Source organism: Colletotrichum chrysophilum, assembly GCF_026319265.1.
Source record: "Colletotrichum chrysophilum strain AFK26 chromosome Unknown scaffold_49, whole genome shotgun sequence".
NCBI classification, from domain to species: domain Eukaryota; kingdom Fungi; phylum Ascomycota; class Sordariomycetes; order Glomerellales; family Glomerellaceae; genus Colletotrichum; species Colletotrichum chrysophilum.
The window spans coordinates 1-272,797 of NW_026517336.1; the positions used below are offsets into that span (position 1 = coordinate 1).

The window sequence follows — 272,797 nt, forward strand, 5'->3', positions numbered from 1 at the left end:
TTCTTGTTCATCTCAGCTGCATCTACATGTCCTTTTATCTTCGACCCTGATGTCCTATCCCTTGATATCCTATCCCTTGATGTCTTACTCAGTGCCGAACATAGCCGAGAGCATCCCATGTGACAGGCCTAGCCTGTTACACTATGAAGCTCGTCCGAATGATCCTTGGCATCAGTCAGCACACTCACACGGGTCAGAATAGATTCATAGCTGAGCCGAAGACAGACAAGGATAATTAGAGAAACTTTGTATTCTTCCAGCATCAGTGGTGACTTGTAAACCGCTGTCGGAGCTGGGAGCGGCGCCGGTGAAGTCAAACGGACTCGGTGAGCGGCCTCAACGGCCATGGACCCACTAAATAAGGCCAAATTACCCCACTAAAAAGTTCCTGGGACGTGGACGCGCTAGCCATTTCATCGTCACTGACCTGAGCTCCCGATCACGAAATTTCGCTACTTCAACTCCCAAGAGACGTCCCCTCGTTCACTACCTGCCACCCCGGCCACAATGGCTTCCAAACGATCCCGCGACACGTCAGACGCCGACGCAGACCGGGCCCCCAAACGCAGCAAGAAGCCTCGCGAACACCAGAACGCCCACATTGATCCGACATGGGGCCAGAAATACGTCTTCTCGGCCACCGAGAGCGCGACGACCGTCCCCGTCGACCCTGAGCTCGACTTTGAAGACGACGGAGATGCGATGGCGTATCTCAAGTCCGTAAGGTGAGTCGCTTTCCATTATCTCTGCTCAAAGTTCTGCCCCGTGCTGAACTTGCGTGTATAAAGTTAGCGTCCCGAATGCTGATGGTGAGTATATAGGACGCAAGCGAACGGAATCCCGCACCTCCTCGTCGCACCCAAGATCCCGATCGGACCACAACTGCCCAAGGAACTCCAGAATACCCAAGACGGAGAGGAAGAGCCTGAAGAGGGAGAAGACGTAGAGGAGGACCGCGAGATTTACACCTCCGGCCAGGGCGATTTCAGGGGATACTACCACGACGGCGCATATACGGCCCGCCCAGCAAATTGGGAGGAGGCGAACGACACAGGCACGCACGAAGTGGGCGAGTGGGAAGAAGAAAACGGCGGCGACGGCTACTTCGACCCCAACGAAGACGACCCCGCCGTCCTGCACGAGGCCTACTTCGCCTCCATCCTCGCGCGCTTCCACTCCCTCCGCGGCACCCTCCACGCCACACCCCCCGCCTCCGCCGTCGCGGCCCTACCCAAGAGCCACGGCCACTTCGTCGGCGCCTTCGGCCCCAAGTCCTCCACCTTCTCCGTCTGGTCGCAGCGCCTGCGGACGTCGGACCCGATGCCGGCGCAGGTGGCGTCGATGGACAAGGACGGCGTGCTGCGGGTCATTCGGGTGCTTCTGGGCGGCAAGTTCCTTAGGAGAGGGTACGAGCTGCGGGAGCGCACGAGTCGGTGGCTGTGGGCGTTGCTGGCGCGGCTGCCGGAGCGCGGGGAGCTGAACCATGCGGAGATTGGGTGGGTGCGGGACCTGGGGAGGCGGGCGGTGTTGATGATGCAGAGCCTGGCGGACATGGCGCGGTTGAGGGACGCGTTGGAGGAGGAGGGGATGGATTTGGGGGTTCACGACGCCGTTGACGAGAGTTCGGACGACGAGGACGTGATGCGGGAGATGGAGGTTGAGGAGAGGGACGGGGAAGCGCCGGCTCCCGATAGCGAGACTAAGGCTCCGCCTGAGGAGTCGCAAGGGGAGGATGCTGAATCCCACAAGCTTGTTGAGCAAGGCGAGGTTGAGGACGGAGAGGTCGACGACGATCAAAAGTCGGAGCCGATGGACGTTTCTGAGGACGGCGAGGTGGACGAAGGCGAAGTGGCGGAGAAGTCTGCACCTGCTGAGACGTTGGAGGAGGCTAGAGCTCGCCTTCTTGCTCAGCTCGATACGACGGCGACAGACGAGCCTGCGGAGGCAGCAGAGAAGGCCGAGTCTGACGACGAAGACATGTCGGATCAGCTGCGTGCGCGGATGAACATGCGAGCCACGCTTAATATGATCTTGACAGTCGCGGGTGAGTTCTACGGGCAGCGGGACCTGCTGGAGTTTCGGGACCCGTTCACAGGTATGTAATATCACGAAAGAAGAAGTAAATCGCTGGTGGAAAATGTGTACAATTTGTGGCTTGATGAGCCCCCAAACGTAGCATGCTAGCTTATGATATCGATACAAACAGTGGTGGCACAAGAACCCATTCTGGGCATACATAATACAGTCCACCTCAAAACCTGCCGCAGGTTCGTCCTGTTCCCGCAAAGAGATAAATCCATGCAGACGTCCTCAAAGCAGCTCTTGCCGAGTACAAATGCATTCATCCCCTGAATCGTCCAAAAAGAAAGTGAACTCCACACGCCTGCGCCCATGGAAACATCGTACAGTAAAACAAAAACCTCCGTCCCTCTATGCATCGCTCATATCTGTGTCAGGGGTAACCAGAAAATCCGCATCCTCAAAGTCGGCCGCAACGACCAGGTTTTCCTGTCCCGCATTCTTGCCACGGCGGCTCTTGCGTGGGACTGCAAGAGTTCTCGCATTCGCCCAGCCAGACGGCGCAAGGCTGCGTGGGCTGATGGCCCCCTCCAACCAGGCATCGTGGTTGGCCCACATCTTGACGGGAGCATCGCTCTCCTCCTCGTCGTCAAAGAAGCGCTTGCGACTGCGGCCGTCGCTGGCGGTGCTCTCGACGCTCTCGACGCTCTCCTGGGAGCTGCTCAGGCCCGGCATGTCGTCGAGGCCCGGGACGTCGTTGTCGGAGGAGAACTCGTCCTCGTCGGCGGTCATGGGCTGCGCGGAGAGGCCGCCGACCTTGTTGATGCCGCAGAAGGGCATGAGCTCGCGCTGAGAGGAGGCGGCGCTGCGCTGCTTTCGGGGGGTGGTGCCTGTCGGGGTTGTCCGGACGACGGCGGGGCCAGAGACAGGAGAGCTGTCGCTCCACAGCTTGAAGCTGCTGTAGGTGCCCGTCTTGTAGCCTTCCGGAACGGACTTGCGGATGCGCATGCCGACGGAGATGAGGTTGGACTGGACGTCCGAGGGGAGGCTGTTCTCGGGAGCGGCTGGTGAAGGGCCGGCGGGCGCTGGGCCGGGGCGGGTGGTGAAGAAGGAGGTGATTTGGCGCTGGGAGGGGTCGACTGAGGCGCCGGCGAAGGGACGCTTCGTTCTTGGGGCCGACATGGTGCAGCGGATGGGGAGGTCGAAAGACCAGGCCACGGTTACGGTTTGCTTGAGGCTTTGGCTGATGATGACGAGAGGTTGTCGTTCGTCAGGTCGAGGCCCTAGCGTTTAAGCTCGGAGGGTTGAGGAAGCTAAGATCGTGGGATGCGGGTTCTTGGTGGTTGGTAGAGTGGAGAGTGTCTCTTTGTCGGACAATTTAAAAAACGACGGTAACCGTAGAAACAATCGGAAAGCGATTGAAGTATGACGTGCAGAAGCGAGAAAGAGGGGAGATGTTGAAAGGAGGCAGAGGGGAGAAGTGGTTGGGAGGAGATTGAGTTGAAGTGGAAGGGGACGTGGAGTGAGGTGAATTGACGGCGGCGGGGGCTGGGCTCTGCGGTGCCAGGTCACTGGCGGCGTTTCCAAGGTGAAGCAGGAGCCCGCTGACGATCCGCTAGACCCAGCTGATCGCGTCTGGGCGTGTTTTTTCGCGAAGAATGCGCGTGAGGTGGGCCACTTTAGCAGGTTTTATGGAGACCATGTGCACTGAAACTGACATTGGCCTCCTGGTGATTGGCGCCGCCGCCCATTCCCTCGCTACCCAATCGTCGGGGACGCTGACGACGGCGTTGGCGAGCAGCAAAAAACTGGCTTGGGCCCGGCCGGGAAGGCAGGGAAGTGGATGCACCCGTTCCATGGACTCCGGCACGTCTATTTTCGGGGTCCAAACATCTTTTTCCTCCCGTCGAAATGCAATTTGCGAAACGCAATCGTTTTTTAGAATGCCAGCGTTGCGGGTGCTCCATGCTCTCAAGGCTCCGTTGTCTGCTCTCTGTGCACTGAGCAGGAGTTGCTTTTTGAGAACCCCCGTAAACTCAGCGGCGAGGTGACGCATCCAATGGGTGATCCTATGTGAAAACGGCGCTGATTTGCAGGAGTGGCACAACCGAGGCCAACTTACACCAAGCGAGCGAGGGCAATGTGCATCAGTGAGGAGAAGCTCCCCCAACACCCACGTTCCGGCGGTGTAACCTGCAGCAAGATGGCGGACGTTATCTTGGGGCTGAAGTGGCCAATGCCATCAATCAGTAAGACATGCACCAGCCCAGATCTGTGAGAACAAATCAGAGCAGATTCACGGAACCCCATTTCAACGTGTTAGCCATACCAAGTATTTTTCTCTGCCAGGTGTGTGGCAGTGAGTATGCTCATCAGTCGGGGTCGATATTGAGGTGAGTTAAGACGCAGAGTTCTAGAATCCGAAGACGCCGGCTGTACGGAAAGGCCGACGGCATGAAACAAATCTTAAGGGTAGACACTCGAGCCACAGCACACGAGCACGTCTTCATCACGACACCATGCATCAAGATGAGAACCAAGTGGGCGGGTGGGTTGTGGAGCGTCGCAGATCTATCAAGGTAACACATTTGAAGACACAAGCAGCACGCATGTAGCAAACACTTCAGACACACGAGCATGTCACCGTCACAAGACACCACACTGCATTTCACCGGTCACGACAATCACATTTTGGGGGTCCGGCGTTTGTGGAAACCATTGAATTTCGCAAGCAGTGCTGATTCCTCCGAACTCACTGCACTCGGGTATGAAGCGATCCTCAATCAGCGGTTCCACGTCCTCACGTCCAGGTCAGGTCATCGCAAGACCACCCCAAACGCTCATGTGAAAAGCCATTTCCAGCTGTCCACCCCATGCAGAGAGAAGACGACGACGTAAACTCCAGGCGTAAACGCAGAACGACGTTAGGAAAGAGGAAGACGACGACGAAGAGCGGTTCTTGTGTGCTTTTGGTAAGAGAAATGCATTCGATTCGTTTTGCGTGTGTGATGCAAGGATATCCGGAGACCCCAAACGCCCCTGTGATTTTTGATTTGGTCAAAAGGAATTCTTGGATGTTCCATCTTCTATCCGCAAAGGTGTCTGATTATGTTCTGTTCGGAGACAGCAGACTCTAAGAGCCTGTGCCAGGGTTGTCTATACGCCCATGCCCAGGTCGCTTGCTTTTGCAGATCCGAGATGTCCCACCAGTTGATGAACCGTCCAAGTCGTTAGATTGAAAACACCCAAGGGCCCTTTTTTTGTTGTCGAAAGAAAAGCGTCCTCGCGGACAGTTTACTTTCTGCGGAAGGAGCAGCCCTCAGTGAGTCTCGCCTTACCGCCGGTAGGCTGGCACAGGACGGTGGTGCATCCCTGGCAGATGACGACGGTCTGGGCGTGGGAGAAGACGGTGGTGATGGTGAAGCAACCGGGGCACTTGACGTCCATGAAGAAGGAGCGGGGAGCAGGCACAAGGGTCTGCGTCCAACGTGTGAGCACATCATGGTCGTGATGATGGAAGAGGGGTGGTGATGTTGGTGGTGGTGCGGAGTGGCGGGCGTACCTTGAGCTTGTGCTTGCGGGCCTCAGCGGCCGGGGAGGGGTTGAGGAGATCAACGGCGAGAACCTGGGAGAGAAGCCATCAGCATGATGGTTCCATCATCAAATGATCGCGTGCGCGCAGTCGTCGTGTGTGTTTGCATCGGCGTGCGTGTCCGTCGTGTCCATCCGAGTTCCCCGCCGTACCATCTTTTCCCCCTCTTTCTAAAGTTTTTTTTTTCGTCGCGGGTCGGGCCCAAGTCGTGATTTTTCGATTTGCCGTCGGTCGGGGGGCGAAATTTGTTCAAATGCACACACACGGCGCTGCACGTAAAATAAAGCGGCGGTGGGCTCTTACCATCTTGACTGATCTGATCGGTTATGGATTGATCGGTTATCGGTGCGAGTGCGGTCGGTCTTGGACGGAACTGGTGGTGTTGAGAGGCAGTTGGCACTCGCAGAGACTTGAGGGTTGAGCGATGATGGGGAGATCTGAAAAAGTTCGGTTCGTGTGCCAACCGACTCGCTGGGCGGCGAGACGCATGGGCCTCCGCCGCTTTTGGACTAGCGAGGAGGGTTAGGCAGCCCCAGCACGTGACGGATCCTCCGAAGGCAGCGCGACCTCCGAAATCTTGGCCCATGCTGCCTTACCTAAGCTGGAGCTTGGGGTAAGGTGAGGTAGCGGGGTTACTGGCTTCGATGCAATTCCTTACCCGAGTGTGTCATTGCGCCAAGGTTGGGTACTTCAGGCTCCGAACATTTGACGCAGGTGCCTAAGTCACTTATCATTGATACAATCGGTCGAAACCTCACTTTGCGCTCTGTCGCTCGTCTACCTCTTCCAACCCACCATTGCCTGACTTCTTCCCATCTCTTCCCTTCAACCTCTACTGCGTCTGCACATACGTCACAATGGCCGCCCCCGGAGACCAAAGAATCGCCGTACCCATCGATGATCCCAACGCAGACACCGAGTGGTACGTTGCCATTCTTCCTTGAGAGCCCCGCGACGAAACCCTGACACATTTGCGCCAGGAACGATATCCTCCGCAAACATGGAGTCATCCCCGAGAAGCCCCCAAGCCCGACACCCATGATCGAGGAAGCGATCCTCGAGGGTCGACGATTGGCGCACGAGAACAGGCTGGAGGGCAAAGATCTGGATGAGCTTGACGAGCTTGAGGACGACGAGGACGAGGCGTTCTTGGAGCAATACCGTCAGAAGAGGATGCAAGAGCTGAATGCGCTCACGAAAAAAGCTCTCCACGGCACCGTCTACCCGATCTCGAAGCCCGAGTACCAGCGCGAAGTCACAGATGCGTCTAAGAACGGACCCGTCTTTGTCAACCTGACATCTTCGCTCGGCACGAACGTCGAGTCCAGAGTGCTGACCGAGCTGTGGAGGCAAGCGGCCAGGGAATACGGCGACATTAAGTTCTGCGAGATGCGCGCGGACAAGGCCATTGAGAACTACCCCGAGCGCAACTGCCCGACGATTCTGGTGTACAAGGACGGTGATATTGTGAAGCAGATTGTCACGCTGGTGCAGCACGGAGGAGTCAAAATAAACATGCTCCAGATCGACAACCTCCTGGTCGAGGTTGGCGCAGTCAAGGACTCAGACATGCGCGTTGTCAAACGCCGCAGACAGGCTGAAGACGACGAGGAGGAGAGGGCGATGGGCAACAAGGGTATTCGACAAGGCACCGTATCAAAGTCAAAAGGCGACTCTGACGACGAGGATTGGGACTGAGGGAATTCTGGCATGACGGTGACCTAGCCGCGGCCCAACTCGGGACTGCTGCACGTCGATGCCATGAAACAGCATCATGTACGTGCCACATCTAGCGCATGTCGGACAGCCGAAAGCGCTGAATGATAGTTACACAGGGGATATATATATCGCCAACGTGTCTACCGTAGAGCTCATCTGCCTGAGCCTTATGGGTTGTTCTGCGATACGGACCCCGCTTAGATCGATTGCAAAGATCTACAAGAGCCAGATGTTGGTCGCACGACCTCCAAAGTCTGCACATACCAGAACACCAAGTCTATTATCTAGGCAGCCATACTGCAAATCAAGTTGGACAGCGTTGCTCAACTTTGAAAAAGGCCAGGGACAGAGCTGGTTGCTGGCATCGTGTCATGCATTTGGTGCCCCGCGTGTTGTAGCGGATGGACCCTTGAAGATGCATGTGGGGGTTCAGGGTTGTTCACTGTCCATGTTCTTCGATTCGATACAGAGTACCCCGCTAACCGTATCCGGAGAGCTCCGGTCAAGTCAGGACGCGCGGTAGCGTGTTGATCAGGCTGCCGCAGATGTAAACAAGCGTTGAGGCTTCAAAGAGCACATCGATTGAATGCTGAGCAGTTCAACCTCAATAACCAAATTGCGACAGGCGCCTCCTCGGCAAGTTTGGAGCTGCTCGGAGCTTGGGTCGGAGATCGTGTGATCGCAGTCTCCTGTGGAACCTAATCCCGGCCGCCGAACGCGTTGAGCCCCCACTTGCGTCACGACGCGCCTGGCCGTGTTCCACTCCTGCCGGTGGCGGGCGGGCGCTGCGCTGGGGGTAAGCTTCACATGGACGTCTCCTTGCGCACAATTTCGTTTCTGTCCACTTCCTCCTAACCTTTCTCTTTCCCATTCTTCGAGATGTCCGACGAACCTAGTCTCCCGAGTCTCCCACCCTCCCTTAGTTGGAACGCGCAAACGGAGCGTTTCAGCAGCAAACCCAATAACCCAAAGAAGCGCAGGTACGACCTGAAGAGCCATTCTGCCGCGCCGCCGTCATGGTCCAATTCAAGCGATCCAGCCGTCTTCTCCAGCGATGACGACCCGGGCCTGGACAACTACGTCGAGGGGAGACGCAAGAAGCGGTACATCGGATCATGGTACCAACAGCAGCCTGCTGCATCATCCGACTCGGCCACGGGAGAGCTGCGGCCGGCGTTGAGGGGCAAGAGGGCGTTCAAGCGCGACATGGATTCTGGTGTTTGGATGGGAAGCGACAGCACCGACGGGGACGACACAATGATGCCCGAGCTGCCGACGCAGGCGCGGTTGCCTCAGCTGAACACGGCTCCCGCACCGGTCCGTCGCAATGTGGTTCCTTCGGAAGACGTGGAGGCGCGGGAGAAGATTCAGAGATTCGTGGATGCAGGGGAGGAAAAGATTGATCTCTCGTGAGTCATGTTTGGCGACCGAACGGCACGCGATGCCTTGCTAACCTTTGGCAGAATGATGGGCCTCAAGTCGCTTTCTGACGCGACTGTTCGGATATTGTCTGAGTTCTCTTGCATCCCCGTTGTCGCCGAAGGAGTGCCTTTTGAACACAAAGATCCTTCTTTGGAACTCTACCTCTATCGTAATCCTCTGCAAAGACTTCCTGGTGCCATCTTCGACCTGGAGCATCTGACGGTGTTGTCTCTTCGCGGATGCAGGCTAAGAGAGCTGCCTCCGGCGATTGGCAAGATGCGCAAGCTCAAGACTCTCAACCTGGCCCAGAACCTGCTCAGATACTTGCCTGCCGAGCTGCTTGACCTGATGGCTGCGCCCTCGTCTCTCGTGGAGCTTCTCCTCCAAGGCAACCATTTCTTCCAGAACGCTGATCTTCCCCGTCTTAGTGACATGGACAACCTTACCGCTGAAGATCCTGAGGGCAAGAGTTTGCTGGAAGCCTGGCGAGAAGGATTCAGCGGCACCGCTGGCAGATTCTTCGCGCGGTCTCCGGTCCACTACCTGGACACCTCAGGATTCTCGCACTCAGACTTCCGCCTCGACCCCGAGGCGGTGATGGTGCCGATTGACAGGCCGGAGGGTGGTGGCGCCTCCCTCGTCACACCTCCCTCGTCGGCTCCGTATCATTCCAAGTCAGCAGGCAGGAGCGTGATGAGCACGCAGGGAAGCCGCGTGCCGAGTTTGATGGAGCTGGCTCTTCGCAGCGCCTACAAGATCTCGAACCTCGAGGAGTTGCCCGACTACATCCCCGAGATGCCTAAGCTTCAGGGCCTGCTGGAGCGTGCCGCCGATCAGAAAGAGGTCGGTGGCCAGACGTGTTGCGCTTGCAAGAAGCCGTTCGTGGCGCCGACCGTCCAGTGGCTGGAGTGGTGGCAGGTCTGCTTGGTCGAGAGCAGACAAAGGGAAGGCGACCACTTCCTTCGGTCGCGGCCATGGACCGATCTTCTCGAGGAGAATGATGGTGCGGTGCCGTTTTTGAGAAGAGGGTGCTCGTGGAAGTGCGGACCCGCTGAGATTCGGGAAGGACAGTGGTCGATTCGACCAGTTGAGGATGCCGCGTAAGGGCGTGGCTGAGAGCCACTTGGCGGGGTTTCAGTGCGGAACGCGAATCCGCGTATGTCACGGTTCAAAAGGCCAGGAGTTGGGGAAGGACGATTCGAATTTATTGTAATCTTGATGGGTATAGGCAACGGCGTTTTCTGATTAGGCAGTTCTTCAACTGAAGCTCGTTCCAACACCTTCGCATATCTCGCCTTTGTTGTACCACTTCAACCCTGGCAGGATCTCAGAAGCAACCCACCTCGCCGTCTGCGAATGCATGCTTCCCTGCCCGAAAGGTTTCTCAGTTCTATCCCGCCTCATTCTCTCTCCAAGATCCAGCTCCGCCACGTTCTGCTGTAACGTCTCCGCGTCGGCGTCCTCCGCCACGGGGCTTCGCGAGAACGACGTGCGGCCCTCGGCGAGCGCCTGGAAGATGACGAGCTGGTCATGAAGGAACTCGTCGCAGACTGAACCCTTGACAGAAAGCTCCTTGGCCAGGTCTCTGACTACTCTCCGCGAGACCAGCGACGCGACGCTTTCTTTTTGCTTCCCCTTCTTCGGCGTGGACATGAGTATGTCGCGGCCCCAGCGGAGCCCCGTGGCGGAGCGGGCGACGAGCAGCACGTAGATGCGCGCGTCGTGGCCCGAGTCCTCGACGATCTTGAAGGCCACCTCTGCTGTGGGGACATGGGCTGTGATGTCTTTTGTGAGGGTGTTTTGGAGGTCTGAGTGCATGTGCGAGGGGACGACCATGGAGACGTCTACATGGCGGACTTCAAAGTCGTGCTCTGGTGATGGCATGAGTGGTTGTAGTCTCTGGCCCCGCCTGATGGGATGGATTGTTAGGCATATTGAGCCTCTACTCTGTGGTCCAAGACTCCAGCCGCGTTTCTTGAGATTCCTTTCGATGGCGATGCCGAAGACGTCTTGGAGCCTGGGGAGGAGGACTTGGTCGAGGTATTCGTAGCTTAATGACATGCCCACGTTTGTTCCGCCTGTTATTTCAAGCTCCACGGGGGTCGGCTCATCCTCGCCGTCCGCGGCGTAGAGGAGGAAGGGAAGGATTGCCTGGAGGATCAGCAAGGTGCTGGCAGCGCCCGTGTCAGCGGCGATCTTGATCCATCTGCTCTTCCCATCCAAGGCACCGGCTAGCGGGATCCGTGGGGTGAAGACGAGGGTGCTGCTCCCGACCTCCAGGCCCTCCACGTCGGCCTCGGTGGCTTCAGCCAGCCATCTTATCGCGGTGACGTGCTGCGCTTTCAGACCTGAAGGGAGACGTAAGCCGAGGGACTTTGGGTTGCCTTTTCGGGGCAGTGCTTTCCCTCAACGAAGGAGTGAATGGGGAAGTTGGGAAAGCACTTACCACCGCCTCTGCCGCCTGAACGGGAAGGTCTGTTGCCCCGGACGTTGGTGATCTTGACAGGTTGTGAGGTTACAGCGGCCAGAGCTATGGCGACTCGGACAAGCTGGCCGCCGCCTTCACCTGTCCTGCCATCAATCTCGATGGGCTTTGGTGAGGCCATTCGGATGTGCTGGGTCGTAAAATAACTCGAGTCCGTCTCCGGCACTTCGGTGTCTTCGTGCAGTTGCTAAACCCCGAGTGGGTGATTGGTGTAAGTCGGGCGCTGACTCGCTGGGGCAAGTATGTAAGATCGCAATGTCTAGGGCGTCGGGGCGGCCGGTGCAAGTCTGACGAATTATGTCATGCGGCTGAATCTGCCGGAAGATTCTCTTTTGACTTGATTGAAGGAAGAAGTTTTCTTCGTGATGATTCAGAATTGTTCCTGGTTGAAATACGATTTCTATTTAAGGACCGCGATGGCTGGGATGTCGTGGAAGGAAGGACCGTGATTGTGCTGCCTGCCACATTTGAGTCACTCGCCGGAATGACCAGCGGCCTCGCTAACCTGGTTTACTCCTTCACCAAGTTCAGCAGTACCAACGAAGATGGTTGTGAATAACAGTCGTCAGTCATTGACGTAATTGGGTTTTAACCGGTTGCCTATTTGTATAGGAACAGGCGCAGTGGTGCGGATCATGCTTCGGATCCATGGTGAAGTGGTTGGCGTATCCCTCCTAAGCTGCGCCCCAAGGATAACGTGGTGGCATGACTTGAACGATTCGTCAGCTTGATGGGATTCATAAGAACCCCGTCCCCATTCTTCAGGAAGTCCCATGGGATATCAGTCTTCTCGATTGAAGAAGGCCAGGTGGCGTTTTCCAAGAGGGTGCAGCTCCAAGTTTTCCGGTTCAGCCGTTAGCATCATTTGTTCGTTTGCGGATTGCTGCAAATAGAGTTTCCGGCCGGGCCATCCCGATGCCTTGTCGCTCTCGGACCCCCAATTTCAACTACATCCCTTTTTTTCTTCGTCCCCTTTTCCCCGTTGGATGGAGATTTATTTTCTCCTTTGACTTCATTCTAGGTTTTCATCTGGCGATGTCTTCGTTTTGGAGGTCTCCCGACGCATGCATCCCACCTTCGCGCATTGCCGAGACATCCCAACAGGCTGGACATCCACTCAACATAAGCGGCCAGGCCAATCACACAACCGATGCCCGTCAACACCACTGCAGAAATCAGGGTCCAATGCACTGAGCCCAGGATTGATTGCAGTGCACCGCCGGCGATCTTCAGCACCCTCCGGAACCTGGACTCCAATGATCCGCAAGCCGCCACCAGCACCGCCTCTCGGAGTCGGCCTCGACCACGGCAAAAATGTAGTTCGGCCAGTCTCGACGCCGGCAGGCACGGTCGGCCTGCATGGTCGCATTTGGCGATAAGGGCCGATGCTGTGTAAGAGGCAAATTCGAAAAGCAAGTCTTAAGTTGAGGCTTTGCTGTGTGAGGGGCGTCTGGCATTCCACGATAGGCTCTGTGTAAGCTGCCTCGGCCAGACGATAGGACGACGCGTACCTCTTAGGCTGCATGATATACGCCAGTCATCCCAGCATGCTAGCCTGACTATCAAACAACACTGTTGGTCAATGGACGAATGATGGACGCGACGCCTCATGGGTTGACTCGACGACGTGTGGTCCGTTATTGCCTCCGTGGCCTACGCCTTGTGCAAGGCGATCATATATAAGTCAACAACACAGCTGTGACAGGGGCCAAAGCCTTCTCCAGGCGAACGACAATATATTGCAATGCGGATGGACTAACAAAAGAAAAAACATAACCCGAACCATAAGGTATGAAACATAATCCCGAAGCATTAATTCGCAAGGCATATAAAGTCAGTTTCCCCTTTTCCTCAACCGTCTCTTCCTTTGTTCCACTCGTTCTTCTTATCCGTTCTTTTTTACACAGGATCTATCATGCTCCAGAAGTTGAATATACATCTTTTTGGGAGTTTGATTGGGTATAAGTGTCCCTGGGGACAGGCGTCTATAAGGAATGTTTTGCCATCGCCGGTCTAATGCAGCCAAATGACATGCGAGAACTCATACAAAAGGTGCGTATCGGATCGTGGACTCTCGAAAGATGTTTCTGACCAACGGAAGTTTCAAAATCTGTCAAGCCATTGTTAGCGTTGGCAAGATGAAGGCATTCGTCATGGCAACCTACCATAAAGGACGAAACAGTGCATCATTTGACCACAAGCAACGAAGGTCCGCTAGTTGCGATACCAAGTACCGGTGCGGTGATCGTAGTATGATGAGCTAGCTGCATAGCTGTTGGATGAAGCGACATTTCCGTCGTCGCCATCTATGTCGAGTTGCTGGGGGTAGTACGGCTGTTGTGCCTGGCCTTGGTAGCCACCGCCACGGCTAGTCAGGTGTTCGACGTCTGCCAACTGCTTCCCAGGATGGCTGCTGCGATGCCCGTTCTTTGGGTATGCCACGCCAGGATGCTGAATGGCATACTGTCTTCTCTCCTCTCTCTCTCTTGCCTTCTTGCGGTGCTGCTCGTCTGTCAAACTGCGGTTGGTCAGTACAACTCTTTATCCTTCAAGTATTAGGTATGGGCAACCCACCCACTGGGGTTCCAACTGCCAGGGTTGGAGTACTGAGATTCATAGCCGGCCTCGTCACGGTCGGCCGTTTGGGCGGTCTGCTGTTTGGGCCTCGAGCTCTTGTGGTGGTGCTTGTCGCCCGACGAGCCAGAACGGCTCTTGTGATCCTTCTCAGGTCTCATATTGTTGCTGTCTCGGTTTGACTTGGATGACCTTTTGGAGGCACGATCGTTATCCATATGCTTCTCGTTACGCAGCAAAAGATGTTGAGCGTGTGCGGTCGGGGACTTCGGAGACGACGAGAGGAGCGGATTTTATGCTAGACAACTGAACTCCGTCACTTGAGTCAAAAAGGAGAAACGGGACAACAACCTCAGGTTCAGGAGTCATAGCGTAGGACTCTTCAGGCACCCACCGGCAACAGAGGGTAGGTAGGCACTAACACTTGTCCAGAGAGGCTTGGGCCAGTCAGTAGGCGCAGTTCTTCCACTTTCAGGGCGAGACGGGGATGGTCCATGGACGTACGCCTTGAAGTACCTCTGCGCAAGAACGACACGCGCGTCTGCGCACCGAACCTTCAACGAACTTAAGCGCCCCGCCCTGCTGCGCGTCGAGTCAAGCCACTAGCTGTCCCGCATTCGAATAGCCAAGGTCAAGCAGCCGACAACCTTGCCCGACACTTGTCTGGCAGAGGGACCAGGGAAGCCCCCAGTCATCGGTCAGCAACTAGACGACAAGAAGCTGAGCGTGGTTCGCCATACGCATCGACGAATGGGCCGCAACGGTTGCCTGTCCGTGCCTAGACTGTAGCTGGGCTAGCTTCCAGTGAGTTGTCATCCGCAGGCAGTGGCCGACCACGCCAGAGGGACTGCTCTTAGTCATCTGGATTGAAAGGGCAAGAAACAAGAGGCGAGACGGAAGAAACGCCGTCAGGTCTGCGCCTTGGGGGCGTAAGCACCGCCATGGCCCCCGAATGTGCCTATCGAGGCTGACGAAGCTGAGCCACGGGACGGTAGCCGGACTCGGCCCTCGGAGAGGCAGTGTGGCACGGTCAACGGAGAGCGGTGAATGCCTGACGAGTAGCCTACGCCGGGAGACGGTGGCAAATTCTTCGTTTACGAAGAGTCTGGCCGAAGCGGACGGTACGGTTTCTTTATGCTTTGCTGAAAAGTACCGCGCATTGGGAGTGGAGGCAGAGCATCGTCATGAAACAAGGCGTGTGACCATTATTGCAGTGTGCAGCGCCGGATGCGAGAGGTGCAGTGCCGTCGTGGGACGAGAAACATGAGAAGATGAAGGAGAGAAGGGTTGTCTCGAGGGAGTCGGGACACGTCGACGAGGTTGACTCGACTTCCCCAGGCAAAGAGGGGGGACATTCGTGGCTGGAAGGCCATGTCTTGGAGTCTTGGACGGAGCTTACCCCTCTCGAGATCCAGCTGCAGGAAGGATTGCGGCCCCCAGCCACCCTGCTCACCTTGGTGCTTGGGCTTATCGCCAGGCAAATTGGGTGTGGATGAGCGAGTGTGTCTCGTCGCGGAGATTTGAACCGGAGAGCCTTGGAAGAGCACAATTGTTTGCTCCGACCGATTACCGATTACTTGGCGCAAACATGAGCAACATTCTGCTTGTTTTAATGCTAAGCGACTCTGCGGAGGCACGTGTACGATGGTCCCCCTGAAGATTGAGAGACCAGGCTGCGTCTGTTGTGTGGGATCCCACACCTCTGAGGTGCTGTGGATGCTGCAGCCAGCCTGCCACCCCGCAGCACACATATTGCTTTTTCTGCGAACTGACGTGGGCTTCCGAAGGCCGCTGTATGGCGTCATTCTTCGCATTGCGTCGCATGAACACTGTGGGATTTTCGTTGAAAAGTACACGATGGCCGAAATTTGGTTTTCGTGCTTTTTGGGCGAGACATTGGCTCAAATCGTTCAACTTTATCATGGCCCCTCTTCCCGAACACTGGTTTTCTATGAGACTCTTCAAAGAGACGGGATCAGAGCCGACGCGTGCTATCCACAACCCGAAGACGTGTGATTGGACCTTCCTGCTTTAGTCCGATTGATGACACAAAATACACACAACGCTGGGCTTGAAGTTCGAGCGGAGAGCAAGGTTTTGACGCGCGTGTCAATTACGTTGATACCGAGTGGAAAGTTTTCTTGGACCTAGGCTTTTTTCTTCAATGAACGGAACTTGTCCATATCACCTACACCTTCTTTCACCTGCCGTCATCGGGTGCCTGCGCCTGGATACACGGCATAGCTATTGATATGATGATAGCGCCTCGAGACTCCCTTCCGTGTTGTGACCTCTCAAAGCTCCTCAAAAGTTGCCTGTTCCTCCATCTTGGGAGCAATTTCAATATCAGAAACACCGCTATTGTCATAGGCTGTGGTGATGTCCGCCGCAACCTGCTTCCAGAAACCGCAGATTTGGTCGGTATTCTGCTCATCAATAATTGGAGAAAACGGATTCAATTCTCCTCGAGCTTGAATCACATTATTGACCTTGCCGTCAATGATCTGAGCCGGTTGCCAGGTAGTCTGCGAATGAGGGGTCTTGTTGGGATTACCTGTGACTGAGAACGAGACAAAGTAAGAAATCATACCCGGTCCAAGCGTGTTGGACACGAAGCTACTAATTATCTTGGCGATGAGACCTTTAATTGCCCAAACCTTGATGAGGCAGTCGAAAAGATCAAAATAGTTGATATCGCTTGATGAGAATGTCGGTACCAGATCCGAGGCGTGATTTGCGCGCCCATACTTTTGGAGGAAGACGTAATCAAAAGCCCAAACCTGCTTCTTCTGAGAGAGATACCCGTCAATAACAACACGAGTGTTACACAAAAAGCTCGAATCCATGATAACATGCCGGGCTCTGTCGACCTGATCGTCGTAGTTGGCAGACGGATATTGCGCCTGGATAGAGCTCCTGATGCCGGCGTAGGAGTCTCCAGACAGAAATTCATCGAGGAAGTCGTCAAATTTTGATGGATCGGTCGGATGCTGTCGGATAGGAAGTGGAATGAAACTGAAGCCTGCCGATGAACTAGACTTCGGAATCTCCTGATCGACGTGGGAAACGAGAACGGAGTCGAGAGGAATGACTGGAACAAAGTCAGAGAGAAAACCCGTCTCCAATATAGCTAATGTAAGGCTTACCATTCTTAGCGTCTTGGAAGAGGTTTGTGGGAATGTCGAGGATCAACTTGTTGTCAACTGCAGGGCCGACGGGGAAGATACCCTCACATGCCACCTCATTGAATAGGTCTTGATTGACCTTAGTCAGGACGGCGAAGTCGGCGCTGCGGAGGCAGTCAATGTTCGCAGCCTGGCAATTCGGTGTCTTTGCAGCCACAGCCTCGGCGAAGCGTGTAAACGTATCGTTCAGGACACCCTTACGGTCCCAGAGGAACTGATATGCCGGGCTTTGCAGAAGAGCCTTCTGGAAAAGGGGTGGATAGGATTCCTGTGGTACGACCATGTGGTGAAGAATGGAAGAAGCTCCCGCAGACTCGCCCCAGACAGAGACCTGAGTCTTATCGCCATTGAGCTGGCCAATTGAGTCCTGAACGAATTGCAAAGCCGCTCTCTGATCCAGTAAGCCAGCATTGGGCTGCGCATGTTCTTCCATGTATGTGCCGGAAAGCCAGCCGAAGGCACCCAAGCGATAGTTTCTGAACAGAGATGAGTCTCGTTGACGGAGTTAGCGGTAGAAAGGGGAGTGAATACTTACGGCACAACGAATATAACGGGACTATCGCTCACCGATGGGCTGACAATGCCGTTACCGCCATAGAAATTGAGTTTTCCGGGCTTCTGATACTGCGTCTTAGACCCAAAAACAAATGCACCCCCGTAAAACCAAACGATCACGGGGACTTTTTGCTGTGATAGAGTCGCTTCTTTGGGGACATATATGTCGAGAAACAGGCAGTCCTCGGTCGGGTTACCGAACGTATGGGGGAAGCAAGAATCTGACTTCGATGGATTCTTGACACACTTCGTTTCCGTCATGGCTACACAGACAGGACTATCGACAGACGACTTCCCGGATTTGGCGTCAGGAGGGTATTCCGGAGCCGCAAAGCGGAGGTCCCCAGTAGGACTAGACGCAAACCGAACATCTTTGTAAACACAAAGCGACTGAGTAGTTAGTTTGCAATCTGGAACCGAGATGAGTCCATGAACTCACATCAGTGGATTCTGGAGCAGCCTTCCAGGTTCCCCAGTCCAACTGGAGAGGGTTGCAAGTTAAGGCGCTCGCCGAGGTGGCGAGGGCCGCTTGTAGTACGATAAATGAGGAATACCGCATCTTGGGATGAGAGAATAGATGTTGTACGGACTTCAATCGCTTGGAAGATGCAGAAGCTTGAGTGTACCAGGTTCTGCGGCCATGCCGGGTGCTTTATACCCTCCATCGCCGGTGACAAAAGGTCTTTTCACGTACATGTCAAGGCAAAATCGTCGTGATGTCGATGCTAAACATTTGCCGCCCCCTCAAATTTCTCGAAGCGGCAATCTTGAGACTGGAAAATGTTTGCAGATGGTGAATGTAAACGAAGCTGAAAGGTTGCGGGGAAGCCTATGTGCCTGTCACATTTCTAGCTGATGCTAAACGGCCAGATGTGGGTTTTCAGCTGGCCACCACAGCGCCATGGTCTCAGATAGCCAAATCCAGAACGCGGCAATTCTCAAACATCGAATCATGCTCTGGTATCGAAGCTGGAAACATTGGGTGATATCTTCGGACTTTTTCACAAGGGCGATACTGATGCGCTGTATTGATTTTGGTGCAGGATCTCTGGCGTGAAAAGCGCCGGGACGAATCTCACTACAAGCCACAGATACAGCGATGACGATAGAAGTTTTCGGACGAGTGGGATAAGGTCTCCTCTACATGCCGTGGGGAGTCAATGACTTGGGCCAAGAAGCACATCGAAGTAATCCAGGCCTTGAACGCCGAAGTTTCACTACACACGGAGTTGTAGCTTCCTCGCGGCCCGTACCTTGTTGTACGACTAAAGCCCTTGCGGATCAACACAATCCTCACCGAAGCCATGTGAGGGGTAAATGTGGTTCCCTCCTCGATTAGCAGGCTCAACGCACGAGTTTGGGACGACCTGTCTCAGCCCTTGACTTCGCCCTTGTCCGAGCCTGGCTAGTTCTCACTCTCTGAGATGTATCATCCTCTCGAAGCTGGCAGTACACATCCAGCCAAGCCAGCTAGCTTTCATAATAATTGACTTACGCGAAGGCTGCGAGGTGGAACGCTGAGCATTTGTGAGGGAAAATAAAGTTAGTCTAGGGATTTACAAAACATTCCAATCACGGACATCCATTGATGTCGTCCTAGTTGGGATTATTTACCTACACACTGATCTTCAGTTATCTGCGAGTCGATCCATATTTCTTGCGCAGGGGGATTGTTGACACCTAATGCTTTCTCAGAAAATGCACCATTCTGAATGTTGTCTCGAGTATGACGTACTCTGCAAAGGAATAGATGCTGTTTGCAGCCGTCTCGAAAATGTCAGTAGATCACCTCGTTCTCTGCGTCTATGATTGAATCGTCTTCAAGAGACATCCCTTCTAAAAGGTATGGAAGCCCTGTTTGTGCCTTCTCTCACACTAACTGAGCAAAACTTGGGGAGCAAGCTTACCGCAAGACGATTCTTAGCCTCCGCAAACTTTTCATTTCACAGAAAACAGGATGTCCAAGTGAAAGCAGACTACCTCCGTTCGCCGTGCTCCCACTCGCAAGGAATCAGAGATATGTGTAACCGTCCGGCTACGAGCCATATCATTTTCAAAGACAATTGCACAGCCAGAAAAACATGGGTTCCATGCCTCCACAACTCGAAAATAACCGTTGCCAAGCCGGGCGGGATGCGGCCTTGGCGCGTGCGTGGAGGGGCAGCGTCGCAATGAGACTCAAAGGGATTGGATATTGAATGGTCTTTGCAGGGTCAACCTCCACTCTCGCGGGTGACGACTAAACTCGACATGCTTGACAAATTTCTACGTCGGAAAGAACACTGGATATCTTGCCCAGAGCGAAATGTTAAATAGCAGGTATTTCATTTATTTCTGATGCACAGGAGTACCTGACGAACCGGGCAGCGTGCGTGCTCAATAACGGCATCACCCAAGCTATCTAATGATATGCTGGTGGAGCTTCAAAGCAAAGCCGGAAACATAGAGCTAGACACAGTAGATGTTACAGCAATTGATATGTGCGCTCGCTCGTTCACATATGCGAGTATCTTTCACAGACCTCTAAAAATCCACAAATGAGTGGATGCTTGAATTGGTGCTCCAGACTCGAGCAGAGCAGAGTCGCGGAGAACCAGGCGGCAACCCCCCACAAGCATCAGCGGAAGTGCCGTGAGCAAGGATATCACGACCGCCCTCATTGTCGATCACCTCCATTTTTAGAAAATTCGAACTGGGCATTTCTTACTTTATTTTTCAACGGCTTGAAACGCGGACTGCGCGTCCTGCGGAGACGCGCTCCTTAGCGCAAGATGGATGAGGCTGAGGGAGAGTCTAGTCCTCGCTTCTCGTTGGGTAGAACTGGCTATTACTTACCATAGCTTGAGGGATATCTAGTGATGGCCGTCATATTTTAGTGAGAAATCTTGCAACAGAGTATTTTGCGATAGGTGGATTCGACCGGCAAATCATACAAATTACTTTTTCCTCTCCTGAGTTCTCCATGTCAATTTGCTTGATTATCTGAATATTGGCTACTGTTACAAGGACGAGACGCCTCGATAACTCATCTCGGCCGAGATCACGATGACTCAAAATAGACGTACGCAAGAAACATGGATGTAGGATGAATCCAGAACGAATATGCGTGTTCGTTAAAGGGGCAGCGCTGACGAAGTCTAGTCTTGGCTGAACGCGTGTCGTGAACGGGATGTGGAAACCAACTCCCGCACCAGGGGGCATTGCAGAGCATCCCAATTTCTGAATAGCATCTTGGGGCCTCTGAATGGTGATAAAACCTTTTGATGCGAACCATAAAAAAAGCCATTTTTCCCACATCGAAATGCCCTCATCACTTGTTTCACTCATCTTTACACTGTCACTATCGCGTTTGTGCTGTTTTGTTTGAGTATCTCCGTTCTCCAAGTCATTCGTTCACTGCACTATGAAGACCCCTGTCATATCCCGGCTAGTCTTCTTGGCGTTTGGTACAGTCGTTACCGCAGCCACTTGCGATTCTCCTGTTCAGCGCAAGAACTTTACATCTCTTTCAAACGAAGAAAAATTGGCCTGGGTTGATGCTGAGAAGTGTCTCACGACTCATGATGCCGTGTTTGGACTGTTCGATGCTGCCACAACTCTCTGGGACGAGCAGCAATATTTGCATTTGACCATGTCAAACTACATTCATGGAGTGGTAGGTCTCTTGAAGATGGTGTTGCATACATTATCAATCTGACTGGAAAAAGGGACAATTTCTGCCTTGGCACCGCTACTACGTGAAGCTGCATGAGTATCTCTTGCAGACCTACTGCAACTACACCGGTGGAATGCCTTACTGGGACTTGCAAGTCGACGCAGATAACGTCACTCAGTCTGATGTGTGGGACTTAGTTTACGGCGTTGGCGGTGATGGCAATTCTTCCGAGAGCAATGTCGTGACGGATGGTCCTTTCGCTTACACGGAATTCCACGTCGGAGCGTACTCCTTCAACACTGTCATCCCCAAGGCTGCAACATACTACTTGAATCGTTCTATCAGCGAATCTATCTTTCAGCTGGCAAGCCAATCCAGTGTAGATGAGTGCAACGAGGCAGAAGTTTACGAGGACTACTGGGATTGCCTAGGACAGGCTCCCCACTCAGCTGGCCATGCAGGTACCGGTGGCGTTGTGAGTACTTTCTTGGACATCGTTACCCATGGTCTTGGCATTGCTAACTTGCTCCATAGATGCAAGATCCTGTCTTATCCCCTGGAGACCCCATTTTCTTCTTGCACCACAACAACCTGGATCGTCTCTGGTGGGAGTGGCAGTCAATGAATTTGACCGCCCGACTCACAGATATCAGTGGCCAGAACACCCCGTCCGACTCATTCAACCTCCAGAACAACTGGGAAGCGCCGGGCGCCAACTTCACGGACTACAGCGGCGACCCTGCCAATGTCACAACTTTGACCCATGTTCTGTCCCTGTATGAGATGCTTCCCAACGTCACTGTAGGCGACGTGATGGATATCGGCGGAGATGTTATCTGTGCGGAGTACGTTTAAGTTGGTTGTGAGGTACCCAGACCCATCGGGAAGTTGCGGCATGGAATCATGGGAAACCGAGGCAAGAGCTTTCAATGAGGAGGCTATAAGGAAGCTATCTTAAAGTGTTGGCCTATAAGATGCCATGTAGGCCAACTAAAAGTTCTCAAGACTCATGTAATCGATGCTTTTCCATGGGCATCTTCATCATTTAAATAAGTCGCTAGGGAGTGAGGAACACGTGCGTTATTATCATGTCAAAATCAGCCCGATGAGTAGCGGATCTGTGTACAGACGCGAGCTGCGTTCTCCCAATGACCACACACGCTGCAAACACCGTACTACAGGAGACCTCCGCGCTGAGAGGGGCCCTCGCAAATGGGATATCTTCCATTGCGAATGCGACGTCCTGGCATTTACAAATTGCCGGCATGATTCATAAAAAGCGGGTGGCATGAGCCATCCAATTCAAACCCTGGTTTTCCGTGGGTCAAGTTGCGTCCGAACATCTCGGGTCAATGTCAGCGAACCCGAGTTCCGCGCTGCTCCTTGATGTATATGGAACCCAATCCTGGCAAAGAGCCGCGACAGCCGCGCAATCGGATTCATAATATTTTCCCATTTGGATTCTTAATATTTTATTGAAGCACCTGGGCGTATCAATCTGCGTAGGATCAATCAGGTATGTCAGGTCATTTTCAACCGAAGGCATAGACCGTGGAATAATCAGCATCAAATTCGCCGCTTCCATCGGCACAACTGATATATTCTTTTCTCTTCATAAAAAACCACCAGGTTCCGCTATGGTCAACCCCTGCAGCTTGTCTCTGGAGAAATGTGGAATCTTTGGTGCACAAGCTCGATAACGTCACGCCCTGGCGACTGGCATACGCAAGTGAGGCGCGATTGGCCACGATCTGTACAAGGGCACAAAAGCGTCTCATAAATCCAACGTGAAGGAAATCACTTTTGAAATCTAATATATCGCGCTGTCTGCCGGGAACCAGTCTTGTGATCTGGCCCCCATACTACCTACAACCCTTACTACCTAACGTTACCAGGGACATGACCCGCTCTATCGTGAGGGAACCTAGATTAAGAGGGCGTGCCGCTGTACATGAAAATTCATGTTATAAACGTCAACGCAGGCTCTCCCTTTAAGGCATAGCTGTCGACTATTGGTCCGCCCGTGCTAGGGACTCTTACTCGAACATACACCAAGGCGGGCTTGGAGACAACTTGGCTACTCGATCTCCAAGTTGATGATTAGAACGAAGTTGTCAGGTTTCAGGCCATTATTCCCGCGTATTGTAGCGGAAGAACATACAATGTTCTTCTGGTTGCTCACAGCCTTGACCAAATCGCCGACTGACCCTATTACTGGTGGCAGCAGTATCCCGCAAGTTAGGCGAAGCTTTTATGACCAAGCTTCTGTTGATGAGATCGAGGCTCTTGAGATATACATGAAGAGCTCCTAAAGATGAACACAAACGACGAGAACAACGTCATCATTGTTCAGGAGGCTCTTGTAACGGGCATCAATCGTATGGTGATCTACGTGTTGCCAGGCGAGTCAGTTGTTAGCGAAATATTTGCTCGGGTCTCACCCGGAATTATCCTGAGGCAGCGCGCGAAGTTGAATCTGCCTTGAAACAAAAGAAAAGACTCTAAGATCGGGAATGGCGTTCTTAAGATGATCGACCTGCGCTCTTTTGATGTAGGGTTACCTCCGCTACCCGGCGCCTACAGTAGTATTTCATTAATCTCGGGTCCAGGCAGTGCCGCCTCAACTTCAACCGCATGGAATTGTCTTTTAGCACTATGTCGTTCGGTCGATTGCCCTTTTGAAAAATATAGATAATGTTGAACCCACATGGGACCAAGCATTATATCCCTGATGCAAGTGAACATACAATCATACGTATTCATAGACACTTTTGGAAGTTCCACAAAACCAGCAACCTTTGAGCGGGCAGGCAATTATACAGCTAGACGTCGTTATGAAGAGTTTCGCCAAGATGAAAACAGAAATAGCTGTTGCAGTTCAGTTTCATGATCTTAGTATTGATTGCCATCAGTGAGATACGAGATAAATTTAATGAGAACATTGCTAATGATACACATACAAACTGAACCAAACACGATATCAGTACAGAAATCCAGAAATCCAGAAATCCGAAGGCAGCAAAATCCAAAGACAATTCCCCAGAAAAACACCAACAAGAGACAGCCAGCCCGGCTTAAATCAAAGAGGCCATACGTAGAATACATGCGCCACTGAGGTGAATGACTGCAACCAGATAGAAAACCTGGGTACAGTGAGACCAAGGCTTCAGAGAAAGTTTTCTCCAGCTTCCAACCAATCAACTCATATCACCTGTTCTTCTTCTTTTTGGACTCGTCACTCGTCATTGTTCCGACTAGACGTGTCCTTGTGGGAGCTTGCTTTCATTGGCAACAGCAAGCCATCAATCTTGTCTTTCAGATCGTTCTTATGGGCACGCCTGCCTTCTCTGTCATGAAGCCTTTGGCGATTCTCCTCCTCACGCTTCCGATCGTTAACGAAAGCAGCGGTATTTCTGTCGTATTGACCGGATTGATGGGTTCTGGCATTTTGTTCCTGTTGCGTTCCGCACCAACTGCAAACTTTAGTCTCGGTAAATAGATGAAGATCACATCAGCCTCACCTCCCAGCATAAGCTTGAACGTCATTGTCATGAACGGTCTGAGTTTGCCTTGAGCTCATTGTGATTTGATGAAAGTGAATTCGATTTGTGGCAGTGAAGCTTTGGGGTAGTGTGGTATAAACGGTTTCTTGATACAGATGGAATAGGTTTGAGGATAATGAGTTCAACACCCTCTAGAATGTCTTCACAATTCAACGATATATATACGCAGTGCTAAAGGTGAAATGATTCTACCTGATGAAGAAAGCTCTGACCCCATAGCCTGCTCAGCCTACCGATCTACCTGTTGCCTCAATTCAAAGTACGGTAAACGAAGCGACGTTGATGACAGGTCAAAAAGCAAGGCCGGATTACATCTGGCATCGTGTGGATATGGTGTAGTTTCAATCAGGGGCCCAGCCGGGAATCCTAGCCGCCGGTGTGCATTCGTGCTTGGGTTCCTGGTAGCCGGGTCGTGCGTCTGGAAATCAGCTCCATGGAAACCCTGGTCTGCTGGGGTGTGCCCACGATGAAGGTCGGGATAGAATGACGATGCTGGGTGCTAAACGGTAGCCTGGCTGTGTAGGTAGGCTAGGCCGGCGATGTAAGTCCAGCAGCTTCACTTGTGAAAGGTCAAAACATTGTTTGAGGTCGGCGAGGCAGACTATGAGTAGCAGCAGCTTGTACGGCGATCTTCTCAAATACGGACGTAAGTCAAGGAGTTGATACTGGTGCCCTGCTTCGTGTGGAACAAGACCAGTTGGCAGGCGATGTAGAGGCAGTGCTCCTCACCGACCGACGAGCGGTGCTGGAAACTTGACTGCCTGCTCGTCCCCCCGTCAGACCGCCCCATGCATATCTCATTTGAACACAGGCGTGCCCTTGCAATCGACCGTTCCATCATCTTATCACTTTTGTTCGGGGATCTCGTGGGCATCGAGGGCGTTTCGATTCGGGTTGTAGGCATCAGCAACCTTGCGCGGGTCCGGCGCAAAGAATGGTCCGCGGGGGCTAGCAAGGCAGTGACGTTACTTGGAGCAGTCAACTCCATGCCGAGAGCGCAAGAGAACGAGGGAACGGAGTCGCCGAAATAAAATCTGGGAAACCTGGCTTAAAGCTGGGGTTCCGACACCAACGGTCCAGGTCGTTTCAGCGTCGACTAAGCTCTTGGGGGCCCTTCCCTAATGACCTGGTCCCAGTAGCGGGGTGATCAAGGCAGGCTTGAAGATTGATCTGTGTGATGTATCCCTTGCACTGCATTCCTCTCTGTGATGGACCCGATTTTCGACACCTGTTGTTGGTGCTTGGGACAAGGGTGCTTGTTTGTGAAGCCTGTCGTCCAAAGTCCGAGGTCACATTGGGGGCAATCCTTCAGCCTTTTCGTATGGCATGATTTCTTCAACTTGCCTGTGTCTGGTGTTCGTCGAACGTTGAAAGCCCAGGAAAAATCAGAAATGAGCAAGGGTGTCTATCATTGTAGTAGGAACAGCCAGATCAGGCTGAGATCTCAACTCATCTGATACCGCGCCCCAGAAGGGCCAGGATCCTTCGCGACCTACACAACCTGGATCCGTAAGGGGCGCAGAAACACCTTCGGCCGCAGTTGGCAAAGGAAACAAAATCTCCAGCCGCTCTGACCGCTGGAAACCAATATTCAGGTCTGGCTCGTGGTGCCCATCCATCTACCGTCAGCTTCTGTAAATGGTGTACCGAGCTGATACTTGCATGCATGTTTGCAAGATGTCAGTCTTAATCGGGTTCCATCAGTGTAACACAAGCAGCACGCGAGCGGGGATTATTGGCCGTTGGATGTTGGCCCCGGCGCCATCACCACCACCCCTTTCATCGCCTTCTACGATACTCAAACCAAGCAGAATGACGCGAGTGATATCAACAGCCTGTTTGGGCCGAGACTTCTGAGAGAGATTGAAACTTTACGGGTACAAGAACCCCGAAAGCCTGAGACAGCGGCCGCCCATTTGATGATCTTGTACAAAGATGGACCGATGCACTGTAAGCTCTTTTCCTACCCGAGATTGCAGTGGACCAGATGCGGGATTCAACTATTAACCACGTGCAGCTTGGCCATGCGGTCTCAGGTGATGCACATGGCCCAGCCAGCGGCACAGCGTCGCGTCCGCCAAGTTCCCTTGTCTCCCTTTCCAACAAGCGAATTGATATCCCCGTCTCGAGCCATGCCTCCGCATGTTTCACCCCCGAAAGCCCGATTGTTCACCGCCGGGAATAGCTGAATGAGATTGCCCGGTCCCAAGCCCACGGATCACGTTGATCGAGGACAGATCTGGGCCATCATTACGGATCTTAGTCAATAGCACTGGGCCTCGTGTGCTTTTTTCGCCGGAGTTTTGAGCCAAAGCTGCCGACCACTGACTTTGTTTTACTAAATTGCGTGATTCGAGGAGCCGCCGGGCCGAACTGCAAACAATGAATCCATGCCTCCCGTTTACACCACCGCTAGGCGGCAAGGTGGCCGGCTGTCATCGCAGAAGGCTGCAGCTGAAGTCTTAAAATGGCAGGTGAGACGTTGTGCAGGGATCAGAATCCTGGAAGAGCCTTGTCAGTGGGTTTCTTGAAGAGCGTCCTTTCACTTACAACGTGTGAACATGACGTTACCTCTAAACTTGACGAACCCGGGTACTAGGACTTCCGTCGTTTTCCAATTTGTTTTCAGTGGATTGACGTCCGCATTCATCGACACAAAAGGCGGCGGCGGTAACCTCTCCGCACATGGCATCGCAAAAGGCTTGCAAGGCATTTGCGGCAGCCTTCCTCTTTTCGTCGATCACTTGCTCAGGGGTGGTGTGACATGCAAGCCTCCTGTAGCTTCTCTGTCTCTCTTCTACATACTCTCTGATGTACGTTGATGGTTGCCACACTGCCTTGTCAGAAAATGCCGTCTTCTCCGTAGGTTCACATCCCTGAGATAATCTGCGCGCCGGCTTAGAAGGGCTGAACATCGAGAGAGGGCGTTAACAGGCTTACTCACTTGGCTGAACCGCGATTGACCGCCATTGAAACATGGCTTGATGTCTTGGCTGTGCACTGATAGCTGGCAATTCGATGTTTGGGTTGCAACATCTTCAGCTTGGAGTGGCGGAGGGCTGATATTTGGGGGCCCAAGGCCAGTTTCCTGGAGCTCACATTTGTTAGTAGACACTCAAACGATGTATTATGTGGAATAGCCAGGCGGAAGTGTGAGTGTCGCTCTTTGTACTGATTTGATCCTTCTCTGGCGAGGCCGCTAAGGGACAACGGCTCTCACCTTCTTGCCATCGGAGATGCGAGTCAGCCTACCCTCTCATCTCGTGAGTTATGACGAAAGTCATCGTGGCCGATACATCCGCATGTACTTTTACTCGTTCGTCATTTCAAGACCGCTTATGTGCTGGAACTACCGTTGCAAGGTGACAAGGATGCAGGCTCACCGTCTTGTGGCTCTGCTGCCACTGTGTTCTGGTGGGTGTCAAATATGATGGGCTACACGCATCACACTAAGACGTCGACTAGTGAGGCAACCTTCGTAGCAGAGAGCCCAACGGTAAGATGAAAATAACCTGTGACCTCTGATGCTAACAATGGGGACTTGTCTCGGTTCGAGTTCCCCTCTGCATGATGCCCTCGCCCCCCTCAGAACACTCTAGGCTGACTAGTCATGGGCTGAATCTCTGCAGGACTTCTCAAAGACGGCTAGCTTCCTGAAGGGCATACCATACGTCGTACTCCAATGTGGCTGGCGCACATGAGAGACACCCTGAAAGTTGGGCTCTTCTGCATGGCGCCGGAAAGAAAGCCCATATCCCTGCCCTAACGAAGCCTTAAAACAACCATTGGAAGTACGTCTCTTCCCCACTCACAGGTCCTCTGGTAGTTGATCTCAAGTACTGGGAACATAGCCGCAGCAAGTAGAAGAACGCTAAAGATTCCTTACCAAAAGCGGGCTCAAAGCCGTCGAGTTGCAAGAGATACCCGCTTAATAGACCACGAGAGGGTAGCTTTAGTTGCACACACCCCATGGCACACACAATGAGGCACACTGAGCCGAGAATTTGCCTGCTCACTTGATCACAATGACAATTTCTTGTAGACTCGGCCGGCACTCCCTGCTCCAAGATGAGGCTAGCCTGCGTACAATTCTCTGGATAGGAGCCGGCCACGTTGGGCCTCTAGGGCGGAGCTTCACTAGCAACAATTCCCGACAACATACAACTGACACATACGGGGCACACTTCCCAACTTTTGGTGCCTGGTATGGTTCTATAGGAGCCTGGCTGTGTTGTTCTCGGCGTAGCGAGAGAGTGAGTCGTTGCGTGAATACCCAGGTGCTAAGGCATGTGCATCCGAGAGAGACTTCCGTATATATGGCAACACCTCTACACCAATACTTAGCACGATAACACATTGAACGAATCATCTTTCTGGAGGCTTGTACGGCTGCGCAAGGTCGCGCGGATGAGACATGCATCGGCGGAGGTTTTTGGCTGGTATACCAAACCTGAGCAGGGATTGCTATATGGTGTCTGTGCAACTCAATTGGGTCCTTGGGGCAAACTGGATATCAATCATAGGCTTTAGTAAGCAGAATTGTGTATTTATTAAGTAACTTACAAAAGGAATGTACGTACATGCGACGAAGCCAGTAGTTGTGTGAAGAAAGACGCGGTGGTTGCAATGGGAGTAGTTACAGCACAATTGGGCTTCCCGTAGAAAGTCTAAGAAGACGTCAAACTAACATAGGCCCATTTCAACATGAATGAACTCGATTGACTAGGTCATATAGCCTGGGCCATGGAATCTACTTTTGGTTAGATGGGTAGTCTAATGTTCTTAACTACAGAAACAACCTAGGGTATGTGTAGATGTTTAATGCTAGCCCCTTTGTGTCAACTGGGCGAGAATTCGTGCGTTATGGTTCAACGATATGGTGCTTTGGTTGAATGTGTTGAAGCCGGATTCAAGCAAAAGTTAGCAAAGGGTTGGAGTGTAGTCAGGTTACGCAAGGCCTAAATCTTCCGAAACAACTACATTAAACTGACAATATCTATGGATGCGTGATATTTGATGTTTCCGCCGTCTTTGATTTGCCTTTAAGTCCCGATATCCCGTATAGTAGGCCACAAATAGTGATGATTCCATCAAAGTGATGATTTATGCATAGCAGATATGACATTTGATAATGGGACTTTAGGAGCTTGTGAAATCGATACGCACGCTCTATACCATAGGTCTCCCAGAGAAATGATCATGGATTCGCGAGCAAGTCTGGTATGCTAACTACCACAATGAACGTCAGACATCCATGGATGGCATTGCGTCTAACCCTAGTGTAGGAGTCCGCGATAGTGGAGACCGAAGATCGCACTAAATAGACGACCCGTCACTAGTACGATTACAACGCACGGGACCGGGAGGTAGGAAACTTTGAATTGACGGCAACTTCAGTGGAAAGTGGAATGCTGTTTAGCGCTTTGGCCGGCACTTGGTAGGGGTTGCGTCAGGGTCTGACCAGGAACTGGTTCCTATGGGCGACAGCGGCTTTCTGCAGCTCCTTAATATAGCCTCGCATGCACAAGACGTCAAAGTGATTGGCAAAAGTTTCTTGTGAGTGATCACATGATCAATCCGTCAAGCCAGACGCCCGCGAACAGGAGGGGAAGGGTGCCATGGCACGTTGTGTCTCATGGGATGCAACTTGACAGACGTGTTGGCGTTGCCTTCTCATGACCCCTCAATTCCTACATACCACGAGCTGTACGCCGACCAACAATCTGATGGTGCTGTGGTACGTGTAGGAAATCCTCACCCTGTCAGTCAAGATGGTCTAAGCAACTGAAGCTATCTCCAGGGGTCTTGTGTGGACTCGTGAGGTCTCGGCGCGCGTGATGGTCCATCGTGAACGTCGGGGAAAATTGACGACTTAACCAATGAAAAGAGCAGAGATATATGAACAACGGAGCCGCTAGTCTAACGACGAGTCAAAGTTGTCAGGGCGGGAACAGGGTTCAACAAATGCTCGCCTCACCTTGCTACTCCACCTCATTGGCCAGGTAACTGTGGTATGACCACAAGCTAGGAAGCAAAATAATGGGACTGATCAATCATCTAGCTTAAAAAGCACCAGGATGAAGTTTATTCGTCGGGTCGAAAAGGAGTCAGCACGGTGTCTTGACGCAGAGGGCTTGTGCATTGAACTACCGATCCATCATGATGGAAGGTCGTTCGTGGCCTGATAACTCACTAGCGCCCACTCTTCTTTTCACTGCATTTCAATCTCAACATCAACCCTGACATTTGAATAGAATCTTCTCAATCATGCGATACAACGAGTTCCGACTGCGTTGATTGACAGCTACTAGTATAACTCAAGTCAAAAATACCAAATAAGAACTTTTCACCACGCCAGGGGTAAAAGAGCAACAAAAAACAGATTTCTATTCCCTGTGCAATGACGGGTGAGTCCATGGCTGGCGCCAAATCGTATCCTACTGTCTCCCAAACTCCCTTGTCATCCTTTACTTCATTCTTTACTTGTGACGATGGCCACGGTTATCATGGCGATCGCTTCGTTTAGACTTGGAGTGTTTCTTCTTCTTCTTCTTCTCATCATCACTTGGACTGCAGCTTCAGTTAGGAAGATCTCGAGTCGCTGGCAGAAACACACATACCTGCTAGGTCTGTTGACATTGGTTGACATAGATCTTTCCGATCTTCCCGGGAGATTTTGCAAGTTCAACTGTATTGGAACGCGACCGCGGATGTCATCTTGAGCCGGTTCCCTCTCGATGCTGGCTCCATATGGGTTCCAAGCGCCTATGTGTCCGAAATCTTGGGGAGAAGGAGACCCAACTGTGAATGTCGTCGAGGCTATGGACTGGATGCTCGATGAATAGCAAGCGCCAGTAATCGCGTCACCCATGACAGGGTCAGTCTGGTCGGTACCGAAATCGTTCCCGTTTCCCACATATGATCGATAAGCCAAATTTGTGTTCCAGCTGAGTTGCTGCGGTACCGGCGGGGCAGGAGGCCAATGTTCGTCGAACTCGACAGTCTCTGTGTTATGTGGAGATGAGGGGGGTTCCGCAGTCTGTGAATGGCCCAGCTCAAAGTAGTGCGTCGTCGAAGGTTGACCAGGTATAGGCTGTGGCAGCGAGGTCGTCGTTTGCCAAGCCTCATAGGGTTGGTGGGGGTAAGACATGGAACCTCGATTATTCTGGCCCGGAGTACCCTGCTGTTCAGGATTGGTTTTGCGCTTTAGGTTATTCGAGACCATGTTTGCCCTTGATTTCCAATGGCAATAGGAAAAGAGCTTTGCTTTCGTCGATAAAGTCTGGCGCACAACGGTGAGCAGACCGGTAATAATGCTTTTGTAAGATACCCCAAAACCTCATCACAGGCCAGCAGGTGTTTGATTCCAGCAACCTCTAGAATATCGTCGGGACACGAACCATTCGAACCACACCTTACAATAATCACCACGACGTTGGGCGCGCTTGGTCACATAGCTGCAGCCCTACGGGATCGTTGGGCGCAAATGCTTGGAATGGACTTTGAATTCGGCTTCACCTATCGCCAGCAGCCTCAAAATAAAGCGGCGTTGCCTGCTAGCTGCTGCTGCCTAGATTTCTGGAGGGGTGGGCTTACACAAAACTGCCTTGCCGACGCTCCTCAGATTGCCGAGAAGCCATGCGAAGAGCTCCCGATGCGGACCAAAGATGGTTCGCCCCATAGTGTTCATTTCCGGGAAGGTGAAGGTCAGTAGGATTCTTTGCTAACGCATCTCCCTTGTTTCTACACGTGTGTGCAAAGTGCGGGGGCCGCTTTGACTCTTACGACTATTGCGCTGTATCATAGCTGAAGGGCCTACTCAGATGACCAGGCCGGGGTTTGCCGTTCCGCCGAGGGATACGTAACCTCCGGAATCAAAGGCCTTAAACTAGACAGACATTTTCGTCAAATCACTGGCTAGATCTCAAAAGCCTTGCTTTCTGAGACGTGCGAGTATTGCAGAGTGGCCCAGAAGGATTTCCAGGGTGCAATTAGCCCATTGACGGAACTTGCAGATGTTATTGCTAAGCTGGCCATCGCTGGCTTCTTCACGAGTAGAAAGGTCAGGGTGCGATTACGACACCATGTTCTGGTTTGGGACTGGGTGGTATCACAGTCTCAGTGCGGCCTGTAAGCGCATGTGTGCTCTTCCGAAATAGTGGTCTCCAAGCCCAGATCATCCTTCGTGCGTACGGCAACCCCGAGAATCAAGTAGCCCGAACAGCGATTACAACAAAGCGGTGGGACTACGATGAGCTTTGCTTGATGCCCGAACAAACTCGGGCTCATGGTCGACTCTTAGCCGCATCTTGAGACCGACCAATTTCCTGATTTCGTATTGGGGTTTTGGATGGAAACGGTCTCCCTGGCGCATTCTGCTGCGCAGTACCTTCAGCACCTTCTTGTTGGCGCTGTTGACGCTCAAGCTACAGTGATCTACAACGCAGAATGCCGACTGCATCAACTTGCTTCAGCTTGCTCGGCATGCTGTCATCGGCGATTGGACGGATCATTTCCGCTCAATATTGAATGTGTATAATGATCAAACTCATCCCCGTTAGTTATCAAGCTGCACAGACTGAACATGACAGGCTTGCTGCGGTAGTTAAATTTCTGGCGGAAGTAGTTGCGCCATCCGCAATTTTGCATGCGGCCGAGAAATCTTCCTCGGTGATTATATTATACTGTGAACGTACCAGATTAGCTGTCGACGGGTCGTCGCACGCGGAGGCGCTACCGGAACTATCTTTAATTGTTCCGCCAAAGCCTCCGCGGCAATGTCGATGTTCATGAAAGGTGTAGCTGAAGTGGTTTCATCATGACATGTTGTAGTACTTTTCTCCTGCAGAGTACTTTGCGTGGACGGCTATCCATCCACTCAAAGACGTCACAGTCACCGAGAAATTTACCGGACAGCCCGGTGTCTTCTTTCACCTTTCTGAGCCCCGCGGAATGAGTGGAGGATTGTTGATCTAGTCCCTCTCCCTGATTCTGTCTTGGTAGACCTCCAGCGCTAAACAATCCATACTTGATCCAGACGTCTCGATCAAGTTCATGGCTTGCATTGCTGATCGCGGCAAAGTAAGCAACATCCCAGACGCCATATTCCCATATCAGTCACCGACACATTGATGATAGCAAAGAAACAGACAAGGAAAGCACACGCTATCTTCCGCAGCCGCGGGGCCTTCGGGCGCCGCCGGCCGCCGATGCTCCCTTTCATCCAGTCAGAATGAGCAGTCTGGCCCGCGAGGATTGGTTGGTCATAGAAACCTTGATTGGCCCTGCTCAGCAATCCTTCCGTTTTGGGCCGTCTGGGCGGCTGTATCTCGCCTTAAGTAGCTACAGATTTGTCATCGACGGCCATGGGATCTGGATGACAAGGCCTACAGTGAAAATGACACAGTGGAAGTTCCTGGAAAGATCTATTACACAAAAGAAGAGTGGGAAGTTTTGTGTATAGGTATGCATCAGTAAAACCAACGGTTGACTTGGAATGAGGTTGTGACTGTCATGTCAGGAAAGCCGTACCTTAGGCATGTGATTAGTGAAGCTCGGAATGCCAGAACTAAAAAGTTGAATCATGTGTTCTTGATATTTGGCGAAATTCCGTCTGTCGACAATATCCAGGTGACTTCCACACAAGTTCAGGGAATTGCCTTCTGCTCAGTTCGAAGACGTATAATTACGCATGTGATATTTTAATTCCCTCTACGTTCTGATCAGTACTGATTGCATCAGTATCCGCTTTAATTATGACTGTTTAGCTTTGCTGGTCATTTAGAATTCTAGACCTGAGGTCAGAACCCATACTGCTCCGCATGTAGACAGATTCCTTGCGCCCCCGTACCTTTGTGTACGGCTCTCTCGTCTGAGAGTCGGGCGACACAATTTCTAACCGTAGCTACTAAAGACGAGCCACCACAAACAACAACCAAGGATTCCCCGCCGGCAGCTTCAATAGGTTCTCGCATAAAGCTGGAGATGTCCGGCCGTGAGGTCGAGAGATTGATCTTCGCTGAAGATCTGGCCCCGGTGTTATTGTACCCCTGACGGGCGCCATCAGCCTCAACGTCAATCATCGCTGAGAATTTCGTGGCCGCTTTTTCGGCCTCTATATCGTAATCGCCCGATGCAAAAGACGAAGGTCTGTCTTTGACCAACCGCGTCAAGTCTGACGAGGACGGAGATGTTACGCCGCCCGTTACCGCAATGTGGACGTTCAACTCCATACAGTTGCTTCCTCGTCCCACCATAGCTTTCAACTCTTGTAGACGCTCAACGTAAAATGCGATCTCGTCTGCTTCCTTAGCCATGATAAGAAAGTCAACCCGCGTTACGCAAGTTTTCCTGTCTGTTGTAATAACGCCCTCTAGCATGGAAAGAGTAAAGGAGGCGCCAGTAGAGGCCGCAATGAGGACTAAGGTCTCGTAATGGCTACTTGCAGGTGGATGTCCATAGGGACCCATCACGAAGGCCGTCAAATTCTTAGATTGGGTATCGTTCTGAGAGGCGAAGCGATGAAGTCTGCGCGAGAAGCCCCCGTGCTTGCGTACAACCAAATGCATACTATTGTTTCGCGTCTTTTTCTCCTTGTCTGTTGATTGATTTACACCAGCGATGGTGTATGGATGAGTCTGCGTCGGTCCAACCCCTGGTAGCCAGAGATAAATGTGCTGGCCTGGCTTCCAGCTAAAGTCGATGTTCTCAATGGTCAGGACCGTTGTCTGCAATCCTGAAATCTTGACGCGAGCGGGATGACCGAGCCGCCGTCCTGCGCTCATCTGGAAGTTGTTGCGAACGAGCAGTACTGTTCTCCCAAGTCGATCGGAGGCAAGAGCTGCTACCGAGACCCAGATAGCTGCCTGCGCGTAGCTGGGAACATGGACGTAAAGAAGCCACAGGAAAACTACCGCGCTTATGGCGTGTTGCGCTACAAAGAGCTCGTAGCAGAGAGACCGGAGTGGGCCAAGAGAAGTGATAAACTGCAAGGCCAAGACTGCCCAAGCCGCAAAGCCATACCGGATCATGGGGCCCATCATCGATATCTGCAACTCAACCATGTCGGCGAGAACCCATTCGGTGTAGAAGTAGAACCCGTGAACCGTTGCCGAGAGTAGTAGAGTGCGAGCCACCCACCGATGAAGCCAGTTCAGGCGCTCATGGCCGGAGCCAACGACGAGGCCAAAGATGCTGTACTTAGACGCCAAGAGGTAGACTAGCGGCACTTGCATGGTGGCAATCCAGGCGTTGCGAAAGCCAATACGCTCCCAGAAGTATCCGTCCGAGATGGCTGTCCCAGCCGCCATCATGTATGCGATTATGATCCAGTAAACCAGCAATACCAGAGAACGACCTAACGGCGGTGGGCTCATCCAGGAAAGCCATGCTTTGCTGATGAAAAGCTGTGGATAGCTCATCTCTCTGGAGAGGGCTGTCATCGTTGCAAAGACCTTCTGGAAGCCATTGGTTGGTCGAGTAGGATGTCGGATGGAACTTGAAGCAAGGCGGCGAAGTCTGGAAAATGTCTGAATCAGCCATCAAGTAACAAGATGACGGTAAAGACTACAAGTGAATGGTGTTCCCACCGTATCATACACAAAAACAGAAGATAAAGGCGTACCTACCTGGTACGTGACTGGTACAGACTCAACAGCCGCAAGACGGCGATACTGCCGAGGACGCTTCCAATGATGATCCAAAAATCACGAGCCAGCTCGATGTTTGTCGTCTGGAACATGTTCATGCCCATGTCCATGGACATGCCGCCCATGTTACTCATATCCATTGCGGCGAATTTGATGGGAGACGCCACTAAAATGGACGATGTCGTGCGATGTAACGGTTGAGAAGGCCTGCTTCCAGCGCTGGAGTTTTTTGAAGACGATGAAAGAAAAAATCAAGTTAAATTAGAAGGAAATGTATATTTTTGGGTAAAACAGCATATCAACAGACGTCAAAATCAAACAAAACCGGCTGACGTCTTCAGGCACACGCGGCGGAGGGGAAAGATCGTAGTGACATGTCCCAACTGCAACCAGTGACGGTGAACTACTTACAAATTCGGATCTTCTTGGGAAATCATCCTGCATCATCCGTTCTTCTCACATCCATGTATGCTGTACCATGTGAGTGGGCTTCTTCCCCCGCATGTACAAAGGAGCCATCCGTCCCCTTCGTGTGGACTGGGACTCGGTTTCGCCCAACCAAATAACACCATAGGAGATCAAACCATATTCTGACCAATCATATAATTGAAGATCTAATGAAGTTAAAGAAAGCCCGCAGTTACATGGGGCCTCCAGATATGCTTTGCTGCGCCCGCATGGATCTCCGTCCAGTCCGTGATCCCCTGGAAAAAAGGGCTAGGTGGTTGCATTTATTCAATTACCAGCTACTCTTATGCAATATAGAGACACGACTAGTTTTAAAACGCGAGAAGGGGTATGTCTTCGTCTCAACAGAGCTTAGAGCCTTCGTGCCAAAACAAGCTCAATTCTTCTCAATGCCGCGAACTAAGTTTCACCATTTCAGCCACCGGCACCCAGGAACCGTAGTATGCCGTTGTCACTGGATCGTGGAAAAAAATGCTTGTTTCTCGTACATCGGGTGTTTGTCGCAACTCTGGGAAAGGCGAAATCTGCCTCAATCCCCCTCAGAGTTCTGGTAGTGCTCCAAAGTGTGTGGCGTTGTGCCGCTAACACTGGTCATCTGCTCCCTGGGCAACGATGCTAAGGAGCCGTTTTACCGGCAACGGCAAGCTCCATTTTCTCTTCAAACAGCCGTCTTTCAGGGACTGGCCTCACATAGTGGGAAAGCATGATACTATTTCCCAAATTTGCTCAATGATGCTGTGCAGCCTTTACGACATCCTTGGCCGACTATTTATCACCAAGCAGCACCCTCCATCTTTGCATGACATCCGACAGTACAAATCTTTTGTTTCTTGATTCAAAGTTTCGTTTTAATCGCAGTATCGTTTTCACTGAGGCTGGTTCTCACTATCTTTACATAATACTCAGTCGCCTACACATCATTCTCCTTCCGGCGTACGTACGTCCGTTAATACAACATGGCATCAATTCGATCGATCGCTGCTACAGCTCTGCTGCTGGTGTCGGCGGCTCAAGCACACTTCAAGCTCAACTCTCCGCCCACAATTGGCTTCAGCGATGATAACGAGGGCTCCGCTCCTTGCGGAAGCTTCACTCCAGACTTCACCAAGGACAACGTGACAGATTTCCACGTCAGCGGCGAGGCCATCTCGTTATTGCTTGCGCACCCTCAGGCCAACTGGCTGTTCCGTGGTACACTGGACCAGACGGCTGCTTCGAACTGGAAGCAGCTGTTCCCTATCGTACAGCAGAAGGGACTGGGCGACTTTTGCGAACCTTCCGTAACTGCACCTGCAAGCTGGGTCGGCAAGAAGGGCGTCTTGAGTGTTGTCGCCGACGGACCAGACGGTTTGCTCTACCAAGTAAGTGACATCATCTCAGCACGATACCTTTGTTGTTTGCAGGTCAAGTTAGACATCTAAGTCTCCATGCTTCCCTGCTCATTTCCCCTACATCTTGTCTCTGGACAACTACTAATGCATATAATCTAGTGCTCCGCCGTAAACTTCGTCGAGGGTACAGGCACCCAACCCGCGAGCTGCAAGAACGCAACCTCCGTCTCCGCTTCCTTCGCAACGGACTCCAAGCTGACTGCGTTGGTGGCGAATGGGACCGGTAGCGCAACCCAGCCATCGACATCAAACAGCGCTAACAGCGGCGCTCCTGCCAAAGGTGCTGCTATATCTGTGGGTGGCCTCATGGTTCTGGCGGGCGCGGTCATCGTTGGGTCCGCGATGCAGTGATGGAAAGAGGCAAACACGACCAAGGTCAAAAACTGTTATCATGCACATTTGACTAGTTTTATTTTCGTTCTCCAAAATACAGTGCGTCTTGCACGTCGTTCCATGGTCGTCATTAGTAACCGAGGCATTAGCTATCTCGCTTGCTCCTCCGTAACACATGCGCCTTGGCTTATATTTACCTTGAGCCTTCGGTTATCACTACCCGGACTGAGGCCTGCTGTTTCTCTGACACATTCGTTCGACTTCGTGCAATCAGCAAAGAAGAGCCCAAGCCGTTCGAGGCCTGCTCAGACCAGCCAGCCCTGCAAGCCTAGACAGCCTAGCGATGGAGAAGACACATGACCTGCAAGAACGACAAGTAGCATTGGATAGCAGGGCCAGTCAGAAACAGGTGCTTGAACGGCACCGATAATCCTTCCCTATCGCCCTCGAGGTTTGCTTCTTAGCGTTCGGCCAGCTTACGTACAATCCGATAGCCGTCTCTCAAACGCGCAACGCTGTTGCTTTTGAGATATCGAACTCAATCACTATCATCGGATACTCGTTCCGGAGATTTGACCCACATCACCCCGGACATCCCCTTGTAATCGTCGATGTAACGTGCCCGAGATATGCAATGCAGATACGGCGTCATCTTTCTTGTCTCTGGAAATGGCATTCATATTCCCTTCAATCTGAGCCTTGGAAAGCTTCCATAAATGGTAGCCTTGTCTGGTCAGGTTTGACAGAACACCGATGTCCCAATATTCAGACCTTTGCAGCATTCCATCTCGAGCGCTCTCCAAGCTAGTCTGCATCGCCAAGAAAATCAAGCGATAGTGACAGTCATAGAAATCTTTATACCAGTCGATTTGGACAGCTGCGAGTTTTGCAAATACCCACCGACTTTTGCTCACAATGCAGACGTCTCAGATATCCGACATGCAGGCCTCCGAGAAATCAGACCAGGAGAAGCAGTTGTCTCCCGTGCGCACCGCTGAATCTGTTCATCAGGGTCAGATCACATCCGATGAACAGGGGCAAGGGGACTTACACCGAGATTTCAGTCCACGGCATATTCACGTACGTTCTATCGAACTGTATACACATCTCCTTCGCTGCTAGGTCTAACGCATGGCCATAGATAATATCCCTAGGCTCCAGCGTGGGCAGCGGGCTTTTCATCGCGACTGGCAAGGCGTTAGCAACCGGTGGCCCCGGCACTATGTTCCTGGCTTACTTGATTGTATGCACTGGAGTTTGGTCCAATCTCCAAAGCCTGGGTGAAATGACCATCGCTTTCCCTGTTTCTGGTAGCTTTGTCAACTATGCCGGTCGATGGGTTGATCCTGCTCTGGCCTTTGGTGCAGGTTTTGCCGAATGGCTCGGTAAGTCTAGGTCCCAATCTTCATATTCATTATCTCCTTCGTTGTATGTCCTTCCCACTAACTGCGAAACAGGTTGGATCGCGGTATTCGCAGCTGAGGCTGAATTCTTCGTCGTTTTAATTGAGTACTGGACGACTGCAGTACCACACGCAGCTTTGAGTTAGTCATTCTCTCTCTCATTGTATCTTAACCGATTTCAAACTAATCAACGCGTGAACAAACAGTCTCGATCTTTCTATGCATCTGTCTCGTCGTCTTCTTCCTCCCAAACAAGTTCTTCGCTTGGCTTCAATCCATTGGATCGCTTGTCAAGATCATTCTTTTCGTCTTCGTTATTTTCCTCTCTCTTGCCTTGATCGCTGGCGCCGGCCTCACCGGATCTGTCAAAGACGGAAGCTATTGGCGCGAAGGAAAGTCATTCCAGAACGGATTCATGGTAACCATTCGACATTCACGTTTAGCGGATCGTCTTGGCGACTAACATATGTGATCCTAGGGCTTTGCGAGTTGCGCACTTCTAGCTATCTGGGCAGTTGGGGACCAAGTCTTCATTGGCGTCATGGGAGGAGAGGCCAGCTCGCCAAGATACTCGATGGCCCACGCGTCGACTCTGGTTCCAATCCGTGTCAGCTTCATGTATCTGGTTTGCGTGATCTTTATCGGCATCATAGTCCCATCAGATGACCCCCTTCTCCTTGGCGGATCCGGCTCGGCAGCATCGCCTTTCGTTATCGCAACACGGAACTCGGGCCTGGCGGGAATTCCAGACTTCATCAACGTCTGCATGATCATTGGCATATTGGCCATTGCATTGGAGTCGATATACCTTCCCTCTCGCATCATCCGTACCATGGCTTTTCAAGGTCTGCTTCCAGAGGTTCTGGCGAAGTGCGATGACAAAGGCCGTCCTAGATGGGCTCTTTTCATCAGCGCAGTCGTGGGTGTTATCTTGAGCTATCTCAGCTTGAGCAGTAAGATCCCTCATTCGTTGATTCACCGGCGAGATAGACTAACGTTAGGTGAAGGTGGTGGAACTACGGCGTTGAATTGGTTCATTTCGATCACAAGCGCCTCATTTTTCAGCAACTGGGCTATCATTGCCTTCACGAACTTGAGGTTTCATGCTGCTTTGCGAGCACAGAATGACAAGATTTTCAGCCAAAACTTTGCTTGGAAGTCTATTGCCTGGCCGTTTGCACCCATCTGGGGTCTTATTATATCCTCAATGCTTATGGTCTGTCTGGTTTATGCGGCTGTTAACCCTTCGGTGAGTAATTCAGGTTGAAGTCACCAGGGCTCTCAAGCTCCGTACCCATTCGTATCTGATGTTTCTTTTGCAGAACGCTTTCTCGGCTGAGAACTTTTTCGAGTACATGATCGGCCTTCTGATGATTGTGGGTGCTACGATTGGCTACAAGCTCGTTAGGCGCTCGCGTTGGGTCGATCCAGCAGAAGCTGACTTGGTAACTGGAAGGCATATTCTGAGAGACGAAGAAATTCAATTTCTCAACGAATACTACAGTAGACCTTTGTGGAGGAGGGTGATGACTTACCTATCATTGGTTTGAGAGAAGAACATGTTGTTCAATATGTGGAAGGGCCGTTTATGACTCCAAAGTCTACCATTTCATTCTTCTGGCTTTGTTGCCAAGTTACCATTCAAATGTATAAGACGCATTATGACAGACGTACCCGTGATTCAGTCCATTCATTGTGCAAAATGAAGTATGCCGACACCGGTGTGATCGGCGACGTTGGCGCATAGACTCCTCGGACGCCGAGTCGCGCTACGGCATCTCCATCCGGGCGGCGCTGTCATCTGTTCGGCTGTGGGGGCCACGAACCCCAGGAGCCAAGCAACGTCCGCTTCCATATGAACTCATGCCTGGCTATCAACACCCGGCAATACATGCGGGGAAGGGAGAAGGATTTCGCAGGAAATTAGGTCTGATAAGACACCCTAGTGGTCGTCGCTGAAACCTGCTAGTTTTGAGAATACTTCTGTAGGTATGCACTACCGGCTGTAACCCCGCGGCATCGGATGCGTATCCCGATGTGAACGTTGATAACGTAGCTTGACTGCCCAGGACTGCCTCATATGGGCTACCATAGTGGCTAATCATAGTTCTTTGCATCTGGGCACCATGTCCGAGGATAAACAGACTGTCGTTATCGCCGGTGCCGGTGATCTCGCGCAGTATCTCGCCGAGGAGTTCAAAGTCGACAACACGCACGATGTGCTTCTCATATCCCGAAAGGAACGCGAATTCTTCACCAAATTAGGTGTCACTACTCATGAAATAAATGAGTACTCTGCCGACAGCGTCTTGGCTGTTCTTGAAAAAGTGAACGCCACCGTGCTCATTTCGACCCTGCACACCGACGATCCGGCGCTCTACACGTCATTGCACAAGGCACTGCTACTGGCCTGCAAGGCTTCCAAGACATGCAAGCGGTTTATACCCAGCGAGTTCTTAGGAAATTTGCGCAAGTTTGACAACATCCCACGCGGAATCGCTCGCGCGCGGAGAGCTTTCCGCTCGAAGTTACTGAACGAGTCTGAGATCAAGTGGACTCTTGTTAACCTTGGATGGCTAGCGGATTACTTTGTTCAGCAGCCTGATGGATCAAGAAGCTACATTAGCCCCTTCCCTCAAGGATGGCCGATCAACATGGAGGAAGGAACCGTTCGAGTGATCGGTACTGGGGATGAACCGGTGTGCTGGACAGCGGCACGAGATGTAGCGAAGGCAGTTGTGAAGCTCGTATCTCACGACGAGTGGCCTGATCATGTCTATGTATTCGGAGAGATCGGATCATGGAACCAAGCAATCGAGAAGGTCGAGCGCTACTATGGAGTTACATTAACTGTTGGTCGGTCCTGTTTCCCGTACGAATATAGATAGACTGACTTTGTGAACAGCGAACACACGTCACCCAAGACGACATATCCCGAGACTTGGCTAATGAGTCAGTGGTCGAAAAGTGGTACAGGGCTACCATTGACGAGTGGTCACTAGCTGGTGCAACTGCTGTGCCTCTGGAAGAAGCACTTCATCAGCGCGAGAGATACTTTGGGGAGGTCAAGTTCAGAGATATCAACGAACTATTACGTAGCTCGGAACGTATGCAGATCATTTGAGCAATAGTAATAACATGAGACAGTCTATGCCCTCACCTCCTCAAGCTGATCCAACTGAATGTTGCCTTGCTTCGAATCTACGCGAGCTTCCAAGGCATGCTGGCCCGGTTGGACTGTTCTTCCACCAGTCGAGTAAACTCCGCCCGTGACACCACCTTTCGTGAACAGGAGCGGGATATCTTCCAGCTCGAGTCCTTTGGTCTCTGGGTAGAAGAAGTAGACCATGGGTATGAACAGAATGTTTAGAACGGCGAAGATGATGAACGTTCTCCACTCAATGTTTGCTTGTAAATTCTCGTCAGTCCGCTTCAAATACTGGAGAATAGTCAAACCCACCGAAGGAAATAGGGGTAATCTTCACTACAGCAAATACGGCCATCCAGTTCCAGCCAGAAGCAATTGCCTGCATTTTGGAGCGTACCCGGGTGGTCGAAAGTTCAGACGGGTAAAACCACGGGACCTAAAATCGTTCAGTCTTTATGCATGCGCTTCCAACAGGTTTCCGTACTTACAGGAAGCCATCCAACGCCGTAGAAGAGCTGGAATAGGAAGATGAAGGCAACTGCTCCAGATGCTGCTCCACTGGAGCCCCTGGTCAACAGTATTGTAACCATGACAAAACCATGATTCGAGCAGAATATTGTTGACGGACCTGGCAGGTAGTAGTTGATCATGTTGGAGCCACTGAATTGTTGGCCAAGTTGCACGGAGATGGTAAGGATCAGCCGGCGAAGGTTTTGTTGAGAACCCCATGAGAAGAGCTCTCTGAAACGGAACGGACCGTCGCGTTTCTCCTCCTCAAGCCCGGACTGGATATCCAGCAAGACTCTTTCAACGGCTTCGTCATCCCGAGGTTTGTCTAAAATAGCAGCGATAACGTCTCTGCCTTCCTCATATCGGTCGCGTGCAACAAGCCATCGAGGTGTCTCAGGAAGTCCGACGATCTGGAGAACAATGAAGACGGCGAAGAACGCTTGGAAGGCTAGCGGGAATCGCCATTGGAAAGAAGATTCGTAGAAACTGGTACCATCTTGTGCATGAAGTCAGCATCTGATCCACGGTCAAGGCAGGGTCGCTCACAATCAGTCCAGTATGCAATGACAACCCCCAGGATTGTCACCGTCCCTTGAAGTGTCAGGAGAGCGCCACGAATGCTGGCTGGAGCGCACTCGCTAAGATATACGGGTGCTGTTGATGAGTTCATGCCGTTGCCAATACCGGTGATGATGCGACCAGCAAGTAGAGTGGCGAGGTTCTCCGACGCTCCCAAGAGAATCGAACCAATGATCATTATTGTGGCTCCGGACATGAGCATACTCCGCCGACCAAGTCTTTCGCCGATGAAGTAGGAGATAATTGAGCCTACGACACATCCAATGTTGTACAGAGAGGTGATATTGCCTTGCATATCAGGATCCGGATTGTTGAAGTCCCGGGCGAATCGATTTTCGGCACCGATGATACCAGACATGACACCTAGATGAGGGCGAGACTTAGCATCAATCTGGTGCGTTAGGAGGATCGCGCATGATGAACTAACCCTGGTCGTATCCCAGCAGCAGGAAGGCCTGGCAGGATGCCGCCGTGACTGCGAAGACAAGCTTCCTGCCTCGAAAATGATGTTTCCACGGCAAGCCCATAGCGAACAATAATGATGGTTATTATCAACAGTTATCTTCTGGTCAATAAAGCAAGATAATATTGGCCGAGCTTGACCATTGCGACATCAAACCGTTATCACAGAGACTGCCGTCGGCACTTATTAAAGAGCATGCTTCGCGCATAAATATACCGAAATTCCTATGCTTGTCAATCGAGCTGTCAAGAAGATCTACCCTTCCCCAGAAATCCGGGGCAAAGTTTCGGGCAGGGAAGGGGTAGTTGTCGCGTGGAGATGTACCGATCCGTCAACGTCATTGGTCTGTCACACCCTCCCCTCCTCACTACCGGCATGAGATCTCGAATGGAGTAGAATCCGTCGTCTTGGCTCCCAACCCACGAACATGGTTTTAATGATGATTTGATAATCTCAAGCAGCCAGATTGGTCATTAATACAACGCGTCTTCTAGGTGTTCCTCGGTGGCGGGTTGCTCGGTGCTCGGGACAATTGGAACCTTTTAGAGGTTCAAGTCTTGGCTTCTCCACGTGGTCGCCGGCTTCTTCTGAAACAACATCTAGTGTCAACCGTTCGAGCCGGTCAAGTCCCTCCTCCCTCTGGTGTAATGCCAAATTAACGATGTCCTTCAAGAGATTCGATGATGGCGTAGATTCCTATTCTTGCCAGCGGTCCTATGACGTGTAAACACGACGTGCCGGCATGGCTATTATTCACACTGCGCAGAAAGATGGTGACTCTCTCAACACAATTGGCCCTCACCGCCGGTCTCATGTTTCAACGCAGTTTTCAAAAACGAAGCATCGTTTGGTTAAACAGAAGCCCAGTCCAAGGTGTTGGACCCCTATGGTTGCAATTGGTGTGCGGGGTTGACGCGTCGGGAAGGGTTCGGCGGCCGCATCCGATTATCTTGCATGATATGTGTCTACCCCATCCAACCGTTCGTTCCACATTGCTATGACGGTAAAGATTACATTTGACTTCCTATCCTCAATTTACTAGGAGTAGATTGCACCACTTATTTAAAAGGCTTCGCATCTCGAACTTCACTAGTCTTAACATTACCAACATATTGTCAGGCGTTTTTGGTGCATGAGACTATTGAAATGGCTGCAACGACAAACATCGTGGTCCTCGGGTACGATTATTTCTTTATTCTCATCTCTCAAGATCAGAGGAGTTAACTTTGACAGCGCTGGAGTGTCAGGTCTCACAACCGCCCTGCTCTTGTCTAAGAATAAGGCCAACTCTGTCACGATCGTAGCGAAGCACATGCCAGGAGACTATGACATCGAGTATGCGTCACCTTGGGCGGGAGCAACCTTCCAACCGTAAGTAAAATCCACTCAACATTGGCGTGAAAAGAAATGACGAATGGTTTCAGTATGTCTGAAGAAGAAGACAGCAGATGGGAGCGCCGTACTTGGCCAGAGCTGTCACGTCTGGCATCTTCTGTCCCTGAAGCTGGTATTCATTTTCAAAGTAAGTCATTGTCTTTTATAACTCTAAGATACTTAGTACTGGGCTAGTCATTCCATTCATATCGTGATGCTCATGTCAACTAGGAACTCACATCTACCGCCGGAACAAAGACTTTGAAGGCGAAGATGTGCCGTTTGGGCCACTTTTCTCTCCAAACTCATGGCTTCGCAATCTGTTCTCGGACTACCGCGACCTAAAATACGAGGAACTTCCCAATGGAGTAGATTCTGGGTTTGAGTACACAGGTGTTTGCATTAACACATCTCTTTATCTGCCCTGGCTAGTTGGCCAATGCAGAGCTCAGAATGTAGTCCTCAAGCGTGGCGCAGTCTCTCATATTGACGACCTAAAGACGATGCACCACAGCGGAAAGCCTGCCGACGTCCTCGTCAATGCTTCCGGTCTTCAGGCTCGTGATTTAGGGGGCGTTATGGATAGATCACTTGTCCCAATCAGAGGCCAGACTGTCCTGGTGCAGAATGAAGCAGGACCTCTCTACAACATATCGGGAACGGATGACGGAGATGCCGAAATCTCGTATTTGATGATGCGCGCATCTGGAGGAGGTACTGTGTTGGGCGGCACTTACGACAAGGGAAACTGGAGCCCGGAGCCTGACACGAACATCGCCAAGCGGATCATCAAGCGTTGTGTGGCGTTGTCTCCTCAGCTTGCGAATGGAAAGGGGGTAGAAGGTGTCGAAATCATAAGACACGGAGTTGGATTGCGGCCCTGGAGAAAGGGCGGTGTCCGACTGGAGACGGATTTCAATTTGTCAACAAAGGAAACTCTAGTGGTCCACAACTATGGACATGCTGGCTGGGGATACCAAGGCTCTTATGGTTGCGCTGAGTACGTGGTTGAGCTTGTCGAAGGTTTCCAAAAGGATAGAAACGTCGTTGATAAGGCAAAACTTTGAAGGTTCTTGCATTTATTAAGCTCTGCAATAGTCGAGCGAAGCATCATACCTTAGGCCGGATATTTGAGACCGCCTAATTTTTTTGTGCTGTGTTGACTACTTTTCCTGTCGTTATTCTACTTTATCGTCGTACTTCAATCGTCGTCGTCGCTTCTATAGTTGTCATCGCTTCTGTTATCGCCGTCGTTTATACCGTCGTCGTCGTCCTCGCTAATACTATCGTCTCGGACAGGTGTGATTAAATACACAGGAAATATAGCCGCGCAGACACAGGCAAAATAGGCGGTCTCGGTTATTAGGCAGCATTATTCCACCTAAGGCGTGATCACGCGGAAAGACAAATGTTTAGAACGGCTCCACATACAATTGTATGAAGGGTTCCAGTTTGCACCATTCACAAGTAAGAACATAATGGTTTGGGTTGTATTTGGTGAAGTCAAGTCTACTCCGAATTTTGCAAGACGCCTCAAAGCCTTGGGAAGATAAAACTTCAATCTACGATTTCCCCTGCCCGCTTCTAACCCAATCGCTGACTCCCTTGGTTGCGCTCGCCTCTGGTAGAGACATCTAGAAGTTACAGCAATGAAACTTCCCATCCGACTGTGTGTGGCAGTCTTTGCTGAAGCATAGGCCCTTGCAGTTGGAGTACGTGTCAAAGCCTTGAGGCTGGCATGCCTTAGCAGCCTGGGGCGCGGCGCTGACGGCGGTTGCTGCAATGAGGCAGAAGATGACTTCGAAGAATCTCATGTTGGAGCTACACATGATGTTAGAGGATAGGACACTAACAGAAGCATCAGTTCCTGGAGATACTGACTTGGTGGTGCGTATGCGCGCGTAATGAGGTTTTCTTGATATTTGGCAAGAGCCGAAAGACTGATAGCTAGTTTGGAGGCTTTGGAGTTCCTGTAGTCGATGATCTGCATATAATTGGGGAGAGATATTCTGCCTATTTATATTTGGACTTCTTCCATATCAGCTGCAAACTTCGTGATATATAGTTTACCAAAGCGAGTCATTTCTCAAATTCTCCTATATCTGACAAGCTTTCTTACGTTCCATGGGTATAGGCTATTTTGAACCCGAAGCCATCGTGAAAGCTGAGTTCTAGCCCATGGTGTAGTTACAGGTGGGAGCCCAGCCAATAATTCAAACCTCCCGTCGGCTGTCATATACTTGACTTTGTGCTACGGCGGTGTGAAGAATGGGCCTCCCATGTATGATAAGTCGCCGCCGCTAAGTTATCCTGCGTCTTGCATGGCGGGGCCTCCGGGCGAGAAGCTTCCCTTTAGAAGTTAGGCGCCGGCTGGATAAAAGCGCGCCGAGCTGACAAGAACTGAGGTGTAGCCGGAGATAAAGACAAGCGTGTGTCTTCGGGTGTTATGAACTTTCAATCTCAGAATCGCCAAAGTTTCTGCATACAACTACCATTCAAGTACGCGTAATCAGACAACTTCTAGAACAGCAAAGAGTATTTCCTTCTAAAGTTTCCAGTTCTGTGACTAGTCATGAGTGCTTGGATGCCCATGGCCTTAAGGTTTGGGCAAGTAAGACGGCATGAGAACAATTTCCGAGGGAAACGTACGGAAGAGGATTACGAAATATCCGGTCCTTGCCAGTTCCGAGTCATTTCTCCTAGGGCGCAAGGGAATGCGACGAGCTCGCTAGGAGGCCGGCATGGCCGCGTAATTTATTTAAGCTCGGTCAGAAGTTCTCTCTGCCATCTGAATGCGGAGAACCCTTGAATCTCGAACGATTCCAGCAGACTGGTCAGAAAGCTTATTTTGACTTTCTACTCCTTTATCCAACCTCTAATAGACTATTTTTGAACCCGGTGGTGAATACATTCTACAATAAATTGTCACAACCAGATATTTACTCACGTATATATGTTGACAAGAACATGAAAGTCCCCGTGGGAACTGGTGGTGATGATTTACCGTGTGTACAGCTACGCCCGTAGGCTGTATCTCCCAACAGTCTATCAAATCTGCCGTGCATTCTCGGGCTACTCCATCTATTAGCGTGCTTCGGCTCTCATCCGCCGTAGTTCGAAGCTTATTTGATCGAGCTACTGTCCGGTCCGAGCAGGTCGTGATGGCCGGCATGGGTGTCACGGTGTCCCCAGCGCATCGAGCTAATGGAACCGCTACCCTACCACACTCTTCAACCTGGGTGACCATGAAATCTTGTCTGCAGAGACCCAGATTCAGTCTGAGGGGGTGGCTTAGATCTGAAGGGGCGAATGCATTGCCAACTTCGTCTCGAATTGAGCCCTCTCCTAGAACACCCGGTAGATGACGAGGACACAATACTTCGCGTTTCACCGTCCACAATCTGCTTGCTGCTCTGCTCTTTGTTCTACACAGCCATTACACAGCCCGGAATGCCAAACGTAAGACGGATCAACTTTCGTGCTTGTCTCCATTGTTGCCCATTCCTTCGTCGCGAACGGTCAAATGGGAATCGCAGTTAAGAGCCAGCGGTGGAACAGCCAGTTGTAGATTTCATGCGACATGCGAGGTAACCATCCTCCTTGATAACCGGCTGTGATACTTGGGTTGCAATCGTTTGCCAGTGCTTCATGGAACCTAAACGATTGACCGAACGCCTGCAGACTGCGTCTTGGCCTCGGTTCCTAGATTAGACTGTCACTCAACTATCCGACACCAACCTGGCGCAGACTCCCGAAGTGACAACTCGTCTATCAGATCAACGAGACTAAGTGTGACAACTCATGCAAGCAAGCGGCATGTTTGAACTGTTGGAGGATTTGGCCGACATACGGCCTGGTCAATCATACCGTCACGTCTTGTATTGACGACGGCATTGGAGTATCCGTATGTCAACCGTTTTTTTCAGATCGATAGACGCATTCCGAGGAGTTATTTCTCTGAAAAGGACTGCCGTTCCCGCTTGTACAAATACTTAAGACTGTCTTCCCATCTTTGTTTTTGTTTTGGTGGGTCTGTGAATGCAATGGCCGAAGATAAATCTGAAGAGCCTCCAATACATCAGCCTTCTTCTCCGTTCTGCTACACCTCTCTCTAGGACAGATGTTTGGTGCGGGAAGATGGACGGAGTGTTTATTGAACCGAATCTGACAACTACACATGGCACCCGTTAGTAGGGTGTGAGCACTACATCAAAGGCATCACCTTCCAGCTCTTGGCTGTTTTACTCAAAGGCTATGCCTCACTGGATTCTAATTCAGGTACGACGTGCGTGACAATAAGACGAAAGTCGCTTGCTTTATTCGCATGTATGAAGGCAAATACATCATACTGGGTCCATTGGTTACGTATGTTGCGATCTTCTTACTGGACGAAGCACCGACCGAAGTGCTCTTACTGGATTTACCTACTGTGTACACTCTTCAGGGTGGGCTATGAAACTTCCTCGACATGAAGGAAAATATGTGAGACAGGCTCCATGTTTGAAGATTGTATTTAGCAGTAGAAGTATTACAGATCTAAACAGCCTAGGTAAACACACGTATATAAAGAATCGCTATGTTCTTCGTAATTTAGCTCGAATCTGAGTCAACAGACAGGCAACATCTGAACATCACCGCAACTATAAAGAATAAGGCAAGCTACGATATTTACTAATTTTGAAACCCTGTTATTCTCCTATATACCTTGTCTGACTTATTTAGGGACCAGACCCAAGCAGCAGTACCCATCTACCAACCATGCGTTTCGCCACCTCCCTCATCATCTCCGTCCTCGCCATCACCGCACAAGGGGCCGTTTCAAATGACGATTCCATTGCCATGACCCCGCGCGAGGAACTCGTCGACCGGCAAAACCAGGTCTTCTCGCTCGACAAACGGGACTGTGTAAAGACCGGGTGCAAGTGCGACACCCGCGGCTACCAGCGAAGAGTCTGCGGGGCCTGCAAGCACCCTGACACTAAGAAGTACATCGTCACGAGAAAGAGGGTCAGAAACCACATATACGAGTGTTCGGCTGATGGCGAGTCTTGCTGTGACTATGGGGTTGCTGATGATTGTGGCAAAAAGGGGCAGAGATGCCTCTTTGTCTAGAGAGGTCTTCAACGCTTCCGGGGGAGGGGGGCTGAAGACAACAGGCAGTAGTGGACTATTTCGAAAGATTGTTTTACTTTTTTATTTAATTTCTCTGAAGCTACTAGTCACTCTCTAAGCTGGATTAGAATGCGTTATGCACAGGAGTCTTGCTATCCGGGCGGATACTTCTAGCTAACCGGGCGGATAACTACCTATATTAGGTCTTGTAGTTGATTTTATCTCGATTAACTTCTATTATTTCCATCGCTATTCCTATCCCTCTCTCTGTCCCTATTATTATCGTCGTCGTCGTCGCCGTTAGTGTCGTTATATTCACATCTACACCCGCCCGGTTAGTCAAAAGTATCCGCCCGGATAGCAAAACTCATGCACAGCTCAGCTATCAGTAGAGCCCATCCAAGGCAAGGATCAACGTTAGCAAAAATTGTGGATGGCATTTTATGTCTGCTTCTGCTGCCATTAGAATCCCCGGGGACATTATGTCCTAGTCAAATCATAGTAACATTAGTCTAGCAACACGTACATTCTCAAAATATCCTGAAAGAACATCGAAGACTCATCAAGCCAGGCAGAGTGGATCAGACAGCCAAAGACAGATGACCTAGAACCCATGCTTGGTTTTAATACACAGCACTTGGTTCCAAACTCATAAAGCCCCTCTTGTTCTTTTGGCGTAATAATGATTCTAGAGGGTTTTGACGCTTTGATGGTATGGCAATACCGAGCCACCTTGGGGAAGACGTTCCTCGATTTGTGGTAATGTCTGTCAGCAGGGGCCATGGCTCACTCGGGATCATGGTTGCGGCCTAAGAACGTCCACGTCTGAATTCATGACAGTGAACGCTCTAGTAAACAAAGATCTTTTCTCTTTTATCTTGATTTCACCCTCGTAGCTTCTACAAGACTCTCTTCCCTCAAACCTCGGACCTCTTCACTTGCTACCACTCATCCCCGACGATCTTAGGCTTGTCATCTCTGCCCATTGACACAGATGGCGGCTAGCAACCGTCAATCCCCCGAAGATGTGGGAATGGCCGACGCCCCAGAGAAGCCACCCGCCACGTCTGAAGAGCGCGAAAAGTTCATGGAGCAAAAGTTCGCCAGCGTGCTGCGCCAAGAGAAGCGCACGCTCCGGAGCTTCTACGATGCCCAGGAAAAGGGCGCCGCAAAGTGGCTCGTCAACAGAGGTGTCCAGGTTGTCTCGGCCTCCTGGTTCGAGTGGGAGGTTCACGTGAAGGTCTGGGCCAAACTTTCCGCTACAGGTTCGTCACGATCGCCTCCCATCTCCATTGTTTTGTACATCCTGACCGACGAACAGGACCGAAACAGACCCAGCAGACCGACGTCGGAGAGTTTCCATGGATATACGAAGAGCCCAGCATGGCTCCCGACGGCCCGACCGACGCCTCCCAGTTGTTCGCCGAACTCAGACTCGCAATCATCAGAGAGAACAGCCTGCCAGCCCTCACCCGCATCGAGAAGCGTCTTCCGTTGATGAACGAAGAGCCGGAGATGGCGCGCAACTTCAGGGGCGGAATGGACCTCGCACTCCGCCAGGTTATTTGGGACGATGTCTTCCTCGGCGAGCCTTGTGTGCCTGGCCATCCATTCGAGGTAGTCATCCCCTTCGCCGAGAAGCTCCGCACGCATGGAGTCCTCGATGCCGACGAGCTGCGAAAGCACCTCCCCGCCGCCGTTCACGGCCGAATCATCCGTCGCCTCAATCCCAGCGGACACTACGTCTCAGTCATCGTCTTCGGCCTCGCGCCCAACGCCTTCGATAACCCGATGAATCGCATGAACCTGGCTCTGAGCTACAACATGGCGCTCAACTGGGCCAGGAAGATCGTCGTCACCGGCACCAGCTGCCCTGTTTCCGACGCCTTCAAGAACTTCATGATCAGGCCCGTCCAGAAGGAAGGTGAAGGTGCTTCGCAGGTTGTTGGTCTAGCGGAGCAAAGGGTCTTCACTGATGAAGAGCTGAAGCGATGCGAGCACGCCCTCGCGCTCATGCCGTGGACCTCAGAACCATGCCGCTTACCGCGTGGGCCACTGGCTGCAGCAGCAAATCGCCCTCACCCCAGTCCAGGATCGCTACAAGCTTTTGCAAAAGTGGTGCCAGCAGAAGCACACCAATCTCGAGAACCTCACGCCGGTTGAGCTGAGAGATGCCTGCCGCCTTGCTTGGGAGAAGAAGATCTCGGAGTGGATGACGGAGCGGGAGATCACCAGCTGGTCATGGAACATGGAAACCTTCTACGCAAGACAGATTGCAGCCGTCGACTGCTAAGAAAGAATTCGAAGCTAGAAGAGGAAGATAAGCACCGTGACACAAAGTCCTGTGGGAGATTCTGGAAGGATCAGATGCGACAAAAGACAACAAGAGGGCTTTGTATTGATCATGTTCATACGCTTTGTATTTACTCCCATAGCACCCGTCTAATTACCTCCCAATCATGCTTTTTTTCCTTTTACATAATCCCGTCCGATCCAAGCGCCCCTCCAAAACCCCCGTTTCAGATGACGTTCTTCAGCGGCTGGCCGGCCAGGAACCGTCTCAAGTTGTACGCCGTCAGGGCCTCCGCACCCTGGGGCCGGCCGCCAGCAGCGTGCGGGGAAACGATAACGTTCGGCGCCTTCCACAGCCGGCTCGACTCGGGCAACGGCTCCGTGACAAACACATCCAGCGCGGCGCCGCCGACCTGGCCGGCCTCGAGCGCATCCACCAGCGCGTCCTCGTCGACGGAGGTGCCGCGGCCGACGTTGACGACCCACGCGTGCTTGGGCAGCAGCTTGAGGCGCTCGGCGTTGAGGGCGTTCTTGGTGGCGTCGGAGCCGGGCAGGATCATGACGAGGGCGTCGGTCTCGGGGAGCAGCTCGGCGAGCTTGTCCTCGCCGTAGACCTCGACGCCGTCGCGCACGCCCTGGCCGCGGGCGATGCCCTTGACCTGGGCGCCGAGGCCGCGGAGGTGCGGGGTGAGCGACTTAGCGATGTTGCCGAAGCCCCAGATGAGGACGCGGGCGTCGCGCAGGGTGGTGAAGGCGCCGGCGGGGCGGTCGGGCTGGGGCCCGCCGAGGTGGCCGGGCCACTTGTTCTGGAGCTGGTGGTCGCGCATCTCGTAGAAGCGGCGGGCGGCGTTGAGGAGGAGGCCGAGGGCGTGCTCGGCGACGGTGTGGTCGTGGAGGCCGGAGCCGGTGGTGACGGTGATCTTGGTGGCGTCGAAGCCGGCGTTGAGGACGTCGTTGGGGCCGGCGGCGAGGGACTGGATCCACTTGAGGTTTTTGAGGCGGCCAGCGGCGTCCTTGAGGTTGTCGGCGGAGTTGGTCCAGGTCACGAGGATCTCGGCGTCGGTGTGCTCCTCGGGGATGGCCGTCTTGACGTCGTACGGGACGAGCTTCACGGAGAAGCCCTCCAGGGACTCGATGTCGAGCTTGAGGGAAGTTGGGTAGAGAAGCTTCATGGCGGCGGTGGTATCTGGGGCTGGATCTAGAGATGATGTGAGTATTTGGCCCGGCTCAACTTGTGGTGTTGGCACATGGAGGGTTCGTACCTTGGGATGCGGGATTAGGGATCTGGTCAAAGCAAAAGGATCGTGAAACTGGAAAAGAAAACGCGCGTGGTGAAGAGACTTGGGTTGTATGGGGTTTTACCTACTCGGCTACAGATTGGCCGACCGACAGCGATGACGGAGGAACGGGATAGCCGCGATTTCGTCTAAAATAGCGTGCCGCTTCACCAGTGTTCCCTGCCATGGTTGGGGAATACACCACACTACCACCCTTTGGTGGCACAAAGTGGGGGGTAGTGCCCCTCCCCCTCACGACAAAAATGGCGGGGTTCTCTGGAAATGAGGGACGAACACCGACACTGCGATGCCCCGACTCGCCGCGAATTGCCGTCAAATACGTGGTGGCCCACGCTCTAGCGCACCCAAATCATCTCTGACTCGTCCAAACGAGCAAGGAAGGTTGAGAAGACATCGGAAGAAATTGCTCTATTGGTCAATGGATGAATAACCGGCACAAACACCGAGATGGTGTGCCACTTTCTGCCACTTTCCCGGATTTAAATCCGCGTCGGCAATGGAACCAACCTGTCTACACAGGTCCCCCAACCCCCATCCCATCGTTCCATGATGCATCAGACTTCTCCTCGTGACCGATCGGTGTGTGGTGATTCACCTTCGCCATCGGCTATCTACCGACTAGCCGTGCTAAGCTTCCGGGTATCGCATGCTCGCAAACGCATCGGCTCCGGCCAGCCGCACTGGATGAACCCGTCCAAGATACGGAGGTGCGGTTGGAGGAGTCCTGCGTGAGGGTTCTCGCTGCCTTTAATAGCCGCTGTTAGCTTCGCGAATGAAATTCATGCCTCTTGTATCGACCACCAATAGTCTCAAGGTTCTTTCGTAACCTTTGACGATCGAGATCGGTAACCGGTTGCCTCCCGTCGAAAGACTTTCGGATCGGGAAGAGGTTCGGCTCGGTACTCCTTGTGTGATTTCAAACCAATCTTATGATGCCGTGAGGAATTAATGACTAGTCGAAACTGCATTCAACGCCTGGTTGCTAAATGTCGATCTCGATGGCTGCAGTGTAATGACTCTTGGTCGAAGGATGTTCGTATGGCTTGAAATCTGGCGGAGGATTTCTAGTCCATAATTCCATAACAGATGTGTTGAGGATAGCCTTTCCGCGCCAAGTATGGGAATAGTTCAATATTTTTTTTGCGAAGGCCATCGTCTGTGATACCTCTCGGACATGCTGTGTGGGTTGTTCTGGAAGCACAGGTTGACTTGACCTGGAAAATGTCTTGGAGGCCTTTTGCAGACGAGTACTTGAACTTATCAGTCCTTGGAAGCATGTGTGATCTTATGTTTCCCTTCGCTATGATACATAGAGGAAGGTCTCCAGGGGCGAGGAAAGGCTTGACAGTGGACAAAAGCCGAGGTACTTGCCTCGTCCCGAAGTTTGCGACATTATCGGGTCAGAACAATGAATGTTTTTCGATTTCTTTTGGTGTTAGGTATTGAGGAGTCAGACTCGAGTGATGAAAGCAAGACTCAATGAGTAAAGAGAAAAGAGAGCCGATGAGGGGTTAGGAGGGCAAGGAATATTTATACCCGCTGAGCCCATGACACAGCAACACAGCAACACGGTGTGCATGCAAGTCTTCTTGGCTACCTCGAACAAAGTACATATTATGAATGGCATTCAACGTCTACTCAAGGCGAATTTTGCCATTGATTTTCAGGTCTTTGCAGGCGTTCGCCCACAACACAGTCTTCATCCAATGCAATATAGGACTATCCCATCAACCATGGCGGACTACGGCACTTCTCATCAGCCGATATCTTCAGTTTTCCCCTACTTCGCCTATACACAATAACGGTTACTTACTAGAGAATTCCGTCGATCTTTTCTGATTGGGAAAAGGTCCCTAGCCGACTAGCACTTCATGGGATACCACGTCCTAAAGGAGTAAATGGGCAAGGAAGGATCCGTTCTAGACTTCATGTGGATTCCTGAATCAGTAAAGATCACCTACCTGGGCTATTATTCGTTGAGCGCAGTGTGGGGGTTCTGCAGTAGTGTCAGGCCTTCTAAGTTGGTTCTCTTCATCCATAGTATAACGTACTTACTTCCTGTAATGAGGTTTCAAACCATGAGAAGCAGACTTCGATGAGCTACTACATGTCTCTTGCTGCTCTTGTGACCCGGATTGATCATCATCATCAGACTTTTAGAGGTCCATGGTATGTGACGTGGCTGCTGCCCCAGCTGTTGGAGCAAGGGTTGTGTTTGCTTCTCGCATGTTGGAAGCCAACGCAGAACCAACAAGCAACAGCTGAGACAACGGTTTTGGGCCAATCATGAACCAAAATAAGATTAGAAGGATCCGCAACTCAATTCCTATCCACGACATCTAATTTCTAGTTTTTTTGTCGTTTGTTTTCGCTGATAGCGTCGCATTCGCGATTCACGATGCATTCCCGCTGGGTGAGGCGTTCTTTCACGACAACACGCTTCCATTGATACCATTTTTTTTTTCACAATGAAATTCTTGACGCGTCATTCTGAACTTCTCTGAGACTTCTGATCTAATCATTTGGTCTTCTAATCTGCCGTAAATCGGTCTTCCGCGGTCGCGTCGCAACCATGGCCCTCTCGGTTACCCCTTTTCTCTCCGCGTCCACGACAGACGACGACACCACCACATTCGTCACCGCGACAGTTGTAAAGACCGCAGTCGTTCGGTTGAGTCGATCTACAATCGTCTTCACGCTCGGTACTGATTCTGATCTTTCCACTGCGCAGACGACTTCTGCAGAAACGACACGTGTGGATGCGACAACTTCTACGCCAACGGAAGCCACCACGACAACGACGACGACACCCGAACCCACCACAACGTACAGTTCCGCCCAATCCACAACTTCTGAGCCAAATTCAACGACATCGAACTTGCCCACCACTACCTCAAAAACTACATCTACTGGCATTCCCCTGGCGACGAGCATCGGGGTAGGCGTCGGCGTCGCTCTCGGCATCCTTTTGCTAGCATCCATAGGCTTCTTCATGTGGTACAGACGACGCAAACGCAGAAACAATATGCAAGCATCTGCGGTTGCCGAGACGGGACAAGCGGATGGGTTTCGGGCGGAGAAGGCAGGCATCAACGAGCTTGACGGGGCACATACGGAGAGATTCTGGGGACGCGCCGAGCTGCCGGCTGGTCACCGCTTATCGGAGCTAGATGCCGGGCCTGTGAGCTCATCCACGCTGAACGCCTTCGGCCGGAGATCGGAGATGGCAGCAGACAATACCCTGATGGCACGGGGGGGATGATGGGACACGATTTGTGGCGCGGTAATGAGAAAATAATACGTTGGATCCATACGAGTTTCTCGTCAACTCAATCAAGACTCATTTTCTGAGAACTCGAAAATTTAATATAGGTGTCACTTCCACCTACGTGAAATCCCGTAACAAACCATGAAGGTAGAAAGCTCCAAAGGGTCTTCGAGCATAAGCCCCGGCATCTGGGTTCAAGTCTCTGGGCCCACCTAGATACCCGGAGGTCACTCAACGATGTTTTCTTTCTTTCCTTTTCTTTCCAGCTGTTTCGAGGCCAAATTCCCAGGCACAAGAGGTCCATGAGAGTTTCTCCCAGCATCCGAGTTCTGACCATCAATATCCCCAAACTTTGACACATCCTTCAAAGTTGACGCCTCGGGTTCTCTGGGTATCAAAGCTCTGAGAACTTGCAGCCAAAGACCCTCCGGGCATGTGAACTCATTGATTCCCTTTATGTACCTCTCAAGTCGCCATGATAGATCAAGATGGACGGAAAATCTGTTCGTCCATTTATGCTAATGTGGTGGCTTATATGGCTTGAATTGACATGCCTATCCATAAAGTCTAAATCAACCTCATACAGAATCAAAGGCTCATAGAGGTGACATTATGACCACATCGTTCAATTCTTCTCAATATCATGATTAGGCAACAATCAGGGATACTACCTCAACAAGAATCGTTGTGGTGTTCCGTGGAAGCATGAATCACAATTACATAACATCTGTTCAGTTGAACATGACAAGTAGCTCTCCCAATTGTGTTGACACGACTGGCTCCATAGACTCGACGTTGCGAACTGACTTTCAGAGTCTACCAGTACCGAGTCCGTCTTCACCCTATGATGGATACACAAATTCACCATGACTTCTTAGACTGAACACTGGATGGCCGAGAGATATAACTTCATTCAAAAATTGATACTTTACATGATATTTCAGTCAAATCAGATCAATGAAACATGTTAGCCAGAGTTACGATCTGAATAACAATACCCCTCCAAGCAATGTCCGAACTTCAGTTTCAACACTCTATGGTGATGGCAACTTTGGGTTGGGGTTTTCAGAACCCGGCTTCTAAACAGTGGATGTCCGAAACGACCCTGAACTGGGCGACTCTGCCACGAATGACGGGCCACCTCCACCACTAAAGCTCGAGGCTTTGGCCCTCGGTACGAAACCTGAAGAGGTGGTTGACGAAGATGCACGTCAGCTTCAATCATAACCTGATTCGATCTCAGTTGCGGCCAAGCTCTTGAATGATTGGATTCCAAGGAAGTCGGCTCTTTCTGGGTACAACAGTCGGGCATCATGCTGCCGATCAAGAAACCAGATCATAGCGAGCCTGATGCACTACACCATCAACTCTTTAGCTCTTATTCCAGATGCAATATGCCCGTAATCATTCTGCTGCTCTTAAAGCTCTGCAAGTAGTCTTGAGGCTGAACTGCAATAAGACGGACTTATCCACGAGTTTCGCCGCCTTGCATTCATTGGCACACGTGGTACAGATGCAACGCAGCACTTCAACAACAGCCACTTTCTTGCACCTCTTCTGCCGACACATATACAATTACAATTACAAAATCCAGTAAATTTCTGCTTGCAACACCCTTTTGTCAACTCAGACCTATTCGTTTCGGCTGCGTTGAACATTTACCACACCGCTCATCAGGCTCTTGGATTGCATGTGGCTTCCGCTTGAAGACTACCGGTGTGGTTTCCCCTCATCTCAAGCACCAATGTTATGGTGATAAGCCATGCAGGTTCCCATCCCATCACATCACCCGACCTCACCTGACAATATCGGGTCGCCTGATAGCCTGCCTCCCGTTGCCTTAATCTCCTACGGGTGTTTTGAGTCTGCCTGCGAGAATGGCTTTCACTATCCACAAGAAGGGCTTGTCTTATTTGCACTAAAATGTCACCCTTATGTGTATCTGCTTCATTACGCTCACGGCTCGCAATCCTGTGCATTTTCTGGTGGACTTCCATTATTCCAACGCAACCATTCTAACAAGACTAGCTAATGCACAGTCTCAATTTTCGGGCTTAGGCCCATGACGAGTAGCTCAAGTGATTTCCTGCATGTGAGGCCACGTCAGGCTGGTGATCCATAGTTGCTGCTGAGGGGTTTTTGATATGAGAGCGCTGCTGCGCCACCTTGTCGTCGTATCATGCCTTTTTCTAGAAACCACAAGTTCACAGCTTCCAAGCCCTATTCGGCACACCAGATGATCTTATAACGATCTCGGTGAGGAAACAGCCACTCAAAGATTGATATGGCGGGCTGCCTGAAAATATTGCCCACCAACCTTGAACGAGAAAGTTTGACCACAATTCGATGGAAGACAATCATGGACGTTGTAAGCCGAGATCGCCTAGCACCAGCCATGGTTAGGTAGGCTGTCAGAAGGTTCCACTGGACCAACAGGCTGCTGCCTGAATGTCATGCAGCTATGCGGCAGCTCTGCAGCCTCAGAGCCACCCCCGCTCCCGGGTTCGAAGTTGGCGGAGCGTTACCCAATGAGATCGTGGTGTGCCAGGGATCCGCGGGATATGCAAACTGTTCCAATTGGGTCCGAACAGGATGCATCAACGTGCAGCAGCCTGAGAAGATAGACGTCCTCGCATTGGATGTGAGCGGCTGCCAAGGCATTCATATTCCTGCTTGTAGAGACCGGGGAATGAGACCGCTTTCCGGGATTAAAACTTGTTGTGTATGACAAACTCCCAAGGAATGGTTCTGCTGTTATTATATATGATGGCGTTGTTGTCTCAGTGTGACAATCGAGGTAAGAAGAGCAGGTAGGTTGGATCGGAGCCTTGTGTGCTTCTGATGCTCGCGCCACTGACCTGCATCCTCACTGTATTTAGCGACCGGGTGCTGCAGCTGCGGGCGCTGCATGGCGCTGGCTCTTGAATCTCTCGGCTTGATGAGCAGTCCTGTACCGTAGTCCGTTCCGGAAGTAAAACATATACTCCGCGGCCGAAGATCAGGAGAAAAACGTAATGCACATTTTAGATAGCAGCTCCATGTCCTCCAGTCATAAGGCCAGAAGATGGCGTGCTTCCTTCACCGAACGCATAGACATGTCGTTCTCGGTCGATCTTGCATCATTGGTTGCCTTGGAAGAAAGAAGGATGGCCCGCAGACCGGGAATGGATCTGGTGCGGGGGACTTTGATAGCGATGATGTGAGATGAAATGGAAAACCAAAGAGGGGCGGCTTCGTTCTCGGGCGTCGTAGCTGATGTGAGAGTATGAGCAAGCACTAACAGAGTGCTCAGATTGTTATTGAATCAAATGCCTGCGGATGTTACTTGTGGAACAGGCAGAAATACAGGCAACTCAAGCTAGTAGTAACCGATATGAGTTATAGGCGTCAACTACGAGAATTATACCGAAGTGAACTATGGACAATTTCGGAAACATTGACAGAGCGCGTGGGGTTTCGATCATGACCCAAGATGCTGGCTGCCTGCACAACAGGGCATCCAAAACAAAGGTACAAGCGCATGCCATCGCAACCAGCGTCTGAAAAATCCTTTAAGAGATTGGGCATGGAAGGCAACCATACTAATTTTAAGCGCTGCGGCTGCCTACCCCACGCTCCCTAATTGCGCCGCATGCGCTAAGGTAGGGAGCTGAAAGCCCTCGCCAGCCGTACCTGAACGCTCAAACCAGCGAACTCATCGCCCCCAAACGACGCCCCTAAAACACCAAAATACATAAACATAAACGGCTGACTTCTCAATGGTCTTTGTGGCTCAGACGAAAAGGGCCTCGATGCTCTTCCGTCATCATTCCTTTGCCCGGCAAAAGAACCGGGCGTTCAGTCCCCGCGAAGACTCTAGCTCGCTAACAAAAGAACACAGGAGGCTGGCCCACTCAGAGCCAAAAGAAGGCAACTACCTAGGCAACCAACCGTGCTGCCTCACCGAAAGTTAATTCCGCGACAAGGCGATAGAGACCCAGGTTTCATCGGTTCCATGCTTTAGTATATGCCTCCCCCTCGTGGGTTGTAAGGATTATCAATACGCTAGTCGAAATCCCATGTGGTCCCGGGCTCGGGGTGCCATTCTTCAACGGGCCGACTTAACTGTCGGTGTCCGGGTTCCGCCATCGGGACACACTTATCGACGACCACCAAGCAAGCTCAATTGGCTTCCACGTGAGAGAGATGGGGCTTGAAACCGCGAACTGCATGGAAAATTTTACTTGAGCCGGCCGAAAGTTGTTCGTTGCTCCTGCCTAGTGGCACCTTTGCAGGTTCTCGGGTTTCTCGGAGAGTGGAGCGGAAGGTGATGGCTGGACTGCGGCGCTGCACAGCCGAGGGTTACGATTCACGCCCCTTGAATCCACGAAGATTACGAATCCGATATGACATAGCCCGGTTGCCTTGAGGGAATTGAGTTTTCTTATGAGTTCCGGCAGGATGGCGACTGCAAAGACGTTGACCGTGGCTGAAGCTTGCGTACATTGTTCGGGACGCCATCGGAACGAACGATGGTTTGAAATCAATATTCCTACGTGAATGACACCCCGGTAGATTCGGTCAATGACTGGCTTATTTTTGGATCAAACTCTATAAGCCTCAATTCAAGAGAGAATTGTGATTTGAAATAATAGAAGAAATATTTGAAACCTACCTAGTACTTGCGATCAAACTTGAGATGAGAACCAAATTAAAGCTTACCACTTTGTCATTGATGGAGGTCACCTTTGTGAGATCTAGAAGCTTCGACGCTCGCTGGATTTTCTTACTGCTCTGTTATACTCTTTTACTGTGTTGCAAATCATCATCATCTTGGTTTGTCTGATGCTCCACATCCAGTTGTTTCAACATCATCGTTAGCAGCCAAGGCGTGTCTCGGAAGGCTTTGTTTATCCTGTAAGAACCTCAGGGCTTACAGGGTTTGCAACGACGTAGGAGTTGTTCAATATGAATTCATGTTCTTCTCTATCTACACAGTTACAAAATGAAAGGCTCTTAATAGTTTTAAACCCCCTAAGTTGAGCCCGCCGCGGCGCCGCCATGGGAGTTTAAGTGATTTCTTGACCTTCTGTGACCTTTTGCCCAAGACTCTGACGTTAAGTCATAGGCTCAACTGATGGTACAGAGCGTGACGATATGGCTCGAATTCATCATCATGAGTTGTCAATCCTCGACTTGTCGGTACTGAGTAATATGCTTCTTGAGTTGATCAAGAAGGACTGCATGTTGTTCTGCTAGACCATTGGCGCATGGGCGGGCGGGCACGCGACGAAACAGACTTCTGAAAGAGGATGAACTGTACGATGTTTAACTGAGCTGTGAAGCTTTAATTCGTTTTCTTGGATATCTACACAGACATCTACACAATCTTCCGTCAGTCAACTATTTAAGCTCCTGGGCTCCATTTACAAACAGGCACTGGGTTCGACGCTTCTGGTTGGACCCTTCTTAAACACCGTACATATTTCTTAATTGACAATGACTCAGTACATTTTATTGACATATACTGTCGTTATCATGATATGGATAGCATAAAGTAGTCTCAATCAGCTCAGTTCTACTCGGGACTCGTGGTTCTCGGCAACCCAGTGAAACATAAGACCCCTTGCCGCCTGCGGGACCTCCATAGGCAAAAGCACGAAAGCGGTTGGCACACTCTTATGAACATAGAAATTTGATTCGTCTATTATGGTATCAAATGGGACTGGTTGATAAACCAAGCGACAACGCTGCAATCCAAAAATGCATGCCCCTAACGCCGTGAGTTAGTTTTGAACCCGCCTGGTGAGAGGCAAGGCTCTGTGTACGGTGTACCCTATTCCCAATGCTGTTATGCGCCTTGCAAATGCACCATCACTAATATTTACTGGAACAACCTATGTGCTGTTGGTGAAGTTCACAGCGGCGTCTATAACCTTGTCTGGCAAGGTACTGAGTGCAGCACAGGTGGCTTCTCCCCAAACTCTCTTCATGATTGTGTAGCCTGAAATCGGCCCAACCACCCAATCCAGACTTTACATATAAAGCCTGGGCTGGATGCACCCAAGAGAGTCGGTAGCAGAAGACTATAGACGCCAATGCTGTGCATTGTTGTTACACGGGTGAGAACCATGGTCACACTCGGCAGTGCAATGTGATATAAAGCATGCAGCCTAGCTCCATGCTTCACATCCGGGATGCCCTACTCAATAGGGGCATCCGGAATGTCCACATCGCCGTCATCTCGGCTTCCCAATGTATTGGGTTGTGTCGGTGTACCACTATCTGTTTCCGAAACCGTCGGCAAGTTGGCAATCTCAACAGCATATCGTGATGCGACGCTGAACTGTCTCAGGTTCTTATCGTAGGTAAGCCACGCGCCTGTCGAGGCCAAACGAACTCCAAGCCAGAGACAACGGTCCTGCCTCTCTTCCATCATAGACGCTACTTCAAAATACTTCTCTTCGTCATCGATCTTCGCGGCGGTAAACCAGTCAGCCGGGTAGTACTTCTCCACCCAGAGAAGACCACGCTGGGCGAAATCGTCGGGTAGCGGGCGTGGGCTTTCCTTCTCGTTTCGGGGAAAGGTCTCACCCTCAATCTTGTCAAAACGTGAGCAAGTGCCGACCAGAGTGTTGAGCATGAGTGAGATGAGCTTCCAGGGGATCTTGGACTCGATATGAGCCATGGCGACGGGGAATTTTGAAAGATGATGAAGGAAGGAGAGGGTGACGTGAAGATACGGGGTGACGCTGGGGTCACCGAAGCGGCGAAAGACGACATCGTGCGTGCGGCAGGCGAAGTCGAGGGCATCAAGAAACTTCTGGGATGGGGCGGCGGCTTCAACGCCCTGCATTGCCGTATCTGGTTCGTCGGTGCGTGCTCCTGACTTGATCGTACGCATAATGACGTTAGATTCGCTGCCATACTCCAAAAGGGAGCATCCTAGGGCGATGCCGATGTAGTAACCGCTCTCCATCCATCGTCGCGTGGTACGTCCAATGTGGTTATCGAGACTACCAATGAACTCATCAACGGAGGGTGCGAATTGTTCTTGATTGCGGCCGGAGAAGAGGATGCCGTGGGCTCGGACGAAGGCGGCATCGATCTCTTGGAGCCGTGTTGGCGATCCGTTGAGATGAGGCTCAAACAGAGTCATGATGCTCTCGCGGGCTGAAAGAAAGGGGATCGGAACACACAAGCTCTTGGTGTAGTAGAAGAGCTGTTGAAGCGCATTTGGTCGCGCAAGGATTGCCAAATGATGATACAACCGACCTGTTGTAGGTGCTTTGTCGCTTGCCTTTGAATACCAGTGCCTACTAACAGAAGTCCAAACCTCGCGGTCTTTCAAATCATCATCCTCAATTGCCATACTGTATGCGAAGTCAGAATCCGTGTCTCTCAGCTTTGTCACATGAAGACCTTCTGTTGAATATTGCTTGCTTACCGATATCTCCCAAGATCTCCTAAACATTCAATCCAAGTGTCTTCAAACGTGGGCACCGTCTCATAGAGCAGTGCCATCATAGAATATGCCAGATAGATGAAGGTCAACATATGCTCTAACGATGCGGGGAGACGGTGCCGCAGAAGCTCAAGGAAACTATGAATTCCATGCCTCCACATCCGAGCAGGCATTGCGTACTTGCTTGCGAGCCGCCTCAATGCAGGGCTGGCAGACGGATGCTGTGATGCCAGAAAGAAGTCATGATGCTCGTGTAATAAGGTCCGATGTAGAGCGATAAGGGCTTGCCATTGCTCATTGTTGAGCTTCGGACTTGATTCTGTTGTTGAACTTTGAGCATTATCAACCTCGATGCATTTGCTTTCAACCATGACAAGCCCAGCATATATACCCTTGACTTCAGCAACTAATTGTTCCTGGGATATCGGCCGCGTTTCCGGCTGCTTTATCAAGACTTCTGTTTGGTCAACCTCAGGACTGCGAGGTTCGAAGGACCTAGCCGTAGGTGGTCGAGGTGACTCGGTGGTGTCTTTTCGTTTCAAAGGCTCTTCTTCAGGAGACCATAGCTTTCCAGCCTTCTGCCCGGGATCTCTCCGAAAGTCATTATCAGACGTACGGGTGTTGGCCGTTGGTATTGGTGCACGAGCTCGACTACGCTTGGGGGGCAGAGATGATTCGTCGTGATCCCTTTTTAGGCTTCGATTCGAGGCAGGACTCTTCAACCTTCCTCGATTATCCCCATCCCCGCTTGACTCGGGTACAGGAGGTTCGACATCGGGAGCAACGGCCGTCTTGGACACCGATTGGGATAGATCGGGTGCGGGATTGGTACCGGTGGGTTGGGAGGTTAAGGCTTGTGTCAGGGGTTCGCGTCGGTCTTTAAGTCTGCAGGTGCGTGGATTAGTTCTTGAACATGCGGCTCTGTTGACGAGTGACGTACTGTGATAATATTTTCTTTATTAAACCTGGTTTGTCCGTCTCGTCGCTGTGATTTTCCTCGACGTGTCTTTTCACTTCTTCCTCCCTGATCGAGGGAGGTAACAGCTTCAAACAAGCAGGACATCTTCGTTTTTGGTCCGTTTTCTGGCGTCTCGAGCCAATAATTAATTTGTCGATATCTGTTCTCGGGGTATCCGCCCTTTGGCTGGATAACGTCTTGTTGTCGGACATATTTGGTTCCTCGCGGGCGACGTGTGCGTGACGCTTGCAAGATCGATTAAAGCGGGATTTGTGCCAAAGCGTCGGGCAAATGATTTTCCCTCTAAGTTAATTGAGACGAGGTCAAAAATGTCTTCCAGGACATAAACGCTGGTCTATAAGTGTAGCCAGTTCCCGCACTTGTTTTCTTGAAGCGGACAATGACACGAATGGCGAACCTCAAGGTACGAAAAGTCAGTGGCAGGCGAACAGGCTGAGATCTTACGTCTCCTCTTTGAAAGTGTTGGTAGGGTCGCGAACCACCACTGCCTAGGTAGGTAGGCTCTAGCATGGTATGCACCGGGCCCGTATGTACCAGGTTAGCTCGGTTGCCTTATTTGGTCCGCGCACTGCTATGCAGTATGCGGCTCTTCAAGCTCCTAGGCTCGTCAGGGTCTCTGAGCCCGCCCCGTCATTCCCTCACTTCTCCCTCCTCCTCAGCAAGCCCTACGAAAGAACTATAAGTGTTCCTTGCTCTCCGCCTCCAGCCTTACAATTCTCAGACCAAATCAGTTTGAACCTGTTTCGCTGCACACAGGCCCAACTCTGCATTTTCTATTCCGATAGCTCAGAAATCCATGCCGCCAGTGTATGGGGGCGTTGTGCTGGCAAAAATCTACAGGCTGGTGGCGGGGCCGCCCGGGCCATCTGGACGGCTGAGAGCCAGCCATTTTGAGCCTTCGGAGCACCTAATATTGGCTTCAGTGTCGCGCCAGCCTGGCATTTTCCACTGGACATGTGTATGCATCATCTGGCATCGGGTGGTTGGGTCGAAATAATTTCCTCAAATAGTCAATGACGATTGCGTTCTTTCTGCGCTGCGTGCTTATAAACATTCAACGCTTCCATCGAAAGTGCATATTTCAAATGTGCGGGAGGGTTGCATTTGCTCGGTCAGATGATGAGTATTACAAAATCTTCCATCCATCTGTGTCTTACATGCTGCGGTCATGCAGCATACAAAACCAGCGAGTGTCCTGCTTAAGACCGTGTATATCCGGTCCATTTTCCCGTCCAAAATTCAAATCACTGACTTCTCTCCATTCCAGTATGATTACTGGGTCTCAGGCTTGTTCCTTTCCTCAAGATCTTTCCTCTACGCAATCAGGCGAGGCACTAGTGATGCAGATTTCGGTGTTACCCATCACATGTGGTCCCAAGAATACCAGACCGACTACCTTGGTTCTTTCCAGGAAGCTTTTGCACAGAAGATCCGGGGTTCAAGTGGCCCTGGGACATCGCTAGCTCAATTTGGAGCCCTGGCGCAGCTGCACTGAACACTGCTCGCGGTCTGTTCTTCTCCACTGGCGAAGAAGTACACTGCATTGAAATCTTTCAATCTTGAGAACGATGGAGTTTTCCCTTCTTCAATTTGCAGACAGCAGGACCAAAAGGTTTTGCCATCCCAAAGAGGGCTTCCCAGTGCCGAACTTGGCAGGTGGCGGTCGCCACAGCTTCTACATACATCCCTAGTACACAGCCACAGCGATCAGTCAATCGGCTTCGCCGACATGCGGCTGGACCGGAACACGAAGAAGATCATTGCAGCTGAAATCTTTTCTTCCGGGCTGAATAGCTGTAAGAGGCAATATTTTAATTCGAAGAAGCATCTAGATGAAGGCAAATGGAGATGTGACCATGTTGGGTATGTACCGTCCGCAGCAGCATTGTGCCGAGACGGTTAAGCCAAGTGGTTCTAGTTCGTATTGAGACGAACCAATTCATCGTCCTCGACCGCAACTCCGACTCAACAGCGCTGATGATTTTCACAGACGCAGCAATGTGGCAAGATTACATGCTCGCTCCGCTCAGGATATCTCAATTCCGGGGCTTGAGTGGAAGGCCGGGCTCGGAAGCCTGACTCACTAGGCGGGCCCTTCATCATGGTTTTCAGCCACGGGGGATGTGCACACGAATTCACGATGGAACTTGCTGAAGGCAACCCGCCGAGACAAGGCGTGTGCCATACAAGGCCATGCTGACATGGGTATATCAGCTTTCATTCGCATCGAAATTTTTGCCTCGTGACCAGGATCTGGAAAGTTGGTGGTTGGCCTCTGCCTCAACTGTACAAGAGTCTACTGGTGGATGCTGTTTGCAGGCTGCCATCGAAGAAGTCCTCGACTCCAATCGGTAGGCGGCGGCAGGTCACGCTATCACAAAGCTGTATCCTAAAGCAGCAGTTATTAGCGTTATGGAAATTTGTCTTCCCTGAAATGACCACGATTCTCCAGCCCATTGGTGAATGGTCGTCCCGGCTGCATACATCCCGCTGGTGCCTTCACCGAAATCTTCGTTGAGCTTTCAGATCTGCTGTTACTTGAAATTCATGCTCGACGGAATTGAAATATTCGGGTCGCGAGGCTGGAGGCAACTGACTGTTGCCTATCATTACGCATAAATGCCTTATTTGCCTGAATATCAAAGCCGGATCTTACATGAAAGTACTAAGGGATCCATTTGGTGAGTGGCGTGCCCCATCTAATGATCTAATCGTGAATCATCTCGGAATCATCTCGCCAGATGGTGAATTCTTTCGTGAGCATCGCCACTTTAAAGCCTCATGAGGCGTCTCATTGGAAAGGACCATCACAAGGCGTCACTCGGTATTATTTCTCATTGGGTCGGTCACTTCTTTTGAACACAGTCAGACCGAGAAGTTGAAAGTTGTCACCTAGATTTAACCCGCCATTTAGGCCTCATAAAAAGAACCTTGCAGATACTCAGGTTTTCCTGAGACTAGAGGTTTTCCTGAGGCTATCTCATTGAAGGCTGACTGAAAGTACCTAAGGCTGACAAGTGTCAGCCACTTTTGAGCGCTAGGTATCAAGGCAAAGTTGAGTCTCCATTGACCTTTGGCTCGCTCTGGAAGCCTGATACTGTCGACCAGGCAACTTCAAGGCTTGAGACGCGGCAAATTCTGCCTAGTCTGAGCATCGAACTTTTGTGTCTAATCCATATGCCGATGAAAAGCGTTTGGTGTAGTGTGTCTCGACCTTTGAGGCTTCAAACTCGAGGTGCTATCCAATCCTGCTCTTACACATGACATATGGATTTGAAGCGTGGCGTTCATGAATCATCGTTGGTCGGTTCAAGACACAACAGGGTGCGCCAATGAACGACCGTCAAGCTCCCAACGTTCGAAAAATTAAACCATGGACTACAAGTCTCGATATCGTAGTTCCAACTGGTTGTTCATTGTTTTTATACAAAAAGTACTATAATATTATAGGTGACTGCGGGCCAAATGAATCTAGTTGCGTGACCTCGCCGCCAGAGTATGTGGAATATGTTACTTGCAATCTCATTAATGTGTAGTGTCAACTTCCGTCATGTCTCGATTATAATGGGACAAATTCCAGGTTGGTTGAATTTCACAATCTTTGACCTTTCTACAAACTTCGTATTTTGATAAACCTTTCATGGCTATTCTAGCAGAGTGCTGCCTTATCAACGATAAGCTTTGTTCCATTGTATTATCCCTATGTATAAATGCTAATTTCTAATCGTTTCTACTGTAATAATCTTTATCAACTTTGCGGTTACCCTCACCTCCATGTTCACCGTTGTGTTATCTCCTTCGGGCGTTCCGCATCTGCTCAGATATTAGAACTATTTCGATGTTCTGGTCGAATGAATTCTTCTCCTCACTCGGTATGTCTTTCTTTTTATGTTTCTAAACTAATTGTAGTTAACTCTACTCAATAGCTGCTTATATTGATTGTAAGATGTTTTTGTGATATTTGGATTCGGGTTTAGATTGTGGATGTCCCGGAAGAGTGAGGTTCAGATGGAGGCCCACTTCGTTAGATCTGAAATGGCTAGCCGCGGTTCTGCATGCAAGTAATCAAGAATCCTTCCATGTAACGTCGCCCGTATCCCGCAAATTCTGGCTGGTAAAACTAATGCTTTCTTCAACTTGATTTTTTCTTCAGCCGACAAGAATTTTAACAAACTCGCGAGTCTTCATGTTATCCTTGGCTTTCAATCATTGTAGGAATTAGATATCTGACGTTCAAAAAACATGACGTAAAGTCATGCCCAGGTTCCACGGCGAACCGCGGATGAGGCAACCTTTCACACAAAGTGGGTCCACCTCCGTATGAACAAGTCATCCGAGGCCGACTTGACGGTTAGGCTAGGTTCATTCCGTTGTCCGTCATGAATTTCTTGCCATGACGCACTCTTTCCAGAGCGCGTCACCCCACGGTCAAGCTGGATCAACTAATAATTCAGTATCATACCACGAAAAGTGTCATTTGACGTCTCCTGTTCTGGACTGCTTCTGCTCCGTTGGGGTGCCCTCGAACCCTCCTTGCTGCCCCGACCTCCAAAGAGACAGAATTTCTGCCCGCCACAAATCGCCCGATTTTTTCTGCGACATCAAGCCAATCCGAACGAAGTTTGGGGAAGTCCAGGTGATCTCGAAATCTCCTACCGACGTCCGACTGAGTATTCCCAAACGTCACCTGTTTCTGACTGTCACCTTGTCAGGAGCAGATATCATGATCGAATCTTCACACTCTCGTCCGTTCTCGAACCCCATGCGCAGATGAATACTGCCTTGTCTTGCCTCCTCGTCCAGCAGACCGATCGCTTTCGCAATAATCCATACCGAACGACTGCCTTAATCACCTGTTTCGAAGTGATAATCGACCCCCTTTCTTGAACGATACCGAAACCCGGCCTCGAAGCCACACCGAAACGAATGCTGCCTATAACGCATCCGAGCTTTGTCGGGAGATCTATTGCTGGAGCCGAATGCGTAAACTCGCCCAGAAGGCAGCCAGGCAGTTAGATGGACTGGCCAGGCATCCAGCAAGCACGACTTGTAATTTACATCCGATACTTGTATCTTCACATGCGGTTGAGACGCAAGGAAGATCAAGCTCTGTCAGGGGGTGACGATCAAGCACATTGCCCTGGAACAAAGCTCGCAGTCTGGCCAGCGCCGGTATGCATTGTTTGGCTCCGAATGTTTGGGTTCGCTGTCGCCAACCCATCGGGAACGAAGCCGTGTCCGAAAATACCATTCACACCGGAATTTACAAAGCATTTGCGGGCGTTAGAAGCCAATATTATCCCTTTCGGGTCCAACAAGATCAGCCTTGTGCTAGGCACAGCGGCTACCCGATCGATTGCAAGTGCAAGGATACTAGCAATTGCGGCGTGAAAACCACACCGACGTCAATCTCCTTGCATCTCATGTCACCATTCACCAAGGGGGGCCGAGACGTCTGGAATTCGGGTCGAGTTCCATCAGCTGCCTCTATTTGTCTTGATCAACGAAACCCAGTGAATGGTATCCATTGCATTCCATCCCTGGCAGCCTCGTCGTCTTGCGGGGTCCCCTGATAACACCAGTGTCGTATATTTGCAACCAGCCAACCTGCCTAGAAGGCAGGCGATGGATGCCTAGCAAACAATTCCATTCAGCTCGTCTTTGAGGAGCTGTTAGGCTGGCGATGGCCCGTTAGCGCGCGGCACATGGCATTTTGTCGGCATCCCAGGCCCAAGCCAACCAAGTTTACGCGTTTGCAACGTTTCAATTGGCCACCACAGTTTCAAAGTCATGCTTCAAAGGCTGCGGTTCACTACCGACAAATTTGCTTCTCAGCATTTTAGATCCGTCGCCCCCTTTATTTAGTGCTCCGCCTCGTTGCCTGGCGTAATCCAGAACATCAAAGGATTCAGCTTTGGGAAAGGAATTCGTGGTGTTGCAAGTTAGAGCGAATGTGAACAGGGGTTGGTGTGGACGGCGATGATACTGTGCGCTTTCTTTTTTTATATCACACCTGTCCATTTTCGTACGGTCTGCGTACTCGTATTGGAGTCAACTGTGGCTCCGCCCTGAATGCGGCAGCACATGGTCAACGAACCGGAGCTCTCGTCCTCGCGGCACAGGACCTGATATCGAGAGAAATATGCCAGACATTCAAAATTCGAGATTCGGCCGTGACCGTAGGCTGCCTGCAGAAGAGAAAACAAAGCTAGTCCTGCGAAGGACGGTTTCAACGCGATTTCAGCGCGTGATTGCACTTTGCCAATTCCCTTTTTCCATTTAAGAAGATGTGTGCCTTACATATTGTGTTTGTATCACATTTATTCGTTGAGTATATGCCGTGTTACCTGCGAACACCGGGATGGACGTGTACCCGCATTTCCCGGCCGACGCCGCCGGCGCCCCTTATACTGATCGGATAACCGGGCGCCGGAGCCTGCAGATAAGCGCGTCACAGTCGTCGCCCCGGAGGACATACCTCTACTATACATGCAGCACTTTTTAGCACATCCGACATGTCGCGTCTTGGATGAATATATATCCTGCTACACAGGCTCTGCACTTTGGTATGAATCTCGTCAGCCAATGCCTAGGGACCTCACGAATAGGGTTGCCAAGTTCTTCACCGGGTGTCACCTTACCATACTCACCGAGGTCGTACACGTTTCCTCAGTTCGACGCGCAACACACCGGTTGATCTACGAGGCCAGATGACCATTATCTCCGCATGAGAAGTGGCTTACAACCGTATGTTTCAACCTCCTCTCCGAACCTTCGTTATCGTCATCAGTGCCCGACTCGGCTTTATTCAACCAATTCTCTTATTGCATATTGAATGCCATCCCACCCTCCAGTCCGCATAGCCTTCTCCTGAAGCAGCCCAAAAACATCATCCCGATAATGTCGGGCGCCAACACTGTTGGCAAGACTACGTCTGCCACGTATTGCAGCTGAAATCGCCTTGAAGTTGCCTTGCATCGTGGCAACTGACTACACGAAGATTGATCCTAGATGAGCGGGTCACGAGGGCAGCAGATTTGAAATAGGGCTGTAATCCTAAGATCTTTGAGCGAATACCGGCGACATGATGTCCATTGCGCGCGTTTCTCACTAAGCTGTGATGCTGACGGCGAACTTGGTTATTGGGTCCATTCTATACCAAAATTGAGGCCCCCATTTCTTAGCCAGCTCTCGCAGCGAATGAAACTTTGGCGAGGGGGCTGCTGCTAACCTATCAAGCGGGCTCACTACTGCAGACGTGGGCTAAGATGGGATAATGAGGCGGACGGAGCCCAGTTTGAGAGTTTGATGCAGGCTTACTAGTCTTCTGAAACAAACGAAGAAGAATTGTCCAAAGCACTGGTTCATCCACGAGGTGGCATTCGCAACGGTACGGACGGGTCGGGCCCTGGTGACCCTGGCAACTTTCTAAGGCTGCATGGACACACGATTTCTGTCCTCGTCAACATGGCTCCGCAACACGGACAGCTGGATCATCGTCACCATCGCTCTGAGCTTGTGAGCCTACGATCGTCTCCAAAGGCAACGTCCGCCTCTCTCGTAGACAGACATCGACATCCAACAGAAGGAGAGGCAACGCGCACACTTCGTAAGACAGTGGATGCCTTGTTGTAGGTATCGTCGTTTTCGTTCAGTTCTCGGTGGGTGGGATGTTCCCTGCTCGAAGCGGGGACGTTTCAGGCAGCAGCATGTTGAAGCTGGATCCTAAGGAGTTCGAGAAGGATCTGTCGTGAGACTCAGTCCCTCGGTTGCGACAAGAAACGCCTTTAGCTGCGATCAACAACAAGGCAACCCTCACCCTAGAAAGAATTGAGGTCGAGGCTTCTTCCTTCCTACTCTTTATGGAGATTTCTCGACATGTCGCAAGGATTGAAGCGCAGCTGACAACTGGTAGATGAAATCTGTATCACGGCACCAGCGGAACATCGAACGATCATGGTCCTGCGCGACGTCTCATATAGAATCGTGCACAACATTCTCCAGCGCATCACCTCGGCATTCCGCACAATGATGCTGTGATACGGCATGAACCATGGCCTGTGCGAGCATTGCTAGACACAGAGAAACCGGATGTCTTACAAACTCTATTGATGAAGGTGGCTCTCGTCAGATGCCAGACGCTTAACCTGGGACGCTGTGAACCAGATGCCTTCGTCGCACGCGCATCTCAGCTCGTTGTAGCTCTCTTCCGATCGCGGCTTTCTGTGGATGACAGGATTCACAAAAGATCCTCGGACACCCAGTTCCCGGAAGAAGGCGTAGCTACGGAGCTGAAGCCGTCTGACGTCGGAGGATTGCGGAAGGAAGCACTTCGGGATACGATGTGCTTCTTCCAATGTCTTTCAAACAAGGCAGAAGTGCAGATGTTTTAGCTGCCTACTGGAAATCTCTTCACTTTGCTGTCTCTTGGTTCGTCGGTGTATGAGTTTTGCGGTGAGTGTCGGTGAGCCCAGAGTCGTAACGAGCAGCATACCCCCCTATCCTTGCACAAACGACTAGGGACCTTAACACCACAATAGCTGTGTGAGAGCGGTGAACCCAAATCAATGCCTTGGGGGCCAAGGCACGGGCCGTAGCATTGATATTTGAGCACATGATCCTACTTTTCCAAACTCAATGGTCCTAGAGTAGCTCATCGCGGGTTGGCGGGGACGCTTGCTCAATGTGCAAACGCTGCGGCCGCCTGGTAAGGTTGATTTCTTCACCGCTAATTAACCGTGTTAGGCTGATTCCCCCGCCAGTTCCCAACCTCGCTGTCAACTGCAAGACCAATGTAGTTGGGAAAGCGTTGGTCGATACTTCTGGTAGAAAGTTTCCACTTTCATTGTGCCGCACAGTTCAGTGCCAGCATTTGGGTGTAGTTGATTAGACCAACAATGACGGCAGAGTGGCTCTTTCATACATATTGAGGCCCAACATGAAGCAACGCCCGCTATACTGCATTTCTAATCCCTGATTGCCGCAATGTAAATGGCTGCAAGGTCTTTGTGTTGAGAGAGCCCCCCTAAATCCATCATCCTCGAGTTATCTTCGCCAGGACTTCAAGTGGAAAGTCGAAAGCCTTCATGCAGGATGAGAAGGCAACCGGCCTAAGTATGCATCTTGGTGTCGTATGATGCTATCGTGACCCAACATTGGCTTGGCTCGCGTGTAAATGCCATATCGGTAAGGCACAACATCAAATTCCAATTGCCTGATAGTAAAAGTGCGGGTAACGCGGCAAGAAAGAAGGTGTATGCCTTCGATTGGGGCCACGATGTGCGACAAAGTTGCCTTTCATGTAGATCCCGTCGGTAACCATAGAGGTTCTTGAATGACGCTCGAATAAGGCATGGAAGACATTCTAGGCGTCGGGGAAGATCTTCGAAGGTGAGGTAATATGAAGGCTGAGGGTAGTGCGAGTAGAAGACGGGGGACAGGACCCAAGAGTGCTACAGTCCAGGATCATGGTATCATCGTCTGCCTTCGCCGAAACCCGTTGAAGAATTCTGGCGGGGCCGGTGGTGTCCCCGAAAAGATTGGGCCATGGAGACAAGGTTTCGACATGCATGCTACGTCGGTCAGTCTCGGGCGACCACGACGATGTGGTCAGCGAGATGGGATGAAGGATGAGCGGAGCCAGTGTGCTCTTCCGTCCAGTCCTGGCAAGCGGAGATCTGTTTGAGCTTAGTTCATCTACAGAACGGGTGGCCTACACGTCCATGAGAGACTAGGATCTCGAGCCCTCCCGGTGATCCCCGATGACGGACTAAGTGGGGTTTCCAAGAGACTCGTGGGAAGCACGAGATGTCCCTGGAAGTTTCACGAACGCGAAATGGGGGAAGTGAATGATTGATATCACTCTTAGTTGTTGTACACAGTGAAAGATAAGGTCTCAAGCTGGAGATCATAATACCGTTGTTTACTCAAGCATCCACTGTCGGATAGCCAATTAGACGTGTCTTGTAAATACCATTGCCTGCGACTGTGAATAACTTCACTTACAGCAGCGCTTGCTACGCTGATCAGGTTACTCGCTCAAAGATATTTTCCACATAATAGACCTCTTTACATCCACTTCAACGTTGTCTGTCCACCGTCTGACGCCCAAGATCCGACCCTTGATCGCCAGAGCATACCCAGCAGGACTTCACGGTGACGAGCGCTTCGGGGACTTCAATCCACAATAGCTTATCGATGTCTGTTGGGAAAATTGAGACGGAACACGTGCTATCCTGTAGACGCTTTCAAACAAAACATACCATGGCACGATGAACGTCGTTCTACTCGGTTGCGAAATGGTTGCCGGCCCAGACTTGTGATTCTGACCTTCAGTTGGGCCTTGATGTGTAAGCGCGACGAGATGCCCTTATATCTTCGCACCAATGACACGGCTCTAGACTCTACACGGGAAGTCTCAACTCTCCGGCCTGTCTTCAAGAAGAACCATCCGAATTCCAGACTATCTTCGCTCTAAGTCAGTAATCTATCTCAGGGAGCATGGGTGATATGTCCCTGCGCATGGCGAAAGTCGCCGCGAGGAACATTCATGCATGAATGAGCATGGCACAAACCCCTATGTGTTGACTCAAATCTCGCCCCTATTGACAAGCCCGAAGAAACTTCATGTCAGCGTAAGTGGATAAGAGCCTCCTGCGATGAACACGTCGACTGATGGGGGGTGTAGTATCGTGGCGGCGAGCGTGATGGCCTTCGAGATGAGAGGCTGGCGAGGGTAAGCTACAGGCACACAAGCCATCGCCATCTTGGACTCACAGGATGAAGCTCGAAAAGAGGCTTCTATCTCGAAATCACTACTTGTGAATGTACGGATGCAATGAGGGCCGAGGCTACTATTCCGGGGCACGTCCGGACTCGCGAGCGCCATGTACCTACCCAGCAACTTGACACTTTACTTCTCACAGGTCACTAATGCCCCACGGACTCAAGTCATTGAGGTGAAGCAGCGAGACGAACAAGAAGGGGCAGACCGGTGACTCAAACTCGTAAGACTTTATTATATCATATCATATCATATCATACACTATTTATGCCCATCTCATGTTTGTCTGCTTCTTGCGGACCTGCATAGTGTTAGTCAAAATCATGCGTGCCTAGGCTTGGGTTTTACTCACAATGGGGCCCAATACAGCAACACCGACGGTGAGGGCAAGCACGGTCGAAATCAGGCTAATCTTGTTGAAGCCCTTTCCGAGGATGTCAAAGGCAAAGCTGGGGGTGGCGCGGGTGCCGAATACATCAACACCGAAGGAGAAGATCAGACTGGTGCTCTCGACAATTGTGGGAGAAGTGATGATCTTCTGGATGCCGATGACATCGCGCTGGTGGGTGATGACCTGTCTGGGGTCGATCTCCAAGGCCGGGTGGTATCTGACCAAGCCCTCGGCCTCCATCTCGGCGGGGGTAGGGTCACGTCCGACAGGGCGACGCGGCTCCAGAAGTTGGCGAGGCAAGCCCACGATGGCGTGAGACTGTGGTAGGTAGCCGAGAACATGGCGGCTGGTGATGCCCTGCCTGGTCTGGGTGACGGCCAGAGCAGCCAAGGGAGCTGACAAAATCCAAGCCTGGCTAATGACGGAGGGAAGAGGAGCACCGGTGGGGGTCTCAACGGGGTCGGTGGAGGAGAAGTTAGCAGCATCGCCAAGCGGGCCGCGGTCGTTGGCGTAGTCACTTTCGTACAAGTCCGAGACGACGATCTGGTAGCCCTTGAGGGACTGGCCAGATTGGGGCTGTCCGGCGTCGTCCTTCAGGGCGTACTCGCCGAAGAAAGTGCACACAAACCAGTTCTCAGAGAGGGTACACTCGACGTTCTTGTCGGTGTCAACACCCTCGTAAGAAGTAGAGTGCAGGACCTCTCCGGAAACCGAGTCGAGCAGAGACACGCTGAGAGTCGACTTGGCGGCGTTGACCGTAGAGACCACGATGGTGTTCGGGTTCAAGTACTTGTATCTGACCTTTCTATCACCGAGAACCCTGCCAATAGACGCAATAGGGTCATGGACAGGTCGGGTAGCAATGTTGACGATCTCATACCCGGCCGGTGGTGTAAACTCCCAGGCGACTTGCTCCTTGGCAGTGCCGTCCTCGTTGATGTAAGCAAGTCCTTTGAGCTCGCCGTTTGTTCCACGGACGACAACAGTCTGCTTAGGAGCCCAAGCAGCAGGAATATCGCCGATGGCACCGCCGATACCAACCGGGGCAAGCCACGGGCCAGATGGGCTGTCCACAATAGCGGCAGCCTGGGTTTGCGCCCAGGAACCCTCGGGCATGACATCAACCATCTTACCGGTATCGGTTTTGGCGACGACGTATTCACCGTGGAAGCCGCGAACAGTGACGTGGGACTTGGCATCCTCGACAAAGATGCCCTTTACGTCCCAGGAAGACCCGCAGGGGATCTTGAAAGCGTCAAGCTTCCAGATGACCTTGCCATGCTTGCCAACGTCAAGGCCGAAGAGCTTGCCGCGACGGGTGGCCAGAACAACCAACTTGTTGAAACCGAAGGCATCGCGAGAGAGGCCTTCAGTCTTGGAGACTTCGGCCCCGGTGATGCTGCTGACAAGACGTTGAGGGATTGAGGCGAGGTAGTCAGGTAGGTAGGCAAGGTCGTCGATGTGGCGGGTGACACGGTGAATGTAGGCGGACAGAATGCTGCTGTGAGCCTCGGCCTCGAGGGTCTTGGCCAGATCCTCGCTCTCGGGAATCTCAGCAAAGGCGGCTGCGACACCACCAGTCAGACCTTCAGGGCGGCTCCAAGCCTGTTCGCCGTTACGAACAAGCAGCCAATCATCTGAAGTGGTGACGGCGGCGCATCGGACGGCGAAGTTGTCGCCAGCCTTCTTGATAACTTCCGAAACGGCGTGTATAGCAGAGACGCTTTCGGTGCCGGCCTTGTATGGCCAACGGCCCAAGATGGCATGAGAGCTGGAAGATGTCAGGATAACCTCCTCCTCGGTAATGCGCGTGAACCAGACGTTGGCGCCCTCGGAGCTGGTGGAGAACGCGCCAAGGCCTGGCAATAGAGGAAGTTCGTGGTCCCTGGTGATGGCGTTGTTCTTGATGTTGACATGGTAAACCTCGCCCTTGTTGCCAGCCTTCGTCCTGCTGTGAACCAGGAAATGCGGCTCAGACTGGAGGTGATGAGGGGCATGGATGGCCACCTCGAGAGTGTCAGCAGGCAGAGGAAACTCCTGCTTGGTCTTGGTACCAAGGACGTTGACTTTGAGCTTCGAGTGCGCAGCATCGGTCCAGGCAATGATGGGAGAGGCTGAGTTGGCACCAACGAGCAGGAGATCCTCCTTGGTCTGGACGTCGCCCTTCGAGCCAAGGCTGATGTCGTCAACGCGCCGGCCATCAACAGTGTCATGGACTGATACACGAATGCCGTAGGAGTTGGCAGAACCATAAAGGCTGACCACGAAGATCTTTTCGATGTTGTTCGACACTTGAAGGGGGACGGTCTTGCTCGTATCGTGGAACTCGAATACGACGCTTCCATCCTTTCCATTGAGCCGTCTCAGGGTCGAAGATCCATCCTCCTCCTCAAAAAGCGCCAGCACGTCTTTGCGCCCGTTCTCTGTCAGCTCCATGACCTCCAAATCCCTTATGTCGCCCGTGAAATCGGTCCACCACACGCTTCTGCCCGACATGGCGTTCCAAGCCTGCACGGTGTTGCCATACGCAGAGACCACCCAGTCCTCGCCCTTGGCCGCTCGCAGATGTCCACCGCCGTTCGTGATGTTTCCAGTGAGGAACTGACGCCATACAACGGCGCCATTGCTCGGGTTGACGGCTCCAACAACGCCAACGTCGCTCAGGGAGTACAGGAGAGAAGCCTTGTCGTCCTTCCTGGGCTTGTGGAAGAAGGTCGTCTCGACCTGAGGCACGCCGATAAGTTCATGGTGGTAGTCGATGTCGCCGACTTCGTCGACGAACACCGCGCCTACCAGAGATGAGGCTGCGAGAAGCAGCGTCGGAAGGCGCATCGTGGGGCTGGTCTGAAGTCGCGCGAGCTGTTGATAGCTCCAGAAATGTTCAGATGTACTATTTAGCTTGAACGTCACCCTGTTCAGTACGGATACAGCAGCGCGGGCAGCTTAGCCCCACCAAAGTACCTAAGCCGTTGGCTGATTGGGTGCAGGGTGGCCTGTGCTTCGTGGAGAGGTTGGCGCATTACCTTCAATGGAAAGTTGCATCAACTGCTCCTCCGCGACTTCTACCTCCAGCGCCAACCTGATTCTCATTCCAGGAAATCCGACGCCTCTCCGGCCCCAAAGCTGTCAAGATGGTAGGTTATCACAGTATTTTTACACGCAACACTAGAGGGCTAACGTGATTTGCAGGCGCGAAATTCGGAGAAGGCGCAGTCTATGCTGTTTCGCTTCAGAGAGGCACAGGCTGCAGACCTCGGAATCATCGACATTGGCAGAACAAGGCGGCCAAGAGTAATCACCGAAGTCGACTCGATACCCTCCTGCGAAAAATGGCGTGGTCAAGTGCTCAAGGAGATCTCGCGCAAGGTCTCCAAGATCCAAGACCCGGCCCTTAGCGACTACCAAATCCGCGACCTCAACGACGAGATCAACAAGCTCATGCGGGAGAAGTACGTGTGGGAGGTGCAAATACGAAATCTGGGGGGACCGAATTACATGCGCGGAGGCGGCAAGATTTACGACGAGCAAGGACGTGAGATACCCGGCGGCGGCAAAGGCTACCGCTACTTTGGACGCGCACGAGACCTGCCAGGAGTGAAGGAGCTATTCGAGGCCGCAAAAGCGAAAGCAAGCGACGAGAGACCTCTTGAGACGAGGGAAGACCTGCGGAAACAGGTCGATGCGGCGTACTATGGCTACGCCCCAGATGAGGAGGACAAGGACTTGCTCGCCTACGAAGCTGCCAAGGAGGAGGAAGCATTTGAACACATGGCAAGGTCAGGAAAGCAGCAAGCACCAGAAGATTGGGAGCCACTGCCAGGCGACGCAGGGGACGGCAAGGGCTGGGTGTTGCCGACGTTGGAGGAGGTGCAAGAAGAGTTGATCAATAGGAGACGGCAGAAGCTCTTGGACCAATTATAGCAATATGGCGCGGCGCTCTGCTCTTCTGCGTACAACAACAAATCTGATAATTCGCCGAGGGGAAAAGGATATTCTGGAGACGATGTGGTGGTGTACTTGTATTTCTGTTGGACGTCTAGATATAGACTGCGACGACGGCTGGCGTTTCGGGGGTCAATGGCTATTCCAATACCAGAATCATTTCCGTCACATCTCAATCGCTTCACAATACTAGCGGTTGCCTTATAAGACCAAGTGTGCGTACCATTCGTCGTTCGCATTGCGTCCCTTGAATGATTGGTTAATACCTTCGCGCTTGGGTAGCATTGAATTTCTCCGCAGACTGCTTGGGCTACCCGTGTTCGGTGAGCTGTCGGTGACTGATAAGATAAGCACTCGCAGCGGCACCACGTGACGGATCTTCAATTCTGCGAGCTCTCTACTGAACTTCTCGAACATCACGTCTATCGACATCGTCGTCGCCCAATTCCACCAACGCCGCCAAAATGTCAATGTTCCGTGCCAAGAAGCTCGACCTGGGCTGTTTCGTCAACATCCGGACGATTCGTGACCACACCAAGCGCCAGGTCTTCATGGAGCACGAGCCCGAGAGGTGAGCATCACCGAGCACCGTCGAAATTGCGCAGACCACAGGACTGACATTTGCGATCGCTGCAGGCAAGCTCTCCGCCACATCATCCGCAACGCGACCCTCCCTCCCCGCGTGCGCGCCGAGGCGCAGCTTCAGCTGTCGCAGATGCACTCCTACACCCGCTCGACTCAGATCCGCAACCGCTGCATACTGGGAGGCAAGTCAAGGGGTGTCTTCCGTGACTTTAAGATGACGAGGGTATGTTGAAAAGATGGCGAATTCTGGGCACGAAGGCAAAGGTGCTAACGCAGTCGCAGTTCAACTTCCGTATGCAGGCCTACGAGGGCAACCTGCCTGGTGTGAAGAGGGCCAGTTGGTAAAGGGCCGGTGGAAGGAGACGATTCGACGATTATGGCACGAAAGCGCCTGTGTACAATACAAACATGATTTAGAAGCTCTTCAAAACGAAGTCAACTTCAATCAAGTTTAAGCGACGTACAGACGAAGAAGGCTTGGCGTTTTGGTCGCAGCTTCCCGGATCTGAGAAGGATATGTACAGATACCAAAACATGTAAAGATGCACAACTCCCATTTGTTCCGGGTATGTGATTGTTTGCAGTTTCCTGTTGGTCTCCAAAGGTTTCTGGAGAAGGAGCGGCCTGGCCTGTGACTTCCCGTTTGCTGCTTGTCGACTGGATAAGGTATATCTACACAAAGCGGCCTCCTGCTTCCATGTTCCTCTACAAACAACAACCCGATCAACCACACTTTCACTTTCACCTTCCGTCACACTTTCGGGGCACCAAACAAACCAACCAAGTCCTCCGCCAGTTCTTTCCCATATTTTCTCATATTTTCTAATCTGTGATTCCTCGGATCTTCTCCCTCTTTTCCCCTTCACAAGGCAACCTCAACAATCTCGAGGTCAGCCGGACTTCTTTCTGACTTAACCAGACCACCTCAAGCTCATCATCGCCACTCGCCGTCATGTTCCGTCGCCGCTGGTCTGCACTGCCCGAGGACCCTGTGTTCCCCTCGGACATCAAGAAGCTTGGGTGAGCGCCTTCCTTTGCTTTCGCTCAGCTGAAGCTAACACCAGCAGCTACTTCATCGACACCGATGATGAGATTCACAAGATCGGAGACCCCAGCTTCTACTTCAAGTACTTCCTTACCAAGAACGAGCGCGTCAACGACCGTCAACGTTTTCACTTCAATGGCAAGTACCATTGCAGTCCACTTCCTGCCAGCTTTACTAACCTGGTCACAGAGGCCATCCGCGATGTCGTCCACGAGCGCCTCGAGAATCTCGGCATGAGCAAGACGCTCCTTCCTCTGGGCACCCCGGCTACTTCTCCCCACGTGCCCATCTTCACCAGCGCCAATCTTTCCACTGCCTCCCGCGTCGTCGTCATTTTCGGCGAGCCTTGCCAGGATCTCGGCAATGTGGCTCTTCGTGTCGCCAATAGATCTGGCGGAATCAACAAGGGCAGCATGGTCTCTATCGTCCGGGAGCTACTCAAGCAGCGGTCCTCTGCCACCGATGCTTCTCCTCCTGGAATCATTCTTGCCAACGCCGGCGAGCTGTGGTGGTGGCCCGAGGGACAGAAGCCTCTGAGCCCCGTCTCAGCCTGTGCTGTTCCGATGGCAAGCATGGTCCACCACGGCCGCGCTCACAACCCCAAGGTTCATGCCATCCCCAAGAACGAGCATCCGCTGGCGCACATTCAATACGTCCTCGACGAGGCCGTTCCCGCCATCACCGCTGCGACTGCCTCCCTCGACATCATTGGCGTCGGTCTGAGCGCTGACCACATCATGAAGGCCCTCGACAGCCCTGTCACCTTCGATGCTATCGGCAAGAGAACCAACACACTTTCGGTCATCGGCTGCAGCACCAGCGCCGACGAGCTTTCCCACGAGCCCCTCAAGGATCTCCTCGTCCGCCGCGGCCGAGCCTACATTACGGATGAGGCTGCCGCCATGACGCCCGTTGCGAAGCCTGGTGGCAACCCCAACACGGCCTCCTTCACCCAACATGGCTGCACTGTCTTCTCTTCTGGCGAGGTCTACTACATTGAGTTGATGTTCATCACCAGCCGCGTCCCGATTCTCGCCTGGCTTGAAGAAGTCGCCAAGGCAGGACCTGATTACCGCCACCCTGAAATCGTTCCCGTCAACCCGGCCATGCCCACCGACGAGGAGTGGGCCGCGACCACATCCAGCTTCGACAAAATGTGGGAACAAATGCCGGAGTATGCGAAGCCCAGCATCGGATACGCTGTGCCAAAGGAGGTTGCCGAGCAAGCCAAGGCCCTCGAGGAGCTGGAGCTTCACATGGAGGCCCAGGTCCAGAAGCAGCTCGGAACCAACAACGGCGACGGCGACGAGGAGCAGTTGTTGCAGAGAGCTGAACGCTAGGATATTTCAGGTCGTGCAGCTCCAGCTCCTATCGCGGTCTAAAGCTTTCCACCTGGCATGTCCGTAGGCCAGGGCGGGCACATGCATGGACTTCCTCGCACTAAAGGACAATACTACACATGAGGAGGGGAGGAGTGATGGAGTGTGTTCTCAGATAGAAGGCTGTTATTGAGGGGACGCATGGAACAGTGCAGCATCCAACTCCCACAAATAGAGTATTTTGGGGCTCAGCCGGCGGTGCTCATCTGCTCTCTGCAAAGCTGCAGTACACCGTCACAAGGCATAGATAGGGAATCGAATTTCTTGGTATCATTGCTCTGCATTTTGAGTGTGTGATGTTTTGAACAATATTATACAGTGCCCAAAGGCCTTACGCCCGAAGCAATGATGCAAGCCCAGCAGCAGGCGGCTCGACATTAACCAGGAGCTCCCTAGTGCGGCGTATCCTCTCCGTGACAACGTCTTGTTCCGCAGCCCACCTTCCATCAACCGTCTTGGCCTCGCTCCAGAAACCGAACGTAGACTTAGTAGGCGCGGCATTCTTCTTCGCCTCCTCCTCTTTGGCAAGCTTCGCCACCATCGCAGACCAGTTTTCCAGCCCAACACCCAAGCACTCGCGGCACGTCTGGCGAGCCTCCCTGTCGCCGCCAACGGTGCCGACCTTGCGGAGCTGCTCCTCAGCAAGGTCAACAGCGTCTCTCGTCCAAGCCAGGCCCTCCTCGCGGTTCGCCTTGGCGTCCTTCGTCGCGAACAGGATCTCGCCGATGTACAGGTTCAGACTGGCCTCCTCGCAAAGCTCCTTGTAATGCCTCCAGGGCGGGCGGGAGCCGTCGTCAGGCGTGGGCGGGTACTTTGGCGCCGCGGCGGCGTTCCAGACTCTCTGCCACAGAGACGTGGGAACCTCTTGCGGGCGCTCCTGGCCCGGCAGAGGCGTCGTGGGGAGGGCGCGGCGGGCGCGGAGGACGGAGATGAAGATGGGCAGCGCGGCGCTGACGTCGCCGCTCCTCGCCTTGTGCGTGGCGATCGACGTCAGGACGGTCAGCACGTTCTGAGAAGGCGGTGTCGTCTTGTCGTTGATGGTGTATGTGCGTCCGTCAACCAGCGAGGCGGAGGCCGTCTCGGTGGCCAGAGCCAGGGCCCATTGGTACATCTTCTCCGCTGCATCGGGCATGCTCTTGAAGTCGAGGAATGACGCATATGCCAGCGCAGCGTCCATCTTCTGGCGGTTCGTGAAGCCCTTCGTTGTCAGGATGCGCAGGTAGGTGTTCTCCGCCGGCTCGAAGGCGACCTCACAGTCCTCCTCTCTGGGCGCCTTGTCGACCCCGTGGGGGATCGGCTTCGGATGCGGATTTGACGGTCCGATGACCATCTCTGGAGGAAACACACGGTTGCTCGCTCGATCCTTTACCCATCCGTCCATCTGTTCCTGGCCTTCCGCCATCAGCATCAAAACCTCGTAGTATCCCCGCCGCCACTCCTCGCTCTTGGCCGACACATCCTTGCCAGCGGCGCCCAGCCCGTCAATCGACAGCGGCTCGTCCAGAAGCTCCCTGATCCCCTTGCCGTCGCGTTCTACATCCTCCAATATGTTCACCGCCTCCCTGCACGAGATGATGACCTCGGCCCAGTCGACGTTCCTCAGGTGCGGGTTGACGGCCGCGCTCTTGGCCCCGCGGATCCACATGCGCGTGCGGATGGACCACTCATGCGGCGTCGGGAACTCCTTCTCGAGCGCCTCCTGGTTGAGGAGAAAGACGATGGCGAGGACGCAGGCGGCGCCTCCCCAGATGGAGATGTTGTAGCGCAGGAAGAGGCTGCCTTCCCAGCGCAGCCATCGCTTCTTCTCCGTGGTGAAGTAGCGCGCACGGGGGCGGTTGGCGACGGGTATCGTGAGGAAGGGCAGCTGGGGGCGTGTGGTGCTGCTGCGCGCGGTGAGGGCGGTGTTGCTTGTGAAGGGGCGGGTGGTTTGTTGCAGGCGGAACAGCCTCTGGAGGAAGATCCGGCGGAGGGCGAGGCGTTGGCGCATTTTCGGCTGCTGCGGGGCCTTGTGTGATGTTCAAATGAGGGTGTCAATCATGGGGGGTGAGTTCGCGAGGTCGGAATCGTGGGGTTGACTTTGGTGTTGCGATTGATTTGCTGCTATCGTCAAATCTTGGAGCTGCCCTTATCTGGTTGTGCCATTGAAATCTGGGGGGAGCAGTGGGGGTGGAAGGTCCGTCCGTGCCCGTCCCGCTGACGCGGGACACTTTAGTCCCATCTGATTGGCCATTGACCGAAAATCCGTTTTTTGACCTTGCTCGCTGATGATGGTGCAACATTTGATTTTCACGATTGAGACCCAATTGCTACTCCGAGAGGGTCAACCTATTTGATAGAAGGTAAGACTGGCTCGGTTTCTGGCCGTCTCAATCGTTCTCCTCAAGCGAATCTCGCCAGGAACCCCCTTTTATCTTTTTTCATCATGAGCATACGAGTATAAAATGTCTTCACTTTTTTCAAAAGCGGCGTCAAACCCGCACATACAACTAGCAGCTACAGCGCTGCTATCCGGCGCGACAGTAGCATGTCTCATTTTTGGCTACCAAGCGTTCGAACGAGAAGAACGAATTCATGACCTCAAAAAGTCCATCCCCGCCCCCATCGACTCATCTGGAAACGTAAAGTCAACCCCACTCCATTTGTGAACCTCACGACTTAACTCAATGTCCAAAAGCTCACCTCATACGGCGGCGCCTCTCCCCCTGTTGACAAGGAGGATGCCCGCAACCAAGCCCTGGCCCGTCGCGCCCAAGCCGGCGACTTCGACGAAGAACTGATCCTGGAACAACTCGCCCGCAACCGCGTCTTCCTTAAGGACGACGGCCTCCGCAAGCTGCGCTCCGCCTTCGTCGTCGTCGTGGGCGTCGGCGGCGTCGGCTCCCACTGCACCGCCGCCCTCGCCCGCTCCGGCGTCTCCAAGATCCGTCTCATCGACTTCGACCAGGTCACACTCAGCTCCCTCAACCGCCACGCCGTCGCCACCCTCGCGGACGTTGGCATCCCCAAGGTCCAGTGTCTCTACCGCCGCCTGATCGCCATCACCCCGTGGGCCCGCTTCGAGCTCAAGAACCAAAAGTTCGAGAAGGACGTCGCCGCCGAGCTGCTCGCGCCGTGGGCCGAGGACGGCCAGAAGCCCGACTTCGTGGTGGACGCCATCGACAACATTGACACAAAGGTTGCCCTGCTCAAGTACTGCCATGACCACCAGATTCCTGTTATTTCCAGCATGGGCGCCGGGGCCAAGGGTGATCCTACTCGTATCAACGTTGCGGACATCGGCGCCAGCACCGACGACGGTCTCTCGAGGGCTACGCGCAGGAAGCTGAAGCTGCTTGGTGTGACTAGTGGTATTCCCGTTGTGTACTCCAACGAGGTGGCAGCCGAAGGCAAGGCCGCTCTGCTGCCTCTCTCCGAGGAGGAGTTCAAGAAGGGCACCGTTGGCGATCTCAGCGTTCTTCCCAGCTTCAGAGTGCGAATCCTCCCCGTTCTTGGAACCATGCCCGCCGTTTTTGGATACATCGTCGCAAACCACGTTATTCTCAGCATCTCAGGTACGAAGCCATCACTCTACTTCAAGACCATGACTAACAATGAGCTAGGATACCCCCTTGACTACGTCCCAGCGAAGAACCGTGACAAGCTCTACGGCGACATCGTCGGCTTCGTCCAGGGCTCCGAGACCCGCCTCGTGAAGCACCGAGACGGCGTCGAAGCATCCATGGGCATCCGCGTTCCTGTCTCTCTCGGTGATGCCGCTTTCTTGACCGAAGAGCTCTGGAAGGGCCGCAGCGCCGTTACCGGTCTCATCAACAGGCTCGTGCTCGTGCGGTGGAAGAGGCCTGAGGGCAAGACGAAGCTCGTCATTGGTGAGGGCTCCGAGCAGCAGAAGTGGACCAACATCCGGTTCCGCGACCTGGTCTGCATGACGAGGGACGAGGCTCTCCGCCACGAGAAGGAGTATCTCAACGGCGAGAAGAACCTGGAGGACTTGTACGACGCCGAGGTGGTTGCCAGGGTCGAGGCGAGGCTGCAAGAGGCTGCCGAAGCGGAGAAGGATAGACTTTAGAAGATGGAATATCACTTGATCATGATTTCATGTCCAAATATCAAAACCTAGTGAAACTTCAACAGAGCATGCACATGCCCCTTTCTCTGTCTCTCCGTTCTTGCCTAGGTGGTGGGTACAGTGTGTAGAACTGTGTATGTTGGTGGGTATCACACTGTGGGTCAAGCCCGTAAGCTCGTCGCGTCCAGTCGCGTGCCTTCTTCTTTTGCGCAACCAACCGAAGGCAATCCACCTCCATCTTCTGCCAGACTTTCTGACAACGAAACGTCGCGCGCCTCGTGAGAATTTACGAGGCAGTTCAGATGTTTGAGCTTGTCGCACAATGCTTTTCGTCGGCCGTCCTGGCAGTTTCGCCATCCAGCCTACGCTTGGATCGCTGCCATCGCAGAGCCCCAAGACTGACCATTTGATTCTAGATCAACGCACTCGGTCGGCGACAGCTGGAGAGCTTCATTCCAGCCATGTCATCACTCCAACCTTTTCATTCCTTTTCACGAAGCGATTCTGATCCAGCGCGTGTCCTTTCTTGTTCGCTGAGTGGCTGTCTCCCAAGCGGGAAGCAGCATACTCCGATGCGCCTGAGATCGTCAACATCGTTTCTGTCCCTGATCACTGTACTACTTTTCGAGCAAGCTACCGTTTTCATCCCCTTCCTGCTTTCAGAATATCGTCTGCGCTGATGACAACTCTCACAAGGTTATGGGATCGCCAAACGGTGTGGTCTAACGAAACCCTCCATTTGGTGACGGGACCAGCACCAAGAACAGAGATCTGAGCAGGCACCAGCTGGGGTTCCCCCAGTCTGGAAACAATTCGTTGCGTTTCTCTTCTAGGCATGCTCACGTTCTGAGACCACGCGCCGCAATGACCGACAAAATGCAACACGTCTAGAAGCAAGGTCGTCGGCTAACGGTTGTGGCTCCTCTTGGGGTTGCGGCTTGCCTCGACCATGCGCATGACAGCACATACATAGTTTTCAATCGGAGCTGGCCGGTAGGTTCAACCTCGTGCGCTGTTGAAGACACGCTAACGGAAGACAGATCTCAGAACTGCTCGCCCAGTGGCTGCGCAGCGAGGAATTCGGAATTGCCCGGTGATGACCCAGAGTCCGAAAAGCCAAATTTGCAGACAGCACGAGGGTACATCCAGTCACTTTGGCGGAGCCCATCGGCCGTTGTCCGTGAGAACAATAAGAGAGCTAATCTGAGGGCATTTTCCTTTCGTTGTGTGGTTTGGTTGTGTGCTGGGTATATCTGTCGAGTGGCAGCGACCTGGAATCTGGTAGCTGTGGGGATTCAGCTTAAGTATGAGAGACTGTATTACAATACAATTTACGTTGATTTTTAGATATCATTCACATACGCGAGAATGCATGAAGCACTGCGACGAGGTTGAAAAATGCACAGAACGACGAACGGTACGTCTCGGAGCTTCCCTCGACTTGGTCGGTGCAGGGATTCCAGCTCAGCGGAATGCACCCCGCGGACAGCTGTACAGCTTGGGGAAGAAGCTGTGGGCTTAGCGTGGTCGGCCCTAGCTTATCGGCGCATCCACATGTCGCAAACAGCAACTCGATGACGCGACCATCCAGATATCGAAGAGCTCGTCGGGCTAAAACGGTACCGGACTGAGAGACCCTTTTATTAATGTTCCATCCCGTCTCTTTCCAGCCCTTGCCTACACCAACCGCGCGGTTCTGGGGTAGAAATTTAGCACATTCCGTCTTCTCCCTCACTAGCCATGCGTCCTTCATCTACCTGTGCTGCTTCCACGGTTGTCCGAATGCGCCGAGCGCCGAGTTGACCTAGGGCGCCAACCTTGATGAACGTGGACAGCCTAGTGAAGTATCTCTGAGCCATCAAGTCGCACAGAAAGCAAGAAACGGACAGATTCGACCTCAACCAGGATTGGCCTTTCCTACACCCGGGGCCATGGACCCTACCATCCTTGAAGAGCTCGACAAGAGCTCCAACGACGTGTCCTTTCGCGCGCGTCCCAACCACGTCCACCACACATGGGCCAAGACCTTCTACTCCCTGCCGGAGCTTTACATCCAGCCCGAGTCCCTCGCCGAGATCGAAAAGGTGGTGAACCTCGCGCGCAAATGCCGCCGTCGCATCGTGACCACCGGCTGCGGCCACTCGCCATCCAACATCACCTGCACCTCAAGCTGGCTGGTCAACCTCGACAACTACAACCGCATCCTGTCCGTGGACAAGTCCTCGGGCCTGGCGGTCATCCAGAGCGGCATCCGCCTGTACGCCCTCTGCGATGAGCTCGAGCGCCACGGCCTGGCCATGCCGAACCTCGGCAGCATCAACCAGCAGTCCATCGCCGGCGCCATCTCGACGGGCACCCACGGCAGCAGCCTCTTCCACGGGCTCATGTCCGAAGACGTGCTGGCGCTGAAGATCACCCTCGCCAACGGCAAGACCGAGATATGCTCGCACGATGAGAACCCCGCGCTCTTCCGCGCCGCGCTGCTGTCGCTCGGCGCGCTCGGCATCATCACCGAAATAACTTTCCGCGCCGTGCGCTCCTTCACCCTGCGGTGGACGCAGACCATCGATACAGACGTCAAGATGCTGAACGCGTGGAAGAAGGACCTGTGGACGCAAAGCGAGTTCGTTCGCGTGTGGTGGTTCCCGTACACCAGGAGAGCAGTGGTCTGGAGGGCGGACAAGACGGACGAGAAACTTGTCGAGCCACCAAGGAGGAACTACGACGGCGCGTTGGGATACTACGTTTACCACAACCTGCTATACTTGGCGCAATATGTGCCGCGGATCCTGCCTATGGTTGAGTGGTTCGTCTTTGGCATGCAATACGGCTTCTCCAACGGCTCGACCATATCCGCCGTCCAACCCAGCCGCAAGGCCCTGCTCATGAACTGCCTCTACTCCCAGTTCGTCAACGAGTGGGCCATCCCGCTCGAACGGGGTCCCGAAGCCCTCCGCCGTCTATCATCGTGGCTAAACCACCTAACACCGTCGGACCCGGATTACGTTCCCCACAATATCCCCTTCTCGGCCAAAGGCCTTTACGTTCACGCACCGGTCGAGGTGCGCGTGAGCGATACGACCCTGACTTCCAACGTGCGGCCGTACCTCGACCCGACCTCCCCCGATGGGCCGACGCTGTACCTCATGGACCCGCCCTGCCGAGCGCGGTACTACGAGGCCTTTGAGTGGCTGATGGAGGATCTCGGGGGCAAGCCGCATTGGGCCAAGAACTTTCTTGCGAGCGAGGCGGTGGAGGACTTTTACGGTAGGGAGCTGAGGGAGTGGCGGTCCGTGAGGAACGCGGCTGATCCGGAGGGTATGTTTGTCGGACAATGGCATCGCGAGAAGGTGCTTGGCAAGGGAGCTAGACTTGCGCTGGAAGAAGCTGAGTCTGGGAGGACACGGACAAAGGATGGTGGTTTGAAAGTTGCGGGTGTTGTGGGGAAAAGGTAGATACGGCTACTTCTTCATGTCCTTGCCGTCACAGATGCGTTCGAGTCTGTGACGATTGGAGGGTCTACGCCAGCAAACTACACGAATAGTATTTTCTTGTTATTTTATTTCATTCTCAGATGGTACTGATTAAACTACTCGTAAAGTACTACATGGACAGGCACTATGTATTGGGTAAACGTGGAGTAGCCCACGTAAGGGGGAATGGCGTCGCAATGTCGATATCTCATGAGTCCCATTCCTTCGCCTCGATTTGCCCGAACCCTTGAAAAAGTCTTCTACTGCCCAACACCTCGTCATACAACCCGATGTCCTGCGACATCACATCTCGAACTTCGACACCAGTGCTCTGTAATCTCTCTAGAAAATAAGTCCACTGAGGTGTCTTGGGCGAAGAAATCCAGGATTGCCAATGGAGGTCAGTCGCAACTTGCCTTGTATGCCTCCAGCTCGGCGGGGTATCTTCTGCCTCACGAAGTAGATAGCTTGTCTGGAAAAATGCCCATTCGTTGAGAACGACTGGCGCCCTGTTGGTGAACTCACGCTGTATGAGTTTGAGGTTTGGAAGCCAGTGCCTCATCTCCAGCAGCCACTTGTTCTCTGATGTGAGCCCGTTCATGTTCTCGATGATTGACTTACACTCGCTGAACCACGTTTCAACGACGATGTTCTCGACGTATCTGAGCCACTGAAGATGCGGTAAGTCGTCGATCATGTCCACTTGAGGAGTCTCCTTGTTTAGGTTTATAAAGTCCACCTCCCAGTTGATCATGACGTCCGACCTCAGGCCCTGCTCAGGTGGTTGCGAGGTCGACCAGGGGTCTAGGCCCTTGCGACAATACATAGGAAAGCCAAACCGCTTGCGAAGGCCGCGAGCCACGGACCTCGACATACGATCAATGGTGTTGTCGATGGAGTAGTAGTAACTCTTCGCGTTCCAGTTGTGGCCTGGGGCGACGGGGGCTAAATCCCAAGATAATAAGATGGTGTCGTTTCCTACAAGATCCTCGTAGCCCTCCCAATGCGCGAGGAATTGGCGCGGGATGAGGTAGAACTCTTTCCATATCATTCGTCGAATGGCCGGAGGGAGTTGGGGGAATCGTTGGAAAGCCTGGGCACGGGGCGATTCCACGGAACACTCGTTTCTAGGCGAAGGCTCGTCAATATCCATCATTTTGGTGCGTGTTGCTGTCTTGAGAGGGACACAGAGCAATAGGAGATATTTAGTGTAGGCCTTCAATACTCTGATAAATCTTCCAAAAGACCTCTTAGGGCCATCAAGTCTGGGCGTGAGTCACACGTGTCGGTCCATTCGTGAAATCAAGATTCAGGTTTTTGAATGATAGCCAGACCGTCGAGGTATTTATGAGTCGGCCTCGGGGCGAAGGGGTGCTTGAGGCCAATGAGGCCAATAGAAACGTCAGGGCTATGACAGATGGGATCGGTAGGGATGATTGAACCGCTAGGGCTACAGGCCTTCGTTGTGGAAGTCTCAACGCCAGCGAGATTATTGCGCGATGCCTCTCCTGGTCACGTCATGGTGTCGGCCTGCTCGCAGGTCTTCGTGCAGTATCTGAATGCCATTCTTCATTTGAGATTCCTCTCTAGAGTTGGTATTACTAGTATTAGTTCATGGCGCCGAGAAGACAATCAACCCAAGGATACATGATACATGCACACAACAGCAGGTTGCTAGAGCGATGTGCGATTCCAAGACTCGTCTCCAAGATGTTCATTCATTGAAGCACAAATACCAAGACCCCAACGGCCGCTGATAAGTGAACAAGAAGCACCAACCGTCACTATTTGAACCGAACCCAGCGGTACGCGTGTCTCTCACTGTCAATTAACGATGTATTATTGGACGAATCGGTCACTGCTGTCAACTGCAGTTGGGACACTGTGCCTCCTGTCAGCATCAGCGCGCTCAAATAGGAAGCTGGATTCCTGCGCCAGGGGGTGCGACTGATAACTTGGCGAATGGATAAGAACCTCGTGTTTCGCAAAAGCGTTGGTTATCTGCTTGGTCGCAACGCGCTTTTCCAGCGCATGCTATGTTTCTGACCATTTCCCAAGTGTAAGTCACGCAGCCTCTGAGCGTGACTGGCATCATGAGCGACGCCGACAATTATTTCGGCCCGCAGGTCAATGGCTACTTTGACTTCACCGTACTCTTTGAGCAGAGCATATTGTCCATCCTGCCCACCGCCCTTCTCATCATCCTTGCTCCGGTTCGCATCACCTGGTTACGTCGCAATGACATCCGCGTTCGAGCAGGAAAGCTGCTGTGGTTGAAGCTGGTAATATCAAATTCCACGGCAAATCAGGTTCCGTATAATGAGCTAATTCGTGAAGGTCGCAATTTCTGTACTCCTATGCCTCCAGATCGTTCTCATAGCACTATGGTCCATACCATCAACACCCAGAGCTCGCACCTCGGTCGCAGAAAGCGCGCTGGGCTTGATCGAAGCAATCGCCCTCGGTGCCCTATCTTACACGGAGCACAAGCGTTCCATCAGGCCTTCGGTACTCATCGGCCTGTATCTGTTTCTTACCATCGTCCTCGACATCGCGCAAGCCAGAACACTATGGCTCAGAGACGGTCTGAGCACGGTCGCGGGCGTCTTTACTGCCTCTTTGGTAGTCAAGGTGGTCGTTCTCGCTCTTGAAGAGACTCCCAAGCGAGTTCTTTTGGCCAGCAGTGAGAAAGATGTTGCCGTTGAGTCCACTACCGGTGTCGTCAGCAGAAGTCTCTTCTGGTGGCTCAATTCGTTATTCTTCCAGGGCTTCAGGCTTCTCATCGGTCTTGAAGATCTGGGTGCCATTGACCCCAAATTTGACTCGGCGCGCCTGCTTGGCATGCTAGACAGAGCGTGGGCTACAAGTGCGTAACGCCGTTACATCTACAGATGCCATCTAACATTGCATAGGTAAGAAGGATAGCAAATGGAGCTTGGTCATCAGCACGTTCTGGGCATACAAAATCACCTTCCTTGCTGGTGTTTTGCCCCGTCTTTTGTTCGCGGGCTTCACGTTCGCTCAACCGCTGCTCGTCAACCGCATAGTCAACTTCGTCGGCAGCCCTTGGGGGGAGGACTCAAGGAACGTAGCTGCCGGCCTGGTCGGCGCTACGGCTTGCATCTACGTCGGACTTGCCGTGGGTCTTTCATCTATCCCTTACGCATCATAGGCTAACAGCCATAGATATCTCGATGCTGGTACCAGCACATGACATTCCAGCTCGTAACCCTCTTCCGCGGCGGACTCGTGTCGCTCATCTTCAAGAAAACCTTGGACCTAGACGCGTCGGCGATCAAAGACTCCGCGCCAGTCACGTTGATGAGTGTCGACATCGAGAATATCGCAGTGTCTTTGACTTTCATCCATGATATCTGGCCTGCGGTTGTTGAGCTTCCAATTGGGATCTACCTCCTGTACCGTCAAGTCGGACCACCTTGCTTCCTCCTTCTCATCCCCGGGCTCCGTGAGTAAATTCTCATCTCGTCATTTCCCAAGCCGCTGCTAACGAACGTAAAGTCTGTACTGCGGTTACCACAAAGTTATCTGCGCGCATGGCCCCGGCTCGTGTTGCGTGGAACGAAGGTGTTCAGAAGCGTATCTCAATCACATCATCACTGCTGAACCAGATCAAGGGTGTCAAGATGATGGGTCTCGCCGACCATTTCTCCAGCATAGTGCAAAAGTTTCGCATCACGGAGCTGAAGCTCTCCGTCAAGTTCAGAGTTCTTATCACTTTTCTCAGTGTGATTGGTAAGACCTTTTCACCTCAATTCTAGTAATCTGGCAACTGACACCACATTTCCAGTCGGAGCCGCCGATCAGATCACACCCGTGGTCATCATCGCCGCCGCCGTCTTCTGGACTCGGGCCGAACAAGGCTTGAGCATAGCCGAGGCCTTCACTGCCCTGTCGATTATCGTTCTCGTGTCTGCCCCCTTTATGAAGTTGATCGTTTCCATCATTCAGCTCGTGGGTGCTCTTGGCTGCTTTACCCGGATCCAGGAGTTCCTTCTCTTGGACGAACTCGAAGACCGGCGGGAGATCTTGACCAACTCTGAGAAGTCCTCGCTGGACTCTGCGCGGCTGCCTCCCAGCCTGCACGGGTCAGACTTGCAACCCCTGACCCCAAGGCATCAAGTCTCGGCTAGCAATGCGGTCGAGTTGCAGTCATTTAGAGCTACGACTCTCAGACCGGCATCCATCGAACTGGGCAAGCCACTTGTCAGCATAAACGAAGCGAAGTTCACTTTGAAAGACGGCACCGAGATCCTAAGGGAAGTCTCACTTGTGCTGAAGAAGGGCTCCATCTCCATGCTTGTTGGCCGTGTTGGTTGTGGCAAGTCTTCTCTCCTCAAAGGTATACTCGGCGAGTTGGTGATCTCTTCCGGCACCGTGACTCTACACACCTCTTCCGTTGCATTCTGCGACCAAGCCGCCTGGCTGCGCAATATTTCCGTCAAGGACAACATCATCGGCCAAGTCCCTTATGATGCCGCTTGGTTCTCGGCGGTTGTCCGCGCATGCAGCCTGGACCAGGACATTGCTCTGTTTCCCAAAGCTGAGGAGACTCTTGTCGGCACTGGCGGGGTGGCTTTGAGTGGTGGGCAAAAACAACGAGTGGTAAGTTAGGCTCTGCGGCGTTATTCCATCGTGGCTCACGGACTTCCAGGCACTCGCTCGCGCTGTATACTCTCGAAAAAAACTGCTGCTTCTTGACGACGTCTTCAGTGGTCTTGACAATAAAACCTCAAAAGCGGTGTTTCAACGCCTGTTAGGGCCTAGTGGTCTTCTTCGACAGGCTGGCATGACCGTGCTCCTTGCCACCAACCATGGTAAGTCTTCTCACAGGCCATACTAACTATAGACTAACATGCATTTAGTGAACTTCCTTCATGCTGCTGATTGCATCACTATGATCGAAGATGGTACCATTATCCGTAGCCAGATCGCTTTCGACTCCGTACCACGGTCTGTGTGGGGTCATCTCGCTCAGGACGTCAAGGGCAAGGAGCTTGCAGAAGACGACGATCATGATGCCGAAGAGCCGACCGAAGATGAAGCGAAGACCATCAAAGTAGAGGCTCCAGTACCAACTAATGCCAGGGTCACCGAGGCACAGCTCACGAGACAGACCGGTGACACCGAGGTCTATAAGCTCTACTTCAGCTCCATCGGGTGGCGGATGTTAGGTCCCTTCATATTCATGGTCGTTTTGTACGTGGGCTTTACCAAGCTTCCCCGTAAGTGTCCTTCAACTATGCAAATTTCTATCGTGAGGCTTGCTGACATCTCGATTACAGAGATTTGGCTGCGAGTGTGGACAGAAGAGGGCACGAACGAACGTCCGGCCATGTACTTCGGTATCTACCTCATGTTCGCTTTGCTCTATCTCGTCATGAACGCCGTCTCCTTGAGGTAAGTTTGTCTTCATTTTCTTGTGAAATTTGATGCTAATAACTCAAGTTTCTGGATGCTCACCGTGGTTCCTCGATCCGCACGTCATCTCCACCAGATGCTCCTAGACGCTGTCCTCGCGTATGTACCCAGATCTCCTCTCATCACACTCAACTAACAACTGCTACAGTGCCCCTCTGGTCTTCTTCACGACAACAGATAGCGGCGTGACCCTCAACAGATTCAGTCAAGACATGACCCTCATAGACCACCGCCTTCCCATGTCCGCCTTTGCAACCCTCCACACCTTCCTCCTCGTCATTGCCGAAACAGCTATCATCGCCTCCGGCGCATCCTACTTTGCCGCCCTCATCCCCCCTTCCTTCATGGCCCTCTACCTCCTCCAGAAATACTATCTCCGCACCTCCCGTCAGCTCCGTCACATCGACCTCGAAGCCAAATCTCCTCTATTCACTCACTTTACCGAGGTTCTCGCCGGCCTGCCCACACTCCGCGCCTTCTCCTGGCGTCCGGCCATGCTGCGCGAGAGCCAGACTCTACTGGACGCATCGCAGAGGCCGTACTATCTCTTCTTCTGTGTACAGCGCTGGCTTAATGTCGTCCTGGATCTCTTCGTTGCAGGAATGGCGCTTTGCCTGGTTGCTTTCGCATTGCACTTTAATAACACTACTACCAAAGGCGCCATCGGTCTGGCAATGGTCAACATCATCAGCTTCAACCGGACGCTTGCTGAATTCATCGAGATGTGGACTATGCTGGAGACGAGCTTGGGGGCTATTACAAGGCTCAAGTACTTCATTGAGCACACCCCTCGCGAAGACCGAGAGTGCGAGAAAGACACGCCCCCTTCGTCTTGGCCAGAGAACGGCAAGATTGAAATTGGCAGCGTCACTGCTGCTTACAGGTCCGCATTATTCCCTCTTCCTCCGTTTCAGATTATCCACTGACGTTCATTTCTCACCAGCGACGAAACTGATCCTGTCGTACGAGACGTGACTCTTGCAATCCAGCCTGGTCAGAAAGTCGGCATCTGCGGCCGCTCGGGTAGCGGCAAATCTTCCCTCCTCCTGACCCTCCTCCGTCTTCTTGACACCGACCCCAACGGCACTCTATCCATTGACTCCGAATCTCTGACCACCATTTCTCGGAACAAAATTCGCAAGTCTCTTACAACCCTCCCTCAAGATCCCGTCCTTTTGCCCGGCACAGTCCGTGACAACATCGATCCCACAGGCCACACCCCTGACGCAGACCTCATCGACGTCCTCCGCAAGACTCGTATCTGGGACGCCCTGGAGCCGCGAGGCGGACTTAATGCGGAAATGTTGGAGGCGGGGCTTTCAGCCGGACAGAAGCAGCTGTTTTGTCTTGCGAGAGCGGTGTTGAAGCATGGACAGGTGGTGTTGTTGGACGAGGCGACGAGTAATGTTGATCATGGGACTGATGAGGAGGTTAGGAGAGTGGTGATGGAGGAATTTAAGGGGATTACTGTTGTGGAAGTTGCTCATCGGTTGGAAGCCATCGTCGGATATGATGTCGTTGTTGTTATGCATGAGGGGAGAGTTGTGGAGGTTGGAGACCCGAGGGAATTGTTGGGGAAGACCTCCAGATTTAAGGGGTTATGGGATAGTCGCGCGGCGTAGATTTGGGACAATTCCTACGTCCCTACAACGATAAGAATCTCGCCGTTCAATCTCAGGCAACTGGCATGACTGAATGTCTTCCATGTCACAGTTGAAAGGAAGGAATGGAGGAGCTCACAGTGACCTCTGATGGCCCCTTGTGTCTCAATCTCATTCGGTAGTACCGGCAAACATCCTTGCAAATGGGTAATAAAAATTACTGAAGATTTGATTTTAAAAGCTCATTGTTTCACAATATTCGTGACTGCCCCAAACAGAACCTCGGACCAGATTTGATAACCCTTCTCGTTGAGATGAACATGATCTACCAGACACTCATCCTTATCAACCAAGGGTGGCTCCAGAAACTCTATCCGATCTGATCCTTCCTCTTGTAATTGTTGAACGAGCGCAAGATAGGCCTTATTCGCTTTCACCACCAATTCGTCACTGATATCCTTCCTCCTGAAGAGCCCGACAAGCAGTATCTTCCCGCCCATTTCGAGCAGAGCCTCGACGATCAAGCGAAGTAGAGCTAGATCGAATTCTCTCAACCCGCGCTTGGGATGTAGGTTGTTTGTGCCCACATGTAGCACCCACAATTTGACGTTGCGGTTCCGAAGGGCATCCAGCAGACTACCCAGGGGCCTCGAGGGGTCTGATGAGCCGGTAAGTCGATAGATGACATTTTCGAACTTGTCGCCGCCTACGCCGGCGTTAAAGACGCCCTGTAACCGTGCAGGCTTAGCCGAAGAAGTCTGTGGCTGTTGCTGAGCCATGATTTCGTCGCTGATCATAGTTGTGGAGGGCCATGGGTCGAAGCTCGGAGATAGGCCAGTTGTGATCATGCGTTCGATCATAGAATCTCCTAGCAACACGATAGACGGTTGCGTAGGGTTGTTCTCGAGTTCTACAAGGTGCCTCTCACGACATGTCTCGTGAGATCGCTGCTTGTATCTGCCGTATGGCATCAGATTCTCCATCTTTCCAGGGTTCGGCTGATGCGTGTACTTGACTGGTGGACAAAGAATGATCACGAAGGTTGGGTGATGGGCGCAACGTGAGATGTTGAAGTAAAAGACTTCGTGCTCATTCTGACTTGTAGTTAAAGTGGTTGCCAGCGTTGTAACATTGTTTGAGGCTGAATGATATTCGACATTCGCCGCACATCAGTGTCGACTTACTAACTGGGGCTGTGCTCATCTCACGAACCTGCTCAGCCCGCCATTGACTCATTCGGCATGCATCCTTGCATGCATCCCTGGCTTTTCGCAGCCCGCGATGAACAACCCTTAGCTCTTTATTCAACCGAATGCAGCCCATCATTGGAGTAGTTCGAATTGGGTCGACGGACCCTTTTGCTGCCAATTGTCAGTGACTGGCGTAGGAAAAGGTCCAGAATAAGTATGTGGGAAAATCAATGTTCAGGCGGTCGTTTACTAACTGAGAAGGGCTCGGCTCACTCAAGCGATCAGGCTGTGAGCGTTTTACTGCCGCCAGCCATACGGCAACTGAGTGATCATTGAATGGTGAGGGTTTTCAAGGAACCGCCGAGAATTCAGACTGCTTTCTAGACCTCAGTTACCCCGCTCTCTAATTCGTGAGAATGCTGTACCCATTAGGAGAGAGAGACGGAGGAGAAGGAATGCGAGAGGCTTCTCAACATCTAGAACTGGAGGGGAGGAAACAACATGCGAGCACTCAACCCATGCGCTCGAACTGACAACAACCACAAAGCCATCTTTGCATTTGGTTCATTTGTCAGAAACTCGGAGCGTCGAAGATGTGAGGTTCAAACGCCGGCATGATTTCTCTGATTGTGATTATTACTTCACCAGCTGTGATTCATTTCCCATCTTTGCTACTTGAACAACAATTTCATCTGCCCAAGGGCAAGGAATCATCGCGAGAAGACTACCCAAAACTCAACCGGACGACTGCTTATTGTGCCATTACACTTTGCCTTTTCCTGCAGCTTCCCGCCACAGATTGCCTTTCCAACCCCTTGACTAGTTTAGACTATCAAGTATGGAAGTGAGAAGTCGCCCCACTGGCGGGCCCAGAGGGGCTTTGCCCTTCCCAGTCCTTTAGGAAGTCGTCGAAGTCAAACTCTACAGAGGCTCCATCAGCCTTCAACAGGCTATTCGAATCATGTAAAGAGACGAAGCCATGTGTGCCATTCGCAAAACCAACACGGCGACCACTCGATGGGCCTGCGGCACTGGTACCCTCGTTTGGACGAACTCCCTTGCCAGTGTCGATGCCAATGACATCCTCATTCTCTGTCGGTATGTTTCCGAATGTGATTTCATTTGGCGGACTGAAGATTCTGCACTCAAGTTCTTCCTGGAGCGCACTTGATTGCCAAGGTTTGACAGTGTTTGTGGTGATTGAAGCTGTCAGCAACACCGGTATATCTCCGTCCTTCCGAAGTTTCCGCGCAAGAGAGCGTTGAGCTCCTGGATTGTGTCCCACCGACTCTGGGGTAACGATTTCGCATGGGATATCTTGGTCGTTCTTGGGAAGCGCTTCTCCCTGTCTGCTTTGATACATTCTCTCCGCGAAGAAACTCTCAAACGTATCTAGAACCTTTTGTCGTTTGTGTCCTTCCAAAGGCCCAAAAAGAGGCTCTAGCATCGTTGGAATGCGTTCTTCGAGCTCTGACAAAATACGACGACAAATGCTATCGACATCGGTCTGACAATAATCTACACGTTGTAAGTTAATTCTCGGAAACAAATCAGATAAGGACGAAACGGATCAGCTCACATGGATCCGGGCGGTTCGTTGCATCTGGGAACACGATCTTGAATATTTCGTGCCACTTTTCTTCGTCGGTTGTGACACCAGGCTTCCGCTTTTTGCTTTTCAACTTTTGTATTTGCTCGGCGGTGAGCCCTTCCACAGAAACGCCACGGACGAGGTCACATATTCCTTCTGGACGACTAAGGTGCGCCTCCACATCTTTAGGATGTAGGAAAGTCCTGCCGCATCGGAAGCAGTATGGCTGTTGCTGGTGCCTCCTGTAGAGATGCTCCCTGGACCATATTTGAATCGCCTGGTTCCGAAAGATGAAGGGTGTGATGAACAGACTTACTTGAGACGATGAATGGTTTGATAAGCCGCGGACTTGCACCTGTTACTGTTTGTTCCTGAGGCTTGTTTATGGAATGGGCAGGCGAGAAGACGCGTTGTATCTCCCGGGGAGTTTTCCTTGTGGAATCTCCTGTCTCGAAGCGATGGCTGTCTGAGATCGTCATCGACTTCAAGGCTACCGCCGTCTGAGACGCTCTCAACAGAATGCTCTCGGCGCGTCTCTTTTCTGACAACTGCTTCTTTCCTTTTTGTGCGCAAGTGATGACGCTTTTGAAGGATTCCTGGGGCAATGAAGGGTACGTCGTCAGACTTGCGTACGGGCGATCCATGCTGCGATGCTTGAGAATCATGAGACAGAAAACGCTTACGAGAATTGTATTGGTCCCCAGTTGGTGTGCTGCTGACCATCGCTTGTAGTTCTGCGTCTAGACTATTCCCATTGTTATCGTGGCGGTGGGCGGCGGCACCACCATCAGTGATTATCTGATTCAAGAACCTCTGTGAGAGAGGATTCGACGCAGAAGTCTCCGTCTCGGGAAGATGGACGATACTGCGGGATTCCCCTTTGACGTAGTAACAAGTAGAATTTTCCATGATTGGTCCTCCAGTGGTTGAGTAGTCCCAGTGATCGCCACCGCTGCGGGCAGCTCTGACACTATTATCAAAATCTAATTCGAAAACATTGGTACCAAATCAGTGTGATATCAGGGAAACCAGTATCCGGCATCGTGCTCCGATTACTCGCCGAGTTGTTTGGTTGTGATGAAGGCGACCGATAATTGCAATCAAAGTATACCGGGAAAGTTGGGATGAAAAAGCAGTGGAATGAGAGCGACTATCGTGGGAATCAGACTTACGATCGAACATTTTGGAGGATAATCAACAATGCGCGAATTGGCATTCGAGTTCCAGCACACGTGTTACTCCTGTTCAGTTTGGAAGGCATGGTTGGCTATCGATTCAACCGAAGTCGTGGCCGTCTTATAACCCAAAAAAAACCAAGCTGAGGAGAAGATGATTAGCGAAGAGTTGAGGCAAGAGAACTTGCGTCAAGGGCAGGACTAGCGACCGTCGGGGTGGGGGGGGTGCGCGAGAGAGGCATGACGGGGGTGGGAGGGTGTGGGCAAAGTCAACAGCCTCTCAAGCATGTAGTGTCAAGTTAGGCATGGTAGGCGTGCTAACATGAAGTAGAAGTAGGGTGTAGGAACAGTCAAGAGTGTCTCAAGCGTCTAGTGTCAAGAGCGGCGTCTTCGTCGTAAGAGTGCCTCAAGCTTCTCTTGTATTTGCGTCAAGAAAGGGACTAGCGTCAAGAGAGGCTGGCGACTGTTACTTTGTTTCCCACTCCCTGTTATCTAATCTAGAGTGATATTACAATCGTATGCAGAGCACCTACGCACACTAACCCTGAATGATTATAAGTGTGGTACTTCGGCACGGTCTGGGTAGTGACGACTTGAGTGTCTCACTCTGAATGCTTCTTGGGCCGGTATCGAAGGTAACACGCTTTCAAGAGTTTTACCGTATACCTCTGTACCAGAACTAATAATACAAGAGAGACAAAGCATCCAAAGGAGACTTGCGACAAGAGGAATGGCGCCACAAGGAGGGCTGGCGTCAAGTGATTCGCACCTAAGGTACTCAACTTGGTTCGCACTGCGGCTGCCTTGCGAGCTTGCCTGGCCCAACGTTGGTCGGAATGGTGGACCCGGCTACCTGAATTTCAGGCCTCACGCAGCATCAGCCATCGACACAGCCGATCTCCACCAAACAGCCTCCATGGGTGGCATCCGCCTTGGCATCGCTCACTCGTCAGCTCTTGATGACCAGGAATCGGTACTCCAAAATGCTCCACAGGATGGATCAATTCCCAGGTATTTTTTGTTTATCCTAATTCACTGGTAACATCGCATCCCTCAAAACTCGAAAAGACTCGTCAAAACCCACCCTACGCCTGCGCAACAACCTCATCAAAGCTCTTCCCAACCAACTTCACAAACACATCCTTGTACTTCTCCGCCGTGGCCAAACACACCTCCTCAGGCAGCTTCACGCCGTCCTTGCCCTTGAGCCCCTTCTCAATCAGCCAGTTGCGGATGAACTGCTTGTCGAAGCTCTCCTGGTCGCGGCCGACCTCGTACTTGTCGGCGGGCCAGTAGCGGCTGCTGTCGGGCGTGAGCACCTCGTCGACGAGCACAATCTCCTCCGTGTCGGGGTCGACGCCGAACTCGAACTTGGTGTCGGCGAGGATGATGCCGCGCTCCTTGGCGTAGTCGCGCGCCGCGGCGTATAGCTGCAGCGCGAGCTCCTCGACGCGGTCGGCCACCTTGGCGCCGACGAGCCGCCGCGCCTCGTCCGGGTGGATGTTCTCGTCGTGCTCGCCCTGCTCGGCCTTGGTACTCGGCGTGTAGAGCGGCGTGGGGAAAGCCTCGGACTGCTGCATGCCGGCGGGCACGGCGATGCCGTGGACGGTGCCCTTGGACTTGTACTCGTTCCAGGCGGAGCCGGTGATGTAGCCGCGGACTATGATTTTGTTAATCGTGATGTTTGTGAGTGAGAGACGACTTTCTACAAACCGATGGCCTCCAGGGGGACGACCTTGAGACGGCGGACCTGCATGGCCCGGTTCTTGATGAGGGCGGCGTCGGCGGCGGGGAGGCCGGCCGGAGGGTCGAGGGTGATGAAGTGGGTCTTGAGGCCGGGGACGCGGTCCGTCAGCACCTTGAACCAGTGGGCCTGGCATCAGAAAAAAAGTTTTTGGTCAGCGGAGGGGCTCGACGGTGAATTCGGCAAGTCGCGGGTTTGTTGCTGAGCTCACCGAGGCGTGGGTGAGAATGGCGCCCTTGTCGGGGATGCCGTTCTGCATGACGACGTCAAAGGCAGAGACTCTGTCCGAGGCGACGAAGAGGAGGGTCTTGTCGTCGACCTCGAAGACATCGCGGACCTTGCCCTGGCCGATCTTCTTGAGGCCCGTCAAGTCGACGGAGGTGATGCTCGCCATTGTTGCTGCTGCTGTTGTTGGTCTGGGATGTGGTGGGGTGGAGGGGTAAGTCGACTTTTGGAGTGGTAATGGAGGGGCAGAGAGCCAAGATGGACTGGGGGAAGCTCAGTGAGTGAGATTGGGAGAAAGGGTGATCTAGAAGGAATTGGCCTGGACGCCTAATATGAAAGAAGCCTGAGAGGTCCTTGAAATGAGTCAACGGGTCGTTGATGCCGAGTTCGGGATGAGATGTGAGGTGAAAAGCCGGCCGATCGGGACGGGTGACGAAAAGTGCATGAAAAAAATTTCCCCATCGGGTGTACCCGCTCCACAGTTTTGTGAGGTAGCCGTTGAAGGCTCGAACTCTACCACTGCGCTTTGAGCTTCACATAGACCTGAATCATGTCATTACACCAGACTAAGATGTAGCAGAAAGGGCACTCTGGTGAGACGTTTGCTTATGCTTCTGGCCATGATCAATTCATTGCTCTGTAAGGATATTAGTATTATACATTAAGTTATTCGCGTTCTCAGCTTAGACTGCTAAAAGCGCCGCGCCAAGAATGGCGAAGACGGATGTAAGTGCTGCCACAATGGTTCCATCGAACCCCAAAGGTGCCATGCCTGGCCGCGAAGCAGCATTCTCGGTTGCGCTCGGTGTAGGCGTGGCCAAAATTGATGTCGCGCCCGAGCCCGATTCCCTCCCTCCGCCTCCGCTCCCGCCCGTACTTCCACTGGCTGTCCGTGTCGGGGCTGCAGTTGATACTTGACTGGCCACGCCAGTGGCCGTTGGCAAGGCGGTCTCGTCTGCGCGCAACTCAATGACATTGGAGCGTGTCGAGTTCAAGTTTGCTTGTGCAATGCCGACTTGCTGATTGGTCTCGTCGTACACCACGTACGCGCTTCGCAGGAACGTGTCGCCCAAAAGAGCGAACCTGCTGCTGTTGATGTCGAAAGCCGAATTGCTCTGAATACCGAACATGCACGGATTATCGAACGGAAGCAGTCCTTCCAGCTGATCCATGATCGGGTCGAGGTTGTCAAGAACCATCTCCTCGAGGGGTACTCGAATCGTGACACCGCTGAACTCGAAGTCAAGGAAGTGGTTTTCGCCGTCGGGTCCCCTCCACTTGCAGTCCACGAAGCCGTAGCCGGCGTCAATGACATCATATTTCTCCCAAATTTGGTTGACGATCCTGTCAGGAAGCAGACAGACCGTTGAGCCGGAATCAAGGACGGTGGAAGCATTGAAGTTTTCCGCAGCCAACTCTGTCATCTTTCCGTCGGGTGTTTCGAGGGAGACGCCGGTCATGGCGACGCTGTAGCTGGTGATACGCTCGGAGTGGTAGTCATCGACCAGGGGCAGTGTTGTGAGGGATCCAATGTACTTCTCAGTGTCGATGCCACCGAAGAGCAACGTCCCTTCTGACGAAGACAGGTCGTTCTGAACTGCCGTTAGCATGGCCGTCCTTCAAACACATTGGAGCTTCATACCAGCCATAGACTGAAGGCTTTACGGCCGATCAACTTCTGTGAAACCATGTTGTCGAGAATCGTGGGATAACTCCGTCTTGTGGACACGCCCGTCGAGAAACCCAGACCCATCAAGCCAGATCCCTTAACCGTCTGAATGGCCAAGCCCAGCTGCTGGCTCGACACCTTCTTCCCGTTGATGTCCACTGTATCCGAGATGTAGTCGCCCTGGATGTTCCTGGCATCGAGGTAGGTGATATCGAAGCCATTCCTTGTGACAAGCTCGTAGGTGGAGCTCTTGGTCGTGTCAAAGGTGCTAGTGCAACCAGTGCCGTACGTTCTTTGCAGGCGTGGGCTGTTGCAGAGGTCCGCCTGTTTGTCTACCACCCAGGTATCACTGCTGCCCGTGTCCAGATGCATGAGCATTTTTTGGCCTGGCGTGCCGACCTCGACTTCGGAATAGTAGCCACCGCCGGTGAGATTGTTGATGGCCGTGACATCGAAAGTATCGCGGCGGGTGATTTGCACCAGATCCGGAGGAAACGAGACCCTCTTGAAGTCGGTTGAAACCACCAATTGAGAAGCCGCCACATCCGCCAACGCCGCAAAGGACACAGCTCTTGAAAACCTCATCGTGGTTGTCTGGCAATCTCGTCAAGGTCCAAAGGCCGCGTAGCTAGCCCAGAAGATGTGATGGCTGGTCCCTGTGGCAGCTCCACCCCCGCAGCAAGCAGTGCGGAGAAGCTCGATTGCAGTGATGTTGGAGATGTTGGGGTATCCGGGCAATCAACGCTACATGCGTGGCAGCTTCCTGAAGGTTCAACAACGAAGAAGCAAACGCAAGGGATCCCGCCGGAGCCAGAACCAACGGCGCAGAAAGGCCGGGTCGCATGCCTTTTTCAGTCTCGTCAGAGCATTCGTCGGGCGGACTGTGGATTCAGCCGTGATTATGGGGTAGCGCCCCTAGAGCTGAGCGCCCAGCAGGGCTAAGTGCATCTTTCTTTCGGGCTAAAACTTGCAGCAAATGGTCGCGCCACCTACGAGGCATCTGGGGCCCAGATTGGAGAGATTGAAATGTCGCGCCAACCCGAGGTGGTTAGAGAGGCACAGCACATCCTCATTAGGTCCTCAGCTTTCGCTTGGCTGGGAAACACCTGACAGGTCGCCTCGCCGGGTGAGGCTCAGCCGTGGCATCCGTGCCGAGGACGCTTGACGGGAAAACACACAGGGAGAGAGCCTTCGAAATCATGATTGACATGAAAGCTGGGACCAGCGGCGTTCCTGTCAAAGTTAGGCTGGTGGATGCCACATTCTTGTCAGGTGCGTATCGGTGGCAGTTTTGGTTCGCGTTAGATGAGGAAGAAGGAGCGGGAAATGCCCAGGGTCCAGGGGTGGCAGATTAAACTCAACACCAATCTGCTTAGTCACGTCCTCCTTGCGGTTCCTCCGCTTCACCGGTGCGCCTCAAGAACTCTACTTTGAGTCAGGAGGTGCGATCCGCCTTGATATCTTTGTCTCGTTTGAGATGTTATAAGAAATTGCATGGTATTTGTGTGATATCATTAAGCCCAGCAAGTGTCATTCATGACCTGACCCAAACAACGCCCGAAGCCCCCATCCCGGTCCCTCATTGTGTTCAGAAGGATTTCCATTAACTCAGCATAGCCGCTAAATGCATATTATACTTCTTGATAATCGATGTTGATGTTTCGGTTGTCGTTTCCTTCGTGCCAGTGTTCTTCTTCAGAAAACAATTTCCGCCGTAATTCTTCGTCATGATGTCGATCACCCCGTTGAACTGCACTCCGATACACCTCTCGCTGGTGCCGTTGATATTCTTGTTGTATGAGGAGCAAGCCATGATGCAGGTGTCCAGCGTGTACGATACTAATGCCATGACATCGACATCGTCACCCGTGTAGTCGACATTGCACTCGGTGTCGTAGTTTGACTTGACTCCTCCCACGGTCACAGACATCGTCCTGCCCGTCAAATTCGGGCAATTGATCTGTAGGTCTCCTGTCGTCACCAGACCTGTTGTCGGGATGGAAATGCTGGCAGCGTTTGCTGTGGTTTGCGTCGAACCCGTCGTCGGAGTGTTTGTGACCGTCGCGGGGACGCTCGTTACTGTGCTCGATGCCACTGGCGAATCCGTCGCTGTCGCTTTGGCAGCGGCACTCGCTTGTACTTCTGCTTGGGTTTGCCTAGATTTCTTGTGTTAGACTCCAGGCTCTGGGCGTGTAAGTGTGTAGAAATTGCTCACTCTTTCATGCGCAAAACCGCCAACGAGCCGCCAACGCCTCCGCCCACTGATGCTGCGATGACGACTGCTGCGAGGACGACAAAGAGAAAGAAACTCGTCCTCCGCAAACCACATATCCTCCTTTCTGTATTTACAGGCTGTTGTGGTTGCTGAGGGTAGTGTTTGTTCTCGTCCACGTTGTATGTGGGGGATATTGGTGTCTTGGGGTGGTAGTATTGATCCGGTATGACTTCTGGCCCGTGGTCTATTTCACGAGCCGACATCTTTTCGGCTTGATTGACTTGGTAGATTGACTTTTCAGCCATCGTTGCGATAGTTCACTGCAACCTTGCCACGACAGGCTGAGGTGAAAGAAGGGAAAGAAGTGATCACGAACTCCACAAGGTGAGAAGTTCGACCAGGCTGGCTGGCTGTACAAGTCGGCTACCAGATGACCCACGAGTCCAAATGCGTCTGCCTGGATTGTCCGAATCCTGGCAGCGAAGGCTGGTTGTTCGTATCATGTCGGCGCGCATGAGCGGCACAGCGCTCGCGAAAGACGATGGTGGAGGGCGAGGCGGGTCAAGCTTCAACCGCATGATTATTCCACCAACATGCTTGATTCAATCCACCTGATTGTATCCTTAAACCGACTGAATTTCCTTGTTCCCCTGAAAGAGCCTTATTTTGCACTTCCTGATTGCCAAGACGACAGGAAGGATGCGATGATGTTCATCATAGACCGGTTCGAAATGCTGTTGATGGTTGTTGGTTCTGCACTGCCCTCTCAATAACATTGGCACTCTGGAGAGCCCCTATCGTAACCAATGATTTCATAGACCTCGCATGTTTCGGCAGGCGCCGAGCTGACCATGTTTTTTGAAAGAAAACGGAGCCGGGTATGAAGCTGGGGCTTACTTCGTATTTTGCAGTCGATGTCCGAAGCCAACAGCCTAATTAACTCTAGATCCGTCGCCCGGTTGAGCGTGTAGGTGGGGTTCGATATCCAGCTTCAGCAATTTGGGCCGAGAGACGCAGGGGGCGGCGCAGCATCCGGATTCTGCTCGTTGGCGACCTTTTGGCCCGCGATGCCGTCCCGGTTTGCCCTCCATACGCCCTCCTCACCATGAAACTCTTCCCTTTTCCAGACTTCGACCTTGGCCTTGCATTCTTCCAGGGCCTCCTCTCCGGCTCTCCACGCTGCCTGCCGGTGCGGCGAGGACACTGCTATGAGGATGCTCTCCTCTCCAATGGGAACGGTGCCGAGCCGATGGATCATGGCGACGCCCTTGAGACCGTGCTTCTGAAGGATGGACTTGGCGATGGACATCATTGTGCGAAGGGCGAGGGGCGTATACGCGCTGTACTGCAGCTCTTTGACAGGTTTGTCGCCAAATGTGTCGCGCGTGGTGCCGGAGAAGAGGACAATGGCGCCGGCCTGTGGTGAGCGCACCCGGTTCATGATGACCGCAGCATCGAGGAGGTCGTACGTGAGTGCGACGTAGCAGCTGTTCTCCGCCACCTCCCAAGGACCTTGATCTTGAGAGTCCATGACGAATCGATGAGATGAATAGGCGTTGATTTGGATTTCTGGTGAGTATTTCCGTGCCCTTGAAGTTGGTTGAAGTGCGAGTTCGCTCGGTAGCCCGGCCGCTAGGAGATCGTAGAATGGCGGGGTCAAAAGCCACAGTAGCGCCGATTGAGAGCGCTTGTCTGTCTCTTGTACGACCTGCTGGTGCTGGAAAGGATATCAGGTTTCACAGCCGATAATGTCACTCGATGAGGGATCTCTAGCATTCATCAATAAAATCGGCAGATCTTGCGTTGACAAAGTCTACTCTTGACGACCGAATTAATGCCCTTGGAGATGCTGAATGAGTGACCACAGGGCGAGAGGGAGACCTTAGGGTACGTACTGACGATATTGGAGTGAGTGAAGCACAGATCAACAATCCAACAAGCTTATCGAACCCCGCTTTACTAAGCAGAACAGTGTTCCAATTGAGCCTCGAAGCATTTTACCTTAAAGATAAGGTCAGGCAAGGGAAGGTGGTGGCACCTGGCTGCAGCCACAGCACACCACTGGCACGCAAGGGTTGAGCTTCTTGGTGGATCGTCCCTTCTTCAACCTCACCGTTCTGTTTCTGTTTCTTGCAAACTCAGGAACGCATCCTGGTCGCGCCGAACACCCGACGGAATCACAAGGCACGGTCTCGTCGCTGCCTCTTGGGGTCGGTGCCGCGCCTTGCCTTTTTCAACCCCCGTTTCCTCCCTCTTCGTCTTCTTCCGCTTTTCTGCTCTTTCCTTCCGAAACGACCAACACCGAACGCATCCTGCGCTCCCGAGTTCGCATTGCACCCACGCCCCATCCTGCGATCCGCGAACATGTACGAGGACACCTATCGCTCGAGGGAGAGGGGACCTCACGACCGACGAAGATCCCCTCCGAGAGATCACCAGCAATATCCAAACAACGACGCCTATCGCACGCGGCAGGGTAAAGAAACTAAGCTGAGCCTGCGGAGGACATGACCATCTGCAGAACATCTGGCTGGTTTGAGCTTCCGCTAACTTTCCCACGGGCCGACGAGACTATTCTAGATCTCCACCCAGGAATAACCACCACGAGCTGTCCTACGACGACGAGGAGACCCGCTACCGGGATCGGGACCGTGATCGTGGCCGAGAAGAAGAAGAATACCGCGCCAGAGACGACCGCTACTACAATGGATCGGCGCGTGAGGCCTACCAGCCACGTCCTGGATCGAGAGATCAAGGCGGTCGTGGGGATGACCATTTGGATCGCCGTGATGAAGACCCTGAGATACTTCACCCATATGACGGCGACGACCGCGGATCACGTCGTTACGATCGAGGTGGCCGGGGCTACTCTCGCCCTTACCACGACGATGGCCCTCGCCGCGATGATGCCCGACGTGGTCCTGACGAGGATTTTCGTCATTTTTCCCCCTCTCCAGGTGGCAGCCCAGGTCGTTATTCTCGTCGCGATCGTTCTGCATCGCCTCTTCGACAAGCTGGTAATCCGAGTGATACTGTGATCCTCGAGGGTTTGCCCACGGGCCTGTCATTGGAAGACGTTAAGGACTGTCTGTTCAGACAAACGGATTTATCGCAATACCCTTCGGTTGAAGTTCGAGTTCCATCTGGCCGAGGTAAGACAGTCTAGCTGCCAAGACACGATTTCTCCCTTGCTGACACGTAACAGGCCAGCGACGTGCTTTCGTGCAGTTTGAGCAGGTTGACCAGGCGGTCGAATTCGTCAAGGAGCACTATCCCAAGCTCATGCTTGACTTCGCAGGCATGGTTGACGGTGATGCCGATGGCATGACCTCAATGTACATACACTACGCGAGGAACCGTGACGACGGCGAACGGGAAAGCAAGGCTGGGTATGCCCCGAACTGGACTTGCCCGAATTGCGAGTTCTCCAACTATTCCACCAGGAATCGCTGCAAGAACTGCGGCGGCCCACCAACAGGTATTTTTGATATAATGTCGACATGCTGCTGAGTGCCCAAAACTGATCGTGACAGACCCGTCTCAATACCGTCACCTCCTGACCGGCGAAAGCGATGCAGCTGACACGCCATCCCAGATTCTGGTGTTCTTTCCACTTGCGGGCTCTGTCACGGAAGACGTGCTTGCCGCTGGTGCTGCAAAGCTGGAACTGGCGCAAAAGCCCGCGGCGCCAAAGAACTCTGGAGAACCACCGAAGCTGAAGTCCACGGCGCCAACTGGCGATGCATCGGGGTATGGCGCGAAGCCTGGCTCGCTGCATCGCATCTTTTTGATGCGAGATCAAGACACGAACGAATCATTCAATTTTGGATTTGCCGAGTTCTGGACGGTCGAAGATGCTCTTGCCGCCATGCAAAAGTTCAAGATGATGCGCGAGTTCACCATCGCCGGGAAGCCAGTCACGGTATCGACCATCCATCTGGGTGTATTCGTACCTGAAATGAGAGACGTCACGCGCGCCATCGAACACATCTCGTTTAACCCACTTTTCAACCCAGCCATTCGAGTCAAATACTGGGAGCCCCATGCGTTTCCCAGTGAGAAGGTCATCACTGAGACACCTCCAGGAGGTACATCCAGCAACGACAAGACGGATGCGAATGATGAGGCGAAGAAGACCAAGAAGCGCAAGGCGGAAGGAAGCCTTGCATCTGCAGCTACGAAAAAGTCCGCACCAATGGCGGGGCAGATGGCATTTTGGCAGAGACGACACGACGAAATCCATGAAGGCAAAAAGCCTGCAGACGCTGCCGATGGTGACGGCAGCGCGGAAGAGCGCGCACCAGTCAAGATATCTTTGTCTGGGGCCAATGCCATTTCGACTGGCCCTATCAAGATTTCGCTGACAGGAGCGAGTCTGTCCAACCCTGCCCCGCCCGCGACATCACATTCGGCGGAACTGTCGACGGCCCCTACTTCGACTGGTGCTGTAAGCCCCGAGCAGCCTGCTTCGCCGACAGTATCATACGTCGACAGGGAAAAGGTGTGCTGTCTACTATGCATGATGAAGTACAAGTCTCTGGACGACCTCAACACTCATGAGAAGTCAAGAAACCACAAAAATGCCATGTCAGACGAGGAAAAGGTCAAGGCTGCCAAGCCCCGTATTGCCGCCCGCGACAAGAGAATGTCGAAGCAGACCGAGGAACAGCCTAAGAACGAAGAGTCGGGCCCTCAATATCGCGACCGTGCGAAGGAACGCAGAGAGGTCTTCAACCAGCCATCCAAACCCAAACCTTTGGCTCAGAACACGAAGCCTGCGCGAAGAGAGGACAAGCCGTCTCGCGCACCCGCCGAGAAGACTCCGCCTCCGCAGCCGTCCAAGGGCGCAGGGATGTTGGCCAAGATGGGCTGGAGCACCGGTCAGGGCTTGGGCGCCAACGCCGACGGACGCACCGAGGTGATTGCGACACACGCGTACCAGGAAGGCGTTGGTCTCGGTGCAGAGGGCGGTAACTTGGGCGATGCGGCGGAGTTGGCCCAGCGCAAGACGAAGAACAGCTATGCCGAATACGTGAACACGGTGCAAGACAAAGCCCGGGAGAGATACAACAAGATGGGCTAGACGCCGCATAGGCATGCAGCCAGGGTGGCTGCTTTTTGTAGATACAATGTATTGTGAAGTAATAATGGCACAAGAACTACCCTTTCACCGAAATCATACCTGACTTGTGAGCTCTGCATTCCGCATTTCGTGAAAGTCGAGTGCTCAGTCTAACAATGTGAGTGAAGTCCCTGACTCGAGCATACCCATCACATGCAAGATGGAAAGATGTATGCTGGGCTGGACTGGACTGACACGTTGTCCTCGTCGCCATTATCGCCCTCACCATCGTCTTCATTGCCCAATGCTTGCGTAAATCAAAACGGGAACTAGAAAGTCGGGTTTGTCTTCATACTCTCCCGCTGACATGTTTAGCAGCCCACATACACGTGTTGGCTTTTTGCTACATGGGATCTCGCCAGACGTAATACGCAAGTCGAAGGATTAAATAGTGAGCAATGATATATCCCAACATTGCAATTATGGCGACAGAAGCATCGACACACGGCACTTGATTCATCCGTCTTTGAACATTGATATTTTTATTGAATAACGCGGGCTTTAAGCGTCCCGATGAGAATAGTTATAAGCTTAAAAGTCAACAACCTTGAGGCGGGCCTGCACATCCTCCGGGAACTCCTCCTTTTTGATGATACCCATCAGGACACAGTCGCCTAGGAAGAAGAAGGCCCGCTCCTGGGCGTAGCTGAGGTAGTCGTATTCGTCTCCAGCCTCAGCCTCCGCCTCCGCAGCGGCCTGACACTCCGCCTTGGCGGCCTCGTCGCCCGCAGCGGCCGCCGCCTCGTTCTGCGCCTGCTTCTCCTGCTGCTCCTTCTCCTCGGGCGACTCGAACCCGGGGACCTTGGCCTGAATGATACCCCAGGCGACCCACTGCGCGCTATTGATACCGCGCCAGAGGCGGGTCTCCTCATAGAGCTCCTTAACCTCCTCTTCGATGGCCTCATCTGCGCGGCGCTCTTCTTCCTTCCAGTGTCCCGGGGGCACGCGGGCGTCGAGCATGAACTCGACAATGGAGCTGGACGAGGTGGTAGGGAGGAGAGCCGGCGTGGTGCTGCCTACAGGAGCGCCATCGGCGGGTGCGAGACGAGGGGTGGAGGCGCCGCCGTGGGGGTACTGCGGCCGGTGCTCGACGTACGCTTTGAGGAAGCGGCGCTGCTCCTGGATTGTCGGGTAGCGGGCCGTGTTGCAAAGATAGGGTGCGGCTTCGTAGTGGTAGTCGTAGGCCCATTCTGTGAAGTGGTTGGCAAACTCGAGGCCTGGGACATTGGCTGCGGCGTATTCGAAGTCGATGACGATAAGCTGCTTGTGTTCGTTTGCTGGTTGGAGGAGAGGGGACTTTTCATCGTCCGGACGCATACGGAGAATATTGCCATATTGTGTCTTATCTGTGTCAGTTGTGAACGGGAGAGAGGGGCGTCGAGTGTACTTACGTCGTTGTGGGCAAAGACGAGACGCTCACGGATTCCTTGGGAACCTTTGTAGGCCTTGACGACCAGCTCGCGGTACCTCTCGTACAGAGCCTTGAACTGTGCCCATTCCACGCCGCAGACGTAGCCCTGGCCCGAGAAGACGCTGGATCCGCGGCGGACGTCTTCGTCGAGAGCGAGGATCTTCTTCTCGACGTTACCGAGCCAAGTATCCCAGTTCTTGAACACTGCAGCACCTTCATTTTTCTCCTTCTCCAAGACGTCGATGCCATCGTGAAGTTCTCTCATACGCTTGGCAATCTGCCTTGACGTGTCTGGCTCTCGCAGATCCTTAGGTGTGAGAGTGATCGAGTTGAAGTATTGCTCGAAACGGCCGTTTGTGAAGCATCCGAGGAGTCTTGGGCCAATCTTCTTACGTGCCAATCGACGGAGCACGCTGAGCTCATTTTCACGATCGATCAAGTGCTCAAGGCCGTAGATTCGGAGGAGGAGCTTCGGGGGAGGCTTTCTGCCAGAGGCAGCGTCATCCAGATCCGTGGGAGGCGAAACCACGTATACGGCGTTGGTGAGCGCTCCACTCAAGCGCTGAACGGAAAGGCGGTTGCCGCAGTCCAGCGGAACTCTTCTCCAGCCCTTGATCCTGAGCGTGTGTGCGAGGCGAACGATTTCATTCTTGAAGATCGCCCAGGCCTTCTCCTTGTCGTCCACCTTGCCGCCGAGGGACAGGTCGTCGGTGCTCTTGCCCGCATTGTAGCTGAGAGTCTTTGAGTTGTCCAGGACGGCATCGCAGGTGGGAACAACAACGTCACCGTCGATGTAGTCAGTATCGGAGCTTGCCGTCCTATGAAGCATGCTGCGCGAGATGGACTTCTTGAGGCGGCCGGAGGTGCGTCTACCAAGTCTGGGGCCCGACTGGGGAACAGAGCTAATGCCCAAGGACGCCATACTTTCGTCAATGATCTTTTGCAGTCTGTCGAATGACACGTCGCTGGAGTCAGAGTCGATAGAGTCAGATCGGGAGCGCGGGGCTGCCTGGGGCGCAGGCTCAGCTTGAGCTTCAGTTTTGGTCTTTGACTGGGGAGAGCGGCGGCGAGGAGAAGTCTTGCTCTTGCGAGTAGCCTTCTTTTTCTTTTCGTGCTCAAGCCAGTCGCTCAGTTGAGCCAGTAGCTTCTGGCTCTGGTACAAATGTCTTTGGCCATGGCGGTGCTGGTGCTGATGCTGCTGGGAGGCGGCGATTTCCTCGGGAGATTGAACAGGCTCCAGGACCGGGGACGAGCGGGATGAGGACTCGGAAAAAGAGGGCAGACGGCCAGTCAGTCTCTTGGCCATGTTGGCGGCGTATTGTCTCTTGTGATGAGCCTGGTGCTCAGCACTGGGAGCAGCTACAGTCTCAGCCTCTGGCTCAGCGATTTGGACGACTGTAAGGGTGTTAGCAAGTCTTGGCTCATTACATCACAAGCCCAGCGACGATACCGGTCCATCAAGCCTTGTCGGTGGTAGGTATGATGCAAACAGGCGCGAAGCGTCATTGAGTGACCCGGGCAAACATTGAGTGAGAGGTCGCCGCAGCTGGTCGCCAAAGACATCGACGTGAGCCCTCTCTTATTCCCATGAGGGCAGCACGATACCACTTGATGTAGATGCCGGGCCTGTATGATTTCAGGTTATGACGGAGGAGGCGAATGTTCAAGACTAACCTTTGCCGGGACTTGCGACTGAGGAGGACTTGTCCGTTTCGTCGTCTGTTTTCAAGGCTGAGCGCAGAGGCAAGCCGTTGAGATGCAGCGAAGAAGAGGAGGAGGACATTGTGGCGACGAGGGCACGCGACAGCGACAGGCGACTTTTATGAGGACAAGGGTCTCCAGGGTAGGATTACTGTTGTGCGCGTTGTGCTAGTGGCTCGGTCAGAGAGACACAACGTCTCTGGGGCGGAACGAGGTGCCGGAAGCAGTCGTCGGTGAGGAATATGGAAGATTGTCTCGTGTGTGGTGCGGTGAGGTGAGAGGTGACAGATTGCGGCTGGCGCTCGGGGCAGACAGATCAGGGACGATAGAATGTCTTATCGGAGCAGAACCAACGAGGGGCTCGTGGGGCAGCAAGAACGGGATGGGCCCCCCGGCTAGGGATGTACCTTTCTGGCTTGTGACGGATAACGGGGCGCTGCGCTATTGGGGTAAGGTAATACAGCGTAGGTGTGTAGCTTGGGGCGCGAGGAGGAATAAGACGGATGGGATGATGGGCGCAGCGGCTAAGTTGTTGGCGAAGGCGACAGTTGCGTGTTGCGCAGGGTTTGTCGATCAAGAGTTGGAAAGGATGACAGCCAAAGCAAGCATGTAAGGTACGAAGTTATTGGTGCTTTGGAACTGGAACTGGTCTGAGGCCGCGTAGGAGGTTCAGACGAAGATGGACAGGCAGGCAAACAGACAGACAGACAGAGGTGGCGTCGAAATGTGTGCCCGCAGCAAAATGGAAAGTTGTCGTGTGGTGCGAGGTTGGATGCAGAAAAAAAAGACAAGGTCGCATTTTTCCCAAGAACCAGAAAAGGACCCCAGGGACTTTTACCAGAACAAGAGGACTGCAGCTTGCATCGGCTACCAAGCCAAGCAGGCGCAGGGGAGGAGGGGGAGGAATGACCGAGACCCGGGTCCTCCTGCTCGTCTCCCGTCCCCCAGCTCCAGCCATTCATCGCCTCATTATTCGGACAGGTTTGGGCAGTCTCGTGGGCCATTGACTGTTTGGTGACCGAGCCGTGGGGAGAAGGCAAGGGGAGGGGGAGCTCATAGGTACCCGGCAGCAGCACTCAGTGGAGGGGTAACACAAGGCGGTGGAGTTCAGATTTGCGCCGGTCAGGTGCATGTGGTGGGGCCCACTTCAGCTTCCATCTGTGCTCTCATCAATCTCTCTCGTCCCAGTGCTGAGGCCTGCAAAGTTGCTGCTGCTGCACCACAGAAATTCCATCGCGTTCCAAGCATCCCCTCAGCACACCCCTGCTTCCGCCCACGACAGGGCCCAGCCAGACTCGACTCGAGAGCTCAGGGTCATGCAAGTCGTTGCTATCCTAATCGTCGCACACACCGAGGCATCTGGCGATGGTCTTCAACACCAACAAAAAGATGGTGCATGGCCAGTCATTCGTTTGACAGGTCGCCCCCAACCACACTCCAACAAGGCAGACGACGCCTCAGCCCAACGCCACGCTATCTTGGACAATTGGACAGTCACCGATGGCAGGCCGTGACGTCAATTGGACCCTGCCGTCCAGTCGGGAGCTCCCGACCCTTGCCTCGACCTGCTTGGTTTCTTTGCATGTGACGTACTGCAGCGAGTCCCGACCACACAGCATCCTGCGAAACATCAACCCAAGTCTAAGCCAACCACGGCCAGATCTGACCAGCAATTCACTGGTCAATCACCGTTTGACATTTGACCACGCGCCTCCCTCCGTCTCGTCACTTGTGGCACAGCAAAAGCCTGGATACCTCAGCCACTTCGTTGTATACGCCGTCTGATGTTTACTTTCTTGTCCAATTCGTTATTCCAACTACAGACTGTCCACAGACTGCAGACCAAGGTACAGACTTCTAAATGTTGACTGGCCTTCCCTCCCTCTTCAGCGCCCACTCAACCGCCCGCTTGACATCATCCACAATCATCTTGGGCGTGTGCGTCGGCGCCCCCCTCTCCTGGCTCCAGACGCCCGTCTTGACCAGCACCGATGCCCATTCCGTCTCTTTGCTGCTAAAGTCGTTGGCTCCCCTGATATCGCTTTCCGGGTTATCGCCCACCATGTAAACCGTCTTCAACGGCGCAGAAGACCCTTGCCCGCCCTGCTTCCCCAGCAACGCCTGACGATGCGCGTTGAGCACCCGCTCCGCATACTTGTACGTCGTCGCAAACGGCTTGCCAAACACCGTCCGCTGCAGCTCCACCCCGCCCGACACCTCGGACCACACCCCGGCCACGGCCGCCTGGAACGCCCCCTGCCCGAACCTCGGCTGGTGGTACGTCGTCGACCAGAACAGGTCCGCGTTCGAGAAGATGAGCGGTGGCTGCCCGTCCTGCTGCCACCCGCGGTTGGGCAGCGCCTTGTCGCCGTTCTTGGACGAGTACGTCCCCAGGATGCCGTCGCGCGAGAGGAGCAGGTCCGTGATGATCTGGATGTCGAGCGCCCAGTCGCGCGGGTCGTTGAAGACGAACATGGCGTCGATCTTGAGCGCGTCCGCGTCGCGCATGTTGCCGCTGTGGATCGGCTTTGGCAGCGGCTCCGCCGTCTCGGCGTAGACCTGCTTCATTAGGCGCTCAAAGGGGAAGACGTCGGGGTGCGCGCTGATGATGTCTGCCGGGGTAACCACGTTCTTGAAGCCGTACCTGCGCTATCGTCAGCATTGCAAATTCAAGTTCTTCTGACGTATCAAGAACTCACAGCTTTGCAATCTCTCGGCACTTCTTGGCGTCCGCGCCCGTCAGGAAGATGGTCTTGTCGCCGAGACCCTCAGGGCCTTGCACCAGCTCCTGGAACGGGGTGTGTGACTGGACAAAGTTATCAACCGACAGCTGCACGCCAAGCTTGTCGCTGAGGTCCTGCACGCGGACGGCCTCGGGCTTGCCTCCGCCGTTAGTGAGGAGAATGAAGGGGATGTTGTTGTCGTTGAGGAACTGTAGTGACTCGGCCGCCCCGGGGATGGGCTTGGCCACGTGCAGCAAGACGCCGTCGATGCTGTGATCATCATTAGTTGAGTGTCTTGTCCATGACAGGCGAGACTCATATCTCGAAGCCCGGCGGGTTGTTGACTCACTCAAACGCAAAGGCAAAAGACGGTGTCTCGCCGGCCTCAAAAACGCGCTTCTTGCTGCTGAAGCTCCGACGTGATCCCGCCACCCTGCACACCTCCCTAGCAACAGGCCGTGACGCCGTCTTCCTAAAACTCGCGAATCCTCTCTCATGGACGGCTGTACTAGCAGACGCAACCCTGAACGGAGCTTGCGAGCTTGAGCTCCCGAACGGTCTCGCCAGCCTTCCAAGGCCGCTGCTAACCCTAATCGCCTGCCTCATTGTCCTAGAGTTTCCTGCCAAAATCAACGACGTGCAATACCCCGCATAGTTGGGACGAAAAAAAGTATATGGAGGTTGAAGTTTGGTGAGTGAACGTTGGCCGAAGTTGCTTGCTGGATAGATAGGTAAGCTGCCCGGTACGTTGAGCTTCCTCCCAATCACCCCCGCCATCCCCTGCGACGCGACGGGACCCCCTGTCGCAAAACTCCACCCCGCTAATTTTAGTGGCGAGACCCGGGGGCTGCAGCGGGCGGCGGCGGGGTGCGGTGCATCGAGAGCTTGGAGATTGCAACGCTCTTCGTTGACGTGATACGCTTCTGGAAGGCTTGGCTACATCTGTGAGGCTTTTCTTCCGGAGAATTGCCATTGCAACTGCAAGTGTCTGGTGGTTCTTAATTCGACGTACGTGTGTGGTAGGCCACTTCGCTGGTGATAAGAGCGAGACCGCGCGGGGTACCATGTCCAGGTCTTCGGAATAGCCTTGGGCATTTGAACACTTTCAGTCGATAATAGAAGCTAGGTAGAATGGATGCCGTTATCTTCTCCGTTGAAAACTTGACAGAGATTGTTCTGAAGTACTACAAAGCTTCAAGCGCACCGCCACGGCCGCATCTCAGGCGCAATGCCAATACGCACTGTGGCTTCAACATGCTTTTGTTGTGATGGTATTACAGTGATTGAGTGGTCTCGGAGCCGATTGCTCAAGATTCTATGCCCATAGACAGCTAGTGGTACATATTACACATTCCAGGCCAATACCTGCGTCTCCGTTTTTGTGTCTTCTGTTGGTCTCTCCCCTCCACGCTTTACTCCTTCTTCCACTCGCCCGTCCAGTCCTTCATGTGGTCCAGGATGATCTTGGCCGCGGCCGACGGCGAGTGCTGGCGACCCAGGGCCTCCACGAAGTCGCCCTCGGGGTCCATCAGGTAGAAGTATATGCTGTGGTCCACCAGGTAGTCCTGTCCGGGCTTGACGTGCTGCGGGGTGCTGAAGTAGACGCGGTACAGCTTGCACATGGCCTTGATCTCGTCGTAGGTGCCCGTCAGGCCGATGAACTTGGGGTGGAACTCGGAGAGGTACTCCTTGAGCACCTCGGGGGTGTCGCGCTCCGGGTCGCAGGTGATGAAGAGGGGGATCACGGAGCCGGGCCGCTTCTCCTCGACGAGGTCGAACATTTGCGCCATCTTATCGAGCTCGTCGGGGCAGATGTCGGGGCAGTGCGAGAAGCCAAAGTAGACCTGAGAGAGGTCGCATGTTAGCTACGTTTTGGTTTGGTAGTCGAGTCTTGAGGTGGGGTGGAGGTTTACCAATGCGTAGCGGCCCTTCATGTCATCGCTGGTGAACTTATTGCCGTCCTGGTCGATCAACGAGAAATCGCCTCCAACCTTGGGCCGGCCGATACCCTTGGTCGCCTCGGCGATGCGCTTGCGCTCCATGCGCTGCTTCTCGTGCTCAAAGTACCACGTCAAGCCGGCGCCGGTTCCCACGAACAGAAGGCCGGCTTTCCATGAAAAGGGCTGTTCGACACCGTCATTAGCTGCCGTCCCGTCTTATCCCAGCACTAAAACCATGGGTTGCGCCTTACTCCCGCTCTATATCTGCTCTTTGCCTCCTCCACGGTCTTGTACGTCTTCGTCCTCCTTTGCGCCGGGGCAGGCCTCGTCTGGAACATGGTCGGTGCGGCAGTCGGCCGGGTCTGCTTAGGAATCGCCGCTTGGGAGATGCATCGTCGGCATTGTCGGGAGGGCGTGGATAGGAGGGACTTCCACAGCCGCGAGGTGGCTGTTGCGTGCGACATGGCGAGAGGCGAATCGGGAGTTCGTCAATTGGCAATGGGGTCGTTTCTGGGATGTTGCAGCCCTTGGGTCGAACCTCGAAATCGTAAGATCGAAAAGCTCTCGGTGAGCTCCAGAAATCGATACCCGGATCAACTGTCGGGGCGCTCCAGCGAGAGCGCTCAGGTCAGGTTGCTAGTGTACACCGAGAATCTTACCGAGGAAATATGGGTCACTGAGAAGAAGCCTGGGGACTCCAGAGTGTTGCTGCGTCCTTCATCCATCTTCAACATCCCACATACTCTGCCAATTCACCAAATAAAGTCATTCATCAGATGCTGACTTCAACTTCATCAGTATCATACCCATTTCGACTTGGATTCTCATCATCATTCATCGGAGAAAGGTCACAAAGTACTGTGAGCTATGGACTCAGATGTGGACCAGAAGGTCAATGACCGCCAAAATGAGGACCATGAGATGAAAGACGTGCCAGCCCAGCACACATCTTCTTCACAAGGAACATCTCAATCAGCACCTCCACAACAACCAAACCCCGAGGCAAAATCTGCCACACTTCCGTCAGGCATCAGTCACCCTCCTTCCTCAACCCAAACAACGACAGCAGATCCCCCCTCACCCGCGCCCCACCTCACCAACACCATCATGGAGACCACAGAAAAGCCAACGGAGCCTCAAAAGATTGCAAACAAAAAGAGGGGAACCGCGACTGTCAAGAAAACGCCAAAGAGACTCAAGGGAAGCGGCCCCTCAAAGAGTGCAAAGACTAAGAAGCAGTCGGACACCGCCTCCACCACCCAGGACGAACCTGACCATGACCATAATACGGAGGAGCTGGATGAATCTGACAATGGCCCCTACTGCATCTGCCGCGGGCCAGACGACCACAGATTCATGATAGCATGCGATATTTGTGAGGACTGGTTTCACGGAGAGTGTGTCGGCATTGACAAGGACGTGGGTGAGAACCTCATCCACAGATTTGTCTGCCCCAACTGCAGGGACGAGAGCAAGAAGATCGTCTCTATTTTCAAGCTCAAGTGCAGCTTACCCTCCTGCAAAAAGGCCATCAGGAAGGACGAGGCTGGCCAGGCGACGGCTTTCTGCTCCGAAGAGCACAGCCAGCTGTGGTGGGAGATGATGATCGCAGCGGCGCCTAAGCCCAAGAGGAAGGCCAAGGATCCCCGCGAACTCGAGGGTCAGTCTGAGTTGATCGCCGTCTTGAATAGTAGTCTCGCCGGCGTCGGCCCAGACGGCAAGTTCAGGATCAGCACCAAGCCCTTCACCACACCAGCTACTGGAGGTATGTATATACACCCAACCCCGTAGTCCTAAATGGCTGCAGCCCGCTGACACTTTTCCGCAGTTGAGAGTTCTGATACAAAGGGTAAGGCTCTCGCCCCCGGCATCCTGACGGAGGAGGAGGAGGCCATCCTCAAGGCCTCCGCCGCCGACCGCTACAGCATGGGCGAGCAGACGGTGCTCTGCACGAAGATGCTGCAGCTCCTGGACATGGCTAACGATCGGCGGAAGGAGCTCATCGCGGCCAAGCAGCTTGAGGACGCCGCGTGCGGGTACGACTTCCGGCTCGACCAGGTCGGCGTCGTGGGGCCGTTCGCGCACTGGCTCGAGACGGACGAGTCGGCCAAGAAGATCTTCAAGACGGGCAAGCTGGACGCCGGCAGCCGCCTGACGGGCGACGACCGGAACATCTGCGACAAGAAGCGCTGCAAGACGCACTCGGGCTGGTTCTCCATGCACACTAGGGACGTGAAGCACCTGCAGAAGCTGCTGGCGGACGACGCGAACAAGATGCTCGAGCGGGAGCGGCTGATCAAGGACGCGGCGGTGGAGAGGAAGCTGCGCAAGGAGGCGGAGCGTAGTACTGTGCGCAGTTTCCTTGACGATGGTTCGATGGGCCCGGCTGAAGTGATGTGAGGGCTTGAGAGATACCAGAGGGGTTGTTGTCTTATTTTCGTTACTTGACGGTTGGCGTTTGTAAGGGTTGCATGGATTGCCAGAAATGGGAGAAAAGTTGTACGCGTCAGTTTCTAGGTGGCAGGAGAAGATCACGCATTCTTGTAGATGTGTTAGTAGCAAGGCCATCACTAGACTTAAGTAGCACCTCGCAAAGGTCAGATACCTTTAATCATCCAAGTTAGGATGCAATTTGTCTCTACCGTCTAAGGCTTCTAGTTAACCGTCTATGCATCCAGCTTGAGACGATCAAGCATTACGTCAATCTTGCCCAGGAGAATCTGGTAGTTGATGGCGTCCGATGCGAATTCGTCTTCCGCCATCTCGCCGCCCAGTGTCTTCACGCCCTCCCCGTCGCCATTCTGAACCGGCACCTCATCCTTCTTCGCCTGAACAGGCACAGGCTCACCCTTCCCATCGACCTGCTCGCTCTGCGCCGCAATCGTCTCGGCCATGGCAGCGTCGATCTCGCCCTGCTCATCCATCATGTCCTCCAGATTGGCGTCTTCGAACCGCAGACGGAACCGTTCGCCGAGGTAATACCGGATGTCGTCAAGCAGCTCAATAGTATCCGTCTCCTGACGATTCTTGATGCGCGACGCACTCTCGTTGATCAACTCCGCAAAGTCGGGCTCGTCAATGTAATCCTCCAGCCGGTGTGCCAGGTACCGCGCCGCGAACTCTTCCAGCCGCTGCACGCGCAGGTCCCACGCGGCGTGGATCACATCGTAGATGTTGATGGGCTCCATCTCCTCCTCCTCCCCTTCGCCGTGGGTGCGGTCGATGAGCGCGTTGCTGGTGCCGCTGCCGAGCGTGCTGATGGCCTGCGCCGCCTTCGTCTTGAGCTTGTCGAGGAACAAGATGTCGGCGGTGTAGAGCAGGTCCAGGGCGAGCTCGAGCGGGCAGTCGACCTTTTCGGTGTAGAGGAATGTGAGCACGATCTCGAGCACGTCCGGGTTGCAGTCGACGGTGACGACGTGCAGGTGCTCCGAGTCCTGGGCCTCCTTGAACTCGCTCGAGAACATGGTCTCGAAGTAGGGGCTGCGGATGAGGATGGCTTTGTGCACGGGGTAGACGACGGAGCGCCTGGGTTTCTTTGCGGGCTTGCCGCCGTCGCCGTTGGGTGCCGGGCCGAGGGGGATGCCGATGTGGTTGGCGACGGTTTCGGTCTCCTCGGTGTCGTCGCCGTCGGCGCCGTCTTCACCCTCTGGCTCGTGTGCGCAGAGGAGGCAGTCTGCGAAGATGGAGTTGTCATGGCGCCACTTGATGTCGTTTACGCGCCTCGTCTCGACGACCATCTTGTGGCCGAGGACCTTTTCCCGGTAGAACTGCTCAACCTGGCGCTGGGCGCGCTGCACCTCATCCTGGTACCGTTGACGAGCGAGCCGGCGGTCGTTCCCGGCGAGAATTGCCTCCCACAGCTGCTCGATCTCAAGGTAGTCGCTGAGCTTATCAACGCCGATGAGAACGTCCTCCTCCGTCACAGTGCTCCGGGCATCGACCAGATCCCTTGGCACCTCGCCGAGGTACAGGTAGCGCAGCGCGACCTGGAAGGACTCCACGGGGATGGTTGCCGGGAGCTCGTACTTTACTCTTTCAGGCGCATCGGCGAGCTTCTTGCGGAAGTAGGGCGTCCGCGCCGCGAGGAGGAACTTGTGAAGCTCGAACGACTGCGAGGCCGCGATTAAGCTGATGTCTGCCGTCCGGGGCACAGATTTTGTGAGCAGGGTTGTGATGTGGCCGGCCCATGGTTGAAGCGGATCTGTTGATTTGGAGTAGTCGTACTCCAGCAGAAGGTTTCGTATCCTGTCGTTGAGGGCGTTGTAGATGCACCGCTCGCCTTGGAATGTGTTCCTCTCCGCCAGGGCACCTGATGGTCTCAACTCAGCCACGGCATTCTCTTTCCAAATGCGGAAGGAGGAAGAGGCTCACCGGATTCCAGAAGGAGCTGGACAAGCTCGAGATGGCCACACAGACTGGCCTTGACACCTATCGTCAGTGACATCCGAGCGACGCCTCTTTCCCGGCTGGGGGGGGGGTTACGGGCTTAGCTTACAATGATCAAGGGCGTGTAGTCAAAGCGGTCCTTGCCATTGATGTTTACCCCGGCCGAGATCAGCTCCTGACATGTTTTCAGATCACCCCGTCTGCAGGCTAGGAGGAACGCCTCAAACTCGGTCGACTGGTCGAGGGGGTTATCCTCCTTCAGGACGCCGCTCTTGATCAATTCATTTTCATTCTTGAGCTGTGTTTCAAGTTCATCTTTCCGGAGCACCATGTCTGCTGATTACTGGATAAAGACACAGCCTCTCTATACCGGGACAAAAAAGAAGTAACCCAAGGAAACACCAGCAATTATGCAAGGAAGAACTGAAAAACCTCAGAATTGCACCCAGGGCAATGAGGACAATGAGGATGTCACAGACAAGTCCGATATCTCCATTCAAGGTCGCCTCCGCACGGGCCACTGATTCCCTTACGTGATGCCTTCTCTGTGCCTTCCAGTTGGTGCATCACCACTGCTACCGCTGCCCCACCATTGAACCCCTCTACAGGGATATGCTCGCTTTATCGATAGGCGGCTGGATTATCCGCCCTCCGACACTAGCGTGGTTGCCATGGCACCCGCCCCAGCAGGACCCAGATTGTTTACCGAGCCCAGACGGGCCCTGTTAGTCGACCTACCTTGCCGTGCACCCAAGTTCACAGCTTTGACTTCAGAAGTGCAGCTCTTCCCGTTCAACACCACCACCAATCTCGATACTAACCACAGCAGGTCTTGCGTCGTCGCTTCCAATTGCCTCTCCTCTTCTATGGATACAAAGAACCGTTTCTTTTAATCAAATTTATTGCGCGTTGTGTCCAAGATGACTTCAGAGGCGGAAAAGTACGAGGTGCTGGAGAAAATCGGTATGCACGCCCATTCACAAAGCTCTGCAGCTTCTTCCGGAGAGCTCCCAACTGACAAAAACACAAATAGGTCATGGCTCCTTTGGCATCATCCGGAAGGTGCGACGGAAGCAGGACGGCCTCGTCATGTGTCGCAAGGAAATTAGCTACCTCAAGATGTCGCAGAAGGAGCGCGAGCAGCTTCACGCCGAATTCCAGATCCTCTCGACCCTCCGCCACCAGAACATCGTAGGCTACTACCATCGCGAGCACCTCAAGTCAACTCAGGACCTCCACCTCTACATGGAGTACTGCGGCAATGGCGATCTCGGCCGGGTCATCAGGGATTTGGCTGTCAAGGGACAGCGCGCGCAAGAGTCTTTCGTCTGGAGCATCTTTTCGCAGCTGGTTACTGCACTCTACAGATGCCACTACGGCATCGACCCTCCCGAGGTTGGCAGCAATGTCCTGGGTCTCTTCAGCACGGCTTCGAAGCCCAAGACGCCGCCTGGCACCATGACTATCCTGCATCGCGATCTGAAGCCCGAGAATGGTACGTGTTGCCAGGCCACCCAGTCTCTTCTAAGTTGACTAATCGCATTTGTGCAGTCTTCCTGGGAGAAGACAACTCCGTGAAGCTTGGCGACTTTGGCCTGTCCAAGATGATCCAGTCCCACGACTTCGCTTCGACCTACGTCGGGACTCCCTTCTACATGTCGCCCGAGATTTGCGCCGCCGAGAAGTACACCCTCAAGTCCGACATCTGGTCATTGGGATGCATCATCTACGAGCTCTGCGCGAGAGAGCCCCCGTTCAACGCCAAGTCGCACTTCCAGCTGGTGCAGAAGATCAAGGAGGGCAAGGTCTCACCGCTGCCCAGCTGCTATTCCAGCGAGCTCATGGGCTGCATCAAGGACTGCCTGAGAGTCAACCCTGATCACCGCCCCGACACTGCTCAGCTGCTCAACCTCCCCGTCGTCCGTCTGATGAGGAAGGAGAGGGAAGTTGTCGAGCTCAACAAGGTCATCAAGACCAAGGAGGATTCGTTTGCACGCCGCGAAAAGGACCTGCAGGAGAAGATTGCCGCGTTTGAGGCTGACAAGGCCTCCGTTAAGCAGGAGGTCGACGCCTCTTTGCGCAGAGAGTGGGAGGTCAAGGCGCGCCTGGAGATCGATCGTCAGATCAACCAGGAGATTGAGGCCCTCCGCAAGCGATTCGAGAGTGAGGTGCAGGCCCGCGTTGAGGCCGAGCTTCTGAAGAAGGCCACCGAGTCGGCCCAGGCTCAAGACCTTGCCACGTCCCAGACGAAGTCTGACTACCCCAGATCATCCGTTGGCAACGCCAGTGGCGACGAGGAGTTCTCATCCTCCACAGACCTTACCGATATCTCGACGGAAAGCCCCGTCGCAAGCAACGAGTTGAAGAAGGTTACTCGCACCCCATTCGGCCGAGCGCAGACCATGTTCGTCGGCGGCATGGGAACTCCCATGGACATCGAGATGGCGTCTCCTTCACCTATTGCCATCGCTTCCCTGTCCCTCTCCCCCCGACGGAATGCGGCCACCAAGGTACCTAACGCTAACACCGGTAACCTCTTCTCATCGAAAGCTGCCTCCGAGGACCCTGTCTGGGACCTGGCTCGCGACACCATTAGCATCGATTCCGACGACGAGGACATCGTCCCCTCCCCTACTCGCAACATCAAGTCGCGACAGAACCCTTTCACGTCCAAGAACCGCCCGGTTCTTACCTCTCAAAAGTCTGTCCCTATTACTCGCGTCAAGCCCCAGGCTTCTTCGACAGCATCGAACCAAAACAAAACGCTGCCTGCTCTGCCTAACATGGCTTCGAACCCCGACCTGGGCCGTGGCCTGCGCGAGCGGTGCCCATCCCCCAACCGCCGTCTGAGTAAGATCCCTTCGGCGTCGAACTTGGCGTCGGCCGCCAACGGCAGCGAATCCCCCGGCGGTCTTTCCCGCAAGAACTCTACCAAGAAGGATCAGGAGCCCCTTGGTAAGGTTGCGGCGAAGAACAACATCAAGGGCAGAACCCTCGTTGAGCTCCAGCAGGCTCGCGCAGGCGGTCGCCCTCTCTCTGCTGTCCTGTCTGGCGGCGAGAACATCAGCCCTAAGCGGGCGTTCAAGGACCGCATTGCGGACCGACGATCCAGCGGCGGCGAGCCGGCCGCGGTGTGGGATCCTGAGCGGGACGAGATGCCCAGTCCGTTCCTGGTGCGACGCAAGCCCATGGCCAGAGTCTAAGATTCTTTTCCTTTTGGCATTACATGAGCGTTGGGTGGCGAAGATACCATAGCATTCACACGGGTCATTCATTTGTTGTTCATTACCTCATTACCCCTCTCATTTGTTCTGACGGCACCGAAGAAAAAAGTATGGAGGAGTATTGCTCCGTTGGAGATAATTGTGGGTGTTTATAACACACGACTGCCCTTGAGTCCTGGTGATGACCAGACGGGACTCTTGGGCATGCACACTTATGAAGATGAAGTTTTTTTTCGGAGGTGTTGGAAAGGGATGGGACGGTGTTGCCGCACTCGGCTGGGTGTCATTTACATTGCAGACGTTGTTTTACGGCGTTTGAGTAGATTGTTGGCTGCTTTGTACATACATGTTGCATACGGGAACTGCAGTTGTAGTTTTATTACGAACAGATATCCTACTTTCCAGATGACTTTTGCTATCCGGGCGGACCACTACTCGTAAGCTATGGTAAAACGATTCCCTTTATCATCCTCATTGATGTTATCGTTGTCGTCCTTTTGTCTTTGCTGTCTCCGTTCTTAGCACTACTGTCATCCTACTATCACTTTCCCCCTCGATAGCTATTATTACTCTCCTGAATAGCAGTCTCCCAGAAACGTCTCATGTCTCTCTGCCACATGCGGTGGTGACACGTAATGCAATACTCCTGCATAGCCCGATCTCCAAGTATTGGATATGGCATGCGGCTTGATATTGCGCCCGCCAATAGTTGCCATCGGCAGCCGCAGATCCTCGCGACGCAATAACCTGCCCGACGACCGCGTGCGTTGTTTCCGATAGCAACCCAATCACATTGCTAGAGGAGGAGGAGGAGAGAGCGAGAACGCCTCGCCACATGACATTATGAGACAATCCGGGGTTTGGTGGCTGTTTCTAGACAACGAAAACGAGCGCAAGAGAGAGACAGAGAAACAAAACGGCCGCAAAACTCAAAGCCCGCAAAACGAATGTGACCAGCCATCGGTATCACGTAACCCCCATCACATTCCAGATGCCGTTTTCTCCAGAGACATGCACCCAAGCACACACGCGCGCGTGGGAAAGTATACACCTATACACATAAGAAAAAGTAAAGCTGAGAGACGTCACGGCGCCATGTTGTCTCCTTGACTCGTAACAATGATCGACGATTAAACCCCGGCCAGTCACATTTTGACGTTCCGAGATGGCAAGTCCTCCGAGACAACACGAAGCAAACGGCGAGGAGTGCTTCTTTTTTGGGAAGAGAGAGACAGGCAGACAGAGAGAGCGAACGAACTGTTTTACAGCAGGAAGGGGTAGGGTGAGGGGAGGGGGTGAAATGAGTGAGAGTGATGATGGAATGCGGAACATGTTTGCTTTTGCAGAGGAGGTTTAGTTTCGTTGTGTTGAAAATGTTCAAGTAAGCCGCTCGTAAGCAGGAACGGGGAGGACGGAAAGTGAGCCCTTGTCTGATATAGCTCATGAGTTTATTATGACTCTGTGCTGATTTCAGCGTGTGCGCGGTTCATGATGATCTCATTGACTGTTTGGCGAAGGAGGGTCGTCTATCTTTTCAGCTCATGGCTTTTTGCATGTGGTTTTGGAGATCGCGCCCGGATGCTGGGGGCTCGGGACTGCATGTCTTGGAAGCCCTCCTCCTCCTCCTCCCGCGCCGCTTAAGTCGCATGTCCATCGTGAACTGCACGCGAAGGCTTGAGCGGCGAAGCTTGGTGGTTTAGCTAGCTTCGAATGAACGCGGCGGCGACACAGAGTGAGAGAGAGGCAAAGGGCGACGACGGTTGCAAAGGGGATTTGTGAGATGTGAGAGTGGGAAGGGGGGCCGGCACGCTGATCGCCGCTGCGCCCGTCACCATGGCGCTGAGACAGACCGACGACGTGCGTGATGGAGGCGTCGTCACCTCTCGCCTGCAGTAGCCTCGATGTTGGCCCACGGGGAGGGCAGCGGAAGGGAAACGGGGAATGAATGGGGCGCACGCCTCTCTCTCAATGATCAACGACAAGTATTTTGACGACGCTTGGACTTGTGGGTTTTGTAACTTCCGATGTGCAGTGTTGACAGCTGAGGACCGCAACCTGGTTGAGGGTTATTGCTCCGATGCATACTTGCTTTATTCTCTGGTGGACGTGAGGTTTTTGAGGGCATTTCCAAGTCCAATGACGGGGCGTGCCACCCTGGTATATCTGCACGGTTTTTTTGGGGACCATGTTTCTATATCTCTCTTTCGATGTCTGGTGTCGGCATTTCAGCTGAACCTGGGGCACTTGGCCGAGTATGGTTCGTTCATCAGCTCATTTGATGTTGGGGCCTATGCGGTTTTGGGTTTGGTGTTGCTCTGATATGTTTGCTTTTTCCTCCTTCTTTCCCACGCGCGCACCGCACACGCTTCGCTTGCTGGCGCTGTCTTACGTCTTGTCCCCCTCCCCTCTCACCTTTCTGGAACCTCTGAGCATGTTTCTGCCCGCCGCGAGCTAGCCGCTTCGTGCATACGGGGAAGGAGGCTACTGCGTGCTGCACGAGGGATCACAAGAAGCATGGAAAGGGCACCGGGGGTTGGGTGGTTGAGGCTTTTGAGTGCCACGAGTGTTGTTCAGAACGACGACCGTGCCCAGGAATGGAACACTACGCGGGACGCTTTTGTGAAAAGCCCCGAAAGAAGAAAGTCGGTGTTTTCCCGTGTCAGCGGAAGCAAGGCATAGGGGGTTGGCGATGAGAGGGTGTTTTGAGAGACGGCACAGCGCGGCGGGCGGACGGACGGACGGGCGGGCGGTGCTTCGGCGCGGCTGGGGCCGGAACCTGGTACTCCTCTCTCTATCTCTACGAGTGTCGTTGACTTTCAAGACATCTGATGGGGCTAACGAGGTGGTTGTCCAAGTTGGACTAGTTCTTGACGGCTTACAAGAGAAGTTCGAGGTCAGACAAGGGCTTCCGTCTCTAAGCTAAAGCCAACGCCAATGTTGTGAGGCCTCATATTCCGGAGCACAACAGGGCTGGTGGCTTGGGGCCGGGGAAAAAATTGGGCATGGTTGAAGCAAGATTTATCACATCGTGATTGTGAGCGAGATCTAAATTGTACCTCATTCTTGTTTCCTCGGACTCTGGAGATTAGGTTCTGGTGTGTGTGGAGGAAAGGCGACAAAAGGCAACCCAAGGTAAGGCATGCTTGTGTGTTGGGCTGCTGTCTGGGGAGGCGTGTATTGTGTCTTGAGTGTCTTGTGCGTGTATTGTCTTGAATGTAGTTCAATGTCTCACCCGCAACGAGATTGTCCTATGAGGCAAGGGACATGTCCACATTCCCATCCCCTTGCCGCCGTTGCACGCATGGTCTTTTTTTGACTCTGGCGTCACTGGATCAATCTTTGCGTCGTTATCGACAACGGCGTGGAAAGGGAAGAATGCTCGCTTGGACTCGATGGCTGGGTTTAGTTCTCCTAGTCTTGACTTACCCGTTCGTTAAGAAGTAAGGGTTCATCGACGCCAGGAAGGGAAACGGTCGAGCCAAAAGAGAACCCCAAACGTATTGTCTCAAGCCACGCGAAGACGCTACGAGCTTCTAGTCCGAACGTCGATCAGCGAAACCCGCAACGGTCGGCTAGAAGAACGCATTTTTCAACCTCGTTTCTCGACGCGGCTGTATCTCTGCTTTCTGTCTCTTGTCTCTCTTTGGACGTGGCCATCGCGTATCGTCATCCCACAGCATATTACGGCACAACAACGAACAAGACCACCCTGCGGAGGGTTTCCCATGCATGTCGTACTTGACTTGAGAATCTTGGCCGTATTCCGGGGATTGAAATGCAGCATGCTGGTCGCACCTGATCAAAGCCCGCGAGAAGAGAAAGAATGGCTGGCCGCTGCCCGCCGCAACGCACCCCCCGCCCCGGCTTTGGCCCAGGTTCCGCCGGGGGGCTTTGCTGCGCAGTCGAGACATTACCATTGTTGATCGTTTCTTTTTCCCCGGATGGCCCTACCGAGAACAGAAGTGACGTCCGACGGCGCGGGATCGTCCTAACGTTCGTTTCTCGGGCTCTGGCGGGCTGCAGGTTGCAGGCTCCTGGCTGCAGCTAACCAGGGCACGGAGGCCAGCCAGCAAGCGAAACAAACACGTTTACTTGTTTCGATGTTGCGGCATTGCTGACTATCTCTCGCTAACTGACCAACTAACCTCCTGTCTTCTGCCCTCTCTATCTCTCTCTGAGATTGCTTTTCTTTGCCCCGGGTTTTGGTAAAGCTGGGCCCCTTGCCCGATCGTTTTGCTTACGAAGACATTACATGGCTGACCGGTTGGTTTGACTCAAACCCGGAGCCCGTATGAATGGGCATTCTTATCAATATTCTCACACCGAGATTGTTGGGGAAGGCTGTACACGGCGAGAGGGATGTAGACAATAGACACGGAGGGCCGTCCGGCCGTGATGCATCGTGCGGGGGGGCTAAAAGCAACCCGCAGCCGCGTAGCCGCCTCCCTCGAGCTTGGAGCACCGTGTGACCCCCCTTCTCCGGGTCGATCCCATTCGGATATTTGGATGACGGGGGGACTTCAAGGGAGGCTGAATTTCGACTGGCTGGATACCGGACGGTGGCATTGGCTGAGGGAGGAGGAGGAGGAGGAGGATCACCAACCAGCCGCGGGACGTGCATAGGGGGTCGGGCAGCATGTTTGGAACGCCGCGGTGCTACGCCGCAGCACGGGGAGCATGTTAATCTCGGGGCGTGTAGCGCTTTCCGGTACGGCTATGTGTTTGGCTCTTTTCAGGTGTGATTAGAGCAGGAGGAGGCAACATTGCATGCCATTGATGGCTTGGGAGGCTTGAAGCCATGCCATAGACAAGCGAGAGAACGGCCGTTGTCGAGGCTGAGGAGGCCTTTCTGGCTAGATTGGGAACGTTCTTAGACGAAATCCAGCCGTTGATGGGCGCGTGTTCCGCCCGTTCGAGATGCCCGTCGCCTTCGGCTTGTTGCCGTGTGGCTGCTGACTGACCATTAGAACGTCAGTAGGAAATGCCACCACGCACGCCTTGCATCCGTCCATGTCCCGTTTGGAGCGTTAGACTCCTTTCTCCGCCCAGCCCTGCGAACGTTTTGGCCGTGGGCCCTCGTCCCAAGACCTTCTAGACTCACAGGTCGAAGGCTTGAGACGGATTGTGGCGTCTGCGGGCGCGGGAATTGGAACGTGATGAGAAAGGTCGTCGCGACGGAAGGGATTCCTTCTGTGCAGTAGCCGCTGTTTAAGCTGTTTCTCTATTCCTGAGTCCTGAGACATACTTTGGCAGTTGACAAGAGAGTGATAGTCTACTCTGTACTTCCCGGTGCCACCTGGGAGTTCTCTTGTAGGCGTACGCCTCCTGTCGTTTCCGGTCGTATATTGGGCAGATCTAGAAGCACGCGGATACGGAGGTTGGCAGAGCGAAGAGTGTACGAAAGCAACCTCCTTCCCTTCTGGTTTTCGAGCGAATACCGCGGCCGGCAGTGAGACTCGATGCTGGAAGTGGTTAATGGGCCGACCAAGAGGGTGAGGTGAAGGGACCTTTCGCACCCCTCCCTCGTCTGGAGGCGACGCAGATTTGCGAGATCGCAGTGTGGGCTGTCACATTTTTACTCGCTGGCCCTACAGGTTACAGATGTGACAGAAAGGCGCAACCAGTCCAGATGCGAGGTACATTTGCCAGCCAGCACAAGGAGAATTCCGTCTGGCTCTCTCTCTCGTGTGTGTGTGCGTGTGCCGTGTGGTGGATTTCACTTCACCGCTGCATATCGTGGGCTTTTGATCTTCAGAGGGATCCATATACGCCCCCCCCCCCCCCCCCCCTCTCTTCTCCCCCTCTCTATGAAGCCTTACTCATCCGCCGTTGCCGTCATGTGTCTCGGCCTGAGTGCAAAAAAAGCCTCCTGGACTAACGTCTTGCCCTGAAGCAGACCGGCGGATCCCCTTCACGGCCAAGCTATGCTGCTATCAGGGAAGGGGATGAGCGATATCTAAGGCCCTCCTCAGTATTTTCACCGAACCGAGCGACATAGGAGAGCAGCAGGGTCCGCTGGATGCGTAATGAGGACTCTGCATGAGGAGGAACAAAGAGGGGGCGAAGGTTTGTCGTCGTTGACGTGCTGGCTGGCGTCTCCCACACACACACCCCCTTGGCCATGCGCTGGTGATCATCCACAGTGATCTCTGGTACGGCACGTACGGCGCGCATATGCGGTTGTCCACAGCCTGGGCCCCCTCCATATTTCTCCCCGTAGCGTCGACATTCAACGTGAGGATTCAGGGATCTTCAGTGAGATGGGGGGCCAAATAGTGTAGTTTAAAGGGGGGGTTTTAATGCAGAGCGACCTGCTCTGTGGCTCCTCTTGGCCGGTGGAATCGTGCCACATTTACCTGTGCCAAGGGCCGCTGACGGCGGCCAGGAGGATCAAGAGCGTTTAGAACGGTCTCTGGGTAGCTTAGTGGATGCTTATGAATGGGTAACGTACACGCATGATCTCGTGGGAGCTGAGCATGTGCCGTGCTACCTGTGCCGCGCATTTGGGACAGAGAGAGGCCGCGGTTTTGCCCTCTGGCGAGACTGGCGGCAATAAGGTCCGTTCGGGAGGGACGTTACATGCGAGACCGGCCGAGATCTTGCGAGACGCCGGGACGGGGCAGACGCGGGAACAAGAAAAGGCATGGTCGATGTCAGCGGAGCGCAGATGGCCCAGCCTGGCCCGGCCGACGAGTCTTCATTCATCTATCTGCTGGAATGAGGTCGGAATGAAAGGGCTCGAAGGATGCTGATCGTCACTTGTTTCCTCTGCTTGGAAATAGCGACTTTCTCAAAGCATCCGGGATTCTCCCCTTTCAAGTGGACTTGGTATGACAGCATGCGCGGTGGATGGGCAGAAACTCCAGATTGCTGGATCCCGCCACCCTTGTTCGACCATGACACAGCAGCGTTCTTCCTTTCCCTCGGAAGGTTTTTTTCTTGCCTGTCGCTTTTTCTTCTTCCCCTCTGCTCATCATGATTTTGTACCAAAGTTGTAGAGATACTGCCCAGGTTGCTCAGTTCCCACCCACTGTACATGCTCATCTTACCCCCCTCTCGCTGAGTTTCTTTCGGGGTAATACCGTCGGGGAATCGGGATGGACGCTGCGATTTGCAAGATCCCTGGAAATGATCCTCTGAATCGCGGTCCTCCCAGTCGGCCCAGGCCCACGATTTTCGATACGTATGCAAGCACAGCCTCGGTGTTTCCTTGCCAGGGGTGAGAGGGGAGAGGGACAAGAGAGCCAGTCAGTGGACACCGGATCGAGGTTAAGCTCGACTCGGAGCCCTCCCATTTGTGTGTCATGAATACATGCTACTTTGAAGTATACAAGAATTCGATAGAGGGCGCCATCTTGCCTGCCCGTTGACGGGCCCCTTCTCCTCTTCCTTGGTTGCGGTCGTGATCGTATCGTTGTGGGCTGCGTAGTACGTATCGGCCGACGTAACTCTGCAGCCCACAAACGGTCGCGGAGAACGTGTCTCTGCTGGGATCACCCCTATTTATCTGATCCCGGCGGCGAGGAAACTGTGGGCAGGCTTCCTGTTCATGGATGGCGGAGTATCTATCCACTGAGCAGCTAGTGTCCCTCGTGAGGAGCCCACCGATGAGGAGACGTTGAGAGTTCGTAATGGAAGGTTTCTCTCGCTTTTTGGAATTTTTCTTCTGCTCGCTCTTTTCTTGACCCTGCCGTCTCCGTCGAAACTCTCACAAACGACTCCAATTTTACCCAATATTTTCTTGATTCTCCCCTGTTCCCAGCGCTTGCCGGGAAGAAGAGCTCCAAAGGCTCGGTACTCGCGGAGCACTCGCGGAGCCTCGTCCGCAGCTTGGACGACGTCAAGGTAATTATCAAGGACGGTGATCTGTGGACACCGTGACTCCATCCCGTGTAACGTCAAGCACATGCACTCCCTCATCGAACAGTGAGAGAGAGAGGCGGACGCGGCACAGGCACAGGGGGGGCGATGTTCTTTTCTGCTTTTGAGGGGAAAATGGGAACGGGGGTGAGGGACAGGACAGGCAGGACAAGGCAAGGACCCATGTCCGCGATGCAGTTGTCGATTTGGGGATAGTTCGAGGGGGTCCGACCTGCATGAGCTTCTGCTTCTGTCTCGAAGAGATGCCGTGCCTTTGCCCTTTTGCCCACTCGGAGCCGGTTTTCTGTCAGCAGGCGCATTGGCAATATCCGGAACTCGCCCGACAACTCGGTACAGGTTGCTGCTTCTAACGAATGCTGCTGCTGCTGCCGCGGCTTGAGCTGTGCCTTTGCCTCGCATGGCGTCCAGTCCCTATCCGTCTCCTCCAATATTGGAGAATGCCACGGGGCCTTCCTCCTTTTTCTCCTCCTCACAGCAGGCGGCTATGCCGCTAAGAGGATTGAATGCAGGTTTCCGCAGGACAGAGCTGCCTCGGATAATGAAAGCCATCCATGAAGCCCCGACCCAACAGCCCGCCCCGTGGCATGTTACACTTGCAACGCAACCTTCCTTAAAAACCCCCATGGGCGGCGGGCCGCGCTGACATATGATGGCAGAGTTGCAATATCGAATTGTAAAAAAAGCATCCGGCGTCCGTTCGCCGGCCAGGAAGCCCATTCCTGCCTGGCAAATTGCGTTTGTGTAGTGGTATGTTGTTGTTGTGTGTCACAAAGCTGTCAAGGAAAAAAGCAACCCGGGACTTCGGGGCTGTCTTAGCACAGGCGGATATAGGGATTTCCCACGCAAGCAGGGAGCAGGGGGCCGGGGGTCTTCCTTTTTTATTTATTTTTTTTTGGTCCTCCTCCTCTGCTCTGTCTGTGTCTGTTCCACTCATAGCGCAGGAAAGGGCGAGCGCCGCTCATTTCGCAAGCCGCCTTTCGTTCCTGGTGACAGGGCTGGGGACGTAAGAAGGGGGGATCATCCTGTCTTGACACTATGAGGAATTCCCAAACGGTTGTCTAGCCCTCGTTGGACGCAAACAGGGACATCCTTCTCTCGCGCCATGTGGCTTGCGAGTCATCAACGTTTCCCAGGCCCGCGAGAATCCCTAAATTTATCGTATTGAACCTGGCTTCTTCCCCGCAGGTGTCCGACTCGTAAGGTCGTTCGAGAGAGATGAGCAAGGCTTATTTTGCTATGCGGATTTGCGTCCTTGTTGGTGGACACGCTCTTCTGTTTCGCCTGGCGGGCAGCTGAGCGCAGAAGGGGAACTTTGGTCATGCTGTCTGCAACTCTCTTTATCCCGATACGCGTCCCAGGCGCTGAAGGCGGCAAGGCAAGCTGCGTCGTAGAAAGAATGGACGTCCTCTCAAGAGTCCGAACAACGAAGAAAGCGTGGTAGTTTACCCACTGATGTGCAGTTGGGCTGGCATGCAAACTGCATCTTGGCCGGTCCCAATTGGTGGGCGCGGTGCTCCCGTACGTGTCATAAGCTCTCGAAGCCTTAACGCATATGCGGCCCGCTGGTCATCCGTCTTCAACGGTTGCTTCGCTGGGTGTGTCCGATGCGGTGGGCAGAGGATCAACAACAGCAAGCAGCAGCACAGCGGCGGGTACCGAGTGTTGGTGACATCCATCATCCGTGACGAAGCAGCCATGACAGACGTGCTAAGTTTGCAGCGTGCTCCCTACCCTCCTCCGTCAGGCTTGCGCGTTGGACACGCCTTAGCAGAGGGGAACAACAACCGACATGCCGGGGTCCCTCCGACTGTCTCGTGTTGCACCGCAGGCTCGCCCCGATGGTCATCGTGCATCTGTCTGTCTGCCTGTCTGTCGATAGCTGCTTGCTCACCTTGACCCCCTCTACCTGCAAGCTGGCGCACACCGAGGACGGCACAGGCCATAGGCACGGGTAATATGCGTTGGAAGATTGGCGACAGGCGCACCGGTCGAGCATGAGGGTTGCAACGGCCTGCAGATGAGTCTGCATTCCATTCGCTGGCTTCGCTTCCCCGAGAGGCGGCATTTCCCCCAGGGAGCCAGCAGCAGCATGTGCTTGTCATTGACATCCATGGGTTGTCGCAGGAGCAGCAATGATGTGTCGCTCACCCCCAAATGTGTTTCCTCCCCCCTTCCTCCGGTCTATTGATGCATCCATCGCCAATATCTCGACCTAACTTTGTCGAAATTGAAGGCGGAAAGAAGGGGACGTGAGATAGGAAAGATGGCAAAGGGAGCCTGGATCTTCAGTCTCTGAATCACCGTCGTTGGCGTTACAGTTCGGAGAGACAAAGAGTTCAGAAAAAGCAAAATAAACAAGAGAGACACACGATTGGACGTCCCATCCCGGACATATTCCACATTGGGTAATCTCATCGCATTGACAGGTTGTTGCTTGCTGGGCGTTATTAATAGAAATTGTGAGTTCAGGCTTCTGAACCCCAGGCATCGTTCCTCCGCGCAAGGCAACCGCGAAGACGCCCGTTGAGACTCTGTAAACGGATGCATTTTGCAATTCAAAGGAAATGATGGGCGTTTGGTCTGGCTGTCCAGTGGGTGTAAGGAGGAGGAGGGGGGCAAGTGAGAGAGAGACAGAAACATCCGGTCCGGGTCGGAGGAAGAGACAACATGTCGTTGACTGGAATGTTTGTCCACCAAGCGACGTTGGAGGATTAGGGCGGCTAGGGGCTTGTTGGTGTGTGTCTGTGTGTCACTGGGCTGGGATTTGCCGTTCGCTGGCAGGACAAGACTGATGGTCCATGGACTCTCTCCAAAAAGCGCGTGAGCTGTGGCTGATGCGGCCATTCTAACAAGCCCAAAGAGAAGCCAAGAGGGCGGAAGCACGGGAACCAGACTAACGGCCAGTGTCAGGCCATGATGACGCCCGTAGGCGTCGAATGAGATGTCCATACGCAGAGCCAGAGGAGTCAGTACGGACGCGGAGGAAGAAGGAAATGGCAACGAGTGACAGTGCCGCAGTTCCATCCCGGGCCCCGGGCCCTTTCTTGACGTCCGAATGGACGATCGATTGGGGGAGCGCTGCATGGGGCCTTGCGATTTATTGACAGGCCTGGGAGAGGTGAACAGGGGAGGCAAGAAAAGCCAAGACGCTGCAAGACGAGGGCTACGGGCTCTGGTACATTGCAGAAGAAAAGGGAAGATGGGTAAATGCAGGTCTAGCCACGAGCGGCAGAGGAAACAACAACAGACCAAAACGCGAAGAGAATCGGCGGTGCGAATGTACGTGTTTGATAGACAAGCGACCACGACGACACCGACTCAGCGTGATGGAAGCAACGCAAAAAGTCGAGTCGCGGCCAGCGATCCCATGAACAAGGGCCCTTATTTGGCGTCATGGATAAAGAACGGGTTCCAGGTCCCAACCGTCCACTCAAACCACGGTTCTCCGATGTCGTCTAGCACGCTTTCAGAAGAGGTTGCAGCTCTCGCGTGGTATCTGGCCCCGTTGGGCGGCGCGTCCAGTCCAGTCAAAGAAGCGGTGCTCGCAGGGCAGGGGAGTCCCGGCTGATCGTCGCGGAGGCTGGAGATCACAGGATTGTCCCGTGGGCCTCAGCTTCTTTCCCATGCCTGGGAACGGTGCTTCGCACACCCTCTTCTTCTTCCCTAGTGCGCATGTAGAGAACGACATTGCCGTGAGCGTAGGGAACTTTCGGGAGGATTGGAGAGAGGCGTCCAATGGGATTGCCGGCCGGAAATATGTTGGAGAAGGATGAGGGAGGCAACGTTCACTGATTAGGAAGGCTAAATTCTGTACGTTGCGAGGGTTCATGTCAGTTGTTCTCGAGTTCAATCAAGAATCGAACGACATGCCGCAGTAGATTGCAGTAAACTGGGCCTTGGTTCCCTTAGTCAGAAGTTTGTGTGGCCAAGTTGGGGGCCAAAGGCGAGGGTCTTTCCGTGTCCTTGTACCGTCTGCATGTCTGCCTATGCAGTATCTGTCTACGGTGTATCTGTCTGTCTGGTTGCTGTCTCCGACCGACTGTGCGGACTAGTGAACATACCAAGTTCGTGTCCGCCGCCACAGCTCTAGCCGAAACTCTCGGTTAGCCATCTTCAGTCCGGACAATCTGGCGCCTCTCTGGGGCCGAGGACAGATCTAATCGAGATTGTCCGCGTCACTATCGGAAGCCCTAGTTGTTGTGATGAAGTTGAATTGCCCAAATCTCGCTGGCCGGGGCCTATTCAATGCGAGGCGGGCAGCACTGAGGAGCTGGCCCCGAATTGCTAATAAAGCTGTTCCCAGCGGCCGACCGCATGGAAAGCAAATTGGGGCCTGTGCATCCACGTCGTCCTTCTTCTTCGTCTCCCCCACTTTCGGAAATCTCAACGCAGCCGAGGGACGGCAAGGGTTCCAGGGGTTGTCGTTCCACAGACGTTCTAGGGGCACAGCCAAGGGGTGTGTGGCATTTCGTTAGTACGCAGAGCGAGCGTTGAAGGATAGACAATGTCCGCCGTCCGCGGACAGGCGAGGCGTAAGAAGCGGTTAAATGCGAGGCGAGGCGAAGGCGGAAAGATGAAGCTAGACTCATGGCTATTGAAGACACACGTTCCTCGCATCCTCTCCAAGTGTCTCGCTCTAATGTTTGAGCCTCATTTCCCCCAGAGCGAGCGACGGAATTCTCTAGTCTTTCGTCATCTCCTCGGTCCGTAAGAGAGAATCTTGGAGGAGGAAGAACAAACAACAAGGCACACACACTCTCTCAGAAGGATGTGGCGGTGGTGGAGCACGCAACACGCTGGACGGCTCCCAAAAGCAAGCTGATGGGATGAGAGCCAAGGGTTGGGCGGGTTGCCCCTGTGCTGATCGACAGATCCTTTCTACATCTTTGTACGCACTACGCTTTTTGGCTCCGCATCCTGGTCAGCGACCCTGCCGCGCAAGGCCAAATGAACGTTGCTGGTGACGCCCGTCAAACCGGTACTGGGCACCAGCCATTGGCCCAGACGCGCGCGCGCGCTGGCGGCGGGATTTCGAGAAGGGCGACATCATTGTTCATTTCATCAGATGGCATGGGCAAGGCATGGGATGTGCCGCCGCCGTGCATACCCATCATCCATACACTAACTACATCAACATGGCTGCCTCCCGAGAGTCTCGAGATGCCTTCAGAAGCGACAGCAAGACTAACTCCGGCAGTGGCAGACGCTGTCGCTGCACCTAGGCTTTCTTCTTGAGCAGATTTCCCGAATGTTCATACGCTACGCCTTCGCCTTAATAAGTGCCGAGTGGCTGTAGCTTACCGTCGGGTTACTACGACGAAACCTACTATGATAGTGCGCGGAGCTCAGGCGGTCGGCAGTTGCGTAGTGTCTTGGTGCACTCGTGAGCGCCATGAGCCATGAGCATGTTTGCCATGTGGTGGGTGCTCCGGCTGGAATTCGGGCTGCTGTTGATCATCAGTTGCTTGCTACACTTTACATAAGCTCTCGGGGATTTTGAAGACATACGATAGAGACATGACGCACACAGACAGAGGCACACATACACAGCTATGTCTTACTGCGAGACTGTGTGGCACTTTTATGTTCGTGTTTGACCAGCCGTCAGTTTTTACATCTGACCGCCTCGCCGTGTGCCCTTGTCTTTTTAACGCTCATCACCTGGTGACTTGGGGCGGGTCAGTGTTGGATGATCTACGCCTGGCAGTTGAGAGGTGTAAGGGGGTTGAAGAAAATCGGATGCGCAACCGGCATTAATCGAACCTGAAGCACAATCCGCACCAAACACACATCGGTCGGTTGGTCTTCCGTGACACCACTCGTGCTTCAGAACGATCATGCATGCGCCAAGCGGTGCACATGGCACACGGTAGGTTGCAAGACAAGCTGCTGCCACGGCTCGATTTTAGAGTTAACGGGACATTTGGCAGCGAGGGGGCATCCGGATGGCATTCTCTCCGCAAGAGCCAAGTGTTCGCGGGGTTGCTGTCGCCTGTCCCAAAACCATTTGACGGCTGAGACGTCGAGACACATACGTAGACGATGATGTAGACAAGCAGCGGTGATCTGACCCCATGTCTCATTTCTTCTCGTTCGGAGTAATGAGGCCCTGGACGAGCTCCTCACTCACTCACCCCCATTGTCGACGGTGAGCCGCTTCAGATGGAGCCCCGTCGAAGATCTCCCAAGGATCCTACGAACATCACAATGGCATTGCCTGGGATATCCCGGATGTTTTAGCAAAGAGATGCACCGCGCGTCGTCTGCTTACCGGGGGTGTTTTCCAACGCGGGAGCGCAGTGCCGGCTTCAAACGACATCATCGGCCGTCATGGTGGGATCCCAAGTTCCCGTCCGGGTGCGTGGGATGTTCTTCGAGATCAGCACGGCGGGAACCCCAAACCAGCGGTCGCAGCATTACGGCAACGTGCTTCAGTTGCTGACCAAGACGCCCCGAGGCGGCGTTTCTGGGATAATACCCGAAAGACATCGAGGACGATCACCGCGGCCACCGCGTTAGTGTACTTCGGCTAGAGGTACAAGGGCCCAAGAGGCCAGCCCAGCCCTTCTGCGTGTTCCCTTGTACCGGAGATGAGCAGCACACGCAATGGATTGGTCGACAGAGAGGGAGGGAACGCCTCACCGGTGAGCCTATTCACAGATTCGTTACGTGTGTGTGAATGTGGCCCGGAGTCGTTACATCGGGAACAACTGCACCGTGGTCCGAGACCGATCTTCATGTCCCCCTCTGTAGCGCAGACAGACGATCTACGCTTCCAACGTTGCACCACTACGAGAGAGCCGGACTGCCAGCACAGTAGCCCGGTGTTTGGTAGGTGACCATCCGCAACCGGTGGACGGGCTACAACTACAGCTACTGCACCTACGAGCGTGCCGCCTTGGGGGTAGGAGGGAACGAAAATGAAGGGCTATATGGGGGCCACGATATGACCTACGGGCAATCAAAAGAGGCTCCGAGGTACGACCGCTTCGCGCTGTAGGGTACCCCATACTGCAGGGTCAACACGCAGCAGCAGCAGTCTGCATGCGCGCGCGGGGGGGAGAACCGCCTGGGAAAGGGAAGGGATACGTCGATACGAAAAGCCTGACGGGTGTGCCACGCACACACACTCACACACACACTGGCCCCGATCTGGATGGACGCCGTTTCGTTTGGCACCAGCTAAGCTCAAGGCAGGCTGGTGCTTCAGCGAACCAGAGCAGGCCCGCCCACGGCAGCCTGTCTGTCGGAGAGGACTCGCTGGAAGACCCCTTGTCGGACAGAGAGATCTGTGATGTGCCAACGACGCCATCGACAACGGAGGAGGCGGGTGCGCTGGGGACTCATGTTCGCGCTAGCAGCTTCAAAGCCCGACGACGTCGTCCACTTCAAACCCCGAATCACGGGACTTGCGCTCCATGTCGTTCGGTTCGGTCTTCGAATGGATCCCTTTTTCTCTCTCTCTGGCTGGGCTCGTTGAGGACAAGAAGATCGTCACTCTTGCGTGGGGAATTAATTGCTTTCTCTCGATACGGAGGCCGAGTCAAAGCAACGGGGGCTGCCGGCCTTAACAGCCAGCGAGCAGAAATAATCCGTATCGAAACAAAACGATTCAACAAGGTTCGCCGATTTCATGCGGGTGCTGAGTCGTTGACAGGTGCTCATTAAAGCCTAGCCAAAGTCAAATAGACGTGGATGGCCGGCCTGGCGGCGATCTGCAGCCGCTGCAGGTTCACGAACTACGCAGGCAGAAGCTACTTCATCTACTTGGGAAGGTTTATTGTTTCTGGCCCTTCATTTCCCGTGCTTCTTGAGATAGATGGATGGGTGTGTGAGTGCCTCGCAGCCAAAGAAATTGGGCGGATTACGTAGCCCCAGCGTCGAACCAACGACACGGACAGCCAAGAGAAGGGTGATGCTGTTGGTGCTCGCACATCACGATCCTCTCCATAGTGGGGATCACCAGCTGCTGCCGATTGGCGAGAGAACGAGATGTTACACCGATGGGAGATGGAGGTTGAGGGGGGTCATCCCACGACGAAGGGCAACGACAATCACGACAGATACTAGGTACAGCAGATAGCCAGACAGACAGCCCATGGGGCACCCGCTCGACAGAAGCCAAAGCGGGATGACCAGCCGTTAGGCATCATGGAGTATACATACTACTTCATAGTATGAAGTATGTCTCGGTGAATATGAACAGTGAGCAAGTTAAACAGTTAACTATGCAGTAGTATGTCGGCCAACGGCCCAGCAATGTTCAAGTGCCAGCGTCTAGTAAGGCACTGGCAACCACTAGACGATTCCATGGCGGTTCTGGTGTGAGTCTAGCGTGGTTCGCAGCGGATAAACGACTTGATCGGTGCTAGCACGCGGCATAGCGGTCCCTTAGCAGAAGAAGCCATCGCCAGAGAAGGCGATGGCTTCGTCCGGGACATGGTTAACACACAGCCGGCGCGAGGAAGAAGCAAGCAACGGCCGGTCGGCCCCCCGGCTCAGGTCAAGCCACGCACGCCTTGCCTTGCCTTGCAACGCCTCGCCTCGTCACACCCGCCGTCTCTTAATAAGCTTGGTGATGGTGTAACTGAGTTTGTTCACCGAGGGCGAGTCTTCTTCACGGCTAGCTAGCTCTAACGGAGTCTCACAAGAACAGCGGAGTGTCTCTCTCTTACTGAGCAAAGTCTCGCAGTGTCTCTGGCCCTTCACGTGCTATGGCGCTAAACATTTCGTGAAGTTTGACACGGAGGCGCTAGGCGACGCCTTCGCCAGCCATCCTCTCAAGCGAAGTCTGAAGTCTGCCCTTCGTCTCAACGTTCCCCGTCGCCCCGTCCGCCCCGAGGTTGGCAAGCGTGATAAGCCTCTGGGGGGTACGTGTTCCTCATTCTCCAAGAGCGACGCCAAGATGTCGTCAGGTCTCAGAGAGGCTCTTCCGTCACATCGTAACGCACATGGCGATATGCAGAATGCCAATGCAGAAGAATGCAAAAAAACGCTATTCGAGTCGCAGCCACAGACACAGATACAGACAACATGCCACTGCGGCCACACACAAAAACAACCACACGCATCAACTTGCTTGCTCTTGTGCCGGCGTTCATACATCGGCAACTCTTGCTCCCATAAGCCACACGTTGTCACAAAACGTCAGAGCAGCCGGAGCTGTCACGGGCGGAAAGACTTGGGACGACATCGGCGGGACAAGACGTGACGGGGCCTGTCACTTGGTCTTCAGCAGCAATAACGGACGAGTCAACGCTTCATCCGATCGCATTCTGATGCACGATCGTGCCTGAGAAACTCTCGGAACTCGACGTCTTGTTCATGCCATGGCCCGCAGAAGACGGGCAGCCCCCAGCCCTTTCTCCAACCCAGTAGTCTTCCCTGGCATCCTGTTGCCGTTCCGTGTGCATCCCATTCCCATTCCAAAACCCTTTCCTCCCATCTTGCCCCCGACCCTCGTCTCCAAGGTCGATCACGGACCCCTTTCGCCGGGGCAGTAAGAGCCAAAGAGAGGCACAGGCACCCTGCAGCGGACAGGGGAACGACGAGACATCGTGGTCGGGGCCCGGGGGATCATTTGTTTTGGGAAAGCAAGCACCAGCCCAGAGCAAGAATCACTCACTCACACACTCAAGAATCCGAGTATCAGCGGCAGAAGGAGAGCAGAGACGCGGAGCCAGAACCCAGACTTGGTTCCTCTCCTCCCCATGGTCATGCCCTCCCATGCCCTGCCCTCATCCTTGCAAGGTTCAAGCCACCCTGCGCAAGCGAGGGGGGCTTTCCTGGCGCCCGAGCTAAACTGAAGATCATATTGAAATTAGCCTTTGTTTCCGACCGTCTGTTTCTCTGCCTCCCCCCCCCCCCCCCCTTTCACACACCCTTCGCACACATCTCTCGCACCCCCTCATGCCATGCCAATATGGAGTCTTCCCCCTCTTCAGGAAACAGTCTCTCGGCGCCCCGTGTGCCCCAAATTCCCCTATCGATGCCGTGCCGTCTCTTTGACGCCGCCGCCGTCCGATCCTCTCCCAAAGATGCCCACCACCGATGGAGATAGACGGGGTCACAAGAATGTCGACATGTCAGAGCACACCGACGGCAACCAATGAAGGAGTTTATTGAGCCACTGACAGCAACTGACGTGCGCGGCCCTTTCGCACGGCCGCCGCTGCAAGCGATGTTGACGGCGCCGACTTAGCGGGAGCGCCGGCCTTCTGCGAGTTTGCGGCGACTACGGGAGAGCGTCGCTGGGCGCTTCTGGATGCCTCCCAAGCCACCGGCCGAGGGTCAGGGACTTCAGGCTCTACTCGCAAACTCTATCTGGGATGCGTCGAGTTGTCCTGGTAATTGCGATCATTTGGCGGAGGGAGGCCCGTCTCTACTGGACTGAACTCAAGTTCCCAACAGTCTCCATTGTCCATTTCGGCCTGCTGCCCGACCCGAACGCCTGGCGAGCGCTGCCAATCATTCAACCCAAAGAGATGATCTTCACACACGAACCTGCGGACGCCAGAATCCCGCCGCAACGTCTTTCTCGGCTTCGCCAAGCGGTAGTTGCCTGAACGCTGCGACGCACACACGACATGTTCAGAGCATTCCGGCTCTTGCCGTTGCAAAGTGTACCTCTCACGAGTGTCAACGCCTCGGGTTGGCTCGTCGCCAGCATCCGGCATGAGATGCCAAGACGTGCCGTTTCCACCTCATGGACTTTGCCGTTAAGCTTGTCTAAAAGAGCAGCAAGATGGGCGACAATCAAAACAGAAGAGCACACATCATTATGCTCTCTGCCGCTCCTGCCTGCTTGCCCTTCCTTTCTAACCCTGCAGCAAATCCGGAACATTATTGCAGTTAATGTCCCATGATCGGGGGTTGGGGGGAGATGGGGGTTTGCTGCCGTGGGTGCTCCGGCACTGACCTCTTCCACCCCGGATGAGCGGCGGACATCAACGTAGAAACAACATATCGTGTGCCAGGAGATGCCAGTTGAGACAAGATTGGGATCATCTCGCATCGGCGGCAAGTTGAGAAAGAAGGAGAAGTTTGGATCTGACAGCATGCATCATGAACATGCTCCATCCCACAGATCAGGAGGAATTCTGGAACAACGACACCAGTCATCCGAACATGGGACCCAGCACGGCACGTCGAGGCACCGTTGCCCCCTCTCGCAGCCTTGGGATGACGTTCTGGCATCTGCACACACGAAGCAGAAGCGACGAACGGCATAAGACCAGCTCGACAATCCGGTCGCAGCACAGGGCTGGCAGGGTATCGATGAAGCTCTTGGGGCCTCACACGCCGCACGCCCCCCGACGTCAGTCAGGTACCAGAGTCCCCCGTTGCTCGTCTCAAGTGCGTGCGTGTGTGCGGAGCAGCAAGAAGAGTCTGTGGGTGCGTGCCCACGGCTGGCCATCCCCGTCCGCGAACACCAGACGCAAGATGAGAGAGCGACTACGAGAACAACCTTGCACCTAGTCTATGCCGACCCCTCGGGCCCCTGTCCCAAACACACAAGCCTTCGTGACAGGACAGGGGACACTAAACCCTGTCTGCCCCGTTCTCGGAACGGGACAGAGATCCAGATTGGGAAATGGTGGCCCGAGTGGTGCCATGCATAACAGCTCTGGATTCGGATTAGCTCTGGGCGTGTTAGCGTCCTTACGCACCACGGCCGTGGGAGGGGGGAGCATGGGAGGTGTGGGCAAGGGTGTGGCATGAAGATGTGTGTGTGTGTGTGTGTGAGAGAGAGAAGGGCAAGAGGGCGTGTGGCCAAGACATGTAGGGGACTCTCTCAGTACATTCCCGTGTGGGAGGAGAACGCCTCCTCGGTCTGAGAGAGGCCCTGACGAGCAGCAGGGGTGCATGGCAGACGGCTGGGGTGTCTTCTGGACCAACAGACCCTGCCGTTGCATAAACCAGTGACCGTTTGACCTTGAGCGATCCCATTGACGTTGATCCCAGACGGGGGCCAGTCTCCCTCGATCTCACCCGCAATCCCGGCTGCTGCCACAAGCCAGCAACACGGATACCCATTACCACCAACCAGCAGGCAGTCGACAGTCACTCTCTTTTCTGCCCAGGGAAGAGGCAGACAAGACATTGCTGATGTGCTCGTTGCTGCGTATTGTGCCCGAGCAGTAGCAGAGCAGTATCTTGATCATCGCCATCATCAATAACAACAACATCGACCATTGCTGAGGATCCCAAGTCAGAGAACACAAAGCGACCACCCTTAACCCCGTCATCCCATAATCCAGGAGACGCTATAGCCAGGAGGTAGGTTCAGGTTCAGGTTCTCTCTCGCTCTCTTTCTTCTCCTGCCTCCCTCGTCGAGTCCCCCAGTCATGTCTACCTAGTACCGATGACCCCGTCTTCCCTCCCCTTGTCATTCAACCTCGCAGTACGACGAGTACGTACCATGTCGATGACCCAGGACGAGGACCTTGGACTGACCCTTGCTTAGCTGCCACCGACTACAACACACCCATGCCTTTCGTCTGGTCCCAGGCCTGGCGTAACGGTCCCAAGACTTATCCCACTCTCTCTGCCTCTGACCCACACACAATTTGTGACAGGCGATTGTGGCATCCCATCCTCCAGGGATCATCGTGTGGATTTACGCTTGATCACCCATTCCACTCTGCTTCGGGAGATCTGATATACTTGCCTCCCCCATCTGCCACCTCTACTCCATCCACCCACCAACAAGCTTCTTTGGCCTGGCCATTTCATACTTAAACTATCCACCCTCCCCTTCCCCTCATCGAGTTCTGTCCTGGAATCTTGGAATCCTCCGAACCAAAAACAATCTCTAGTATCCAGCTGGCACTTGGGCTAATCACTACTCTACACCTAATACTTGTTGTGTTTCTTAATATTCAACGCCGACAACCATCGCCCTCTCGTCATTCACCAACCGACGAATACCATCAAGACAAACGACCAAGCAAGGAACTACTACACGCCAGCAAATCTCAGCAAACCAAGTCAGAAAAGACTTTTTCAGTCCTCTAATCAGCAACAATGGCGAGCGCTTTAATATCGAACCCGTACGCTGCTCACCAAAGCGCACACTACGGCTACGTCCAACCGCCTCAACCTCCTCCTTCGCCCCCCATGGACGAGACATCAAAGCAGTGCTCTCTCCCCTCCATCTCGAACCTGCTCGGCCTCGCGGACCAGGGCTCTCCCACATCCGAGACTCACCCTCAAATCCCCCAACAAGGTACGGAGCGAACAGGACAACGACCAGCGAGCCCAGCAACACCCAAACTGACTCACGGAACAGCTTCCTCCCAAAAGTCCGAGACGAGACCAAACTCCTCTCACTATGGCAGCTCCGCGATGCGAGGTCTCCCTCCCACGCCGCCCATGAGCTCTGACGCCTCCTTCGACGGCTACAACTCGCCCTCGACAAGATCCGTCAGCCAGCTCTCCGTCGTCTCCCAGCCCCAGAGCAACTACTACTACGAGTCGACGCCTCCCCTCGAGGCCGACGCCCACCGCCCCATGGCTCCCGTCGTCTCGAGGGTCCCCGTCCAGGCCGCCTACGCCCAGCCTCAGCCTTTCCCTCCCGCCTACATGCCCGCCCAGAACCCCATGGCGGCGTCCTACTACCCTCCCATGCAGCCCACGCCTCCTCCCCAGGCCCAGATCCAGGGCCTCTACTACCAGCGCCCTCTGCCCCAGCAGTTCCCTCCCATGGCCGCCGTCCCCGTCGGCATGGGTCCCAACCCGGGCGCCAACCCGTGGCAGCACCACCACTACATCTCCCCCTCCTCCGCGGCGTCCTTCCCCCAGAGCCAGGACCGCTACATCTGCCAGACCTGCAACAAGGCCTTCTCCCGCCCGTCATCCCTCCGCATCCACAGCCACTCCCACACCGGCGAGAAGCCCTTCAAGTGCCCGCACGCCGGATGCGGCAAGGCCTTCAGCGTCCGCAGCAACATGAAGCGTCACGAGCGCGGCTGCCACAACTTCGAGAGCGGCAGCAACGGCTCATCAATGTAATCTGTTGGATCGAGTCGCCTTGATCCAGTCTATATAACGGACTTTTATTGTTCTTTGCTCCATTTCCATTACTCTCTCTATATCACGACCAACAACGACGAATCGGGGTTTATCCAAAGGGGATGGCTAGAATCAAACATGGGTTGGCACACACACAAAGAGTCGGACAAGAGGGGTGGGCAACCGGGGGGTTTCCCGGGTCCGGTTTCATCGGGAAAGATACCACGTGGTAGACGACTACCACCACGACCGCAACTTACAATCACGCCTTGGAATATCAACATCCACACACAAAATACATAATCAGCAATGAGGAACACCAAAACAAAAACAACCAAAAAAACAAAAACATCAACGAAGGCCCTTGTGTTATCAAAAGGCGTTTCAACAATGATGGGGCGGACCCGAATTCGACGGTCTGCCCCTCTGGGAAGAAAGAGTACGAAACAGGAGGGGGACGACGAAATCTTAACTGGGATGAAATCGGAAGGGGAGGGGTTTGGCTTCTCCTTCATCGACATGTGTTTACTCGGGAACAAACTTGTTTTACTGGAGCAAAGAGGCGTGAATCATGGGGCTGGGGGGCAAAACAACTGGCAGCGGACATGAAGTCCCGCCAGGCAATGACAAAACTTGGCATTTACAGGAGTTTTCTTTTCTTCTTTCTACAGAGTTCAGTGTGGTGGTGTGTGTGGTTCAAAACCAAGTCGAGGTCCGGGTTCGTTTCCCCCTTGGCAGTGTTTTGGAGTGGTCTTTTTTACTTCACTTATTTCCTTATTACACCTTCGTCCTTTTTTTGGTACAAAAATTATGTACGATTATGTGGTAATGTATATAGAACGGAGAAGAATCCTCACAGAATCGACAAGAAGTGGTCAAACCAATTATCGTTCCGTTCCCAAATCTTGTGATAGGTTGCATCATCGCTGGCAGCAAAAGTTGGGGCTCTTACTTGGTATGGGGAATGGGGGGTGTTCCTCTTGTGTAACCTGGTCACATCTTCGTCTCAAGTGTTGTGGCGCGTGTTGCGCTTGCGGGTTGTGGGTGTTCGTTTTTTTTTTTTCTTTCTGTCTTAAGGTGGGCTTGTGTCGCAGTGAGGCGAACTGTGCCTGTTACCCCCAGCAGGAGGAACAGCACAACACAGCAGAAGGGCGAACAAATGACCGAAGAACCGGCTTGATCCGAGCATCTCGCGCATCTTCCTTCTTCCCAAGCGAATTAACACACAGACATTTGGTAATCACAAGAAACATCAATTTTACTCGGTTGAGACCCAGTGAGTTTAACGCATGAGACCGGACGGAAGCCGCGCCGATCGCTTCATCGTGAGATGACAGCTCGCTGACACATTTCGAAAGGGAAGAAAGGGAAAAGAAAAAGAGCATATCCGAGTCGAACTCCTCGGCCCTTCTCCGTTCCACCCCTTTTCTCCGCGGCGATCTTCTTCTCCAATTGGGTCTGCCTACCAGGTTTGTTCCGGATGTGGCAGCAAAAGTAAAAACGCGTGGGTGTGGTGTGGTCTGGTGTGTGGTCTTTTCTTGATGCCGCGGAGAGAAGTGCGAACAGAGACGAGACTGAAGAGGGGAATTGATGAGCACGGCAGAGCAGGGTAGGACGGGCCGGGGTTCGGGCGTTTTGGGGAGGAAAGGGCAGATGATCGACGCTGCAGAAGGGTGTCACAGCCTTGGGATGAGACAGTCAAAAATTTACGCTTAAAAAACATCCAGCCTTGAAAGCAGTCGCTGCTTGCTTGCTGGCTGTTGTTGCTGTTGCTGTTGCTGTTGCGGCAGTTTGTGCCGTGAAAGCGAGAAGTAACCGTCTGAACAGAGTTGCTTCGGTAGTTGTTGCTTGCTTTTCTTCTTCTTGACTTTCAAACCCCCCTCTTCCGTTTCGGCCGGTCTCTGGCGCGTGCCGATGATCCCATACTTTTCAAGATTGTCCCGTTCTTCCGACGAAAGAAAGGTTAGAAGAGGGGGGAGGGAACATGACTTGAGAGTTTTCAGCTGTTTAGCTGCACCGTTGCTGAAAAAGTCATGCGGGGAGTTCAGCAAAAAGCATTGGTTGAAGTCTGTCGGTCTGTGTGTCCGTCGTCGCTCTTTGCGATTTTGCCTCTCGCTCTTTCGCCTCATCGCTCTTCTGTGACTGACTTTGGGGGGACACACACACACATCTTACTTCTTCAGCCGATGAAACGAACTGGAGACCCTCAAGCCCGGTCCTGGTCCCGGTTCCGGCCCTTGCCTGACATCCCATCCTTATCCCGTCCCAAAGTTGACCACCAGAAAAGAATCCCCTTCAGCTTGATCATTCTGATACTGCTACTTCCCTCCACGCATTGAACGCACTGTCGTTGCGGCTCTGTCGCTGGTTGGCTGTCCACCTGCTCTGTCAGCCATGTATAATAAGGCTTGATGTGTCTCGTGCACGTCACGGAGTGGGCTTTTCTTGACTTCATGTTTCCAGCTTCTGTCTATCTGTGTGTGTCCGTGTGTCCTACTTTCTCTCAATTTGCTGCTGCTGCTTGCTGCTCATGGTCTGGTGTCTCGCGTCGGCTAGCACGCCCGAGTCCGCACCACACACTCTTTCACTAGCATCAGACACCAGACGGGCCCAGGGTTTGGGCAGAGAGTAACTATGGTAGGTGCGCGCTGGGGAAAGTCTTGGCCGCGACCAGCGATCTGTTACGGGGGTGGTTAGGAACTGGCGTGATGCTACCTTGGCCAACTTTACATCGGCTGCAGAAAAGGGGAAAAAGAGGTGGTGCCTTTTCGCCTCTTGCCTTCTTTCGAATTGGGCTACGAATACTGCGTACACAGCCTCGTTCAGCCAAGAAAACCCAAGTTGACGGTAGTCTCCTCTTGGGATAACCGCCGTAGCAGTGCTAAACGCCGATGCTACCGCGGGACAACTGATACATGCAAAGTCCGAGATTGTGCGAGAGACTTTGTTGTGTGGGCATGGCGGCAGCCAAGTCCCTCCCTCCAACCCAGCAGTTCGTTCAACCGGTCACGCGGCTGGAAGAAATGGGAGGAAAAAGGTACATCTCGACCCACGGCTTCACTGGCTGGTCCCCCACACCCCTTGTGTCTCCTCTCCGATTGTCACTGGGAAGTATAGTAGAGGACCACCAGCTGGGGAGCAAAAGCTGAACATCTGACAGGCTCAGCCAGCACGAGTAAGTAAGAAGAAGATGCCAAGAAAAGTGTACAAAAAGGGCGGTAGCAGGTGTGGGGTTGGCAATTGAATGGCAAGGAATGCCGCCACGCCGATCTGCGTGCGATTCGGGGTGAGGTCAACAGGGGGGAGAAACAAAACCTTCAACTCTAAACTGGGAGACGAGATGGGGTGGTGGGCAAAATGGCTTGGTGGATTAGGATAGGCAGCAAGCATTTTTCAAGTTCGTTCGTTGGGGACAACGCCGAAAGAGAGGGACAAGAAGGTTTCCAACGCGACGGTGGCATTTGGAGCGGGAACATGGAAAGAGGTTGTTCTCCTTCTCTTCCTCTCTCTGTGTTACCCAAAGTGCCATTGGAGGCTGAGTTGGGGGAAGTCTCCGGTCGCGGTACTTTGGCGGAGCCGAATTGACGTTTGCCCCTACCAGCGTTGCACCGGGCTCACCACTGCAGCGTGTTCTATTGGAATTAAGTGCGTAACATTGGGGACAGGATGACACGCCCAAAAGCCGTTGCAGCGTGGGCTGAGTCCTGCCAAGGGATGTTGTGGTTGGGGAACAGAAATCGGCCATTAAGCTTCTCGTGTCGTCCTGACTCGGCCTGCAACGTCAAAGTCTCTCTTCGGCGTTGACATGCAATATCAAAGATGCCAATATGGACAGGCCGGACCAGGTAGGGCAAGCCACGAGAAAGCATCGTTAATGATACCTGTTCGTCAGTTTCGATCCATCGTCCTGCCGCGCGCCCCTCCTTTTCTCCTTCGTTTCGTCAGATTATTAAATCTCTTTTCACCTCAATCAAAGAATAATTAAGACTTCTCCTCTAAAGATCCGCCCGGAGCCGGGGGAGGGCATGGGGCTTCGGAGAACCTTATGTCTTATGATTTGCCCTAGGGTGCATGTCGTGAATGACTCTGTCGAGCAAAAAACAATGATCAGTGATTTTCTGCCCGTCATGAACTCTGTTTGAACACATCAATATTTTAGCGAGCAATCATACTTGTTGTTGTTATTCATATTGGGACGCTGATTGCCGCATGGAATGGATCTCTGTTTTGGACCCTCAATTCATCAATCTGCATTCATTCGCAATACCAAGCTTTTGCTTCGCTGGCGAACCTACTGGGTAAGGCGTGTGTGTCAATGTCTCTCTTTCGCCCATCTCCCACTTGTGCAGCGGTCGCCGATGTTTACCCAGGGCCGTGGAGACCTTGTCCGCCTAGACCCGAGAGAGCCGGGCTGCGCAATCTCGGGGGGGCTTATGGACGGGGTGGATCTCACGCGCGACCCCCGAGATGAAGGGCTTCCAAGCGCCGGGTCTCAACTAGTCTTTTGACGTAGCGGCATAGTAGCGCTTTTGCTTCGACGATTGCTTGACATTTAACATTATTTTGATCGTTTTGTTATTGTTATTACTTCGACACACTTGTCGAGCAGCCCGGCTCCCTGCTTCGTGCCTGATTTACCCGTTGGGTATTCCCTTCAGGCCCGAACCCAGTGCCCCTCCGATCAAAGACTCGACCCGCATAGGGGTGATCGCCATTTCGTAGGCCGAGACAGGCTCGATGCCTGCGGCGCCAGGCACGAAAGGTCTTTGCTGGACGCAGGAACGGCGGCGGCGTGGGAAGGATCTCGCTGGTTTCTGAATAAAGATGGGGGTGGGCTGACGATGACATATTGGCGGATGACGCCGGCAAAGTGGATGATTGTTATTGTTCAACGCTCTTCCTCTCGCCGGGCAATGCTTGCCAGAGTCTTTACGACCAATGCTTGCTTCTGGTGACCCTCGAATCTTGGAAGATTGAAGAGTGCAAAGTGCCTTGAGAAAGTGTGAAGCTAGTTTGCTGTGCCCCATGTCTAGCATGAGGACTAGTGTAGCTTCCCTCCAAATGACCTTCCATCCTCGACGCTAGACGCAGACCAAAATTCTTCTAGCCTGCGGTGCGATCCTCACCGCGGAGGGAAGACCCTTGTCCATCCGTGCGCCGGGAGGAGCGCAGCGGTGGCCTGTCTTTGCCGATTCTTGGGAACGCCTAGGTAGACACAGCCCGGCACCAGCCCGCGAGCCCGTCCTCCCAATGACGCCGTCCGCTGCGTACGGCGGCACTATACGGTGGCTCGACGAGGCTGGCTAGTCTTCTCAGACTTTCTGGACATAATTCGACACTAGAAAGTTGGAAGGCTCGGGCCAAGAGCTGAGATGGCCTGATGTCCGGATTCATCCCCTTTATCGCGTCATCTGCGAATCTCCTCAAAGACTCAGCATGAATATTGACAATCTCGTCTCCGAGCAGAGACCCTCTGGAGACCGCCGGGAGGGCTCGTGCGAAAACGAAGAAGCGATCTATGCGTTTCTTTGACGAGGGCGCTTGTCGTTCATGTCGGACTATGATATGGGAGACGCGGTTATAGGGTCTTAAGAAACCGCTACTATTGAGGCGTGCGCCCCCGGGTGTTGTTCCTGACGTAGTAGCTGGAATGCTCACCGTTGCAGAGGTGTCAATGGGCGCAGCCTCCGCTGAAGATGAATAAGCCCTCGCTACAGCAGGGACCGAGGGGTCAGCGAGATTGCTGAAGCACAGGTGCCAGTCAATGGAAGGGGGATCCCATCCGCCCGGCACGAGGTCCGTCTCTTGTTGACCGTAAGAAAGTTTAAGCAGGCAAAATCCTTGCCAAACTCTAACAGGGGGTCTCGCTGTTGGTCAGGCTGGTCATGTTCCTGCAGAGCCGATTCAGGACCACACTCACCGTCATTGGCAATTGCTCCTCAGAGCGCCCAGCGTTCCCTGCACTGCAGAACCTCAGACGATTCATTGGAGGAGCCGAGGGGTGAGTGAGGGTGTGCAAGAAGGAAGAGGTGCACCTGTGCTTGGCTGTACTATGCAGTATATCGAGGGGTGGATGGTGATCTCTGTTATCTTTCCTAGCCTTTCCCTGCTTGGTAGCGTCCGTTCTCCGGACTTTGTAACGTGCGACAATGCTACACGACCACGGCAGTTTGTCGCTTTGGGGAAGAAGAAGGGGTTGTGCGCCGTGCCGCCTTTCCAGCGTCGCGGTGGCGGGAGGGGAGAAAGGGGATTAGCAAGATTGTCACGATCCCAAGGGAGTGTTACGGCCCCATCGGCGCCGTCACGACGGAGAGTCCGTCGAACTAAAAACCAACGTTAGCGCCGGTCCCTTTACAATGGTAATGAAGACCAGCAGCCGGTGCGGGCCCCCGTTGGACCGGGCCATCTTTCGACTGGGAGTCCCTTTCCATCCTTCATGCTGCCCATCAACACTTCTGCCGCTTCTGCAGCGGCCTTCCTTCGTCTTAGCCAGCAGGCCATTGGCCAGGTTGAGTCGTCTGCGAATCGCACGCCTGCCGCTTCCCACCCCCTCGGCGTGGATGGGGACAAATTGCAAAGTGTTGGAGAAATGGCCAAAACCACCACACGCAAGTTTCAAGATTTTCATCTGATCAACTCTGTCCTCCACACCGAGGTGTGTCCAGGTCGTCTCTTTTTTCCCGCCTCCCAGTACCGCAGAACGGTCAGGCCTGGGCTGATAAGGCCAGCTAAGGTGTTTAGCGTGAAAGAGGGCGGTTCAGACGGAGCGGCCAGTCGTCGTCCGCAGATTTTCTGCTCCCCCTCGCCTGTCACCAGCCACACGACTGAAACAGTCAGATGAAAAGAGACGAAGACCAGCCGATGCCTCGCTTATGCATCATGAGAGACGTCAACGTTTGAGAGTGTCGCCAAGCGAGCTCTAGCTCCAATGCTGTTACGGCACAGACGGCGTTGGACAACGGGGGCAGACGACACAAACGGTCGTTCCCTTTGCTACCGCTCGGACGCCAACGTTGCGATGTCACCTAAACGCCAACTGCAACGCCATGCGCTGGAGAAAATGGGGAGACGACGTCGAAAAGAGGACAAGACGACACGCATCCCGACTGTTGAACCCCTGCACCGGAATCTTGACATCCCATCTGCACCCCTTATGCCCCGGACGATCCTAGATCAACTGATCACCATGATCAACCCCTTCGACAGCTGCACGGCGCCGTGCCTTCCAAGACAACCACCGCACCGGGCTCTCAGTCTGCCAGGGCTTCCAGAGCGCACTTGTCAGTGACTAGCCAACTGCCGGCTGGTCCTCTCATTTCGTGCTGTCTTTAATTCCCTCAGAAAAGCCACCGCGCTCTCTGAGCCATGCGACAGTGCATAGCGAAACCGAGCGGTGAGAGACATTGATCGTCGAGGAATAAGAAACTATCAACTCTGAAGTTCTTCTTCAAAGTCTGGTCCGACGTCGTTATTTTCCCACGGCATGCCTTGCCGTGGCCTTGTCTGCAATGCGTTTCCCTTCTCCGCCTGTGCTCCGCACCCCCCAGGACCACGCCGCCAGGGCCAGCATTGAGAACGGCTGTTGCGGCTACGCCCTTGACTGGGTCAACAAGCTCAGAAAGCATGGCAAAGAGCCTCTTGATGTTCGAATGAGGATGAATGAGACAGTCAAGTTTGGTAGAGGCGGAGAGACCCTCGTCCAGGTCTGTGACAACCCTCCCGTTTCAGGTGGCTGGGACTGGGTTGCTGCACACAGCCCTTCTCTGAACTCTTGACAGGCGGGATCGCGGACGCCGGGGCGAACTTTGTGCTGCCCATCACTGGGAGCTCCCGGGCTGTAGCCTTTGACTAACCGCTTTGTAAAGCGACCGAGCTTGACTTTGAGTTTTAGGTGCATTTTGCTCGCGCTTCGCCTTGTAATTGCTTTCTTATTTTCGTGCTATAGAAGCAGCGAGTATGTTTGACTCGGGCACAGCAATTAAAAACCGCCGACCAGCGAAACCGATCGACGAAACTTTGGACGAGGCCAAGTCTAGCTCGTGGATCGCCGGACGCTAACGCAGTGCCGGGTGGGTGTATCTGTGGGGGGAAAGGAAATGGCGAATGGCAGTGAAGGGGACGTCCAGTCGATAAGATGATGGAGGCTCGCACCCCTGCGCCGACGAACGACAAGGACGACAAGGACGACAAGGACGACAAGGACGACGAGACGACGTGAACGGTTGGCGGAAGATGCCGCCCTGGCTCCTACTTCGGCGCTGACTTCCCTTTCCTCCCCAGCGTGGCCTGTATTGGATGCAAGGCGTCTCATGAATCGAGTGTGACGCACGCATGCACAGTCCGTCTCATTGTGCATGGCGTATGGGCCACCCCTTTCGTCCCAACTTGTGCCCCTTGCCAAATTGTATTTTACCGCAAAGCCGGGGAATCCCATTACGTTTCCATGCCGACTCCGAGCGAGCATGGGTGCTGCCAGACCGTCTTTTTGGTGGAGGCGGCCCTGGTCATGAATATCCTCAGAGGGGGGAGTGGCTGGAAGTCCATGATAACTCCGCTTCCAATGGCCTGCCTTCACATGTAGGGGTCACGGGAAGAACGCATTCCGTGAAGGAAAACAGGGGAATATGGGAGGCAATAATACCCTGAATACCGGGGATTCTCGGTTTGGTAACGTGTTTCGAGAATCTCCTGGATGAAAGATCGTCGATAGAGTGTGCAAATCCCCCGAACCCTAAACCGGAAGCAACAGGCCTTTATTCGCAATGATCCGACATATTACGCAGTGCCGGTAAATCATCGAGGATGGCGGTGAGAAACAAAGTATCCCAAGGCCGTGGAGCAACCCGTGGAGCAAAGCAACAGACGGGGGCATGTCTCGTGAAGGATGGAGAGGGAGTCCTGTAGCGACAGTTCCGTTCAACAGACTCTGTCCTAATTTTCAGCCTCCCGCCGTTCGCCTTGTCACCACCTGCCATCAAGGCGTCAAGTTTCGTCTGTATTCTGTCTTCTACGTCAAACTTGACACAGGCTATGCCGTTGCCACTGTCAGGCGGGTTGAACGCGTGGCATCTCATCTTCGCCGGGGAATTTCTAGGCATCGCTTAGGTCGTTTTGGTCTCAAGTTGTTCAGCCTGCCTCGATCTGACAGCCGAGCCTCATGCACTCTGCCACTCATCTGAAAGGAATGTGGGATGGCCAAGCATGTCGAGGTAGCGTTTTCTGGCACAAGACGCATGATACTCTCGACCCCCGTGTGGCTCCGTGATGCTTGTCCCTGAACCATGAACCACCTGGAACGAAGAGCGCGCCAGACACCTGTCAGCCCCGTGTGGGTTCCCGATGCGGGGGACAAAGGTCGGAGGCTGGCTCGTCCGGGCGCAAGAATAGCATCTTGTCTGACGAAAGAATGAGACATCGCCGGGAAGAAGCCCCTGCTGGCATGAAGGATCTGTTGAGGCTCAAAGCTTGGCTTGTTAATCTTCTTTCAATGTCAACGACTGTCATCACTTGACGGGCGGGCCGACTTGTTTCGACTCGTCGCCTCTACGGTGGCGGCGTTTCAACTCTGTAGGTTGCTTGTGTATATATCTTGGCGACATATAGACTATAGTGACAGATGGCGTTTCTTGACAAGGCTGTCTTGACGCCCTGGACTGCCTGTGCTCCGACGAAGTATCTCTCAAGTCATATCTTGTACAGCATCTCTTCCCGAGGGGCGTCTCAATAGCTAGACTGATCGTTCCAGTACAGAGTCTCATGATAAACCCTGCATATGGGTCAGTGTACGCGTGCTATGGTGATCCAGCCAAACCTTCTCGGCTTGATGTGCAGATGAAGCCAGCATATCGCAGGATGGAACGAGCTTAAACAGGATCTTAGCAAGGGAAACTTACTCAGGTCCGGTAGCGTAGAGTGGCCAACCAAGCTTCAAAGTGATGTACTGGATGAGGTGGCTGGCAACCTTGATCTGCCCGACATCCGTGGGGTGCCACTGTGGCGCGATATCGTTGTGCTGCAAGATGCCGGTTGTGTTGAAGAAGTGCACAAATGGCTTGGCTGGTTTGCCTGTGGTAGATGTCGTATTGTTGATGGCATCCCAAGTGATCGGGTCACTGAGATACTCCTCCGTGTTGAAGTACTCATACACGCTGTACACTTCGTCTCTCAGATCCGTGTTTTGGCCGTAGGTATTTCCATCTTGGAAAAAGCCTTGCCACATTTGCTGGCCAAGTCAGCTTGAGGGCCATATTGAGGTGAGACTTGTTCACACCATGATGATGACCTGTGCTTCGGGCCACTTCCCATGAACGCCCTGGATGAGTTTTTTATAACTCTCCACGTAGGTAGACTTGGTGACATTGTTCGCGGCGTTGGCATCGTTGGTTCCAAGGTTGATGACGACGAGATCTGCAGCTGGGTTCCTGGAAAAGTCCCAAGGCTCAGGGTTGTCTACATTCGTCTTGGTCAGTTGTGTGATTCTTGACAATAACCCAAGTTGAGAATCGGGAGGGAATCTCGGACTCGAGGCGGCAAAGGCTATTTGATGCCCAGGCGTAAAGGCATAACACATACCTCCCCATACCTCGGCTGCCCTCCCACCAGTGTCAGATGTGTAGAACCATTGATGGGACTGCCCTCGAGGATTTCCCCAGCAATCTTGATCAGACACACAGATGCCTGGATACGCTGTGATTGAGTACTCAGTGTTTCCGAGACCTGCACCGACGCCATACGCAAAGCCCGCCAGAGCTTCATACGTGTTGTACATGCCTGCCGATAGACTGTCGCCAATGAATTCGACCCGACGTGGGTAGTCTGGAATCTTGACAAGCTTCTCGCCGGCAGCCACATGAACCTTGTCAATCTGTACTCCATATGCCCAGTTTGTCACTCTCATCTCGAAAGTAACGGGGCTGATGGGACCTGTGAGTTCAACTCCCGGCGTCTCGGGGCTCACAAAAAGATGCGTGGCGTCCGCCGTGACATTGGTGTGCATCCAGTCTAACCCAGCAATTCTGTAGGCAACCAGAGTGCTGTTGATCGTCTCGTTGCCGAAAGTGACAGCGACGCTCTGACCTGTGAAGCCAAACTTGATGCCTGGACCGCTGCGACATATTAGATACTCAAGAGTTTCTGTACTTTGGGGAGAGCAGACTCACGCCCACCAAGATATCATCTTGGAGTCCCAGCGGCCCTTGTAGGAGATTTCTTCCGCGTCGGCATTGTAAGTCTCATACTGGCCGTCTGCTAAGTTCACTTTGGTATCCGGGAAATCAGTGATTCTTGGACGGCCATTCTCAAGGATAGTTGCTGTCACGGCAGATGCGCAAAGCATGAGTGTCGCTAGTGATGGAACGAACATCATAGCCACAGGTGCCTCTCAGTCAATCGACTGGAGTTGTAGAACGAGTATCAGCTGCCTCAATCAACGCAAAGGCCATGATGAGCGCAATTGACACTTCTTATATGAATGCGCGGCCTGCAGCTATGCCTAGTTGATGTTGGCCCCTCATTGCGATATCGACTGGAGATCCGGGACGGCATAATAAGGACCGAGATGAGCGGGAAATCCGTCACTTTGGCCCAAGACTTGTTGGGGTGCATGCAGAGAGTATTCCGGCTATTCGGATCGCGAACCGCTTCCGATAGCTGATCTATTTTTGAGGGCAAACAGCGAACCGTCGCCAAAGTTGCTGAGGGATGAACACGCTAGAGGTTTTCTTAAAGTGCACCAAGTTGCTCTCTTCAAGCATTTTGACAAGACGCTTCTTGTTCTGAGCAGGTCGAAACCAAACAATACGAAACAAAAGAACCACGGCTTCGGTAACCAACAGCTGGCGAGCCTCAGTCAGCTGGGGTTGTCGGATTCGCGATTCGGCTCATCGCTAGAGATATCCGGCGGAAGGAGACACTCCGTGCCCAATTGGTGCGAGCATGTGATCTGCAAGGTGTGATGTAATGTGGGCCGTCGGCGCAGGCGATCTCCTGCTGAGAGGGACGTGGATTCCGGGGGAACATGTGCGCCAGTCCGGACCGGCCGCACGGGGCGGGGCTTTGGGGGCACTGAAGGACGGCAGAGCCGTTGGGTTGTATTGAAGCTAGACGGGTTCACCTCTGGGGAAGTCGGCACTTTTTAGCGACAGGGACCTATGTGCCAAAGCCGTAGCGTCCGGTCTCCCTCAGGCAACGTGGTGGGTTGGCCGGGACACATGGTCATCGGCCTTGTTTTGTGTGCGCTCATCGGATGGATGTGCAGACGCGCGCGTAATGTGAAAAGCCAACCTTTCCTGGGCTGGACGTCACAGAAAATCCAGGAGAGAATCAACAGACGAGGGCGGCTAGCAGCAGCGATCGTCGAGATCGAGGCTGACGCCTACGAAGCGCTGAACAAGGGGGAGGGGGCTCCCCAGAAGCCCAGAAGCAAGCGCCCTGCAAGGTCCGATGTGATGTGCATACGGGATCTCAATGATTGCAGCAATCAATCTGGCTGCCCGCGTCCTCTGCATATGATGAGGTACGGGATCGCACATTTAAGCAGCATTTGACCTGCAACCGTAATGCAAGGTCGTGCGTTTCAATTGGCGCTCGTCGTCGGGCAAGATTGCCTTTTTCTGCATGTTCTCCTGGCATGGCTTGTTAGCACTCGACCGACTGCTGCTGAGAAGAAAGGTCCTACCAACACCAACACGAACCACCGTCAGGCCACGGAGAGAGCTGATTGTCGAGCTGGTGCCGAGGTGAGGTGTCTGAGCCATGTGTGTGGTGTTTTGAATATTCCGCAGACCGGTAGTATCAAGTAAGGTAGGACGCCGGTGAAGTAGAAAAATCAGGTGTTCAGCCAGCAAACACGCTACAAGCAGGCGGCGTCGAGTTCGGCGACGCCTGGCGGTAGCAGGCCGTGTTCCCCGGAGGGCCGGTTGGAGGATGGAATGAAGCTATCATCCCTGCGGCAAGCTTGCCCAGCGTGACGGGTCTCAGGGAGGGCACTGGCCGCCTGGGTATCCCCACGGAAAAGGAACAGATCCCTTTGGACAGCTCGGTTGCCGTGGCTCGTGGTTCCAAGGTTTCGAGACGAACAGACCGGCAAGTTGCAGTCGTTCCTTGATGCTCCATCAAGGTCCATGTCTCTCTTCGCAGGCGAGGTTGCGAGGTTGGGATGGGGGATTGCGGCCGAAATGAAGAAACGGTGTGAGCCAGTTCAATTTCGGGGAACTCAGAAGATGCCACCCGGTGTTCAGCGCAGCGCAGCATCGGGGACGCGCACAAGGTAAGAAGAAGAGGTTCGGCCGAGGGACATGCGTCAGGAAGAAGATTGCCTTGAAAGGTTGGTGGTTTGATAGAGGAAGGCAGGTACGAAGCAAGGTACCTACCTACCTTCCTTACCTACCCTACCTTACCTTACCTACCTAGGGAAAGAAAGCATCAGGTGCGCCTTCCTTCCTCCCGGGCACTTGGAATTCTGGCAAGCGCGACCCCATCGTCACACCGAGCTGCATGGGCCCAGACACCACCTACCTTCCTACCTCACATTCGTTGCTCTTGCTTCCTGCCTCCTTCCGTGTAAGAAGGCGCCAACGACGGGGCCGACCTCCCGGTGTAGCTTCCTTGACCGTGTCCTCACCTTAAATATCGTCCCTGCCTCTTTTGCCTCTTCGCATCCAAGGCGACCTACCGTACGTACCTGGGGCCCTTTGGTTCTTCTACACGACTCCTCCCGACTTTGGTTGCCTCTTTGTCTCTCGCCGCCATCATCGTCCTCTCTGACTGCTGCTTCTCACGTCACCTCACCAACTAATTACCCGACAACCCCTCATTTCCTTCGAACCATCCGCAACCGAGGTGTTCGTAGTGTGCGTGGTGTCTCAGTTGCAAGATAGCGCAACGATTCCCTCCCACCAGCATCCATCACACCCACCGAAATCCCATCATCACGAGCGCCGTCAATCGCCATCCAGATAGGAAGGCCAATAATCTCTCAATACCACCACGGCGGAATCCCGGCGCTTGTCTCGAATTAACAACAGCCCCGAGGGCTGCCACACTGTTCCTGTTTCCCTCTGCACACCATCTGCATCTCGAATCATTCTCCCGCATCCATTGCGCGACTTGATGCTGCTGGAGACTCGAGACACTGGAAACCTCAACCAACAACTCCCTGTCCTGCTCTCATTGCCGGCTCAATTCCCGTCTCGTCTTCGCCATTATTAATGGCTAATCACCCAAGACAAGCCCTACAGCCACCTCGCATCAAGTTTGCTTTTTGCGCCGCTGCAGCATTACATCGTCGCCGTCACTAGCAGTTGCGGCGTCCCAGGACGTGGGAGATCGCCTGTCAGCTGATACCGAGCTTCCTCCATTGCGCAAAGGAAAAAAAAGAAACCACACCCGCAACCAAGACATCCAACAAGTCCTCGCTTCTTCCAATTCCCGTGCCGTCATCAGGGACCGTCTTTCCTTCTGTCCCTTGCGCGCCGACGCTTTTGCGCTCTTTTCCCCCCAACAGGTCAAAGCGGCCGAGACCTGGCCCGGGCCTGAGTTTGGGTCACCAAAGTCGGGACCTGTGCGGGTAGTAGAGCATCGCGGTGTTAGAGCGTGCGAAGTCACCGGTTGTGTATCACCAAAAAAAGGTCCCTGACTTTCAAGCACTGTCTCTCGGGCTCCCTCCTCCTCTTCTCTTGCCCTAAAACCCCCCTCCTCGAATTCTATTCCAAGACAAACCCTCTTGTCTGCGACTCTTGGCTACGATCATCTCTGTCTTGCGAAATCCTCCAGCCTTTCGCGCTTTCGCAAAGCACTCGGTGCCAGCACGACGACGAGCCTATCGATCCTCCTCACCCTTCCCGGGCTCGAACTCCGACCTCCGACCTCCAGCAATGCTCTCTGTCGCCTCCTCGAGATCATGACTTTGTGCGCGCTGAAATCGCCCAAACAAAGGCCGCTACGTTTCTCTGCTCCAAGTAAGAGCACATGCTATTCGTCGCATCCGCAACCGCAGCTGCAGCTCTCTCTTCCGCCCCCGACTGTCGTCGACCCCCTCCTCTCCCTCGAACCCCACCTCCGACAGGGACAAGACTCCGAATTTCATCGACGCCGCTGTAGTAGCGCTGGGGAAGGAAGTTCCATCAACCATACCCGTCCCACACCGAGGCGCATCACCCACGAACGCTAGTCGAGCAACCGACCAACTGCGCACGGTGCGCTGCACCGAGCCATGTCGACTACCCATACGAACGCGGTGCCGGACTCGCAATTGGGGTTAAGCTATGAAGAGGTTCAATTACTGCGCCAAGGCCAGGCCGCGCTGGGCCAGGGAGCTGGAGGGGGCGGTTCGAATTCGTCCCGCGCGGCGAGCCGAGCTTCATCCCAAGGCTTGCTGCTGCTGGACAGCACCTCTTTAGCAGCGCTAGGACGGTATTTTGACCGCGTCATGAACCAAATCGAACAGCAAATCATCTACCTCAGCGAACAAAGCCAAATGTTCACCATGGCTCAGTTCGACCGAGCAGGCAACCTAATCGAAGGCGCCGACGCCGAAATACAGCGTTACCACGAAATCCTCCGGCAACTCGACGAACTCGAGCTCGACTTCGATCGAATAAGACACATCAAGGAGATTGTGAGGGGATACAGATCCAGAGTTGAAGAGATGGAGCGTGAACTTGAACGAAGTAGTGCCTCGTCTTCACGGCACAGGGAGGGGCACCACCATTCCTCCCACCGACACGGTCACTCCCACCGCCATGGCCATGAAAGCTCCCGCAGACACAGGCATTGAGTTGCTTGGCAAGCTGCGTACCTGCAGGCTTGATGGCTCACGATTTCAGCTGGCAGGAAGCTTACTATATGGACGTCCTTACACTGTGCATGGGGAAAAGTCGTCTGAGGATGTCTCATATTTATGTTGGGGGTAAAATATTGGTCACACGGCCGCCATAAAATCACAAAAGGTCAAAAGGCCCCTCGTCCCAAGCGGGAACACACAGCACCGCGGGAGCAGGCGCCTGAGCCACACTGATGGCGGGGCTTTCGTGTACTCTGGGTTGTGCGAAAAGACTACATCAATGATCAAGACGAAGGGCCTCGCGGCTGGATAAGATGGAATAGCCTCACGGCTCGTTGGTTTACTTTCATGGCGTTGAATTTTCTTTCCTTGTCAAGCCTCTATGTTTCGGCGGTTCATGACGACGTTTTCATCAACAACTCGGTTCTTCAAAGCTGGAAAAATACCCATCTTCCTTTGTATTGCGAAAAACAAAACTCAAGCCTCACGGCAATGTAACATGTTTCGATTCTGTTTCGATGGCAAGGCCAGCTTGCCGCTACCTAAGATGACGAGTTACGTTTTCTACTCTGTAGTATTGGTTTTCTATCTCAGCCTGATCTCAGCCTGATGGAGGGGGGACGGACGAATTGCCCAAGACTAGAGGCTGACGTCCAATCCCATTCGAGTTTGTATGAAAAGTAATCACCCCCTTTTTCGGCGTACCATTTAATCAGACAATTCTATCTTTCTCAACCTCTGTGTCCGCACTGTGTGCAATGAGGAGAGAGAGGAGGGAGATTTCTGCCCCTGACGCAGTTGGATCGCAGTTGCGAAGCGCTTAAAACCAAGGCTCGGGGAACCTCGGCTCAGAGCTGGCCGGCGGAAATGTCCTCCCTTGGCCTTTTACTGAAGAATTGCACCATAGGTTTGCTGCTGCGTTGGATCCTGGCAGCGTGTGGCGTCATGGTCTGCAGGCTCATAAGCTCGGTCGCAATATCCATATAGCAATCTCACGCGGTTGGACGAGGTGTCGTTCGGAAGAGACGGCGTGAGAGAAGAGGCTTGGTGGTTTAGATGACTTTTTGCTTGACTGAGTCATGGTTATTGGACCTTTGCAGCCTTGTCGGTATGGTCCTCATCGCCTATGTTGTTGTCTATGTCGTCCTTCATGGTTTCATCCATATCGTCGTCCGCGTCAAAGTTTATGATATTCTCGCTGTTTACTTCGTATTCGTCGTCTGTGCTGTCTGTAAGGTCATTACCTACACCTTCCATGATAGGCGTCCGTGTCGTAACAATCCTCTATATTGCTACCAACCTATGTATTGCGCATCTTGTCACTCAGACGTGATATTTTAGTCATGGCTGTATGTATCACTCGTTGAAGGTGCGGATATTCTCATCTGCCGCTGAAAACGAGGCGTCTTCCTGCGGAGCTAAGGAGCCGTGTCAAATTGGTGCTTGCGTCTTGACGATTGACCACCGAAAATCACGATGAGCTTCTTCGTGTTTTGTCAAAATGCCTTGGGGGCTTCGTCCAATTTAGCCGTACAAGTTCGCTTACTCCTTCAAGAAAGCCCAATGGTTGTTTGCAGTGGCGCTTCCTAACCAATGAGTGGACATGTATCAGCACATCGCGGGTGGGTGGCTGTACCTACAAGACTTGGCAGCTGACCCATTGCTGGATGTTATCTTCTTGCAAACTGCGTCGTGCAAAGATATTGTGCAGGAAGATACGTCATACGATGTTCAGCTGGTCGATCTAGATGCCTCGCATCTCTTACGCACTTCGTTATTCTCAGTGAGACGATTGGTTGCCCAGCCTCTGGTAGAAATGGCGAATGTTTACTTAAAAGGTCTGCACACCCAGCTAGTTTCATCAGCCAAGGTAGTATCTCAAATACATCTGCCACGTAACGTGCTCGAAAACATGGTCTGGACCTGCTCTAATGTGACCGATTGCCCGGCTACCATGGACCTGGAGGATGTTGCGGACCCTGATGTGATGGGATTCGGAGTATTGACTCTTTTGAATTACATGATCCCAAGTACTCTTCTGACAATCAATGTAGGTTCTTTTGGCATTTGCCATGCCTGCGCTCCTCTCCAATGCCGTGCTGGTCGTGGCATATCTGTCTCACACGCTGCCCAACAGCCAGTACGCCCATTTCGACAATAAACTCATCTTGACACTCAATTCCAAGTTAAAGAAACAGATATGGCTCTGGAATTTGTTACAGCCGGACCATAAGATGTGGATATGGCTGCGAATGGTCAGATATGAGGCGTTGCTTCTCACACTCAGCGACCAGACGCTCGTCGCAAGTATAGCGCTCTTCGTGTCGACATACTCGCAGATCTGTAGCGTTTCGAGTTTCACCTTTCAAATCAGTATCAGCCTCTCATTTTTTGCTGCAAATATTCATGCATTAACTCTCATCGCGTTGAAGGAATATTTCGCCAAACACCAGATACAAGCCAGGATCCGACTGGGATCAATGGTTTTTTCCACCATTCTTCAGATAGTGAGTGTATTCATCAACAGAATTGTACAAGAAGGCGATGCCGACGATTATGCTCTTTGCAACATAATCAGCCCGAAAGCGCCCTGGAGTCACATACTCTGGGGCTCGCTCATCGAGAGTTGGTTCACTACTTACGGACTCTACACCGCCATGTTCAAGCTTTATGAACCTTTCACGATGTACCAACCCGTAAGCGCTTGGGTTCTGGTGCTACTGCGCCTTGTTTATCGAGATGAGAGGTCTCAGGAGGACCGAGAAGAGCTGGTGAGGCAAGAGGACCGAAGATTTAGCCAGTCTAACGCTAAGTCTATCTCCGCGCTTCGACGGCAGCCTAGCGGATTTCCAACAAAAATGCGCATTGTCAGCCAGGCCATTGCAGAGGATATGACAACATCAACATTTTATGACATAATGGGCGTTGTAGTCTTCGCAGGGTGGATAATAACCACTTTCGTAGCTGCCCTACTTTTCGGGCTAAAGTATGGTGTCAACATTTCATCCCTTCTGGAGCCTAAATTCGGCCAGATTATGCCGATACTGCTTCTTCTTGTCTTCATATTCAGCTTTATGGAAGCTAGTGGTAGGTGACCAGACGCGACCTTAGCCGAGAAAGCTGATGACTGACTCAAAGCATTACTTAATAGGGACCCCAAGTCTAGAATCAAACCTACCACTCAAAGGCAATTCACAAGTACCTCAAACAAGCTCGAGGCCTGGCAATTGTATTACACACCATCCGGAGTTGGAGAACTCTCATCCAGTTTCTAGAGAAGCATCGACCCTGAACCAACGACTGGTTACCGCAGGGGATGCGTCCAGCACCGGAGAGCTAGACCTCGCCGACGCCTGTCCCGAAGCCACAGATACGCAGATCGATCATCCTCGAAGTGAAATATCAATCGATTCAACTCATGAGATATAGCTACAAGGCCGGACCAATACTCTACAGCGGGAGGCGGGAGGTGATGAGCTGGCTTCATTCGAGCAGCTGATGGAGGCCGTTTACAGCGAGACCCCGAAGTACAGTAAAGCGGCTGTCGTCGCAACAGTAGCAGCACAATTAGGCTTCTGTTGTGCATTAGTGATGTATTTCGACGAGACCGCCACCGGTCTTTTTGCTTTAAAAACATTCTCTGTCTTGTGGCAAATAGCAGTGGGGTTTAGAGGCTTCAGAGAGGTGAGAAAGAAGCGGAGGAATAGAGAAGCTATTCAAGGTCATGAAGATGAGCAGCGAGAAGACCAAGAAGAAACACGAAATTGAATGGAGATATGATTCGCGAGATGTTATACCAATAGTCAACAAGTCCCAGTGGTGCGTGGGTGTAATCATGGCTCGATCTGGGGTATCCGGGCAGAAAATCAGGAAAGTTGTCACAAGGCACATGTATGAACGTCGTTAATGTATTACCCCTTACGTCGAAATAGCAGAGGTGAAGGCCGCAGCCTATTTCCTCAAATTACTTACTTTAAATATCCTCTAGCTACCTTGATCTCTCTGATCGTGTTAGTTGCTGGCCACCAAGCCCTCTTGTTGGTAACGATGCTTGTATAGAACGTCCCCTTGCTGTCCATCTTCGACTACGTTTGGGCCTTTTGCTTCTCAAATGCTTATCTTTAGTCTGAATCCCAATGACCGTGTGATTATTGGGGCCCTGAGGTCGCAAATCCGGCTTAAATGCGACCGGCTGTTGCAACGTCTCGCAAATACTGACGAGGCCGCCGGGCTGACGCCAGAGATTTGCCTGCAACAATTGCGGATGCTCGAGGTGAACATATGTATGTGTGTGATAACGTGCACCGGTCCATATACGCCGCCCACGCAGATGGCACCCTAACAAGCTAGCTTGTCCTGCGAGAACAACACGATTGGGTCACGGCCTGACGTCAAGGGATAGAACCTTCCCAGATCGCACTGGCAGCCTGCTCCAAATACCGAGAAGGCGCATGCTTTGGAAGGCAGGCTATGCTTATCTTGTGTTGCTCCGGTCGTCATCTTGCATGCTACTGTACATGAGGTGTGGACGATCACATATGTAGAGAGGAAACATCTCCTCCTTGAGGCCAGCGCATATAATACGGTACTTACCTCCAGAAATGTCGCACGACAAATACTCACTTCCTCAGCTTCTGACAAAATGGAGCTTACATGCGGCGGCAATTGTACGGAAGGCGTGGACGACCCAACGGATGCTGACATGATGGGATTCGGGGTAAGATATCTGCCACAGCGCTTCAGAGCCTGGTTGACGTTCCACAAGGTCCTTGCTGCTTTCATCTTTCCAGTTGTCGCATCACACTTCTTCGTCTTGCTATCATACATCAATAGCGATCCTGAGGCCGGTGGACATGTTGGACCGGAGCGCGGTATTAATCCAGATCAACACAGCCAACTGGACAAAAACGTCCTCAAATGGATAAGACCGCGTGTGTCAAGATATAAAATTCTTCAAAAGCTCCAGTACCAACAGATCATTCTACCTCTCAGTGACCAGCTACTCATCACCACACTGGGGCTCATGATTGCCTTATACAGCCAAATATGCACCATGTCACATTTCACTTTCGAGGGCGGTCAGAATCTTGCCTGGGTATCAGCAGGAGTTCATATGGATTCCCTCGTGGCGCTCGCGAAATATTTTCACGAACACAAAACACAAACTAATATCCGAAGATTTTCCATGATTCTTCTGCTTATCTTCCTCCTCGTCACCGAGCTTTGTACCTACATCATGTGGGACAACAGTTGGCACCAGGTCACGTCGTGCGCATTGCACTCCCCTGAGCCGACCGACACGACGCTGAATAGGGCTGCTTGGTTGGCCTTCTGCTACTGGGTTGGTGGCGGCTACTACGACTCAATAGCTTCGGAATGCCACCCAGGTGTTCACGCCGGCTTATGCGGCTGTCATACACCTGACCAAACTGTTTCACCGAAGTCCTAAAAGGAGAGAGAGGTTTGAAGCGCTTGAGAGAGACGAAAGAAGAAGAATGTGTAGAGAGTACAGAAAGCAGCGCCAAAAGTTCGAAAGTGACCAATACTCGTGGTGGAAGAAGTGGTGGTTCGCCTTACCAGTCTTGCTTGATGATTTGTCGCAGTCTGTATGCTGGGCTATTTTCACCAACGTCAGTTTCACCATATACAACATTATCAACTTGATACGGGGTCTCAAAGTCAACGGTGTCGATGCCTCGCCGCTCAAGGAACCAAAGTTCGGCCAGATCATGCCCTTAGCTTTGCCTTTGATCATCATCCTGGGGGTGTTTGAGGTAACTAGTAGTAAGTGAACAAACCCCCTGGAGGGAGTTATCCAGCTTGAAGGGGGTCAGCGATCACCTGAAAGACACAAAAGGAAGTAACAGATAGAAAACTAACGAGAATGACCAAGATTCCCAACTGAGGAGCCTGCACTTTTCGTCAGAAGTTGCTGCTACGGCTGGATCCGACTCTGTCACTCCCCAACAGTGCAACAGCACAGCTTGTGTAGCTGAACAGAGAAATCAAGATTCTACGCAACACAAGAAGTGGGAGTCTAGGCTGAAAGTGGCAGAGACTGCGTACGAGAAGGTCTCTCTGTTTCCCCAAATTTTAATTCTCATTGCAGTGGCTGGGCAGATTGCATTCATCGGCTGTCTGTTACACGAATATCGTTGGACAATCATCACTTTCTTCATCATCAACGTCAGTTTCAAATCCGTGAAATTTTCTATCTCGCTTCGGTGCTTGTGGAAGGCGATGTAGACGAAACCAGGAGACTCGGAGCAAGGCACAAGAAGATCAATGATGAAGCGGCTTAAATGTGGGATTAGCGACCACCCAATACAACATCGAGAGAGTCGTCTCAATGTCCTTTTGCTTGTGTGTTCAGGCGTTCCTCCTATAGGGACTTCTACTATCTACTGGCAATAAAGGTCTTAGCCACCAGCCTAAAATGAACAGGTGGCGGTTTGTGATTTAACGTCTTCTTGGTTTCCGTAACCTTTCGGATGCGGTATAGTTCGCATCGCTTATTCTGTTCCACTGCACCATGTTTTGTCCAAAAGTCATAGTATGGCATACTCTAGCACCATCAGTCGTGCCTTCTGAATAAATTCAGAGAGAGGGAACTCAGAGAGCCAAAGACGACGATAGAAACGGCGAAAGAGATGACGCTAGAGACGACGATTAGGACAACGATAAAGACAATAACAGAGATGAAGATAGAGATAGAAATAGAGACGAGAACAGAAATTGGGGCAGTAACATAAGCTGTAGTCATGATAGTATCTTTCAAGAGGTCTCGAGCATAGCGCTCCATGCCTGTATTACATTCCTGAGCTTAGTGCTACGACTTTGTAGTATCCGCTACCTAGTGACTGTTCACTCCTACAACTGCACTTGAACCCTGGGTATTTGTGTCGTGACTCATCAAGGGCACACCCTCATATCCTTGGTTATCCGAATGCACTTGCGCGTCCTCGAAAGTCATCTTGTACGGGGACCCCATTCCACCATTGGACCAGCCATAGCTTGATCCCTCCGCAAGCGCTTGGTTCCAAAGAGGCCAGTCACTGAAATCGAATTCCTGGCCCATGTCGAACCCGCCCTGTTCCGGAAGAGTCCAATGAGTATCCATTGTCGAGAGTCCGGTCTCGGGCGCTGCCTTAGACCCCGTCTCCATCGTGCCGTCCAGGGACAACATCATCATGGGTCCTGGGGCCTCTGACGTCCGTGGTCTGTGGCTGGACTCCGGCGAGCTTCCCGGGGAAGCGGGGCTTGTTGTGACTGTTGCTTTCCTCGCAAGTTCTTTACTTCTTGTCGCCGAGCCCTTGCCTTTCCTCGGCGATCGAAGCATCTTGATGGCGAAATCCTTACAGACGTCCATGATCTTCCTCCTCTTCTTCGTGTTCAACTGACCACCTACAGCGTCCTCCATCAGCGATAACGTTTCTTCCTCCAATTTGCACGGAACTGGTTGCTTGAAGATGGCCCCGGCATCTTGGTGGTCTGTTTGGGCAGCGCCAGTCGGGGTTGTGTCGTCAAAGGCAAGATTGTATACTACCACAGCTTGTTAGTGAACCAACACACTTCTCAAGTTGCGCGAAAAGCTTACAAGGATCGGGAATCTCGCTGTTATCTGGAAAGAGTATCCGGTAGATCTCTCTCCACTTGTCCTGTTCGGACTTCACAACCCTTCCGCGCTTCTTGCTCTTCAGTTGCTTCTCTTGAACCTCGTCAAAGCCCTCAACAGACACCCCTTCAAGAACCTCACACAGACTCTGCGACTTGAGATGCTCACGCACCTCCGCCTCTGCGGAAAACGTCATGCGACAACGCGGGCAGTTCGGCTTCTGTCTATGCGTCCTGTGCAAGTGCTCCCTTGAGTCAAGTCAGTCTCGAAGATTCATAAGGCGAGTCGTATTTTGGGACACCACTCACTTCAACCTGTGCGTAGAGGTGAACGAGGCCCCTCTACAACCTCTTCTCTGACCATACGTCTTGGGGTCGTGCTTGAGATAAGGACAGGCCAATGGAGGCGCCAGTGACGGCCCTTCAAGCTCGGCAGCAGGTGGAGTGATGACCTGTTCGCCGCATTCTTCGAAGTGGAATGTTCCCCCGGAGTAGGACTTGACGCGATTGTGCTTGGATGTTGAACGCTGCGGGATGGGGAACGGAGGCTGGTCAGGACTACGGGCAGGAAGCTGGCAAACGGTCAATTTCGAGCCTCAAATGTTACGTGTTTCAACATACTTCAAATTGAGGGCTCTGGTCTCTTCCAAAATTTGAAAAATCAAAGCTCTTCGCCACCGGCGCCGGGAATGGCGCTGTCTGTTGGGGATACTGCACTGGCGCAGGCCAAGAAGCATGAGACTGGGGGTCGTCGATCTCATGCTTGACCTCTTTCTTGCCGTTGAACACACTCTTCCAGTCAAAGCTCTTCTCAAACTTGACCTTCGTCGGCGATCCCATCGACTGCCGTTTGCCAAACGTCGGCGGCGTGGGGAAGGCGTCGAGATCCAGCCCCGACATTCGGCTCGTCAATCCATCAGTCTCGTCCCGGCCGGCCGTCGGCGGTGTGACGGCCTCGGTCTTGATGGTAGGTGACATTCTCATCGTGCGTGTCTTCGGTCGCGACGCTCTCTCTCTCACAAGATGTTCATGAGTCGCAATTGAAAGAGAAAGCTAGCTCATTGCAACAGGGAAGCGGTCAAACACAAACTCTCATGTTTTTATGAAAAATCAAAAGAATATCGCAACTTCGCATTTCTCACTCTTCGCGCATCACACCCCTGCCACCCGCCGGCTCGTGGTTGGCTGATTGGCAATGCAGGGCGTGCCAGCAGTGAGCTGGCGAGCCCCGCCGCCTTAGGCAAATGGGTCCCCCCTCTGCGGTCTGCCGCCCTCACCGTCTTCAGGATTTGTCTGCATGTGGAAAAGGCCGTTTGCTGGTTCAGCTGACGTAGGTGGTATCCAAACCGCAACCAGCAGCCCAGAGGCCGCCCCCTTTGGGACCTTGAGGGTAGTCCCTTGCTGATAAGCGGATGGTAGCGACTGAGAGGGGAGCCTGTTTGGGGGTGGGCGAACCGGTGAATTTGATCTCACTATCATCGTTTCTAGCAAGGGAGATCGTCAATCAATTGACATGATTTCCCAGTAAAATTATCCGCATGTCCCCTGCGCTCCCAGATCCTTGATTCGTAGCATCAAAGTTGTTCCTCCGCCTGAGCAGTCTTCTTCCCTGCAGATTTACCACTCTGTAGCGTCTGCGTCGACCAAATCTTGAACAAATCCCCCAAAAAGCTTCCTGCTTCCCGAAACCTCGTCGTCTTCGCGTGTAAGATCCTTTGGAATAGCGCATCCAAACGTGGCACCGCTACCCAGCAAACTATCGAGAAATGGCTTCCATTGAGGTTCCTTGGGCGAACACATTCCGGGAAGCCAGCGGTTGTCCGTTGCAATGTCATGCCGAGTGCTCCGCCATTGCTCGTCGTGTGCCTCGCGAAGCAGGTACCTCGTTTGGAAGTACGCCCACTCGTTAAGAAGCTGCGGTGCCTTGTCCGTGAGCGCGCGCCGTATGACCTTGAGATTCGGCAGATAGCGCCTCATTTTCCACAGCCATAAGTTCTCTCTCGTGATTCCCTTCGCAACCTCCCGTCTTACTTCGTCCTCGGATCCTGCCTGCAGGTTGACGTCGGTGTCGATGATGACATTGCGGATGCTGCCCATCCATTTGAGGTATCGCTTGCTTACCAACGCCTGTGTCTGAGGCCATCCCGTCTTTTGGATGTAGATGAAGTCTGACTCGAAGTTGATAACGGGGTCCTCTGTAGCTCTGCTGTGAGATGATGTGTTTGACCAGAAGCCAAGATGATCTTCTGTGGAACATGTCCATACAGGGAGCCGAAGGCTTGGTCGGAGGCCCTTGGCAACTTCCCTAGACATCGGGTCGATGGTGTTGTCGATCGCGTCGTAGTAGTGTGCCTTCGTTCTGATGGGCTCAAGTTCCCAACCGCTGTGATGTACAAAATAATTGGATACGGACATCAGAGAAGAATCGTCGGCTTCCGGCTCATATTCATCGTAGTTGTCTTCCACGCTGCAGCCTTCGTCACTGTCATCCGCCTTGTTGTCGTCTTGCTTCCCGTCGTCTTGGTCGTGCTTGATCAATTCGCACCACTGTACCCACTTTGCGACAAAATATCGCGGGTTGCGATAAAACTCTGTCCATACCATTTTTTGAACTGCCCGAGGAAGTTGAGAGAACTTCTTGAAATGTTGAGAAAGTGGGTAGTCGAATGGCAGCTTAAAGGAACGTTTGGGTAAATTGAGGTTGTTGTCCATGGTGATGACTTTGTCGTGAGTCAAGGCAAGAAGGCGAATGGCCAAAAGATGATGGCAATAGCAAGTTGCGAATATGGACTAAGTTTCACTGTGGCGAGTAAATAATTCTATGTTGCTCTTTCAGAGATGTGGGATCGTGAACCTTGAGAGTTATTCTCTACCCGGAGTGGTGAAGACAGTCAGGTGCGTGTGCCCAGCTGCATACTTCTCCGGTGACAACCCGATATCAAAGGTCTTGGAGTCAAGGTTGCTTTATGACAAGTTTCCATCTCCCTGAGCCGGTGTGTAGTCCAAAGTCTGGTTCCAGTATGGCACTCGAAACGCAGTGGCACCCACAGCAGCCCACTCGTAACCATTCCCCTCAACAAAAGCACTGTTCCAACCAGGCCATCTTTGCAAACTCGACTCATCGTCAAAATCGAAGTCATAAAACTCTGCGGGAAGCCAGGCGTTGCCCTCATCTTCAGGGGTGCTGATGAACGCCTCACCTGAGATAGCTCGTGATTGGAGGTCGTGAGAGTCGACTCCTACCTCAGGGGCAGCCGCCGGACGCAATGCTTGAGTCGGCGGCGAAGAATCGCTTGAAGTTGACCTCGCGTTAGATTCGGTAGTCTGCTGCTCGTTGTAGCTTCGCTCATCCTCGGGCGTTTCGACCAGTACCTCGCCGGATTTCGTATCTTTCGCTACCAGAGGCTGTTGGAGTACCTTGATAACCAAAGTTTCGACCACTTGCATCACCTTTTTCCGTTTCCGTGCGTCCAGCTGCGATCCTATTACCCCTTCAAGCTGTCTACATACCTCTTCCTCCAGCTCTTGCGCAAGCCCGTCTGTGAACACGCTCTCAATGTCAAGCGGGCGTTTCTTGCCTGCCGTGGTTGGATCTGGAGCCACGCCGTCGAAGTTGTGGTTGTAGTCTGTCGTGCCAAGTCAGCTGTGATATTCCCCAATTATGGTAACGGCATCCTACATGGGTCTGGTATCTCTTTGCAGTCCGGGAAGAGAATCCGGAAGATGTCTTCCCATTTCTCCTGCCCCGATTTTCCCCAGCTTCGCTTTTTGCATCGCAGCTTCTCCCTTTGCGCAACATCGAAACCCCTGATGATTATGTCTGGCGACAACTCGCAGGGGCTCTTTGACTTGATGTGGATATTAACCTCGTCCTGGGTGGGAAAGGTGCTTCGACAACGTGGGCAGTTGGGTTTCTGCTGATGGACTCGATATAGGTGCTCTCTGAAGACAGTCTTCATGTTGGATATCCGCTTCTAGAATCAAACAAGGCGGCTCGGTGGTTACTTACTTCAACCTGTGTATAGTAGCGAAAGACGGGCCCCGGCATTTGGGTTGTTGTCCCCAGGTCGCCGGGTCCTTTTGAAGGTAAGGACAAGCAAACTTCTGTCTGGGTGAACTGGTCTCTCCTGTGAAGGAATCTCCTGTGTCATTTGCAGGCAGAGACACAGAAGGCTTCGGGAGCCCCGCGGGTTCTTTTGACTCCTCTTGGTTGTCTTGTTGGGTGGTATTATGGCTTGGGACAGCTGTAGTCTCGGAGACTAGGTCTGCCACCGGACGCGAACGTTGGCTCTCTCCATCTAGCAAACCGACCTCGGGCTTGATGCGGACACTTTGATGCTGCTGTTTGGCCGCTGGTCTACGAGGAAGCTGAAGTTTTAGCTCGAGGTGAGAAGATGCTATCGCCGTCAGTCCTCGATGATCGTCACGAGTGTTATAGGTAACGGGAGCACATACCATCGTACTTTGCCGTGCTTTGGGTCTTGGCCTTTGGCCGTCTTTCCTCAGGTGCAACAAGGCCATAGCAATTCGATCTCTGTAGGACCCCATCTTCCCGGCAAGAAAGACCAAAGACGCTCTCCTGGAGACTGATCTGGGGATGAGGCATCGCCTCGCCAGCAAACCCGCCCGCTTTGATCCTAGCTCCGAGTTTACCTCCATAGTCGTAATCATCAGCAAGGCTCAAGCTAAAGAGCCTATCCGTAATAGGTCCCATGCGGTCGAGCAAGGGGTCAGGGTTCCTTATACTGTCCTCGATTCCGGCGTCGTGGCTCGCGTACTCCAGCCCCAGGCACTTCTCAAAGCCACCTGCGTCGTCGAGGAACATTTCCAACAAATCACGGCGCATTGTGCGTGGTACAGAGAGTACTCCCAATAGGAAAGATGGTGTTCTGTTGGTTGGAGGTTGGCTGAGTTGCGAAAAGGATGGGAACACAAGATCGCCTGTAACGGTTACACAACGGGCTTTTTATATTGTGAGAAACGCGCAATCCCGGAATTCTCGTTCTTCGTACATCTCGAGCCCTCGCTTTCCGACTGGTGGGAGCTTCCGGTCACACCTGCACGTAGACTGGGTGTATCCAATAGCAGTGACCAGAACCCAGTCTGCCAGGCGCCTCACGATAACACACACGAATCCATTCGACGCCAGGTTGCGGTGACTAAATTCCCTTTGTGGTTCCTCTATATCTCTCGGCGTCGTCGTCGTCGTCTCTGCTACTGTCGTCGTCCTTGTCTCTACTATTGCTATCATCGTCCCTCCTATTATCGTCTCTGCTGTCATCCTTCGCATTGTCTTCACTGTCCCTACTCCAATAAACCATCTGACCCCAAGCACAGGAAAGATAGGCGGTATCCATGTCCTCAAAGTTGATGGTGGCTTATACGTCCCGAGATGTGACAGATAGCCGTCAGACAAAAAACTCACCCGAACGTACATCACGAATGCCAAGTCTTATGAGAGCCTGCGTACTCTGGCCAGTGACGGCACACCGGCCGTTAGATAAGCCTTGGCGGATGCTCGCCAGCAAGGGATGAATGCAAGTGGACGCAGTCTCATCTGCAGATGAGCACCAATGTCTAGGTAGCCAGACGCCAGGAATGCGTGAAGTCCGCACCCAAGGCAGGCTGCTTCCCCTGCCGCGCGCACCCGGACAGTGCCAGCGCTCCCAGCCTGATTGCCCAGCCAGCACATTCCATACGATGGCACCAGAAAAACGCACTCAGCAATGAATTATCTCCTACACTTGGCAGAGTCTTTTTCTACAAATACAAGGCTCCGTCCCCCAGCTGAGAGCTCGAGGTCTCCATGGCCGAAGCTCAACATCTTTCTCCCCAAACTGTTCACTCTCCATATGTTTCCTTCAGAAGCCGTGCAGAATCTGCCATCAGGAGTCGAGCTGAGTACGAATACTCTCTCAGGCTGAAGAACTTCCGCCAATGTCCTACAAGGACCAGGACATGAGGCGTCGCTCCGAAAACCCGAGTAGCGAAGTTGAAAAGTCGCGAAAAAGCAAAACGAAATGCCGCCAAAAGAAACACGAGTATGCCATGCGATGCTGACCATTCATGCCACGCCCAACCGCCACGCCGTGTCCATCAACCATCTCGGAACCGTTTCTTTTTGTCGCAAAACTCGCCAAATGCCAAGCAGTAAAAATTAGTCGTCAAGTCGCGCTTGAGAAAGTCCAACAATGTCTAGAGCGAGGGCAGCCCAAAGTGTGCCCGTATGCAGTCTAACCTCCATCGCGTCAAAACTCCGGAATGGTGCAGACTGCACAGGTTGTAGCTGCAACATCTCTTGTTGCTCATGCTGTAGAGCGCGGCTCCGAGGCTCAAGGGTATCCGCAAATCCGTACAATCGTGAAGGCGTGGCTATACCTCGGAGACAAGCGTCTGAGCTGTCGATTCATGTGTTTCTGTAGCTGCCTGCTTTGTTCGTGCCACACAGCTTCGAGACTGTCGAATCGCAAGGCTGTAAATGATAATGCAGACTTCAGTTGAGGAAGAAAGCAACGTTGTCAAGTGCTGTGTATCCTTGGATGAATCGACGATGCGTAGGAACAGCAATCAATCGGAGACGCAGCACGTATTGGTTGTTCAAACCGGGTCAACAGCCAATTACTAGTGACGTCCGACCTGGCTATTGCTGGCACGGCTTCGCTCATCCTCTTCTTCCATAACATCGCTCAGGCGCGTCGGGTGATGATGTCTGGGAACGGTCTCCCAGCCCGGGGCGGCGTAGCCTGAGCCGGAGTAGTCCTGAGTGCCCTGTTGCTGACCGCCAGCTGTGGTCGTCGGAGTCTGTGAATAGCCGGCGCTAGGAGGGTTGGTCGCAGGAGTCTCGTACTCTTCTAGTCCCTCGTCAGAAACTGGGGAAGGCGGAGCAATGAAGGGAACTTTGTTTCCCTGCGAATCGCGAACAAACTGGCCCTGTGCATCAATCGTGTACTCACCTTCACTGTAACCGCCTTCGGAGCCAGCACCGGTGTAGCTCACGCCTTCCTGGCCTGCGTCGCCAGATGGATAGAAATTGCCGCCAGGGCTCGAGGTGACAGGCGGGTTGGCTGCGCTTTGTGAGTACTCGCCCGTGTAGCCGCTCTGCTGGCCGCTGTAGTCGGTCTGATATCCGCGCTGCTCACGAGAGCTGCCGTGGCGACTGGGTACACCTTGGGTCATGGGCACAACCTGAACACCGCCCACAATAGTGGGCTGGCCGCTCTGCAGAGACTGGGTTCTTTCTCTCTCCTCGTGCTCACGGCGTCCGAGCTCTTCCCAAGCGCGACGGGCCTCCTCCTTGGAGATCTGAAGCTCCTTCTTCATCTCTTTGACGCGTTCATCGTTAGCCGAGGTGACTCTCTCCTTCTGGATGGCGGCCTGAACGGCGTTTTCTCTAGCACGTCGTTCATCTTCAAGGGCTCGCTCCAGCATGGCATTGACTTCTTGGCTTCGCTCCAGCTCTGCTCTGGTCTCGAAGAACCAGCGCTGGAACTTGCGTTCGGAACTGGCACGGAGACGCTGCAACTCGACGACAGCATGGAACAAGTTTGCACCTGCAGCGGTAAGGTCGGTAACCTGACGAGAAAGGGCCTGGTTGACGGGGTCACGGTCAATATCCTGGTTGTTTTGCTCCAAACGCCTGATCCAGAAGCTAGTCAGACCCTCCCAATGGGCAGACAAGGTCTCCCAGCGCTCGAAAGCATGGGGGAAGGAGTTTCTGGGTCTGGATCCTGCGACGGTCGTCTCCTGGCCTCCCTGAGTGGCAGTTGCAGGCTGCTGCGTGGTACCGGCCTGAGGGTTGGTGCTGTACTGTTGCTGGCCGACGTGAGAGCCTGATGTTGTGCGGGTATGCCGGGTTTGAGGCTGTGTTGTCGCCGGTTGGCGGGAGGTTCCTCCCGCAACAGGCCGGGACTGTGGGGCATCGGTGGCTACGGGTCGCCGTTGGGAGGTGGGGTCTGGCTGGGGCACGTTGGCAGCGCCACCAGATCCTCCTCCGGCAGCGCCAGTAGCGGCGGCGGCGGCAGCGCGGCGCTCCGCATTCCGTCTCTGAGTCTCCTCCAATAAACGAGCTTCCTGCTCAGCTCGCTGTCTCTCCAATTGCATCTGCTCCTGCTCGGCTTTCTGTCGGGCGGCCTCTCTGGCAGCTCGCTCCTGCATGATCATTCTAGGACCACGAATTCCGGAAGGCGAGCTGGTCGGGTTGGGCGCGCCAGTTGGGCGGCGAGAAGGGGTGGACGCATTGCCATTGGAAGCGGCGGCGCCGCCTCCGATAAGGTCAGCCATGGATGCGCTTTCCTCGATCTCGTCGGGCGTGAACGGGTGGGGCTGTCGGAGCGCTTCCTCGAGGGCAAAGAGGATGGCGCTGCGGGTGTTTCTGGAGACGCGATGAGGTCGGTGAGACTCGCGTCGTTTATTGGGAGATGAGGATGATCGGTCTCGGAAAGACGGGGCTTCGTCCGAGGATTCTTCCAGAAGAAAGTCCTCGCTCAGATCCTGCGAGAGAACTCTTCGTGTACGGAAATTTCGTCTGTCTTCGTGGGCGACGAGTCGGGGATAGTCGTAGTTAAGGGGAGCTGCAGGCGCAAGGGCGGGCGCGGGGGCAGGTGCAGTCGCAAGTTGTGGTTTGGGACTGAAACCAACCGAAGCAGCTTCAATGTGTACTTGGCGGGTTGACTGTGGGGTGGGACTCGGGGTCGCTTCGAATCGCGGAGTACGGCGAAGGGTGCGATGGGATGAAGCTGGAGTCGAGGGTCTCTCAGCTGGATCTGGAGTGATGGTTCGCGATTGCCTACGCAGCTGCTGCTGGCGCTGGGGGGTAGGGTTCGTGAGGTCGTGAATTTCGTGACGGTCGTTAGAGGGCGTGGGGGAATTTGGGTTCGTCAACTTTGCGACGGGGCCCAGGTCACTGATCTGACCTGATGCGGCGGACAAGGTGAAAGTGTCACCACCCAGGTGGTGATTGAGGGTCGTCGATGAGTGATGTAAGGCAGGCGAGGGTTGGCGAGACCTGCGAGAATGCTGATCTTGGTGTTAGCAAGTACCGAAGAGCAGCACAGCACAGCACAGCACAGCGCACGAAGGTGGTGTGGGCTCCTTGGGGGTAACATGGAAAAAAAATAGGTGAGGTTGGAGGGAACAGGGGACAACTCACTTGGTAGGGTGGTATTGTGCTGATGGAGTACACAGATACCACACCCAAAAAAGTGAATTAATAAAAGCGGTCTGCGCAAGCAGGCAAGATGCTGCTTAGCAGAGGAGAAGTAAAATCCGGAGTGGTATGGATCCTCTGGCAAAACGTAAGGTAGAGAGGGTGGTGGGTGTGAGAATGCCACCAGCCGGGAGAGAGAGGGTCGAGGTCGAAGCGGAAGGAAATGGGAGAGGCTGGCGTCAGATTTGGGAAAAAGAGGTGGCTAGGCGAAAAGGCGGCTTTGGGGGCGGCCAGTGGAATCGAGCGGAAGATTGGTCGATGCGCGCTGAGCGAATGGATAAGGCGCAGATAAATAGGATTGATGATGTCGTCGGGGCGATAAATGGAGGTCTTGGAACAGTGGTTTCTGGAGGAATAATTGCCCGTGGTGAAGCTTTTTGTTGGATGCGCCAGCTCGACCTCTTTTTTGTTGTGATTGTCGTGATGCGAAGTTTGGTGGTTTGGTAAATGAGAGAGTCGTGTGAAGGGTAGGAGTGAGAGGGAGAACGCGCGCGCAAAGCGGTAATCGACGCGTTGGGTGGAAAAAGAAAAAACAACAAAAGATTGTGCACTTCTTTTTTCCACTGTGCACCTGTCTTGCAGTGAGAAGCATGAAAGTCTCAGGCAAGGCAGGCGTGATCAATTGGAAGAAGAAGTTGGCAGGTAGGTTGTTTTACCAAACAGCACCTTCCCTCAAGTTCTGTCAACTCCAAAACCCAGGTGGGTGGAGGGCATCACGCAGGAGCACCCAGGGAAGGCACTACCAACCTAGAGCTCGGGCAGGTGGGAGGGGCGGGAGAGGGGACTTGGGACTTGCCGTTGCTGCTTGGACTTCGAGGTTGGGTTGCGTTGTGGCAACTGCTGCACCAAGATGGATTGAATCTCTCTCTGACACTGCTTCTCTCAGTGGACAGCCAGCAAACATGCAGCAACAGACGGATGTCCTCAAGCCCAACAAGCAGTCGACCAGAGCAGCCCTGGAAGGCGCCTCAGCAACTTGCACCTCTCTCCTCAATTGATGATTCCGACCTGATTGTCAATGTCTCGGGCTGCGTTGCGCTGGGAGGTACTCGTCCTCCACATTCACACCCGCAGCCGCAGAGTCAGTGCCGTACAGAGAGCAGCACGAGACGGGATGGCTTGAGTGGCTGCTGCCAGGCAGGTTTGCTTGCTGCCCAGGGCCCTTTTTCGGAGACACAGACCTATGGTTGCTCGCCCAGCAACACCTCCGTCTGGTCTGACCTTGGTCAGGATGCAGGTGTCGAGGTCATTGACGGCGGGTTCGAGGGCGTCGCGTGTCGTCGAGGTCGGGGGTCGCGGCAATGGCAGAATCAAAGACAAGGTAAGGTCGACTATGATGCAAGTCTTCTTTTTTCCCTTCGAGACAAGAGCAGGGCAGAAACGACGGGGAACCGAGACGGGGACGTGGATGGGGACACGCGCGGGTTGGGACAGGTGACGGGTTTTAATTGTTTCGGCAGGGCACCGGCACCGTACCCAACCCATCATCTCGCGTCGACTATTATTGCTCTGGCGGAGCATCTCACTCCCATACACTAGGTACGGCATACGGATACCTTTCCCTCTCGCTCTCTACCTACCTTGCCTCACCTTGCGGACAAGACCAGGTATCCCACAGCGAGAGGTTGGCAGCTCGGAGACCTCGAGGTGCGGATAGGTCAATTGGCATGGGCAAGACCTGAAGCTTCCAAAAGGACCCGCCCCCGTCAAATCACGGCCTGCAGCAAATTTGCAGCTTCGTGCAGCAGGCAGCTCGCAGACAAGGTACAACACACGTACAGCAAGACGCATGGGATGTGGATCGACGAGCTGGTTTCTCTTACGCCAGCTATTGGCAACGCCGGCTTGGAAGATGGCTGCAGCATTCAGGATTGGGCGGCTTAACGGCGCCGTCTTAAGTCTCTTTGCAGCATGGCTGTCCCCGACTATCGTTGCCATTGCGCGCATGGGAATCGCGGATACGCATGCTACGGTAGTTGGATGGTGGTCCATCTTAGCCCAGCCCAAATCTGCCATCGCGGCCACGCGTGTGCGATCCAGGAACATCCCGTCAGCTGAAGGGAAAACCCTTGGGCAAAAGAAACTCGGCGCGAACATGGGCTGACAGTCGGCCATTGGGCATTGGGCGCCATTTGGGATGGACGGACAAGCTGGAGGCGGCGACCTTTGAGTGCGACCGAAGGACGAAATTGGAGCTGCTCGCCTCACCTGTTCTCTGGCGCAGTGTCCGATGAGCCGTGACAGGGGCGACGGCAAAGGCAGGGAATCTGCCTGCGCTTTCGCAAGAACTGAGCCAGTGGGAAAAAACCGGGGGGCTGGGGACGCTGGTGGATGTGTGGTCACTGGTGTGTGCCAGAGCCGTGTCCGTGGCCGCCGCGCCGCGACAGTGGGAAGAGCCAGCCACGGCCGGAGTGGGAGAGCAAACGCAGGAAACAAGACCGGGCAGGCTGACTTTCCACCATTGAGTTGGCCTCGACCGAACTTACCTTGGCCCGACCGCAGCCGCGAAGATGGCTGCAGCCAGTCTCGCGGAGTCATGACATGTTCCTGAGCCGACGGAGTAAGGGGCAGGCGGTGAGAGGTGCTGAGAGAGCAAGAGATGGAACGAAGGTGAAGGTGAAGAAAAGGTGTGTGTGAGTGTGAGTTGTCACTGCGTCAGGTCGTGACGAAACCCACTCCCCATTGCCAATCACCCGCAGTCTGGCGTCCCCCTTCTTCAGCGATCCCGATGGGCCGGTTTGCACCCAGGAGTCCCCCGTCTGGAGCGCTAGCCGGGAGGAGTACAGAGGCTGGTGCTATTCAGCGGGTTGGGTGAGAGGGGAGGTCACAGGTATCTGATCTTGGAGCAGAGCAGGTCCCTGGGTCGATATGGAACAGCTGCTACGAATAAACGTTCGTCATTTTTCTGATCAAGGAAGTAGTCACCTCCTCCTCTATGACTGGAAAAACTCAGTAGATCGTCTCAGTAGGGCGCGGGCGTTCATCAGCAAAGTTCGTTTGGAAGATGGGGTGCAGCGCGGCCTGCATAAGGCGTTCGTCCGTCTGTTGCGCTTGTCCTTTCCAAGGCACATGCATTGAAACATGAATCGAGCCTGAGAGAAAAAGCGAAGACATCGAACGGAGATGTCGAAGACAGAAGAGCCGAGTTCTTTCAGCTTTGAAGGTCAAGGCGAGAGCTGAGTTGGGTTGCATGGAATCATCTCAGGAAGGAGGGGACATGATTGACTCCTTCCAAGCTCACCTCACTCATGGAAGCTACAGCACAGGCCACCTCCAGCCTCAACTTGGATTTGGTAAGCCTGGACTTGCCTGCTGGCTGAGCCTCTGAGGTGGTGCAGCCAAGCCAGGCGAAGGGGGTGAAGGCCCGTGCTCCAGAGGAATCAAACTTGGAAAGAACGGGTCGCTCCCGAAGACGGCCCCCTGTTCCTGGACTTTCCTTCCCAAGCCAATCACGGCCGCCGTTGAGCCATACTGTCGATTAAGCTCGCAGTCGACCGCGTGTGCCTGAACCACCATCTCTACCTTTCTGCTGGGGCATTTGCCAATCTTCGACAGAACGTGATGCAACGCCTCAACGAAACATTGCAAACAACGTTTTTGGGGGCTACTTTCTTGGGGGCCAGAGAAAACGACAACGATGTCGACGGATCCATGCAAAATACGCCCCAATCTTCAATCTTGGGCTCAGAGATTGGGTCCTGCCGTCTGGGACCATCCCTTCTCGGCGCATCTCGTCGAAATTCCGCCGTGAGCACATGCAAAGTCCTTGCTCGATGGATCGAGCGAGAAAATCTTGCGATCCGACAATTGGCATTCATCTCGAGCTCCGAGACGACCCCGTTGTGAATCGTCCGATCTGACCAGAGTAGTCAGGTACAGCATTCTTCCACCGCTGAGCCTGCCATCAAACGCAAACGCATTCAGCCCGACGAAGCTGAAAACTTTGGAGACTTCGGAGCACGTACCGCCATGGTTAACACGATCGGCGATCTTCTTCAGCCCTCTCTCACGAGGCATCCCGCAGTGGCATGAGAGGGCAACGCGCGTTGATGGCTGCCGGGCGTGGACCTGGATATCCAGCCCAAATCGGCATGTGCGAGAACCTGCGCGGGCCGCGAGCCATTCGGAGAGCTTCCCACGACCGCAGTCCGCGTTCCCGCACCGCAGTACACTCCGGGTCGAGTCGGATGCTGCCTGACATCTCCCTTCGCAACGGCCAATTGGGTTTTTCCGAGTCGACAGGCTGAGTTTTGGTGCATTTGAAACAAGTAAACGAAGGCTGCTATCAAGGGATTACAGGGAGGGACTGGGAGTTTAAACCCAGGGGACCTGCAAGAACCCTAGAAAGGGGTCCACGATGCTCCCTAAAAAGCCTTCAAGAGAACACAAGGATGCAATTGACCCTGATCAGGGGCTCAAGGGTCACCAAGGGTCACGGAGTTCCAAATGCGTGCAAGAAAAAGACGGGAAAGCTGCTTACCTCTTCGCAGACTCCCTTGCATGCGGCCGTTCTCCACAGTCTTACATCTTCGGGAGCCTACAAACACTACCTTAGAACACATATACATCCCTAGCTCGTAAAAGCTGACAAAATCCCCTCGGTATGCGAGGGACGATCATCCCCTGTTGATCGACGAGCTCTGTTGCCCCCCCATCGAATTGTCGAGTCGGGAAAATCCAGGAAACCGCCATCTCGCATGGGAAAGCTCTCGAACAAGGGACAGGAGCCTCAGTGTCCTGGCTGCACACCACCCTAGACTGAGACGATCTCCCGCATTCTGATGTCTGAGAATATGGCCAGTGAAAGGGTCTTTACTTACTGAGCGTCGAGCATCTGCCAAACACCCTCTGAATATCAGATTTGCAGCGTCGAAAAATACTCCTACGCGACCTATGACATCAGTCGTTGGCGACATGCTACGGAACCCGCTTTCGACGGCAAGAGGCGTACGGCAAACGGCATGACGTACTTTGGCAAATTGCTGAGACTCCCGCTCCGGTCAAGGCTTTTTCCCGCCTGCAACATTTCATATGGGCGCCAGGCCTTCTCCGCCTCAGCCTGGTTTTCGCGCGGCACCCGCAATCCAACCGATCAACCCACACATCAATCAGCTGTTGTTACATCCGGTGGCTGCCGTTGCTCCAGCACGCCGCATGCCTACGGACCGCAGCAAACGGCAATGTCAAAACACACGGCCCGCAGAATAAGATTGTCGCCAAACAAACAGATTCAAGGGAACGTGCTTTTCGTCATTCAACGTTGTGGCCACTCTATGGCTGCCCATCCCCCAGCTGAAGCCCCAGAAAAGCAGAGCCACTGCCAAACGGCGATCTTTCCCTCAAATTCAGATCGAGATCGTTTTGAGGCTTAGAAGGAGTATCCCGTACTGTCTTGGTGAGAGACCGCGAGATAAACCGACAGACCGTGGAAAGAGGTCCGCTTGTTGATTCTAAAGCTTCAGCACAAAGATCACGCCACGCAATATTGGCTGTTTCACTGTCTTTTTGAAAGTTCTGTTGTTTTGAAAACAGTTTACACAGGCAGAATGCGCAAACTTTCGCTTCAATCAGTTTTTGTCAGCTTTTTGTTTGCCTAGTTGCCTCTTTTTGGAGCCCGGCATATGCTCTGGGCAATCTAGGCCGGCCCTCACAAGTCTGCGCCGGTAAACGAAGGTCGAGAAGGACCTCCAGCGTCGCAGTGGCGCCACCGACTCGGATGGCAGAGGGCAGTCGCCGTGGAGGTGAGACATCGACAAGCTCTGTACATTCCAGTCACTGGCTTCCACATGAAGAGTTTTCTTCCCGACTTCCCGCCGGCCCCCAATGCAGCTTCGAGTCAAGCGGCAACAAACTGCAGAGGACCGGTACTGTTCATTCGTTGAAGAGGGCACCCGGTTATCCGGCGGACGGAAGATTCGAACAAGCAAGGAGGCGGGTAAGAGATCAAGTGATTGAGGCTCCGCAAACCAAGCCCCGCCTCCTGCCTCTTCCTTGCGAAGCTGAAGCTAGCATGGGTTTCCATCATCAAGCAGGCCTCCGGATGGGGCAATCGCGATAGCCTCTCTTGAAAAGGATCGATCCTTTTCAAAAGAGTTTCCATTCATCACAAACGACGAACCAACGAGAGTTGTCGAAAGCGCGTTTGTTCCCACGTTATGGAAACTCGAGCAATCCAGCGACCCAAGTCATGCCTTTTTCAGACATTTGTGCATTCCGTCGAGTCGGAAGTCAGCGTGCCATTCCCTGGAGTCGTCGAGGCCCCCCTCTCAGCTTCCGATGCCCACCGAGCTCCGTACCAAGTACACCGGTAGGCAGTCCGGACTGGCAAACGCACCTGATTGGCCCCGCCGCCTTCCGTCACCGAGCATGCATATCGCACGAGGGATAGAACACCAAGCGAGGAATGTCTGAGAATTGCAGGGGATGGTCTGGTTGTCATAATCAGCCACCAAGTGGACCAAGAGCCCTCGACGAGACCCAGTGGATCAGTCTCCTGCATATTTGTCTCCTGTTGTTGTTCGCCGTTGGGTGGAAGGCGTACGATTCGTGCTGATGGCAGACCATGACAGAGGAGGCATACATAAAGTCTGTTTGTGGCAGGGAGACAGCCGCTGCCGGATTGTGCATATATCGTTGCCTCCCCGTCCGTCCCCCTCGCGTCCTCCGGCCAATATCTCCATCGTGGCGTCGTTATCTAGAGAGCTTGCAACAGCAGTGAACCAAGCCGTCGTTGCAGACGTTGGTCGCAGTCATGTCTTGTGTCCCCCCTGAGGACATGATTGGGTATGCACAGGAACTCGACATGACAAGAGCCTCTTTTTCCTCTTCCAGACCTGCGAGTATGGAACGACAGACCAAACTCGCCCATCTCAAGCTCGTATCAAAGTATTACGGCTACGCAAACTTCTCATATCCCCGACCAGACGGCACTCCAAGTCGCAACCCCTACCGAAGAGCCGGGCAGACGTACTCGTCAGAGGATCTCAGCCAGGAAGAGTACGACGAACCGTCCTGTCCCCAAACACCCACCCGTCGAGACCGCTCATCTATCGGCTCGCAAAGCTCAGACGGGTCCTCTGCACCCAGCCTCATCGACGACCGGACCGATTCGGAAGTCTCACTCGACGACGACTACCAGTACCACGCCTCCGCATCACAGCTGTGGGACTCGTTCTGGCCTGCCGAGGAAGACCCAAGTCGGAAAACACCAGAGACGTCTAAGACGCAGTATCCTGCTTTGATTCCTTCACCACATATCCGCCGAGCAAAGAAGACGGGCTGCATTAACTACGAAGACTACCCGTTACCTCCCCGGCCTGTTGAATACAACATCAAAGTCAACAACCCAGCCACTCCTCCTAAAGATAACCTCATGACATCCCCCCAGCCACGTCCAACAATGCCATCACCTCGAGCGCATGATGTCTCTCTTTCATCACCCTCCTCTCCTCCGGAACCACGCCGCACAATTCGCGCCGTGCGCTCCTCATACAGCCTCTTTCCACGCACTCAACCACCACCATCCTATCCTCCTCCTCCCCCACCTCGCCTTGCACAACCGCCAAGCCTTTCGAACCTTCGTAAAGGCACACGACCACCTCCAATCCATCTGCACTCGCTGCCAGCACCTACTGTGGCACCAATGCACTCCCCAGCAACAGCATCTCTTTACTCGCCTCTCTACTCGCCCCTCTACTCCCCTGTGCCGTCATTTACCCGCCCTCACACATCCCACGGAACATATCCCGCGGATGCCATGTCCCCAACAGACTTGTCACATCCGCGCTCTGCTCCTCTTCCTCCGCCAATCCAAGTTCATAGCACCACTTCAGCACCCAAGAGCTTCTTCGACTTCGACTCGGACTCTGATTCAGATGATCCGGAGCCGGAGCACACGATCTCCCGATTCGTGAAGACGCTCCACAAGCGGACGGCCAGTGAGGCGAGGCGAAGCACCAAAGGCGCTGCTTTCGCGGATGCCCAGCTGCGCCGTGCCCGCGCAGACACGGCGGAGACAATCCGGGAACCCGAGGGACAGCAGCTCTTCATCGAGAGGCATAAGAGAGGCTTCGGCCGCATGTTTCGGGGCAGATCTCACGGGAACTGAAGCTGGATTCAGTGTTTCCAAAATTATACGTTTACATGTCTACACGACTACAATGTGGTACTATGAAAGGCCGCAGATGAGGCTGACGGCATCCACATGACGGCGCTTTTGCTGTTTCTTCATTCCGCGAGCACAGCGTTTTCACTTTCAGTCTTCTTTGTATCGTTGATTTTTGCTGCATTTCTTTTGTCTTATCATGCTTATGCTCATGCTCACGCCTGACGTTGTTATTCTTATCTGATGCTACTCTACGATTCTGAAGAAGGGACGCGGGAAAGGTGTGTGTCGTTGGGGAAGAGACGCTAGCCGAAAGGACCCTGGAGTTTCTTCCCTGGCATTGCTGGAAAGCTTACACGGAAGGGATGGCCCTCTCAGGAGATGGAGGAATGACGGAGGGCGGGAAAGGCGGGCTGGAATATTCTACGACTCAGACACGAATGTTCGAAACGAGTACGAGGACGTCAACGGCAACGGCAAGAGATGAGAACATGCAAAAAAAGGTGAGAGAGATGATATGATGAAGGTACGGCAAGAGACGGAACTGGGACCTTTTTTACGAAAGAAACACGGCCTTTGAGCGAATGACACCACAGACCCTCACGATCATGCGAGAGGATGAGAAGACATTATTTACCGGAACAATTTTACGTTTTGAAATGATGCATGATTGTTTTTCTCAGTGTTCAGTGTAGTGCAAATCAGACGGAGAATAATTACAGCAACTACAAAACTTGTTCGTGTTTTTCGTGATATGCGTAGGCTGATGGCGGCGGAATGGTCAGATCAGGTTAACGATTTACCTCTCTCACGATCGCGTCCCACTTCCTCCTGTGCATCGGAACATCGCCGTCAAGGGCTGAAGAGGAGAATCAAGCGGGAAAGTATGGACGAGCAAAAGAGAGAGAGGCTCAACGAGGTCGACCTTCGCCACACCCCACAAGGGCCCCCATTCCGCGCGCCCCTCCTCTTACCCGACGGCCGTAAGTCAAAAAGTCAGGGCAAGTTGCCAGAGTAATTCCGATTCCGTCCCGTGAGGCATGTTCACCTGAACAGGGAGCCAACGTAACGTAGCGCAGGCGGGGGGTCTAGACGGGGCTCTGTGGAAAGTTCCGTGAGCGGGAGGCATTTTCAAGATTTGGAAAAGAACCAAGTTTTCCAAGTTTTTCTTTCAATCTTCGTGGACTGGGCCAGAAAGGTGTTTGAACATTCTTTTTGTATAGGTCTAGGCTCCCGCTTCCTCCGGTCTAGCGACCGCGAGAGGAAAAGGGGGGGAGGCTTTCTAATAGCTAGGATGACACGACGGCAGCCTGATGTCTAAACTGGACAATGTGAATACATGGGGGATATAAAAAAACATGTTTGAAGCAACTCTTTGAACAGATAAATCATTGGACCCGTCGAAACATCGATATCGTATCGTAGACTCCGTGAAACTCGTGAAATAACTCCGGTCCTGGTGGACGAATGCTTTCCCAAAATAACGCCCCTTCTTTTTTTGACCTGGGTGTAAAACGCCGTTGTCCCATGCTAGTAGCTAAAACAGATGATATAGTTCGGGCGCATATGTACAGATTATGTTGTGTTTTTTGCGCAAGATGGGAGATGAGTATGTTGTAAATCAAATAAATCGTCGCTTCTTTCGTCTCGTCGAAACAGGGGGCCATTAATGCATTATAAAAGTCGGGAAAATTCTTCATAGGCCGGCGCGGAGGGGCATCCTCTCGTGGAAGGACTTGCGCTCCGTGAACCGCTTCTGCCGCCTCACGCCAAGACGGCGCTCGTCGCGGCCGGGCCAGTAGCCGAACATCCACGTGCTCTGCGCGGATGCGGGCCCGGCGCCGAGGCGGTCGCGCAGGTCGGACTTTGCGCGGGGCGGGGTGGGCGAGCGGAAGACGGGGTCGGCGGCGTTGTCCTCGTTGGCGAGGAAGGAGAAGATCTCGGCGGGGCAGGTGACGGCGTGGGGGAGGCGGTAGTAGTTGCGCCCGAAGAGGAGGGAGACGAGGGCGCAGAGGTAGAGGGAGAGCAGGGCGAGGATGACGGCGAAGACGGGGACGACGGGGAACATGCGCACGCCACCTTGGGGCACGGCGGTGAGGGCCATGAAGAGGGCGCCGGCCATGGCGGGGAGGAAGGCGAGGAGGGATGTGGTGGCGGAGAGGAAGGCGACGCGGTAGTGGCGGTTGCGGAGGGCGTGGAGGGTGGTTTGGAGGGGGAGGCAGGCGGCGTAGTCTGCGAGGACGGAGCGGGAGGCCGGGGAGCCGTCCTTTGCGCCGAGGTCGGCCCAGGGCTGGAGGATGCGGAGGTGCAGGTCGAGGGACTGGAAGGCGAGGTAGAGGAGCAGGCCGACGAGGGAGGGGACGAAGGAGTAGAGGAAGTTTGCGGGGGAGAAGGCGGCGGGGCCCGGGGCGGCGGGGAGGCGGGGGTCGAAGCCGTTGACGAGGGCGGTGGCGTGGAGGAAGGAGACGACGTAGAGGGCGGCGAGGAGGACGGTGGCGGCGACGACGAAGAAGAGGACGGGGGAGGTGCGGAGGCACCAGGGGAGGTAGAAGGTGCGGATGTAGTCGTCGCCATGGCCGTCGACGATGAGGTTGGAGGTGATGGAGCGGCGGTCGGACTCGTTCTTGGTGTCGTAGTGCAGGTCGTGGGGCAGCTGGCCCTGGGAGTGCTCGGTGCCGAGGCCGTACCAGGGGGCCTCGTTGGAGTTGGTGTTATTGCTGGAGTCGGTCATCCAGTAGCCGAGGCGGTCGACCATGCGGTTGCGGAGGATGTGGCGGAGGTGGGCGCGGTCCTCGGCGACCTCGGAGCCGCGGTAGGAGTCGCGGGTGTTTGACTTGCTGATCATGAAGGAGAAGTCGGCGATGGAGCGGGGGTCCCACATGAGGCCGGTGACGCGGTTGCGCCAGTAGAGGGCGAGGAGGAGGAGGGCGGTGATGACGAGGAAGTAGAGGCCGACGAGGGCCCAGATGGTGCCCTGGACGGCGGTCCAGTACCAGACCTCGGTGTGGATCACGGTGAAGGAGGCGCTGGCGAGGGGGATGGTGAAGGCGGAGAGCCAGAGGATGGCCAGCGCGATCTTGACGTGGACGGGCCCGGCGAGCTGGGGGAGGAGAAAGGTCTTGGGGTAGAGGTTCTGGAAGAGGGCGTTGCGGCGCTTGAGGGGCTCGTCCTCGGCCATGGCGGCGAACGGGAGGATGCGCAGGGTGGCGGCCGTCACGCACTGGGCGTAGACGAAGATGACGGTGGCAAAGAGTTGGGGGAGGATGCGGAAGAGGAAGTACTTTGCGCTGTAGATGGTCTCGCCGTAGGTGAGCAGGCCGGGCTGGATCGGGGAGTAGATGGCTGCGAGCATGAGGGCGGCGATCATCAGGATGCAGAGGACCATGAGCACGATCATCGACGGGAGCCGCAAGATTGCGGGCTTGTAGGTGAGACGGGGATACAATTCGCGAGACTCGTCAACAGTATCCAGCTTGGTCATACCCGGGAACACCGACTCCTTCTCGCTGATAGGCAGCCACTTCAACGACGGCTCTGCGCCGAGCAGCCTCTGGTCCTCGCTCGGGCGGTACCGGGAGTCGGCGGACTGCGGCGGCGACATGATGCGGGTGCCGAGGGACATGCGGCCGGGCTGCTGCTGCTGGGACGGGGGGCGCTGCATCGAGTTGCGGGTGAGGGCCGGGGCCATGGGCTGGAAGCCGGTGTCGGGGTCGCCGCTGATCTGGGGGCTCTGGTCCTGGAGGTCGTCCGGGAGGTAGCCGGCGGCGCGGTAGTAGCCGTTGCTGTTGTGGTTGTGGTTGTTGTTGTTGTTGTCGGCGGGGGACGGCACGCTGGACGGGGGCGAGAAGTTGTGGCCGTGCTCGCGGGTGAGGGCCTCGAGGGCGTACTGGATATAAGGGGTGTCGTCGACGCCCGGGGTGACGGAGCCGTTGGCGGCGATGGTGAGCTCGTCGCGGAAGCCCTTTGCGCGGGTGCGGTTTGTGACCTCGTCCATGGCGAGCTGGGCCTCGTTGAAGCGGACGGCCGGCGGGGAGGTGTAGGGGTCTTGGTTGTTGGTGAACATGTTGCTGCTCATAACCACCGGGGCGGGGAACTGCTGCTGCTCCGGAGGACGGCTGAAGTTTTGGAGATGGGCGGGCGGCCGTTGCTGAGACGGGGGCGACGGCGCGTGAGGCACGAAGGAGGGCGGCGGGGAGAGGGTTTCCTGGGGGCTGGAGTCGTCTTCCTCTACGCTCTCATAATGCCTTCCCGTCGCGTGGTGAGGGCGCAGAGTGTTTGGCGTGGATGATTGTTGTGAGGGTGTCCTGGCAGACCAGTATTGTGGCGGGTAGTGGCCGCCTGTGAGGTGGTCGTCAGTATTAAGAACAGGGATGCGTGGTGTTGGTTGTGGTGGTTGGTGAAGAAGAGTGAGAAGAGGATATAGGTAGGGAAGTGAAGGAGGGAAGATGAAGGTTAGAGAGATGTAGACATACGGTGGTTTTGTTGCATGAAAGGCCTCGCCTCGGGGTGGGCGTTATCATCTCGAGAATTATACATATTGTCGTTCATGGGGAGTCTAGCAAATGCGTCTGATGAGCCTCCACTTGGAACGAAGCAATGAGCCAATTACCAGCGACAAATACGAAAGAAATTGGTGTGATGGAATGGGGGTATTTGCATGATGCAGGCAGAAAAGAGGAGGGGAAGGGGGCGCAATGTATCGTGGTTGGGTCATGTTGTGGTTTTGGTCACGGAATTGCAAGTGGTTGGGGAGAGTTCGTCGTCGAGCATCACGACCCTCGAGTGGTGGTTTGTCCCCTCCAGTCTGGTCGAGGTGGCTGGAGACCGGGGTGGCGTTGCATCCCAGCCACCGAAAACCCCCAAACCTCTGCGAATCCGCCGGGGACCCTTGCGGCTGTGGCTCTGGCCCCGCGGCCGCTAGCCTGTAGCGTCCGGGGACGCAGGTACCAGAAGGGCAAAAAGAGGACCGGGAACAGGGGCACTTACCTCGAATCGTCGCAGCATCGAAAAACTCACACAAAGAAGGAAAATTCAAGGACAAAAGGCCTCGTCTCAGTTTGATCGGAGAGACGACTCGAGAAGAAGAAATGGAACACAAGACGTTGGCCGTGGTGGCAGCCGTTCGTCCCGTCTTTGTATTGTACAACGGGTCACGGTCAACCAATCCGAAGAGGATACGAGGACAACATGCTGCAAGTCCAGCTGTCCTGCAGCTCTCTCCCAAACTAAGAAAAAATTACCTGCCTTGCTTTACCTTACCTCATGCCTAACACACCCAACACCGCCAGATGCTCTTTTCCCTCGGTGAAATAAATCCTTCAATGTGTCCCCTGCCCTGCTGTGCTGTGTCTGTGCCTGACGCTTGACGACAGCAACAGCACCGACGGATTGCCCCACCAACGGAAGCAGGTCCCCACACCCGCTGCCACGCTCGGTGCGAGGCCTCGGCGGAGGGGCACCCTTCAAAGTGTTTTTTCAGTGGCTGGGATGCAGGGGCATCGGCCCCACCCTGCGCCAGAGCACTGGAATCGTCGACCCCGGTGATGTGATGTGATGTGATGCGATGTCATGTCCCTCCTTCTACAGAGTACATGAAGTTGTTGCCCCTCGTTTGCCCTGATTGTGAAACCTGCGCGGCGATAATGAGAGAAAACATCATCGGCCGTGACTCTTGAGTCCTGTCGTCTGACGCGGCTATCAGGCACGCACCCCTGGTTGTCTGAGTTTGACAGCACCGCCAGATTGGGTTCGTCTGTACTACTCGTATGCGAGGCGGGCGGGAGAAGCAAAAACGGTCGACATTTGAGGCTGAGGCTCACCGCCAACGAGACCGTACAACATCAGACGACAGCTCTGGCGGTCTGCATCGCGTTGCTCTAGTGAGCAGCCTCAAGCTGAGGACTCGCATCATGGGCATTCTACCCCTCGTCTGTGATTTTGTTCATTATCTCGAGCTGTCATCTGTCACTCCCCACCTCTCTTGGTCTCCAACACGAGGGGTCATTTTCCCAGACCCGCGGCTCATGCACGCTCACTAAGGGTCAATAACCCATTTCTATCCTCATTCAGCCCCCCTCTGCAGAGAAGCCCAGGGCCCTCGTCGTCTTCGGGCCGCTTTTGGCGTTGCTGCCCATCCACATTCCCCATGTGGACCTTGTCACCAGTGGATATCACGAGGGTCCAGCAAATCAATAGGGCTACGCGAGTGCATCCCCAAATGTCCCCCACCACCGCCCACCGCCCACAACTCATCACGAATTCTTCATTTCTAACCCACCTCTCGCTTTGCCTTCTCTAAGCAAGAAAGCTTCAAAGCGGGTCGGTTAGCTCAGTTGGTTAGAGCGTGGTACTAATATGTCATCTGATATGTTCTGTAATGCCAAGGCCGGGAGTTCAAGCCTCCCACTGATCATCCCTTTTTGCTTTCTTCGGGGTAGAATTATCTATTTTGCTTCATCTTGCGACTTCATCTCATAGTATCACGTCTTCAGCCCTTTGGTCGGGGAGCTGAGGGTGTGGGCTCCGGCATAAGAACCCCCCCCCCCCCATTGTTTGTTTCCCATAATGACCACGTTTCCTGTGGTCTGTTTGTATTACTATGTCTGCCTGGCTACTGTCTTCTCTACTGTTATTATCGTCTTCGTCGTCCTCGTCTAAGTTATCACCCTTGTTATTTATGTCCACGCGTAGAATCTATTCGCCGAGATATGTGCCCAAAAATTAGTCAGTCAAAGTAGTACCGGGTGACTGGGGCCCTGGGCTCAGCCGCAGAGGATCCCAACCAAGGACTTGCAAAGAGATCCAAGTGATGCGGATGGCAGTTTCCTTGGCACAGGTGACGGCACCGCTTCACACTTGATGCTCATAGCAGGACATATCCGAGGCTGTGGGGGGTTGAATAACCATACGTGCGAATAGCGTCTCCTTGATAGTTCGTGGGCGTGCTTCCATTGGACACGCGGATTCCTTCCCGCCGATCGACATTGGCTACCTCTCGATTACCAGGCAGACACCCTGGCAGTGTGCGCAAGCACCTCAGCTGACGAGGCACCCAACCACGAGGCATGATTCAGAATTGCGAAGTTTCGCGATTCCATCCCACTGGGCAAATGCGATGGAGGCGGGTCGCTCGAATGCATAAACGCGCAAGCGTCCTGGTCTCGTGCTGGCAATGAAGCTTCAAGAGTGATTCCCGTATTAAAACTTCCGCTTGTCTACCGCGTAATTCCAAGTGCAAACAGCCGCATCACTCCCTCCTCCATACGAAGCAATGACGAATGCGCGAGAGTGCAAAGGACGGTTCAGCCAATTGGTTAACAGCCAAGAGCTTCCCCTCCGGCTACTTAATTTCCTCCAAGCCAAGGTTCTCCGGCTCAGGCGTCGGCGTGGAAAACCAGCTTACGATGGCTCGGGAACCTCTCCGACATCTATTCAAGATGTAGCGGTTCACAACTCAGTGTCCGTGGACCCAATCATCCAGCGGGTTCGCGACAAGAAACATGACCCTAAATGCCATGAGGTGAAAAATGATCAACGAGACAACGACCCGGCGTCGAAACCGACGGCTGCTCATCATCACTCCAGCAATAGCATCCATGGACTCATCAATCTGACCGGAGCCGCCAAATTGACTTCCATCCAAAGCTGCATCGAGCTCGCTTCTCCAAAAGACGCAGCACCTGTTCTGAAATTCGAGATCGTGTTCGGAGCCGGCTTTCTAAGAGACAACATCAGCTGCTACGAAGCTTGGGTCCCGGCCGAAATTGGCAACGCCGGAGGCCGCCTAGACAGCGAACTCAGACGTGAGCCAACTCGGAAACGGGGCAGGTTGTGGGCTTCAGATGCAAGGGCATTGCAAGAGCCATTGAGGCGTTTTGCTTGTCCCTACCTCGCATACGACCCTGAAACTTATGAAGGTCGAAAAAGTTGTCGCGGCGCCGCCTTCTCGGAGATATCCAGACTAAAGTAGGTAGACTTTATGTGGACAGTTCACCCAGGTTGGCACTTTTCCAAATTGGCTGACCTTGAGATCGTCTTGAAGGGAACATCTGTATAGATGCCACAAACAGAAGGCGCATTGCAAAAAGTGTGGCGAGCTGTTTGCAGATGTATCTGATCAGACAGACCATGAAGCTTGTTCATCAAGTCTCGTACGCCGCCATGGTACAGGCAAATTCAGGTTGGAATTTGAGGGGTTCAATGAGGAGCAAGAGACGAAGCTCAAAGACAAGAAACGAAAGCGTGGTGAATCAAATGAGGAAAAGTGGAAGGACATCTTCAGTATCCTCTTTCCTGACGCCATTGAGACACCAAACCCTTGTAAGACTTCCGGCTCTACGGGGCTTTGGTTGCAGGCGTCCTAACTGAAATCAAGACTATAGGTCGCGAGCTCTCGAGAAGTCTCAAGATGGGACGGCTAAATCAGACGACTTGCAGTATGGCATCATCGACAACCTATTTGGAAGAGATCAGACCCCCCAAAATCGAGAGCACGGCTCGTTCCAGGATGGAGAAGATGACCGGCTCTTTGCCCGAGGAAGACTGGCGCGAGATGAAGAAGATCTTCCGAGACTTCGCCTTCGCCGGCTTAGAGTCCCAAATCTCTGTGTGCAGTTCATCGACATTCTCAGCTTCTCGACGAGTCCCCAAAACAAAGCCAACTTCGGGACGGGGTAGCAGGGAAGTTGCTGACGACGGGAATGCCTCGATACTTGTACCAAGCATTGGAGATTGTCGAAAGGAAGTCGACGAAAACAGTGAGCATACAATATGGAACTTTTGCACCTGCGCTCGTCGTTGATATTTGGTTTGACAGAACTTGCAGACATATTCAGGCTGTCAAGTCAACCAAGCCAGCTAAGTCAGCCGAGTCAACCCAATCAATCACGTCCCGCAAGCCGGGAAGGGGAAAGCCCTGGAAAGGCCGAGTCTCTGTTTCAGGTGCCATTAATTAATCGGGAAGCTGCGGAAGATTCAACTGATCCTCAGCTGGAAGCTACTGCTGAGACTTGCGAAGAATGCGTCTTCAATAGTCTCAATCTTACTCCGGAAGAGTGTTTGGCAGCGGCCCTTCAACAAAGGACACCTCCTTGGCAAGGACCAGAAGATGACCCTTCTGACGACTGAGGTCATGGAACCAGAGTGATTTGACACTCATCATGCGGAGAAGTCAATGCGTGAAGTCAGGGAACTAGCCATTAAGTATCAGTCTTGAACGAACATGTTGCACTCAGTGGACTAGGGGAGCCAGATCAAACATTAGATCCTCGAAGCTGAGATCGAAGATTAATGATTTAATGTCTTCGGTGAAGTTGGGCTTGTGAGCTCATGCGTATTTCAGATTTTACAAAACGTGAGTGCCCTGAGTCTCAGATGAGTCAAATAGGAGGCCATGCCACGACATGTCCGACTTCCTTACTCAAAATTCTAGTACTCATGTCGTTCGAACATCGTTGAAAGCCCCATAACAAGATGCCTGCGCCTCTTCATGCGTCCATCCCACACATCTCCAACAACTCAACAAACCGTCCGGATCAACCATCCTCTTGACCTCCAACAATCTCCCATAGTTCTCCCCGAACATGGCCTCTTCCCACTCGCTCATAAAAGGGCTAGCTTCGTTCATATACGAGAAACCCCCCGGCGTAACCTCCCGCTGCCTCTCCGTATTCGCCTGCATCTGCCTCACAACATCCACCCGCTCCTCCAAGGTGCTGTTCCACTCCCAAATCGACGGCTGTCCCACGATCCACAGCGAGTCATACCACCCCGGATGCACCGCAGACGGATTGAGCGCGTCGGGGCGGAAGAGGTAGGGCGAGTCGACGGGGATGTACGGCGACCCGCCCTGTCCAATGATCTCACGCAAGAAGCCCTTGAGTCCGGCGCGGAGGGTGTCGTTGGTGAAGATTGCGACGGGCACGAGGCGGGTGTTGATCAGCCTGAGGTTGCCGACGGCGACGGAGTCGGCGAGGACGTGGTCGGTGAAGAAGCTCAGCCAGTTCGGCGCGATGGTGACGTTGACGTGCCCGCCGTGCGCATCCGCAAAGGCGATGAGTTTCGACAGAGACGCCTCCGCATCCTCGACGGTAGTCATGAGCGGGGAGACGTGCACGAGGGAGTTGCCGTATATGTGCCCGTCCCAACCGTCCTCGGCAAGAGCCACTGCGGTGTCGACGAGCAGCTCCATCCACTCGCCATACGCCTCCTTGTCATCCGGGGGGATGCCGATGTCCGCGACGGCCATGGGCACCACCGGCTCAACAACATGGCTTGACTCTAGTACGACGCCAAAGGTACCTCCCCCTCCGCCCCGGAGAGCCCAAAAGAGCTCTGTGTTCTGACAGCGGTTGGCCACCCGCGTGGAGCCGTCAGGAGTTACGACGGTGAACTGGATAACACGATCGACACCGAGACCGTAGACGTTTGACAGCACCGAGTGACCGGCGCCCTGGACCCAGCCGCCGGATATCCCGACGGTCGGTGAGTATCCGCCGAGGATGGTCCGGCCGACTGTGTCCGCGAACTCATAAGCCTCGGCGGAGCTGACGCCAGCGTCAGTAGTAATGACGTCGAAAGACTGCTCGTCGGGACACCCTTCCGGGATGAAGTCAGGTTCATGGCGCACTTGACGCAGATTTCGCGTCCAGAGAAGTAGAGATCCCTTCATGCTGCTGTCCAATACGAAACTGTGCCCACTATTCTTAATGGACAACTTCCCACCGGTCTTGCGAGCCCAGTCAAACGCCTCGACGACGTCCTCGGCTTCCCTCACCTCGAGCCACCATGAAGGCAAGTTGCCCAGCCTACAGCCGACGCCATCCCATGCATCAGGATCGAGAGGGTCCGAGGTGTTGAGAACACACTGATCCTGCGATAGGGGGTCGGAGGCGCAGATAGTGGATTGTTCGTACATGTAGGCGGCAGGGACGTTGCTCCGGTAGATCGGGGAGTGGTAATTCTCCTGGCGCTCCGCGCAGAGTGATTCATTCCGTAGCCTGACGGCGCCTTCGAATGAGGTGAAGCAAGCGAGGGCGAAGGGCTCGGCATTGTGCACGCGGCCGCCTAGAGTATCGTTCAGAGTATCGATGCCATCGGTAAGGTCGGAATGGCTAAGAAGTACCGCGGCAGAAACTGTCTTGTACGACACCAACAAGCCGTACAGCAATAAGGAACACGAGATATGCATGATGGTAGAAACGATTAGATCGGCACGGCCTCCCAGTATGTCCCAATAATGCTTCATCTATCCGGCCATCCGGCGTACTTGGACAGATGAGCTCTCGTCAAGCTACTCCGCATCCCCGCTTCTTTGCCTCGTCGTCACTGTGACCCTAGAAGATGCAGTATGCAACTTGACAGCCAACCAGGAGTGCCGCGCCCAGGAGGGGTCACTTCTGCGCTGACCTGGAAATGCAGCTCCGTTCATTCTGAATGGTCAACACCGGTACTGCGTCTCTCATCGCCAATCATCCATTCTGAGCCAATAGACTTATTTGGTGACGATGAAAATGTTGAAATTCAGTTGAGATCTTATCACGGCTCCGCGCCAGCAAAAGATCATAATAGTACTCTGCGACCTCCAAGCATTGAAGATCTCTATGCTGCACGGTGTAGAACACTAGTCTTGCGGTTGGCTCATTCTAGCCCACTGTCTTAGTGGCATAGTCACGGAATTATCTTCCTCTGACCTTGTTAATTAAGCAATCTGTGATCTAATACCGTTTTCTGGCCTCATGGCGAACCACCTGTTGTTCAGCTGCTACTGTCCGCCTTGTTGGTGCCTAATAGCAATTCCGCTGTCTGAGTGGCCGGCCAGTCGCGCCTGTGACATCAGCAACGAGCCAGGGGTGCCGATCTGCTCATCGGAAGAAACGCGAATTTGTGCGTTTCTTCACGAAGTTCAATGATATAAATGTTTGAGCTTTCCACAGGCGTATTGTAACTGAAGCTTCATCAGCATCTCAACATACCTCCCTTGGACAGAAACAGTCTCCACTATACGAGACAAGCCATACAGCCTTTTTCTCCTTTTCTCCCTTTCTCTCGTTTCATTCGACCAGTCATCTTTACATAGTCACAAGCTCATACAAACCATGGGTCATCAATTCCAACGGGCCAATTTCTCGGACAGCTGGAATAGCGAGAATACCGATTCCAGAAGTGACTCCAGGAAACACTACAAAAGCAATATCAAGAAGGACTACAGCCGCCATCACGGCACTGCATCGAAGTCTACGGATGGTACCAAAGTCAAGAGGAGTCAACACAATGGCGATCGGACTTGGCGGCAAAAGGCGGCTTCAGATATACGCGAGGACAGTAGTGGCCGTGGAAACCGACGGAGACCTGAAGCGCTGGATCCTAGTTTGTTTGTGTCTCGTCTGTCGGGTTTGACAATAGGAGAAAAAGATGGCGTGGTCAGCGGAAGCGGTTCGACCCTCACGAATGGGCAAGCGCCGCCCTTGGAGCCAAACACCGCGCAAGCAGCACCTCTAAGATCCAAGGCAAAACCAACACCGACTTTGGACGAAAGCCTTTCTGTGCAGAAACCTCAACCTTCGGGATGCAGAGGCTACTATTCGGCTCTAAGTTCTTCACAGCCGGTATCCAAATCTCTCGGTAAAGGTTCTTGCATACTGTCAGAGCCAGACTCAGGAAACGAAATATACGAGATAGAGGTCTATCCCATAAGCTTGCCCGATTCAGAAGACGAAGCCGACAAAACAGAGGTCTGTGTTCGACGTCTACCCGATCCGGAGGCTTTGGTCAAGCCGAACATCCATGGACAGTGGCGTCCAGTGCCTGAAGGTCCAAAAAGAGAAAACACCAATGAAATGCCATCCCGCATGCTCGCGGCTATGTTTCGCGGCACCACAGACAAGCAAAAGGGGGGCAAGCGGAGCTCCGATCGTACTTCAACAGCTCTTTGGCAGCCCAAGATCAAGCCCAAGATCAAGCCCAAGAAAGACAAACAAGACGGTATTCATCTGGCATGCCCATACACCAAGTGCGACGATGCTACGCAAGAGCAGTTATTCAGGTGTCGCGCCAAGGCCTTTCCTGATACTCACAGACTCAAGTAAGCTACTCTCAGTGCATAGTAGCACATTTCTTCTGACTAAAGTCATCAGGCAGCATTTGTATAGCGTTCATCGCCAAAAACCACACTGCACACGCTGCGGCGAAATCTTTGCCTCAAAGGTCGGCTTGGAAGCCCACTCTCGCTTGATAGAAGGATGCAACCTTTCCCAAAAGATTTGTATTGAAGGGTTCAACTCGACCCAGGAAGAACAATTGAGGAGCAAAAAACGACAGCCCAGTTTGAGGACAGAAGAGGACAAGTGGCGGAATATCTTCCGAATTTTGTTCCCAGATTGCAGAAACATCCCGGATCCCTGTCAGTCTTGATCCTCCTCCCCAAGCGATGAAATCTTCGTGGTTGAATTCTGGAATAAAACTGACTGCTTTTAGACTACCGTACTACTTCAGGCAGATCCATAAACCTGAAAGATATCGAAAATATCTTTGCTGATACTGCCCCCCGCGAGCTGGAAGAGCGTTTATTCTCGAAACTAGAAGCTATCAGCGGGAGTTTAGATGATGATCAACGCCGAGAGGTCAAAAGTATTTTCAAAGACTTCACAAGCGAAAGAGTACGCCAGATCACAGAAAAGACAGGCTCGACCAGTAGGGACGAAATGGACACAGCAGAAACTATTGAAAGAGATGGCCAAAACTCAGGTTGCCTGCCTACCGACGTAGATTCACAAGAAGAATCTCCCGAAGACACAACGATCGGGCTTGCCACCCCCAACGAGCCTGTGGGCAATGTTCCACTGGGCTTGGAGCCAAATCCAGTGCACACAGACGTTCCATCTCAGGAAAGGCCATCCGGGATGCTCTCTGAGTCCGAGAATGATACATTTGAGGGAACGTTGGCGGCGTGGAACGAAGATATGGTTGAAGTTTCGAGCTATGGCTGGGCGATGCATGATGGCCTCGACAGGTTTGTCGAGGCGTTGCATACATCCGACAGCGACGTACCGAACACCTCGTCTGATTGTAACTTGACGGACGTCCTTCGGCTTACGTTCGACGATGATCATTTTGCACAAGGCCCGGCCGGAGGGCTTTCTTCGGGGCAAGGGCTTTGGGGCGATTCTTTCGCTAATTAAGTTGCATATGCGGAGGTTCTAAGCAGTGTGTAACTAGGCTAGCCGGAATAGCCATGATTCACGGAAACGGAAGGTTCATACTACTTACTGACTTAATATTGTCAATAACAATCTTATATCTGGTGGTACTGCTGTCTGTTTCTCTGTCTCTGCTGGTCTTGCGATCAGTCCTGCCCTTGATTTCGGACACACAAGCTCTGTACCGAAAACCACATTCAAGTGTATACTGAACATGTCTTGTGGTAAACTTTCGCTATTATAAAGGCACTTTACATGATTCGAAGCTAATGGACTGGGCACCGACCGAGGTGCTTTTACTGTTTTTTCCTCTAATGTGAAACTCCCTGGGATGGCTTGAGTCTTTCTCAACATTGAGGCACTCCACAATCATAGTTTGCAGAAAGAAGGCACCTCAGACAATGGCTGTCTAGACTGACGAAGAACCTAGCTCACAAAAACAACCTCGATACGAGACGTACTAAACCAAATGACTGGTTACCCAACTCTTGGTGTCAGCCTACAATTCAACACTCTCAAACCCTCCACTTGTCTTTACCCAAGGGTCAAGGCGCCTCTTCAACGCTTCAACATCCAGCATGCCGCTCTTTTCAGCACCATCAGCCGTCGTCGATGAAATCAACACCTCATCGAGCACGTGCACAACGCCATCCCTAGCAGGTAAGTCCCTCACCGAGACTTGTTTCCCTTCCACCTTCATCACCCGCCGGCCCTCTATCCCGTGAACATGAACAGAGACACCGGCCCCCAGCCAAGTCTCATACCTCCCCGGCCGAGACTCCCTGATGTGATCAACCCTGACGTCCGTGTACAGGATCTCATCCACGATGATGTGATACCTCACCAAAGCCCTCAAATACCCTGCTCCCCGCTCTCCAAACAAGAAGCTCTTGACTTCAACCCCAAGCTTATCCCACGCCTCATCCGACGGTGCAAACACAGTCACACCCCTCGGACCCTCCAAACCCGCCTCCTCGCCAACGCCCGTCTCCTTCAGCGCCCTCGAAAACACACTCAACCGCTCCGGCAACACATCAACAAGTCGATCGAACCTCGGCGGCGGGACAAGCACATCATCAACGAAGTGCACGACCCCATTACCAGCTCGCTTCTACCACCCCATCAGTCTCACGCCATCACAAACAACAAACAGCAGCACTTACAGACTCATCTCCCAACAGTCGACTATAAAAGTTCAGCACGACATCCTCCCCGCCACCGCCAATCCTCACCCTCTGCCGGCGCCCCGTCCCGGGTTCCTCCAACACCGTCGGCACGGTCTGCATCCCCCGAAGGGCATCGACAGAGTACACCCCCTCGAGGACGTGGTACTCCGCCATCTCACGCACAAGCGCCTCGCCGCTCTGATACATATCCAGCTTCTGGAAGGCCTCGTCGGTGGGCACGAAGACTGTAAACGCCCCCTCGGCACCAGCAAGCCTTTTGTAAAGGGCCTCTTGTCCGCGTAGCAGCGCCGCGAACCGCTCGTGTCCGCTCTCCTGGATGATTTGGTAGACACTCTCCGCGACCTCTTTCTCCGGCACCGTCTCGTAGCGGTAGATTGGCGCTTCCGCCTCGATGTCGTTGGTGGGGCTCGTGCCGGACCATGTAAGTCTCCTCGTCGCCGCGCCAAGAACCCGTCCGAACGAAGATACAGCCCCTTGGGCGTCCAGAACAGAAGTCCAATCGGAAGCACTCGTAGCCCCTTCCGCAGCGGGAGACGCTCCAGGCAAAGTAACAGCCGAAGCCGCAGCCGCCAGCGGCACCAGCGCCCCAGCAATCCTCATCTCTGCGCGCTCTTCTCCTTTATCCGGGATATCGTCGTCGTTATTGTTGTTACCGCTGCTTAAAGGCAAAGAAGAAGACCGAACGCGCCCAATCAATACCTCAGACAAATTCCTGCGCAGCGTTCTCGAAGGCTCGAAGCAGACACGCACCCTTCGCCCCATGGAGAAGGAGGAAATCCAACGTCACTTATATATGTACACACACAGTCTCTGTCAGCACAAAAGACGATTTCGTAACAGAATCGAACAACAGGAGCCTTTGAGACAAAGAACCCACTCGGTTTTCTACAAAAAGAATAATCCAATCCATGGATGGGTTCTGGGGTTTGCGGGCTGCCGGAGCGCCGCCCGCCGCCTCTTCCCGGTCGAGCGTGGCCATCAGGGTCCGCAGAGCCCCCGCGAGCCAACACATACACGTCGCAACGCGGTTTTTGAGCGGTTTCGTTTCCCATTAACGCAGAGTAAAAGTGCTTGTAGACTGCACTGTATTCGGTAAGAGTCATTTCTCTGCATGATGGGTTGGGACAACAAGGTTGTTGGTCGGCTGTCAGATGCTGGCAGATGAACGCAGCCAAGCCTGCGTGTTATCCACATGCCATCCATCTCCATGACTCCCCTCAAGCCTGTGACCGCAAAGACGTGAAATTCTATAAACCGGGGGCGAGCATCCACGTCAGATCCCCGTGCTACCTCACACCCGCGGGCCGCCAAAGCCGCCCACGACCCTAACATCGCCAACATTGCCCTTTGTCCTCTCCGCACCCTCGAACGCATCCACGACCCTGCCCGCCCTCACGTCCACCGCCGTCCACCGCTGCTCCCTGCACCGTCTCACCCCGGCTGCGGCACCTTCCTCCCAGACGCCCAGCTCGTCGAGCAGGACCTCAACGACCCACGTATACCGCACGCCGCCGCCGCCGCCGTCGCTCCGGTCAGGCGGCGCGTACAGCCTCTCCGCGTCCTCCCTCGTGCGCGGCACCTTGGTGCACAGCAGGTGCAGGTCGAGCAGCTGCGCGAAGACGAGGCCGAAGGTGGGCTTGTTCCGCCGCGCGGCCGCGTGGCCGGCGTAGCCTGGTATGTCCAGCTGGGGCGGGTTGAAGACGGACCGCAGCGTCGCGGCGAGAGGCTTGCTGCTGCTGCTGCTTCTTTCGTCTGGTGGTGGTGGTGGTGCTTCGGAGGGGGGCATCGGCGGCGGCTCCGTCAGCGTCCTGCTCTTTGAGGAGCTGGTGCTGTTGAGGAGCATGATGAGCGGGCTGCTAGAGAGGTTGCGCGAGAGGTAGCGTAGGAAGGCAGATAGGGACTGTAGCCCGTCGTGGGCCGATGCCCTGTCGCGTCCGGTAAAGAAGGCCGTCATGAGGGTGGAAAAGTGCGTGATGAGGATTATGTCCGGGGGCGCGCGGGCTTCGGCTTCCATACTCGGGCTCCTGCTTCTTCTGTGTTGGTCTGCAACTGGCTGCTCTGGAGGCGTTGGTAGCTTCTCTTCCTGAACGGTGAAATCTCCCATGCCGGGGTCCTCGTGGGAGTCGGATTTCTCGTCGTCTTCAGGGACAACGACAGGGTCGGGTGTAGCTAGCATCGAAGCCATTGACGAGGGCGGCGGCGACAGATCCGAGAGCTCTGAAGAAGATGGCGCGGGCGCTTCATCATCCTTATCCTCGTTGATGTTGTTGTCCTTGCCGTCGCTAACGTCACCGTCCTCACCATCGCTGATGTCATCCTCCTCCTCGCTGTCCGCAATCTCCGTCCTCGCCGGCCTCCGCTGCGGCGACTCATACACAGGCTTCAGATCCGGCAAAGTTATCCTCTCGGGCTCCGGTGAAGCGACCTCCTCCTGCTGCCCTTGCGACGCCAGCAGCACCTCCGGATCCTCCTCCTGCTCCGGCACCAACGACGCTGCTTCAGACCCCGGACTCTCCGGCGGAATGTCCATATCGCCAAGCACCTCCCACAAACCCTCCAGATCAAACACCCTCGTGATCGACACGCGCTCCAGACAGGAAACAAGCCTGCCCCTCACCTCCGCCCCCGCAACGCCGCGGGCCGCGAGCTCCGCCTTGACCGCATCCCTCAGCGCCGGCAAGATCGCAGCGGGCGGCTGGGCCGTGACGACCATCGCCCTGCTCATCTCGCCCTCGCTCCCGCAGAGCTCCGTCGCCACCGCCTGCAGCGAAATCTTTTCAATCGCCTCGAGTCAGCCCCCAAAAAAACCACTGACAAGATGTGCAGAGAAACTCACCATCAACCCCATCTGCTCGCTCTCAGCACTAATCCCAACCACGCTCCCGCGCTCCAGGCCTCCTCCCATGAGCACATACTCATCCACCTCGCGACACCCAACCCTCACCGGCCCTCTCTTCTTCAGCGCGTCGCGCCGCTTCGTCTCCCGCCGCAGCAACACGTCCGCCGAGACCGGTTCAATCGGGAAATGCGAGCTCGCCTGCGATGGTATCATCATCATCCCACCGCCCGCGTCCGCAGCATCCTCGTCGCCGTCCATGGTGTGTTGTTGGGGGCGTAATGGTAATGTAAGGTACTTTCCCCCACCCCGCTCAGCGCCGCCGCTCAGCTTCGTACCACTGCCGTCTTCGGAGAAAATAAGGAGCAAAATCGTACCGCGTCATTTCCGAATATTGTCCTGTAGCAACAATTTCCCCCAGCCCGCCAGGCGCGTGATTGCTGCTCAGCTCGAACCTGATGATGCAGCGAGGATGTCACTGGACAGGTCACATGATGGAGGAGCGAAATAAGGTTTCGGGGAAGCTGGGGGCGAGTCCCCCGTCGCCATCTCGATCAGGTCTCGGCGCAGACACTTTGGACAGGCATGTCCAGCCACCCTCAATGACATCATTCCCTTTTCTTGCATGAAATCTGGGCGTGGCACACCTCCATCTCCCCTTTGCTGAGATAACAAAGCCCCTTGCAGAGCATCCTTGCATGAATGACAAGTCATGCACATGCACATTAGCCTTCCGTATCAATGGGCTGATCCCTCGTTCCAAAAATATCATGCACACTCACTCAAATACTGCTGTAGGGATGAACACAATCCGAGGCCAAATAGTCTCAATTTTTTCTTCAAAAAGGCTAATTCATAACAATCTGCCGACGGACTGTTGGCTGCCTGCTCTATGCTATCCTCTTGTGTAGTATGCCTCTCCTGGGCCCAGAATACTTGTAGCAAAAAGAGGCGGAAAGACGGGGGACCTATTCCCCCTTAAAGAAATATGATTATCCACGAAAGGTATCACAATACGCCAGGCAGCTCCTGAAAAAAGGTGCACTGCATTGGTGCAACCTGTCCGCCCTGGCCTTCGGAGTTCTCGTCCCGATGGCTTTCTCCAATATCCACCCAAACCAATTCGAGATCCCACCCAACCACTACTCTTCACTCCTGCGGGTTCCAAAGTGATTGCTGCACAGATACCGATGTGATCGAGCTCATTATCCGGTGTAGTGTGAAATGCTGCTGTGTTGTCTTTTGTTCAGAAGGGAATCGTGGCTCTTCTGGTTTTGTTCGACCCAAGCGCGACTGACTGCTTGTCTGAAAGATAAATGTGGGCTACGCGCTCTTGCTTGCGCGCGTCATCGCCTCGACGTTTAGACGCTTTGTTCTTCTCAGCTTCCTAAGGCCTGCGTCTCCACTAGGCGGCAGTTCCAGGGGCCGGAGGAGCCATGGCATCAGAGGCCTGGCGTCTGCGTCCTCCCTTCAGACTCTTGACTCGGGACAGGAAACCTCCGGACGACTTCCCGGGGGCCTCCTCGGTGGGCGACTTGACGTCAGTAGTGTTGCGACGCTCGAGGGCATTGGCAGAGCCTCTACGGGGGACCGGCGGAGGGGTTCCGGGTGACTTGGCGCCGTTGTCGGTACGCTTGACTGAGATGCTCTCAGGCTCCTTGCCGTACTCGGAGAAGAACGGGTTTCGCTCGCTCGTGTACGAGATGCTGGTGGAGGGCCCAGCACTGTCAGGAGACCTACGGGAGTGGTAAGCACCCTCTGGATTCGTCATGCGGCCAGCAGGTCCGTACTCGCGAGGCTCCCTCTTCATGCCACGGATACGCTGAGCGATGGACTTGTTGCGCTTCAAGCCGTCGGCCTGGCTCTGCTGAGCCTGCTCTTGCTGGGTGCGCTGGATCGCAGTGCGTGCGGCGGGAGTTCCCTCGAGGAAGGTCGAGGTACCGAGACCCATGCTCTCCTCGCCGTGGAGGATGGAGCTGCGGGCTCGGGGATCGAACACGGCCGGCTCGTTCTTGTGCTGTTGGTAGGGATCTCTGGCTCCAGCGGAGGCAAAGTCAGCAGACGCGTCGCCGTCATTGTTACCCATGAAAGTGGCGTGGTCGGGACGCTTGTTGAGGGGTCCGGCTCCGCCCAAAGACATGTTGAGCGAGTCCTTGGCGAAAGCCTGCATCGGGGCGCGGCGGCTGCCCTTTCGGTTGCGGTGGGGGTTTGCGGCGTCGAATGGGCCATCGTGGTGGAACACTGAAGTCGTTAGTATCGAGACATGGATCCAAGAGGTTCTGACCTACATCCGGTGCCGTAGATGCTAGTGGCGTCCAATTGATCAATCACATCAATCCGGCGGCTGGGCTTCTTAGGGTCCTTCTCCTTTCCTTCGCGAGCGCGGCGCTCCCTCTCACGACGTCTGGCCTCCTTGGCCTTCTTCTCCTCGTCGGTAAGCGGCTTTTCGATGTCAATCAGGAGCGAAGAATCCGAGTTACGGCGAGGGCGACGCTCCTGAGGTCGTCGCTGCGGGGAGCCTGGAGGCCCAGAAGGTCGGGGCGGGCCGCCACTAACGCTGCCGTTGCCTTGCATTCTGCGCTGTCTCATCGCCTCCTCTTGGGATCTCGAGGGGCGGTGGCCGGGAGGCGGGGGACCACGGCGACCGGGGCCAGGAGGACCAGGCGGGCGGTTTGCGGGAGGTCTGCTTCCTTCGGGACGTGAAGACTTCTTATCGTCGATGTTAAGGCCGTCCTGTGATGAAGATTGTCAGTCAACTCTGCGACGGTCGCAATCGCAGCGACCGGTAAAAGCGTGTTCAGATTGAACAGTGCCCGAGTCGTGCAGGTTGGGCACTTACGAAAAGCTCCTCAGCGGTCGGCGAGGACGCCTTTGGGTCCAGCGTTGGTGCCATTGTGCCTGCTCCGATCAAGTTTGGTTGACTAGACGAATATGATGGATCGAGGAATGGGTTGCGCGAGACTGGGCGAGGAGGAGGGTCGTCAAAAGGCGAAGCGGGCGAGGTGGTATTGCTATAGGTACCGCCGGAGAGGAGTGGGGAGGCGGCGCGGTTGCGAAAGGGGTTGTTGGAGGAGAGATTGAGTGTTAAGCCGGCCGACCTGCTAGGTTGGTGACCTATTCCAAGGAAGTAAAGTCAGTAATAGACAGGAGAGAGACGGCACCGTGCATGCGAATGACGGCGAGGGGGATGGGATATGAAACAAGAGGGCCGTCTACATGACACAGCAGGTTCGACGATTGGGTGGAGCGGGCGTGGTGCTTGCGTTTGCTTGGGCGGCAGTGCAGGCCGTAAAAAGGGCGGCTCTCCTCCCGTTGGACAGGGCAAAAGTCAGAGGGGGAAAAAACCTGGGAAGATGGTGGCAGACAGGGAAGAAAGGGGTTGTGGTGGGTGGGAGCGGTGCCAGGCGCATATCAGTGCTTGATGCTTGGCTTACCTGGCTGTGCTGATTGTGCCGTTGACATTTTGGCGGTTGTGAGGTGTGGCACCCGTGCTTTTTGACGGGAGGGATAGATAATGAGGATGGACAGGCGGCGTAGTATTGAACTCAAGGGATCGGCCTTTTTTCGCGGGTAAAAAAAGGGGAGCTGGCCGAGAGAGCACGAGAGTCGTTGCTAGCAAGCTTGGTTTTCGTTGGCCTAAATGCCCGCTCCTAGCGTCATGCCTCTGCAGGGACGCCAAACAACGGGATTTTTGGGGGCCACTCGACGGTTCCTCGGCAGGTGTGCAAGCAAGCTGCAGGCCAGAGTGCGGGTGGTGCGGTCGCGGGAGTCGGGACCCGGAGAAGGTCGACCTGGGCGGTTGGGGATCAAGGCGTGGGCCTTCGGAGCGAGCTACCGCTTGGAAGGGGGAACAATCCGAAAAGGAAAGAAGAAAAGAAGGATGAAAAAAGGGGTGCGCGGTGACGACCGAAGGTAACGTCGAAGAGCCCAATAACAATTGAATATCGTATGTGGTGTAATGCAACTGATGCCGGCGTGCTGATTCTGGACGGTGGATGGATGGATGGAGGGTTTATTCAGGGCCCCTTTGGTTCGGAGGGGGGCTGATGGATTATCGGATGGATTATCGGATTCAGGGGGAGATTGCTGGTATGCTGGTTAGCGACTGGATTAGCTAGGAATTTGGGTGGTAGGGCGGTGGATCTGGGGATCCATCCACGAGCGAGGTTGAAGGGGTTTGGCTGCTTGGGGCGGAATTGGGGGTTTATTTTTTGGGGGATCGCGAAGGATGGGTGACGCCGTGAATGGGTGAACTGGCAACCACACCACGAGGTGCCATGCCGGTGGGCCAGAAAAGGAAGGGCAAGCTCACCTGCTTTTTCTCGTCCCTCTTGCTTGCTTTTTCTGTTTTCCTTATCCGGGACGCTGTAACACGTCTTTTTCGTGGAGCGAATCGGGCAGCTTAATATGCTGGCGATCCACGCTGGGGAGGCGGGCGATCGAAAAATCCAGATCTCACAGAAGACTGCCAAGCGCAGATTTCGCGTGCCTGTGTTTGGATGCTGCGCTGCCGTGCCGTCGACTGACGGTCGCTGTGTGCGTGTGTGACGGTGACCTGCTCGGTGCGCCTGCAACACGGACCCGGATCGACCCAACTTCTTGGTGCCTGCGGTCAGTTCAAGTCGGACGAAGGACCCAACGGGGTTGCGTCGTGAGAAGATAAGGCGGCCGTGCTGCCAACTCTGTCTCGGTGCGGTTGACTGGGATGGGCTGGCGTCTCGCCTCGGAGGTGGCCCGTTGGAGCCGGTTGTCTTTTTTTTATCTCGACCCTTCTTGAAGCTGCGAGGGAAACCGCCGGGGTAAATGCGCGTTGTCGGCTACGATGCGGTAATGTTTCTGCTGCGTGGTTCCTGTTCGGTAATAGAGTGGAAAATGGTGTTTGTTTGGCTGTGTGGTTGTGTGGATGTATATCGGTGTCGCTATTGCCGGTTCGCTTCTCGAGGGAATGCGGGCGTCGGTATGTGCTGGAACGGGGTATTTGATGCGGCGTGGAGGAGGATTGTGGCAGAGGTTGAAGATGGTTAGAGAAGATTCGCGAGTGAGCGAGAGAGTGGCGTCGCGGCGGCAGGCGAGAAACGAAAGAAGTGAAGTTTCGAGCCGGGGCGGAGAGAGCAAGGCAAGGTAGGAACTCGCGTGTCCCTGGTGCGAGTAGTTGTTGTTGCTGCGAAGTAACAGAGGCAGGCGGTGGAAGGAAAAGCTTGGGGTACCTTTAGGTGATGGAGGGTACAGGACAGGAATCTTGTGAGGCAGGAAAGAGCCAACGAGGCAAGAGTTGAGGAAGGAAGAAGAGGAAAGGGTAAATGAGGACAGAGCAAACAAACAGCACAGCTGAGCTGAGCTGAGAGTAAGGTAAGGAAGGTAAGGTATGGTATGGTAAGGTAGGTCAGGTACGGCAAGTGAGGTTTAAGCGGGGAAGCAGAAACAGGCAAGAGCAATGATTTATTAGAATTAGGTTAGTTTATTCAGGACAGCGGCTGAAATACGGATGCAAGTGCAGAGGCAAGTGCAGCCCAGGCCCGGTCCTGCCAAAGAGGTCCAGTCTCCAGTGTGGTGAGGGTGAGGGTGAGGGAAGGAAGGAAAGAAGCAATGGATGGATGGAAAGGACTACTTCCACTGCACCTTCCTCACTTCCGATCCCCGCGCATTCCACCCGCCCCGATCACCTTCCTTCCTTCCACTCATCAGACTGGACTTCTCTCCCCTCACCTCACTCACCCTCTGACCCTCACGCCCTCCTCCCCTCAGCCCGGGTTTGTGGCTGCATCGTGGGCGCTGGACGGTGGGCGGTGGGTGAGCGGGCACGGCATGGTCTGTCACTGCTTTCCTTTGTCTTTGACAGAAACGGTACTTCCGCCTCCTACCACTTTTGTTTTCTTCTCTCGAGTACCTAACCTTGGTCTACTTGCTTCACCTGTCCTGCCTTGCCTACCGGCTTTCGGCTTCATGCCCGGGCGTTCTTGGAGAACAATAACAACATCGTCACCATCGAAAACCCTCTGAGGTCCCTCGTCGCCGCAACGCTTAAACCCTCGACTCCGTCCCGCGTCTGGGTCTGTCTGACATTGCACCACAACGATTGGGCTCGAGCTCCAAGGCCTGGCCCTCCTCCCACGCGCCCTCCTCAGATTTTAAAATGGATTCACCCAGCTTGTTCAACAAACGATGATCCACCGCTGTTCTGCACGTCTGCTGCTCTACTCTCGAAGCGGCATCGCGGAATGGGGTCCTGGAACACTAGCAACGACCAACGCGGGAGTGATGGTCCTCGGTCGACCGGGGTGCAGACCAGACGTGCCGACGACACACCCCAGGACCCCTAATAATCCTAATTATTCTAAACCCGACCACCGCAACTGCAATTCAACAAATCAACAGCCCGCCACGACGACAGGGGACCGACGTGCCCAGACTCTCTCTCGCCTGCTGCTGCTACTGCTGCACCTTCGCTTGCGAATGGAGTTCCGCAAAATAAGACGACGGTGACAATTGACAGATGAGGACCGCCTGCTCATCCAGACATGCACCCAGAATTGACCCAGAGAATCAAACACCACGGCCACTACCACCTGCTCATCTCGACCAGGCCCGGACGGATCCTGCCTGCAACACCAGACGAACACCTCACACACCACCAAACGTGCAACTCCCGCCGCCGATGCTGGAGCCATCTGACCGACAATGCACTACATCCACATACGCCCACCCAGAACAAATGCTCCCACGAATAGTACTGCGGTACGGACAGAGAGCAGTGCCATATGCACAGCCGGCTACTACCGACCGGCCCTTCTTTGGGCCACGCTACCTGGACTTGGCTCGGTGTCAGAGGGTGAACCTGTGGCATGTACCTGACGTCGCCAGGTCTTACAGAGTCGTTTCTTGGACGAAAAAAACACCGCCAGCAAAGACCACTCGGTGCTCTCGGTACCAGCCCTGCCCACGTCTGCGCAGCTCTCCTCCACCCAGACCCAACTTTTCCCTCTTTTCTTTTCTTTGATGAAATGGCACACATACGTAACAACACAATCTCGTCCCGAACAACCCGTCCGTCTTCAATCGGGTCGTTGAGCTGGTGACACCACGGCTGCACTGCGCTGCACTCGATCAAGATGAAGGATGGAGCTGTTTGTCCGCCCCGGTCCATGTTCCCTTACCTCCCATCTGGACATGACGAAAATCACAGAGTCACACAGGGACCCGGTTCGCCGCCCGCCTTCTCGACTTTGCTGGAAGCAACCTCGTGTAGGCCCCCTGGTCGTCCACCTTACGCTAAGGAAGCATGGGGTGCAGCACCGTGGACGTCAGACCAGCCGATGCACCTCCTCCAACTGCTCCAAATGACCCAATGCCTTCAATTTCGCACCAGCCTCGGTTTGCCTCGACTGCACCAACAACAGCCAGCCCTGTTCTTACCGCTATTGTGTACGGATACCGCAGACTAGCTGCAGCTTCCGACGTCTGTGTCTGCATAGCTCTTTCTGTCACCTCACGCACGAAAGAGCCCGTTGTTTCCTGCTGACGCGTGACGCTCCCAGGAATCTCGAGCCGTTCGCTCCCCCACAAGGCCCGGCCATCTCGGTGGCGTCCAATAGTCACTCTTCATCGGACAATTCACTTTGTCTTTTCGATCCCAGCTCCCACCCGAGCGCAAACAACCAGTCACTTCATCATCAGTGCGTCAAACCTAAGAGATTCGGGCAGAGAACAGACCCGCTTTGTTTGACTACGGTGGGAGATACAGATACGCATCCGCTGTATGTATGTCGTTATCTGCGGGATCAAGATCGACCCGCGACTCACTCAGCAACCGCGCATGTTGACTTGCCGATTTCCTTTGCCAAGCCGAACTCCGAACAGGGTAGTTAGGATACAACACGCAGCCAGCTGGCAACCTCTGGGGAGGGAGACGGCGGACACCCTCCAAGCCCTCCCATCTCAGCCTCCCGTCTCTCCTCACATGCCAACGGGCTTGGCAGTGCAACGAACAACGCGCAAGCGGTCACCAAAAGATGCTGGCAGGCAGCACGCCGGCTTATTGAGTCCAGGCCAAATACCCAACAGCACTTGGCAACAATAACATACAAAAACAATGCTTCGATGGACCATCTCGTGGCGTCAAGCACCGCGTCCTGTGCTTGGGCTGCCCTTGCAACCTTAATGCCCTGGCGCGCATTCTGACAGCTGTGCCCCGAGCCCCCCTTTTCTTCTTCTTGCTTGAGAGATCGGGGAGCCGCCTTCCGTCGTTGCGGTCCTTCGTGGAGCACCGGCAAACAGCGTCATCCCGGACTCACGTCGCCAATCTGAAACACAAGCGAGCCTTTTATGAAGAAGAGCATTGGAGCAAAATCTGACGATGGAGCTTGTTCAATATAAAAGACGATCATGGGGAATTTGATTAATATCTACAGCTGCGGTAGTTGATCCATCGGTAATGAAGTGCATGGGCCAGACAACGCGCCAACCTGCAAAAGCGCGATCTTGCACAGATTGGCAGATTGCACCGCGACTATGCCTGACGAGGACTCCAGTCGTTGCATTTCTTTTCTTGTCTCCGTCGCAGACCATGCGCCCCATTATCAATATCCCCTATTTTTGTGCCATCGCGTGCGCCTGAGTGGCCACAGCACTGGTTGCTGGCCGTGCTCCCCATCCACTCTGATGCGGGGATGCAATCAAGCGAGTCGTTCGTCTCATTTGCGGCGATGGGCAATGAACCGCCTCAGGCGCCGTCGAACCACTAATGCCCACTAAGCCCGAGCCCATCGGCTGCTGGGTACCGAATCACACAAGAAACCTGCTGCTCGCTGTCATGAACACCTATGCTTTCACGGCCGGGTCCCCCGCGGAACCGAAGAGCCTTGTTCTGCGCAGCCCGACCGAACATCCATGAAGCCTGTCTCAACATGGTGGGAAACACCTGGTCCGGAGCATGCGGACAAGATCCAGAGCTTCGGCCTCGTCCGTCTAGAATCTTCCTGGCCTTTACCAAGGCAGATGCAACGGCGTCGAGAGCCCCTTTCCAAGAACCACTTCGGCCGTACCAATGTCACCTTCGGGAGAGCGCATCAGTCAACATGTCTTGTCCTCTAGACGGTGCAACCGCGTCGTCGGCACTTACCCGGTCCTCTCGGCGCCCAATACTCGCCTGTCTTGGAAATGTCGAGCTTGTCTGTCCAGGCGATGAGACTGTCGGCCGCCTTGTCGGGCGTCACGGCTGGGCACCCGAACATTAGCGATTCACAGTTTGTTGGAAGACATTTCCTGAAAACAAACTTACCACCTCCGTCATCCCAGTACTTATCAAAGCCGACGCCTTTGGTCATCTCGGTCCGCATGAAGCCCGGATGGACGATACTGACGATGACGCCCTTCTCCTTGAGGTCGAGACTCAGCAACTTGCCGACCATGTTCAATGCAGCCTTGCTCGCGTGGTGCGCATAGTTGCCGCCGCCTTCTTTCTCGTGCCTGAGAGTGATGCTCCCAGACTCTGACGAAACGAGCACAATCTTGGAGTCCTTCTGCAGCAAGCCGGCATGCACCAGGGCATTGACAATGAAGACGGGTGCTATGGAGCTGGTCGTGTACATGCGTTGTTCTTCGGACCAGTTCGGGCCCTTTTCGGCGCTGAGGTCTTCGGTCACGAAGTAGCCCGCCGTGATAATCTGCCGGCGTCAATGGTCCGATCGAGCAAAGGTTCACCGGTATGTAAGGGACGACCTACCACGGCCGACAACGGCTTCGAGCCGCCCAGCAAACTGACCAAGTGGTCACCAACCTTGGAATCCATCAGGTCGACCTCCGGCAGCCACTTGACACTCTCCGGAAACCCTTTTTCCGGGCCAGCCTTGGAACGCGTCGTGCCGTAGACGGTCGTGCCGGACTGTGCGGCATATTGCTTGGTCAGAGAAGCTCCGAGACCCCGAGTGGCCCCAACGACCAGGACCGGAGACATAGTTGCGTGTGGTGGGTTAGCTTTCTGCTTCAGGGCAAAAGCTTTCTGGTTCTATTTCTGTTCACTTTTTCAAACGTTGTTGGAATGCGGCACCGTTTAAGATATTTAATTTGAGGGGCTCTAGGGAGATCACTGAGGAATGTGAGGGACGGAGGCTGTAAGACACAACGAAAGCCTCCTCTCAAGTCGTGACGTAGGGATGAGAGCTCCCCCATTGGCGTGCGGTGCGCGGCGGGGGAGGGGTTGGGCTGTGATGACGCCTTATCGATAAAGCTTGCGTGAGGTGCTGACTGATCGGGGTCGAATCGTGTTAGTCGACCGAGAAACTTTTTGTTTTCCTCGTCTATCTCGCCTTTTGGTCTGCAGTATGGAACCTATTCTGCGAGAGTATCGCACATCGCACTCGACGGAGTCTCACGGGGTTGCATGCGATGATGGGTTGATTGATCGGGGTCGAAGTGCACCTCAACCAAGAGCCCCTCGTTATCCTCGTCTTCCTCGCCTTTTCTTCTTTTTCTGCAGTTTTGAACCTTTCATGCGAGACCATCATGTACAGTACGCGACTGACTCTCTCAGGAGAATTTTGTCCGCATGTGATGATGGACTGACTGGCCACCGGAGGCGAGTGCCGCAATTTCACTTCGACGGTTATCCGTCAACGCCGGAGGCGCAGCAGTCCGGGACGAGTGCCCCGGATCCGACCGCATTCGAACTCGGCATGATGACTTGCATGACTTCGTCTCAAGAAAGGCCAGGCACACATAACAGCTGATCGGCGCGGGATCCGACCGAGTGGATGGGTTCAGGTAGCTGTCAAAAACGAAGCCTGGCCGCCCGCCCGACCTTCCGCGCGGGTGCCAAGCGCCGTTCAGCAGCAACGTGAATGGTGGGTGGGCTGGGGCTGGGCACAAGACGGTCAATGCCGGCGACACGGAAGTAGAGTACTGATGGGTGAGGTTTGTTGCTCTCTGCTTGTTTGAAACCAATGCCGTGGTTTGGTTTCTGTGTGCGTGCAGAGAGTTTCGAATCCGTTCCCCCCTCACGAACCCTGCGCGTTGACATGTGTTTGGGGTTGCTTAATATGGAAAGATGATGGGTGGTGTTCGGCGGCGGGCGAACGAACCATCACACATCGAATTCGTATTCGTTTGCCTGTTGGGGAACCCTTTTTCGAGGAAGCTTGCAACGCCGCTGCAGCAGCGTTGCGCGGCCTGGCGTCAGTCAGTGGTTAGGATAGATATTGGCCTTGACCCTCGGAAATTTTCACTCAACTTCAACTTACATTCATCGTCGTAGAGCTCGCGCTGGTGGACAATACAATCGCCAAGATGGCTTTGAGTTACGGGAGTCTTGCTCTCTACACAGCCGCATTCACCTTCATCTACGTGAGTGCAAAACTACACAATTCAAGACCCTCAATCTGACCGCAGTCGCAGTACTTCCTCTTGGGCATATACAATGTCTTCTTCCACCCGTTGCGCCACTACCCGGGCCCTCTCCTCTGGCGAGCCAGCCCGCTCCCCAAGAACATCTACATGCTCCGCGGCCTGTACGCAAAGAAGGCGCGGGAGATCCACGAGACGTATCAAGGCACTGTCCGCGTAGCGCCTAACGAGCTCTCGTACATCCAACGTAAACCAACCCTCAAAACCTCGTTCCCTTCCAAACCAGCACCGGTAAAAACTAACACATTCACGCAAAAACAGCGCAAGCATGGAAAGACATCCTAGGCCGCCCGCTCAAGTCCGAGATGTACAAAGACATGCGCTTCTTCGGCGGCGACGCCTTCGGCCGCGACAGCCTCGTCACCACGCTCCCCGAGGACCACACCCGCATGCGCCGCATCTTCAGCCACGCCTTCAGCAACACGGCCCTCAAGGCGCAGGAGCCGCTCCTGATAAAGTACGCCGACCAGATGGTGGACACCATGGGCGCGCTCGCCAGCCGCAACGACGCGCGCGCCGTCAACATCGTCGACCTCTTCAACTTCTGCACCTTCGACGTCATGGCCGACCTCACCTTCGGCGAGCCGCTGCTGCTCCTCGAGCGCGGCGACTACCACCCCTGGGTGCACGGCCTCTTCTCGGGGCTCAAGTACGTCATCTACGGCGTCGTGCTGCTCGAGTTCCCCGTGCTGGGCCCGCTGTGCGAGCGCGTGCTGGCCGCGCCGATGAAGCGCGCCGCGCAGGACCACATGGACTTCGCGGGCGCGCTGGTCGACCGCCGGCTGGCGCAGAAGGACCATCCCAAGCCCGACATCTGGAGTTTTGTGGTGAAGCACCAGGGCGACGAGAAGGGGCTGAGTGACAGGGAGATGCACGCGAACGCGGCCATGTTCATGGTGGCCGGGACGGAGACGACGGCGACGGTGTTGTCGGGCGTGGCGTACTATCTGCTGCGCAACCCGGCGGTGCACGCGCGCCTAACGGCGGAGATCCGCGGCGCGTTCGCAAGGACGGAGGAGATTAACACGGATAGGCTGGTGCAGCTGGAGTATTTGAACGGGGTGCTGATGGAGGGGTTGCGGATCTATAACCCGGGCGGGTCGGGGATGCCGAGGATTGTGCCGGAGGGCGGGGCGGAGATTTGCGGGGAGTTCATCCCGGGCGGTGTACGTCGTTGAAACTCCGTTAGGTTGTGTAAGGTGCTGGGCTAACGTGTGAGAGCAGACTTGGGTCTCGGTCAACCCGTACGTCGCCTTCAGCCACCTGGACAACTGGGCGCGGCCGACCGAGTTCCTCCCAGAGCGCTGGATCCACCCCGAAGACCCGGAGTGGAGGGACGACAAGCGGGAGGTCCACGAGCCGTTCTCGTACGGGCCGAGGAACTGTTTGGGAAAGAAGTGAGTTGCAGTTACCCTCTCCTTACATACACGCCCTTGTATCCCTGCAGTTGGAGTAGTTCGACGGGCTGACGCGCGTGTTCAAAAGTCTTGCTTGGCTTGAGCTTCGTCTGATGCTGGCCAAGACGCTCTGGCACTACGACCTGGACCTGTGCCCTGGTATGGAGAACTGGGTTGATCAGAAGAGTTATCTGACGTGGGAGAAGGGGCCTTTGATGGTGAAGTTGATCCCTGTTAAGAGAGATTAAAGACAGATTATGGGAATGGTGGGCGCGACGGAAGATTGGGGGTGTAGAGGCTGGGTCCCTGGCTTGGATAGGCTTATGAATCATGAACAATTCTCTTGGATTATGACACTGTTGATGCTATGCGTGAGGAGAGCTATCTACGGATAGAGACGACAGAGACGACAGGATTCTACCCATGGAGAAGAACTTTTCTTAGCCTACACTCGAACTAAATAAGCACCGCTCTTACCCCAGCTTCACGTCTCTAGGTATTTTGCCCTTATTATCGTCGCCTGATGTAACATCCATTCGCAAGTTTTCCGAACCAAGTGACCCTTACCCAAACAATATGTTACTATCCCGTGCATAGAACCCAGCAACACCCCATCATGAAAAATGACAAATACGTTCTCGAAACTGGCGGCCTTCTCTTGACTGGTGTCAGACATTGGCGCGACTGGCTGCCCACGAACCGGCGTCGTCTTGCGATGGAACGCACCAATGGCTTTGATGCAGTTTCACACTCGTCGCCCTTATGGATGCACACGCGGAAGTGTTCGATGACGGGGTTCCTCGGTCTGTGATTGGAGCGTTTTTGGGTTTGTGCAGGTTGCGACTTCGGATGAACGCGTTCGTGTGGGAGCCCGGTGGTGACCTTCGGACGAAAGTGTGGGAAGATGCCCTCCATGTTTGCCGCAGGATCAGGTTTGGTTGAATCGGTGTGGGATATCTCGAGAGTAGTGAATATCTGTATTCGTGGTAGAGGGTTAATACTCAACAGAAGGTGTGTAGGGATGGCGACTCTGACCAAGTGATTACAATCGTCCAGTAAGACATCATTCACGTGCGATCCTAGCCATCTCACGAGCAGGGCTATAGTCAGTTGAGCAACAGTGTCTAGCGAGCCGACTTCACGTTTGCTCCTCAGAATGTAACTAGCTTCTTCCAAGCTCTGAGTGTTTGCCTACGGATAAGTGGTCTTGAAGTGAGATCTACTTTATAAATTCCTCCCAATCTTCCGCAAGCGTACATGTTTTCTGATTCCCCAACCAAATGTACCGCTCTGATGGCGCATTCGAGTAGAGTTGGAAAAGCTGCATCGCGATCCCAGATATTTACGCAACAGCCGTCCCTTCTAGCAGGTGGCAAAGTCGCTCCTCTCTCCTCGTTCGTTGCTTTCCACGTATACTTACGATTACATTGCAAATGTAGGTGAGAACCATTGAAGGGGGGTAAGCCATTGACTCAAGGGGTTGGTCTATGGTAGCGCTTGTATTCATGGCGAGAATCCGGAGTAGCCTGTTGCAGGATCTGACCATGTGAGAGACTTCGAAATGTACCCTCATTGCTGTAGAATGATGAACCAACACTCACCCTGCCTTGAAAGCTGGATTCCAAGCGCATGAAGAGGTCAGTAACTTGGTACCAACGACGTCTTCCGTCCGAGGCGGCACGAGACTCATAAGGTGCCTTCAAGTCGCTCGGAGGCATTCATTCTGCCGTTGACAATGGCGTATACGATTTTTAGCTTTATTTGAAGAAGCCATGTTTGCGACAGGCCTCTCTTCGCTCTCCCAATCGTTGATGAGGGTCTGATTTTCTCTTGCTGCGCCTCTTTCGTCTAGGGCTCGAGAAGGATAGACGTATCGGTCTATAAAGACCACGACGCCAGCACAAGATGCCAGTCGCGAAAAAATGGGCTGTTTCGAATGATCGAAAGAATAAACATACAGAAGTGACGAGCAACAGAGAGTAGTCAAGACACTCTGAGAGTATATATGGTGATCAGGGGGCATCGTGTCATTGCGGTGAAACGGCGGCAGCGCTCCTGCGAGTTACCAGGGCCATGATAATCGAACATTTGCTGAGTTTGTATCTCGCTTGCTTACCTACATGGTATTCAGTACGTTCAAGCTCATATGCCGGTCAAAACGAATAAAACCAAGCTATCTGCCCATTGAAGCCTAAAGGAAAAGCCAATATATCTGTTGAGCTATTGTTTGCTTCCGCTAGATAACGGGATATCTCTTCCAGCTTCTACAGACCCTCATTTTGATTAATAGGAAGCTTGAATTTGGGAACTCTGCGTATTACAAGCTAATTTCTGGAAGTTCTAGGAGAAACCTGACGAGAGACGACACCACGAGTTCCGCGTAGGCTTCGTACTTGGTGCTGAGCAACTGCAGAATCAACGTGAAGTCGGAGCTTCGGGTAATGCGAAAGTCACATGCGCACTTACAGAAACGATTCGTCCCTCTTCTGTTGCTTTGCGGGTTCTTGGTCAAGGGAACAAATACTTCTTTCATATAATCTGCGATGTCAACGCTGTGTCCGTTTCGAGGCTAAGGTGCGCATACCTGTGCCAAACTGATCATCCTCCGCCACGTGTTCAACTATCCCGGGGAGGCTCAATCTCATGACGCCAGATGATCGTGATAGCGTCGAGACTCACAGTAGGCTTCCATTACTAACATAAGCGTTAGGCTGCCCCCACATTGGGGTTGAGATCCAGAACTCGGAAGAATGCTTCCTTTTCACCGATGTAGTGCAAAGATATCCAGGGAAAACTTTCCAAGGCGTCGAAGGCGTCAATGCCCACTGGACTCAAAGGTCATCATTTGTGGCCTCATCGATTCCTAAGGCATCGTATACGGGCGAAACTGCTGGAATACTCCAATAGAAAGGCTTAGAAGGGACAACGAGAATCCTAACCGCCATTCCTATTGCTAGATCCTTGCGTCGCCCACTAATCCACAATAAGTTTGTATGACACAACGCATGGGGTCAATTCAATGATTAGGTCAGAAATGAGCGCGACTGTTGAGCCGACTAAACCTGTTGATGTAAAAGATTAAGTACCTAGCTCTCGGCCGCGACCACGACGATGACAGCAGAGTCACAGAACGTATAGCCGCCATGGTACAGCCAGAACAGTCGGTCTCCTAAAGTATGTCCATCGAAGAGAAAAACACTATCAACTACTGCTGTCCCATCACCTAGTAGACTCCAATAGCCTCACCAACAACGCTCCTGAAAACTCCATTAGGATCAAACTGCTCCCTCACAGCCTTGAAGCGAGCAATGTGCTATCACCAAGTCAGTCTCTGGACCTCCCCTAATAACCTTCTAGGCAAGACTTACATCAGGATCCAGGTTCTTCGTCGCATTCGCAAAGATCTCTCTCGTGTTCTTCGTCCAGTGCGGGCGACACGGGAACTCATCGATGAGGACCTTGGCAAGATTGTGATCTGTACATAGTCAGCACTCCATCCTCTTCACACCAAAAACAGAGAGTAACCCACAGAAAGGCTCATTAAACCGGCTGTGATCACCCACAGTAGGCCTAAACGTCGGGAAATCAAACATAATAGCCCCCTTACTCCAATCCGCCCCATCACTCGTGTTCGTCGCCACCTGGCTCAAAAACCCCTCAAACGGCCGCCCGAACTTGATGTTAATCCCACTGCGGTACGTCGACGTCATCACGACAAGCTTCTTCAGCTCATCATCAAAAAGCTGCCGCACTCGCCGCAGCATCGCGTTCGCCTGCGTGATCGGGAACGCCAGCTCCATCGTGTAGCCCTGCACGCCGACCTCCCACAGCGGGCGCTGGTCCGGGTACAGCCCGCCGATGAGCACGTCGTAGTTCCACCCGTAGACGGGCCACGTGTCGATGGCCGTGTTGGTCGTCTTCTCGCGGAAGTTGGGCTTGGACCACAGGCCGAAGAAGATCTCCTCCGCGAGCATGTTGGACGTCGGCAGGTAGCGCCCGCTGTCGAGGAGCGTCTTGGCCGTGTTGCCCTCGAGGTCCGTGACGGAGAAGGTGTTTTGGAAGCCCTGCTGCTCCGAGATGTTGGTGGGCACGACGTCGTAGTAGCGCCAGTGGAACTTGCGCTTGTAGGGCCACCACTGGATGGGGTCAGCTTGTGGGAAGCCTGGCGTGTGTATGTTTAACTTACCCAGAAGTTTGCCGTTGCGTAGGGAGAAATCATGCCGTATATGTCACCATCAAGGACCTCATCCTCTTCGAGACTACATCCAGTCAGACCCATCACAATCCCCTACCGAGAGACAAAACGGAAAAACTCACGTCTTCTGGTCAGCATAGACCTTAAAGTCAGGATAAATCCTAAACTTCATCCTCACAATAACCCCCAACAGCCCCAAACTAGTCGACGCCGCAAGCCACTCGTCGCTCCCCTCGTCCTTGACCACATGCCTCATCTCCCCGTTCCCGTCCACGATATCCAGCTCCAACACGCCCGCCGCCACCATCGAATCCTCGCGGATGCTCGACCGGTGCGCGCCCATCGCCACGCACCCCGCCAGCGTGATGTTCCAGTTCACCAGCGTGTACCCCGCCGACGCGCCGCGCGCGTGCAGGTACTCGGCCAGCTGCAGGAACGTGACCCCCGCCTCGATCACCACGGTGCCGCCCTCCAGATCAAAGTCCGAGATGCCGTTGACCTCCTCCGTGCGGATGATCACCGTGTTCGCGTCGTCGGAGCACATGGTGTCGTACCACATGTGGCCCTTGCCCGAGGCGCGCACCTTCTGGCCCGCGGCGACGGCGTCCTGGACGAGGGACTGGATCTCGGCGACGGAGGTCGCGTTGTGGACGGCCGCGACGTCGTTGCAGGCCGGGAAGCCCGGGCCGTCGAAGGTGTTGTAGGGGGCTGCGAGGGCGAGGGGGAGCGCGGCTGCTGCCGCGAGGGACGGGAGGGGCTTCATTCTTGCGGTAAAGGGGGGAGGAAGAGGGCGGAGGGATCAAGGAAGGAGTCTGAGATCTCCTTGGCAGGAGAGGGATGAATGGCGTGCAATTTGGGATGAACTGGAGTTCACTTATACCACTCCCTCTCGTAAATACGACCGCATGGTAAACCACGCGATACCACAATCCCCTCTCCATCAACCGCGGAACGGCCAGAACACAAAAAGGTTTTCATGTGATGCCGGCTCTTCATCACCTCTCAACAAAAGCAATCCCCTCACAGACCAGGAACAAGCATTCGTATAACGTCACGCAGCATCCAGGACAGGAACATCACGTAACATTGAGAAATGTAAGTCACCCATAAAAGCAAAGATGGCCCCCTCGCGTACACACTCAAAGCTTTTTCGACCACGAAAGTAAGCGCAGCAGACCACCATCATCTGCGAGCCAAGACGGACCAGGCAGCCTGACAGAGACATTGGAGCCGATGGGCGATGTAACGGTGTAGTGACAGCGGGCCAAACGCGGGGTTGGGGGAAGAGGAGAGGGGGAAAGGGAAGGGACGATCCTTATTTCTGGCTTGTTTCTTGTTTGGATTCACGGACTGAAATGTGTGCGTATGTCGGGAGGGAGCGTGGTTATCCGCGACCACGCAGAGCAGGGTGCGAGATTTCGAGGAAGTCATCATAGCCCCGGTACCATAAACATTAAATCTTTAATGGTGGTGGTGTTAAATTTGGCTTTTAAACAATCAACGGAGCTCTCTACTAGCGCAAGGTCCGCAAACGATGGACAGGGGAGCGAGCAGATTCTGGGGTAGACCGGGGGAAGATTGAGCTGATGGTTGGCTGTCACTGGAAGAAGAAGGTGTGTGGGCGTGTAAGCGCCGGCCCCTTTCGGGAGGGTGGGGTTCGGGTGACCGGGGCAGTTTTCGGCCGCATCGCCGATGTGCTCCGCAGGGAAAGCTTTCCTGTGTATTTGTACACTACCAGTATTCCAAACGACGCCTAAAGCTGAGCGAAAAGACATAGTCATGATAGTAGAGAATGATAATTAAAGGATCACCATGAACCAACATGTTCCCAATCGGACCCTGAAGGGGAGAAAGCCCACATCATCACAGAGTTAGTTCATCAGAGGCAAAGACGATACTTATTATGAACCGAAGAGGCGTAGGTAGGGTAGCGTAGGGTGCCCGAAACATCTATTCTTCTCTACCGACAAAAGAACACACAATAAGCTACAACACAACCCCAATATTACCAAAAAAAAGGGTAGCACAGTTCTACAACTGTTCGCCTTTCTTTTCAATGCATCATCCAAATAGAAACAAAAAAAGTTTACAAACCATCTTCTCGTTTCCCTCCCCCATTCTCTCTATCCAAACAATACAAACATCTCTCTCTCTCTCACTCACGCACACCGTCGGAAAAACAACCACTTTAAAACTGTGACAAGAATTAACTCCCCGAGATCTCTTTTCCATGCGAGCTTTGGGATCTGATGCTTATTGACTTCATAAACTTGTCGTTGAAAATCATCGCTCTCAGGCCGTGGGCAGAGGGAAGGGGAGGAGGGTGGTCGCTCCGATGAGCCAGGAGCCCGTGGTGATGCGGCAGAACTCGCCGGTCGGGGTGGGCTGGCCCTCGGTGTAGAGGCCGGGGGGCAGGGTGAGAGTGCCGACGACGTTGGGGGTCTGGCTGGGCACTCCCGTGGTCGCCGTGACACCGGGGTCGGTGACGACGGTGGTGAAGGTGAAGGAGGCGGTGGTGTCGATGCCGGCGCTGACGCTGACGCTGACGACGGTGGAGATGGATCCAGCGTCGATGCGGATGTAGATGCTCAGAAGGACGCCGGCAGGAACAGCCTGGCGCTTGGCCACCGAGGAGCGACCACCGCAGCGCTGAAGAGGGTTGCCAGGGCACTGGGTGTTGCACTGGTTCTCAGAGACCTGCTGGGTCTGGGAGTTGTCGATGAAGCTTCCGCAGTAGCAGTCAGTGCCAAAGACACCAATGAGCTTGCTTCCACCGCAGGCGGCGATACAGCTGTCGATGGTGAGGGCGTTGTCCTGCTTGACCAAGAGGAACGAGGGGAAGCCGCCGCCGGAGCTGAAGCAGCCCAGGGAGGCGTAGTCTCCAATGGTACCGGGGTTGGGGGCGACGGTGGTGACGGCTCCAGAGCTGGTAGCTGTAGCGCCGGTGTCGGTACCAGACGGGCCGACGACAGAGGTGCCGGAGGGACCGATGATGGTAGTGCCGGAGGGGCCGATAATGGTGGTGCCAGAGGGGCCGACAATGGTGGTGGCGCCGGAAGTAGGAACGACTCCGGAGGTGGGAACAACGCCGCTGGTGGGAACAACGCCGCTGGTGGGGACAACGCCGCTGGTGGGGACGACTCCAGAGGTGGGGACAACGCCGGAGGTGGGGACAACGCCGGAGGTGGGAACAACACCGCTAGTAGGGATAACGCCAGACGTAGGAACGCCGCTGGTAGGAACGACGGGCGTAGTGGAGGACGCGGGCAGAGTAGTTCCGCTGGGCGAGCACTGGGAGTCTGGCATTGGTTAGTAAAGGGACACATACGAGACCTATTTCCATGTACTTACTGGGGACGACGTTGAAGGAGACAGTCGTGCAGCCGCTGGGGACGTTTCCAGCAACGGCAGGGTTAGCGAAGGTGGCATAGACCTGGCCAGTGGCGTCCTGGCAGAAGCCAGCCTGACCGCCGAAGAACGAAGGGTTGGTCCAGGCGAAACCGCTGCCGGTGACGGCAGTGAAGGTTGCAACGATGGATCCAGTCTGGCCGGTACGGAGCGGGGCGAAGAGGACACCGGGGTTGACACCGAAAGCGGCGCCGTCGATGGTGAGAGTGCCGGAGGCGCCGAGCCTGAAGAGGGAAGCCTGCTGGCAGTTGGTGGGGTTCGGGTTGCCAACACGACCGACATAGGTGACGGCACCAGTCTGACGCTTCGCGACCTCCTCGATCTTGCGCTTGAGGATGGCACGCTTCTGGGCAGGCTGGGCAGAAGTGGTGTTCGCGAAGTTGAACGTGCTGGTGGAAGGAACGCTGACCGGGGGGGAGGTGATGGAGAGGCTCGAGGTGGGGATGGTGATAATCGGGGAGCTTGAAGCAGCGGCAGAGCTGGAGGAGGCAGAAGAGGCAGAGGCACTGGAAGCGCTGGAAGCACGAGAGCTTGAGGCGCTGCTGGAGGCGGCGGAACTGGAGGAAGCAGAGCTGGCGCGAGAAGACGAGGCGGAGCTAGAGACGGAAGAGCTGGGCGCACGGCCTCCCACAATTCCGAGAATGAAGTCGGTGGCACTGGCTGCTGCGGGAGAGGAGACGGCGGGGCTGGTCCCGGCGGAGGAAGCGGGAGTGGCACCAGCAGAAGAGACACCGGTCGAAGCACCAGCGGAAGCACCGGCAGAAGAGCCCGCAGAAGAGCCCGCAGGCGCACCAGTAGAAGCACCGGCACCAGTAGAAGCACCGGCACCAGTTGAAGCACCGGCACCAGTGGAAGCAGCGGAAGAGCCCGACGCACCAGAAGTAGCAGCAGAAGGTCCAGCAGAAGATCCAGCTGCGGTCGTGCTGGCAGGAACAGACGCTCCAGGAGGCGCAGTGTTGACGGCTACGACAGGGAGGGAAGACTGCGAGAGGGTGACAGTAGCCGACTGGATGGCGACCTGGCTGGCGGGAATGGCCTGCGCAATCGGGACGGGGTCGTAGGTGCCGGTCTGACGCTTGGCGTTGTTGGATGCCTTGCACTGCGCGGGGGCGATGAGAGGAAGGTCGGTTCTCAGGGTGTTACCGCAGTTGCAGATGCCACGCTGGGCTCCAGACATGGAGGCGCCCTTGCCCGCGCAAGTCGCCGCGCAAGAACCGGGAGTGAAGGCGGTGCCAGACTCGGGGCCGGTGCCATCGGCGAACGGCGACTGTCCAGCGGGCACACCTCTGCAGCCCTGGGAAACAATGACGTAGTTGACCGCCTGTCCGTTGATCGTGAGCGTGGATATAATGGCTTCACCGGGCTGAATGTCCAAGAAGTTGTTGAAGGCCTGAGGAGTTGTGCTAAGCACGGCGATGGTTCCGGCAGGGGCGCTAGAGGCCGACGCCGAGGCGGCCGCAGACTGAGCGGAAGACGGAGTGGATCCGCCCGAGGCAGCGGGGGTCGAAGCGGCGCCGCCGCCGCCAGGAGAGGAGCCGGCAGGGCTGCTGGCCGGCGGGGCCTGACTGCTGGCACCCGGAGCCTGACTGCTGGCCGGCGGGGCCTGACTGCTAGCACCCGGGGCCTGAGAGCTGGCCGGCGGGGCCTGGCTGCTGGCACCCGGAGCCTCACTGCTGGCACCCGGGGCAGAGCTGCTGGCACCCGGAGCATTGCTGCTGGCTGCCGGAGCAGAGCTGCTGGCTCCAGGGGCAGAGGAGCTAGCACCAGCACCACCAGTAGAGCTCTGAGACGGGGTCAGGCTGACGCTCGGGGTCAGGCTGACGCTCGGGGTCACGCTGCCGCTGGTGGAGGCCGGGGCCGCGCCGGTGGACGTGGAAGTCTCGCTCTCGCTGCCAGTGGAGGTGGAGGTGAGGCTGACGGTTCCAGAAGTGGAGCTGAGGCTGGAAGAGGAGCTGCTCAGAGTAGAGCTGCTGTTGGTGAACGTCAAGGTGCTGCTCTCGAGGTCGGAGGAAGTGCTGCTCTGGACTTCGGAGGAAGTGGAGGAAGTAGTGCTCTGGGCCTGAGCAATGCCGGACAAAGACACGGCGGCCACGAGGACCGTCTTCTTCAGCCAAACCATCTTGTTGGGTTGATGTTTGAACAACTGCGGAAGCTTGGGTGTGGATCAGGAGGGCCAAGAGGCGAGTGTCGAAGGCTTTGGGAGTGGGTGAGAGATATTAGGCTGGGAGAGGGACCCCCAAAAGAGCGACAAACGCGAGAACAGAAGCCAAGCAACAGTAACGAATGAATGCCCACTTGCCCGGAAGGGAATCCAGGAAAGACGGACGAGAGGAGATGAAGCGAGTGTGAGTTGGGAGCGTGGTAGGGAGAGAAACTTCCATCTGGAGCAAGGAGAATCTTGGCCGTATTTGAAAGTTTTCCACCGTCGGGGCCAAGACGAGTCCCAGTCAACAAGGCGAGATTACCCCTTTCTCCTGCCGTCTTAGGGCTGCTGTGGCCCTTCCCAGAGACCTTGCTCCGGGGAGATGGAATGTGTGAAATGACGATTCTCAGGTCCAGCCGTGCGCGATGCTTGTCCCCTGAACGCCTCCATTCCAGGCGTCCTTTCCTCTCTGTGCTCCGTGTGCGTGCAGGCACGTTCGTGTATGTCCGTATGTGTTTGGTCTGGCCCCTCATTTCAAACTTGGCCTCTTGGTGCGGATTCGACGCGGAATGGCAAAGAGGGAACCGTCCCGTGGCACCCACAGCATGGCCACAGGAGGAGGGAGCTTGGGCCTGCTTCAGTCAAGCTGTGCTCGCTTCACAGACGCACATCTCCTCTCATCCCACTGGATAGGGATGGATAACTTCAACGGGTGAATGGCCATTGATGGGAGCCATTTGTCACAGGAGGCGACGAAGCCTGGAGACCATCAGAGCAGCAGATTCCCCTTTGGCAGAGCTCGTTGGTGTGGAAGCCGGTACGGGCGGGAGGTAGAGGGGAATGCCCGCGATCACCGTACTTTCCACTGCATGCTTGAGCAGACGCAACGAGAAGCATGTATCGAGGTTGACGACGAGGAGGTCCAGCTGGGATCCGCACAAGGAATGTGAAGGGGCTGTTGCTGATCCAGGGGTTGACGGGCAACCGGGCTGACGTTGCGGACGGTATTGCGCGCCGTGGTTTACCCACAGACTTGACAGGGGCGAACGGCCCTACCAGGTAACTACCGGCAAAGCATGTGTCCCCGGGGGGCGAAACTGGCCCGTAGGTAGGTAGTCCAGAGACATTGGTGTGTCTCTGCGAAATATAAATGGAACGGAAGCTTGGACGAGTCCAGACTCGTTACCCATCTTCAGGGAATAGTGCGTGCGTGGTGCGATAAACGGCCCTGGTCCTTCTAGGTTAACGTCCTCGACAATCCCTGACTGATGAACGCAGAAAGCTTGCCTCCCAAACATGTGGGCGTGTCGTGCGAGAGTGGAGGTCGAACACGTGAAAGAAGACGAAGGGTAGGATTCTGGCGAGGCATGAGCTGGGATTCCAGACTCGCCAAGTCCCACGCTCGCCAGCCCAAAGTAGCGGAATGCTGTTGATGCTGGCCCGGGGTGATGAGTGGAGGACGGTGTTGTAAGTGGCAGCTTTCAGATCCGGTTGAGGAAAGTTTGTCTCAGCTTCCGCACTGCTTCCCATCCAAAGGGAAGCGGGCGCTAGAATGCTTCCTGCTCTCCCTGCATACGCCAGGCCCAACACGAGGATGGCCCTCCCTGTTGACATGGTATCATCAGCCTCATGGCCAACGCCTTTGCACTGCAATGGTACACGCACCTTGCCTCCTCAAAGATGGTGGCGCTAATGGCTTCTTTTCTCGCATCTCGTCTCTTCGTGATGCCCAGGCATAAGAACAATCCGTGCCCGCGCTCTCATGCCACAAGGTAATTGCGAATATGACGACGGATTCATTTCTGCTCATTCTGTCCATGAGAAGGCCGATCTGGGGCCCGGCGACCGTCTGCCCAGTCGATGGCGTTATGGCCAAATTTCTCTCGCCTTCCTGTCATGGGCAGGCGCTCCATACCACACAAACCAAGCTTTGAGCGACATTTGCCCCCGAAACCGCAGGAAGGAGATTGCTTTGCCATCCGTGGGGCTGAGCATGCTAGCCACGCGCGTGTGCTGGCGAGCTTTTCCCCAATGTCGGTTTGTCGGTTCGTATCCGCTGCATGGGTTATGCCTCACGAAGCTCAATGACTTCGTTATTCGCAGGTGTATGCACTGACGCCGTCAGGCTGCCAACAGTCAAAATCTCTTGTTAATGACTGTATAATCTAGCCACAGAGGCAATTCAATCCCGATGGAACTCCTAGTTACAAGATGTCCGCAGGCATAATCACAGTCCCACAGATACCTTCTACAACGCAGCAGGACGACGAATACCACCTCACTCCGGGGCGCGACTCTCGTTCGCACTCATGCTAGCTAGCCTCCCTCATTTCCCTTGCGTGCCACACACATCCTCCTGCCAACTGCCGCTCTTCGCGTACCTCAGAATCCCCCTTTCAGGCTAGCGATGTCCTCATGCTGTCTTGTAGACTCTTAGTTTGGATGGATCAAGTAAAAGCTGCATGCCTTGTGCTGGCAACGATCAGCCCTCGAACTCAACCACTCCCTTGGCATTCGCCTCGGGTCTGCTTGTGGGCTCAATGTCAACGAGCTGGCCTTCCTTCCCATTTCCGCTGGCACCGGCTTCGGCGTCCGCGCCGTCAAGCAGATCCCGGTCTTCACTCCGAACGCTCCGTCTTTCAATGTCCGCACTTCCACTAGCCGTGCCCTTCCTGATACCGATCTCGACTCCGATGTCTGCGTCATCCTCTTCGTCCTCTTCCTTTTGGCCAGGCAAAGCATTCTTCTCCAACTCCTTCTGCGCCTCGTCCATTCTTCTGCGAACCTCGGCAGCAACACGCATGCCATCTGTGACAATGTTGTCGAGCACACCGCGCAGACCACGGGTCGCTCCCTGGGCGGCAGGGTTCAATGCGGCAACAGGCGCACGTCCGAAGTTGAGACTAGAGAAGGTCGTAAGCGTAGATGTTGGCGTCGATACCGTCGGCAGGCCTTCGATGAGATGGAAGGAGGTGGGGAAGGATGATTCGAAGAACTGTTCCAGAAGCTCGTCGGCGAGCACGACCATGCGGAAAGTGGGAAGTGTAATGTGCAAAGGATTTGAAGGATCCAGCGCAGCGTTAGCCGCCTCTGATTGTGCCTTCGAAACACGTCGTTGAGATTGAGCTTCGGCCGGTTGCTTTTCTTCTGGTGGCGATGGCAAGCTGTCCGAAAATTTCTTCGCTTTGGTCGGGCTGCCGGTGGGTGAGTCCATGGCTAGAAGATCTTCCTCATCTTCATCTTCATCTTCATCGTCACCGATAGCAAAGGCGCCGTCAGCGTCCGCAGACTTGGGCTTCTCTTCCTTCTCCTTGTGGGTTTGATTTCGGTTCTGGTTGTGCGGATGATCGGGGTCGGCGTATTCAAAGCATCTTCTTATGAATGCACTGACGCTGCCCAGAAACTTCTCGTTGGTTGAAATACCAGGTAGGCTCGGTTCGGGGCCGTTGTTGCCCATGCCATTGGGCATGTTGAGTGTGAGGCTTGACGCGCTTGGGCTGAGCGTTCCCTCGAGACCTCGCCTTGACAGGAATAAGAGGGATTCAGAAATTCGCAAGATACCCTCGCGGTCAACCTTGCCATCGCCATCGTCGTCGTATAGTTCAAAGAAGTACGTAATTGTGCCCATGATGTCTCGCTTGCCCTTGATACTGGCAAAGCCTGCGACGACGTCGGACAAAGTGAGCGCACCTGTGCCGCTAACATCCCATTTCTTGAAGAGCAGTTGTATGAATTCGTGATCCGCAGGCTCTGGGCCAGCGCCCCAAGGAGAGAGCAATCCATTGTTTTGTCGGGGGCTGGTATAAGCATTTCTGTCCTTGTCGGCAAAAGTAGTTCGGCGCGGAGTTGTGGGTGCGTCTGAGATGGCCCATTTAGCCATGTTGGCAAGGAATTCTCTGAACGCATCGTAATCCATCAGACTGGTGCTGGCTCCAAGAGCAACCCGTCCCTTCTCGACACCATGGTCAGGGCTGTCGTCGAATACATCACGCGCTCTAGGCCGTGCGTTCTTTGCGCGCCGCTGCTTTTCTTGCTGGATGATGCTTTCTCGCTGTTGTCTCTCGTATAGAATGGTATAAAAACGGTCGTATAACGCACTCAACTCCTCAGGGGCAAGAAGCTTGCTGTCGGGGCCCAAGTTTCGGATCGCCGTTCTCTTCGCAAAACTCTCGATATTGCTGAGAACGGCGTCCTTGTTCTTTAAGCGCAAATCGGTTATGCTGCTGTGAGTGATGCCAGAGAACTCCTTGAATGCCACCACCATCAGCTCTTGGAACTTTGTGACAGCGCGCAGCTTGGGATTCTCAGATTTGGGATGCGCCGACTCATCGAGACGTGCGAAGTATGTCTTGAGGATCGAAATGAAGGCGCCGTCATCAGCCGCATCCAAGAGTTCCTCGCCGTTGATCCTCAAAATTGCCAAACCTATTTGGAACAAGACCTTGGGGCCCTCGACGAAGAAGACATCCAAAACTCGGAAAGCGAAGACCAGAGGCATGGAGTTGACGTAAAGCGACAGGAACCACGGTAACGAGACGACGGAAAGCTGCACATCGCTCTTGACCAGGTGTTCCCATAAGATCGGCATCGTCTTCTCCACGAGCGACTCAAAGACCTTCTGATCCAGAAGCGTGCCGTACATGGTTGTTGAGTAGTACCCTGGAACCAGTCTGTCGCACAGTGAAGACAGCAAGAAAAAGGCCTGCGTCTCCGACATGTAGATGAGCAGCGCCGCTACAACAATGTTCATGGCTTGGCAGTAGCCAACATCAGGATTGACCCAGCTGTAGGCCGTCAGGACTCGTCGGAGGCGACCTATGCCTTCCTCGCTCTGGAAGCCGGGGTATTCTGGAAGACTTCGGTTGAGGTCCTTTTCGATCTCGTCGATAGCGAGAGACTCCTGACCTTCGTACTTGGCCAACGTGTCGTGGTAAAGCGTGGGGTTTTCCAGCCTGAGATATATCGATCCGGAAGTCAACTCCCAAGTCTCACCTCTCAGGCGGTTTGGCAGACCAACGCGGATGAGCTTGTGGAAGGTGGGCTGTCGGATCAGCGTCACGTTCCGACCATAGTCGCGTAGGTATTCAGCCCATAACCGCATCTTGGCTCGGTCGCGCAGCTTCTTTGGATCCCCAGGGTATCGGAACATCATACCCAGACCGGCGTCCGGGGGACCCATGTTCTTCTTGTCTTCCGGGCGGAGGAGGTACTCGGAGTAGCACTCATTGACGACCTTTTTGTACTTGGAAACGTTGCCTACGCCGGCCCTTAGTCCCTTCTTCAGGCCATCGCAGAAGCGCTCGCAGCCTTGACGGGTGCCAGCAAGGTGTATCGTGATCCTCTGCTCCCTGTTGTCCTTCTTCTCCTTATCGGCGGCGTCCTTGTCCTTTTCCTTGGACTCTTTATCCTTTTGCTGAGAGATACCATTCCAGGTCGTAATCGCCAACGCAAACTAGAAGGTAAAGTGTCAGTTGGGAGTCCTTGCGGGGGAGAGCACGGACTGCCGGCTGTCATTGTCTGAATCTGGGGTCAAAGAGAACCCACCTGGAAAGTCTGGCTGTTCAGCCTCTCGACGCGCCGAATGGCGCAGAGGGGGAAGGTGAAGCCATTTCCGCTTGGCCCTCCGCCGTGTGTCTGACCCGTAAAGGCGGAGCTTGTCGAGGTGCTGGCCGACTGGACGAAGCTGGATGGCGTGGTGGAGAAGCACATGTAGGACTCGGAGAGATGGAGCTTGCCGGCATAGTGGTAGCCTCGATCGTGGTCTTTGCCGCCGTAGACGGCATTGGCGGGTGGGATGGTCAACTCGGCATTGATCTCGTACAGCGGGGTCTGGGTGCTGGAAAGGCGGAACTGGTTCTGGAACAGCGATGCCTTGGACGGATTCTTGTCGGAGTTGGTGAGGTTCAGCCCCTGGGTCGGGTCGATGAACTGCTGTGCCTTCTGCACGAGGCTAGATAGGTTCAACATGCTGAAGCCGCTGTACTCAGCTTGTCATGTCGGGGGGTTGTCGTCGGAAGGGCGATGGAAAGAGGCTCGGTTCCCGCCGGATGGAAACAGGATGGTGGTGTCGAGGCGAGGCCGACTGGTTGCTGACCTGAGGGGCAGGTCCCGAACGAAGAACGAGACTCTAGCCGGTAAAGAAGCAAACAATATCTGAGGTCGCGGCAAGAGCAGCACGATGTGACGGAGCGTCAGTCAGCTCGAAGGCGACGCAATACTTTTATTCGGCGGCGGGGTGGAAGTTGTTCGGTAGACAGACAATTGGATAGGGTGACGGGAAGGTAAGAGAGCTGTGCTGAGCGTGAGCCGGGACTGGAGCTGAATGCAGAGGAGTGGATAGTTGGAGGTTTCCCGCCAAGGCCACTTACGTTCTGAGGGTCCCGGTACGTACCTGCTGCTTCACCCTTACAAGGCACGTTAATAGGTGCTACCAGCCTACCTCACAATATGAGGCGCTCTCCGACCACCAGCATCACTGGACGCATTTCAGGTTGCGAAACCTTGACAACTCTGCCCTACCACCTTCGGGTTGCCTGCAGTTGGTGTCTGACATTGTCCGAACACCCTGCATCTCCTCATGATCACCTCAGTTGCTGCTGGACACTAGGACTAAGGCACAGCGGACATGCAGCGAGCGGCACCCAGTCCGGCAGTCCCCTGCAGAGGGGTAACCCCTCTACACCTTAAAGTACCTTATCCGTAACCCGCACATCCCGCTGGCCATTCTTAGGTACGGGTACGCCATTTGACACTCCACCTCCCTCCCTCAATAACCCCATTTGTCGCTAAGGTAAGGTAAGCTTGCCTTGCTGCTGCAGGTCATGCCGTATGGTAAGGTAGAGAGACGTTGGTAAGGCAGGTACAGATATCTCTGGATGAACCGGATAAACCCCCTTTACCCAGATGACAGTTCTGTAGGTAGCCCAAGACGTACCTGACCCTGCTGATACACATCAGGTACCTGCCTGTGCTATGATATCATGTCTCCTGGTCTATCCTCGAGGCCCCTTACAAACGCAAACGCAGCCGTGCCTTCCTCCCTTTCATGACTGCCTCGCGCATTACATAGAGCCCCAGACCCTAACCCCTATCGCCATCAACCCCACCAACGCAGGGGAGAATGCATTGCCTAGTCCAGGTGACGTGAGCGCGCCGCCATCACCAGAGATACCCATGCCGAGTGCCATCCCCGTCTTGGCTAGCCCCCAAGCGCTGAGACACCCGCCCCGTGCTGTCACATCGACGGTCGAATTGTTCACGGGATGCTCTGGCGACCCGTTGAATGCGCCGAGCTGTTGGGTCGTACACAATGTAGTGCATAATGGCACGAGCATACAGAACACTGCGAATAAACTGCGAATACACTGCTCTGTCAACCGGAGACAATATCTGCAGATGGGGCACATCGCATTGCGTACGTCTGTCTATTCATGGTCTTTCCATCCCATCTCTTTCGTTAACAACTAAGAGTCTCTCCTCGACCCTCGAACCCAGCTACCTCGCCGCCTCGCAGGTAGACAACAATGCTAACGCCGTTGTAACTCCAAAAACAGAATCCAATAGTGCTTATCCAGGGCTTGACCAGCAAAAGTTCCCCCTGTGTCCTTTCGCGCCTCTTCCCCTTTCCTGAAGCCTGAAAGCCTTCCCCCATCAAAAATCCATGCTGTCCTGAAATGGGCTATGCATCGTCCTCGTCTTCGCTGCGCGTCACAAGTGCGTCCGGTACATTCTTACAAGGTGGAGTATCATAAATGGCCGTGCAACGAAATGAAATGTGGAAATTCAACAAAAACATAGACTCCCGGCATATGAGTTTGTACGACTCGTCACAGCGGACTGCCATCAGAAGTCCTTGAAGTACTGATCGTACTTCTGGACCATGTCTTCCGTGTACGTTTCCCGCTTGCCGTCATCTTCGGGATAAATGTCGAAACATTGCGCGTCGCCTGGATATCGAATCGGCGGAATGATGGGACCACGGACCCTCCGATGGTACAGATCATCCCAGTTGACTCCACGGAAGAAGGGATGCTCTTTGACCTTGGCGGCTCCTCCGCTGATGTTGCCCAGTCTTCGTGACCGATCTACGGTGCAGAAGGCTCTGATGAGATCTTGTGCTTCGGGAGATACTGGCGGATCGTGCGGGAACATGACCGGTTTTTCAACGATTCTGCAGAATCTGTCAGCAACTGCAATAAACATTCCCAATCCATATTGCTGATCGGTACATGGTGGCTTACTGCTTGTAAATCTCGATTGGGTTCTGGTGCCAGAACGGAGGGTAACCCGTCAGGAACTCATATATCAGGATACCTAGCGCCCACCAGTCCACCGCTGTCGTGTGGCCCTTGTTATGGATCACTTCCGGCGCGAGGTACTCGGGGGTGCCGCAGAGCGTGTATGTCTCGGTTGGCTGTCCAGCACTGTTGCTTAACCTCTTTGCGAAACCAAAGTCGACCAGCTTGATGTGACCATCCTGGTCCAGTAGGAGGTTCTCCGGCTTGAGATCACGGTATGCGACTCGCCCTTGTTGCTCGTGGAGGTACTCAAGCACAAGGACGATTTCTGCAGCGTAGAAGCGCGCCGTCTGCTCCTCAAACCGCCTGAACTTGCGCAAGTAACTGAACAGCTCGCCACCAGGAACGTAGTCTAGGAGCATGTAAAGATGGTCGCGGTCGGAAAAGGAGGTGATGAGGTTGGTAATAAAGGGGTGGCCAGCGACGTCGCCGAGGATCAAACGCTCGTGTCGGACGTGATCAATCTGCTTCAGCTTGATGACTTCGGTTTTCCTCAAAATTTTGAGCGCAAACACTGTGTCGCGCTCCTCCTCTGTCGCATTCGCTGGCCGCACGAGACAAACACGGGCGAAGGTACCTACGAGGGCGCAAATCGTCAGTAAACGGGCTCCCGAGACATGGCTACGTGGAGAATGAAAGACTAGCAAACGCACCTGTGCCGAGCGTCCTCACCACACGGAAGTCTTGAGGAGTCAACTTGCGATTCGCAATGGGACCAACTCCAGCATCAGCATGCTGCTGCTGCGCCTGACTGTGTCCATTACCGCCCATCATCTTGGAAAGTCCTCCTCCAACCTGATTAGGCAGGGGATTCGCGTGCGCTACTGTTGCCGCCATTTTATGTATTTTCTTGTTGATCGCCGAAATCCCAGTCATAAAGGGTCAGGGGTGTCTAAGGGCTGACTGAGAGAGTGATTGCTTGCTTTCTTCTTTCGGAATCACAGCGCGGCGTCCATTACGGCCCGGGGAGCTGGCCGTTGGAGGAAATGGGACGAAGAGTGGCGGGTGTGTTGATAGAAGGCGAAGTAAGCCGTGGAGTCGTGCGAAGAGGGAGGAAGAGAAAGCGAGGTAAGTAGGTAAGTAAGTAGGGAGGTAGGTAGGCAGGAACAGAGATATGGGAGGTGTGTCCGTTTCGTGTCGTCAGTGGTCAATTGGAAGGGCTGGTTGGGTGGAAAGGGGATCGGTTCGGATCGAGAGTCGTCTGGGGATTCGAAGAGTGGTTCGGGGAACGGGGCGGGAGGTCTGACAGATTGGGCCGCGGGTCGGTCGTGTGTACTTTGTATGTAAAGTATGGAGTATTGGGTTGGATATGTGTGATATCGGGGTGTGTATCTTCTTTTGGGTCGAGCGGTGGGAAAGAAGAGGCGGTCTTGGACTGTGAGCTGGACCTTTCCTTTCACCTGGCACCTCTGGGCTTTCTCGCTTTCAGGGAGTCGACGGGGAAACCTTCAGATGAAAGGGCCGTGGCAATGACGAAAGCCAGCAGACCAGACAGCTACTTACGGTAGGAGCATTTATGGGGCTGACCAGGACTGACCAGGAGGGGAGGGGCAGGCGAGGCGTGTGAAGGGCTCCTTCCCACGCTTTTTCGCACCCGACAACACGGGGGGCCCCTTCCCAAGAGGGTGGATGCCTTTCCAGTGCCCTGTGATGAGTGTGATGCTCATTTGCACCTGGCTGCTCCGTCTGCACCGTCCCGGTCCCGCCTTCCGCTTTGCGACTCGCACCTAAACGTAAGTACCTTTTTAAGGTAGGTAGATACGCAGTAAGTAACTTCCACATCAACTGCCATACATTAAGGTAACTGCCACACCACAGACCACCATCACCCGCCTCAGCAAACGGTGCTGCTGACTACCTGGGGTACCTATTTGACCTACGCTCCTCCTCCTCCTCCTCCTTTTCCTCCTGCTTCCTTCTTCCTGCAGGTGGGCTATTGCCGCGGGTGCGGCGTCTACCTAGGTATCGACCCGCGGTCTCGCCGACAAGAAACCACCAGATCGGGCTAGCGTTATGCGCCGTCCGGTGTGAATCCGGGGCAACTGCCCAACTGGCAAGCCGCGGTTTCTGCGACGGTGCAGCGTGGTGACATTCGACCGCAGGCGCTTCAGCTGGAACTCGGCAAGACCACGACGTGACTGCACTTGTGGACTCAGCACTGGACGTCGACCTGACGTGGACACCCCAAGTGGATCCTGCTCTTCAGCCACGGTCCCACAGAGGCTGTCCGTCAACATCTCCCCACATGGCGCCCCTGCCCCTTTTTCTTCTTCGTCTTCGACGGTTGTCGATACGTACGGACACCCAGACCAGACCAGACCAGCACTCAGCTCCCTCATTCTGCAACGTTCGTCAACAGCACCGACCAGCTAGGCATTACTGCTTTGTCCATCGCACTGCAATTGAATTTCGAGTCTCACCCTCCTACGGTCTCCCCGCCATTCTCTAACGAGCTGAGAGGCACGAAATACAAAAAGAATCCGCCACTAGAAACCCCTGCCAACTACCTACCTAGGTTACAATGCACATAGGCCTAGACTGCCTTCTTTCCGCCGTCCATTTCGTTTCTATCCGCAGCATCTTCCCACTTTTGAAGAAATCTCCGAAACCCTGATGCGCGCAAGGACTGTCAGCAATTTCCAGCTGCCCCGAAACCGAAAACCAAAACGAGCGTTCCGTCATCTCTTCCAAGCTCCGTTATTGCAACATAACGTCGCCTCGCCTCAGCTGCTCTCGCCGTCTTACCGCCTCTCCCTCCTTCGGATAGCGCACTGCCTTACGGCGAGTAGCGTATCGGGGGTCTCACTCTGCTGCAGCGGTGTGTTCCCTTCTTCAACAGCCAAAACCTGTTCATCCGCCCTGCGAAAGGAAAAGGGCGGAAAATGTGGCTCGACGTTGGTCCCGGAACCTCGGGTCCCCGATCTCTCCTAGGTGGCCATAAAGGTTAGACGGGAAGAAACTCGACTTTGACTGCGCAAAGTCGGAAACACGCTACAAGTAACGAGGCGTTGCAGTTGAATCAACCGTTACGATCCAACATTCTTTGACGGCAAGACATTGGATTTTACTTTCACACAGGGCGCCCATCAGTCAGACAGCCAGCCAGATCTTCTGCATTCCGTGCGGCGGCATCGAATCCGTCCCGCGGGGGAGGCACCCAAGGACACGCGAAAAGAGCCCAGAGGCCTGACACGCCTTGCATGCAAGCGACTCTTATCGACGCCTATGACGCAACACATCGACCTCCACGCCCGATCCCCCCAACTCATCCCACCTCTCGTGCCCACTGCCAATCCTCCTATCCCACCTCATCCCATCCCGCTGACTGCTTTATTAACCTACCAGAACATGCTTTTCCCGACTCGCAAATCGAGCCGCCTGCGTGCCGTCTGGAAATTCCTATTCCCGGGAGCAGGACGAAATCCGATATTTGCTCATGATTTTCTTTCGTCGATTTCTCGTCATGGCTGAGTCTAAATTTACACCTTAACAAGGAATTTTTTTTTCTTCATGGCTGGCTTGCCATGTCAGCACGCAGTGTTTCTTCTCCCAGTAAGAACAAGGGAATTTCGTCAGCTCAGCTCGGCCTCTGAACCGCATGTGTCGCGCCCATGCCTGATTGCGGCGAGGTCTTATGTCACTTCAGCCCCCAACGAACCGTTTGTAATCCGTCCAGAGAGCACATGCAGACGGAAGTATATCCTTCCAGCACTTTTCACAGTCCCCGGCCAGCAGTCAGTCGGTCGGTTCCCGGCTGCCCAGGTTGCAATTTTTGCAGCCCCCATTCAGCATGCAACTCGATTGGATCAAGCTTCGGGACGGATACTCGACAACATATTGAGAGCGGCAGCGTCCCCATACCTCATTCCCGAGGATCGCGGGTTAATGACTAAGACGGCCTTGTCCTTGTCTCTTCAGCCATGCGGGCCTTGGACGTTTCGAAAATTCTTTGATGCCCAGGTGGCTTGCTTTTACGACTTTTACGGCCTTCCGGACAATTTTCGGATTTACCAACGCCTTACGCCTTACTCAAGTTGAGGCTTATGCCGCGCAGATGAGCCATGGCTGTGCTGTAAAGATACAACAAGGGCCCTGCTCAACTGCCGTGTCGCCTTGCGGCAAAATGTCTTTTTACCAAGAAATTTTTCAAAGGAAAAAGACCTAGGTCTGTTCGGGCTACAATCCTCCGATTCAAGATCGGCCTCAAAGCCCGCACACCTCGACTCGTGGTCGTTGATCCAGATCCCGTCACAGGTTACGAGATGCCAAGCCAGCAACCAGTCTGTGTGCAACAAGTTTGCAACAAATATTTTCCTCCCGCCGAGACGCGCGGTTATCAGACCGCTCGGGTACCCGTGTGGACTTCGGGCACCGCTAACCGGGTCAAGAACTCTTTGCAGCAGTACTGCCGGCCGGATTCGAGCAACTCGGGACTCGGGGTCCAGGTCCCCCTATTCGCCTCTGTCTGTAGAGAACCAACTACCTAGGCTTGATGTGCGATACGAACACAGCTCACTCTTCTCAGCAGCAAGGTTATTACATTACAGGGATGGGCAGTAATGCGCACGCGACCTATCCCTGCGCCCATCGCACCCGGTAGCCTGGGAGAACCATACATGACGTGGTATAATGCGCGACGAAAAAAGAACGACACGACGACTCTCTCACTCTCAGAAACGGAATTTTGACTCGCCACCCGTGTCATCCGGATATGCCACTGCCGCTGTTTACCCGGCTTATACGAGCTGGGGAGCAGGTGTCCTCGTGACTGGAGCTGCCATGTTATTGCGCCCACGTTCTATTCCCAATCGATAGCTTCAATCAACCTGGTCCGTGGGCGGGTTACGAAAGTTCATTAACATAGCTTTCTTCACCCGGTGATCCACAAAACGAATGCGATGGTTTTCCTTGCCGGTAGCTCACTACACTTTTGGGTCTGCTTACCGAAACTCTCGACTGGCCTCACTCCGTAGTGGAGTTGAGGTGTAGGTGACTTCGTATTATGACCAATGTGATGGTTTGTTCCGACACAAGTTGCGGAAAATCATTCGACGAGAGCACGGTAACCATAGGCCATCCCGCGTGAGAACGGAACTCTCAACAATTCAAGCCAAAGAACGTTCTTTGCAAAGAGACCATCTGTTTTTCCCGTGCTAGAGCGACTACTTTTCCTATAGTTGTATACCTTACTCTCCTTTACTACTGCCGTCGTCGTCGTTTTTATCGTCCGTGAAACAAGTAGTTGAGTACATGTCTAGGAAACATAGCCGTGCAATACAGCAAGACTAGGCGGTCACTTCGCAAGACCTGGTCCGCTATGGCTTTGAAATAGATACAGTCTGCACGAGGCACATATGGTCACTGGAGCAAGATATGGACAGAGCTTCAACTTAATCAGTACTCCACACTGTTGTGCGATCTCAACATAAACTCAATTGCTATATTCATGCTCGTGCTTGTATCAATGCATCGTCGCGCCTTTACAATGCTCCTTCTTCTCCTAACCAGCCCCCTCTCATCTCATATCGTGCGACTTCTTCCGTCGTGTATCTGTGTGTAGAAAAAGTAAAAACAAGCAAAAACTCATCAACAGGGTATCAAACCGCCCTCACTGGCTAAACCACCAAGCACCGGCGCCCACGGCAAGCAGCGTCGCGAGCACCAGCGCGCCCTCCTTGGTAGACCACAAGAACATGCTCCAGCCGGCGAGAACCTCCTTCCTTCTCGCCGCCGCTCGCCGCTCCCAGGCCTCAGGATCAATCGCCACTGGCAACACAAGCCGAGGGTCCGAAGTACCGCTCGCCTGTACCGCGCCAGTCGGAGCCAGCTCGTCCTCGGTCAGCAACGGCACTGCTGCCCTGAGGTACACGGCTCTGTGGTCTGAGCTGCGGACGACGGGCATCGCCTCGTACGTCTTGACATCGATCTTTGACTTCTCCTTGGCCCATCCGGGGACTTCAAGGAACAGGATACGGTCTGTCCAGCTGGGGTAGCGGTGGGGGGCAAAGAACCACGGCACGTCTTCGACGCCGTCGACCTTGAGGCGTGTGTCGTCCACGGGGAGGACTTCGTACTTGTAGGTTGGAGGAAACTTGACCTCGGCCTCGCTCATGCCGTGCAGCGTCCTGCCAGCCAGTCGCTCTCGCGTCAGCTGGTCCAGGGGGAAGAAGTGAGAATAGAAGTGTTCGCTCTCCGGGTCGAGACTCGGGAACGTCGCCATTGGTGGTGGGCTGGTGGTAGAGATTCGGTAGTTGAGATCGCCGCCGACAAACAGGTGGGAGGTCGGCTTGAAGACAGAAATGTCCTGCAGGCGTTGCTGAAGGGCCAAGCTCTGCTCGTGGTGATCGTCGTGCAGAAGATGCACACCTTCCCCGTCTGCACCATCTGCCTGGCCGTCTCCAGCCGCGCTGAGGGCGTGCTTTTTCGGGCTAAGAATATTATCGGGGTTCTCAAACGTCATGCTACGCATGATGGCCGCCCAGTTGGCATTTCTCCTGGGCAGATTCCACTCCATGGCAGCAAGATGCGTAGCCACGAATGTGAGCTCTGTCGTCTTCTTCCCGCCATCTGCGGCCTTGCCTTCGTACAACACGCGCAGCGCCACGGCGCCCTTGTTGCCCATCTCCGCAGCACCAAACCCGACCTCGGCCTCCTCCACGCGCAGAATCGACTCGGGGTTGCGTGCAAAGAGCATGATGCCGGTCATACCGACATTGCGAGAGCGAATAAGAGTGTATGGTCGCACTAGTGGCGCCGCTGTAGGCTGCACCGTGATCGTGTCGTCGTCGGAGGAAGCGCTGGCGCCTGAGGAGGTGTATCTGGTGGCAGCAATGTTCAGGGCCTCCTCGTATCGGGCGAAGTACGGACTCAAGAAGTAGCCGCCGATGAAGGAATATGACATCGGAGCAAACTCCTGCAGAGAGCTGTAAAACGTTGTCTGTTAGCTCTTCATCATGCCTTTGCGAGCCCAGCATTGGGCGAAATCGGGTGGTCACGAGGGCATGCAACTCACAAGACGACGAGGTCAGGGAGAGCCGTTCCATTCTGCTGGAAAGCTGTGTGCAGATGGGACGCAAAAACGGCAACATTGATAAAGTTCTTGGCGGCATTGAACGTCAACATGAACAGGTCGAGCGTAGAGGGCGCCATCTTGACGGCGGTTGAGGTGGAGTTGACGTCGTCGACAAGGGTGGCCATCTGTGTCGGAGGATGAAAACGCCGATCACGGTTGACGGCGGGACGGGTGTTCTCCAAATGCTCTGGGCTGTCTGTCGTTGGCGGGTCGGCGGGATTGTAGTTGGCGCAGAGATCCTGGACCTTGGCTGGGCCGCGCTGGCTTTTATCCAATGAAGCTGCTGGAGAGTAAGCTTGAATGGTGCTGAAGTCGCCTACGTAGCTTGCCACTAAGTGGAGGTAAAAGTGCCCGAGATGCTCTGTACAGCCACACTGCACCCAACCTGTTTCTGGATGTTGGTTCGATAATGGTGACGATGATGAAGCTTGGGTTGTTGTTTTGCTGAACAGTCCTAGCTTCGGATGCAAGGTTTTCGGTCGACACTTACTTCAGCGCTCCTTATGAGCCAGGTACTGTCTTTTTTCCGTAACTTCTCCTGCTTCTGTTGAGTCAGATGCGGCAACAGGCGTCAAGCGAGGCTGCACCTGACCTTGACCTGTACAGCCTCCTTGCTGACCTGACCGCTCTAGTGTCCACCAAGCTATCTACTCGCCAGATCTAGACTTCATCTTCTCCGCGTCCCGTACATAGCGTCTTCTCCAGAGCGGGGTCAAGGACCGAGTCCTACTTTACTTCGCCCCGAGCAGAAAATACGAAGTTGGTAGCAGCCAACTAGATGCCGTGGGCTCATACACTCGAGCACTGATTATATGAATGAGCCTGCTTACCCTTGCAGAGCAAAGTCCTAGTTGCATGAGATCACCGCCGTTAATACCTCAACATGCATACACCGCCCCAATATCACACAGCAGAGGAATATTCAAAAATCGCGCGACAATTTGTAAATTGAGAAGCTACCGTGCCGTGTATTGGTTGGTTCCATCGCATCTTGCTGACCTGCCACAACTACCCGTGCCCCGCCTCCACCAACTGATGAGCTTGTCAAACCATTCAGGTCTACAGGTGATGGAGGCGCAGTATGAAGAGTCCCAGCGCCATTGTCTACGGGAGCCCACACACCTTGCATGACCTGCGAAAGAACGGTCATCTGAAGGTAGTGAGCCATCGAAGACTGTGCTGAGCTGCCTCCAAGAGCTTTTGATAGTTGCTGTGCATGAGAACGCGGCATCGCCATCGTTCCCACACATCCCGCGAGCAGGTGTCAAAGGCCGAGTCCCCAACCAACCAAATCAAAAGGAAAGTCAAGGAAAAACGATTTCAGTCTCCCCATTAGGTTTTCTCGCGTCGCACTGTTGACATGTCGATTGCGACTCGTACGTCGTTCGTGTTGTCTCGACACCGTCCACAGCCACCGGCCCTTCGCAATGTCGTCCCCTTCCCCTTGATACATCCCCAGAAGCGGGCCTCGACGCGTGATTGACAATGTGCGAAGCCATCGAATAAAAAGCAAGTCGTAGCGCGCGTGACCACTAGAGAGAAGAAAAGGAAAAGAAGGAAATTGACCAAGGAAATCCGCCGGTGAAACGCAACTCCAACGCATCGACCAGGTGCAAGATCTAGGACCGAAGCACTCAGAGTGGTGTGGGAATGTCTCGCGGAACGACCCGACGACAGCACCTCAGAAAGCGAGGTACTGGACGTGCCGTTCAAGTTCTTCCTGCTATAGACACCAATCCCCGAGATCCGGCAGAATGCCAGACGTTTCGGAAACGGTTGCCTCGTCATGAAGAACCGAGCCATGTAGAGAAAAACAACCCAGACATGTCGAAGAACGAATTTGAGAATGCGTAAGAAAAGACGGGAGGTGCGACCGAATCGCATGGCAAGGCGTATCATCTGACAGACCCTGGTGATGAGCAGAACCAGTACCAATCGTGATGCTTGACAGCCATGCCACGGAAGGAATGAAACCAGTAAGCCGGTCAAACCATGCTCCCAGAAGACGAGTCGATGTGTATAGCTGTCGTTGTCCATGTACATCTCGACAGGCGAGATTTCAAACCATACGGTGCGCTTTTCGAGGCCGAACGCACACTAAAACATCGTTACATCCAGTCGCTTCCGCCGACGGCACGCTTGGTATCCGGAATGTTAACATCAGGGCCAGACCCTGGTTCAATCACTTCGCGGCACGGCCTGTGCAGATTGTCAGATAAGTTCAAGCAAGGTCAATGACGATTTACTTACCGGCAGTAGCGGCGTTGGTGCGAGAAGCGCGAGCCTTCTCATCCTCCTCCTGGGTGGCTCCAGCAGCCTGAGCGATGGCCTGGGCGTTCTTCTGGTACTTGTAGACGGTCCAGTCGAACACGTAGTCGTACTGAAAGCCCTCGCGGACGAACAGATCACGGAAGATCTTGCGGAGGTAGCTGTAGTCGGGCTTGTCGTCGAATCGGAGGGAGCGGGTGTAGTTGAGGTAGATGGCAAACTCGTTGGGGAAGCCACGGCAGAGGACCTCGGTGGGGGTGGTCATCTTCTTCTCCATGATTCTATCGTACTTCTGCTTCTTGGTGGCAGCCTTCAGTCCCTGCCAGGGCAGAGATCCACGGCAGAAGTACAGCATGACGTAGCCCAAAGACTCCATGTCATCGCGGCGGGATTGTTCTGATGCATCGTTAGCCAAAGTCAAAAAAGTTGCGGTTTTGCAGGACGTGAAAACGTACCGACACCCAAGTGGGTGTTGATGGAAGCGTAACGGGCGGTTCCGGTAAGGTTCTTGTTCTCCCTGTAAGGGATGTGGAAGTGCGTCTTGGGGTCGCGGTACTTCTTGGCCAGACCGAAGTCGATGACGTTGACCTGGTTTCCACGCTTGCCAATGCCCATGAGGAAGTTGTCGGGCTTGATATCACGGTGAATGAAGGACTTGGCGTGGATGTACTCGATTCGAGAAATCAACTGGTCGGCGAGCAAGAGGACGGTCTTGAGAGAGAACTTTCTGTTGCAGAAGTTGAACAGGTCCTCCAGACTGGGGCCAAGGAGGTCGAGGACCATGGCGTTGTAGTCACACTCGGTACCGAACCAGCGGACGAAGGGGATGCCAACACCGCCAGCGAGGGACTTGTAGACTCTGGCCTCATACTCGAGCTGGGGGTGCTTGGCCTTGACGCTCTCGAGCTTGATGGCGATCTCCTCTCCGGAGATGATGTTGGTGCCGAGGTAAATGTCACCGAACGAACCGGAACCAATCTTGCGGCCGATACGGTACTTGTTACCGACGCGGAGATCCTGAAGACGAATCAGTCACGAAGCCCGGGAAAATTGCAGAGGGTGCGTAGGGGTTCTTCAAGGAGACGCCGCAAGACGGGGCTACCCGACAGGACGTCTAGCCAGAATGCCCCGAGACCTCTGATTCTGCAGCCTGATGAGTGTCGACTTACCATGGTGGTCATCTTGGCTGATAAGAAATAGAGGCTTCTTTCCAGAGGAAGGAAGCAATTAAAAAGGTGGGTTTGGGTGTCGATTGACTAGTGAGATCGGTATCCAGCGACAAAGCTGTGTGAACTAGAGGTAAAGGTGTCAGCGTTGATGCATGAAGAGAGAATAAAAATTCTTGGAGGTGTGACGTTAGGCTGATGGAGAAGAAGGTAGGGAATGTTGAGTTGCAGAGTGGAGGCCTGGAACAGAGAAGGGTTGAACAAGGCAAAGCGGAGCCGCCGCCAACTACGGGCGGTAAACCCGAGGCTAGAACAGGCAGGCAGGCCAGGCCAGGCGGAGGGTGGCCGCTGCTTCAACCAGAAAGACAAGTCCGAGAACGGATTCATTATCGGTGATGCGTTCGAGGCAAACGACGCAGCAAACATGGGAATGAGAATGGCTTACCAGTTGATTGCTGGTGGGATTGTTTGGGTGTTCGGAAGCGGTGATGGCTTGATATGTATGTAGACGGAAGAGCTCGGTGGTGGGAGGTACCTGTGACGAAAGAGGCCAACGGGTGGGAGTATGTGCTGTCGAGACGGAGAAGACGAGGAGTTCGGATCGGACTGGCGGTGAAGCTCGAGTCGGGAGAGGGATTTCGTGGTAGACGATTGTTCGAGTAGGAGCCTCTCCAACGAAAGCCGTGTCCTAATGGGGTGGACAGGTCGAGATGTTGGTAATTTGCGGCCTTTGCAATCAAGGGCTCGAGAAGAGATCGTGGGGTGAAGGAGGAAGAGAGTTCAGAGAGGAGAGGGAGAAGGGGAGGGAAAAGGGTACCTTAATGGGACTGGATGGGAGCCCAAAGTGGAGGCGAAAAAAGGCAGGAGGGCTGGCGGCGGGCAGCGGGCGGCGGACCTGGGACGGGGGGGGGGGGGGGGACCACTGAGGAGCAACCTCGCACTGCACTGAATGGGTGAGAGAGGTGGACGGGACAGGGACACCACACACGGAGTGGGTGAGGTGGTCCGGGCTGGGCTGGGCTCTTTTTTTCCTTTTTTTATTTTTTATTCCCTCTGAGGCGGGCGGGTACTTGGTCAGGCCAGCCCAGGCAGGGTACGGTAGCGTCCCGTCATTGTTGTCCCGGTCGCTTAAGAGGCCGGAGCCAAGCACCAAAGGTACCTTCTTACCTGAGGATGGTGCTACCGAACGAGTCCCCGTCCCTTGGGCATCACCTTTCGAATGGAAATACTCCGTAAAAGACGGGATAGGTACGTGACGATGCACGCCATTTTGGCTGGGTAAAGCATATACCTTCTCTCTCCTGCCTGGTTCATCCTTCCTCCTCCGATCATCACGATATCTGCGCCGGGCAGGCGGTGCCGGTCGCCAGGTACCTTCCCGGCGGTGCTTGCCTTGACTTCACGATTCCATCGGAAATGGAAATGCTGGGCTTTTGGTGGAAGGACCGCATCTGGGGGGCAGGTGGTCCTTCCTTCGCTTGTCCACCTCTGCTCCTCACTGTCTAGCCGGCTATCTTAGCTTCCAATTCCACCTCGCTGGGCTCCAGCAATGATTGACTGATGGTCTGTGACCTCAGCCAGCCTCTTCTTCATCAGTGTCGGGCAGCTTTGATCTTCTTTCCCTTGTTGCTGTCCATCTCGTTCCAGGTTGCCGTGTCGGCCATTCCATCTGAGGCACGGCAGAGCAAAGGGAAGCAAGGCAGGAGGAATAAGCAGGCCAACTTACGACAAGGGCACGCCCTGACATCAGCATCAACATCAACACCACGCTGGCTGCAGCCAACCGACCACCTCAAACCTCAGCCCGGCCTGATCAGTGCCTGCCTGCCTGCCTGCCTTTCAATTAGGTGCTATGCTAGTCAAGCCAAGCCAACGTTTGCCAGCTCAGCTCAGGTCAGCTCTGCCAGTCTGTCTGCCAGCCAACCAGCCAACCAGCCCGCCTTTCCTTCGAGAACCGGTCAGGCATCCTGTCTCTGCGGAAAGAGGATTGCAAGTGGCCTGGCCAAGCATCAGGTCTTCGTCATGCTATCTCGCCTCTCCTGGAGCCATCTCGACATTGCAACAACGCACTGGCCACGCAATTCAATGCAATGAACGCATTTCCACCAGACGACGACGGGGAATACCTGGACAAGACATTGGGCCCTGGGCAACCCATTGAACCCAAGGCCCACCGTCCACCCCCGTTACTGTTCCACCCCGCCAAAGGGGGAAATTCCAAAGCCTGAGAACCGACCTAACGACCACCCCAAGAACATCCACGAACCCTGTCTCCCTGAACTGTTTGCGGAACAACAGTCTGGAATTCAGGGAACAAATCCGAGATACTTTACCCTCCGAGCCTACACTACGCCATTCGGGGCCGCATCAATGACACGGAATGATGCGAGAGGGGCGAAAGCGCCGCCGCGGGATGGACCCTGAATCCCACCCATACCTTTCCGTACCTCAACTCAAAGGCCCAGCCCGCAACCGCGCTGCGCTGCAATCTGGGAGCGCCCTTTCCCCGATAGACGCGCCCTTGTTCACCGGCCATGTCCCGTTGTCGTCAGGTCTCCATCGCAGCCAACAGCCAACAGCCTGCTCATCAAATTCCACTTTGGTGCCCGCGAATACTTTCCCGCAGCGTCAGCGACAGCTACAATGACAGCTAAGCCCGCGTATCTGAGTACATGCAGGGCGCGAACCAATTCTTCAGGAACCACACCCACTGCGCAGGCCTCTCGCAGACTCACACGACCTCCCGCAAGGGCGAAACATACATACGCCCTTGCGAATCGTCACTAACCATCGACCTGACCCCGGAGCAGTACCTTGCGCACGACCTACCCGCATCTCCAACGACAATCTTGGATGCTCCCAATCTGCTGGCACAAAGCCATCACGATGCCAATTTCCAATACGGCCCGGCATATTACTCGAGGACCAATATCAATCCCTCACGTATCGTCCCTGCCGCAGATGCCACCGCTTGCTAATCCCTCAGGTGATGCAGCTCCCGCTAAGGTAGGATGCACTAATCGCCCGCCAGCGAGAGCCTCACCGCCATTAGTCGATTCTGCGCTGCTAAATGAGGACGCTCAAACTCAAATGTGAATCTAGAAGTCGGTCAGGAGACCACAATTCAAACGTCTCTCAAGCCAGCAACACAATTGGATCGACCTGTCAATTCCAAGAAACGAGTCCCAGGCCTCGTTCGTCCGACCTAGCCATGGAGAACAGACAAAACGATGTGGTGCTGCCGACCACCGTGCCATAATTGACGGTACGGGGAGCTGAAGCAAGCATAGCACCGTACCGCCCCCATCCGTCATGCAACGACACCCTCTCGGATTTCGCTGTGCTGACGTCCGAGATATCAAATCCCAATGCCAAACCCCCTGTTTCTCCCCCTCCTCCTGGACCAGCAGAGGATCTTCGACAAGGGGCGGCAACAATTGATTTTCTCCATGGCCTTCAACCCCATATCTGGCGATACACAAAGCAGACAGAAGCCTGCGATGCAACCGCCGATCGCCAACCGCATCTCAGCTGCGTAGCTCACTCGTTGCCTTTGCTCATTATTATTAGACGTGTCAGGCGTCGGAGCAGCAAGCTGTGGCGTCTCCTGGCTAATTGGCAGGGAACCCATTCGACGGCTCCCACGTCACTCTCACCCCAGACTTCGCCAATGGCTTTGACCGCCGGTCAAAGGGGCAGGAGAGACATGCTGGAGCTGGTCTCTGTGCCTCACAGTCTGAGCAAAGAAAGCCAACAGCTCGCAAGCTCGGCGCTCTCTTAACCATGATTTGGTTCCTTCAAAATCCAGCTTTTTGCCCACTGATGACCGGCAACCACGACTCAGACGTCCGAACGGTCGACCCCTGTCAGGTGTCTCGCGGTCGGGCAGCAATCCTGGACTGCGATCCCTAGCCTCTTGCGCAACTGAAATCGTATTCCGTGCATATTGGGTAATTAATGGAAGCGCTCGCTCCCGGTACGCCCTGTCTTGCGGCCCGGCTGACACCGAGATAAATGTATTTCCAATTGCGAGTTCGAGCATGAATTCCAAAATAACGCACGATGCGTCCGCTACAGTATAGCCTCGCCAATACATGTCGCTCGAAACTCGAAGATCGCTTGAACAGGTCGCTTGAACAAGATATTTTTCTTCTACCCATTCGGCCAGATTCCGATTGTCGGTTTGAGGTATGCATCCTCGCAGAGGCAAAGGTGCTGTTGCAATTATCTCAGCGCACTCGTCTAAACTCGGCAATCGGCATAAACGAGGTAATGAGGCGGCCTCCAGAAGACTGAGAAATGCGTCCTGCGGATACGCTTCTCGTGCGCCAAGCCATCATTCCTGAGTGAGCTCGCTTCCCACCCTGGAATCTGCAGCTCGAGTGCATATCGTTGTCCTAAATTAAGAGGTTCGAGAAGCGGCAGATGGATGGTCATGGTATTCTGGAAGCTCACCGCCGTTGGCAGCGCTATGGGTCCTTGATACATTGGTACCGAACGAACGTATCAAAGAGAGAGATGGTGTGAGAGTCCGTCTCCATAGTGTCGGTTCAGAAACGTCACTTGCCCTGCTCGGCAAGCCAACGAACGCTCTCCCCAGCTTTGTCCTACCGTCACTTGAGACGACGGGCATGTCCAGGCTAGCAGAAGCTAAGTCCGCACCCGGCCGAAAGCCGACCATCGCTCAGAATCGAAGAAGCCTGTCATTGGAGTTTCTACTAGGGTACTTCAGAAGCTCAACGCCAACGCCGCCGGGACAACCGTCTCTCCACAATCCTTTGGTGCATACGGGTTCTCTCCATCTATCAAATCTGTTCGGGGAGCTCAGCAGCTCTGACGTCCATTGAATTCCTGCTGCCGTGAAACACACAAGCCAGAGGGTCCGGACGAGCAGCATCAACAGGATCACAGGTGTACCGCAACGATACGCCAGTCGCTGCCGATGGTTCCAGGACCCCCGCAAAGCCAAGCCATTCCGAGGTCAGAGTACCGTTCAACCAAAGGTCGATGTGCTTCTAGCCAACGCCGATCGCTGTCGGATTTTCCGCCTCGGCCAATCCACCGGCGGCGTCAACTTCACGGAGGGGGCACTCCACCACATCAGCAACACCGATCCGCTTGCCCTGGTTCGCCTTTGGCTCCGAGGGCTGCTTGGCGCCGTGCTCACCGAGTCTGCGAGTTGCCTGATTTTGCCTATTTCCAGGCGTCCGCTCCAGAATGCCCAAGTCACAAGATGTCGGCTGCATGCCATTGAGCTGGATGACGGGAAACACGTTCGACCTAGCACAGCAGGCTGCGCAGGTTTCACTCGCAAGATCGGCCATCATAATAGCCTGACTGAACGTACGGTCACTCACTCGTCACAGACGCAAGCTCGCGGTTGACGCGCTCGCGCCGCGACCGCGCAAATGAGTCGAGGGGGCCAGTTTAAGCGTGCATCCGGACGCTGACACACGATAGCCGCCGAAACGGCCCTGACCGCCATGCGCTTTTCCTTCTCCTGCCCCTTCAATTACCCAAGCCCTTCTCTGGTATGTGGCTTTGGGGGGAGGCCAACCCGCACCCCATGTCCGGTCCCGAGGCCTTGAAACGCCGTCGGACCATCCCACATTATGCTCCGGGCCGCACTGCAAAGCCATGAACTCTTTCACCACCCTTACCACCCTCCGGATCCTCGGTAAAATGGAGCTAAGGGAAGACCGGCCGGGGGTCCTGGCCGAGTTTACGACAACCACATCTGTATTTGACATCGCAGGCTGCCGCCGCATTTACCTGCACTGTCAATAACTTGCTGACCAAAGACGGACTCTGATCATCCAAAAAAAAAAAAATCTTCAACAGCAAGCAACTGCACACAGTTGCACCCAGCAGTACAAGTGGAAGCGCAAGAGGCGAAGTTTCGTCATAAGGCTCCATCTACCGTCCATCAATGGCAAATCCCCTGACTCGAGTCTTGTCTCTGTCTCGGTCTTCGCCCGCGCAGGCCGAAACTTGAGATGAACCTTACGACACACGACACACGAATCCAAAGGTTTCTTTCCCTTCTTCCCGCCCCAGTGCGTCTTCCCTCTCGATTACCCGTCTGCACGCAGCGGCATGGAGCCTAACTCCACATCGATCCCAACGTCAATCGCTCTCGATCCCGACTCCTCGGTACTACATGCTTGGTCCGGTTCGGCATGGGCTTGACCCTGCTCCCGTCCCGCGCGCCGCCACCACGTGGTTCTGCACGAGTAGGGTGCCAAGATCCCCTGCCGGCGATGCCGCTAGATCTTGAAATGAGGTAGGGACACATAGTCTTCAAAAGCTGTTGCAACACCTTGGATCATGATTCGTTGCGTGCGAATGACGGGCATCACTAGGCTGAGCGGTTTCTTTTCTTGGCATTTGCTGGATAAGATTTGATACATTATTTTGTGAGTAAATGCTGGTGGCTACTTGGAGCAACTCGACGCGACAATTGCGTCACCAATTCAAGTAAATTGTAGGCTGGCACCCTGATGAATCCTCAATAGCCTTTAACCTGGTGCGTGTAAGTGTGTCTCTTGGGGACTTAGATGCCACAGCAGCCGCCTCGACAATATCCCTGAGGCGCGCGCGTCGATCTGACCATCGTCTGACTCAAATGCCGGGGCAATCCTCGCTTTCCTTGAGACTTGCCGCCTTTCGGGGTCGGCGCCTCGTCCCATATATCGTGACCCGTCCAGTGCTTCCGGCAATATATCTGTAGCGTCGGGTGCGTATCAGTCCATAAGGCCATGGGAGATTCTGCCCATTTGCGTCCCGAGTGTTCGTCTCGTGTGTTGTTCAAGGCGTCCTCGCCTTCCTTCCTCAAGTAGGACGAGAAGGCACGTCAGGATTCTCACGAGCGGCCTGAGGCGTCGTCGCGTACGTTGCTACAACCGTCACCCATGTTAATCACTTGACTCCAGCTCCCCAAGGAAACTTTGACGGTGTTGCTCACGTACGTTGTGAAGGGGGCGTGTAGCCCTGCGGCGGCGACTGCGCCTGGGAGTAGCCGTACTGCCCCGGCTGCAGCGGCCTGCCGGACGGACAGCCGCGGCCGAAGCCGTAGCCGTTGCCGTACTGGTACCCCTGCTGCTGGTGCGGGTGGTAGCCTTGCGGCGGGTACTGGGTGAAGTAGGGCGGGCGGTAGCGGTGCTCCTGCAGGTACGGCGCAATGGTCTGGTCGACGAAGTCGGTTGTCTTGTTGAGCAGGTTGCGGACGGTGGTGCTGCTGAAGATGTTGCCCGACGGGGGCTTGGCGGGCGGCGCGGGGTGGTAGTTGGCGGGCCGCGGCGGGGGCGGGCCGTATGGATTCTGCGGCGTGTTGTTGGTGAAGCCCTGCTGTGTCGGGGTGGATGTCCGCGGCGGGAGGGGAGGCGGGGTGGTGTAGCTTTGATGCCCGTTGACGTAGGACGGCTGCGGGACGGGAGGTTGCGGACTGTAGGGGTATTGTTGCGGCGGCGGGTGGTTTTGGTTTTGGTTTTGGACGCCGATGTCTGCGGGAGAATAGGGGTACGATGAGGAAGAGGAGCCTGTTGGGTTCGGGGAGAGGGGGCCCATTGATGTTGCGTGGGACGAGGCCGGGGAGGAGGAGGCGTTTGTCGGGCGCGGGAGGGAGGAGATTGCCTGGTCGTAGGAGGGGGGCGGCGAGGCGTAGGCGGATTGCTGGGGTTCTTGGGCTGTGGACGCTGCCGGGCTGTGTGTTGCGGACGAAGCGGTGCTTGGGCGGGCGTAGGACGGCTGCTGGGGGAAGTAGGAGCCCAAGGGGAGTGTGGGCGGCAGCGCGGCCTGGACTAGGACGGGGCTCACGGGCGCGGCGGAGGTGTAGGCTTGCTGCGGAGGAGCCTGTGAGTATCCTGTGGGTGGTGAGATGACGGCGGCGTATGGGGTTTGCTGTGGCGACGGGGCGGTGGTGGCTCCCGTGTGGATGGGGGAAAGGGGCGTGACGACCGCAGTCGAGGGCGTCGTCGCTGAGAGCGGCCTGGGAGGAGAGGTGCTCGGTGGGCGGGGGTGGAGCGGCAGCGTCGTCTGAGCAGCAGCGCCTGGGGACGGGTGCCGGCCTGGGCTGACCGGGCTATGCGGCGGATACGTCCCGGCCGGTGGGATTGGGTATGTGCCGGCCGGCGGTATCAGCACGGGGGAGGTTGCAGTGGGGACCGGGGGCGGTGGCCCGGTTGGCGGCTGGGGCCGGGAGATGTTCAACGGCGCCGGGGCCAGCTGGTCCGAGTCGTCGTCGCCTTCGTGCGCACCACCCTGTTGGTTCAGGGGTGGTGGGGGCGGCTCCGAGAGCACGGTGCCGGCCGGCGGTGTGCCCCCTGGCGAGCCCCCTGTCGCTTTCTGCTCCGGCGAGGGCTGAGCTGAGCCGGGCCCAGTCTTGACGATTCTCAACGGCTTCACGGAGAGCATTTCGTCCTCGTGTCCTTCTTTGCCGGGACCTGGCGGTGGTGGTGTCGAGGCGGTAGGGGGAAGGGGGTCGTCTTCTAGGAAAAAGCCCCACGGATTCGCCTGCGGAAGCGGCTTCTGCTGCGCGTCGCTCACGCTCACGCTCGGCGACGTACTCGCAAGCCCGGCAGCGGGCGACGATGGCCTCGCAGACTGGGGCCTCGCAGGGGCAGCGGCCTCAGCGGACATTTCGAATACAGGGAGCGCTGCTGCTGCTCCTCCATTGTGGGTGGCGGATGACGATGACGTCGGTCTCGGTTTCGGTGCTTGCGGGGCCTCTAACTCGGCGAGGAACTGCTGCTGGGGCGCTGGGGACGTCGGTTTCGGGGCGGCATATTGCGGTTGCTGCGGCGGGAAGAAGTACTGCGTTTGCTGCGGTGGTGAGTATGCTGCGTATTGTGGTTGTTGATACTGCTGCTGCTGTGACGGCGATTGCGACTTTTGTGGTGGTGGTGGTTGGACGTAGTATTGAGGTTGTGGTGGTGGTGAGTAAGGCGCATAGCTGTGCTGTTGTTGCTTCGGGGGTCCTTGGCCGGTGCCCATCTTTGCCTCTCTTCTCATCCGTGTATCTCTCTCACGCACACACACACACACTCTCCCGGGTTCCTTCTCTTGGTCCTCCTTCAATGCGTTGCTGGCGTGGGTATCTGAAAGTCCTTTGGCGCGCAGCTTCCCTGGTTGGATTTGAGTTGTAGAAGATGAAGAAAGTAAGAGTAAAGGAGAGAAGAAAGCTTGGCTTTTTTCGCGCGGGATAAAGCCAAATTATTTTAGCTTCCCAGCCCAGCCGCAGCGCCGCCGCCGCCGCCGCCTTCTCTTGGCCTAGCGCAGCTGAAGGATTTCGGGTACCCAGTTGGGTAAGTGAAGGTCTTCAAATGACGAACCGACGAACTGGGCTTCCTTCGGACTCGGACGGCCGGGGGAGGGCCAGCAGTTCCCCCAGTGTCCAGTGCACCTGAACCCACTATGCGCAGCGTTTAGGCAGCTAGACAAGCCTTCTCAAAGCGCGCGCAGCAAGCCACGGACACGGGAAGATGCAGGGGTTGAGGGGGGGAGATTATTGTGAACATGGGGCAGCGGGTAATTTTAGAGGGCTGATGCTTCCCGTTTTTTTTTCCCCAAGGGTCCTGGGCTGTCTGAATTCAATTATTGGTTTTGTGTTGGCTTGGGAAAGCACGGGAGGTGGGTAAAGCTTACTGAGTTGAGTGAGTGACCTTGAACCCCGAGAACCCATGTCTGAGCTCAGCCTTCTTTTTGCCTCCTACGTAGGACACGTCGGTGTGCTGAGCCTGCACTGCAATCTTGCTGCCTGTCCGCGTGTTGCAAATCCAATTTTGTTGCTGCGGCCTGCTGTGCCCTGGTTTTTTTGGTTTTTTCTTGCCAAACGCGAGATTGGCGGTGGGAAAGCAGGAAAGCGCAAGAGAAAGCGAACGGGAGAGGAACTTGGAACCGCCCCCGGCAGGGAGATGATCATCAGCGCATGCCGTCACGGGGGAGCTGTGTGATTGGGGGGATGAACGGGTTCGTTTGGTGCTAGGGCTGAGAGAGAGAGAGAGAGAGAGCGTGTTTAGCGGCGCAGCTTGAGGCGGGGATGGCTGCCCGAGCTGAAAAGACCATGCTGACGGTGTCTCTGTGTGACGTGACGGTGAGTGTGCCTAGGTGACGATGATTGGATGTCTTTGACAACAGATCGTGATCACGTTGGTCTTGGATTTGTGCTCCTTCCTTTGGCGAATCACTTGAAGATTTAGTACTTTACACAGAGCCAGCCCTTGGTTTGCTGTAGTTAGTTGCGAAGTTGTTTGCTGGGGTTCCCACGTTAGAAACGGGTACGGCACGGCAGACCGGCATCAACAAGGTTGGTGCTATTTCCTCCATCCCTTACTTCCTGGCCGATTGCATCGGCCCCCCATCCGCTTATTGTCCGCGGACTCGGAGCCGTCCGCCCGCTTTGCCGGCTGACTCCGTAAACTCCGGGCAACAGGTATGTTTACTGTGACTTTTTACCTAGAACTTGTAGACAAATGCAACAATCTCCAACTTGCTTCCCAACTGACGGCCACTGATCACGTGACCCCCTTGCGTATAACATCGTCGACAACCTCATCTCTTTCAAGGTTACTTCAACGACTGCTTCACGGCTTTGACTTGGGTAGATTGCTACTAGAGTAGACGTTCTTTCGATCTTTTCGACTCCCAACCTTCACGCACATCTAACGATGTCGGCGGCATGAGAATCATGTCTACCTGGCTTAGCCGCAGCGCTCTGATTGTATGTGCCTAATTCAGCGGGAGTCTCTCAGAGTACTTACCTCCTACATCATTGGAATAGAGTCTTGCGAGCCGAATAGATAATTACCTATAATGGGTCCAACAACCTATTTCATCTACCAATTCTTTCATCCCTATCGTCCCTGTCGTCCCTGTCGTCTCTGTCCCTATCCGTCTTCCTATCCCTGTCGTCGTCTCTCGTCGTCGTCGTTGTCGTCCCTATTTTCGTCTATGCCTACTACCCGCCTCGGTAGCGAATCATTCTGGAGTAAATCAAACTCTCCTTCAGACACCACTGCGTTAATCAACTGCGCGCATTGAGCTCGGGAGTGACGTCCCTGATTTTACCCTGTTACGGGCCAAAGCCCCTTCTCGGGCTCTGCCAGAGCCTCGGAATTGCTTTCCCGCCGTGTTACTTCGCCAGGGTTCCGGGAGCATACAAAGAGTGCTGAGGGTCCTTTGACAGTACGCTGCACATAGATAGGCAGAATCAAGTGCCAAGATAGGAACTCTGCCGCATCTCATTAAGGAACGGCCACTCCGCTCCGGGGGCGGGTCACTCCGGCGCGGGCCACTCCGACCCGGCGCCACCGGACCCCTTTGCACGTTGTATTGTCTGGGAATCAATTGATATCATCTAGCAACAGGAACGTTTGAAGCTGATCGTTGTTGACTGAAGCTGCCTATTAAAGGATACAGTGCCGCGCATGATGTGAAGGCATCCACTTGCTCTGCGTGCCGCAGCCACGTCTTCCAACTACTTGTCAGTCCTTACTTTGCAGCAATGTCTCCCACAATTCGCTCTTTTAGGTCGGGGACGCTACGGCTGTTGTTCTTGTATCTATCATTAATTCGTTTTGCACCAGCTTTTGGGGCAGTCCTCACTCCAGCGACTAGAAATGCGCTCTCTTCCCGGCACGATCTCGCCAAACGAGTGAAGCAACCGTTTCCATCGTTTTCAGATACCTACGAAGGCCGTGTTCAAAAGGGCCAGTACCTAAAGGAACTCCTCCCACTGAGTCCTAATCAAGCACAAGAATTCAATGGCGGTGTCACAGTTGCCAGCCCATTCCAAAACTCGAATGAGATGATTAGGTGGGGATGGTCGCCCACCCCCAATCCCTACCCGTACATGATGAGCAGTCACCGGCCTGCGTTCAAGGACGCCCTCGACGAGGCATTCAAAGACCCAAATTATCCTGTCGATCCAACGCTAAATATGATTTGGCACGTTCTTCACGATCGCCCGTTCAAGCTAGCGAACGGTCAGTTGGGACAGGTAAGGCTCAACCACAAGAGTCTAGATTATTGACCATGTACACTAACATATGCTGTATCTCGTAGCCGACACTTGGGAAGTATTCAAATGTTGTCAACCCAGAGGATGGCGCGTTCATTTTCGATTCAAACTTCAGTCCTTCTTGGGCTAAAAAGGAGATAGGGCGTGGAGACGTTCCAGACTTGGATACCGTGTCCGACATTGCCTACTTTCAGTGGAAGGACGGCTGTTCAGCTAAGGGTGCTGACATTAAGGGTCTAAAGGTCGTCTTCCGATCACACGTTCTTAACGATGAGACTTTCCAGATTGTCGTGGAAGCTTTACGTAGAGGAGGGCACCCGAAGATCCCTACCTGGAACGAACGCATCACGTTTTCAATGGACACTGAGGAGGGCTTTGCAATTCTTGGGGGTGTTCATGGGGTCTCTACGGCCTGGATGCTCATCCAGCACAAAGAAGAACTGGGCATGAAGAACATTAAGGAAGTGGTAATATGGGCGTCATACGCAAGCTTAGACTTGACCGGGAACTCGACTCTGAAACCGGACCAGGCTCACCTGAACTTGAGATTTACGATTGAAGACGCTTAAAGAATAGCAATGTGGAAGAAGTTACGAAAGACTGTTATAATTTGTATGCAAGATTCACAGCTGAAGTGCTCACTTGGGTTATGTGATTGATTTCATCCCACTCGATTTCGGGCACTCTTATTGACACCGATGTCCGCAAAGCAAGATTTGGCTAACAGCCGATGCTTCGCCCAAAAGTTAAATCAAGGCTAGCTACTATATCCAAACTTCTTAAAATCCGATCGATCGACAATAGTCAACATCTACAGCTCGTCCGATCGACCCCAGTCAGCCTGGCCCCCCTCCCCCTCAACCCTCTTCAACTCCACCCCAAAAGCCACAGGCACAACCGTCTCAACCCTCCCATCATCCCCGTACACAAACTCGAAATGGTCAAGCGCCTTGTACCCGTACGTGATCCGGTCGACAGTGCCCCAGCTGAGGCAAGACGCGTTGGCATAGAACGCCTCCCTGTCAATCGCCTCCCGCTGCTCCGGCGTGAAATAGTCAAACACAGCCCTCCACGCCTCCCTCTTCTCATCCCCAGACCTCAGCCCCGTGGGATACGCCCTCGCCGTCACGTTCGGGTTCGGCTCCATCCCCGTCTTGTTCAGCCCCGTGTGGCTGTACCGCCCCAAGTTCGGCACAACCTCGAACCCCCTCACAACCCAGTCCTCCACGCGCACCCCCCACCCGCCGTCAACCCGCAGCGTCACCGCCGACCCGGTCCCCGCGTCCTCAAACCGGCCCGCCACGCGCGCTGCCGCCTCCTCCCGCGCGGCCTCGTCCAGCGCGCGCACGAGCCCCGGCAGCAGCGCCCACAGCTTCCACTTGTAATACGCGGGCGCGACCGCCGAGATTTCGGGCCCGGCCGCGAGCACGGAGACGGTCAGGCCGTACTCGGGCAGCAGCGCGAGGCCGGCGTGGTAGTCGAAGATGTCGCCGCTCTTGGCGTACACCTCGACGGGCCGCCCGCCCGTCAGGTTGGCCGAGAAGAGGCCCTCCCACGGCTTGCCGACGAACTCGCTCGGCGAGGAGGTGAAGGTCGACGGCTTGAGCCAGCGGCGCGTCTTGGCCGGGGACAGCAGGCGGTGGCGGAGGATGGCGTCGCCGAAGCGGAGCATGTCGCGGATTGTAGAGTACATCCCCCCGGCCCTGTTTCTCTGTCAGCCTAACGATGATACTTCATGTAGACCGGCGTTGGGCAACACTTACGGGGCAAAGACTCCCAGATCCCAGTCCCAGATGGTGTTGTTTTCGGGGATGAACAATGTCGACAAGTCCTCGGGGGGATGGGGGTACGTCGTGGAGGGCATGCCCGCGGGGTCGAGGATGAGTTCCTGGAGGACCTTGTCGAAGGGCTTCCCGGTGGCCGCCTCCACGACGAGCCCGACGATGGCTATGCCAGTGTTGGAGTAGACGGGCGTTTGGTAGGCTGGGTAGACTGGCGGCCGGCGGTTCTTAAACACCTCGATAAAGTCTGTAGTATGATGAGCGTCTCGTGCCTCCTACCGGCAAGACTTGAGATCCAACAACTCACCCTCCATAGCACAAGGCCGCTGTCCAATAAACCCACCGCATTCCGGCTTCTTCTCCAGCGGAGGCAGGCCAAGAGCCTCCCAGTCGCCCTCATACTGTCCCCGATCCATCATCACTGCACCCGGTCAGCAAACTTTCCCTCTCCGACCCCCAGGACGTAACCACCACTCACTGTCAGCCCCGATCCCAGAAACATGCACCGCAACAGCCTCGACCGTAACCTCATCCCACTCGACCTCCAACCCATCCATCCCCCCCGCCGCCCCCTTCAACGCCGGGAGGAACTTCGTAACCGGGTCATCCCACCTTACCACATCATCCCTCTGCAGCGCCGCCAGCACCGTGAATACCTTACTAACGCTCGCGAGCCGGTAGACGGTGTCCTTATCCACAGCCTGCGCGCCGCGGGCATCGCGGCGCGGCGGGGTGTGGTGGATGTCGAGCAGGGGCTCGTCCTCGAGGGCGGACTTGACGCCGATCGACACGGCCGAGGTTGCGAACTCCGCCGTCTCCTCCTCAAGAGAGGTGCGGAAGGTCGCGAGGGCGCGTTGGACGGCCGGGTGGGCGGACGGGTTGCGTGCGGCGGGCAGGACGGGGCCGAGGGGCGGGCAGGTGTAGGATGCTGCGGCTGCGAGGGGGATGAGGGCTGAGGGGAGGAGCAGCAGGCGCATGATGACTGTTAGACTAAATAATTGTTCTTGTGTGTTTTCGTCGTTGACTCAGTTTGAATCGGTTTCTGCAACGACGAGACTAGAGGAGTACTTAATATACTCCTCGATCAAGGATGAAAGAACATGCTTGAAACAGTTGCAGAGCTTCACTTCTCGTAATAAGAAATGAGTCAACCATTCGCAATGCGTGCGACTTACCCCAGTCGAGATTCGGGTCATTTTTACATATCTCACCTTCCAATCCCAGCTTGGCGTCATCTGGCAAAAGATCCAAATCCACGAATTCAAATCACCCTATGTCCGCACAAATCACCCAACCCAGCGACCACAATCAAGGGCCAAGAAGAGGAAAGAAACGTCTCCTCTGTCCTTGGACTCACGCTACTACATGGTTAATCCACTTGTGTAGCGAATAGCCCCTCACTCTCGGGTCAGCAACGCGAATCGCTTGCGAGTTCTCCCTAGCAAACTTGCATCTACAGCGCAGGAACTGATCTGGCGTGGCTTATGCAGTACCAAAGTACCTTATTTCTCGTAGGCGATACGATGCTAATTTGTAAGAAATACTCTTGATTGACAGAACCCCGCCTACTGTGGTGCATCTTGCGTGCTTACGATGACGTTGGCTGACGCGCCAACATCCATTCTAATGGTGCTATTACCTTCCCTCCAAAGCTTTTACATGAACTCTCACGGTGGGTTGAAGAAAAGAAGAACAAAAATGGCGCACAAACTTTGTGGGCGGTTGGTCACAGACACACGCAAAGACATCAAGTTGACGTGGGAATCGTTATAATTCTCATCCGAGGAAAACAAAGGTGATCTCGCACCCCTATATCGCGAGAGATCCCTCTAGACAAAGAACAACATCGAAGAAAGTCTGTTCCCCACAGCCGTGGCCTCAGAAACTTCTAACTGCCTTCCTTTCCAAAGCGTCAGAAAATAAGAAGAAAAAGAAGAAAATAAAAACAAGAAAAGCTTTCTTGACTCTCTCTCAGCCACCCGCACGCCCTCCGAAAACGCCTTGCGGTCCGCGCATCCTAATCCTTCATTGGCTCTCATGCTCACGTCCCGGTATCGCGGGGCCAAATAAAAGCTAGTTGTAAAAACGTGCAGAATAAACACGTGGCCCCTAGGCCCAAGAGGACTCTAGATGGATTTTGCCCCTGGCAACATCTATCCAACCCCGAACATAGGGCCGCTGGAGCCCTCACCTTCCTCCTCGTTATTCGTCCCATCCAAATATTTCCATCCATCCCATGTCAGACCTTACTTCTCCATATGTCCATCGTTGAGAAGCATCTCCAAGACAATCTGCACGCCATGTTGCTCAGGATGGCTCATGGAAATCTTGACCGTTCCCTTGGAGTCTTCTCCCGCCGGCGTTTGGCCGCCGAGCCAGTTGTTCTGCTGGTTGTTTGTCGCGTTGCCGCCCGTCGGGCCTCTAACACCGAAGTCGAGGCAGCGAACATCGCGGCCAGCAATGATCTGTCTGAGGCGACCGTTCTCGGCGTTGCGCACCTCCACATAATCTCCGTTGAAGAGGAGCAGGTACTGTCCGTACATTGTCGCACTCGTAGCCTTCTTCTGCTTGCCCGAGTACTCCATGATGAGAGTGCGGCTCACATCGCCGTGCTTGTCAACGTAGACCGCGCAGTCCTCATACGCCAACAGGAATTCCTGGTCATTCAGCTTGAACATGCCGAGTGGCCTTTGGTCTCTAATTCTGCTGGCGATGTTGGCAATTGCTGGTTGCTTAAGGTCGGGGATCGACATCGTCTGTTTCTTGTCAAGAGTGAGCAGCTCGAAGCCCTTCGCAGTAGACACCGCGATGTAGCTTTGGAAGAGGTTTAGAGAGTAGCACTCTGTCGGCAAATAGAACTCGTCGTAGTCGCGGAACGAGTCGGTACTGCCCTTGATGCCTCTGTGCCCACCAAACAGCCGCGATCTCTTCTCTGAGGCTTTCTGAAATACCGGCTCAAGCACCTTGAAGGTGTTGTGCATACCCTCTCTTCGCTTGAAGAAGACGAGCATACGCTCCTTCATGCGAGCCGTGGCGAAGAATGCCACGTCCTTGGCTAGCCTCTGAGGGGCACGCCTAGGGTTGTCGTGAGCGGGAGCAGGGAAGTTTGATACTGGCGCAATCACATCCAGCGGATACGCAATCAGGGATCGGTCTGCAATGATGAGGCAAACCGAAAACTCCTCAAGCACTGCTATTTGTGTGACCCTTGAAGTTTGTACGCTCTATTTATCGTTAGCATCGATATCTCAAGAATTGCGACAAGCTTCACTTACCCTCATCCATCCGCGGGGATTTGTCGCGTCAGAGATGTACACGCCGTAGTCTGTTCCGATGGCAATGATGGACTTGCCAAATGCGTTGAAACCACAAGCACAGTTGACCTGCGCTCGACAAACCGGAGCAGGCCCCCTGCCAGGTCCGTAGACCTCCTCAATCTCACGGACAGCGCGATCGAGCGGGGTACCCCGGATCGGAACGCCTGGTTGCCTTCCAACAGCAGACGCCGCATCATATACGAAGGCGCTGTCGGCAAGCACTCGAAGGCGGAAGGGCTCAGCGTTCTGCGAGAATAGCGCCTTAGCATGGCGCGTCTTTGCCTCGATGATCTTCTCAACCCATTCCGCTCGGGCTTGTGACGATGTAGCATAGAGAGTGTAGGTCTCGTGACCGAGATGCTTGATCTTGAAGGGGTAGAGGATTTTGCCTTCGGGGTCGGTAGACAAGGATGGCGTGAGTCTTGCGGTAGAGGTCGAACCTATTGATGAGCTCGTAGCAACATGCTCCAGGCCCGGGCGCTCAGTGCCGTTAGACGTGATCTTGTTGAGCCTGGGATCTGATCCTCCTGCACCAACTCCGGTCCGGGCCAGGGGGGCTGTGATGCCTTTTTGCTTGGAGATCGGATCGTCGTTCATCGTATCCAGGAACAGCAGGGGCATTGGAATTGGTTCCTTTGACACATCGTACTTCTTCTCACCCCTGCCGTCCTTGGGGCTGACTACCTTGGCAAGGATGAAGTAATGGTCAAACAGCAGCGCGTGCGTGTCGACCCATCTGACACCCTTGGAGCCCATTCTTTGCAAATCGCCTTGCTTAATAAGCTCTCTGCCCAGATGGTCAAGGTTGAGGACTGAATGAAAGCCGGGTCTCAGGACGAGCATGGAATTGAGTTCCATCATCTCGACCTTCTTCTGCATCTCCGCGACCTTGGTGTCACACTCCATGGTAACGTTGCGGATTTCTGCGATTGCCCTTGCGAGATTCGCCTTCTCCTCGTCATCGCGAATGGACTTCTTCTCAACGGTCTCGAGGAGCAAAGAGTATCTTTGCAGACGAGTGATCGGGGTCTTGAGGAAATGCTGCCAGCCCAGACGCTCAGAGCGCTTGTGCTTTTGTACTTGATCAAGGAAGTTGCGGAAGAGAAGGTTACGATCAGACTCTTTCCGCACCATGTACTCGGCATAAGGGAACTGGGACGCATAGTCAATGTACACATCGCGAGCCTTTCGGATCCATTCGCGGAAGAGGTCCGAAAAGCCTGTGATCCAGGGGCCCTGCTCTTGCTGTCGGTACTTCAGTTGCGCAAGGAGATTATCCTTGTTGACGATTTGGACAGCATCCGCCTTACCGAACACAACTTGAAGGAACTTATCAATCTTGTTGGGGGGAATGATGGGCGGTTGACTGTTGCGTAGGTGGTCCCTGTAGAGGACGCGAAGGACCTCGAGCTGGTTGACGAACAATTCCTCGCTGTTGACGATTTCGTGAAGAACGTGTTGGCGTTCAACTTCCTTCTTCGGCTTCTCTGCCATGTCCGCTTCCTGAACCTTATAATGGACGTTCCAGTCAATAGCCTTGACCTCTTCGAGCAGCACCTCGTCCAAATTGGCTTTTTTCAATGTCCTCATGCAGTGGTACGAATAGCACCGGCCGCTTTGAGATTCATCGTCGTGCAGCTTGGACGCGTAGCAGCCGGTGCCCGTCAACTGGGGCAAGACTCCGGAAATCTGCCCGGTTCCAAACTTGACCCACTCTTCTTCCGGAACTAAGACACCGGCGTCCAGCATCAGCTGGGAGACGAGCGTGCTCAGAAGCTCAGCATCAGCCACGTTAATCGTAGGAACCTTCGCTGTGAAGAGCTTCAACAACGCTTCCTCGACCGACTTTTGCTTCAAGTCCGGTTCGCCGTCGGCCATTTCCCGGATCCAGTTTGCGATTCCGCTCAGGGCCCACGGTTCTGTACACCTCTTGATGTCGCCCGATGTCAACTTGGACGGAACAAATTTCCTCTTTCGGCCGCTTGGTAATGTGATCATATCATATGCCATCGAAGAAGGTGTTCCGGTATCTGAGTAGGCATCGTAAGGTAGTCCTTGCTGTGCGGCAAGCTGCTGCTGCTGCATTTGGTGTCTGGCCATCTTCCTCCGCTCTTCAGCCGCGTCAGTTCGTGATCGGGTCGGCGCCTGCACCTGAGGGGTATGGCTGTGGCTTGACAGGGAAATAGACCGCTCAGGGAATGGTGATTGTAGAGAGTTGACTGTTGTCGTGCTCTGTTGGTAGTAATCGGAGCCGTCGTGATAGAGCGTGCGGGAATCGGTGCTGAGCGAATGGGAATGGTAGCTGCGAGTGGTTTGCTGTACGGATAGTAAAGAGCTTGTATCGCTACCCGGGCCTGGCGGCAGCGCTGGAAGTGGCCTGTTCGTAAGTCCGGGATGGTAAAAAATGTCAGGGTAGTCCTCCTTGTACGGAGACTCGCTACCGCTCTGCTTGGAGTTGAGTGATACCCGTTCATCGCCCTCGTCGAAGCTTAGACGGTGAGTAGTTGGAGCTTGCAGACCGCCAGTGCCGCCATAGTCGACTTCGGCCTGTCTGAAAGCGGGAGCTTGGGAGTAGTCGTTCGGGTTGGGCAGCGGCCTTGATCCATCTCGGGGCGGTGATCCCATTTCGTCGCCGTACGCCAAGTTTCCAGCATAACCACCCGAAAGTGCACCGAGGTCCATGCCGCCAAGATCCGTACTGTCGCTCTGCTCCTCGGGGGTAGGTTGGAACTGAGTCAAAGCCGCGGGGGCGGCATCATAAATCGCTGCCATGTTGCTGAACCGCCGGTCTTCCAAGTCGGCCTGTTGCATGGCCAGCAACCCCGCGGTTCCCTCTGGATCATCATCGTCTTCATCGTAATCGACCGTGAGGGTAGGGTTGCTTCTGTTCGGAGCGGATGGATTCATCGATGCGAGGTCTGAGTTGTAGCGTCGTAAGCCTGAGAGTTCGTCGTCGGAGAATTGACCGTTGACAGGTATGGGTCGGTGTCGTCCGCCCAGTTCCGCCTCAATGTCTTGCATAATGTTGGCCTGCAGCTGGGCTTGGTCCTCGTCGGTGGGGGTTGCGGCGCTCGGGTCCCAGGTCGGCTCCTCCATCGGCCGACTGGGAAGAGGGGCGTTGGTGGGATGTCGTTGCAGACCAGGAGAGTGTTGCGGAATCTGCGGCGAGGAAATCGGGGAGGCTGCCGAGTCGGACCGTGTGGACCTGTTGTAGAAGGAGGTAGGATCGGCAGAGTAATTTGGCCCGACAGGCATCTGTGACTGCATCGGATAGGGGGCCGACGAGGTGTCTGATACCGCATATGTTGAGCCAGTACCATTTGTCCCGTACGCACCGTAATTGTCGCCGTAAGACTGCGAGTATGACTGCTCGTAAGCCGGGGCTTGCGAAGCTCCGGAGGCCTGCATCGACTGAAAAGTGGAGTTGTATGAAGCGGGAGGCGACTGAAAACCGGAAGAGGGCTGTGAGTTGGTCGGGGAGCCGTAGCTCTGGCTGTAGTTGTTGTATCCAGAATATGTCGGCTGCCGCTGGGGTGCCGAAGAGGTGCCCGCGTAGGCGGCCGGGTTGTAAGCAGGCGGCGTGTAGCTGGAAGCGGCGGGAGGAGTGTATGAAGTCGGCGAGGTGGCAGACTGGAATCGGTGCGACGGATGGGGGAGGTATGGCAGGCTCGTTGTCGCTGAGGCCGTCGACGGCGTTCGCGCAAAGGCCTGGGGGTTGTATGTCGAGTGAGACGATGTGGGAGGCGACGAGGCTTGGTACTGATGTTGGTAGCCGGACAGGGCATTGTTTGTCGAGCCGTAGCTGTGACGACCTCCAGAGTGGCTCGATCCAGTCGGACTGGTCAAGAATAATTCGTCCTCGCCCCTCGAAGATGTATGCTGGTGGCCCTGGGGAGGCTGCGCTCGGTTCTGGTCAGACATGGCGGCGTCGTCCCCGTTGTTGAAACTCGGGCGTCGGCCGAGGTAAGACTGATCTTGCGACTGGTCGGCGGTGGGGTACTGCACCGGGGGCACATGGCCATACC

General features: G+C 54.2%; 64 protein-coding genes and 1 non-coding gene across 65 annotated transcripts in view; 23 read left to right on the forward strand and 42 right to left on the reverse strand.

The window, feature by feature from the left end:
• Positions 1–507: 507 nt before the first annotated feature.
• On the forward strand, positions 508–2,103 carry COL26b_006535 (uncharacterized protein; the record flags this gene model as incomplete). The annotated part of the gene is made up of 2 exons (XM_053179351.1): positions 508–725; positions 822–2,103. The coding sequence occupies 2 exons, from the start codon at positions 508–510 to the stop codon at positions 2,101–2,103; spliced, it is 1,500 nt and encodes a 499-aa protein (XP_053036629.1).
• A 327-nt stretch (positions 2,104–2,430) lies between these two features.
• Positions 2,431–3,201, reverse strand: COL26b_006536 (uncharacterized protein; the record flags this gene model as incomplete). Its single annotated transcript, XM_053179352.1, has 1 exon — positions 2,431–3,201. One exon carries the CDS (start codon positions 3,199–3,201, stop codon positions 2,431–2,433), a length of 771 nt encoding a protein of 256 aa, XP_053036630.1.
• Positions 3,202–5,313: 2,112 nt separating this feature from the next.
• Positions 5,314–5,917, reverse strand: CRP6 (40S ribosomal protein S27; the record flags this gene model as incomplete). Its single annotated transcript, XM_053179353.1, has 3 exons — positions 5,314–5,496; positions 5,582–5,644; positions 5,915–5,917. The coding sequence occupies 3 exons, from the start codon at positions 5,915–5,917 to the stop codon at positions 5,314–5,316; spliced, it is 249 nt and encodes an 82-aa protein (XP_053036631.1).
• A 551-nt stretch (positions 5,918–6,468) lies between these two features.
• On the forward strand, positions 6,469–7,309 carry COL26b_006538 (uncharacterized protein; the record flags this gene model as incomplete). The annotated part of the gene is made up of 2 exons (XM_053179354.1): positions 6,469–6,533; positions 6,592–7,309. The coding sequence occupies 2 exons, from the start codon at positions 6,469–6,471 to the stop codon at positions 7,307–7,309; spliced, it is 783 nt and encodes a 260-aa protein (XP_053036632.1).
• Positions 7,310–8,209: 900 nt separating this feature from the next.
• On the forward strand, positions 8,210–9,856 carry COL26b_006539 (uncharacterized protein; the record flags this gene model as incomplete). The annotated part of the gene is made up of 2 exons (XM_053179355.1): positions 8,210–8,739; positions 8,794–9,856. 2 exons carry the CDS (start codon positions 8,210–8,212, stop codon positions 9,854–9,856), a joined length of 1,593 nt encoding a protein of 530 aa, XP_053036633.1.
• A 153-nt stretch (positions 9,857–10,009) lies between these two features.
• On the reverse strand, positions 10,010–11,358 carry COL26b_006540 (uncharacterized protein; the record flags this gene model as incomplete). The annotated part of the gene is made up of 2 exons (XM_053179356.1): positions 10,010–11,100; positions 11,199–11,358. The coding sequence occupies 2 exons, from the start codon at positions 11,356–11,358 to the stop codon at positions 10,010–10,012; spliced, it is 1,251 nt and encodes a 416-aa protein (XP_053036634.1).
• A 2,093-nt stretch (positions 11,359–13,451) lies between these two features.
• On the reverse strand, positions 13,452–13,972 carry COL26b_006541 (uncharacterized protein; the record flags this gene model as incomplete). The annotated part of the gene is made up of 2 exons (XM_053179357.1): positions 13,452–13,755; positions 13,812–13,972. 2 exons carry the CDS (start codon positions 13,970–13,972, stop codon positions 13,452–13,454), a joined length of 465 nt encoding a protein of 154 aa, XP_053036635.1.
• A 2,133-nt stretch (positions 13,973–16,105) lies between these two features.
• Positions 16,106–17,429, reverse strand: COL26b_006542 (uncharacterized protein; the record flags this gene model as incomplete). The annotated part of the gene is made up of 2 exons (XM_053179358.1): positions 16,106–16,902; positions 16,958–17,429. The coding sequence occupies 2 exons, from the start codon at positions 17,427–17,429 to the stop codon at positions 16,106–16,108; spliced, it is 1,269 nt and encodes a 422-aa protein (XP_053036636.1).
• A 3,525-nt stretch (positions 17,430–20,954) lies between these two features.
• COL26b_006543 (uncharacterized protein) lies at positions 20,955–22,061 on the forward strand (the record flags this gene model as incomplete). Its single annotated transcript, XM_053179359.1, has 3 exons — positions 20,955–21,206; positions 21,259–21,681; positions 21,741–22,061. The coding sequence occupies 3 exons, from the start codon at positions 20,955–20,957 to the stop codon at positions 22,059–22,061; spliced, it is 996 nt and encodes a 331-aa protein (XP_053036637.1).
• A 15,780-nt stretch (positions 22,062–37,841) lies between these two features.
• Positions 37,842–38,627, forward strand: COL26b_006544 (uncharacterized protein; the record flags this gene model as incomplete). The annotated part of the gene is made up of 2 exons (XM_053179360.1): positions 37,842–38,246; positions 38,376–38,627. 2 exons carry the CDS (start codon positions 37,842–37,844, stop codon positions 38,625–38,627), a joined length of 657 nt encoding a protein of 218 aa, XP_053036638.1.
• A 1,602-nt stretch (positions 38,628–40,229) lies between these two features.
• On the reverse strand, positions 40,230–40,801 carry COL26b_006545 (uncharacterized protein; the record flags this gene model as incomplete). Its single annotated transcript, XM_053179361.1, has 2 exons — positions 40,230–40,390; positions 40,510–40,801. 2 exons carry the CDS (start codon positions 40,799–40,801, stop codon positions 40,230–40,232), a joined length of 453 nt encoding a protein of 150 aa, XP_053036639.1.
• A 1,337-nt stretch (positions 40,802–42,138) lies between these two features.
• COL26b_006546 (uncharacterized protein) lies at positions 42,139–43,136 on the forward strand (the record flags this gene model as incomplete). The annotated part of the gene is made up of 2 exons (XM_053179362.1): positions 42,139–42,864; positions 42,918–43,136. 2 exons carry the CDS (start codon positions 42,139–42,141, stop codon positions 43,134–43,136), a joined length of 945 nt encoding a protein of 314 aa, XP_053036640.1.
• Positions 43,137–43,160: 24 nt separating this feature from the next.
• COL26b_006547 (uncharacterized protein) lies at positions 43,161–44,607 on the reverse strand (the record flags this gene model as incomplete). The annotated part of the gene is made up of 4 exons (XM_053179363.1): positions 43,161–43,451; positions 43,649–43,710; positions 43,789–44,166; positions 44,217–44,607. The coding sequence occupies 4 exons, from the start codon at positions 44,605–44,607 to the stop codon at positions 43,161–43,163; spliced, it is 1,122 nt and encodes a 373-aa protein (XP_053036641.1).
• Positions 44,608–50,844: 6,237 nt separating this feature from the next.
• On the forward strand, positions 50,845–51,410 carry COL26b_006548 (uncharacterized protein; the record flags this gene model as incomplete). The annotated part of the gene is made up of 2 exons (XM_053179364.1): positions 50,845–51,093; positions 51,402–51,410. The coding sequence occupies 2 exons, from the start codon at positions 50,845–50,847 to the stop codon at positions 51,408–51,410; spliced, it is 258 nt and encodes an 85-aa protein (XP_053036642.1).
• Positions 51,411–52,192: 782 nt separating this feature from the next.
• Positions 52,193–53,491, forward strand: COL26b_006549 (uncharacterized protein; the record flags this gene model as incomplete). Its single annotated transcript, XM_053179365.1, has 3 exons — positions 52,193–52,463; positions 52,520–53,163; positions 53,228–53,491. The coding sequence occupies 3 exons, from the start codon at positions 52,193–52,195 to the stop codon at positions 53,489–53,491; spliced, it is 1,179 nt and encodes a 392-aa protein (XP_053036643.1).
• A 226-nt stretch (positions 53,492–53,717) lies between these two features.
• On the reverse strand, positions 53,718–54,662 carry COL26b_006550 (uncharacterized protein; the record flags this gene model as incomplete). Its single annotated transcript, XM_053179366.1, has 1 exon — positions 53,718–54,662. The coding sequence occupies one exon, from the start codon at positions 54,660–54,662 to the stop codon at positions 53,718–53,720; it is 945 nt and encodes a 314-aa protein (XP_053036644.1).
• A 9,575-nt stretch (positions 54,663–64,237) lies between these two features.
• Positions 64,238–65,194, reverse strand: COL26b_006551 (uncharacterized protein; the record flags this gene model as incomplete). The annotated part of the gene is made up of 1 exon (XM_053179367.1): positions 64,238–65,194. One exon carries the CDS (start codon positions 65,192–65,194, stop codon positions 64,238–64,240), a length of 957 nt encoding a protein of 318 aa, XP_053036645.1.
• A 12,333-nt stretch (positions 65,195–77,527) lies between these two features.
• Positions 77,528–80,485, reverse strand: COL26b_006552 (uncharacterized protein; the record flags this gene model as incomplete). The annotated part of the gene is made up of 2 exons (XM_053179368.1): positions 77,528–77,563; positions 77,615–80,485. 2 exons carry the CDS (start codon positions 80,483–80,485, stop codon positions 77,528–77,530), a joined length of 2,907 nt encoding a protein of 968 aa, XP_053036646.1.
• Positions 80,486–80,784: 299 nt separating this feature from the next.
• ISY1 (NineTeen Complex (NTC) component) lies at positions 80,785–81,574 on the forward strand (the record flags this gene model as incomplete). Its single annotated transcript, XM_053179369.1, has 2 exons — positions 80,785–80,787; positions 80,843–81,574. The coding sequence occupies 2 exons, from the start codon at positions 80,785–80,787 to the stop codon at positions 81,572–81,574; spliced, it is 735 nt and encodes a 244-aa protein (XP_053036647.1).
• Positions 81,575–82,059: 485 nt separating this feature from the next.
• On the forward strand, positions 82,060–82,525 carry COL26b_006554 (uncharacterized protein; the record flags this gene model as incomplete). The annotated part of the gene is made up of 3 exons (XM_053179370.1): positions 82,060–82,166; positions 82,232–82,403; positions 82,463–82,525. The coding sequence occupies 3 exons, from the start codon at positions 82,060–82,062 to the stop codon at positions 82,523–82,525; spliced, it is 342 nt and encodes a 113-aa protein (XP_053036648.1).
• Positions 82,526–83,132: 607 nt separating this feature from the next.
• On the forward strand, positions 83,133–84,565 carry COL26b_006555 (uncharacterized protein; the record flags this gene model as incomplete). The annotated part of the gene is made up of 2 exons (XM_053179371.1): positions 83,133–83,200; positions 83,248–84,565. The coding sequence occupies 2 exons, from the start codon at positions 83,133–83,135 to the stop codon at positions 84,563–84,565; spliced, it is 1,386 nt and encodes a 461-aa protein (XP_053036649.1).
• Positions 84,566–84,935: 370 nt separating this feature from the next.
• On the reverse strand, positions 84,936–86,591 carry COL26b_006556 (uncharacterized protein; the record flags this gene model as incomplete). The annotated part of the gene is made up of 1 exon (XM_053179372.1): positions 84,936–86,591. The coding sequence occupies one exon, from the start codon at positions 86,589–86,591 to the stop codon at positions 84,936–84,938; it is 1,656 nt and encodes a 551-aa protein (XP_053036650.1).
• Positions 86,592–87,045: 454 nt separating this feature from the next.
• Positions 87,046–88,670, forward strand: COL26b_006557 (uncharacterized protein; the record flags this gene model as incomplete). Its single annotated transcript, XM_053179373.1, has 3 exons — positions 87,046–87,222; positions 87,279–88,155; positions 88,204–88,670. The coding sequence occupies 3 exons, from the start codon at positions 87,046–87,048 to the stop codon at positions 88,668–88,670; spliced, it is 1,521 nt and encodes a 506-aa protein (XP_053036651.1).
• A 1,931-nt stretch (positions 88,671–90,601) lies between these two features.
• On the forward strand, positions 90,602–92,125 carry COL26b_006558 (uncharacterized protein; the record flags this gene model as incomplete). The annotated part of the gene is made up of 1 exon (XM_053179374.1): positions 90,602–92,125. One exon carries the CDS (start codon positions 90,602–90,604, stop codon positions 92,123–92,125), a length of 1,524 nt encoding a protein of 507 aa, XP_053036652.1.
• A 470-nt stretch (positions 92,126–92,595) lies between these two features.
• COL26b_006559 (uncharacterized protein) lies at positions 92,596–93,299 on the reverse strand (the record flags this gene model as incomplete). Its single annotated transcript, XM_053179375.1, has 2 exons — positions 92,596–92,615; positions 92,669–93,299. 2 exons carry the CDS (start codon positions 93,297–93,299, stop codon positions 92,596–92,598), a joined length of 651 nt encoding a protein of 216 aa, XP_053036653.1.
• Positions 93,300–94,236: 937 nt separating this feature from the next.
• COL26b_006560 (uncharacterized protein) lies at positions 94,237–95,617 on the forward strand (the record flags this gene model as incomplete). The annotated part of the gene is made up of 4 exons (XM_053179376.1): positions 94,237–94,425; positions 94,511–95,009; positions 95,056–95,282; positions 95,330–95,617. 4 exons carry the CDS (start codon positions 94,237–94,239, stop codon positions 95,615–95,617), a joined length of 1,203 nt encoding a protein of 400 aa, XP_053036654.1.
• Positions 95,618–95,697: 80 nt separating this feature from the next.
• Positions 95,698–99,204, forward strand: COL26b_006561 (uncharacterized protein; the record flags this gene model as incomplete). The annotated part of the gene is made up of 8 exons (XM_053179377.1): positions 95,698–95,896; positions 95,952–96,766; positions 96,945–96,978; positions 97,027–97,386; positions 97,447–97,561; positions 97,610–97,681; positions 97,731–98,465; positions 98,526–99,204. The coding sequence occupies 8 exons, from the start codon at positions 95,698–95,700 to the stop codon at positions 99,202–99,204; spliced, it is 3,009 nt and encodes a 1,002-aa protein (XP_053036655.1).
• A 221-nt stretch (positions 99,205–99,425) lies between these two features.
• COL26b_006562 (uncharacterized protein) lies at positions 99,426–100,166 on the reverse strand (the record flags this gene model as incomplete). Its single annotated transcript, XM_053179378.1, has 1 exon — positions 99,426–100,166. One exon carries the CDS (start codon positions 100,164–100,166, stop codon positions 99,426–99,428), a length of 741 nt encoding a protein of 246 aa, XP_053036656.1.
• A 4,058-nt stretch (positions 100,167–104,224) lies between these two features.
• COL26b_006563 (uncharacterized protein) lies at positions 104,225–105,277 on the reverse strand (the record flags this gene model as incomplete). The annotated part of the gene is made up of 3 exons (XM_053179379.1): positions 104,225–104,799; positions 104,853–105,012; positions 105,095–105,277. 3 exons carry the CDS (start codon positions 105,275–105,277, stop codon positions 104,225–104,227), a joined length of 918 nt encoding a protein of 305 aa, XP_053036657.1.
• A 514-nt stretch (positions 105,278–105,791) lies between these two features.
• On the reverse strand, positions 105,792–107,362 carry COL26b_006564 (uncharacterized protein; the record flags this gene model as incomplete). Its single annotated transcript, XM_053179380.1, has 2 exons — positions 105,792–106,700; positions 106,751–107,362. The coding sequence occupies 2 exons, from the start codon at positions 107,360–107,362 to the stop codon at positions 105,792–105,794; spliced, it is 1,521 nt and encodes a 506-aa protein (XP_053036658.1).
• Positions 107,363–108,380: 1,018 nt separating this feature from the next.
• On the reverse strand, positions 108,381–109,297 carry COL26b_006565 (uncharacterized protein; the record flags this gene model as incomplete). The annotated part of the gene is made up of 2 exons (XM_053179381.1): positions 108,381–108,933; positions 108,993–109,297. 2 exons carry the CDS (start codon positions 109,295–109,297, stop codon positions 108,381–108,383), a joined length of 858 nt encoding a protein of 285 aa, XP_053036659.1.
• Positions 109,298–109,983: 686 nt separating this feature from the next.
• On the reverse strand, positions 109,984–110,523 carry COL26b_006566 (uncharacterized protein; the record flags this gene model as incomplete). The annotated part of the gene is made up of 1 exon (XM_053179382.1): positions 109,984–110,523. The coding sequence occupies one exon, from the start codon at positions 110,521–110,523 to the stop codon at positions 109,984–109,986; it is 540 nt and encodes a 179-aa protein (XP_053036660.1).
• A 1,174-nt stretch (positions 110,524–111,697) lies between these two features.
• Positions 111,698–114,075, forward strand: COL26b_006567 (uncharacterized protein; the record flags this gene model as incomplete). Its single annotated transcript, XM_053179383.1, has 4 exons — positions 111,698–112,009; positions 112,124–112,144; positions 112,203–112,470; positions 112,526–114,075. 4 exons carry the CDS (start codon positions 111,698–111,700, stop codon positions 114,073–114,075), a joined length of 2,151 nt encoding a protein of 716 aa, XP_053036661.1.
• A 570-nt stretch (positions 114,076–114,645) lies between these two features.
• Positions 114,646–117,308, reverse strand: COL26b_006568 (uncharacterized protein; the record flags this gene model as incomplete). Its single annotated transcript, XM_053179384.1, has 3 exons — positions 114,646–115,455; positions 115,506–116,920; positions 117,200–117,308. 3 exons carry the CDS (start codon positions 117,306–117,308, stop codon positions 114,646–114,648), a joined length of 2,334 nt encoding a protein of 777 aa, XP_053036662.1.
• A 1,775-nt stretch (positions 117,309–119,083) lies between these two features.
• COL26b_006569 (uncharacterized protein) lies at positions 119,084–120,555 on the reverse strand (the record flags this gene model as incomplete). Its single annotated transcript, XM_053179385.1, has 3 exons — positions 119,084–119,870; positions 119,926–120,219; positions 120,299–120,555. 3 exons carry the CDS (start codon positions 120,553–120,555, stop codon positions 119,084–119,086), a joined length of 1,338 nt encoding a protein of 445 aa, XP_053036663.1.
• Positions 120,556–121,361: 806 nt separating this feature from the next.
• Positions 121,362–122,353, reverse strand: COL26b_006570 (uncharacterized protein; the record flags this gene model as incomplete). Its single annotated transcript, XM_053179386.1, has 3 exons — positions 121,362–121,793; positions 121,863–122,072; positions 122,141–122,353. 3 exons carry the CDS (start codon positions 122,351–122,353, stop codon positions 121,362–121,364), a joined length of 855 nt encoding a protein of 284 aa, XP_053036664.1.
• Positions 122,354–122,996: 643 nt separating this feature from the next.
• COL26b_006571 (uncharacterized protein) lies at positions 122,997–124,289 on the forward strand (the record flags this gene model as incomplete). Its single annotated transcript, XM_053179387.1, has 2 exons — positions 122,997–123,654; positions 123,718–124,289. 2 exons carry the CDS (start codon positions 122,997–122,999, stop codon positions 124,287–124,289), a joined length of 1,230 nt encoding a protein of 409 aa, XP_053036665.1.
• A 266-nt stretch (positions 124,290–124,555) lies between these two features.
• COL26b_006572 (uncharacterized protein) lies at positions 124,556–126,606 on the reverse strand (the record flags this gene model as incomplete). The annotated part of the gene is made up of 2 exons (XM_053179388.1): positions 124,556–126,226; positions 126,385–126,606. The coding sequence occupies 2 exons, from the start codon at positions 126,604–126,606 to the stop codon at positions 124,556–124,558; spliced, it is 1,893 nt and encodes a 630-aa protein (XP_053036666.1).
• Positions 126,607–127,195: 589 nt separating this feature from the next.
• On the forward strand, positions 127,196–129,478 carry COL26b_006573 (uncharacterized protein; the record flags this gene model as incomplete). Its single annotated transcript, XM_053179389.1, has 3 exons — positions 127,196–127,238; positions 127,309–127,770; positions 127,827–129,478. 3 exons carry the CDS (start codon positions 127,196–127,198, stop codon positions 129,476–129,478), a joined length of 2,157 nt encoding a protein of 718 aa, XP_053036667.1.
• A 20,928-nt stretch (positions 129,479–150,406) lies between these two features.
• On the forward strand, positions 150,407–151,393 carry COL26b_006574 (uncharacterized protein; the record flags this gene model as incomplete). Its single annotated transcript, XM_053179390.1, has 2 exons — positions 150,407–150,608; positions 150,672–151,393. 2 exons carry the CDS (start codon positions 150,407–150,409, stop codon positions 151,391–151,393), a joined length of 924 nt encoding a protein of 307 aa, XP_053036668.1.
• A 9,720-nt stretch (positions 151,394–161,113) lies between these two features.
• On the reverse strand, positions 161,114–162,728 carry COL26b_006575 (uncharacterized protein; the record flags this gene model as incomplete). Its single annotated transcript, XM_053179391.1, has 5 exons — positions 161,114–161,159; positions 161,287–161,615; positions 161,664–161,842; positions 162,065–162,498; positions 162,553–162,728. The coding sequence occupies 5 exons, from the start codon at positions 162,726–162,728 to the stop codon at positions 161,114–161,116; spliced, it is 1,164 nt and encodes a 387-aa protein (XP_053036669.1).
• An 11,299-nt stretch (positions 162,729–174,027) lies between these two features.
• On the reverse strand, positions 174,028–175,772 carry COL26b_006576 (uncharacterized protein; the record flags this gene model as incomplete). Its single annotated transcript, XM_053179392.1, has 4 exons — positions 174,028–174,716; positions 174,772–174,969; positions 175,150–175,360; positions 175,410–175,772. The coding sequence occupies 4 exons, from the start codon at positions 175,770–175,772 to the stop codon at positions 174,028–174,030; spliced, it is 1,461 nt and encodes a 486-aa protein (XP_053036670.1).
• A 633-nt stretch (positions 175,773–176,405) lies between these two features.
• Positions 176,406–177,500, reverse strand: COL26b_006577 (uncharacterized protein; the record flags this gene model as incomplete). The annotated part of the gene is made up of 1 exon (XM_053179393.1): positions 176,406–177,500. One exon carries the CDS (start codon positions 177,498–177,500, stop codon positions 176,406–176,408), a length of 1,095 nt encoding a protein of 364 aa, XP_053036671.1.
• Positions 177,501–177,752: 252 nt separating this feature from the next.
• Positions 177,753–178,747, reverse strand: COL26b_006578 (uncharacterized protein; the record flags this gene model as incomplete). The annotated part of the gene is made up of 2 exons (XM_053179394.1): positions 177,753–178,414; positions 178,468–178,747. 2 exons carry the CDS (start codon positions 178,745–178,747, stop codon positions 177,753–177,755), a joined length of 942 nt encoding a protein of 313 aa, XP_053036672.1.
• A 339-nt stretch (positions 178,748–179,086) lies between these two features.
• Positions 179,087–179,634, reverse strand: COL26b_006579 (uncharacterized protein; the record flags this gene model as incomplete). Its single annotated transcript, XM_053179395.1, has 2 exons — positions 179,087–179,145; positions 179,244–179,634. 2 exons carry the CDS (start codon positions 179,632–179,634, stop codon positions 179,087–179,089), a joined length of 450 nt encoding a protein of 149 aa, XP_053036673.1.
• A 1,775-nt stretch (positions 179,635–181,409) lies between these two features.
• COL26b_006580 (uncharacterized protein) lies at positions 181,410–183,068 on the reverse strand (the record flags this gene model as incomplete). Its single annotated transcript, XM_053179396.1, has 1 exon — positions 181,410–183,068. One exon carries the CDS (start codon positions 183,066–183,068, stop codon positions 181,410–181,412), a length of 1,659 nt encoding a protein of 552 aa, XP_053036674.1.
• Positions 183,069–190,834: 7,766 nt separating this feature from the next.
• On the forward strand, positions 190,835–192,100 carry COL26b_006581 (uncharacterized protein; the record flags this gene model as incomplete). The annotated part of the gene is made up of 2 exons (XM_053179397.1): positions 190,835–191,384; positions 191,826–192,100. 2 exons carry the CDS (start codon positions 190,835–190,837, stop codon positions 192,098–192,100), a joined length of 825 nt encoding a protein of 274 aa, XP_053036675.1.
• A 1,693-nt stretch (positions 192,101–193,793) lies between these two features.
• COL26b_006582 (uncharacterized protein) lies at positions 193,794–196,633 on the reverse strand (the record flags this gene model as incomplete). Its single annotated transcript, XM_053179398.1, has 2 exons — positions 193,794–196,435; positions 196,570–196,633. 2 exons carry the CDS (start codon positions 196,631–196,633, stop codon positions 193,794–193,796), a joined length of 2,706 nt encoding a protein of 901 aa, XP_053036676.1.
• Positions 196,634–198,414: 1,781 nt separating this feature from the next.
• On the forward strand, positions 198,415–198,509 carry COL26b_006583. The gene has a single exon. It is a non-coding gene; the product is annotated as a tRNA-Ile (tRNA).
• Positions 198,510–201,530: 3,021 nt separating this feature from the next.
• Positions 201,531–203,285, reverse strand: COL26b_006584 (uncharacterized protein; the record flags this gene model as incomplete). Its single annotated transcript, XM_053179399.1, has 1 exon — positions 201,531–203,285. The coding sequence occupies one exon, from the start codon at positions 203,283–203,285 to the stop codon at positions 201,531–201,533; it is 1,755 nt and encodes a 584-aa protein (XP_053036677.1).
• A 4,170-nt stretch (positions 203,286–207,455) lies between these two features.
• Positions 207,456–208,241, reverse strand: COL26b_006585 (uncharacterized protein; the record flags this gene model as incomplete). The annotated part of the gene is made up of 1 exon (XM_053179400.1): positions 207,456–208,241. A coding segment is annotated over one exon (786 nt), but the record flags the coding sequence as incomplete, so codon positions are not given.
• A 529-nt stretch (positions 208,242–208,770) lies between these two features.
• COL26b_006586 (uncharacterized protein) lies at positions 208,771–210,576 on the reverse strand (the record flags this gene model as incomplete). Its single annotated transcript, XM_053179401.1, has 2 exons — positions 208,771–210,240; positions 210,316–210,576. The coding sequence occupies 2 exons, from the start codon at positions 210,574–210,576 to the stop codon at positions 208,771–208,773; spliced, it is 1,731 nt and encodes a 576-aa protein (XP_053036679.1).
• A 1,144-nt stretch (positions 210,577–211,720) lies between these two features.
• On the reverse strand, positions 211,721–213,208 carry COL26b_006587 (uncharacterized protein; the record flags this gene model as incomplete). The annotated part of the gene is made up of 3 exons (XM_053179402.1): positions 211,721–212,556; positions 212,604–213,048; positions 213,155–213,208. The coding sequence occupies 3 exons, from the start codon at positions 213,206–213,208 to the stop codon at positions 211,721–211,723; spliced, it is 1,335 nt and encodes a 444-aa protein (XP_053036680.1).
• A 6,176-nt stretch (positions 213,209–219,384) lies between these two features.
• COL26b_006588 (uncharacterized protein) lies at positions 219,385–220,267 on the reverse strand (the record flags this gene model as incomplete). Its single annotated transcript, XM_053179403.1, has 4 exons — positions 219,385–219,401; positions 219,434–219,529; positions 219,593–219,977; positions 220,037–220,267. The coding sequence occupies 4 exons, from the start codon at positions 220,265–220,267 to the stop codon at positions 219,385–219,387; spliced, it is 729 nt and encodes a 242-aa protein (XP_053036681.1).
• A 1,328-nt stretch (positions 220,268–221,595) lies between these two features.
• On the forward strand, positions 221,596–223,357 carry COL26b_006589 (uncharacterized protein; the record flags this gene model as incomplete). Its single annotated transcript, XM_053179404.1, has 5 exons — positions 221,596–221,652; positions 221,704–221,899; positions 221,974–222,878; positions 222,937–223,109; positions 223,198–223,357. 5 exons carry the CDS (start codon positions 221,596–221,598, stop codon positions 223,355–223,357), a joined length of 1,491 nt encoding a protein of 496 aa, XP_053036682.1.
• A 2,975-nt stretch (positions 223,358–226,332) lies between these two features.
• COL26b_006590 (uncharacterized protein) lies at positions 226,333–228,067 on the reverse strand (the record flags this gene model as incomplete). The annotated part of the gene is made up of 5 exons (XM_053179405.1): positions 226,333–226,422; positions 226,478–226,584; positions 226,717–227,245; positions 227,296–227,368; positions 227,427–228,067. 5 exons carry the CDS (start codon positions 228,065–228,067, stop codon positions 226,333–226,335), a joined length of 1,440 nt encoding a protein of 479 aa, XP_053036683.1.
• A 1,529-nt stretch (positions 228,068–229,596) lies between these two features.
• On the reverse strand, positions 229,597–232,831 carry COL26b_006591 (uncharacterized protein; the record flags this gene model as incomplete). The annotated part of the gene is made up of 2 exons (XM_053179406.1): positions 229,597–230,603; positions 230,656–232,831. 2 exons carry the CDS (start codon positions 232,829–232,831, stop codon positions 229,597–229,599), a joined length of 3,183 nt encoding a protein of 1,060 aa, XP_053036684.1.
• A 2,506-nt stretch (positions 232,832–235,337) lies between these two features.
• On the reverse strand, positions 235,338–238,822 carry COL26b_006592 (uncharacterized protein; the record flags this gene model as incomplete). Its single annotated transcript, XM_053179407.1, has 2 exons — positions 235,338–238,307; positions 238,400–238,822. The coding sequence occupies 2 exons, from the start codon at positions 238,820–238,822 to the stop codon at positions 235,338–235,340; spliced, it is 3,393 nt and encodes a 1,130-aa protein (XP_053036685.1).
• A 1,875-nt stretch (positions 238,823–240,697) lies between these two features.
• Positions 240,698–241,989, reverse strand: COL26b_006593 (uncharacterized protein; the record flags this gene model as incomplete). Its single annotated transcript, XM_053179408.1, has 3 exons — positions 240,698–241,025; positions 241,096–241,729; positions 241,806–241,989. 3 exons carry the CDS (start codon positions 241,987–241,989, stop codon positions 240,698–240,700), a joined length of 1,146 nt encoding a protein of 381 aa, XP_053036686.1.
• Positions 241,990–246,760: 4,771 nt separating this feature from the next.
• Positions 246,761–248,349, reverse strand: COL26b_006594 (uncharacterized protein; the record flags this gene model as incomplete). The annotated part of the gene is made up of 2 exons (XM_053179409.1): positions 246,761–248,075; positions 248,165–248,349. 2 exons carry the CDS (start codon positions 248,347–248,349, stop codon positions 246,761–246,763), a joined length of 1,500 nt encoding a protein of 499 aa, XP_053036687.1.
• A 2,057-nt stretch (positions 248,350–250,406) lies between these two features.
• Positions 250,407–251,673, reverse strand: HHP1 (casein kinase I; the record flags this gene model as incomplete). The annotated part of the gene is made up of 4 exons (XM_053179410.1): positions 250,407–250,423; positions 250,475–250,888; positions 250,948–251,509; positions 251,662–251,673. The coding sequence occupies 4 exons, from the start codon at positions 251,671–251,673 to the stop codon at positions 250,407–250,409; spliced, it is 1,005 nt and encodes a 334-aa protein (XP_053036688.1).
• A 6,945-nt stretch (positions 251,674–258,618) lies between these two features.
• On the reverse strand, positions 258,619–260,649 carry COL26b_006596 (uncharacterized protein; the record flags this gene model as incomplete). Its single annotated transcript, XM_053179411.1, has 1 exon — positions 258,619–260,649. The coding sequence occupies one exon, from the start codon at positions 260,647–260,649 to the stop codon at positions 258,619–258,621; it is 2,031 nt and encodes a 676-aa protein (XP_053036689.1).
• Positions 260,650–263,593: 2,944 nt separating this feature from the next.
• Positions 263,594–264,243, forward strand: COL26b_006597 (uncharacterized protein; the record flags this gene model as incomplete). Its single annotated transcript, XM_053179412.1, has 2 exons — positions 263,594–263,653; positions 263,719–264,243. The coding sequence occupies 2 exons, from the start codon at positions 263,594–263,596 to the stop codon at positions 264,241–264,243; spliced, it is 585 nt and encodes a 194-aa protein (XP_053036690.1).
• Positions 264,244–264,485: 242 nt separating this feature from the next.
• Positions 264,486–266,432, reverse strand: COL26b_006598 (uncharacterized protein; the record flags this gene model as incomplete). Its single annotated transcript, XM_053179413.1, has 4 exons — positions 264,486–265,377; positions 265,438–265,702; positions 265,763–265,876; positions 265,934–266,432. The coding sequence occupies 4 exons, from the start codon at positions 266,430–266,432 to the stop codon at positions 264,486–264,488; spliced, it is 1,770 nt and encodes a 589-aa protein (XP_053036691.1).
• A 1,269-nt stretch (positions 266,433–267,701) lies between these two features.
• COL26b_006599 (uncharacterized protein) overlaps positions 267,702–272,797 on the reverse strand; it is a gene marked incomplete at both ends in the record, with an annotated part of 5,121 nt that continues 25 nt past the window's right edge. The window contains 2 exons of the mRNA XM_053179414.1: positions 267,702–268,679; positions 268,731–272,797. The exon at positions 268,731–272,797 is cut by the window's right edge and continues 25 nt beyond it. Of these exons, the coding sequence (XP_053036692.1) occupies positions 267,702–268,679; positions 268,731–272,797 (5,045 nt within the window). The remainder of the gene's footprint in view (positions 268,680–268,730) is intronic.